The following is a 219,718-nucleotide window of genomic DNA, read 5'->3' on the forward strand; positions in this document are numbered from 1 at the left end:
AGGTCGGTGGCTGCCCATGGAGAAACCAAAAGTGGATGGTTTCTGGACGGGAGCAAACAGCCCTTGCCTCTGGAGGAGGTGCTCATAGACCTCATGGGAGACCAGCATGACCAGCCGCTCACCTCCCTGCGAGAAGTCAAGTAAAAAAGAGGTTAACTCCCCTGGGTTGTGAGAAGCTGGGGATTTCTTCAGGGTCCACGAAAATGTTAGTATCATCCCGACAAAAGCGCGGCTCAGCCCTGTCCAGGATTTGGAAGTACCTAGACGCTGCCCATCCTGGGCAAGCTGGCTCCTATGTGTGCCAGGTGTCTCAAGAACCCCTTGAAGAACCTCCAAACTTCCGTCTGCATGGAGGTCCTAAAGGATACTATTCCAGTGCTGCAGCATCATCAGGCAGCTAGAGGACTGGGATCTAGAGAAGCCAAAAAGACCAGGATGAGCCTTGAGACCCTCCAAACTCTGTTAGTGGGAGCTCTCAGGACCCAGGACCTAGACTTGGATATGCAGGGGATCACCAAGTTCCAGTTCACTGCACTACCACCTGAGCCGAGCCTTCGCTCCCAGCTCAGGACCTTCAGAGCAATGCTGACCAACGTTCTGCCTGGGGAAACGTGCTCGCCCACATGCCAAAGAGAAGTACGTGCCACACAAGTTAGGGCGGGGCAGCATGGGCTGGGTCGGGGTCAACCCCTGTCCTCGTTTGGTGAGTTGACTCTGTGAGACCTGGGACCCTATAACCTGTTCAGCTGGGTTCACATGAACTTTTACTCTCAGCATGTAAGGGCGCTTGGCAAGACCTCAGGAAGCGACAGTTTCTGAGCAGGGAGAAGGAAAGGTGATGGGGAGGGAGGGCAGGGGCTGATCACCAGAGAGAGATATATACAAAAGAAGTAAGGGTCTTAACCTCTCAAAGGAGGTTCTGGCTTAGGAGCGACCTGAGGGAGTTGTCCCTGCACGGGCGTTTATAAAGAAAAGTTGCTAAGCACGGAACCGAAGCAGGGCAGGTCCCAGTACCTGGGTAGCTGAAGCAAGAGGATTCTTTAAAGCTAGCCTGTGCTACACAGCAAGTACAAGGGCAGCCGGCAGAACTTCATAGCATGGTTGATAACTTTTAATTCTACATAAATTATCTGTTTTTGTTTATTGTTCTTGGTTTCCCTTGGCTGGCACAAATTTTAAATGTTTTCATGTGGCTGGAGAGATGGTTTAGCTATTAAGAGCACTGTCTGGTTTTTCTGAGGACCTGGGTATTATTCTCAGCACCCACATATCAGCTCACAACCATCTGTAACCCCAGCTGCATTTCAAAATGTTCTTTTTTGTTTGGATATGGTAGTGCATGCCATTAATCCTAGGACTTGGAAAGCAGAGGCAGGCAGATTTCTCTGAGTTCAAAACTAGCCTGGTCTGCAAAGGTGAGTCCAAGAGAGCCAAGGCTCTGTTACACAGATATCCATTCTCAAAAATCCAAAATAAAATAGAACAATTTCTTTTGAAATTGTGAAGCAATTGAAGTTGAGACTGCTTAAGGTGTTAAACGTAGTGGGGTTTCTCCACGGATGAAATGAGCCAATTCAAGTCAGATTAAATAAAGCATAAAGGCAGATTTACTGGGTGCAGCTTTCTGGCAGGGTCATTGGTCACAAAGAACGAGACCAGGGAAGTCACCAGGGGATGGGAAACAGGACGGGGAAGAGGCAGAAAGACCATGTGCAAACAGGGAGAGAGAAAGTGCAGAGAGAGGGAGGGAACCGAAATGACTATATAGGGAAGCAGGGTGGCATGTGCCAGCCATGTCCTCCAACAGGCAGGGACTGAGGGATGCTGGGAGAACCTGGAAGCCAGGTCCTCTTTGCTTAAATAGGCACCTCAGTGCCTGTCCCAGGTCTGAAACCCAACCAAACAGTCAAATTTATCAGGGACTGCTGGACCTGAGAACTATGTTTTTCCTTTAAATGATTTTTTTGAGACAGGGTTTCTCTATTCTTAAAGTGATTTTTATTACTTCTAAAAATGTGATCTATATAAAAAAAATCCTATGAGTCATAGTTTTAGTTATTTACTCCCCAAACTCCGGATCTCAACATTTAAACTCAAGGTAATAATAATTAATCTACATCACTGGGAAAATAGAAAAAGCAGAAGGAGCTGAAAATCACACTGAGAAAGATGACAAGACAAGCATGTGCAAAACTGAAAACGGTGCCAGACATGGCTCCTAGGGACGCTCACAGGTTAAGATCAAGGATGTCTGGGAACAGGCTCAGGGCTTGTCACCAGCCTTAAAACCTGTGTCTGTCCATGGGACTCGGTGATGGGAAGAGAAGGTGACCCTTGCAAGTCGCCTTCTTACTCTCACATGTGTGCTGTGGCACGTGCACGGTCACAAGGTAATGGAGTAAATATAATTTAAAAAAAGCTGCTGGAGAGATGGCTAAATGCCTAAGAGCACAAACTAGAGGACCCAGGCTTGGCTCCCAGCATCCACATGGACACTCCAATTCCAGGGTGTGCTGGCTAGTTTTTATGTCACTGTCACCCATGTTAGGGTCATCTGAGGAGAAGGACTCTTTTTTTTTTTTTTTTTTTTTTTCAATGCAGTTTATTCAGGAACCTTGAACAATCATCTGACCCTGGGGAAAGCCAGCCCACAGCTTAAATAGCCTCTGGGTAGCCAACCCCAGCATGCCACGTGGGCAGGAGAAGGACTCTTAATTGAGAAAATCTCTCCATAGGATTGGCCTGTCGGTATGTCTGTGGGGTGCTGTCTTGATCGGTGGTTGATGTGAGAAGGCTGGGCTCACTGTGGCACGTGGGCCTGGATTGTGTAAGAAAGCAGGATGAGTAGGCTATGGACAACAAGCCCGGAAGCAGCATTCCACCAGGGGCTCTGTGTCAGCTTCTACTTCCAGGTTTCTGCCTTGCGCTCTTGCCCTGACTACCTTTGACAGTGGACTGTTATGCAGAAAGTAAGGTTAAATGAACCCTTTCTCCTCAGGTTGCTTTTGGGCAGTGTTTTATTGCAGCGACAGAAACCTAAACTAAGACAAGATGTCATGGCCACCTCTCATTAGGCACCAGGTATTCATGTGGTCTGCATCCATACACGTAGGCAAAACACAAACACATAAAATAATAACAAATACTTCTTGTAAAAAAGGACTTAAAAGAGGGGCTGAGAGAAATGTCTCAGGGGTTAGCGATTTAAGAGAACTTGCTGTTTGTCCATAGGACAGTTTGCAGAACCCACACGGGGGTGCTCACTCCAGTCTGTCTGTAACTCCAGTTCTAGGGAATATGCTGCCTGTGGCTTTCCTAGGCCACATGTACAGAGACAGACATACCTAGATAAAAACAATACAAATCTTCTTTTTTAACATTTAAAGAAATTCCATAGTCTTTCTTACCATAGAAAAGGTAGGGAGAAATTGAGAGGTGTGGCCAGTACAGCAGCAGTAGAGTACAATAGTAACAGAGATGGTGCAAAGATATTTTCCCTGTGTGTGCACGCGTGCATGTGTGTGTGTGTGTGTGTGTGTGAGGTTCACGGGCAGGCATGTGTGCAGATGCATATAGCCATGTGTGCACATGTGGAGCCAGAGGAAAATGTCAGGTGTTCTGCTCTATCAGTTCTCTTTTCCCTTGAAGCAGGGTCTCTTGCTGAACATGGAGCTAAGCTGGCTGGCCAGCAGGTCCCCGTGAGCCTCCTGTCTTAGCTCCCACACAGTGCTGGGGTCACAGACATGCATATGGCCATTCCTGGCTTAAACCTGAACGTGGAGGATTTGAACTCACGTTTCATGCTTGTGCAGCAAACACGATTACCCACCCAGCTGTCTCCCAGCCCAATTTCATTTTCTTTCTGTTCTTAGTATAGTGTTGTAAGAAAAATATATTGGTAGGTGTGCAATTAGGGCTCTTAGAATCTGAATCACAGTAGTTGACCTTCAAGAAGTGGCTTTCTTAGAATGAATAATAATAAAAAGCCCGATATCAAAATGTTCCAGTCTTCCCAACCAAGGACCCATTCATGGAGAGGACCTAACACCCAGCTCAGAGGTAGCCCACAGACTCAGTCTCCAAGTGGGTTCCCTAGTAATGGGAACAGGACTGTCTCTGACATGAACTCAGTAGCTGGCTCTTTGATCACCTCTCCCTGCTGGGTGCAGCCTTACCAGGCCACAGAGGAAGACAATGGAACCAGTCCTGCTGAGACCTGATAAGCTAGGTTTGATGGAAGGGGGGGGGAGGACCTCCCTATCCGTGGACTGGGGCAGGGGTAGAGGAGGAGATGAGGGAGGGAGGATGGGATTGGGAGGGGATGAGGGAGAGGGCTACAGCTGGGATACAAAGTGAATAAATTGTAATAAATAATAATTGAAAAAAGAAAAGAACAGTTCCAGTTAGGAGAGCCATTTTGAAACTACAAGGCTTCACATTAGATTTTAAACTTGGACTATAATTTTTTTTTTTTAAATAAGGGAAAATGAACATCAAAATTGTAGCTTATAATAAAGGTCTATCATTACTACTGAAGAAAAATAAAAATCTTATAAAGGGGGATTTCCAAGAGAAACGAAGTATAAAGTAAGAATAATATAGAATGAACAATTATGTGAGTCAATCAACACCATAAAGACTATAGTGAATAAATGTACAGCACATTCACATCTATGTTAAATTATACTATAGCTCTTCTGGCCACAATCGGGGGTAGTTACATACTTGTGAGACGGTAGATACCCTCTAGGTTTTTCCTACTGTGTAATTTTCTATAATATTTTTAAGTCAAATATAAACAATATGATTTCTTTTTTAAAGAAATGTTCCAGTCTTCGTATTTTTTTTTAAAGAGAATTTGAAGAGTAAAGAAAAAGCCAGTTCTTAAAATTTCCTCTCCCTTTCTTCTAGATTAAAGGTATTTTCTTTGCTGTGAAAGGTGGAAGTGAAGTCTTAACTTTTAATTAACTTCCCCGTCACCCTGGGAAGTCTGTTACAGAAGAAAGGGAAGTGGTTTTCCTTCACATTTCAATCCAGCTTTAATTACTGTGCGCGCTCTCTCTCTCTCTGTGGGTGTGTGGAGAGAGAGCAAGAGCGCATGCTTGAGAATTCATGCACATGGATGTTTAGGTTTTTCTTCTGTTTCTGTGTAGCCCTGTCCTGTAACTCACTCTGTGGACCAGACCGACCTCGAACTCACGGAGATCACCTGCCTCTGCCTCCCGAGTGCCGGGGTCAAAGGCGTGCACCACCACACCTGGCCATGCACTTGCATGTTAACTTGGGCAAGACATCATAAGGTCTATTGACACACAGTGGCAAACAGCCGCCTGCAACTCCAGTGCCAGGGATCCAATGCCCTCTTCTGGCCTCCATGGCCATTAGGCATCTATGTGCATTAGGCATGCACAGACATACTTAAAGGTAAAACATCCATTCACCTAAGATAATAAAATTATTTTGAAATACATGTAACTAACAGAGAGACCCAAAGGATGAAGATATTAATTCTCACCCTGTTACATCCATGCTTAAAACCTTTAAGGTATTTAATTCATTCAGGGCCCACTGAGCTGGCTGCTGCCTATACGCCCACCCTTATCTCCTAGGTGCTTCTACCCGGTAGACTGGTCAGGTAATTCTTGGTCTCCTCAAATTGAGGAGGATTATTTCCTGGGAAGCCAAGCTCCTACCCAGGGCATTCTCTGTGGTTCAGCATCACCCAGGAGGCCCGGAAGCAGCCTGGCCGGAAGTGCATGCTGGGTGGAAATGGATGGAACTCAGAGTCCCAGGTTCCCTCAGGAGCGGACGGAGTGTACAGAGCAAGGTCCGTGGGACAAGACACCCGATCTCATCATGGATGTTGAAAATAAAATTTCCACCGTGTTAGCTTTTAAAAATGAGATTGCTGGTTCCAAAGGACAGCAGAAACTCGCAGCAATACTGCAGTGTTCCGGTCCTTCGGTTAAACCGCCCTGTTAACCGGAGGGCGCAGGCATTCACCCATTCCTGATCTGTGACCGCTTTAACACAGGTTCTGGGGCTGATCCAAGCAGCAGGTACTCAGGGTTCCGAGCTAACCCTGAACTATCAGGAAGCTGCCGCTGGGAGATGAACCCCATTGGCTTCCCAGGCCTTGGCTAGGCAGTTCTGCTGAGGCTTGCGTGACCCACAGCGAATCCGCAGTGGTCCAACCACAATCTTTTGGGGAGGAAGGGAGCACTTTTTCCCTCCAGAGTAAACAGCGAGTCTTACACGGTCATTGATGAAGTAGATGGTGGTAGTTCACAACCATCCGTAACTCCAGTCCAAGGAATCCCATGACCTCTTCTGAGCTCCAAGGACACCAGTACACACGTGGTGCACGAACGTACATGCAGGCAAAATGCTCACATACGAAATAAAATGAATAAATTTATTAAAAAATTTAAAAACGATTAGAAAAGAGAAATGCTACAGATCAAAGGCATTCTAGCAGAGATGAATGATCATCAGTAGGCTGAATGAAGAGGCCTATTAGTGCCCTGGACACCGCTGAGGAAACATTTCTGAGCCTGAGGGAATGTCCATAGAAACTGCAAAACCAAAAAACAAAGAGAAAGAACACTGAGGAAATGGATTAGAACATCACCAAACAATGGCCTTATTACGAAACTGCCATATACATGCAATGGAAATTCTGCTCCATTCCAAAAGAAGAAAGGAATAGAAGCAATGTTCTGAGTAATAATGGTCAAGAATCTCCCCTAAATTGATGACAGACACCAATCGACCCTCCAGGAAACTCAGAGAACAGAGGCAGGGTTTAGAAAAGAGGAGCTCAAAGAGCAAACACAACCATTTTTCCTGCCTTATCTGGTAGAAGCGAGGATCTGTTTCAGTTGGCAAGCTCTCAAAGTTTATGTGGCTGTATACAGGCTGTTTTACAAGATGACACTACATATATATGTGTGTGTGTGTGTGTGTAGTGTATATATATTTGCATATATATATATGTGCGTAGTGTCATCTTGTAGAACAGTCTGTATACAACCACATCCACTATGTATACATATATGTGTGTATGTATAGAGATATATGTTTTTTTCAAGACAGGGTTTCTCTGTGTAGCCTTGGCTGTTCTGGACTCACTTTGTAGACCAGGCTGGCCTTGAACTCACAGAGATCTGCCTGCCTCTGCCTCCCCCCCAAGTGCTGGGATTGTGCCTGGCTAGATTCCAGATATGTTTTGAAGATACATTGTTGTGGATGTTTTGGCTTATGATCTACAAACATGTTTTTGTTAAAACTCCAAGTTGGGGATTTTAGTTTGTCCACACCTGTTAAGTGTCTCGAGGGGAGCATGGTCTTTGCCAGATGGAATTAGTTGAAGTCTGAGGACTTTGAGGGGTGTAAATATGACCGCCCAGAGGAAGAAGGCACGGCTGCTTGGAGGAGGACTGTCTGCTGCTGGTTCGTCCTGCTGCTGCATTTGCTGTTTTGCTGCTTACCTGGACTTCTGGATTTCTGGATGACCGATACTGGTATTGTTCCCAAAAGAATTCAACGACCCTACCCATCTGGAAGCAGCAGAGAAAACTCTGCCCCTGTCCCCACCAACCTTCTTTCCCTCTTCCCTGGTGTTGGGGGATTGGAAGGAAGGTAGAAGCATTTAAGAACCCAAAATAAAGTAGGTTTGTTAAAAAAAAAATCAAAGTCAACAACACATTCTAAGATTTGAAGTATATTCTAGATTCTTGGGCATAGCAATTAGAAGAATCAAGTTGGTAAGGACTAAAGTGCATCATTTCCTTTGAGGAGTTGCTTTTCTTAGTCATCTCCTCAGCCATTTCTGCTAGACAGACCCTGAGGGCTCATTCTGCCACCTGACGTGTTCTATCATTTGGCTCTATTTGGAGCTCTTTTCCCCAAACTCTGACATGAGTGATAGGATAGACCCCAACCTCCTTAAACACCTTAGTTCAGGTCCAAGAATTCTATATGTCAAAAATTCGGTGTTCTGACTCCATGCACAAGCTTTTCTGCTTTTTAAAAGAGGCATGATGTGGTGGTTTGAATAGGTACTGCCCATAGACTCATGTGTTTGACTGCTTGGCCGTAGGGAGTGGTCTTAGGACAGGTGGCCTTGTTGGAAGACCGTGTCACTCTGGGGGTGGGCTTTGAGGTCTCCTGTGCTGACGCCATGCCCAGTGCGGCCCACAATCTCCTGCTGCTTCCTGTGGCTCATGACGCAGAACGCTCTGGCTTCTCCAGCACCATATCTGCTCACTCTAACATACTTCCCACCACGAGTACAATGGACTAAACATCCAGATCTGTAAGCCAGCCCTCACTAAACATTCTCTTTCCAAGAGCTGCCATGGTCAGAGTGTTTCTTCACGGCGGTAAATCCTAACTAAGACACTAAGATGACTTAATCATATATTTTTCTGTCATAATTCCTCAGCAATTAAGTGTCAACTTAGTATATTTTTGGATTGTATCCTGTTAGAATGTTGATTTTTAAAATTGCTGTTTAGAGTCCTGTAAGATAGCTCAGTGGATAGCTCAGTCTGATGGTCTCAGTTCCATCCCTGAACACAGAACCAGCTCCTACAGGTTGTCCCATGACTACACACATACTATACATGCACACACTCTCACACTAAATAAGCAAATAAATACATGTAATTTAAAAAAATTGCAGTCTGGGTTATGATGTGAGTTTCATAAAAAGCCATTGAAGAGGGGCTGGAGAAATGGCTCAGTTGCTATGGAGTGCTTGCTGAAGCCCCAGGTTCAATCCCAACACTACATAAAGTAGACTTGGTAGAGCACTCCCTACAATCCTAGCACCCAGAAAGTGGAAGAATAGGCATTCAAGGTCCTTATTGGCTAGTTTTTTTTTTTTTTAAAGATTTATTTATTATTTATACAACATTCTGCCTGCACACCAGATCTTACTATAGATGGTTCTGAGCCACCATGTGGTTGACTGGGAATTGAACTCAGGACCTTCAGAAGAACAGCGAGTATTCTTAACCTCTGAGCCATCTCCCAAGCCCCCATTATTGGCTAGTTTGAGAGGCCAGCCTTGTAGGTATGAGACATGGTCTCAAAAAAAAAAAAATCATTAAAGGAATTTTAACTTAGAATTAGGACAGAATTTCGAGCAAAAATTTTTTGTTTCCCGTTTTTTTTTTCTTTTTTTTTCCAAGACAGGGTTTCTCTGTGTAGCCTTGGCTGTCCTGGAACTTGCTCTGTAGGCCAGGCTGGCCTCAGACTCACAGAGATCCACCTGCCTCTGCCTTCCCAAGTGCTGGGATTAAAGGCATGTGCCACTGTGCCTGGCTTCCATCAAATTTTGAAATGGCTCTAAATTTACTTCTGCCACGTAAAAATATTATATTTATTGTAACTATATATATTTATAATGTGTGTTTGCACGTGTGTGAGCGTGCATACAAGCAGGCACTCCTGTGGGGGTCGGAGGAATTTGAGTGGCTGTCTTCTACGTCCATCATGTTGGAGACAAGGCTATCTTGAGGTTTTTCCTCTGCTGTGTCCCCCAGGCTAGCTGACTTCTCTGGCTTCTGGAACTTGTCTTGTTCCCACCTCCGGTCTCTCCACAGGGGCACTAGGATATCGCAGACCTGCGCTACCACATACGGTTTTCCGTAGGGTCCGAGGATTCCAAATCAGGACCTCAGCTGCACGAGGTGTTACCTGCCTTTAATCCTGGGACCAAGGAGGCAGGTGGAGCTCCCAGTTTGAGACCAGCCTGTCTACAAAGGGAGTTTCTGGACAGCCAGGGTTGTTACATAGAGAAACCCCATCTCAAACAAACAAACAAAACAAAAACAGAATTAGATCCTCACACTTGTACAGCAAACATTTTATCCACTGAGCTACCCTCCCAGCACACTTCTGTTATTTTTACTACATATTTGTGAGAATCAGTATCAGCTTGGATGATTATAAAATTAAAATCCAAATCAACTTTGAAAGGGGTAGTGGTTGTAAATGCCTTTAATCCCAGCACTCTGGAAGCAGAGGCAGGCAGATCTCTGAGTCTGAGGCCTGCCTGGTCTACAGAGTTAATTCCAGGAGACTCGGGCTAGGCTACACAGAGAAATCCTGTCTTGAAGAGCCAAAATAAATGAATGTTCTGTATGCCCTGTGGTATTAAATGCTCAACTAACACTTAATTTTGTGTAAAATATACAAATTGCTTTTGTCTTTATCAGATGCTAAAATTACGTACATACCTGTTATAACCTGCTGAAACCATAGCCCCATCCCTTGAGACCTACTTTAGCATGACTATAGCTCTTCTGTTAACACCTGCTGTCTGTCGCCTTTAGCACATCAGAAGCCCTTTTCCCTCTCATTCCCCATCTTGAGTATGAGGTAAAAGTTCCCAGGCTCTAGTCCCTGAGAATGGTATACAATTCAATAGTTCAATGCTTGCTGCCTAGAATAAAACAATAGATGATAAATGCATGTTCTGATTAAATTAAAGATAAATTTTTTAGAGGTAAGACCGATATATCTTTTCACTCTAGATGTTTATTGCCTGAGAACTCTTTTTTTTTTTTTTTTTTTTTTTCCTCTGCATAGCCCTGGCTGTCTTGGAACTAGTTCTGTAGATGAGGCTGGTCTCAGACTCAATAGCCATCCGCCTGCCTCTGCCTTCCAAGTGCTGGGATCAAAGGCGTGCTGAGTGAAAAGATTTTTTAAGGAGACCTGTGCTAGACAGCAAAGAAGAAAGCACAATTTAAAATGTAGGTTTCTGTACAAAAAGCTGAAGGTGGGGCTGGAGAGACAGCGCTTTCCAGATGATCTTTTTTCCATTCTTTGAACTCATTTGGTGGCTAATAGCTGTTGTAACTCCAGTCCCCTCTGTGGCACTGCAGGAACATACCTGTACACAGGTATTTGTGGTATGTGGACATACAGGTCACATAACATAAAATCTTCATAAAAAAAAGCTGATCTAGGTGTGGTGGTGCATATTTTTAATTTTAACACTCTAGAGGCTGAGGCACACAGATCTCTCTGAGTTCAAGACCAGCCTGGTCTTCATAGCAAGGTGCTACAGGCCAGTCAGGGCTACATAGTGAAACCATGTTTCAAAGCAAGCAAAGAAATCCTGAAGGTTTAATTTGCGAACAACTATTCTTAAATCTGTCATGGCTGAGTGAAAGTAGCTAAGGGCAATAGTGAATGAACAGGTCTAGTGATATGAAGAAAACGTTCAAACAATGGAAACTCAATTTTATTTAACAATCACGGGAGAGGATGAGCAAACTGGGGCTCTTTCGAGTCGTGTTAAGCCTTACATTGTATTTCGTATCTCAGAAGGAATCTGAACGCTCACATAGTAGGTAGTTAGCTCAGCACTGCCAATGGTGTTTGTTTTGTGTTAACCCTTAGCCCAGGTAATCCTAGGGAAGAATACAAGGCTTTGTGGCACAGAGAGAGACAATAATGAGGGAGGCACAAGACAACCTACAGAGAACCCGGAGAAATTACAAAACCTTGAACCTCAGAGACAAGGCTGACCAGAGCAGGAAGACTAAGCTTTGAAATGATTGACTGCCTGTTTCCATTCCATTAGAGCCAACTGGCGGGACATCAGAAGACAAGTAGGATGTTGATCAGTTGTCTCTTTAGATCACAGAGTGTCTAAATAAAGCGAAGCCTGAGGATTCAGTTCTGGTCCTCATTGGTTTTTATTGGTGAAGGGTTAACAGGAACTGTCTTTTGGTGACAGTGTCACAAAATTCATTTTCACTTTTGATAAGCTGCAGCATCGTCTGCAAAGCCTGAATCCTTTATTCTGTGGTTCTCGACAAGGAGAGTTTGTAGATTCCTCATAGATGAGAGGATGAGCGTGTAATCCCAGCACTGGGGAGGCAGAGGCAGCTGGATCTCTTGAGTTCGAGGCCAGACTGGTCTACCAAGCCAGGACAGCCAAGGAGTGCAGTGAGAAACCCCGTCTCGAAAAGCAAAACAAAAATGGTGGTTATGCTTTTCTCCTCCCTTAAAACAAACAAAAAAACTTATGAAAGTTGTGCGCAGCTAATAAAACGCAGCCTTGCCTTCCGCATCTTTTCCTGAAAGACGGAACTCACTCCAAGATTCTTGGTAGAGCAACCCACTTGGCATAAACGCAGAACGGCGGTGATGGTGCAAAGGCACCAACACAAGCACGGAAAAAGATTTTTTTTTTAAGTTTTGAGCTCTGTCCCGGGACCAATCCCGCTCCTACAGAGAAATGAAGTCGAAATCGTCTCTAGAGGTCACCGCAGGGTCCCCCGGCCCTCAGCTGGCTCGCAGCGGCGACGCCGGGCGAGTTAAGTTCCTTCCGCCCCACCTAGCGGGGGGGGGGGGGCGTGACGTCAGCGCGTCGGTCCCCACGTCCAGCTGGGAGAGGACTGACCCGATCGGCCCGAGCTGGCTCGGACCGCTCCCAGCGCCGGGGAGCGGCGCGCACTGCGGCTGCGCAGGCATGCCGGGGGCGGGGCTTCGGGCCGAGCAGCCCCTGGAGGAGCGGCCGCCGGAGGCCGGGTAAATCCCGAGAGGCCCGAATGACTAGCCGAGGGGCTGCCCCGCCCCCGCCCCCGCCCCCGGGCTCCTCCCGCCTCGCGTCGCCGCGGCCCCGCCTCCGCCGCCGCCTCCCGCCAGCTCGGCTCCGGGGTGACCGGCCGCGGGCAGGGCGGAGGGCAGCGAGGTAGCCCGCGGCGGCGCTGGCGGCGGGCGGCCCGGGAGCGCGGTGAGGGGACGCGGAGGCCCCGGGCGCGCGGGGGACGCGGGGCTTTGCAGCCTGAGGGGCGGGCGGGCGAGGGGGCGCGGCCGGCCCGGGCGGCTCCGGCCCAGGCCGGTTGGCGTGGGTCCCCGGCTGGGGGGTCCCGGGGCGCCGGGGCTCCCGCGCCGCCGAGGTTGATTGGCACGCCTGACGTCTGTCCGCCCGGTTGGTGCCGGGGCCGGGGCCGGGCGCGGGGAGGTGCCCCGGGGCGTCCTCCGGAGGCGGCCCCCGTCGCGGGTGCGGGCTCCCGTTCTTGGGGGCTGGAGGGGCGGAGGCCAGGTACGCGGGGCGGCTCGGCCGGCGCGGGTCGGGGGCGCGAACCGAGGAGTCCCGCGGGCCCTCCCCCACGCCCTGCCCTGCGACGCCGCGGGCACCCGCGGCAGCTCCCAGGCGGCGGCCGGACCTCTCGGGGGTTCGCGTCCCCGGCCCTTGGGTGTCCAGGGAAGACGCGCGAGTGGGGGAGTCGCGGTCCTCCCCGGCCGTCGCGGTTGTGGTTGTGAATCAGCCCGGAAAAATGCTAACGCTTGATGTGGCTGGTTAGTGGCCGTGCGCCGAGCAGGAGTCTCTGGGAGGTCTGATCGCGTTAAAATGTACCCCTCAGGGCGGCTTAGGAAAGGCCCACGAACACCTGATGCCCGCCTCACCCCCACGGCTTGAGAAAACTTTACGTATCTTTGTATTTCACAGACCTGTTTACGAGCCGAGCCCAGCTACCGCCGAGGAAGATGTGTCGGAGTTGCTGCTGAAACTGACCCTTATTGACCCGAGACAGTCTTAATTTTTATTTTTATTTTTATTTTTATTTTTTGCCTACCCCACTGCTCTGCGCTTTACTGTAATGGCTTGAGAAAACTTGGAAAATAGAATAACATGCTGTGGTTTTGAACCTTTCTTTTTCTTTTTTCTTTTCCTTTTTTTTTTTTTTTTTTTTGAGGAAATTAAAGTGCCAGAGTGAAAAGCCAGAATGGCAGCCAGAGAGAGGCTCTTTGAACTTTGGATGCTTTATTGTACAAAGGTAATCGCTTTCCCTTTTATTTCTGTACTTGAAAATACTTGATTATAAAATTTTGTACCCGGCATTATGATCTTAATGAGTGGTGTGTGTGTTTTCTTATGTTACTAATCCTGAGTTGACAGGTGTGGCGGCATATACCTTTAGCCCCAAAACTCGAGAGGCGGAGGCAGGTGGAGTTCATCGAGTTCGAGGCTATCCTAATGCCATAGAGATTTCCAGGAAAGCCAGGGCTGCACAGAGAGACCCTATCTCAAAACAAAATAAAACCCCAAACAACTCCCCCATCCTGAATTTAAAAAAAAACATGTAAGAGAGCTCATAGAGCCCTTTTTTTTTTTTCAGATTTGAGTATGTTGATAATGGTCTACTTTTAAAAACTTACAAATTTGTTTTTTGTTATTGTCTTCAGTGATCTCAAAGTTATATAGGCATAGTCTATGTGTCTGTAAAAGAAAAATAATGCTCTTACTGTGTCTAGGATGTGTGGGGCACATGGTAGCCTTGGTACTGTTAGAGAGGTCAGGGGACAATCTTGTGGATTTGGTTGTTCTCCACTTTTATATAGGCTCCTAGGATTGAATTTAGGTCAGCAGGATTGGGTGGCAGTTGCTTTACCCATTGAACCATAATACCTGCTCCCAAAGATTTTATTTTTATGCTGTTTTTACCTCCCTCAATTGGGGGTAAGGACATTTTTTGTGAGGACATTAAACTTTTTCATCAGCCTTTTAAAATAATTTATGAAGGGTATTGATTGAGGTGATTATTATGTGATTACAATAATGTTAGCCCCTACTAGCATCTGTCTCATTTGATACTAACTAGAATCTGATGAGGTGGGAATTGTAATTATCCTCTTTTACTCATGAGAACTGGAGTCGGTGTGAGTTTGGAATTCAGAAGTGCCTGATTCAGGTCCCAGGCATTTTGCCATTTAGAAATAAATGTCTTTGCTATGGATTTTTGCAGAGCAAGTTTGATTTTAGGTCATTGAGAAGGGTCCTACTTGTTTCTCAAGTGAGGATCTGTATCACCACTTTGAAGACAGGGTAATGGCCAGAGAACCATCCTCAGTCTTCTATTTAAATTAACTTAGGTCTAGTTGTTTACGTTCTCACTTCACAGCCGATAGTTTTACATTATATATACATACATATTTAGTTTATTTTTAAAATATAATTTCATCTATTTAACAAACAAAAGGTCATCTCATTTTCACAGGATTTTTTTCTCAACTTCCTGGTTTGATAGTTATAACTATTAAAGTGTGTATCTGTACACACACACACACATATATATATATACACACAAATTTGTACACACGTACATACCTTGAAATGTTAATGTGAAATTTTAAAATAACCTTTACGCTTCTGTAATTGACAGAAATATCTTTTTTTAAGACAGCCCTTCCAATAAAAAAGGAATCCATTTTATCCAGACACTTTTGAAAAGTCAGTAATCTGTTAGCCAGAGGTTAAAATGACATTTTAGTATGAATGCCCAATAATTTGAAAATGGCTCATTAAAAATATATTGAGAAGTGCTAAGTGAGATTGCACTGTTTTACTGATTATGTTTTTTGAGTTAGCTTGAGTGACTGTTGAAGAGACAGCGTGTTATTGATATACACTGATTTTTAAAATGTGTATTCCTGAAATGTGAACCCTTTTGTCATGAATTAGCTCTTTTTCTTTCTTTCTTGAGGAGTACGGGGGACAGAATCCAGGGCCCTGAGTATGCTAGGCAAGCGCTATGTCCCTGCATTACATTTAACCCCTATTGTCAAATTTTGAAGCCTCTCTTTTTGGACAGAAGATAAACCTAATTTTTTTTTATTAAAATTAAACCATGTTTTGTTTTAATAAGAGATATATTTTTTGTTTTAAAGAGTAGTTGTTTAAAAATTGTTTTTTTAAAAAATACTTTTATCAGTTCATGGGTTACATACTTTTTAGATAATAACCTACCCTTTGAATCAGATAACAACTAAGTGTCATAGTTCTGAGATTAAACTCATCTCCTTACTGAGGATGCTAACATATCACTGATCTTTAGACTTTCTAGCCTCTATCCTATTGCTTTTACTCCAGCAGTTTGTTCCTCAAAATATGACTTACCCACCAATACCGGACACTTTTAAGATCTTTTTGCTTTGCGTTCTATATTTTTGAAGACTTCAGATCTTTTAAAAATGTTTTCTGCAACGGAATTCTGAGAGCTTCTTAGACTTTGTAGCTTGCAGTTGTGAGGTTCAATTTTGGTTCTCCTATTTTGTTTTGTGACCCCGAGCAAGACTTACTTTTTTAAATCTGCTATGTAATATTATATGTTTCGGGAGGGTGCTTGTCAAACTCATCTAGTTTTGTGTTATTTTTTTTTTTTTCCCAAGACAGGGTTTCTCTGTGCAACCCAGGCTGTCCTGGAACTTTTCTCTGTGGACCAGACTTGCCTTAAACTTTTAGGTTTATTTTTATTTTATGTGTTGTGTGGGTGTTTTGTCTCCATGTGTGTCTGTTCACCATAGTCATGCCTGGTGCCCATAGAGTCTAGAAGAGGACACTGGATCTCCTGGAACTGGCATAATGGACAGTTTTGTACTGGAGATTGAATCTGGGTCCTCTGGAAGAGTAACCACTTAGCCCTCTCTTCTTCAGCTTCAGATTTTGTTTTCTTTTGACCTTGGAGAGATGTGAGAGAGTAGGATGTTTTTTGCTATTCATTCTGTAAATTAGTATATAAAATCTTTTAGTGTTACTCTTTAAAGCTTTTATTATGGAAATTTTAAGTATGCACAAAGTAGGTAAGACACAGTAAAACTTTGTGAACTTGTTTCAGCAGTGATCAGTGTATACCGTAGTTCTTCTGTAACCTTCCCTGTTGCCTCTCTCTACCGAATTATTTCAGTTCAGATTCTACACAGTTGCAGGTGTTGCCTATATATATTTAAAATTATAGCTGTAAAATAAGTCTTTAAAATTATCACAAAATTCTGTAAATTATAAAAGATGTATTTATATTCAAACTTACCTGCTAATCTTATGAGACTTTATTTTCTCACTGCATAATTCAGTATTTAAAGAAAGTATATGCTTTGTATTTATTGAAAGAATGTGTGAAACCTTATAGGTTTCCCTTTACCATGCTTTTCTTTGCTATTATTTGTGGTAGAAAGCAGTTTTGACCTTAGAGTTTTCTACAAGCTGAATTTTGCTAATGGATCTGCATGAGTTTTAAAAATTGGTTCTCTTTGGGTTTGGGTGCCTGTAAACTGGCACCTGATTCAGGTTCTAGTTTGGGTATGGAAGGTATAATAATTCACTAATGAAGCTTTTACCAATTTTTTACCTATTTTATGAGGATTTTGCATTACTGTAATGTTCTAGCATTTTCTTGTTTATTAGGATATGTACAGAAATGACCTTTTATCATTTATTGATGACAGTTCCTTAAGAGAAAGTAATTCTGCATAAATGTTTGATTCTCTTTGTCAATTTCCAGAACAATGACTTGATTAACAAAATGACCAGTTTTTCTGGAGTACCAAGTTTATTTTTCATGAATAAAATTTAAACAAGTGTTTATCATTTTGCTGTTCTACTTGATTTTTTGAGTACACAAAACATTGTATACATACCTGGTTAAAGAAGAAAAATTTGAAGATCATGAAGGTCTGTTTCAGGGCAGTAAAATTAAGACATCATTCATATTTGTCGCAGTGCTAAACTGACGTTGGCACATGTATTTCAGTGTGTCAGTAGTAGGTTGCTCTTATAATGTCTTCACATTGCCACTGATCAGTTTGGAAGTATGGTAGATGTACCCTTGGCTTATACTGCTTTGTAGAGGAATGTTAAGAAGTGTGTCCTCTTGCAAGACTAAACACTACAGATTCATGTCTTTTGCGTAGAAGCTTCTGTCTTAGCAGGTGTATCCTCACATATTAAATTGATCAGTTGGTAAAATACTTGGTAATTTTTTGTTTATAATAGTTTTTTCTTAAATTAACAAGTTTTGTGGAGTGCTGTAATTTTTAATACATGTGCACATGGAGTAGTCGAGCCAGGCGGATTAACATGTATATCCTCTCACATAATTACTGTATGGTATGCAGTTTGTTTTGTTGCCAGATGTTTCAGGTCTAACATTTCTTACCTTGTCCTTCTAGGGATAGTTTTACTTGCATTGGTAGAGATATGACTATCCATAACAGATTACTTGTTAACTTTACAGAGAAGTTAGTACACAAAAAGGACAAGAAGAAACAAAAGCTGGCTGCAGTGGTGCAAGTTTATAATCCCAGCACTCCGGGAGGTAGAGGCAGATGGATCTCTGTGCGTTCAAGGCCTGCCTGGTTTACAGAGCGAGTCCAGGACAGAGAAGGCTACACAGAGAAAACAAACAAACAAAGAAAAAATAAGAACACTATTTCTGTTCTCTACAGATTGTTACACTAGTGAACATGTCCACTAATTAAAGTTATATGTAGTCTGAACTTTCTTGCTATTTAGTTATCCCCACCCAGGGTCAAGGATTTGATTGACAGTGCAGTTGCATTTCATATAGCTCTTAAAAGTTAAACATTAAATTTGAACAGCTCTAATCTAGTATCTGATTTTAGTTGATTAGCAGCTAGTTCTCTGGATATATAAGAGTAGACACTCAAATGACAACAAATGTCTTTTGACATCATTTCTTTGCTTAATTTTTTATAAGATTTATTTATTATTTATACAGTATACTGCCTGCATTTGTGCCTGCACACCAGAAGAGGGCACCAGATCTCACTATAGATGGTTATGAGGCACCATGTGGTTGCTGGGAATTGAACTCAGGACCTTTGGAAGAACAGCTAGTGCTCTTAACCTCTGAGCCATCTCTCCAGCCCCTTCTTTGCTTAATCTTAAGACACAAACAAAAATAGAGGCAAGTTTTATGTAACTGTATACTAGCTTGGGTAGTTATTAAGTATCTTTTGGGAATTTATATATTTGTGCTCTCTCTCTCTCTCTCTTCCTCTTCAACTGCTGCCCTAGAAAAATATGTATTATTTTCTTAGTATTGCACATAGTAAGTAGGTCTTCACTGCTCAGCTGTATCTTCAGCCCTTTTTTACTTTTTGTTTTCTGAGGTCGTGTCTTACCAAGTCGCCCAGTGTAGTCTTGAACTCTAGCTTAGGTGGTCTTGAACCTCTTCCTGCCTGACCCTCCTGAGTAGCTGGGACTTCAGACGTACGCCATTAGGCTTAACTGAGATGCATTTCCAGTAGACATTTGTGCATGCCACAGTTAGTTGCTAGGACATGTAAAGAGAAATTGGGCATCTCAGATTCCTCAGTAAGATGGAAGTTTACTTTGGGGTAGGAGAGATTGCTCACTGGTTAAGAGTGGCTGCTCTTCAGGGGTCCTCTGCTTGGACTCCCAGCATCACTTGACAGCTCACACGTTTGTTAGTCCAGTCCCAGGAGATTCAGTGACCTCTCTGGCCTCTCTGGGCATCAGCCGTACATGTGGTACACAGACATACACAGAGGCAAAAAACTCATGCATACAGTAAATAAAAAGTTTACGGGAGTCTTTGTTCTTGCTAGTATAAATTATCACAGAGTGATAGAAAGGTGCCATTTTGAAATGTGCAGTATAGGTTGAAAGGCAGGGTTCATTAGTTATTTCGTTTTTCGGACAGGACCTTATGAATCCCCGGCTGGCCTAGAACTCCTTTTCTGTTCTTTAAATTAGATTTATTTTATTTTACGTGTGAGTGTTTTGGCTACACACATATATGTGTGCCACGTGTGTGCTTGGTGCTGGGTGGAGGTCAGGAAGGCATTCTCTGGAACTGGAGTAATGGGTGACTGTGACTAACCATTAGCTCCCGGGAACTGAGCCGAGGTGCTCCAGCCCTGCTGGCCTTGATATTCCTGCCTTATCCTCTCAAGTGCTCATGCTGTAGGGATGTTCATTCCATCTTTTTCAGTTACTGTTGAGACTCAGATTACACTGAAAAATTAAGTGGAGCTAGTAGAAATGGACCCAAAATCTAGTTCTGATGCAGTTTTCATCTTAGGTACCTTAAATCAGGTCATCTAGTCTCTTTACATTTCTATCTTTTCATCTGTCAAATGGGAAAGATAAAGTAGCTTTTATTTACCTCTCAAAATTGTTGAGGAAAAAGTGAATTTGTTTTATTTACATGTACATTAAAAGTAAGAAAATACAGATATTAGTATTTTTGTATCATAATTTTCATTTGTATCATAAATTTCATTTATATTTGCAGTCATGGGCAATTTTTCTCTTTTTGGTGGTAATGAAGCTGAGCTAATAAAATGTCTTAATTTTTAATCTGAAGTTTCCAAAGATTGACATTCAAGCATAGTGCTTAGTTATCTTGAATTAGTTATGTGAATTTTTATTTTCCCAACTTAAAACCAAGTTTGTTTTGGACCTTGGTGATGCTCCATTTCCTGCTGTTGCCCTTTGTCCTTCTAAATCTGGAATATGACTGAGATAGATAGTTTTGCAGTGAGCTCAGAGTAAAGTTCCTTTTCAAAATAAAAGTTCTGCTTTATAGTGAAAGTAGAATTTCATCTTTTATTTACATAAATAGTCATGCACCTCCTTTATATGGATTTTAAAAAATTGTCCCGGTGGCTCCTAATTAATGTTTAGGACATTAGATGTGAAAAGTAAGAAATGAATATTTTATATCAGTAGACCTGAAGGTTGTCTTTAGGAACTTTGTGGTTTGCGTTGTGCTCATCATGCACTACTCTAAAAGAAGTTAAGGTGACGTGAACATTTTTTTATTGTTGGGCTGGTAATGGTGGCACAGGGCTTTAATCTGTTCATTAAGGATGCAGAAGTGGGTAGATCTCTGAGTTTAAGGCTAGCCTGGGCTGCATAGAGAGTTTCAGGCCCCCCTGGCTGTGTAGTAAGACCCTGTCTTAAAAAATCACATTTTAAAAAGTTGTTTGGATTATCTAAATTTCCCTGGTGGTTGGTAGTGTAGTTAGCACTTATTCTATGTAGCATTATGCGTAGTTACAAAAGAGTCTGAATAGTCCCCAGGCTGTGGAAACTGATACCTGGGAAAACCGTTTACAAGCTAGTACAAGATGACTAGGTTTTCAGTCAGGTAAGCTTTCTGGGTTTTGAGGCCTTGAGGGACATTCAAGTACTTCGTATGTTGATACAGAGTTCAAAAGGAAGGTTGTGCTAAAAATATTTGAGAGTTACATTGGTGTATAAGTTATATAATTACAGGTACTTAAGGAGAAGAAAGTAAAAGTCAGGAAGTCCTGGAACAAAAGAACTTACGAGGAGAGAAAAGTCCATTGTTTTTATTACTCATATAAAATGCATGTTAAGGAGTCTGAATGGGAGAACTAGGAGTATCGGTTCCTCAGAAAGGAATGGTATTAAGAAGGAAGTAGTCGAGAAGAATGCAACACAACACTCAAGAAAAGCATTGGAAGCTGGGTGTGGTGGTACACATACGTACTTCTAGAATGCAGAGTTCCAGAACAAAACGAAAAACTAGGGCTGAGGAGGTGATTCAGTGGCTAAAGTGCTTGGTTTGAAAGCGTAGGAGCTCGAGTTCCTATGTGATCAGATGCCAGATGCAGTGAAGCACCTCTGTAATTCTAGTTGGCAGAGTGAGCTAGGAGTTGGAGACAGGAAAATCTCTGGAGATTCATGGACTAGCTAGCCAGGGTGTGCTCAGTGGTGAACAAGAGACCTTCCTTGGTGGATGGTAAGGTCCAACACCCAAGGGCATCCCTCTGATTTTTATAAGGATGCTTGGCATGTATATAGTCTCAACCCTCTCTCTTCCTCCTTTTTCCTCCTTCTGTCTCTCTCTCTCAAAGAATATTCCCCCCAAACATTGTGGAGCACATTGGGTTCATTTTCAGAGGTTGTTAGTAGTGTCAATAAAAAGTCAAAGAGAATGGTAATGAAAGATATTTAAAAGCTACTTATTTAATCATATTAGGAATTGAATCCAGGCCCTTATGCATTTTAATCCGCTGCAGTACTATTCAACTATAAGCCCCTTGTCCTCCCCATTTTATTTTTTATTATTAAATTTAGACTTGATTTTGTTACCATGCTGCTTTTATCATGTAAAATGATTCTTTCTTTCTTTCTTTCTTTCTTTCTTTCTTTCTTTCTTTCTTTCTTTGTATCAAACTGGTCAAGAATATTGGTCTATAGACAGCATTGTGCCATCTAGAATGTGGAACAGTCTTGGGTTTCCAAAAATTCGTCTGTAATTCTAGAGAATTATGTATGTATGTATGTATGTATGTATGTATGATATAAGGAACTTAAGCTCCATGAGTTGAATAGTTGTAAACGTTCCCATAACAATAACTGTTTACAAGACAGGTACTCCTTTAATATGGTTAAAGTAGCTTACAAGTTAATATGAATAGCACAAACTTTAAAGATTATTACGTGTAAGTTAGTCATCCCAGAATCAGTTTCTGACAGCTCCTTGAAACTGTATTAGAAATAAAGCTTTTTGTTGTTGTTGTTGTTTGTTTTGTCAAGACAGGGTTACTCTTTGTAGCCCTGACTGTCTTGGAACTCAACTCTGTAGACCAGGCTGGCCTCAAACTCAGAGGTCCTTCTGCCTCTGCCTCTTGAGTGCTGGCATTAAAGTTGTGTGTCATCACTGCCCTGCTAGAAGTAAAGCTTTGGTCAGTTATTATATCTGTGTGTTGATTTGGCCTTGTTGCAGTTTCCTTCCCTTTACTGTGAAATTATGGTGCCAATTTACTATAAAGGAACTGGGAGTGGTGGCACACACCTTTAATCCAAGCAGAAGCAAAGATCTTCAAGTTCAAGGCCAGCCTGGTCTACATAGAGAGTTATAGGTCAGTCAGTTACATAAATCCTGTTTCAAAAAACCAGCCTCCTGACCTCACCCCCCAACCAAAACTACAACTAAAAGCTTTTCCTGTAAAGTAATAAAGAATTGGGACCAAGAATCCATTCTGTCACAGTTTGCTTTTCCCCTCGCCTTTGTTTGTTTGTTTTCGAGACAGGGTTTCTCTGTGACCTTTTGGCTGTCCTGGACTTGTTTGGAGACCCAGATCTCTGAATCACAGAGCTCCATCTGCCTCTGCCTCCCCAAGTGCTGGGATTATAGGATATGCCTGTCCACAGTCTGCTTTCTTGATCACAGTTATTCATATTTTTCTTAGATGTAGCATGTACTTTCTATTTATTTCAACTGAAAAACTCAGTCTTGCACTCAGTCTTGAAATAGGATCTTGTGCTATACATGGTCAACTCCAGTTGTACTGCTCTTGATACTGAAGACTGACTTCAGAAGACGCCATCAATATATGTTTCGTATAAAGCTGACATAGAGTTGAAACTGGAATGAGGGTACTGCAGTAAAGATTTCAGGAAAGGGAAGAAAGAGGCCTGTAAGCAGTAGTTCATTCAGGGCAAGTCTGAAAACTAAATAGTCCGTGCCCCTTCCACCTCTAGAGAATTATGTTGCCACGGTTTTTTTACCCCTCCCTCCACCCCATGTCACTCTCTGTTCTTCTGGCTCTTGGAAATTGGTATCTTTATATACTTTTCCTTTTTTAAAATATGAAGAGAGGCTAAGTGCTCTTTATAAGACAGCTTGGTCAGCTTTCTATGTTTGAGAGTCAGTCAGGAAGATGGATGTTGTATCGATCCTGCCTCTTGCTTTCTCTTGCCTGGCTGTATTGATCAGCCACTCCAGTGTATACTGTGTATTGGCAGGAAGGCTACTGATTGTTCCTTATTTTAATAGTAAGGACTGGGTTTTCTCCACTTCTTTAGATCCTGGAGCTAAGACATGTATGTATAGTTTGTACGCTCTCACAGGTCAGTATAATTTATTATGGTAGTTTTTTCTCTAGGTGTTGTGGTGCAATTTGTAGTGTTGCGTGTTTGTTACTGTTAGAATATATTCTGCAATTACCGTATAATTTTGTACAAGTACATTGAGATTCAGATGTGGGTGACTTAAATTTTAGAAAAAGGATAATTGGGTTATAGATCTTATTTATAGTTGGTATTTAGTAGTTGCCACTTTTTATTGATATGTCAAGTTTTTAATTTATTTTACTCTTTAGAATTTTATTATTTGTTAGGGACTAATTTTGTAGTGCTGCCTTTCCTGGAACTCAGTACTAGACCAACTGGCCTCAAACATAAAATCTTCTATCCTCTGCCTCCTGAATGTTGGGATTTAAGTCTGGGTGACATTGAATTGTCCTTAGCAGTCTTAGAACACTTGCCACATTTGTGTTATCTTAGTAAATATACAAATTGGGAGATAAGACCATGCTTTGGTGTTTCAGTGTACTGACCTTAACCATGAGAGTGACCAGGAAGTAATCTGCTCTGTCAGACAGTCTGGTAAGGGAGCTCAGGTGATTGTATTTTTATCATTGTATACTGAGGAGAAATAATGCAATTATTATTGTTTCTGATGAAGGGGTCTTTCTTTTTATGAGAAAGTTCATGTATAGATTCTTCCAGGCTAGATGAGATATAATTATTTCGTGAGTTAACTTTTTATAGCCTTGATGAATCCTTACTGAACCCCTCCTTTCCTTCGTTTGACCTACTAAATCTCCACAGTTTCATGGTCCACAGCTAGTGCGGTGTAGTAGAATGGGTACCTGTTGGATTCATGTATTCTTGCAGCACTAATGCTTTTTGACCTAGGGCAAGTTACATCATCTTTTGTAAATGTAAAATGAAGAAAACTAAACCTGATTTGAATAGTTGTAAGGTTTAAATAAGATAGTAAGTTAAGAGTGCCTACTGTTCCAGGTAAAAGAAGATACTTTAAACATTATGTTTAACTTAAGTGAAACAGTACCTTTCCTTCTTTGTAATTGTTCAGTTTGGTAGGAGAATTCTTTGCTTGCCAAACACTTGGTAGTACTGACCTTTAGAGTCTGCACGAAGGTTTAGAATGTACATCAGTACTACGGTGTTGGTGTAGAATTTGAACCAGATACTAGAGATTGTTAAATAAAATATGAAGAGAAATGCATTATTTTTTTATAGTGTTGTCTGACTGTTTTGTGTCTTTTACCAAGAAGTAATCCTCTGCCTTTTTATAAAGAATCTAATTAAGAGAAGCCCAGTTACTTGTATTTTTGAGGTCTTATCTCTAATGGATAAGTGAGTGAATAAACAAATGAATGACCTAATTTGAAACACAAAAAGCAAGTAATGTCTTAGAAAATTTCTCATAGACGCTATTTTTTTGCCTAAAATATTTCTCACTTTTTGTTTCTTTTGTGAAGCTGTAGGTAGTGCAAATTTTTAAGCTGATTTTGAAATAATGCAGTAATGAAACAAATCCTGAAAGGTTAGGAATTGTTACGTGTTCTTTGAACATTCTTTGAGATTCTGGATTACAGTATAATGCTTTTATTTTAGGGAAACAACTTGCTGGTGGTACCTTTGGCTGAGACTAGTGCTTAAGCTGTGATGTTTAATGATTTAGTGTGTAAACTCATAAATTACGTGTTGAAATTTGGCTGCCATAAAGAAGTGTTGGGAGCAGGTGGTGGTTGTGCATGCTTTTAATCTCAGCATTTTGGAGCCCAGGCAGGTGGATCTCTGTGAATTTGAGGCCATCCTGGTCTACAGTGTGAGTTCCAGGACAGCCAGTGCTACACAGACAAACCCTGTCTTGAGAAATGAACAAAACAAAACAAAATAAAATAAAGTGTTAAGGAGACAAAAGGGAGATAAATGCTGAAATTACAGAAGTGATCCTGTGAATGGCTGCTGTTTCCACTTTAGGTTTTTATGATAAATAAACCTAACATTGTGATGATCTTTTCATTTTAGAAAGATCCAGATTACCTGAGACTATGGTTGGACAATTTTGTTTTGAGTTATGAACAATTTTTAGACGTTGACTTTGAAAAGCTGCCTACAAGGTATGTAGAAACACTGATTTATCACTACTATGTGAGATTGTTAACTTTTGGCAAAAGGATATATTGACATTATAAGAATAGAAGCTGTGCTAACAGTCTCTGTACTCCTTGCATGACCATGTTCTCACAAAGTATTGCCCAGTGATCATAGTAGTCTTGCTGGGCAGTTTATACCTGGCTTTAGAAACCTCTTCCTTGTTTTGGTGAGCTAGTACCCTCTTGGTGGTCTGAAATTCACTTAGTTTCTGACACTAGCTATTCAGCATAGCACTAGAACACACAGGTTCTCCACAGACTGCTTTTACTTTAGACAGTCATCCACACTGAAACTTTCTTATTGCATCTACTTGTTCATTTAATTTTTATTTAGTCCCTCCTGCCCTTTCTCCCTCCCCTCTCCTCCCCTCCTCTATCCTCCCTTCCCCTCCTCTCCCTCCCTCCCTTTTTCCCTCCCTCCCTCCCTCCCTTTTTCCCTCCCTCCCTCCCTCCCTTCCTTCTCTAGTTTAAGATTGAACACTTTGTTTCCTTGCTCATATCTTACAGGGTAGATGATGTGCCTCCAGGAATATCACTGCTTCCTGATAATATTCTGCAGGTTCTGAGGATCCAGCTGCTGCATTGTGTTCAGAAAACAGCAGATGGGTTAGAGGAACAACAACAAGCCTTGTCAATTTTGCTTGTCAAATTCTTCATTATTCTTTGCAGGTATCTGGTATATAAAAAAGTAAAATTCTAGCACGATTATTACCAAAATAATAATAATACTTGTTAATGATATTTATATGAATCTTTAAAGAATGGATATATCTTTTTTAGTACGATTTATTAGTATACTGGAAAGCTTCTTAATTATTATACTTAATTATAGAAACACTTAGCCAAGAATTTTAAATATGTGCTGTCAAGATGGCTCAGTGGGTGCAGGTACCTGCTGTCAAGCCTGATGACCTGAGTTCCATCTTCTGGCCCTACATGGTGGAAGGAGTGAGTCGACTCTGCAGTTCTGTCTTCTGATCTCCCACCCATACTATGGCACACAAAGGCTGTACAACATACACGCATACACAGAAATAAACTTTGAGAATTCTAATAAAATATCATTTAAAAAAAGAGTAAATTTACGTGTAACTTTATTTTTATTTTTATTTTTATTTTTTTCAAGACAAAGTTTCTGTGTGTAGCCTTGGCTGTCCTGGAATCACTCTGTAGACCAGGCTGGCCTTGAACTCACAGTAATCTGCCTACCTTTTGCCTCCTGAGTGCTGGAATTAAAGGCGTGTGCCACCTTCAGCTTTAAGAGTAACTTTAAAGACAATGGCAGAAGTTTTAATTTTGGCAAGTATGAAATACTTTCTGTATGGTTCTCGACTGTCAGCGTAAACACTTGTGTGTATGCAAGCCTGCATGTATGTGCTAGACATCAACCTTTTATTTATATATTTTTTAAAGATAGAGTCTCACTATATAGTCTGCCTGGTCTGAAATTTACTAGGTAGACTAAGCTGCTCTTAACAGAAATTTAAGAGTGATCTGCCTCTGATTTAAGAGAGCTGGAATTAAAGCTGGGATTATAATTTTAAGAGTTTCTTGGCGGCCTACCCACATGAAAACATGGATGTGACATTCTTGGGGAAGGGTTGCAGAAGTTGAGATGTACCTAATGTCTTTTTATTACTGAATATTATTTCACACAAAGGTACCACAGTTTGTTTGCTTATTTACCTATATTGAAGGCTATCTTAATTGCTCCCAGTAGGGGGCTGTTATTTATAAAACTGCTGTATAAATTTTTTCATGTCTAGGTTTTATATGTGTATTTTTCGACCCATGTAGACATATTCCTAGGAACAGTAATGCTATAATCACATGGTTATAACATTCCCACAGTCAATGAATGAGGATTCCTGTTGTCCCCATTTTTTCCAGTGTTTGATAAGCCATTCTTTTTTAGCCATTGCAGTTGGTGGTTAGTATTTTATTGTTGTTGTTTTAAGATTTATTTATTTATTATGTATACAATGTATGTTTGCATGTACACCTGCACACCAGAAGAAGGCACCAGATTTCATTTTAGATGGTTGTGAACCACCATGTGGTTGCTGGGAATTGAACTCATGACCTCTGGAAGAGCAGCCAGTGCTCTTAGTCTCTGAGCCATCTCTCCAGCCCCTCATTGTTGTTCTTTAATGATACAAAGTATTTAACATTTTTTTTTTCTGAGACTGTCATAACATTGTTGGTAAAGTACCCACTTAAGTCTTGCCCAATTTTAAATTGCGTTGTGGAGCCGGGTTGTGGTGGTGTGCGCCTTTAATCCTAGCACTCTCGGTGAATGTCTGAGTTTGAGCCAGCCTTGCCTACACAGTGAGTTCCAGGACAGCTGGGCTACAATAGAGAAACCCTGTCTTGAAAAAACAAGAACAGAAAACGAACAAAAATTGGATTGTGTTCTTATTTGTACAGTCTGTGAATATTTTGATACGCAGTTGACTTGTATATTTTTATTGTTTCAAAGTTACCTTTCTGATCTTTTAATAGTGTGTTTGAGTCTATCCTCTCCCCGCCCCCCGCCCCCCCCCCCCATGGAGTACACTTTTAGTTTTCCATCTAAACTGTTATCAGCCAACCTAAGAGCCTTTAAATTTTTCTCCTGTGTTCTCCAACAATATTGTTGTATTTCAGGGCTGGAGTGGGTATGCCTGCTCTTTCAGAGAACCCAGGTCAGTTCCTCAGTATCCACATGGTACCTCATGACTTCAGTTGCCAAGGTTGTGGTGCCTTCTGGCCTCTGAGGGTGTTGCATACACGCGTGGAAACCAGACATACATGCAAGCAAAACACTCATGCACATAAAAGAAAAAAAGAAACAAAAAACCCACAATAGTACTGTAGTTCATTTTATTTGACTCTAAGCTATAATTACCTAATATATGTTTAGTGTTATATTGAATAAAAACTATAATGTTAGATCTGTTAAGAATAAAAGATTTCATTTTGCTTATAATGATTTCCTTTTAAATTCTTTCCTTCTGAGGCCTCTAATGACTTTTAGGAACTTTCAGTTTAAGTCAGGTGTTGGTGGCGCGTGCCTTTCTGTCAGATCTCTGAATTTGAGGCCAGCCTGGTCTATTCAAGGAGTTCCAACACAGCCAGGGCTACAGGGATTTCCTGTTTTGAGGAACAAAACAACAACAACAAAAATACAGTTTATTCAGATTTTTTTCTAATTGTGACCATGAAAGTTATAATTTTAAAACTTTCAGTTTTGGATCAGAAACTGAAGGTCCTTCTTTATTTATTTTCAAATTTAAGTTCCTTTCTTTCATTTTCTTTTTTCCTGTTTGTGGGCAGAAGGGAAGGAAAGAAATGAATGAAAAGAGAGTAAGAGAGAATGCATGAGAATGAGATTTGACAGAAACATAAGTGGAGCTAGAACTATAGTCCCCAAACTGGTAGTTTTCATATTTGGTGATTTTATCAGTGATGGGTTACATTTTGTTAATACACAGATGTTTCGAAGCTTTAATATAAGCTATCCTCTACTCCTTTGTCTGTGCCTCAGAGGTGTAGTTTTAAAGGCTCCTGGAGGTACAGATGGGCCATCCCTACTAAATGTCTAGAAGTGATGTTGCTATTTGTAGGACTGTAATGATATCAAATAATAGCTAAAATTCAGAAAGCAGAGTGAAAACAGGAATGGTACATGTGTTGTATAATGGCAATACCTTTTGCATTATTTCCCATTTTAGTATCATTGATGTTTCATTTGCCAGCATCTGTTCTCAGAATCCAGGCTGAATACACTGGAAATCTACTGTGCGTATGTAATAAATGTTACTCTTTTTATCTCCTAGGAATTTATCAAATGTAGAAGAAATTGGGACGTGCTCTTATATTAATCATATCATTACCATGACAACACTGTATATTCAGCAGGTAGGTGTGAATGCATTCCTTTTTGTTGATTTACTGAGACTAAGTAGGATTTGCTTTTTAAAAAAATATATTTTACCATTTTATTATTTACACAGTATTCTGCCTGCATGTGTGCCTGCAGGCCAGAAGAGGACACCAGATTTCATTATATGTAGTTGTGAACCACCATGTGGTTGCTGGGAATTGAACTCAGGACCTTTGGAAGTATAACCAGTGCTCTTAATCTCTGAGCCATCTCTCCAGCCCTAGGATTTACTTTTTTAAAAATGTAATTTTTTAATATTGTAATTAATCTTGCTACATGTTTTCAGAGAAGGTTCTAATTGAAAAGACAACTAAAATTAGTTATGGGTAATAGATCATTTTATAAATTTTATATTTTGTTCTTTTTTTAAAATGATTTATTTCATGTACATTGGAGCTTTGCCTGTATGAAAGTATAAGATCTCTTGGACCTAGAGTTAAAGACAGTGGTGAACTGCCATGTGGGTGCTGGGAACTGAACCCAGATCCTCTGGAAGAGCAGCCAGTGCTCTTAACCACTGAGCCATCTCTGCAGCCCCAAATCTTATATTTTCTAAAAATAGACAGGTAGCTATTAATACATTATTTTAATTTAAAATTTTTATAGTTTTTAAAAATGATACCATGTTTCATTTTATGTATGAATCATTTAGTATATCATATATCTTACTGAAAAACATGATTTCCAAGATGTTTGGCTATTTTAAACTTATTCTAGGAAGAATGTAACATCTGAGAGAATATATCTAGGCCATGTGATTAAGTGACTCTTGAGGACTCAAAGGGGAAGTTAGGCTTATGTTAATAAAAATGACTTATTGTAAGCTGACAAATGAAACGTCTTTTAATGTTATGTTTAATTTTATTCTCAGTTAAAAAGCAAAAAAAAGGAGAAGGAAATGGCTGATCAGACATCTATTGAAGAATTTGTGATCCATGCATTGGCATTCTGTGAAAGTTTGTATGATCCGTATAGAAATTGGAGACATAGAATTTCAGGGTATGTCTTCTAAATGATAATATGGAAAATGAATCTTACTATGTAGCCTTGCCTGGTTTGGAGCGTGACGTGTAGACCAGGCTGGAGAGAGCCGCCTGCCTCTGGAGTGCTGAGATTAAAGGCAATGCACCAATTGGGCTGTAATGTTGGAGTCTGGAATTGATTGACTCCAGACACTTATTCCTCTCTGGGGCTACAGTGTTCCTTCCTTAAGTGTAGGACAAACAACCCCCACCCCCAGAACCAAGAACAGCAGCCACAATGTCCAGAGAGCAAGAAACACTGAATTTTCATAAAACACTAATGCAAATAATAGGGAACCTGACAAATCTGCTATGTGGGTGAGCAGGCTAGGGATCTGAGTGAACCAGCAGAAGAGCTTCAGTCTGAGGGGTGACAGGCAGACACTTGGGAAACTAGAGCTGCAGATGAAACCCCAAGATGGAGGTTGTGTGGGGTAATCTTTGTCTTCTGTTCAGGCTGTCAGCCGATTCAGTGAGACCTGCTCATCTCATAGAAGAAATTACTTTACTCAGAGTTCACATATTTACAGTTAATCGCATCTGAAAACATCTTCCAGGTCAATGAAATGACTCACATGGTGTGAAGACATTTGACTAGGTAGTAGTGGAAGGTCTTGAGGATCTGCTATGTCCTTCCACTAACATCTCTTTTTCTAGGGATCATTTCTTTTGAGTTTTCCTGCCATAAGGATTTTTGTGTTGCTCAGGGCAGACTAAATTATCTGTAGTATCAAATAAAGGCCACAGAATAACAGAGAAGTATTTCTTGTTCATGCCAGCTGTCTTTTTTTTTTTTTTTTTTTTTTTTTTGGTGGGTTTTCAAGAGAGGGCTTCTCTGTGTAGCCTTGGCTGTCCCGGATTCCCTTTGTAGATCAGGCTGGCTTCCAACTCAGATATCCACCTGCCTTTGCCTCCCAAGTGCTGGGATTAAAGGCGTGCACTATCACCACCCAGCCAATCTATCATATTTTTAAGAAAAATAAAGTATTATCATACATTCATATATGTGTAGATATGCCTCAGGAACAAGAAACTTTGGATCCCCTGAGTCTAGAGTCACAGGTGATTGTGAGCTGACATGGTTATTGGGAATTGAACTCTGATCGTTTAGAATAGAATAGAATAGCTTTTAATTGCTGCAGTGTCTTTTCATACTTTTACCTGTTTTTGAAACGTTTTTTTCCATTTGTCTTTTGTGTTTATATAGGAACCCATATTAATTCTAGTCAGTCAAGTCCTACAGGATAGCCATTATTTTATGTGTTGTTAGTTACCATGAGGAAGAGGAAAGAAAGTGGCAAAATTTTTACATCGCCAATTTGATTCTTTCATGCTACACACCATGCCATTTTCATTCTGAATTTAATGTTGGCCAGAACTGATTATGTGTCCCCATCTGCTACAAAGGGTCCTCTGTTTTGATTTGTATACTAGTGATTTTGCAAAGAAAATTGTGTCTCTTCTTCCCACTTCTGCCGCTTCTTTCTCTTCCACCTTTTACATTCAGCAATGGAAATCTATTAAGTTTTGAAAAAATGACATTGATTTTTTTTTTTATTATTGGCACCAAAGCAGATAAAGAAAGCACTGTCAGTTTGAATATGACAGTCTTTAAAGCAAATCCTTAAAATCAGAGCAAAAAGAACTTAAACATGGTAATAGGAGAGAAGATGTATAAACAGGTAGCTCTGGTAAAAAACTGAAGCAAATTAAGTAAAGACATTGTTTAAAACACAATTTTTGAAATCGTGAACAAAGGGAAATTTTAAATAACATGATGGCTATTTATAGTACACAATGGAAGACATGCATATGTAAGATGGCCACAGAAAGAAGGGAGCAGACATTAAGTAGTGACAGTAAGTGAAACGGTGTTTTGTCAGGAATTCTGCTTGCAGCTGTCATTGTATTCTCTTTAACAGCTTAAAATCCTTTATTAATACAGCTGTGTTAGTGGTAAACGGCAAAGTAAGGGATTCAGGCTCCAGTTTCTTTGACTTTGATAGATTCAGTCACAGACTCAGAAGAAAATTTGTGAAGACCCATATAGATGACTCAGCAATAGCTTACATCTTTTCTCTAAAATGACTGTGAAATTAAAAGTCAATTTATAATATATGTATTGTGCATTGTCTGTGCTTCTTACCAAATGAATCAGGTAGAACAATTGAAATTCGAAGTAGCATAATTACATATTCAGGAAAGTTTAAAATTGTAGTTTTTACTTGATATAAGGGATAGTTTTCATATTTCATGGAATTTGATTTTATTAATCTGTTAGCTTTATTTTTATTGTACTTGGAGAATCTGAAATAGTAACGCAGTGGAACTAAGGCATAAGAGTAAGGAGCCTTATTTGGTTCATAAGTATGATTGTTGGATGTTTTTGCTATTGCATACGTGCTTCCCACGAACCTTATTATGACGTGGGTGCATTACCCATGTGCTGCGATGAGAAAAAGAGAAAAAAATTAACAACAACTAAAACCTTCCATTAAAATATTAGATTAACCAGACTGGTGGTGGTACTCACCTTTAATCCCAGCATTGGCAGGCAGAGGCATCTACAGAGCAAGTTCCAGGACAGCCAGGGCTCCACAGAGACCCTCTCTCAAATCAGGCTAAGATGTAACTCAGTGGTAGAGTGCCTTGCCTACTGTTATGGAGAGACCAGGTTCTAGCCTACTGCCAGGTTGGGGGTAGGATAGGGGAATGCAAATGCCTATTCGCTTATTCAGCTGTTTGTGCAAATGTTTATTAGTTTTTGCTCTGTCTGCTGTAAGCTTAATAGGTCTGTTCATGGAGAAAAATAATTGTTTGGTTGTGTCCTAGGCTCTTTTTGTCAAATGTGACAGAATATACGCACAAAAATAATCACAGAAAAGAATAATAAGCTAGCAAGGAAAAAAGTAGCTAGGTAAAGGAAAAATGAAATTTCTTGTTAACAGTAGATTATGAAGTGCCAGTTAATAAATACAAAGAAGTTGGAGTTGAAAGAAAAATCAATATTTTTATTTATGTATCATACTGAAGATTATCAGGGTATAAGGCACAGATCATCAATGGATGATAGGTCTAGAAGCAAGTTCTGGTTAGGAGCATGATATTTAAATGCTTGAAAATGCCTTTTCTTAAATTACTTATTACTTGTAAATTAAAAATTATTTCCTGGACAGTATTACTCACTATAATAAAGTTGCCTGGGTAACAAAACATCAGTGAGAGCTTCACACATGATACCCTGAGAAAGATGTCATTGTCTCTGTAGTAGTTAGGAGTTTAGCTATGATCGCATAGTCCAAACCTAACTGTGAGAAAGCACCAAGCAAAATCCACAGTACAAATTCTTATTACAGGGAGAGAGGCTGGTGTACACCTGCAGCCTGTAGATGTACAGAATTGATAGGTAGTTTCCAGTATTTTCCATTTGTGTTGTTTTTAATCATATTAAATATACTCTTCCGGGCATGATAAAAATCTCTGATTTATTTTATTTTTTAATTTTTACCATTCCACTAGTTGAAAGTATTATTGGTTTTAATAGGCTAATTCTTCAATCACCATGGCTGTCTAAGTGACTTTATTTTGTGCTGAACTGAAATGTTCTTAGTATAAGCATGTACACTTTGTATTGGCCTTGTTAAAGTTAATAGAAAAAATCCATAAAAACTGGAATTTTTATTAAAAAATAATGCCATCCCGCACATCTGCATCATTAAAATGTGAGAACTTAAAGGTCTGGACGCATTGTAGCTGAATAAAACTCCAGTAAGACGCAGCGCAGTTTCTGAGGTCTTTAAGTAATACTGTCATAGCTTTAGCTATCATTTTGCCAGAACTGCTATGCAAATCTTATGCAGATTGGAAATTTAAATGCTGGCTTTTTAAATTCCCAGTTATTTGGAGACTTATCTTGGCTATTATAATGCATAATAAAAAATATTCTCTAGTTGGTAAGCACTTAGGGTACTCTTTTAGCTTTTTTTTGTTCATTGCACCAGTCCTGAAAATGTTTTGTTTAGAATATAAACCAAAATCTGAATGTTAAACTTGTTTATAATTGCTTTTAAATTGTGCCATCTCTACTTGCTCATGTTGTAATTTGTTACTGATTTCTTTTCTAATGATAGACGAATCCTTAGTTCTGTGGAAAAGAGCAGACAGAAATACAAACCGGCTTCTCTCACAGTGGAGTTTGTTCCCTTCTTTTATCGTAAGTAACACTCAAATTCACTTTACTTTGATTTTGATCAACTCTGATTACTATTTTTTTTCTTTCTCTGATTCTGACTATAATTTGTTTTGTGAGTTTATAAGGTAAAGGCCACTAAAGAATAAAACCACTGGATTGGTTAATTTGTGTTTCATTGTGATTATGGTTCTCAGTTTGATTAGTTTTCTCCATGTTTTTCTTTTTAGAAGAGCTGATCTATTGTTTTGATAAATTGAGCATTTTAAAGATTGTATATTTTAGAACTTCACAATTTTTATTAAAAAACAAAAACTTGGCTAGGGATATTTTAAGGACACACATTTAACATGCACCCTGCCGCTTGATTGTTAGAACCAGAAAGCAAGCCACTTTATACCCAAACAGTTGAGACTTGACTACTTTATATGTGCATAACTGTAAATATTTTGGTTTCTCTCTCACTTCTGATTTTACACTGAGGCACCATGTCTCTTAGCCTGACCTCAAATTTAACTATAGGATGACTTCTGATCTCTTTGTAAGTGTTGTCATTAGAGGCACATGCCACCTCATCTGGCTAGTTTTCATGCTTAAAAAAATGTTTATACTGGAGGCTAGAGAGATGGCTCAATAGTTAAGAACACTTGCTTCTTTGTTGAGGAACGTGGTTGGTTCCCAATACCTCCATGGCGTTCATAACTGCCTGTAAATTCAGTTTCAGGGGATATGACACTCTTTTTCTGGCCTCCCTGGGTTCTGCATACACATGGTGCACATACATACATGTAGGTAAACCCTCCTGCACATAAAATAAAGATGAATAAACCTGAACAAAAAAGAAGAAATTGTGCTAGTGCTATAAACGTACTTCAGTTAGTAGACTGTTTGCTTACCATGTGCTAGGTTTAATTCCTATACCTGTACTAATGGAGCACAGTGTTATATGCTAAGCTATGAGTTAGAGCCATGATGAGGTAGAACTAGGAGGATCATGTCATCTTTAGCAAGTCTGACGCCAGCCTGGGAAACATAGGACTTTGTCTTATAAAAAGAAAAATTATGCCATCTTTCAAGAATGTAGAAAAATAAAAATATACTTAGAAAACATAAAAAGAACGCTTTGTTTCTTGAGTGTATTGCTTATTGGAACATGTAAGCTCTTAACATTTGTCACATTTACTTCAGTGTCTGCTTTCTCTCCCCAGTGGAATAAAGTAAGACAGAAATTGCCTTGTTTGCTTAGTGAAGACAGCTATGGTACATACCCTGTATCATTATCCATAGTGGTTGACTTTACCCTGGATAATCAAATGCATATATTCATAATAAGCTATGCTTAGATTGGCCTCACTTTAAAGGTACAGGACAGGAAACCCAACAAGCCAATACAATAGTATGTTTCTGTTCAGCTGAAGTCTGTGTAGCTGCCTAAGGACTGTTCTTTAAATCTGTCATATAAAGTTATGAATTCAGACTGGAATGAGATCCACCCAGGTTTAGAAATACAGTGGCCTTTAGAAATCTTAGATCTTTGTATGTGCAAAGATACAAAGTACTTTGAGATAATTTGTTAATTTATCTCAAAGTACTTTGTTTTTTTCTTGCAAATGATTTTTGGTTATATTGTCTATTGTTTCTAGTACATAGAAACAGTTTTTATATATTGATTTTATGTTGCTAAAGAAATTCATATCTAAGTTGTACTAACACTTTTGCTGTTCCTTAAGGTTTTATATGTATCAAACATATACATATAAAATATACATTCTTGGTTTTCCTGATTCCCAATGTTAATTAAACCTAGCCTTGCATTTTGGGACCTACATGTATGAGTCTGTAAGGTTTTTTTCATTTTATATCTTGTGCAGTAAAAATTGTATTTGTGTGTGTGTGTACACCCAGGCACTCTTACCATTGTGCCTTTGCGGAGGTCATAGAACAGTTTGGGGATTGAACTCAGACTGTCATGTTTGGCAACAAATGTCTTTGTGTACTGAGCCATCTTGCCAGCCCCTTTGTGTAGTTTTAAATTAGAATAATTGTTTTAGTATGCTTTGGCTGCTATAACAGAATATTTGAGTCTGTGGCTTAAATACAGAAGTTTATAATCTCATAGTTTTGGGGGTGGGGTTTGACATTGTAAGATCAAGGTCCTAGCAGGGTTTGGATTTTGGTGAGGTCTCTGTGGCCTGCTTATGGTTTTCTCCTTGTATTCTTCTCACAAGAATGTCAGTCTTGTATCAGGCATTGACTTTTCTGATCTTATTTAACCTTAATCATCTTCAAAAGCCCTGTCTCCTTATAGCCATGTGGGTGTGTGAGTTAAAACATCAATATTTGAGTTTGGGAGGGATAGTTCAGTCTAAACTACTGTATCCCTGCTATATCCCCCAAATTGGTGTGTTTATCACATGTAAAATATGTTCATTTTATCCTGATAGTCCAGAACATCTTAACACATTCCAACACTGGCTTTCAGTAGTCTAAAATCTAAGTCCTCTTACTGTTGCGTAATCAGATATGAGCAAATCTGAGGGGTAGTCACAGTGAGCATGTATCCCTCTTCAGCAGGACGCCTGTGATAGGCACTTCAGTATGCACTGGTGAATCAGGTATAGAATGTGGACTCTCACTCTAAACGGAGAAATTGGACGGAAGAAAAGGGTGACGTATTTCAAGCTATCATAAAATCTGGAAAGATAACAAATGCTGTTAGACTTAAAGACTGAAAATAATCTTTGATTTAGTACTTCGTGTTTCCATTAGAGAGCTAGAACTATACCATCTAGCTTTACAATGCATTCAGTTTATTTATTTAGTTATTTATAATTTTGTATGTATCTGTGCATGACATATGTGTATGGGCACACATGCTGCAGTGTGCATATTTAAGATCAACTTTGTGGAGTTAGTTCTTTCCTTCTACTTTTACATAAGTTTCAGAGATAGGACTCAGGTCATTAGTTTTGCACAGCAAGGTCCTTTACTAGCTGAACCATCTTGCTGTTCTTTTAAAACAAAACAAAACAACTGAAACCGTGGTGTGGTCTTCTGAGAATCAGATTCTTATTCTTCTGAACAGTAACTAAAGTCCTGCTGTGTCAGACCTTTGGTTACTTGAGTTCGAACCTCAGTGTCTTCTAAGTCTGCTAATACCTAGTTAGCTATCGTAACATCCTTGCCCCTCTCCACACACACCAAGAGTCGAGGCCCTAAAGTCATTTAGCAGAGTAACATTGGGCTAATCTGTGTGCTTTTGACTGAAGTGGGATGTAGAAGGGTTTAAGGTCTCTAAGGGTTTGAGGTCTTTCAGGCCTCAGAGGACAGTCAAGGGGATCCAGAAAGGAATTAGATTTGCAGTACTATTTGAGGGTGGGTTGGATGTAAATACGAGGGAAAAAAGTGAGACAGTCGTTAAACACACAAGTTCCAAAGACTTAATCAAATTATTTTTAAGATTATAGTAGATATGATCCATTTTCTCCTTGAAAAATCTAGAGATCAACTTTCAAAGTTATTCACTGAATGAAAAAAAAAAACCCGAAATGAAAAGGAAGGATGGTATGACTGCTCCTAGGTAAGGTAGAGGAAAAGGTTTATTGTAGATGTGAGGGAGAGCACAGCCAGAGGCATTGGAAGGGTCTAGAGTGAACAGGGCCAGACTGAACCAGGACGGACATGTGAGGAAGTGGAAGAGCCAGGAGAGGAAAGGGTAGACAAATGAGGACCAGCATGGCCAAAATGGATGATTGTAAGGGAAGAACCACTAGAAAAAGGGCAGCCCAGCCCTGGGTCTGGAGAAGTTTAGGATAGGGGCAGGGCATGCCAGCCTTACCCTGTAACAGGTAGGGACTGAGGGATGCAGGGAGAACCTGGTGGTCAGATCTGCTCTGATATGTTAAATAGGCACCTCAGCCAGTGGTCTTTGGTTTGAGACTTTACATTCACCACAAGGGTCAGGGGTCAGTGTCCAACATATCTTTCCTTTTTTAAAAAAGGATTTAAAGTCATTTATTTATTTGCCTGTGTTTATTTATTTGTCCTGTGTATGCAGGAGGGTGCCACGGTTTACTCGTGTGGAGGGCAGAAGATAGTTTGCAGAAGTTGGTTCTCTGCAACATGCATCCTGGGATCACGCTCAGGTTGTTTGTCTTGGTGACAAACACTTTTAACCTACGATCCATCTCTCCGAACCTTGAACCTAGTTTTGTATGTAGGGTAGATGAGGTGACACCAGGCATATACATAAAATATTCAACCTCAATAAAAGCACAAGTACCTCCTGACGGGGGTGGGGGGAGACGGTGAAGGTGTTTAAAAACAGTGCTTTTTTTTTTTTAAATCATTTGTACTTTAGAATTAAGAGAAATTCCCTAAGTGATATAATTTGTAGCTTCCTAAATATATGTACTAAGAATTTTAATATGCTAAAATGACATTCTCCATATCTGTAGATGGAATAAAAACTGTTTTAAGCAATAAAGATTCTTGGAAGATTCACTGGGGAGATGCACTGAATCGTATTTCAGGGGAAGTACCCCTGAGTGATGCTGGAGGCTCTCCACCTGCCGCTGGGGAAGCTGGAGTAGGAGGACCAACAAAAACACAGAGAGCAAAGGAAAATTTACACATTTACAGACTCTGGAGCAGAGAGTGGCTTTGAGTTTAGCAGTTTAGTGAAGGTACTGGCTAGAGTATTAGGCAACCTTGGGCCTGAGCTATGGTAATCCTATTATCCTGCCCTCCATGGGGTTTATACTTGTTTGCAGTTTAGCAAAGATGCTAGGTAGGATGTAAGTTATGGCTGATCTCTATAGGAGCAGAATCAGTTCTCTAACAAAAGCCAAATGGTCATACAAATGAAAGCACCTAGGTTCCAGTCCAGTTGTGCATAGGTAAATTAGCAGGATAGTCGGAAATCCTAGACTATACCTGTCAGTTCATTCTAAGGGCAGTTGCTTAAAAAGAAAAAAAAATTGTTCTTCTGAAAAGCTTCTGTAAAGCAAAGGACAAAACAACAGTCTACAGACTGGGAAAGGATCTTTGCCAACTCTATATCTGACAGAGGGCTAATATCCAGAATGTATAAAGAACTAAAAAAGTTAAACACCAACAAATTAAGTAATCCAATTAAAAAATGGGGTACAGAGTTAAACAGAGAATTCTCAATAGAGGAATATCGAATGGCAGAGAAACACTTAAAGAAATGTTCCATGTCCTTAGTCATCAGGGAAATGCAAATCAAAATGACCCTGAGATTTCACTTACACACATCAGAATGGCTAAGATCAAAAACTCAAGTGACAACACATGCTGGAGAGGATGTGGAAAAAGGGGAACCCTCCTCCATTGCTGGTGGGAATGTACAACCACTCTGGAATCAATCTGGTGCTGGAATAGTGCTACCTTAAGATCAAGCTATACTACTCCTAGACATATACCCAGAAATACGCTTAAATATACAACAAGGACATTTGCTCAACCATTTTCGTAGCAGCTTTATTCATAATAGCCAGAATCTGGAAACAACCCAGATGTCCCTCAACAGAGGAGTAGATACAGAAATTGTGGTACATTTACACAGTGGAATATTACTCAGCAGTTAAAAGCAAGAAGATAATGAAATTTGCGGGCAAATTGATGCAACTAGAAAAGATCACCGAGTGATGATCCTGAGTGATGCCTGTAATTCCATTATTCAGGAGACAGAGTCAAGGGGGATCACATACATGTACATGAACTACCGCCACTCTCCAAATCATTGGGGAGACAGGGTTGTCTGTCAGTAGAGAACTGGTCAGTGAGAACTGGAAATGTAAGTCAGGGAAGACTGCTTAAAGAGATGTTCATCGCGCTGGTATTTTATATTTTGTGATAAAGACGCTGGTATTTTATTTTTTGTGATAAAGATGAATAAGGTAGATTGCCTCTTAAAGTATAGTAGTACTTTATAATTTATAATGTATAAAATTAAGAAGCTAAAAGTATGTTTAGTACAGTCAGATTTCCATATCCATGAGTTCCACGTTTGCAGATTCAGCTCCCTGTAACCAGCAGTCATGCATTGGGGAAGAAATTAGATCTATACATGTACAGACTTTTTCTTGTTTTAATCTCTTAATGGGTACAGTGTTAGAGTTGCTTACGTATTTAGATCATTTTCGATAGTCTAAGTAATTTAGAAATGGTTTAACATATATTGGAAGATTGGCATTGGTTACAAACAAATTTTACTCAGGGGCTTTGAACATTCATGGCTTTTGTATTCTGAGGCAAGGGACTAGGAACCAATATTTCCTGGGTTTCTCACAAAGACTATATATTGTATAGCTTTTTTTCTTTAAAAAAATTATTTTCTTTTTAGGGTAGAAGAATGTTGGTAAATTAAGGAACAGGTTAAAGGGGAACTTCCTAATTGTCTTGTTTTTTGGCCTTAGTTATTCTTTGGCATGTGCATATATAGCATTTAAAAATAGCAAAATATTTTATTATGTTAAAAGACATGTAGGCGCTAGAAGTCTAGGCTATTGATCTTTGGAGTAGATTTAGGAAACCTTTTTATTTAACTCTTTCATTTTGTAATTCACCAAAGCGAGGGTCAGTTGTTAAGGAAACACTGATTTTAAGTTAGGACTGGCATAAGTTCTGGTTCTGTCACTTAGACCATGTTACTCCAGGTGAGATAATAACTTACATTACACTACCTTATTCTTAATGGGACAGGATGCCCTTATATGAGCACTGTGGGGATTACATGAAAAATGACAACTGTTTGTCAGCCTTGCCTTTTGACAGAATTAAGTCTTTTTATATATAGTTCTTCATGTGTTAGTTTCAAGATTCCTTAGACGTGAATTGTGTTCTGAAATAGAAGTCTTATTTATTTGTTTATTTGTGTATTATATTCACAGAATGTTTTCAGGAAAGTGAACATCTCAAGGAGAGTCTTAAGTGTTGCTTATTGCATCTCTTTGGAGCCATTGTGGCCGGTGGGCAGGTGAGGACAGTGTTGAAAGTTAATGTATGCGTAGTTAACAGCACGAAAGTCTCTCCTTGGAGTACTTAATGCAGTCCGTGTCTTTTGATGACTTGATGCTTCAGATAACTTTTCAATTCATATTTAATTTAAGACTAAACTTCTTAAAATAGTCCCTAAAAATCCAAGTAACATTAACACTGACAATATTACTAGATGACTAGTTTGGACATGCTTTGTTATTAAAGGTTCTTATTTCTCTTGGCCATTAATTACTGGTTATTATTTTAAAGTATAGCAAAATCTGCCTTAATATAGGCATGAAGAAATAAAATTCTAGCCAGTTTGATTTTGTCATTAATTCAGGCACTCTGCTGTCTACTTGCAATTACTAAATACATTTATACAACTAATTTCATTATTTACAAAGTTGAATTTTTAGTTATTCTGTGTTTGCTGTCTCTAAAGTATGTTTCTGAGTACAATTACTATTTGCCAACAGGCTAATAATTCAGAGAGAATGTTTTACATGTTTTTTTGAACCATGCAATTTAAATGAGAGATTCTTTACCCTTTTTGTACATTTTGTGCTGTACACCCCTTTGGGGGTTTAGTAAAGCTCCTTTTAAATTTTTTAAAATGTCTAAAGCAGAATATTTATTATAAAAGAAAAACTACTTTGAAATTTAGTTGCTGAAATGGTGATAAAACAAATCTGTGACAGAGTAATATGTGCTTTTGTGTGTGTGCTTTTTATGTGGTGCTGAGGTTGAATGTATGGCCGCCATGCATGATACAGGCAAACACTCATCAGGCTGTTGAGCTGTACTGAAGCCCCACTGTGGCTTTTTGTAATGCCTAAAACAGCAAGACACAGCAGTTAATCAGGTATGGCGCTTTAGTCAAAGATGTGCAGAAAGGTGAGACAGGAGGATTCGTTGAGGCTAGACTGAGAGAACAGCATATCTAACCGGGAAGACCAATATTTGATAGCCCAAACAGGATCTTGTTCTGTTTTAACAGCTATAGTATAGGAAAATCTTAATTAGTGGCAAAATCGTAAGTATTGCTTATATAATTCTGTGCTTTGTTGCTTACATTTAAATTTGAATGAAATACTAAATTTTAGATAGAAAGTACTAGAAATAAAGACATTTTTAAAATTCAAGTGTATAGATTTTTTTTCTTGAGTTCCCTCTTTTGCCTCTTCCTTTTTTTTTGCTTTTCCTTCCTTTCTTTCTTTCTCTTTTTGAGACGGTTTCTTTGTGTAGCCCTTTCTGTCCTAGAACTCAATTTGTACATCAGGTTGTCCTGGAACTCACAGAGACCCACCTGCCTCTGCCTTTTGAGTACTGGGATTAAAGGCCTGCACCACTTTGCCTGCTTTCCCCTTTTTTCTTTCTCTGAGATTAAGAATCCTTTCATATCTTCTTTTGAAATAGTAGTCTTTTATTTTACGTGGAACATTCTTTTACATATAGCAAATTACATGTATACATTTTAATTTTATTTAAAAATCTAGAATTCTGTATTTTTGAAAAGCTTTAATTTTATTTAAATATAAAATTTCATTGCTATTATACATATACCTTATCACTTTGGGTATTTAGAAGTAATCTGGTCAGTGTTCAGCAAGTCATACTTCTATTTTTGAGAGCTCTCATGAAGGCTTCCCCCCATTTATTTATTTGTCTATTTATTTGTTTATTTAATCACTTTACATCTCAATCCCAGCTCCCTTTCTCCTCTCCTCCCAGCCCCTACCCTGATACCTTCCTCCTATTTCCCACTCCTTCCAAAGGCTCTTTTTCATGCTAGTAAGAACTTTTGGTTACATAGCAACAGGAACTGTTCATTATCTGACAGTTTATCTTCCATATTAAGATTGTTATCTTCTATCAGGTGATGAGAAATCCCTATATCCACCAGGAAGCCCAACTAGGGACACTGGATACAGGGCTATAGTTTACTGTTTTATTCTCAAGGAGATCCATAAACAGATTATTTGCTATATTTATATGTAATCCCCTCTCCCTTTTTTTTTTTTTTTCCCTCAGATAGGATTTTTTAGTTAGGGCCTAACTATGTAACCCTGTGCTGGCCTTGATCCTCCTGCCTTTCCTGAATGTTGGAATTGCAGGCATGTTCTTCTGTGCTAGATCCCGTTTAATGAATGTTTCTAATATAGGTATATTCAAGTATGTTTTCTAGTATGTAAATCCAGCCTGAGACTGAGTTTCCCACTGCTGAAATTCCCTCATCTTTTCTATTTTTGTTTTTATCTATAGTACCATATTTTTCATTTAATGGTCTTTATATCCAGTGCATATTCACACCTTTCACTTCTAGATTACTGCTGAAATTTCTTTCTCTGATTTATTTCTCTTATTCCCTCTTTAGAATCCAGTGTTTCTATTCAGGCTTCCTTAGTTTTATGGACTTCTCTTCATCCTGTGGAAGATAGTAGTCTTCCTAAGATGAAAGGAACGGTTGTCTAGATCTCACTTTTGTTTTTTGTTCCGTTTTTCTGAGACAGGATTTCTTTGTATATCTCTGCCTGTCCTAGAACTAGCTTTGTAGACTAGGCTAGCCTCAAACTCACAGGGGTCTGCCTGCCTCTGTCTCTCAGGTACTGGGATCAAAGGCATGGGTCACCAATGCTTGGCCTTGCTGTCTGTCTTAAGTTTGTTTCATGACTTTGCTGTATTCGCTGATTTTCTTCTTTTGGTTCATTATCTCACAGTTTCTATCATTTTCCACTATTGTGTATAAGAATTGACAGATAGACATGAAAAAAATAGAAGTGGTATTGTCACTGACTGGTGGAGAACATACTTGTATTTCATTCACCTTTGATCACCTAGAGGCACATATTCTTCTTAGTACTTCAGGTTATGAAGCTCAAAGATGATTCTGTAGTGAACACTTACCATGAAAAAATAAAGTAGACACCAGACTTGATGTGTTATTTTATGTACTAAAACTACTCAGACTCTTTGTCATCAGTAAGTCAGCTAGACTTACTGCAGTCAGGGGATCGCTTGCTGGTGCTGTGTCAGGCTAAGGCAATTTTAGTTGAGTTGAAAAGTTGATGATAAGGATGATCTTACTGTAAGTAAAAGGAGGGGGATAGAGTCTAATGACAGGTCTGTCCCAAAGCATTGTGCTAAAATCTTTTATTGATATATTTGCTTTTTGGATCTGTGAAAAAATAAAAAGAACCTGTTGTGTTTTGTTAAGAACAAGAACACTGGGGTTGACCCAGATGTGAATCCTGTCCATCTCACAGAGGTTGAGCTCAGATACATTATTTGTCTTTTGATTTTCTTATTTAATCTATAATCTGGAAACAGTGACATTTAGAGAATAGTTACAAGGACTAAAGGACATAGAAGGAAAAATAGTGAACAGAGTGGCCTGTAGTTGTGAAAACTAAGGAAGTTAGAATTGTATTGGATTTATGATTTGCTGTATAGGAATTAAATTATCCAAGCCTTTAATTGAGTTTGCTTTTGTCTCTGAATCAAAAACTGCAGTTGTGCAGTGGGAGGTGAGGCTTAGTGAGGCATGCACACTCAGCATGTGGTAGCCCAGGGCTCGGTCCACAGCACACATGGTGGACCCAGGCTCTTCAGGGATTCTTGAATCTTTCTTTCTTTCTTTTTTTTATTTTTTCTTGATTCTTTCTTAATGTCAGTTTGTTAGTAGCTGCTAGAATTTTGACCATAATGTCGGCATTTGGAGTACAAAAATGGGATCATGAAGGAGATACCGACGTGAGTAACTGTCTTTTAAGGAAATACTAAGAAACTGGCAATCACTCTTATTTCATCTCTCTCCCTCCTCCCTTCCTTTTTAGACACATTTCATTGTATAGTCTTGACTGGCTTGGAACTCACTTTGTAGATCATGCTAGCCTCAAATTCATAGAGATCTGCATTCTTCTACCTCTCAGGTGATGGAATTAGAGATATGTGCTACTGCATCTGCTCAGTTCTTCTGTATGTCATTTACCAAACTCAGTCATTGTGACTGTAAAAGAGGCAGGCATGTCCAGATGGTAAACTCACTTCCTGGGCCTTCTAAACAGCAAGGGAAGTAGGCAATTTGGTTTTTATTCTTGGTAGACATGTAGCCAGGAAAACATCAGGGTTCTAGTAGTAAAGATTTTAGGGGAGATTGAATACTGAGAATGACATCAGTGCTTTCTTCCATAATATTATTTATTGTTAATTTTATTGTTGGTAATAAGGAGACTGAGTGACTTATAGACAGTTCCACAATTATATTTATTACATTTTGTTTTTCTCTTGCTTTGCTGGACAGCTTTACATTGCTCTAGACTGAGCTGTATACCCCCACTCACATCCTTTTTTTTTTTTTTTTTTTTTCACAATTAAATTTTGAGACAGAGTCTCACTAAATTGGCCACACTAGCCTTGAATTTACTTTGTAGCCCAAGCAAGATTTGAACTTTTGGTCTTCTTACCTTAAACTCCCCAAATAGCAGGGAGTATAGGCCTGGCTTCATTATATTTCAACAGCAATCACTTGCTTAATATAAGGAGTTTCAGAAACGTTTGTAGAATCAGTCGGTCATTTTATATAACTAAGTCATTTGAGATGGAGTTACTGTAAATAGCGTAAAATCTAAGAGATTTAATGATACTGAATTTTTTTTTTTTCCCCCAAAACAGGGTTTTTCCGTGTAGCCCTGGCTGTCCTAGAATTCACTCTGGAGATCAGGCTGGTCTTGAACATCAACATGCCACTGCCTCCAGTGTGCTGGGATTAAAGGCTTGTGCCATCATGCCTGTCTGAAATTGATGCTTAAAAATTCTTGATTAAGAAATTTAAGTGCAGGCAGTGAGTACAGAAACTCTGGGAAATATTCATGGGCTAAGACCCTTTGAATGTCCCACTTTGTGCTTTGTTCTCTGCCTACAGTTTAATTCTTGGGTTTTATCTTTTATCTTTTCTAATGTAAGGTGGTTACAAGCATTGTAACCACCTTACATTTTTATTCCCTGCTCTCCAGGCTGGGAGTAAAAAAAGAAAGAAAACAAAAAGAGCCTCATTTCATTTGTTTAAAAAGTTATCTTTTTCATAGTCTTTGTTCTCTGTTTTGTGAGCAGAACTATCTTACATGCTTACTTTTAGCTACAAAGGACGGAAAGTGAGTGGCAGGTTAGTAGTGAGCAAAATAAGGCTTAGATATAGGTGACATTTACAGTGTCTATTAATATCTATTATCTATTAATAACTTTATGTTAATTTATTTAAAAGAAAAAGTTACCCATAGCCATACTATTCTCATTGCAAATGTATAACACCTTGTTTAAATTTAATTTAATTTTTTATTGTTTTTAATGTTGCAGAGGAATGCTTTGCAAGCAATTTCTCCAGCTACCATGGAAGTTCTTATGAGAGTTTTGTCTGATTGTGATTCATGGGAAGAAGGAGATCCTGAGGAAGTGGGTAGAAAGAGAGAACTAACCCTGAAATGCCTTACACAAGTGGTGCATATCCTTCTTACTAGCAGCTCTGACCAGCGTCAGGTGGAAACTAGTACCATACTGGAGAACTATTTCAAATTGCTCAATTCAGATCACTCAGCTTTGCCTAAACAGAGGAGGTCCAGGAGGTGGGAAAGCCAGTTCATAGCTCTGCAGATTAAGATGCTGAGTAAGTACTCAATGAAGTTTTCCCTCAGGTTATTTTTACTTTCTTATTCTCAGTTTCTTTTAATACAGGTCTTTTGTATTAAAAATGTTGACTGGTTTAGGTATGAGTATTTAGTTTTTTGACTTCCAAATAATTATATGGAATTGATTTGTTTACATTTTTACTTTATGTAGGAGAAACTTATCTATGTTCCTTTTGAAAGTCTAGTTCATTAAAATATTTATGCTAAAGAGAAGTCAGTTATGACTAGAATTGCCAGGAAGAATAAGTGTTGAGGAGGCACCATTTGTAGTCTTTTACTTATGATGAAGATTAATTAGGTATATGTCTCTAACATTTCTGTTCTTTAGAACAGATTATCTAGTCACAGAGGACCCTTGTGTATTTCTTCCCTTCTCTTTGTGACTCTCTGCAAGTGTATCTGGTTTCTATGCTTTGAAAACTCTAACCAGTTTATATGGTTTTTTTCTTCAAAAAAACTCATTTTTTGTTTTGGTTACAGTGTATTAGTGTAGAACATACTTTCCATCAATTGTTTCAATCAACAATAGGTGACTCAAGTTCATTATTCTCTTCTAAAGGATGAATGTATGGGAGTCAGATATTTAGTAATTTCCCCAAAGTCTCTCAGCTCCTACTGAGCACAACTGGCATGGAAAGGCAAAGGCTCTGACATCATAGGCCCATCCTCTGTGCATCGCCATCTCTGTGATCCTGAAGAGGGAATAGTGCATGCCAAAAAATAGTGAAATATATATAGTGAAATAGTTCATTCCTGACTCTAGAATCCAGATTAAACATATTAGTTGATCATTACTTATATCTTATTGTTCATCTAAATCCGTCTTGTAGTTTTATATGTAGGCATGAGTAATTGAAAAATGACAGAAACTACAATTAAAATACACAGCCTAATACAAAGGAATGACGTTTCCCTTTATCTTAGCAATTTATGTTATGGAAGTAGAGCAACAAGTATGGTTCGGAACCACAGCATGCCATTTCCCATCAGATTTGCCAAGTGTCTTATGCACAAAGGATTTTAAAGTTTCATTGGTGGAGACCGTGATGACAGTTCAGTATATTGTGAATTGTGATCAATACTTTATAGGGTTCTTGTGTTCCCTGTGTTAGATTGTTAAAGAATGTATTCGTTTCAGAGGTATATATTGTCGTTACAGCTAAACTGGGAGAGTTAGTTAGAAAAAAGAGAATACAGGTTTTTTTTTATCTTGCCACCCAGATATAAGAAATAGTAATTATTTGGTGTATAAATTTATATATGTTTTAATTAGAAATATTGTGCGTAAATATTGTTGGAAATGATCCATTATAACATTTACTTATATAGAAAAAATAAATCATTTTGTATAGTTTTTAGTTCATATACGTTAATGTCTTTTTTTTGTAGCTATTGTAAGTTGTAAGTTTAAAAGTAAGTTTGATTTTCTGTTGGATAGAATTTTTTATTGGGAACTATGATATTTGCCATGCCAGATGCCCTTTGATTTCTCAATTGGATTATCAATGCAGTGGGAAGTGAGAGATAACCAATATAAGTATTATTGCTTAAATGAACCATGTATTCATTTACTAGTGCTTAAATATGACCACTAAATATCATAAACAGATCCTGCTTACTAATAGCAAATCAGACACAAGAACTGAGCCTTACGATAGGACACCTAAGCAAGTTGAAATATATTTGCCAGTCACATATAAAACTTAAGCTAGCTTGAATTATAAAGGATGAAGATGTTCACTTTTCTTAATCACAGCTTTTGTTTTCTGTTCCTCACCTATACTATTTCCCAGTTAATTTACATCTGTCAACTGAAAAGACTAAGTGTTTAAAATGATAACAATAGCTATTTAATCCCCAAATGTCACTTTTACAGCGTGATTTTGTTTTTGTTTTTATAGACACCATCACAGCCATGCTGGACTGCACGGACAGACCCGTTCTCCAGGCCATTTTTCTGAATAGCAATTGCTTTGAACACCTCATACGACTTCTGCAGAACTGCAAGGTGCTTTGTTATCATTTATAAATGTTTGTTTGTTTGTGTGTTTACTTATTTGTATGTGGGGACATGTGCCCAACATGAATGTGGAAGGTTAAAGATCAGCTTGTGGGAATTGATTCTGTCCTTCTGTATGTGGGATTTAAGGATTAGGTTCAAGTTGTCAAGCTTGGCAACAAGTGCCTTATCCTCCTGAGTCATCTTGCTGGCCTTGTTTTTGACTTTTAAAAATGTTATTATTATTATTAAGTTTTAGCTGGGCATAGTTGGTAAATCCCTTTAATCCTAGCACTTGGGAAGTGGAGGCAGGTGAATCTGTGAGTTTGAGGCCAGCCTGGTCTACATAGTGAGTTCCTGAACAGCCAGAGCTATACATAGTAAGACCTTGTCTTAGAAAAAGAAAAACAAATGACAAAGGTTTGTTTTGATTCATATTTGAACATGTCACTACCAGAATTTTTTTTTATGTTTTTTTTTTCCCCCTCCAGAGCTGAGGACCAAATCCAGGGCTTGCTCTACCACTGAGCTCAATCCCCAACCCCAATTTTTATTATTAATTTGGGTTTGTATTACATAATCAAGTTTTATCTTTTTAAACAAGTAAACTGATTTAAATATTATTATAGAACTAGAACATATTAATATATATAGTGTGTATATGTAAATAGATGTAGACACCCACCCACATATATGTATATAGATACACATACCTGCATATACACATACACACACATTCCATGTCATAGGTGAGAAAAGTGAGACACAAGGTTTATACTTTGTCCAAGTTTGAATGGAAATAGGACTGAGGTCAAGGCTGTCCTCTCCCAGGATGTTCATTTGTTAGTGGGCACTCTGCCTCTTAGCTCTCACTTGGCTCAGCCTAGGCTAGGCCGAGGCAGCATTCAGTAGTCAAACATCCCAGTCTAGGAACTAGGCAAATATCTAAACACTCCAATCTCAGTAGAGCCCGTTAGAGAAAGAGCTACTCACTGTCTACATGGGGATAGGTTTTTATCTTGATTGAAACTAGAATTATTTATAATTGTTTAAAGATATTAAAATTTATATGAATTTTCTTTGCATTGCGACATTTCAGTTTAGGAAATACTTTTTTTTTTTTTCCATTAGACATTGATACACATACCATTTAAAGTCATAAGTTGCTTTGGTTCCTTGACTACCTATTTGTCTAGAACATATAAATACAGTGAGGGTCCTTATGCTGTGTAACAAGAATTTTTATTCACTGAGTCACCTTCCCAGCCCAATTTTTTTTTTATTCAGATAACTCTTAGAAGTTTTATAAATGGAATTCTATTTCTTGTAGAATTCCTAGTCATAAGGTAAAAAGAAAACTTGTGTGTTTTTAAAATTAGGAGACTTTGTATTAAACAAGTTACAACAAATTAGAAAATATAGAAAAGTAGAAAATAATAGAAACACTGTAAAGGCTTACAGAACATACTGCCAATTATCTTTTTCTGACTGTTGTTACTATTCACCAGTTTATTCTTGCTATATGTGAGAGCGTACACAGCAGTAATGTTTTTGTGCTTTATGCCCGGGTATTTAAGATTTTGCCAACAAGTTTTTAGAGAGGTTGGAAATGAAACTGTTCCATAGTTCTGTCTTTCTATTAACTCTTGGACTTCGTAGTTGAAAACACTTGGTCAGTTCTGACATTATTCCACAGTAAGGATCCTTGTTTTTCTCATTGTTAAAGGGTATATCTTTGAAAGTTTTCATGTTACTTCATTGCTTACTTTATAGCAATATAGTTAATAGAACAGAAAAATACATTTAACATATTGATGAAATATGTAATAACAAGAATTTCAAAGGTTATCAAAACTCCTGAATTCTGGTTAGTCAGCATACCTCTTCTTTTGTCTTTTAAATACTACTTTTTTCTTTTTAGAGAGATGAAAAATACACAGCAGAAGTATTTTTAAACACTTTGATTATTGTAAAATGTTATGGCTTTGTCACTTAGGAAGACACTGTCAGTAACAAAGTTATCTCGTGTACATTAAAAGAATTCGTATTCATCACTTGGAAGGCAGAGACAGGTAGACCTCATGAGTTTGAGGCCAGTCTGGTCTACAAAGCAAGTTCCAGGTCATCCAGAACTACACAGAGAAACCCTGTCTTGAAAAACAAACAAAATAAAGAATCCAGATTTTACTTGTCAAGTAAACTTTAGGTTGTCCCTCAACCCCGAAATTTTTCACTATGGACTTTTCTTTAGTATATGAGCAAGTCTGATATGAACAGTATCTTTTAAAAAATTCAGTTTTTATTTCTCATAGCTAACCAGGATGGTGACCTAACAGTTACATCTTACAGGATGATACATTCTGAGAAATCTATCTTTAGGATGAATATCACCAAGTATACTTACTCAAACTAAGATAGATACAACTCACTAAGTTATAGAATCTTGTAGAACCATTGTCAGATAGTGTTCTCTCATTTACCAACTTGTCATCAGACAGCACGTTTCTATTTGTTCTGCTACAGCCAGATGTCACAGTTACAGCTTTTAGGTTTGTTTTTGAGGTAGGGTCTCACTCTATCTATGGCATGGCCTCAAACTCACTGTGGGACCATGCTGTCCTTGAACTTCACAGTAATCCTCCTGCCTCAGCTTCCCAAGTGCTAATTTTAAAAAAGTTAATTATTTCTTGCTACTTAATACATTTTCTTTGATACTGAATCACTGAAGAAGATATGTTTTTCAGGAGAGAAAACCAGAACTTTGGGTCTGTTGCTTTCCTTTTATAAAAAAAAGTTTTCTCCATTTGGAGAAACATATACTTGTCTGAACCATCACAGATCATGTAACATTCCAGCTATTGTCTTTCAGAAGTTGATGCATATTATTTCTATAAATTAATGGGACTCGTATGGTGTTTACATCCATGCATGTTATGTTTTGATCATGTTCATTTATTTTTCTGCCTTTGCCACCAACACCCACATATCATACCTAGTCTTTGATAATCCCTCTTCTACTTAAAGCAGTTGTTTTTGTGTATTTGTTTCTGCATGTGAGTGAGAACATGCGGCACTTGCCTATGTTTGGTATATTTTGTTTCATTCATTTTCCTGCAAGTGACAGAATTTAATATTTTTTCATGGTTAACGTTAGTACCACATTATGTGGCATGCCATGTTTTCCTCGCCTGTTCAGTGGTTGACAGGTTCCTGGGCTGTTTTTCTATCCTGTATGTTGTACATATTCCAGTAGTGCAGACAGCATGCGAGTGTCTTCTGTTTACTGACCTTATTTCCTCAGATATATACTGAGTAGTGGGAGAACTGGATCATGCCATAGTTTCATGCTCACTTTTTTGAGTTATGTCCATAATGTTTCCATTTGTGCTTATTTACAGTCTCACTGGCAGCATATAAGGGTTCCATCTCCACATCCTCTCCAACATTAAAAATGTTAATCATTCAGGCAGTAATTAAATGTTTAAAACATTAAAATTAACTCTTTACAATAAATTTTCAAGTTTATTCATTACACAAGTTGAAATAATGGCCTGAGGTGTTAAGCTCATGGTCAATATTAATAATTGTTGGAACTAGGATTTTTTTTTAACTTGTGTTTTCAGTCTCTAAGTTCATTATAATATATAGTTACTATAAATTTGTTTCTTGGATTCAGGTTTACTGGTTTTAACTAGTATAAAATATTTTATGTTCACTAAATATTAGTTAATTATAGTTTTTATTGATACAAAGCATTTTATGAACATGGTTGTGATTTGTGAATATATAAAAATACTTGGAATCTTGTGAAAATTTAGGTTCTCAAATGTATTTTATGATGTGCATACTGTTTTCTGTGCATACTTTGTATAATTTTATTGTTTTTAATAAGTCATTTAGTCTGTTTTATATAATAATGCAGAATCAAGATGATTTTACTGTTTAAACATCTATACTCACTGGAAATACTTCAACTAAAGCTATCAAGTAGCAAAAATATGACTGCTGGTAGTTTTTTTTTTAAACATTTATTGTGTGCATCTGTATGTGTGCATGCGTGTGTGTTTGTATTGTCTGCATGATATAAATGTGTGTATCTGAAGATCAGAGGACACACCTGGGAATGGAGCTTAGGTTGTTGGACTTATGCAGCAAGTACTTTTACATACTGAGCCATCTTGTTGGCCTATACTTTTGGTGGCTTCTCTGGTATTTTTGTGTATGATACTTGTCAATTTAAATGTGTTCATTCACTTCTGCCTGGTAGGACTGCCTTCACAGGCTACAGGACTCATTCAGTCCTGATGCAACTAGATGAGCTGGGGTGGATGGGAAAGGGAGCTCCCCTTTTCCTCAGACGGGGAAGGGAGAGAATGAAACTGGGAGTAGAGGAGGGAAGGGACTACAAGGATGTAAAGTGAATAAAATAAATAAATGATCTTCGTTTCCCAAGAATTTGTGTAAAGGCTTCAGTGCTTGACAACTAAGTTTCATTATAATATAAAGTTCTTTTTTTTTTTTTCACTTTTATTTTATTTTATTTTATTTTTTTTTTATCAGTTACATTTTATTAACTCTGTATCCCAGCCATGTCCCGATCCCTCATTCCCTCCCAGTCCCTCCCTCCCTCCCTCCCTCCCTCATCTCCACCGTGCCCCTTTCCAAGTCCACTGATAGGGGGGACCTCCTCCCCATTCATCTGATCCTGTTTTATCAGGTATCTTCAGGACTGGCTGCAAAGCCCTCCTCTGTGGCCTAACAGGACTGCTCCTCCCTTCGGGGGTGGGGAGACCAAAGAGCCAGTCATTGAGCTCCACAAGGACCAAATATATCTGGGCACAGGGTCTTTTCTGAGACTGACATTCAACCAAGGACCATGTATGGATATAACCTAGAACCTCCACTCAGATGTAGCCAGTGGTAGCTCAGTAACCAATTGGTTTCCCAAAGTGAGGGGAACAGGGACTATTTCTAACAGGAACTCAATATAAAGTTCTTAAATATATATATGTATATATATATATATACACACATACATATATATGTAAAATATGTTATATAACATCACATATTAGACTTTTATCTTTTATGATTAGATGTGATGGATGTTGAACATTTTATTAATTCTTTGAGTTTTATACAATGCATTTTGACTATCCAACAATATTTTAAAAATAATTTATTTTATTTTATGTGCATTGGTGTGAGGGTTTCAAATCCCTTAGAATTGGAGTTACAAACAGTTGTGAGCTGCCTTGTGGGTGCTGAGAACTGAACCTGGGTCCTTTGGAAGAGCAGATGGTGTTCTTAACCACTGAGCCATCTCTCTAGCCCCAATCCAACAATATTTTAATTACAAGAAAAACAATACAACTTGTCATTGGTAATAGTAAGAAGGATTTAAAGCCATCATGTTGGTTTTAAGAAGGCTATAATCTTGTGTTTTCTGACTGTCTTAAATTTTTAGAGTTGCACTTCTGTCATGTTAGCTTCTGTTTTCTAATACGAGAGATCAACCTTGGGGCCTTTGCCTGTTAGGGTTGTGCTTTATGAATGAATTATATCCTCAGCATGGAGACTAAACTTCACTTTAATAAACTTCATCTGTGCTTCCCCATTCCTTTACAGTAATATAGGATCAGTAATATAGAAATTGATATTATATATAATTTTTTTTATAATATTGGCTTTCATTTTTGAAATCCCTATTTGCTTGACATCATGCAAATAACCTGTGTAGATTATATGTCATTTACTTTGCACAATGATTTGATGAGATCTTCTCATTTTAGATAAATAAGCTTGGAGAAGTAGCAAAGAATTGGGGATATAGTGCATGTTTCTAAATAAGGCCCTAAGCTTGAGCTTCAGCATCACACACACACACTTAATAGACCAAAAATCACTTAGAGACATTTGCCAGGTGAGGTAGCATGAGTTCAAGTCAAGCACTCAAGAACTTGAACAGAGCCAAGATGCAAATCGAGGTCTCTGATTCTAAAGCTTATTCTTGCATTAAGCTTTACATGTATGCTTGCATTCTATATTACACTACGCTGCTGCCCCGTTCATTTCTGAAACGACAGAAGTTCCTTATAAGAATGCTTTTAGTTTCTTTATGTACCTTTCTCTCCATTTTCCTTTCATTTGAAGTTTCTCTTCATTGAGTTGGCAGAAGTCAAAACCTTTGGGATGCTGAGTTTCAGATACACTGAAACGGAAGTATGTAACACCGTTATTTCATATAAAAGATAATGATGGGCCAGTGATACAGCATATTGGGTAAAGGCATTTGGCACACAGAGCAGTGCCAGAGTTTACGCATGGAAGCCATGTAAAGGTGGAGGAGAGAGAGAACTTACTCTGCAGGTCATTTGTCCTCCACCTGTGCACTGTGACGCATGCTGCCTGCCTCCTTTCTGCTCGCATAGAAATGCACTCACAGGAAGTTTCTTTTCTTCTCTTTTTTAAAGACAGGGTTTCTCTGTGTAGCCCCGGCTGTCCTGGACTTGCTTTATAGACCAGGTTGGCCTCAAACTCACAGAGATCCTCCCGCCTCTGACTCCCTGAGTGCTGAGATTAAATGTGTGCGCCACCCCGCCCAGCCACAATAATAAGATTAAAAAAAAATATGTCAGGGATTCTCCCAGTTTCTTTTTCCAGACTACAAAGTAAAATACGAATTAGTTTCAGCTGAAGAATATTCTTTCGTGAGATGTGAGATCAGATGAATTTGGGCAGATAGTGCTGTGCACTGACCTCCCTTGTCAAGCTACATACCAGTCTCTTTTGAGACTCTGAGAAAAATTTCTGGGAAGAGTTCCCATTCACGTTAGCCTAATAGAATTTTGCAATCATTATTTATGGAATCTTTTATCTATTTCAGTAGCAAGTTTCTTAACATTTTTGAGTTATAAAGGAGAACTATATGTTACATAGTACTTAAACTACTATTAAATTGTTATTCAGAAAGCCAATAATTACCTATTTCTGGAAGTTGTGTACTTGACAAATGTATTCTTGGATTAGTTTTCAAGAGACATGGAAATCCAGCTGGACCTCATTCTGCTTTTAGGTAACAATTTAATGTTCTTTCTCCATTATTCTTGTCTCTGTTTTTAACAGCTGTTTTTAAATGCTCACAGTAAGGTGGCAGACAAGAACGAGAAAGACCTTGCCAACCAATTACTGACAGAGATGAGTGAGGACCAGGTATCTACAAAGCCTGCATCTTGTTTCAGCTGAAGTCCAAAATCAGTCAATGGGATGACTATTCCTGTGCTTTTCTTCTTATTGCTCCAAAACCACAGACCTTTAATCTATTTATTTTTGAGGATTATTTAAATTACACATAAATCATCATTATAATTCTGTATTAATGAGGACTTTTTTTTCAGTGTGAGAAGATAAAAAGTACAGGAATGGAACCCAGTATCAATCAGTATTGACTACCTGGTGATGACTGTGTTTGAGGGGCTTCTTTTTCTAAGCACTGTGGTGTATTGGGACATGAGGGCTTTGTATGTGAATATGCATAGTTATTGTTAATATCTTGATTCTTCACTTCTTATTGACAATGATTATAATTCAATGGACAACCTGAATCTTGGAGGAAGGGAAGAAGATGATAAGCCTTTGAATATTAATTTTCATGCAATTTCATTTGTTTTTCTGTTCTCAAAATTCAACCCTGTACTAGAATACCAAAACAGATGTATCTGTTTTTGTTTTGTTTTTTTTTTTTTTCCTCAAAAGATACTTGTAAATTATTTTGGGGAGGAAAATTAAAAAATTAAAAGTTTTTTTTTTTAATTGTAAAACAAAATACCTGTAAAGTTGGTTTTTTTTTTTCCTCAACATGTTTGTTGGAGAATTTATATATCTTTTGTTAAAATTATTTTAATGTTTAGGTTTACTGAGTTGTAGGAAAAGAGACTATACTATAATCTGTTAGTTTTGGGGGTGTAAAATAGAGATTCAGAGAGTTGTTTATTGCTTTAGATTTCTCCTATTTAGACACCCAAAGCCTCTTTATATATAATTGAAATTTTTTACAAGAGATTATATAAAATCAAATGTTAGCTATGATGAGTTCCTTTTAGTTTATTCTTGAACAAAGTAGCACAGATCTCATTTATATGAATTTGTATATGCAGAATTTTAATCTATATTGTGAAGTGTTTAGTATATGTTTTCTTATGTAATAATATTTGACAACAATATCAATGTAAGTCAAGACTCTAGTAGCTTATGCCTAAGTGATAGACCTTAGTAAACACAAAGATCTAAATAATTTTTTTTTATGTGCAGATCAGTTCTGTGGAGCTAGAAAAGACAATGCTCTTTGTGGAGTGGCTAGCTTCAGGTCATAAGAATATTCTTTCCAAAGCAGATTTTTAGTTCTGCTTTTATAGCTTTCTACCTTTTTTTTTTTTTTTTTTTAATTTCATTCATTTTTAAGTATGTCTCAGTGTGTTTAAAGAGTGAAGTGCCCTCAGAGGCCAAGAGAAGGCATCAACTCCATCTTTGGGCCCCAGCTTTCTAGTCTAAGCGCTATGAAGATAGGTTAAGTGTAACATAGCAACCATGTTGAATTTTATTTTTAAGTTTTATGGGTCGTAGTTACTGGCTTATTTTCTAGGAGGAGTCTCCTGATATTCAGTCCACCTCATATTTATGGTTACGCCTCACCTCATATTTATGGTTACGCCTAAATAAAAATCAAAATGAGTTTTTAATTATTTCATAAAACTTTTGGCATTAAAGATTGCCTTCTCCAAAACTTGGCGGTACATATAGATACATAATTTATTTTCATTATTTGCCTCAATTTTTTTTATAGAAATGGATATGCCTTGTATAAAAGGTAATGATGTATATACACCATTTCCATTTTAGTACTGAATTTGGAAACTAAGCAAACAAAGTTATTCAAGTTACGTATGATTATACATGCTAACAGTATTTAAAATTAATAAGTTCAAATATAATTTTGAAGCCATAATTTCCAGTTGCAGATCTCCCTTCCCTCCTCTTGAGATTGTCCATTATTTTTTCAAAGCATGTGTAAAGTTTGTTTTGCCCTCCCTTTCAGAAAATTTAATATAATGAGTGAATATTCATTTTTCTTGATATGCGGCTTTTGTTAATTAAGTAACGTTTTCTTGCAGATTATTTTTTAGTAATCCATCTGATAGGAAGAGGAATGTAATGCATGTCATTTCTTCAAGTTTTCAGAACAAAGGGTTCCACGTGAACAAAATCCTGAGTACATTTGTTAATTTCTTGCTATTTCCCTTTGGTAGGTATTTCAGGGACAGTTGGATTGTTTGGCTGTATCAACCATTCAGGCTTTGACAGCAGTGATGAAGAATTCTCCAGCTGCTAAGGTGAAAAATAGATCTTCAAGCTTTAAAATATATTCATTTTATCAGTTTTTGTTGTGTAAATCCCAAAGTGAAGTGTGGAAGTGTATAAAACAGGTGTAACTAACACTTGTAATGAAGTATTTTACAAAAGTAGCTCACCTTTTTATAATTTGCTGATAATTTTATAGACAAACTCCTTATGGATACTCCTTATGGATACAGGATTTTAATAGATTGATGACTCACATGGTAGTACATACTTTTAATCTCAGCACTCAGATGGCTCTCTGAGAGTTTGGGTTCAGCCAGTTCCAGTTCCAAGCAAGCCAAGGCTATGTAATGAAACTGTCACCAAAAAAGAAAAGAAAAAAAAAAGAAAAAGGGACATTGACAACTGAACTGCTCACTAATAACTGTTTACAGTGTTGGCTGTATTGCTGCAATTAGAAGGCCATAATGCTGCTTTTGAGAAGTGAGTGTATTGTTATTGCACATAAAGAATTAAGTTTTATAACTGTTTTTACTGCTAAAGTCAGTTTTGCTATTTATTGTATAACTATCCAGAATATGAGTATTTTTCACATATGACCACTTTAACAGTATGGGATTTGTTTGGCCAATGCGTGTAGGTATAAGCTTCTGTTTTTTAGTTTTGATTTGTTTTTGTTTTTATCATTAAACTCAGGGTTTTATATCACTTTAAAAAAGATTTATTTATTTTTGTTTTGCTTACATGTATGACTTTGTGAAGGTGCCAGAGCCTCTGCAACTAGAGTGCTGACAGTTGTGAGCTGCCATGTGGGTTCTGGAATTTTAAGCCAGGTCCTCTGGAAGAGCAGCCAGCGCTCTTAACTGCTGAGCCATCTCTCCAGCTGCTTATATCAGTTCTTATCTCCTGTCTCTGACTGTAGTTTTGTCTGATTAGGCTCATGTGTTGATAAGTAGCTCAGGAGTAGTTTTACGATTTGTGAGGGATCTGTGCAGAGTCCCAGGCACATGGTCAAGTACCTGAGGCACGTTAGTGATATGGGCCCAACCTAACTTCTAAGCCTTATCTCTGAGGTGCCGTCAGGGATGGAGCCCATGGTTAAGTTTATGTCAGACTGGATAGTCTTACCTCTGATTTTACCTGCCATTTAATAATAGGGTTTCCTTGTTGTTTATAAGGGAAATCACTTTAAGCACTAATAAATTCATTTATTAGTGTAACAGATAGCTATTGTTTCTGAAATTCCAACCTTCAAGGCTGTTTAATTAATTTTAAAGGTGATTTTTTTTTTTTTTTTTTTTTTTTTTTACAGTAATGCCTTTTGTGGTTTAAAATTATAGAGGTTATGTAACATGATGGGTTCAGGGCCCTCACCTTTTCTCCCTAAATGAGGTCACATGACAAAGCACCGCTTGATAAGTTTCTTCTTATGCTTGTCATCCAGCTTACAGAGATAACTGGCTTTACTGATGTTTTTAACCTTTTTATGGTTGGTTTACCTATTTTTGCCTAGTTTTAATGGGGTGATTTTCTATTTTCTAGATATTTGGATAGTCTTTATATTTACTTTTTAGCTTTGAGTTAAGAATGTAAATGACTTCAAGCTTCCTAATGTTGACTGATGCTGCAGATCATTTAGATACAGGGAACAGAATTTTTTTTTTTCCTTATTCTGGCCACTTAAAATTTGAGCATTGTTCTAAATCTAACCCAGGGCCTCCATTTCACCACTGAGCTACATCCTAGTCCTTGTTATTTAAACTAGGTCTCAGTATATAGCCCAGAATGGCCTTTTGCCTCTACTTCCCCAATTGTGGGCCACAGTGCTAATCCAGAATTTTGTTTGTTTGTTTGAGACATGTTTTCTTGGTGTAGCCTTACTTGTCCTAGACTTGCTTTATAGTCCAGGCTGTCCTTGAACTCACAGAGATCTGCCTGCCTCTGCTGGGCTTACAGGCATGTGCCATCAGGAATTTAATCTAGCTCTTTTTTGTTTGTTTCCCTTTTTTTTTTTTTTCTTCTTTTTTTTATGAGACAGAGCTTCAGGACAGCCAAAGCTATGAAGTAAAACTATGTCTAGGGGGTTGCTGGAGGGGGAGGGGAGGAGGATGGGACAGGCTGACAGGAGAGAAGGTGACGATAAAGGAAGTGTCATATAACTTAATCAGAAGAAAATGGTTCTATAAAACAGTTGTCTTGATTTCATTTATTTTGCATTTTGCTGAACTTTTGTATCTTTATTATTATTATAAAAAGAATATAGAATATGTTTTAATATGTACACAGCCGGATTCAAGGGCATATGCCTGTTATCCCCGTTCCTGACATAAGTGAGACAGATGGAAAGATCTCAGCTTAGGCAACATAGAAAGACCCTGTTTCAAAAGAGAGAGAGAAGGATGAATATAGATGGACATAGATAATGTAAGAGAACAAAACTGATTTAATAACCTTTATATTTCATATTAATTAGTTTAAATACTCAGTCTTTAATATTCCAACAAATTTAGTAATTGAAAATGTGCTTTGGTATGTTGTTTTACCCTCTAGGAAGTATTTAAAGAAAGAATTGGCTATATGCACATGCTTGAGGTATTAAAATCTTTGGGCCAGCCACCACTAGAACTGCTTAAAGAACTTATGAACATGGTGAGTTTTTAACCTTTGTCATGAGAAGTTCCATTATCACTACTTTAAGAATAGTAACTATCCTTTTACTTTTGTGTTACTTTCCAGGCCGTGGAGGGTGATCATACTTCAGTTGGCATTTTGGGCATTAGTAATGTCCATCCTCTCTTGGTTCTTATCCAGTGGCTTCCGGAGCTAGAATCTCATGACCTACAAATTTTCATCTCTGATTGGCTGAAAAAAATTTGTTGCATTAATAAACAGAGCCGAACTACCTGTGTGAATGCAAACATGGGAATAAGAATCATTGAAACCCTTGAATCCCACTCTTCCTTACATCGAATTTGTGCTGAGAATTTGATTGCAATCCATGGTTCACTGGGGAGTCAGTCTGTGAGCTCAGAAGAGATCCGTCGACTACTCCGGTTGCTGAGAGTGGATGAATCTGAGTTTGCTCACCCGTACACCGTTCCCGTGACTCGTGCCATCCTGACAATGGCGCGGAAACTCAGTCTTGAGAGTGCACTGCAGTATTTTAATTTGTCACATAGCATGGCAGGTATTTCTGTGCCTGCCATTCAGAAATGGCCTGGCTCTGCATTTTCCTTCACTGCTTGGTTTTGTTTAGATCAGGGTCGGTTGACCCTCGGCACTGCTAACAAAGGAGGAAAAAGGAAACAATTATATAGGTAATGGTACAAATGGTGGAGTATAAATGAATATTTTCACGTTGTGTATGCTGTGATTCTTAAATGGGAAAAAGTAAGGATCTAGTTTTTAAAATTTATAGTAGTTATATGAAAGTTTTTTATCTGTATAGTTTAGAGGTGTATAGTTTAGAGGTGCTTTATTGCTTTTATATTTATTCTGTATTTTAGATATTTTTTCTGGCTAAAAAATGAGGGTCTTTTGGAAACAAAAATAAAAGTAGTATAAAAATGGAGAGAAAGGGATAATAAACTCTGTTCCATTGAAGGAGCTGAGTTTTTATGTAAAACATTCAGGCCTCAGTGGCTAATAATTACCCCCCTCCCTGGCCCACCCTGGGTTTCTTTGTGTAACCCTGGCTGTCCTGAAACTCACTTTGTAGACAAAGCTAGCCTCGAATTCACAGAAATCTGTCTGCTTCTGCCTCCTAGGTGCTGGAATTATAGGTATGTGATAGCACACCCAGCAATCACTTTTAATATGCTTTATGATTTTTAAACTGTTATGTATGCTTTCTGGATATTTTGCAAAATTTAAAAGATTTAAAAATTTTTAGTTTTGCTCTAGCTCAGTGGTTCTTAACTTGTGGGCCATGACCATAGGGAATGACTAAGACCATAGGGATTGGAAAATACAGATATTTGTATCATGATTCATAAAAGTAGCAAACTTACAGTTGTGCAGCAGAAACAAAAATAATTTTATGGTTGGGGACTACCACTTAATAAGAAACTGTGTTAAAGGGTCACAGCATTAGGAAAATTGAGAACCACTGCTTTAGGTTGATAATGAAATCTTACTTAACAGTATTATCTTTCATAATTTATTAAATTTCATGTCCAAAATGGATTTAAAAAATGAAACAAAGTTGGGCTGATAGGTTACGATTTCAGCATTGTCGATGAAGATGTTTGTGATGGCTTTTAGTTTATGATGTGCTTCAATGTCAAAGAGACTGGGCAACTTGCTTTCAGAGGTTCTGATAACATATATTTTTGTTAGCTTTTTTACAGGAAGTGGAATGGGTTTCGAAGCTTTTATTACCCACTCAGGCATTTTGGTTGTAGCAGTGTGCACGAAAAGAGAATATGCAACAGTCACGCTCCCTGACCACAGTTTCTGTGACTCTCTCTGGGTAAGACTTTAGGATACCATCGAATCCTGGGTTATGTCTTTCATTTAAGACATGTAACAGTAAGCTGCATTTTTATGAGTAGCCTTCATCTGCTCTGCTAGCTTTCGTTTTCAGGTTCTGTTGGTAGGAAAGTTCTGTTTATAAAGATGTTAGCGTACTTATCATTGTCATTAAAGAAGCAGTAATGAGGCCTAGAGAGATGGCTCAGAGGTTAAGAACACTTACTGTTCTTCCAAAGGTCCTAAGTTCAATTCCCAGCAACAAGCTGGTGGCTTATAACCATCTATACTGGGGTCTGGTGTGCAGGAAGAATGCTATATAAGTAATAAACAAATAGATCTTTAAAAAAAAAAAAAAAAAAAGCAGTAATGATTCTTCTGCTGGAACTTATATTGTGAGTCCTTGAAGATTTCCTAGACTGATTTTTGAATTTCAGTTCAAAATGAGATGTGAGGTTGTTAAACAAGTGTACTTCTGTTTTTTATCTAAAAATTGTAAAATGCTGCTCATTGAAAAAAAATACTTGTAAGAATACTTAAAACATTAAAAAAATACAGAAGAGACTTAAAATAGTTGTGAGTCTTCTGATAAAGAAGATTGTTTTGTAGTGCATAAAAAATTGATACTTGTTTTGAGAACATCATTGTATCAGCATTTTATCTGTCCTTAACATTTTGTTCACAAAAATTATGAAGTAATTTGAAGCATATGTCATTGCAAAGACATAATGTGGTTTTAGTCATTTTAATGTGTACTTTACTTCATCAGCACAACATAGCCATTGTTCACATGCCTGGAAAAAGGCCCTTTGGTCAGAGTCTTGTCTATATCTATGACAATGGACAACAAAAGGTTTCTGCCCCTCTCAGATTTCCTGCCATGAATGAGGTGAGTATCTGTAACTTTATAGGCCTTATTGATTACAAAATCCTGAAGATATTTAGGAAATATATTCTAAATTTTTGCCTGAAAGTTTTGAACTATGTTCTATATATTGACATACAGTAAATTGGTATTCATTTCTCTTAGTGTGCTATTAGATAATGTTATACATTATTTGAAAAAAATCATTTCAAGAAAGAAATGTAATGAAAGGCTTGGAAAAGTAGATTTGGCAAAGTCAAAGAACTGAATAAACCAGACCAAAGTGTCATTAAAAAAAAAAAAAAACCTTCTCCAATTAAATAAAATATTTAAGAAAATAACTATGATAGATATTTGTTAAATTTGAATTAGTAATGAACTAGCTTCAAGCTTTATTCTCTACACTAGTGAAGAAAGCTTTTTGAGACTGGCTAATTTAAGAACGTCTTTTCTGGGACTAATAGGATGAAGTAGGAAATTTGTCAGTTTACCTGCTAGTTTCTTACTTATCATCATGACTGTTAAAGGTAATCTTTAATTAACATTATACTTGATAAATTTTGTGGGGGGGAATGTAATTATCTCTATTTTAGGTAACTGTAAAGCTCTTTTAATTTTTTAAGAATAATACTCAGAACAATGTCCATCGAAAAAAGTCATAAAAATAATGTCTGTATTCTCTTCACCAAAGTAACTTTGACAGTGATGCCTTAGGTATATACTTGCCTATATATGTTATGATCCAGTTGAAAAATCAGCTTTCACTTTTAGTTTCAGTGTGTTTATTTGCTTAGTTTATATTATACTATTTCATCTATTTTTACTTAATTTTAAGTTTTATTTATTTATTTTTTCATTGGTGTTTATCAAACCCAAGTTTCATACATGCTAGATAAGTGTTTTCCATGGAGCTACATATCCAGCTCCATAGTATTTCATTTCAGTGTTTTTGTGTTTTTTGAGATAGGGTCTCATTATGCAGCTGATGATCCTTTTGGCTTGGTCTCCCTAGTGATGGGACTATTCAGTGTGTGCCATCTAGCTCAGATTTATACTGTTTAACTTTAAATATGAAGAGAGAGCTTTATTTTAAAGTTGTGCAATTTTAAATAATTTTTGTCGCTTTTGTTTAATTTTTAGCCATTTACTTCCTGTTGTATTGGTTCAGCTGGTCAAAGAACCACTACTCCTCCACCATCTCAAATCCCAGATCCACCATTTTCTACTCCCATTTCCCCTCACCGGACATCATTTGGTGGAATATTGTCATCAGCCTCCTGGGGAGGAACAGTTGAAAAATCAAAATTAGTTACCAAGTTAATTTCAGCTGGAACCCAAGATAGTGAGTGGGGTTGCCCCACATCCCTGGAGGGCCAGCTAGGATCTGTTATTATATTCCATGAAGCGCTGCAGCCTCCTCAGGTCAAGGCTTTATATTTAGCAGGTGAGCATGCACAGTCACAGTGTTTTATCGTTGCTCCTCCTTCTTGCCTGAATGTTTCCCAAAGATTATTTGAAGACTTTGTTTGTTCGTTCATTCATTCATTCATTTGTTCATTCGTTTGTTTGTTCATTCACACTTTGGGGATCTAGCACATACTAAGCAAGTGATCTAAGTGCTGAACTATGTTACAGATCTGTAGTGTTTTAGTGGAAACTGAAAAGAAAAGCCTCCTGTATACTTTTTTTAAGTATACTTCTATACTTCTCTACTTTTTTGTAGGTATAACTAAAGCAAGTGTTTAGGCAATAATTAAATATTTGTGTGTGTGTGTGCTTGTGTTCTTGTGCACCTTTGTGAGTTAATGTGCATCATTTGTAGAAGTGTTATACAGGACAGAGGGTATTGGATCTCCCAGAAATGGAGTTACAGGCAGTTTTAAGCTACCATGGGGGTGCGGAGAACTGAACCTAGATCCTCTGTAAGAGCAGTAAGCACTGTTAACTGCTCAGTCATCTCTCCAGCACTATTTTGGGTGATATTTAAATTTCTTATATCGAAACTACTGCACATGTTAGTCTCCCAGCATTGCCATTGTAAATTACTACAAACTGTGTGTCTTTAATCACTGAAATTTATTTTCTCATATTAATGGAGGGTAAATGTTCAAGATTAAGATAATATGAGTGCTGTTTTCTAGTGAGGCTTCTCTTTGTTTTAGGTAACCCCTTTTTTACTGTGATCTCAATGTGATGTTTTTCTTCAGTGTGCATGTAGACAAAAAGACCTGGTCTCTATAGCGTCTCTTCCTTTTCTTATGGGACCCTGACTGATTAGGACCCCATTCTTATAACATAATTCAACTTTAAAGGCTCTAATTATAATATAGTCACATTGGAAATTATGTTTTTAGTGTGAATTTTAAGGTCATTTGGTTCTATCCATAATACTATCAGTACTTTTGACAGAAGTTAATGAACTGATGAAATCACATAGAAGCCTATCTACATAGGAAAGCATAGAAGTGGGCTGGAGAGATGGCTCAGCAGTTAAGAGCACTGGCTGCTCTTCCAAAGATCCTGAGTTCAATTCCCAGAAACCACATGGTGGCTCACAACCATCTTTAGTCAGATCTGGTGCCCTCTTCCAGTGTACAGGCACACATTGCAGGCAGAACCTGTGTACATAACAAATAAACCTTAAAAAAAAAAAAAAAGGAAAGAATGCTATCTAACCCTCCACATCCAAGCTATGTCATGAGTGTCCTTCTACATACACAAATATAAATGTAATAATTCAAAATTTTAAATTGAAATGGTAGAGCTTGGCAGTACATGCTTATAATCCAAACGCTTAGGGAGTCGAGGCAGTTTTAGGAGTTCAAGGTCATCGTCATCTACATAGCAACTTGGCCTGTTGAGATCCTGTGTCAAAGAAGAAAAAAAAGAAATTATGGAAGTGATTCCAAAATAATGAATCTTGTTCCAGAACTTGTCACTTTTATAATTCTTGTATTGATATACCTGAAGAATTTCTGAAGGCAGTATAGTTACATATTCTTGGATAGTATTGTAAATGTTTTGTTTTTTTCTTTTGGATATGATTTTGAATATAATATATTAATTACTATTTAGTCCTTATTCTGAATTTAAATCTTTAAGCATCATAGACATTGCCGGGTGCAGTTTTGCACGCCTGCTATCCCAACACTCAGGGCAGCAGATCTGCAAGAGTTCAAAGCTAACCTGGTCTGCAAAGCGAGTCCAGGACAGTCAAAGCTACACAGAGAAATCAGAAGATAAGAGCACTGGCTGTTTTACCAAAGGTCCTAGTTCAATTCCCAGCAACCACATGGTGGCTCTCAACCATCTGCAGTTAGATATGGTGCCCTCTTCTGGCCTGCAGGCAGAATGCTATATAAATAATAAGTAAATCTTAAAAATAAAATAAAAAAACAACAAAATCATGGACATTAATTTTGCAGAATAACTTGTTTTTCACCAAAATACCCTGTTCAGATTGCATAGGAGTTTTGAGATGAATAGGACTATTTGGATTTTTTCAGAATTGAATTTGGAACTTAATCATTTCTTTTTGACACTCATTGAAGTATTTAAATGTTTGATTTGTAACCCAAGTAAATCCAAGTTAGAAAAAAGTCATTCAATGCAGTGTTTGTGGTTATATAGTGTATACTTAATTCTTATAGTTCTATTTACAATTTTACTCTTAAATGATAATTATTATTATTATAAATGATTGGCTTTTACTTTTGTATGGTTTCTTGAATTGATGCTATGAATTCTTTATTTGTTTGTTTGTTTGTTTGTTTATTGGTTTTGGATACCGAGTTTTTTTTATGTAGCCCTGGCTGTCCTGGAACTTTGTAGACCAGGTTGACCTTGAAGTCAGAGATCTGCCTGCCTCTGCCTCCTGAGTGCTGGGATTAAACGTGTACCATCGCTGCCCAGCTATCATTTTTTACTAATGATATACACTTAAAATTTTCAGTATGATGAGTTATTGTACTTATTTTTATTTTAATGGTTTTATATTCTGAGAATGAATATTCAAAGTGCATGTATAAATTAATGGTTCTCAATACATGTTACACAATCAGCTCCTAAAAGAGAAAAAACAGTTACAGTATTATTGATTACACAGAAGTCTATCAGATTTAGCACAGCCTCACTAAGATGGAGTATCATGATGTGCTGTGGAGATGACTCAGTTCTGCTTTCAAGCAGGAGATGCTTAGTTTGGACCCTCAGGACTCACGGAAAAGCTGGACATGGCTGCTTCTACCTGTAACCCCAGTGTTCATGTGTGGAGATAGAAATCCTAGGAGCTTGTTGGTCAGCCAGCCTAGCTAGATGATGAGCTTCAGATTGAATAAAAGATCTATCTAATAAAAATAAGGTAGAGCCAATTGTGGCCAATGCTGGAATGTTCTGAATGGGCAGAACTAAGGAAGAGAGAGAAAAGAGGGTTTTTCTTCTATTATCTGCAAATGGAACCTTGTTTGAGCCTCCATTTTGGTTGTAAATGAAAGTGAGCACTGTTATCTTACGTGCTATTCTATTTCTCTGCTGTCTGTTCATACTAAATTTTTCTTTTAATGATAGGGTCTTATATAGCCCTAGCTGGCCTTGGATTTACAGAGAGATCTTCCTGCTTCTGCCTTTAGAGTGCTAGGATTAAAGTTGTATACCACCATGCCCAATATCACATTAATTTTAAATATTTTTGTTTGATTATTATTTTTAATTTGTTCACATTAGATAAATCAGTACAGTCTTTGTATTTTATAATATTGTCATAATGCTACATACAATGTCCTTTCTGCAGCAGAAATTGATCATCTTCAAATTCCTAGATTTTGGAAAAATTAGGGAGGACATCAAACTAAAGTACATGTAACACAGTGTGTTTTAGCTATGTTATTTGAGCAGCTTGAAATATCTTGATTCTAAGTTTTGTTTTGGTTTTGGTAACACAGAATCAAGGAGACCATGTCTATTCAGTGATGTATGTGTGTGTGTGACTAATTTTCAGGTCCAAATTGCTTAAGCCCTTGGAAGTGTCCAGACTGTGACATGGCTGACCTGCCAAGTAACGTCCTCCTTCACTACACAGCAAAGGTCAGAGCAAATGCATGGCTGTCCATAGTTGTAACTTCCATGAACTCAAATTCATTGTTTTATTCCTGTTGTCACTTCAGTGGGTAATTGAGGAGGGGCTTGAATCTTTATTTTTGGAAATTAGGGATTTTAAAAGGAAGTTGAGAAGCAGGGGGAAAAAAAGGCCTACCTCCTCAACTAAAGTTCATGTGCTATGCCATTCTACTAGGGTGAATTGTACTAGTGTCTCTGGAAATTTTTTGTGTTGGTTTTAATGAATGAAACCTTTTTAATTTGTATTTCTCTAGTTATCCAAAAATAAATATGAAACACTTGTACTCAAACTTAGGCTTGCTTTTTTAAAATGTGATGTTGAAGGGAGGGGAGGTGTTTTCTGAAGGATAGAAAACCTTCCAGTGTACATGTCATGTCTAGCTTTTTTTACTTCAGAGACTTAGTTAATGAAAGTAATGAACTAGTAAAGAGTGATGGAAAAAATATAAGGTAGAGTTAGGAGGAAAAAAGCAGAGAAGTGTCATAAACAGTATTATTTGACTCATCATAGTTCAGAAAATATTTTAATTGAGATAATATAGAATTTTCTTTTTCTAATTTAGCAAGCTGGTACATAATCATACCATTTATTTGTTGTATCTGACCTAATAAAATAACCTTACTGGTTTTGTGTTCTCCCACCTTTTTATTAGGATTATTAATTTCAAACCTTAGTGAGAAGTTAAAAAAACGTAGTGTAATAATCCTACATATTCCTTACCCAAATTCCAGTTGTTAATATTTTGTTGTATTTGATTACTTTTTCTCAGGTCATTTGTAAAAGTAGATTGGTACAACTATAAAACTTTTTTCCCTAACCAAGAGGGGGTAGAAAGTGTATTTAATTCCAGCACTTGGGAAACAGAGGCAGGCAAGTCTCTTGAGTTTGAGGCCAGCCTGGTCTATACAGTGACAGCCAAGGCTATACAGTGAAACCCTGTCTCAAAAAAACCAAAAACACACACACAAACAAACAAAAAAAAAAAACCCAGATACACAACAAAACCCTCAAACCTTCAAAATTTTATCCCTGAATATTTTACAGTTACTTACATAATTGAATATATCACCTATATTCAGTTTTTTCCAAAAAATACTTGTTTAGCAAAAGCTAGTTTTGATCCAGTCAAGATCAGTGTATCCCCAACAATATGTATGTTTACCCAACCATAATAACCTTCTTTCTTTGCAACTACTGGCCTTTCCTCTCCTATTCAGTTTCCAGTATATAGCATAGATACCTAGGAAATCATTGCATCTAATCCAGGTAGTATACTGAGTGACATAGTTTTGACATGTAGTGGGCATCTGGCTTTTACCATTATGGTTGTCACCTTCTTACATAGTAATTTTGAATTTGGTGATATTAAGACTGTATTTTCTGAGACTGAAAATTTTAAAACCTATACTTTAAAAAATTAGTTATTATCTTATCTCCCCCAAGAAATGTGATTAATATGTAGGTAAGTCATTTTATTAAAGGTGTGTTTCTCCAAAATGGTGTAATACATGTCTCTAAAGTAAAGTAAGTTCATAGAGCTCTTGCATTCTTCATGTTCTTCTTGGAGATTGATGATATGCTTTTAAAAACATGTGTAGAAAAGGATTCTGCTTGGTTTAATTTGTTTCATTAGTTTTTTCAGCACTCTTAAAAGTAATTCAAGTATTAACAAATGCTAATTTGTTAAATGATACTTTGGCACACCTTTCAGTAGTCAGCTGTTTTTCATTCAGGTGTGTGTAGTCACCTGTTCCTTTAAAATTTGGTATTTCCTTTATGCCAAGAACTGAATACAGTGACCTACTTCTGATAAGTGAGCGCTCTAGAATTTAGTTCCCTTTTTTAAAAAAGAGACATTATTTAAATTAATTGGTGTGAGAACATGAGGACCTGAGTTTGGATCCCCAAGCACCTATATGATGTGTGCTTGAACCCTACTGCTGGAAGGCCAGAGAAGGTGGAGAGATTGTTTGCCAGTCAGTCTAGATAATTGGTGAGACTCCCTGTCTCAGAAATGAAGGCAGAGAGTGATTGATGACATCTCAGACCTGGTGTCTACCTCTAGCCTCCATGGCTGTTGAAGTTTTTGTATGCCCCACACAGATAACACACACACACACACACACACACCCGCAGATGCGCATGCACACAGTGAGAGAACAGTAAAAAGCAAATGCGAGGCATGTTGTTATTATTACTTATTTTATTATGTACTTTTAAAATTATGGTGAAACATTCTGTATGTAATTAAAGTTATGTTTTGTTCTAATTGCACTGAGATGCTTGTTGTATTTTTCTTTTGTTTTTAGGCTTGCAAAAATTCAATTTGCCTTGACTTGTCTACTAATTCTTTGCATGGAAGATTAACAGGAAACAAAGTAGTGAATTGGGACATTAAGGTAAATTAATAATATGCAATAGACATTTTAATATAACTTAAATTTACATTAAGTTTACTTACGCATAACATATAGAATCTTTTTTTTTTTTTTTTAAGTACTAGTAACTGGACCCAGGGCATTCTGTATTTGGGTAATAGCTTTACCATGAGTCACATTCTTAGCCCCAGTATTATGAGGAGTGGGAGGAAGTACTTGTGTGCCTGTGTGTGTGTGTGTGTGTGTGTATTGCTAGAAATTTATTGTTTTCACCTATTGTTGTGATTAAACAGAAAACTTGCCTTTTAGGTTAAGCTGGCTAGTCCTTGATCTCCCTGTCTCTCGGGATCTCCCTGTCTCTGTTTTCTTGGTGCTGGAGTTTTCAGGCAGTCCTGCCAAGAGTTTTACATGGATACTTGGGATTTGAACTCAGACCTTCAAGTCCTCATACTTGCATAGCAAGAACTCTTATCCACCTGACCTGCCCAGATTTTATCTTTTAAGCACTACCAAATTGATCTTAATAATAGGTCTCTGCTAAGATTTTATGCAGTGCTGGATATGGTGGTGCATGCCTTTAATCCCAGCACTCGAGAGACAGTTTGTGTTCAGTCTGGTCTGCATAGGGAGTTCCAGGACAGCCAAAGATATATAATGAGACCTTGTTTCCGAAATAACTCCCCTCCCCAGATTAGGTAGGTAGACAGACAGATGGATAGATAGAAAAAATGTTATACAGATTTATATTCTGAAGGATTAACAATTATAGTAGTTGAATGGCTGACTAAAACTGAATTTACCTTTGTAAACTATGCTTTCAACCAAGCCAACTCAAACAAAACAAAACAAAACAAAACTGCTATTGTATTTAGTTATAAATACAATAGTTTACATAGTTTACAGTAGGTTACATAGTTTAACTTTTGCTTCCCTTATAAGACTAGTTTTACAAGACTATGTCTGTTTATTATATATGAACATAATTATCTTACATATGCTATGCAGATCTCAAAATGAGTCTTTAGTACTTTGTATTGTAGCTATATAAATTAACTAATCAAATATTTTGCCTAATGTTGGAAACAGGACAGGAACATAATTATTTAAAAAAGACAGTTTTATATATATATATATATATATGCTTAAGTAAAATAAAAATTCTCTCCTTCTTGGGAAAAAAAAAGACAACTGAGAAGGAAAATATTTGCCATCCAAAAAGTTCAGTTACTACTACCATACAAGAAACTCTTTAAAATTAGTATGTTTTTTCCCCAGTCTGTTTAATCTTTTTATGTAATGTGTAAAATAATTTTAGATCATTTAAAGATACGCAAAATAAAGTGGCAGGGCAGGTATGCAGTTGGAATGGATCTTGAAATCTCAGGCACAGGTACAACATGAAGAATATTGAATTGGGAGGTTTGCTAAGGAAGTGTTTTATAGCAGCAGTTGTGACAGCTGACTAGATGAGATGATAGATTTGTTAATCTTCTCTCCCCTTCCCTTTCTACTTCTCTTTCCTACCTTTCTCACTCCCTCTCAGGCTGGCTTTGAACTTGGAATATTCCTGCCTCGGCCTTTCTTGTACTAGGTTTACAATGGTGAAATAATACTTCAGTGTAGGTCTGGATGGTTTTGTGGGGTTTTTTTGTTTGTTTGTTTGTTTTGTTTTGTTTTTTCCAGACAGGGTTTCTCTGTGTAGCCTTGGCTGTTTTGGACTGCTTTGTAGACCAGGCTGGCCTTGAACTCACAGGGATCCACCTGCCTCTGCCTCCCTGAGTGCTGGGATTACCGGTGTACCCCAGGACCGGGTTGGTCTGAATGTTTTACTGATTAATAATAAGAGCAGCTTTATATAACATTCTCTATATGTCAGACATTAAGCATATTTTATATTTCAGCTTGCTTTACCCATTCCATTTTTGTTAACTAAAATCAGAAGAGTCAGCTGTACTTCTGGTTCCTCTCCTGTTTTTTTAATGCATGACTGTATGGTGACAGTTACTCATTCTTGACATTGTTAGATTAACATTGTACATGTTCAAACTTCCAAGCTCTGAAAAACAAGCACAGGAAAATGACCAGAAATGGTCTTCTTTGAATGTAAGTTATGGTTATCTTTGAAACTGTCTGCTTAAGGATTCCTTCACCTTGGACTATCACATACATTACTTAAGGTTTATTAACAAATTGTATCTTCATATATACTATAGATACTAAACTACACCATTGCTTTTATTTTGTAATGTTAAAATTTTTAAACTTTGTTTTCAGGACATCATCAATTGTATAGGTGGATTAAATGCACTTTTTCCTTTACTGGAACAAATAAGCCACTTTAGTGAAGGACAGACTTGTGAAGGATTGAGTGAAAACACAGATCCTGAATTAGTAACACCTATTGAACAAGAATGTCTGGGGTTGGCCTCCACAAAGGCATCAGGTAATACAATTACATTGCCCAGAATAGTCATTTAGAAACTTGAGAATTAGTTGGCAAATGAAATGACATATTACTTATTTACAGCAGCTGCCCTCTGACCTGACATAGTTCAGTAAGGTTACAAGACTCTGTATAAAACACTGAAGATAGTAACTTTACTTTTGACTATCCCACCACATTGTTATATCACAATAAAGATACAATCATATAGTTAGTAGTTGCTGCTTTTTTATTTCATTGTACAAATCAATCTTGGAAGCAAGAACTGAATTAGATCACTTTTTTGTTAAAATGTGAATTATGATACAAAATATGTGATATAAAAGTGATGAGAGTGATTTTGATCATGATGTTTTCCTAGAGTCAAGACTAGAGAAAAATCTCATTGCAACATTCATCTTGATTGTGAAACACTTTATTCAGAGACATCCTATCAACCAGGACAATCTTATTCAGTCTCATGGAGTTGCAACTCTTGGTGCCTTACTTCAGAAGGTAATCAAGTCTAACTTTTGATTGATTGTGATGATCATGAATTGCTGTTGTGATTTTATTCTTACTAAAAAATGTTACTAATGATTACTGTATTACAGCTCAAATTATATCAGTGCATATGATTTGTTTTATAGGCAGCATTTATAAACTTTAATAGAATAATACAAATGACTTATCTTAAATAAGAATATATAGCCTTTGGTGTATACTTCCTTAGTTGCGAGGTATAGTATTTAGGTGTTTGAGAACCAGAATATTGTGTCTCACACAGCTGATAAGCTGGGATTGACTTTATGTATAAGTTCATCAGGAAATCCTCTGACTGTTGTGAGGGAGAAGAGAGCTGGATGTTTGCAGTAAATAAAATTAAAGTCTGTATGGAATAGCTAGACATTGTCAAATCATAAAATCATAAGAGAGCTACACAGTATATAGTCCAGGCTGTCCTCGCGTTTACAGTTTTCAGCTTCAGCTTTCTGAGTGTTAAGGTTATAGATATGTACAGTCATACCTGACTTGATATAAAGAAAATTTTCCAGTTTAATATGGCGCTCAGATAAACCCCAATCTGTAAGGAATAATTAAAGTAAATCACAAGGCCACTTTGGATGGAAGTTTATTTGCATATACTAGGATTTGGCTTCTCTCCTGCAGTTTTGTTGTTGTTGTTTTCTTTTAAACTTTGGTAGCTGCTGAAAAGACTCCATCATAAGAGATTTTGGAAAGGCAGGGGAAGCATTCCAAGAGACTAATGAGTCCAGCATGCCACTTGATCATGGTAGGTTTTGTCATAGTGACAATGTTAGAGGGAAGGCTCCCTGTGGGGAAAGTTAGTCCTAGTGGCGCACACCTTTATTCCCATTATTTGTGAGGTAGAGGCGGCTGGTTTCTGTAAATTTGAGACCTTCCTCGTCTACATAGAGAGGTCTAGGACAGCCAGAGCTATGTAGTGAGGCCCTGTTTCAAAAAATCAAAATCATTCAAGAAGCCTTATGTGGCCATTTCAGATAACCACTGGACAATCTGAAAGAAGTAGAAACTGAGGCTGGGTATGGTGGAGCACAACTTTAATCCCAGAACTTGGGGGCCAGAGGCAGGCAGATCTCTGAGTTAAAGGCCAGCCTGATCTACAGAGCAAATTCCAGTACAGCCAAGGATCACACAGGGAAACCTTTTCTCCAAAAACTGAAAAGGAAGAAAGGAAAGACAGAAAGAACGACAGAGACCTGATCTGAAACTCCCACATTGGAAGGCTGCCATTAAGTATCAGAGGTATTAGGAAATTATTAGAGAACTTTGTATTAAAAGAAAATTCCTGACATTTTTTTCAGATTATTTCATGTGGTCAAGAGGAGAGTCTTTTTGTTCAGCCAACTCGAGATCTCTTTGCTATAGTGTGCTTTCACATGCTGTACAACACAGGGCTCTCTAAGGTAGTTTATGAAGGCTAGACCTAAGATCACTGGCCAGACAGAGAAAACTGAGTCACAAAGAAAAACTGATATTGAAAGGATTCCTATTCCATCCTTTTTTTTTTTTTTTTTTTTTTTTATGGTCAGCCTAGGATGCCAGTTTACAAAGTTTGCCTGCTTTTGGGTAACTACCAGTTCATCATTCTTTTGAAGCTCTCTACAAGACCTTTTTATAATGTCATTGAGAGACCTGCTTACAAAGGCGGTGTATATGGCCCCAGTAAAAGTCATTTTCTTGGGTTTAATTTACTCATCTGCAAAACAGATGAGTTGGTGGAAATGACAGTCATGTCCACCTCACAGCGTTGTGAAGGGCAAAATGTGAGAATTCACGATACCAGTTAAGGAGCTGAGAACTACTTAAATCACTACTATAGCTTTCATTGAGTCCTGGAAAGAGTAACTATGAACGAGAGAAAGATATGTCCTTACTGTATGTGCAGTTGTCTTAGTGTTTCATTGCTGTGAAGAGACACCATTACCATGTCAATTCTTACAAAGAAAAACATTTAATTGGGGCTGGATACAGTTTCAGGGGTTTAGTCTGTTATTGTCAGAGTGAGAAACATGCCCACCTACAGGCAAACATTGTGCTGGGGATGGAGCTGAGAGTTCTACATCCACATTCTCAGGCAGCAGGAGACTGTGTGTCACACTATATGGGAGTATAGTATAGGAGACTTGAAAGCACACTACCAGTGACATGCTTCTTCAGCAAGGCCACACCTCCTAATAGTGCCACTCCTCATGGGCCAAGCATGCAAACACATGAATCTACGGGGGCCACCACATATTTAGACCACCACAGCAGTGATTGAATTTTCTTGATCTGTTTATGGGAGGAGTAATTCTTTAAAATTTTCTGGAGAATTTTCTTTCTTTCTCTTATCTTTTTAAAATTTATTTTTATCTTTATGTGCATTGGTGTTTTGCCTGTATGTATGTCTGTGTGAGGGTATCAGGTTCTCTGGAACTGGAGTTACAGACGGTTGTAAGTTGCCATGTGGTTGCTGGGAATTGAACTTGGGTACTTTGGAAGAACAGCCAGTACTCTTAACCTCTGAGCTGTTTCCCCAGCCCCCTTCTAGAGAAGTTTCTTAGTTCTGTCATATACTGGCTCATGATGTTTTGCAGCTTCAGTTCTTTCGTCTGTTAGATCATGGATTCTGTCTGAGCTTAAAACTTTTGCTAGCTGAATTGTTTGGAGATGCTATTTCATGCCTTAGATTCCCTGTCTGTAAAATAGAAAGAATAATAATTTCATACAGTTTCTATAAACATTTAAAGGGATAATGTTCTTTGAGCATTAAAAGAAAGATTTTAAGCCGGGCACAGTGGCACACACATTTAATTCCAACACTCAGAGAGGCAGAGACAAGTGGATCTCTGTGAGTTCCAGCGAGGCCAGCCTGGTCTACAAAGTGAGTCCAGGACACTCTAGGCTACACAGAGAAACCCTCTCTCAAAAAAAAGCCTGTGCTGAAGGACTGGGGGTGGGGGTGGTCATCCAAGTGGCCAGGTTTCCAGAAGTTGGTAGCACTGACAGACCCCATGCACATAAGTGGAGTAAGGGTTTGGCTTCTCTGCACCTTGGGAGACAATGGAAGTCAAGAAATGTGCTCAAGGGTTGTAGAGATGGCTTAGCATTTAAGAGCATGCATTGCTTTTGAAGAGGCTCACACTTAGGTAGGATTTCATCCCCCCAGTATCTTGTGCCCTCTTCTAACTACTGAGAGCACTGCACTTCTGTGCAGAAATCCATACACGTGGTCACACAGTATACACACTAAAAATAATTCCTGGGGCAGGAGAGAAGGCTCAGTGTTTAGGATTTTGAGGTAAAATCTGGGATACATCTCTATATAATGAGACTTTGTCCACAAATGGTGCTGGTCTAACTGGATTTTTATATGTAGAAAAATGCAGCTGAAGAATAGATAAAGAAATTGTAGTACATTTACACAATGGAATACTACTTGGCTATTAAAAACAAGAAAATCATGAAATTTGCAGGATGATAGAACTAGGAAAGATCAATCTGAGTGAGGTAACTCAGAACCAGAAAGTCACTCGTAGTTTATAGTCACTTATGAGTGGATGTTAGCCATATTATATAGGATAAACATACTAAAATCTATAGACTTAATGAAGCTAAAGACCAAGGAGGACTCTAGGGAGGATGATTAATTCTCATTCAACAGGCAAACAGGATAGACATCAGGAGTGGCGGGGGGCAGAGAACAGGATGGAAGATACCATAGATGTCCTCTGAAAGACCCCACCCAGCAGAGGATTGGAGCAGATGCAGAGACTCACAGCCAAACTTAGGGCAGAGCACAGGGAGTCTGATGGAAGAATAGGGGGATAGAAGGACCTGAAGGGGACAGGAGTTCCACAAGGAGACCAACAAAGCCAAAAAATATGGGCCTGCAGAGATTGATGCATCAAGCAAGGACTATGCATGGAGAGGACCTAGACCCTGTTCAGATGTAGCCCATAGGCGGCTCAGTCTCCATGTGAGGCTTCCTAGTAAAGGGAGTAGGGGCTGTCTCTTACATGAACTCAGTTGCCTGCTCTTTGATCACTTCTGTCTGGCAGAGCAATCTTGTCAACCCACAGAGGAAGAGGATCCAGGCAGTCCTCATGAGACTTGATAGGCTAGGATCAGATGGTAGAAGAGGAGGACCTCCCCTATCAGTGGACTAGGAGAGGGTTATAGGGAGGAAAGAGGGAGGGCAGGTGGGACCAGGAGGATATAAGGGAGGGAGCTACAATTGGGATATAAAGTAAATAAATTGTAAAAAATTTAAAGAAAAAGAAAAAAAACCCGAAAGACTAGGAATATGACATTGGGAAAATATGATCCAGTATTAAATCAGAAAGATTAATGATTTATGTTCTTTATATTTTGTACTATTATTTATTCTGTATTTTATGGATTTCTGAATTATTGGAAGTTAAAGTTTCATACTAATATTTTAAATGACCTTTATGAAACCCTTTTCTGTTAAATTTTAGGTGCCAGGTACCCTAATGGATGTTAATGTATTGATGGCAATTCAATTACTAATTGAACAGGTATCACTAGAAAAAAACACACTGTTGCTTCAACAGATGTATCAGTATTTACTCTTTGACTTCCGCATTTGGAACCGTGGAGATTTTCCTTTTCAGATTGGTAAGACCAAGCTATCAGATAAATACTGTACAGTTGGTTTTGGAAATATGACTATTGTGACTTTATTTTAGTTATGTTATTTATAAATGAACATTTTATTTTAGGCCATATACAGTATCTTTCGACTATTATTAAAGACAGTAGGAGAGTTTTCCGGAAGAAGTATGGCGTGCAGTTTCTCCTAGATACACTTAGGATTTATTACAGGTATGACATCTTTGTTCCCTCTCAGTTTAATTTGTTTTTTTCTGTCTGACAGTTACTGAATGTGTAGCTTGTTCTCTTGACCAGCAGTTCAGGTATTCTGAAACTTCAGAGAAACAGGGTAGTAGAGAGGTTAAAATGATGAGCAATAGATTCACATTTATTAGGTGTGTATGTTTTTTTTAATTGTGTAGTGTTACTCAAATCATTCGAATTCTCTATATTTTAGTGTTTTTATGTATAAAAAGCAGATTAAAACTGAGTATGACCTATGATGGTTGAGAGTTAAGTTAGTTAATATGCAAACCACACACAACTGTTTATTCTTAATATTATAATTTTTCTTAGTATTATGGTTTTATGTGTTGAATATTGTAATAATTTTATTTTTGTAACTGAAGCTCTTAAAATATCACTAAAAGAAGTCAGCTGGGCTATTTCTTTGGTAGAGGACTTTCCCAATAAACATGATTCTTAAACACAATGTGGTACTGCATACTTCCCAGCCTGTGGATGTTAAGAGGCAATAAGATCAGAAGTTCAAGGATATTCACAGCTCCATAACAAGTTATAGGACAGCATAGAAAAGGTTAGATCTTATATCAAAGAAAAAAAGAAAGAAAAGGCACCATGAATTGTAATAATTATATTAATACTGTGCATGTGCCAGTGTGTGTGTTTGTGTGTTTGTATGTGTTTGTGGGCTGGAGGGAGGAGTATATGTGCACATGCTATGGGTGCCAGAGGCCACAACTTCCAGTGTTATCTGTCCTCCCTCCCCCCCCCAAAAAAAAAAAAGCTTGTTTTGTACACCAGGCTAGCCTTGAACTCACAGACATCTCCTGGCTCTGCTAAGTGCTGAGAGTAAAGGTGTGGACACTACACCCTGCTTCTGGTGTCCATTTTCTTCGAGGTGAAGACTAAATCCAGGTCCTTGCACTTGATAGGCAAATACTCTACCACTGTGCTAAATCTTTTAACCCCTATGGCATCCTTCTCAATTGCTCTCCATCTTGGTTTTTGACAGAAGGTGTCTTATTAAACCTTGAGCTCATCTTTCTGGCTAGAATGGATGTCTGTCCAACAAACCCTAAGAACCCTTGTATCTTCCTTCCCCAGCAAAAGCTGCCACACTCAGCTTATCACAAAGGTTCTGGCACCTACACTCCAGACCTTAGGCTTGCATAGCAAGTACATTATTGATGGAGCGAGTCAGTTTCTTAGGCTACTTTTGTGTATACTCCTCTGATATAGGTGCTTGCACATATGTGTGTGTGGAGAATCCAGAGGTCAACCTTAGGTGTCCTTTTCCCTCAGATACCATTCACCTTGTGTTTTTGAGACAAGGACTCTGCCTGTCCTGTAGCCACTGTGTGGCTAGGCTGGCCAGGAGCAAACCTCAGGGATCTACTTGTTTCTGCCTTCCTAGTTCTAGGAGCACAAGTGTGTGTTACCATATCCAGCTTTTTCACATGGGTTCTGAGGAATGAACTCGGGCCATCATGCTTGTGCAGCAAGCGCTTTATAGACTTTATGGCAAGTACCTAGAAAGGTTTGGTTTTTTTAATTTATAAGTTGCATTCATTTCTGTGGGGTGTGTGTGTGTGTGTGTGTGTGTATGTATGTATGAGGGCTGGGAGTACATGTGTGGGGTTAGGACAGCTTGTGAGAGTTGGTTATCTCCTGCCACATGAGTCCCAGGATCAGAGTCAGGTGGTCAGGGTTGGTAACAAGTACCTTTATCCAGTTTTTACTAGCTTTAATTTTAACTTTATGAATTCTTTTATACGAAATTATCAAAGTACTTAACTTAATAGTTCAACTTTTGTTTTCTCTTTCAGGCATGGTTCTACATGCAGTGAGCTATCTCCAGATGATATTCGAACAATAAGGACTTCTTTGTATGGGCTAATTAAATATTTTCTTTGTAAAGGTGGAACTCATGAAGAAGTCCAAAGTATCATAGGTTACATAGCTGCTACTCATGAAGAAGAACAGGTATTATGGCTGAAATGGATTTTAACTTCTAAAGTTCTTTGTCATCTTATAAACTTACTTAATTGTCTAATGACTTAAATTGTATTGGATACTGTCAACATCCTACACAGTTAAAGAAGTATATTGTAATTTCTGTGTGGAAAGCAGTTGCTGTGACAGAGTACCAGAGACAAGCTGTTAGAAAGATGAAGGGCGTCCTTTGGCTTATGATTTGATTGTTCATCCTATTGTCATTTCCCTTCTTGCTCTAAGGCATGATGAGACAGAGCATTTGGTACAGGAGCTTAGGAGAGCAGAGCAAATCCACTCTGTTTTGGCAGTCAGAAGGCAGAAGGGAGCTAGATGAGGAGTGGCCAGGAACAAGAGAGAGCCTTTAAAGCACAACTCTATTTATTGTTTCACCCAGTGATTCTATTACCTTTGCTTAGTCTGTCATAATAATCTGTTAGTCCATTGGTGAAGTCTATTGTCTTGATGGTCAGGTCACCTCAGTAGTGCCTCCGCTAGCAACCAAACAAGCTTTCAGCACATGAGCCTTTGAGAAAGACACTTCAAATGTAAATCATGACACTCCATATCCACATTATTACACAGATGTTGTATCTAGCCGTTCTCAAATTTTGTTTTCATAATTTTCTTGGTGTATATTATCTGTTACCAACTGGAAAATGTAAATATATATATGTATGTATGTTAGCAATGCAGGTAATATTTTTTTTATTTAAGATTTATTTATTTATTTATTATGTATACAATGTGTGTACACCTGCTTGTCAGAAGAGGGCATCAGATTTCATTATAGATGGTTGTGAGCCACCATGTGGTTGCTGGGAATTGAACTCATGACCTCTGGAAGAGCAGCCAGTGCTCTTAACCTCTGAGCCATCTCTCCAGCCCCCAAGGTAATATTTTTTTAACCTAGTGGAATCTACATAATTAAAAGAAATTAACAGATAACTGTAAAACATGAGTGTGATTGTTTGTGAGGCTTTGTAGGAGGATTTACATGTTGAGGAGACCATGTTAGACCCTGAAGAGGATTTTTTTTTTATATGCGCAAACAGGCTAGGAATGGTTTCAGAGATATTAAAGAATTATAATGAAAGGCTATCCAAAGGAAGAAGAAGAAGCTAAAGAGACCAGAGAGAAGAAGCAGGGTATATCAAATTTAGTTAAATAACTATTTTGAGACATATGCCCTTTTGCTGCCTCTATACATAAGTGATGTTTTTGTTTTGTGTTGTTTAACTTGAAAAGCTCTTTGGAATTTTGGATATACTCTTCAGTCTTCTACGAACCAGCCCAACTAGAGGTCAACTTTTCTTACTGATGTTTGAACCAGGAAATGCTGACCTACTATATGCCTTGCTGTTAAATCAGAAATATTCTGACAGACTAAGAGAAATCATTTTTAAGGTACAAATATTTTATAAGCTTCTTTATATCATGGGGGCATTTGTGAGTTTATAAATTTGCTCACTCTATATACATATATATATTCTCTGACTAAATTATTTTTGTACTCCTTTAGTTACATATTTTTTATGTTATGTGTATATTATAAAAACTATACTATAGAATGGGAATATAGTTAATAGTAGAGTGCTGACTTAGCATGCCCTGGGTTTATGTCCCTCCCCAAATCTACCAGCACATCTAAAAACCCTAAGTAAGCCAAACTATCAACATAACAAGTAAAAATTAATATAATCAGACCTTGTCCAAAAGATTAATAACAATAATAGTAATAATAATTATATCTTTACTCATGAATGTATTCTTCATGCCTGCTACGTATGTATACTACTATCTCTTTTTTAAAGATTTTATTTATTTTATGTACATGAATGCTCTGGATCTCACTATAGATGGTTGGGAGCCACCATGTAGGTGCAGGGAATTGAACTCAGGACCTCTGGAAGAGCGGCCAGTGCTCTTAACTTCTGAGCCATCTCTCTAGTCCCAATACACTACTCTTTCAAATGCCATATTTAAACTAGAGTTTTAAACATTATTTACCTGAATACAGATACGGTTCAGTAAAATTTATTGATAATGCTCCAGAATCCAATGTTTCTCTGCATTGAAAAGACTGTTTTACAAGCCAACAAATCTGGGACCACAGGATCTACAGAGAGTGATGCACCAGCCAAGAACCATGCATGGAGAGGACCTAGACTTCCTGCTCAGATGTAGCCCATGGGCAGCTCAGTCTCCATGTGGATCCCTTAGGATGGCGAGCAGGGACTGTCTCCTTTGCCCTTTCTCTGATCACTTTCCCATGGTGGGGTTCCTTGCCGGGCCACAGAGGAAGAGAATGCAATCAGTCCTAATGAGACTTAATAGGCTAGGGTCAGATGATAGAGGAGGAGGGTTTCAAGCCACTTTCTGTGGTCTAGGGTAGGGGAACAGGGGGAGGAGGGAGTGAGGGTGAAACCAGGAGGAGACAAGGGAGGGACTACAGTTGGGATGTAAAGTGGATAAATTATAAAAAATAAATTTAAAAAGACTTACCTTTTGTGATCAGGTCATGGAACAGATGTTAAAATGCACAAATGTTTATGAACGTAGTAAACAACGTCTCCGTCTCAGAGAAGTTGGCTATTCAGGAATGGGACTCCTTCTTACTGAAACACCAGTTAACACGTCTCTCATTAAGAACCTTGTTAATCAAATCCTTAATACAGGTATGACTAAACTAGGAACAGTGATGTATTTAATAAATTAATTTTCTCTGGAAGATTTGTTAAAAATCTCCCTTCTCAGGTTACTTTTTAAATTACCTGTTACTTGATTTTTCAAGGTGTTCCTCAGATAATGTATCTCTGTACTTGCTTTTTTACTTCTTGGGACATAGCTTTAAACTAAATGTCTATGAGGGAGTAGCTAAGTTAATGATTGATTTCCTAAATAAGAAAAAGGCATTAAAGAAAATATCTATGAAAGGTGCTTAAGTTTTAAAAGGTACTTAAGTTTTTAAAGGTAAATAAAGCTAATTTGAGACAGTTTCTTTCTAATTTTTGGAATAATTTTTTTTTCTGTACTTAACCAGCCACAAATTAGAATTTATGGGAGATACTCTGGGTGTGGAAATGTTCTTTATCTTGTCTTGACTGATAATCAAAAATATTTATAGAAAAAGATAATAGTATTGCATCCTTGCAGTGTAGACAATATACTTAGGCAGTCAAAGAAAGAGAAGTTATTTAGGCTTAATTGGAGTATAATCAATCTGAAGTTTTATGGGGGAAATTTGAACATCTCTATAGTTCTCTTTGGAAAATGAATAATTATTTCAGTATTTATACAATTAACTATTCTTTCTTTGAATATCTATGAAATTTAATTTTAACTTTTTTCTTAATCATAGATCCGGTTATTAATTTCAAAGATCTGTTATCTGTAGTATATATATCTCACAGAACATATGTAAATGTCAGAGTGGTCCTCTGTAGAAAGGTTAGTAAACTTTCAAGATATATTTTTACAATAACAGCGTCATATTTTGACTGTGTTATTCATTGAGTAGTTTGTGGCGGATATGTTTTTTGTTTGCTTGTTTCATAATATATATTATCTTCTAAGCAGTTACAATTGGATGTGGTGGTACATTATTGTAATTACAACATGTAGAGGGCCCAGGCAAAAGGATCATAAGCTGGATGCCAGCCTTTATAGTATAGGACTAACTTGAATTAAGTAAATATACACATATATAAATAAATAATAAAATGTTTCTTTTAAAAGAAAAGAATTAACTTTATGAAATTATAAGAAATCAGTATGTCAAGTTTTGTTTTGTTCGAGACAGGGTATCTATGTAGCTCTGCCTGTCCTGGAATTTACCTGGAGACCAGGGTAGCTTCAAACTCAGAGATCTGCCTGCCTCTGCCTCAGGAGTGCTGGGATTAAAGGTGTGTACCACCACGGCCTGCTCCAGTATGTCAACTTTCAGCTTTACTTATTTTTCTGAAATATTTTTTCACGGTCAAAAATTCATTACCAGAAAATACCGTCCTCTGCCAGAACCCTCAATGCTTGTAACTTTCCTTCCTACTACCTTTCCATTCTCTTCCATCTCCTGATTTTCTTCCCCGCTTCCTTCTTCCTTTTTTTCTGAAGTAAATCCCATATTCCCAGTTCTTTGTTAAGTTTTTCAGCCTCACTTTGAAGTTGTAATCCTTTTTTTGAGGGAGGCGGTTTGAGGGGGTTGGGGTTCAAGACAGGGTTTTCCTGTGAATCCCTGGCTGCCCTGGACTCTCTGTAGACCAGGCTGATCTCAAACTCAGAGAGATCTGCCTGCCTCTATCTCCTGAGTGTTGGGATTAAAGGTGTGTGCCACCACTGCTTGGCTAAGAACTTATTTTTATTTCAGAGAAGGAACTCATTTAGGAAGATTGCCATGTGACAATTTATCTTTAACTTATGTAAGCTAAATAATAACATACATCTTACTGGCATTAACTTTTTGTAATTAAAGTGATTTATTTATTTGTTTGCTAATATAGACTTATTAAACAAATATACCTGCAAAAGTAGTCATTACCTTGACTTGAAAAAAAATGGAAGTAGCAAACACTCTCCTTAGAGTGCCGAGGTTCTGTAAAGTGTCTTGTGTGCTTTGGCTATACTCTCCAAGCTTGTGCCTGGCACAGTCAAGTCACTCAATAACCCTTACTTAACAAGATGTAAAAAGTATTTGATTGAGATAATGATCACTTTATTATATTTTATGTACACTTTCTTCTTATTAATATTTTATCTCAACAAGTTAATAACATCCAGCATGGTTTGTGGACAATCATTTTAGCTTTTGTGTATTTTAGCACATCTTTACTCTGTGCAAGAGTAATATCAGATTAGGTAGAACCACAATATTAAATAGCTCTACATTTATAATTAAGAACATACTTCTAGGTGATTAGATGGATGAGTGGGTAAGAGTGCTTGCATGAATGTGAAGAACTGAGTTCAAATTTCCCTCACCCATGTGCACAGCTGTGTGTGGCCATGCATGCCTACAACCACAGCATTTTGGAAGCTAGAGATATAAGGTGGCTGAGGCTTGCTGGCCGTTACCCTAGCTTCAGCTTCAGTGAGAGACCCTGCTTCACGGGAATAAGATGGGGAGTGGTAGAATAACACACTCAGCACCCTTCTCTGGCCTCGAGTGTATGCATATGAACCTGCACACACATTCACATACACCACATACGTAGAACACAATTTGAAAATACATCCTCACGTTGTTTCTCATCACATTGCTGTTACTGAAGAGACTTTGTCATTAAAAACTTGTCTATGTTTTATGAATTTTGTGGGTTTTTTTCTTCACTTTGTGTTTTGTGTTGTCTTTGTAGATATTACAGATTTTGCAGTCCCAGCCAGATGCAGCCTACCAGATATCACAGCAAGTGGGTTGGCAAGACACCTTTGTTAGACTTTTTTTAAAAGCAAATTTTGAAAATGTAAATTCTCTTCACACACATGGGAAGACTATTTCAGTGAAAGAAAATAAACCTTTGTCAACTGAAGATGTTAAGAGGAACTTTGAAAGACATGATGATGAAAAAATGACATTAGCTGATGTGTCTTCAGATCACTGGAGTTTGGAAGATAGTCAGTCCCTGAACTCAAACACACCAATGTTTCAAGAAGATAGCTCTGAAGGAGAATTATCTTTCAAGTCAGAAAATCAAGAAGAATTCTGGCATAGTAACACTTCCCATCTGAGTTTGGATCTCAGTGGAATTGACGTCTGTGAGTTGAGTGATGTCGGGAGTCAAGTGCTGGACAGCTCCCCCAGCACACCGTCCCCAGTAGAGTCTACCAAGTCCTTTTCCGTGCACTCTGACAAAGAAAGAAGTACCACAAATGAAGTGGGCTTTAGCGAGGACTTCTCCCTCCTTGAAAGCCAAGAGGTAAATTTTCTTATCTTTTCAAAGTATGTTTCCTACATGCTAGTTTTATACTTCTGGTCCTTTATAGTATGTGAGCTGTTACTAATATTTCCCATTTACATTCTGAGTCTTATAATCCAAAATTAGAAGGGTGATTGTTACTAGTCACTTGGGAATATTTTGCTTTTTTGTTTGTTTTGTTTTGGTGTGTGTGTAATTGTATGTATATGTGTGATAATAGGGAATGAACATACTGGCTTACACATGTTAGGTTGTATTCATGAATGTTTTCCTTACATGCATGTATGTGTACCTTGTATGTGTCTGGTGCCTGTGGAGGTCAGAAGGGCCATTGAATGTCCTAGAACTCAAGTTATGGATGGTTGTGAGCCACCGTTTGGGTGCTGGAAATTGAATGTGGGTCTCTTGCAAGAGCAGGAAGTACTCTTAACCAGACCTTTTCTCCACCCCCGCCTCACTGTCTTGAGAGCGAAGCCTGCGTCTTCCACATCTTGTATCTCCGGTCAATAAAGGCCTGTTAAAAGTGGGCAGAAGAGGTAACAGTTAAGAGGACTTGCTGCTTTTCCAGAAGACCCCAGTTCCGTTTCCAGAACCACCTCAGGCAGCTCACAACTATATGTAACTCTAGCTCCAGGAGGGGATCTTGAAGCTCTGGCTTTTTCCAGCAGCTGTACTCATGTGCAGACTCCTATTCCCACCCATAATTAAAAATAATAAACTTCAAAAATGTTTACAGTATCTTACATAGTAAGTATATGTAGATGCTTCTATGATATGTTAACATTTCTTTCTAATATTTAATATTAATATTTTTATAGAGACATGAAGAGGAGCTTCTTCATCTGCTTACAAGTATTTTGAGTCGTGTCATGTGTAAAGGACTAGAAAAGTCTGATGAAGACGCTTGGATCGAACGAGGACAAGTGTTTTCAGCACTAACTAAACCAGGAATATCAAGTGAGCTACTTCGACCATCAGATGAAATAAAACTAACGTAAGCATTCAGTTACTAATTTTTTTAAGCAACCTCCCCCTCTCCCCCCGGAGAGAATGGGAGTCTAAAATTAAATCCTGAATACTTAATCTAGTGTATAGTAGAGGTAAGGAGAGGAAAGAAACTACAATTTTCTCTTCCTAGGTTTTACTATTCTAGTAAAATATAGAAAGAAGCACAAAGCATATTCCATTGTCAAGAGATTTAAATATATTTGAATTTGAGTGATTTTAAGCGTGGTATGGATGGCTCGTGTGGTTGTTCTGTTTTTAGCTCTTGGAGAAACCTCCACACTGGTTTCTACATTTCAGTAGAGGTTTACCTTCTCTCCATAGTGTAGGGAGGTTCCTCTCTCCTACATCCTCACCAGTGTTTACTGTCCTTTGTTATCTTGATGACAGTCATTCTGACTGGGGTGAGATGGAATCTAAAAGCAATTTTACTTTTTGTTTCCCTGATTTTTAAGGACATTGAACACTTTTTTAGTATTTATTTATTGTATTTTTTTTGGAGAACTATTAATTTTGTAAATAATTTCTTTAATTAGATAGCTTTTTGGGGGAGGAGTTTAATTTTATAGCTCTTTATACATTTGAGATACTAATCCTGTCTGATGTCTAGTTGCAAAGATCTTTTTTCCTCTTATTTTATAGGCTTTCTCTTCACTGTGGTGATTTTTTTCCTTTTGCTTTTCAGAAGCTTTTTGTCAGTTCTTGGTATTGTTTTTGTGCTGCTGGAGTGTCTATATGAAGTTTTTACCTATGTCTTGAATTTTCCTATTTGATTTTCAAACTATCAAGTCTTAAAGTCTTTGATTCATTTTCAGTTGATTTTTAATGCAACATGAGAGATGTGGATCTCTATCATTTTATTCTTAAACATGTAAAAATACAGTTTCCCCTGCACTATTTGATAAAGTCACTTTCCAAAATATGTTTTTATATCTTTGTCAAAATAATGTGACTCTGGCTATGTGCCTTTATTTCCCAGTAATTTGTTCATTGTTCTATGAAGCTTCTTGTGCTCGTCCCACACTTGTTTTGATTCTGTTGCTCTGTAATACATGTGATATCTGGCATGATACTTGCTGTGTTGTTCTTTGTGTTTTGGCTGTGTGAAGCCTTTTGTGTTTTTTATGAATTTTCAGGATTTTTTTTCTAGCTGTATGAAGGTTGTCATGAGATTTTGATGGGGATGACATTGAATCTGTATTCTTCTAATTCATGAGTAGGGGAGGTGTTTACATTTTCTGGTGTTGTATTCTATTTTATTAGTGTCTATTAAACATTAATAAACACTATTTATTAGTGTTTATTAGTGTTGTAGAAGTCATTCACTTTCTTTGTTAGAATTGCTCATAGGTTTGTTGTTCTTCTTGTTTTAAACTATTCTGAATGAGATGAGATTTTTTTCTCCTAGCCCTGATTTCTTTAGGTTTGTTAAGTGTGATGGTGAATTTTCCCATTGCTTCTTTATTCAAAGGATTAATTGGTTTCAGAGGTCTGCTGGTAGAGTGTAGGGTTATGTACTTTGCAAGTAGGTAGGTCATTTGACTTCCTTCTTTCCTCATTGCTACATCCCTTTTACTTCATTCTTTTGCTTTGTTCTAGGAAAGATTTTAGCACTATATTAAGTAACAGCCGATTATAGACACTTGATGTTAGAGGAAATGCTTTCATTTCCGGACCGTGTCATTAGTATATTAGCAGTTGGTCTGGTCATGTAGTCTTATGTTAAGGGTGTTTCATGGAAGTCCTAGCTTTTAGGGCTTTTATCATGAAGGTGCCCTAAACCTTGTTGAGGACATGTTCTACTCCTAATGAGATGATACTGTGACTTCTGTTCTTATGTTTATATTCTGTTTAGGGTTTGTGTTTGTTGAACCAGGCTCTGTAAATGCTGTTCTTAATTTCTCAGGTGAAGGGATGAGATGAGAGCTGTTCCCAAAACTTTCTAAATCTTTCTGAACTCTCACTGACTGGTTCAACTGAGCTGTTCTGGCCCAAACTCCTCATTAAGCTGACTGATTCAAACTGACTTCTCACTTAATTGCCCTACCTGGCCTTAAATTCTTCAATATGTTTTAATCTTCTGGCTTCTCATTCTCTGTCTCCTTCTGTCTTTCACTGTGTCTAGCTTGTTCTCTCTGCAATCTGTCTCTGTAGAACTGTTGAGGTTAAAAAAAAAAAGCTTTCAGTAATAAACTTATCTCCTCCTGCGCTGCTCTTAAGAAACCTCTCTTTCCTGTTCTGATCTCATGAGAGATGGACATACTCCTTTCTGACACATTCTGTCAAATCTTTTTCTGATTTGTCATTTAGTCTGCTTCTCAATTAGATGTCACTTTAACATGGCTGTCTCAGCTGGGCTGAGAAGAGGTTGCTCAGCAAGCCCCTGGGATCCACTTGTCTTCACTCTCACAACCCTACTGTCACGTCTGCATCAGTACTTGGTTACGGGCATTTATGCCCATGCCATGGCAGCTTCTGCTTTCCCTTTCCTTGCCGAGGTCTCAGAGTCTGCAGCCATGCTTCCTGTCTTTTCCTCCGTGGTTCCCAAGTGTTCCTTCACTACCTCTGTTGATTTCTAATTTTTGTCTTCTGTTTTTTTTTTTTTTCCTTTGGAATAGAGTATGTTTCTTCTCTTAATCTCCATTTTCCCCAGAAGTCCTCCATCTGCAATCTCAGTGGCAGCCTGCTGTGAGAGTATTTCTTTGGAGTTGCAATGCTGCTAATAAGTAACTGGTGTTGATTTTTTATTTTTGTTTTTCCTAAACTGATAGATTTTTAAAGGACTTTGTTTTACACTTAGTTTGCTACAGAAGATGTTAGAATGGGCAGTCTCAGAAAACAGAGATGCAAAAAGTAGTCCTGTAACTGCTGAAAACGCCTTCCGACTCCTGCTGATCATACAGGATTTTCTGCAGTCAGAAGGAGTGGTCAATTCCAACATGTGGACGGAGAAGGTTAGTAATGGTCTTTTGAGGTTGCATTCTAGGGCCCAGTATAGTGGTCAAAGCCTATGATTTTAGCATCTATGATAAACTGTCTCGGAGTCTCGGAGTCCAGTATGTGCCACATGGACAGTTCCATGTCAGCCTGAGCTACAATGTGATACTGTTGCAAACAAAACAAAATGGAAATAGATAAATATTCTAGGTACTTTAGAATTATTTAAGGAAAAACTTTGCATCACTTCTTTTTGGAGCTTTAATATTTAATTGGATGCAGTAAACATGCATGAGGTGAAGAGCCAACAGATTTTGTTCCTACAGGGCTCTTTTTTATAGCAACTGCACATTGAACTACTTTTACAGTACTTATGATTACTGTTTTTGGAGAAAGATCATCATTACATTTTTTCTAAAAAATGTTTTTATTTCTCAATTTTTCTTTTGATAGCTTTTAGAAGATACTATGCAGCTGCTTGACTGTCTGTCAGTATGGTATTCTGAGAATCCAGTCTGGGTAAAACTCTCTCAAATTCAGATCCAGTTGCTTCTAGAATTCATTGGAAGAGGCAGTTTGCAGGTTTGATATTTCTTTCATGCTATTTTTTATCTTCTCACATACCATAATAATAATAAGTATATAATAATGACTTTTTAGTATTATTTAAATTACATTGTATTTATCTCATTTGCCTGCACTGTACACAAATGTTCCAGAGAACAGGAAGTCAGTTCTCTCAGTCCACCACATGGATTTTGGGTTCAGGCTCAGGTCATAAGGCTTTATAGCACACACCTTTACCTGTTAAACCATCTCTCAGATTCCCTTTTCAGTATTGTATCACTTGAAGTTTCAATTTCATAAGATCAGAAAGGAGCATAAGCAGCTTTTCTTTTTTTTTTTTTTTTTTTTTCTCAGAACTAGGACTCTGTGATTTCCTTTTATAGGGTTTACTGATAGATCATATGCATTCATTGTTGTTTGCCAGGTGCTAAAAATAGCTGGCAGAGATATAAGAATTGTATTTTTAGGAAAAATGATTCATAATAATTTTCTTCTTGAACTCTTTTCCTGTTTAACTAATCCAAAATTTTATACTCTATTATGTATTTGTTCACTTATCGAGCATTATGTATGTGCTATTATGTACATTGTTTTGTTATGTACTTGGTTTTGCTAGATTTTATGTATAAATATATAAAATTGTGCACAAAATGTTATGATCTATAATGATGTGGTAGCAAGGGGTTACCGTGGTGGTCCCGTGCCAAGGTGTGCCCCCTGAGGAATTATGCCACACAGCAGATCTGGTATAAGGAAGTTTTGGGGGGTGAGGAGAGGAGGACCTGTAGAAGATGTAGAGACAGTGAGTGAGCCATGAGGGCAGAAAGAGGGGAGAGGGAGGAAGGGAAAGGGGACCCCTAAGACACACAGAGAGACACAACTGAACAGAGAGAGAAGGAGAAAGTTCAAGAGAGAGAGGGCACACTAGGAGTGGCGGGTGGTCCTATAATAGGCCACTTACACCTGTCACACCAGGCGGTGCTGGCAGATGATGACATAGATGTTGTTAGGTCCCTGAGGGCAGCCAGCAGAATCGCCTGCACACTAACACAAAAATGTATAAATTTAGGTACGTTGTTTTACTAGATTTTAGAACTAAAGATAAAATGTGTTCACAAAGAATATTTATTGTTCCTATTGTAAACTAAAATCTAAAAGTTTAGAAAATTGCTCTGATATTTGATCTGTCATTTTTTTATTCTCATTGGGTACTTTTAGAATTGATAAATATTTACTTCTTCTGTGTGTGTGTGAGAGAGAGAGGGAAAACACATTTGTGTCATAGCGTGCCACTGGAAGTCAGAGGACAAACTTGGATGTTGGTCCTCAACTTCTCCCGTTATTTGGAGCAGGATCTTGTTGTTGTTTTCTGCTGGGTGCACTAGGCTAGCTGACCTGTGAGCCTCCAGGGATTCTCCCGTCTTGCTGTAGGAGTGGTGGGATTACAGTCAAGCACTAACAAATTTAGCTTTTCTATGCACTTTGTGGATTCAAACTGGGGTCTTCCAAGCATTTTATTTACTGAGCAATCTCCCTAACCCTGTTTTGTTTTTAAATATTTAGTTTTATTATTTGATGCAAGGAGGTAGGGAAGAGACTGATTTCCAGTGCTGTTCCTAAACTAGGTGTAATGTTGCTAAGAGGATGTAGAAGTTAAAATTTTAACATAAGGTTGGCCTATTGCAAAGAAGCTCTAATCCAGTGGTTGTATTCTCATTACTCTTTCCTTAAACTCCTTCTTAATTAGCTCCTTCCTCTTCAGTGCTAGAGATTAAATGAATAGTAATGGAGAGTTTTCTTTTACTTGGGCTTGTGTTCTTAATATGTATTTGCCCTAGGAAGTTTAACATTATTTAAATTTCTAGTTAAGGACGCAGATTTTTTATTTATCTATGTGTGTTGAAATAGTTACAATTCTATGTAACAAGACATTTAAATAGACTTCATTGAGATTTGTTTTCTCTCTCACTACACTTCTCCTCCCTCAAGGATGCAAATGGTTGCCAATGGCAATTGAACCTATTTTCAACTTAATCTCCCAATGAATATAGTGCTACTTCTACAGTCATTGTTGTAGAAAGTTCTCCACAGGTCTGTTGTGTTCCTGTTTATCATGTGACAGACTGCTCCTGCTAACTATTTTGTTGTTGTTTGTTTTGTTTTGGGTTTCTCTGTTTAGTTTTGGCTGTCCAGGAGTATTTTTGTTTTGTTTTGAGATGTAGTCTTTCTATGCAGCTCTAGCTGTCCTGGAACTCACTCTGTAGACCAGGCTGTTTTCAAACTCGCAGAGATCTGCCTACCTATGCCTCCCAAGTGCTGGGGTTAAATGTGTATGCCATCACACGTGGCTATCCTGAAGGACTCTGGAAAATAGAAGTCATGTTTCTTTTTAGAGCAAAAGGCAAGTTTGTTGACTGCCATTGTAACAAAACTAATCCCTTTCTTTATAGCAAAGATCAGTTGAAAGCCCAACATAAAGTCCTAGGGTGTTATCTCTGAGCAGCCAATCTGTGTGCTACTGTATTGTGGCTTTTGTCTCACTTAGCACTGGAGTTGGGGAGGCAGGTCAGATGGTGGTAGTGTGCTTATGAAAGTCTTTGTGGGTCTTTGTCTTTCATCACAGCTTCTTTTTTTTTATGCCAATGTCTATGAAAATGTGACACACTTGACTTGTTAGCCTGTAAGTGAGAGTTATAATTATTGACAGTTAATATATAAAACTTTTGAATTGTTGGAGTAAGGGAGATCTTTTGCTAGTATTGAATGTTTGCTTTAGTATGCTCTTTTTTTTTTTAATCTAACTTTTTTTTCTTCCAGGTTTGTGCAATGGCATCAGCTAAGCTAAATACCCTTCTTCAGACCAAAGTAATTGAAAATCAAGAGGAGGCGTGCTATATTTTAGGGAAATTAGAACATATTCTAAGTCGCTCAATCAAGGAACAGACAGAAATCTACTCTTTCCTGATTCCCCTTTTCCGTACTCTGGTTTCTAAAATTTATGAGCTTCTTTTCATGAACTTGCATCTACCCTCTTTGCCGTTTACCAATGGAAGTGCTTCATTTTTTGAAGATTTTCAAGAATACTGCAATTCAAATGAATGGCAAGTTTACATTGAAAAATACGTAAGTTTTAAAAATTATTTTAAATTGTTTGTCTGTGTGTGTGCATGCATGAGCATATGCATGTGTACATGTGCAGCTGTGTGCTGCACACAGGCAAGAGGGTATGAAATCCCTTGGAGGTAGAGCTACGGGGTGCTTAGAGTTATGTGAGTGCTGAGACCTGAACTCTGGTCCTTGTGGTTGCTCTCAGCTAGTACTTTATAACTGTTGAGCCATCTCTCCAGTTCCCAAGTTTCACCTTTTTTGAGCAAGACTTTTCTGCTGATTTATCATTTTTATTGAGGAGTGTGTAAATTCTGTGTATTTCTTTCTTTTTTAAAAACTAAGATTGTACCTTACATGAAGCAGTATGAAACACATACATTTTATGATAGTCATGAGAACATGGCACTTTATTGGAAGAATTGTTATGAAGCCTTAATGGTGAACATGCATAAAAGAGACCGAGAGGGCGGAGAGAGTAAGCTGAAATTTCAGGTAAAAACTATTCAATGTTTCCTTTCTTCTGTTTTGGTTTTTCGAGACAGGGTTTCTCTGTATAGCCTGTATAGTCCTGGACTCCCTTTGTAGACCTCAAACTCCCAGTGCTCAGCCTGCCTCTGCATCCCTGAGTGCTGGGATGAAAGGTGTGTAACACCACGCTCAGCTTCAAGTTTTTCATGTTGGCTACAAGCATTTACTATTCATATGAAAGTAATTCCACCAGAAATTTGGAGTCTAAACTTGGGATAAAAACAGTTGATCAGTAACCATTTTAATACTAAAACATGACTTGTAATGATTATGTAAATCTTACAAATTATGTAAGCTTGTTAAGTTGAAAATCTATTAGTAGGTCCTTCTAAGGTATCTTGATGTACTCCTCACTAACACAAATAAATTCAATAAAAAATTTTAAGTGTAAAGTTGTGTGTGTGTGTGTGTGTGTGTGTGTGTATATACCTGAATACATGCTTGTACCAGTGTATGTGCAGGAGTCTGAGAGGTCAGAAAAGAACATTGAATCCCTGAAACTGTAATTATGGGTAGTTGTGAACCATCTCCCCAGCCTTGTAATTTAACTAAAAATAAATAAATAAAAAGCAGAAAAATAAGAAAAATTGATGAATCCAAAATCTGACTCTTCAGAGTGTTAGCAAAATCAATAAACTTCTAGTCAGCCTGACAAATAAGAGAAGTGAAAAATTACTTGTAGCAGAAATGAAAGAGGGAGTGTTGGCATTAACCCCACAGAGATCAGAACCACTGTGAGTTGCTTAGCACATAAAAATATGACTACTCCCATCCATCAAGTTCTTACTAGACAGAGGTTTTAAAATGTTTATAAAGGCAAACTGCATAGTCTTTGATCTATTAATTTATATTTATATACCTTCAGAAGGAGAAAATGCAAGGCCTGAGTGTTTTACTGGCAAATTCTGCCCAACTTGCATGTTTATATTTTGAAGCAGGGTCTCATATTGCCCCTGCTGTCCTTGAACTAATTTTCTGTACCTGCAAAGATAACCTTGAACTTAACCCTCATATTTTCACTTTCCAAACACTGGACAAAACACTTGATACTGTATCCAGTTAGTACTTTTTGTTGACTGATCTTGGGTCTTGCTTGGCAGACATGCTACCAGCCAAGCCGCATCTCAGCCTACTATGAAACACTGAATGAAGACATTATATCCACATGATAAGGGCAGTGATGAGTTGATACCTATCATTTTCATGGATTTTTATGACTTCCTCGGTTTTCTCAGCAGTGATCTGTTTTAGTGTCTTATCCCAGATAATTGATTTCTATTCTACAGGTACAGTAACAGCTACAATTTATTTGACAGCTTGTTTTTTTTTTTTTTGAGTTACAGCTGCCATTTTAGATCCTAGTCTTTTTTTCTTTTGAGATAGTCTCATGTATTTTGGAGTGGCCTCAAACTTGATGTACAGCTAAGGATAACCGTAAATGTCACATCTTCCTGATTTCCCCTCCTTTGGATTGGGATTACATGCATGCATCACCACCACCCTTGAGTTATGGGAGCCAACTCAGGTTGATAGGCTCAGTAGTAGATGTCTTTTACTGAGCCATAGATTTTTGTGTGTGAGTGTGTGTGTGTGGTTTTTCTTTTATATGTGTAAAAAAAAAATCTTAAGTAGAACGTAGCTGAAATTCTACCGTCCTCATCAAAGAGAAATATTGTAATGAAACAAGAAAGTCATGTGTCATAGCCTTTGTCATATGCCATTTTTTGGTCAAATTAAAAAATTGTAAATCTATTACTTTCTTTTTGCTGTTATTTCAGGAATATTTTGTGGAGCCATTTAATCGAAAAGCACGTCAAGAGAACTTGAGGTACAATAATATGATTAAACAACTTAGCAGTCAACAGCTGACTGCTTTTAGACGCTGGAAGGCAATACGACTCTATCTTACATGTGAAAGGGGGCCTTGGGCTGAAAAGTAGGTGCATATTTTATGTTTTAGAACTGTGATATTAATCTTTGAAGCCTGTTATCTCTTTATTTCAATTTTTTAGAGTGTACTTTGAATTGTCTTTTTATGAATTGGTTTGTGATGATTAGAGGTTTGTTTTTATGTGTTATTTATCATGTGGTCAATTTTCCTTTTACTCCGATAGTACATGTGTTGGACTTTAGATTCTAGTGTTACATAAGAACATCTGCGCCTTTCTGACATCACCTCATTGAGCTAGAGTGAATGACGTTATGTATTTCAACATTTTCAACTTAATACTGCCATTTCTTTTCTGGTGTATATATTTTAAAGCTCTTGTTCTTTAAAAATAGTGAAGTAAACCTTTTGTTTATCTTTTGACCAGCTGATGAAAAGATAAATATTTAGTTGTTTGCCACCTTTCAGCTACTGTGACAGTGCTGCTGTGGACAGTTGTGTCCAAATGTTGGCTTGAGAGCATGCTTTTAATCCTTTAGGGTATATAATATAAGTGCAATTACTGGCTCATATTTCATGTTTAACTTATCAAGAATTGTCAGTAAATGTTTTCTACTTTCACCACATTCTAGCTAATACTTGTCATTTTCCAGGTTTTCAAATGGCCCTTCCATTGTGTATAAAGCATTATCTTATAATTTTGCCTTCCATCATTCTAATAACTAACAGTATAGAGGAATGTTTCATGTGCTTGTTGGGCATTTATATCTTCTTTGAAAAAATGTTGGCTTGTTTCCTTTCCGTTGTTATCACACTGAGTTGATTATTAACTTTTCTTAGTGGTATTCTCATTGACCTTCTTCAGGTGATTTTCAAATATGTAGATATTTCACTTCCTTGATAGTGACCTCTGTTGTTCAGAAGTTATTAATTTTTTAAATAATTAATATTTTATTCTGAAATACTCATGTTCATTGAACACTGAAACAAACCAGATATTATACTCAGAAAGGTGACCTAGACTCAGTTTCAGCCTTCTTATTTGCTTTTTTCACTTTTAAAAAATTATTTATATTTTTATAAATTACAGTTTATTCACTTTGTATCTCCGTTGTAGCCCCCTCCCACAACCCCTCCCGATCCTACCCTCCCTCCCTCATCTCTTTCCATGCCCCTCCCCCAGTCCACTGATAGGAGAGGTACTCCTCTTCCCTCTGACCCTAGCCTACCAAGTCTCATCAGGACTGGCTGTATTGTTTTCAATTTTAATGGGTCAATTTTTAATTCTTACATGCTTTTGATAGTGTATTTAGGAGAACATTTCCAAGTCCAAGGTCACAAAACGTGATTTTTCTTCTACGAGTTTTACTTCCTCAACTTTGATATTTCGGTCTTTGATTCATTGTAGTTACCTTTATTTGTAATAATACTTTTTAATAGTATCGTGGTTATAAAATTGCATTTAATAGTGAAAGAATAAAGTAATGAAGCTAGAAGTCTGAAAGGTAGTGTTTGATTCTTATTTCTCTACCATTAAATCACATGGCATCTTTGGTAAATAATTTAGGCTCTCTTAGGTTCATCATGTATATGTTTGTTTTTTTAATGTTGCTACATTGTAGTTAAACATACTCATTTTAGTTTTCTCGACAGTTGTCCAGATGGTAAATGTAAACATTTAAATTTGTTTTAAAGTAGTTGCCAGCATATAAAGAGTAGTAAGTTTCAATATAGTAACTGTATACATTGTGTCATTATACCTTGTTCTTATTCATCCTTCATTCCCTGTTCTCCTGTAGTGCTGGTAATCAAACTCAGGGCCTTATGCATACTAGGCAAATGCTCTATTCTTGGATATTTTCTAAATGGTGTTAAACAATTGTGAAGTACTTAATACTTTTTTTTTTATACCCTTCAGTCTTTATAATTAAAATAATTTTGTTTCATTGTAAATGTTTATAGGAAACAGAATCGAATGCACTGGAAACTAGCTAATGTAGAAAATTATTCCCGCATGAGACTTAAACTGGTACCAAATTATAATTTCAAAACCCATGAGGAAGCTAGTGCCTTAAGAGATAATTTAGGTGAGTTATAATATCTGTTTATTTTAATAAAGAGATGTTGATGAACTGCTTATTATTACCTGTTTTAGATGTTTACAAAGGGGCATAGTGCTTTAAAGTGTATGTGTAAATGGATATAGGAATTCAATTTTGTTAATTTTGGCCTAAATATAGGATTAGTGTGTATTTTTATTGAATGTAACTTTCCAAAGAAAACCAATATTTTTACTATATTTCATGTATATGAAATATGTATTTTGTTGAGAAATAATATTCTTTTCCTTATGCTGTTAGATACAATTAGCCTTCTTCCCTATCCCTTAATTTATGACTTTTTATAACCTGTTTTCAAAGAACCCTATATCCTTAATGTCTTAGTTGTGCCTTGTTTTAGAAAAATCACTTCAGAGTATTTAACCAATAAATATTACAAAGGGATTTTTATAACTTTATAAAACTCTTTTTATCACCATCATTTCTTCCCTTTTGAAGATAAGTCTGTGAAATATGCAGAAGTATTTCTTGTGATGAGTTCATGGTACCTCCATTTTTACCAAGTCATAATTATTGTCACTTGTAGCTGCTTCTGTACCACTTGTGTCTCATGACAGGTTTATAGATGAAATGAGTGCCAAAATTTAGATTTTTTTTTTTCCTCCCATTTAATATAATGTCCAATACATTTGATTCTACAAAAATGAGGGAAGCCATAGTTCCTGTCTTTTAGGATTCTGAATTCTGAAATAAGTCAGTTAATTGTGATTTTTTTTTCCTGAATGCAAAAATAATATTTCTGTCCATGATACAAGTACTAACTTAATGTATCATATAGAGAAACTCACAGTTATATAAGCTTCTTTGCTTTGTTAGTATCCTAGGAATTGAACACTTTCTTTCTCTTTGAAATTCACTTAGCAGACTTTTTGTTTGTTTGTTAATCACTTCAGTTTGGTAGTTTACTTTTTTTTTTTTTTTGTAACTTACACAGTATTCTGCCTGCATGTGTGCCTGCAGGCCAGAAGAGGGCACTAAATCTCATTCTATAGATGATTATGAGTCACCCACCATGTGGTTCTTGGGAATTAAACTCAGGACCTTTGGAAGGACAGCCAGTGCTCTTAACCTCTGAGCCATCTCTCCAGCCTCACTTGGTAGTTGTTTAAATCATGCTCTTTCCCTATTACTTTTCAAGAAATCCTTTTCTAGGAAATTCCCACTTTTTTTTCCTTTTCTTCTCTTACCTTTGCATATGAATATTGGTCTGAGTTGATATTCTTTCTTCTCTTTTCAGTTGTCTTATGTTTAGGAAAACCAATGTCCTTTCAACTTTTATCATCTCAGTTTTATTCATTGCATATTTAAAAAATCTATTCTCATGTACAATGGTACATAGTAAAACTATGCAGATGGGAAAACTTGTGCCTGACAGCAGTGAAGAACCAGCAGCAAGCAGTCTGTAATCCTACAGTGCTTGCTCATGTGTGTACTTCACACTGAGTGCAGAATTATTTTGCTTACTTCCTAAAATATTTTCATAATCTGCAAATTCATACTCTTTAGTAAGAAAATAGTTTCTTGTTTTGTTTCACTTAGTACACTTTGTAAGTAACTCATTGCAAAGACACAGAATAGGGTTTACATCATATGCTTTTCTAGAAAACATCTTTGTATAATATTATTTTAATGGAAAGTCCATTAGGAATTCCAAACACCTAGTTTGTGATGAATTCTTCATTTCAAAGTTAAGAAAATCTAGATTCACATATGTAACCCCAGTACTTGGGAAGTAGGGGCAGAAGGTTAGGACATCAAGGTCATGGTTGGCTATGGAAAGGGTCTTGGTCCTAGGCTCCTTGGCGGAGATTCTTTTGATTGATGAACTTCGTGTGGTAATGCATGTCTTCAATAAAAAAGTAACTGAGGAATTAAGAATGAGGTATCTAGAGTTCATCTCAGCCCAGGCAACATAGTGAAATCATTAAAGCAGAAACATTTTTTAAAATTTTTTTATTATTATATCATTTACCCTCTTCCTTTCCTCCCCCACAAATTCTCCCATATATCTATCTTTGCTATATTTCAAAATCGAGTCTCTTTTTTCATTAATTGTTACTACATGCACATGTATATATGTGTGTACATATACATTCTTAAATACATAAATACAGCCTGTTGAGTCTGTACAGTGTTACTTGTATGTGTGCATTCAGGGCTGACCATTTGGTGTTGGAGAACCAACTGGTGTGCTCTTCCCTGGACAAGACTATTTTTCCTGCTCTCAGCATTCTTTAGTTACTTAGAGTTCTTTGTGTTGGTTTGAGGCCTGGTGTCTTGTCCTCCCACTCTCCCAAATCCTTTTGTCATGTATATTGTTGGTATCCTTGTTCAACATATATTTGGGCAGTCATGTTGGTTAGACTTTATGGATGTATCTTCTGGTCTTCCCAGTAGATACGATCTCACAGTAAACTCTGGGTCTTATAGGCCTTCAGCCCTTTTTTTTCTGAGATGTTTCCTGAGCCTTAGGTTTGGCAATTGTTTTATAGATGTATCCAGTGGGATTCAGTTCCACAGCTCTGCATTTTGGGTCTTTGTGGTTTCCTGTAGTGGGTCCCTCTGTTGCAAAGAGAGGCTTCCTTGATGAGGAGTGAGGGCTCCACTTACTGTGGTGTAAGGAAAGTATCTACAGTGTTAAGTATTAATGCTGCTTTTTTTAAGTGAAAGTTGTAGGTTCTCCTCCAAGATAGACGACCTCAGTAGCCGTAGTAGTTGGCTAGGTTTCCAGTACCAGCCATAATTTCTTTTTTGTTGAGTGGGTCTCTAGTCTAATTAGAGAGTTGTTGATAATCACCAAAGTATGTGTGCCAGCACTACACTCTTAAGGTTATGCTGGTCATTGTGTTTATAGGTATCATAGCTTGATTACTTTCGTTTGGAAGCTCTCTTGGTGTCTTCTGGTACCATTAAAACTGCTTCTGAGGGAGAAGGCTTTCTAGTCAATTCTAGTTCAGGGACTGCTGTGCCCTGTTTGTGAAGGGTATGGTGTCCTCAGCAATAGGCATTTGCTTTCCACTTCTAGAAGGCAACCAAGGGCCTATAATGTTTGGTCTCTTGAACAATCCTGACTAGCAACTCCAAAGAATTGGAAACCAAAGGATCTCCACTTTCTCATGCCTGGGGTCAGGGATTTTGTTATTTTAGTCTCTGCCACCTCCTCCTCCTATTCCTCTTCTGTATTTATCTCACTTTTCCTAATTAGCTCCCCTTCCTCTTTTCCATTTCCCTCATCAGATCACTTATATCCTGCTAGTCTCCTCTCTGTTCCTCCCACACCCCCACCTCTCTACCTGGCCGTGGTATCTTTTTACTTTCCAGGATATATACTCAAATACAAAGATTTGACCTTAAATGAGAGAACATTTAATTTTTGTCTTTCTGGGATCTAAGTTACTTCACTCAATACAATCTTTTCTAGTTTCTTCCATTTACCTCCAAATTTTGTGATTGCATTTTTCTTCACAGCTGAATATTATTCTGTTGCGTATATGTACACATTTTCATTACCCACTCATCATTTGTCTGTTTCCATTTCATGGCTGTTGTGAATAGAGCAGCAGTGATTATGGCTGAGCAGGTATCTGTGGATTAGAATGGAGAGTCCTTGTGGCATATGATAAGGAATGCTATTGCAGGGTGATAGAGTAGATTTATTTTGAACTTTTTTGATCATTTCCCACACTGCTTTCTATAGTGCCTGCTTCAGTTTAAAATCCAACCAACAATGAATGAGGATTCTCTTCTCTCCATATCCCCTCAAGCATGTGTTTGTTGTCTGTTATTCATTGATTTTTGCCATCTGGAGTGAAGTAAGATGAAATATCAAAGTTGCTTTGATTTGTATTCCCCTGATTGCTAAGGATAATAAACATTTTTTGAGATATTTCTTAGCCATTTTTTTTCTTTTGAAAACTGTCTGTTCATATCTCAGGCCCATTTCTTTTTCATTGCTTGTTTTCTTTTAATTTTTGTAGGAACATTATCTGTATCCTATGTTTTCTTGGGTATAGTTTTCGTTGGATTGGAATTTTCCTTCTAGTATCTTCTGTAGGGCAGGTTTGCTGTGTAGAAATTGCTTAAATTTAGTTTTATCGTGGAATATTTTGTTTTCTCCATCTATGTTGATTGAAAGCTTTGCTGGGTATAGTAGTCTGGGTTGGCATCTGTGGTCTCTTAGGGTCTACATGACACCTGCCCAGGCCCTTCTGGCGTTCATAGTTTCTGATGAGAAGTCAGGTGTGATTCTGATAGGTCTACCTTCATATGTTACTTGACCTTTTTCCTCGCTGCTGTTAATATCTTTTCTTTGTTCTGTATATTTAGTGTTTCAAGAATGATGTGATGTGAGGATTTTCTTTTCTGATCTAGTCTGTTTGGTGTTCTGTAGGCCTCTTGAATGTTTATAGACATCTCTTTCTTAAAGTTGGAGAAATTTTCTTCTATGATTTTCTTGAAGATATTTTCTGGACCTTGGAGACTGGAATCTTTTTTTTCATCATTTCCTATTATTCTTAGATTTCGCCTTTTCATGGTATCTTTGATTTCTTGGATGTTTTGTGTTTGGAACTTTTCCTATTTTACTTATTCTTTGAGAGAAGTATCAATTTCTGCAAGCGTATTTTCGGCACCAGAGATTCTCTCTTCCATCTCTTGTATTCTGTTGGTGATGCTTACTTTTGTGGTTCCTGATCTTTTCTCTAAGTTCTCCAGCTCCAGGGTTTTCTCTGTTTGTGTTTTCTTTATTGATTCTAATTCTATTTTTATGTCTTGCACCACCATTTCCTTCATCTGTTTGAATGTGGCTTCCTGTCTCTGTAGGATGGCCTCTATTTTTTTGTTCGTTTCTTCTCTATATGCCACTAACTTTGTCTCTACTTGTCCCTCTATTTGTTTGGCTGTATTTTCCTGTGTTTCTTTGAGAGCTTTGTTCAGTTCCTCGTTCTTTGCCTCCACCTGGAGGCCAATTCTTTGAGAGATTTGTTTGTTTCCTCTTTAACTATCTGTATTTGCATGGCTATTTCTCTGAGAGATTTGTTAGTTTCCTCTTTATGTGACTCTAATAACTGGATAAGCATATCTTTAAGGTCATTTTCCAGTGTTTCTGATGAACTGGAGTATCCATTGATTTTGGTGGTTGTTAGTGAAGACATGATTTCCTGATTTTAGTTGGGTATGTTCTTTGGCCGACCTCTGGCCATTTGCTTATCTGTAACCTTCACTGTTTGTTCTTGGGTTTTGCAGTTCAGATTGGTACCGTCTTTCTCTGGCCTCTGGAGAATTCTTCAGGGAGATGGGAGAGGTCCAGTGGTTTCAGTGTGTGCCTTGGTGTTTCAGCTGTACTTGTGGGAAGAAAGTCCGCAGGCACAGAAGGACAAATGTGGGCAAGCGTGTATGCGTGCATGTGCTAGAGAATGTAGAGGCCTTCAGTGTGAGGGAGGGGTGCCTTGTGGTCACCGAAGGGGTCGCGCGTGCTAAAGTTATTGCAAGCGCAAATCCCCTGAGTTCGTCAGTCATCTATAGGCTACTGGTATTCATCTCTAACTGAGCTCCAGGAGTTATTTGCCTAAACTCTGCTGGTAGCTCCACAGAGCTGGCACTTCCTTGTCCCAAGAAACCCTGTGTTTCCAACAATGCATGTGTGGGTGGGAGATTTCTGATGTCTGGCTGCTAGCTTAGAAGCACCCTGGATCTGGGGCTCTGCAGGCACTTGGAGGTGCACTCACTCTCTAGCAGGTCAAATTGTAAAGCACAGGGGCTCCTCCTGTTCTCTTCTGGCAGGATTGGACCTGCTGAGCCAAATGTGCGCTCAGACAGCTCAGTGGTGTTGCAGCCGCTGTACCCGGGAGTCCAGCTACAGCTGCAGAATTGGGGTATCTAGGTGCCTGTCGGGAGGTCTTGTGGAGCCACTACCGTGGCTTGGCGCTTGGTGCACCTGGGTGGTTTTGCAGGTCTACCAGACTTCGGTGGCTGCACAGCCTGCTGTCCGCCACTGAGGGACTGAGCGGCTCGTGGCTCGTACAGTCAGGCTCTGTGGAGTCGGTACCACCGGCCGCTCGCAGGCGTGGGACCCAGGCAGGATTGTACCGCGGATCTCGGGCTCGGCAAGCGGGTGAAGCTGGCTGCTGAGGCTGAGGTATTAGTATCCCTGCCTCTCTGTCTCAGTTCTCAAGCAGCAAGTTCTGTGTCACTGGCACTGTGTCTCTCAGCTCCTCCTCCTCCGAGGGAGGCCTGAAGAAGGAAAGTGCCTCTCTCCATTCACAGAGAAGTCCTGCGTCTGACCTGAATCAAAAAGTTTTCTGCTCCTGTGATGTACCCCCTCCTTCAGGAAGCCACAATGTCGATTTTCCGGCTTCAGCTGCCCCTCCACTCACTAGTTTCAGAGTTTCAAATCCTATGCCTCTCAGAAGCGGTGCACGCTGGTTGCCGCCATCTTGGATCTCCCCCATTTCTTTTTAATAAGTGGGTTTTTTTTTTTCATTTACTTGTTTGTGTTGTGTTGTTTTGGTGCTTTGTTTCTTGACTTCTTTACATATTGCATTTAATAACCCTCTCTCAAATGTGTAGCTATCAAAGATTGTCTCACATTCAATGGGTTTCTTCTTCATTTGGGGGGTTTTTAGTTTTGTTTTTGTAAGTGTTCAGAGGCTTTTTAGTTTTATGAAGTTCCATGTAAGTTATAAAATTCATAAAAAAACATAAAGCACAGATTCCTAGAGGCCAGTGTCAAGACCGAATTTAAATCTCGTGTACCAACTCAGAGTCTATATTTTTTCCATTTCAAAGCCCTTTGTTATTTCAGAGTACTTAGTTTATACAATATGAATATATTGTATGTATTGGAGTTATCCATATACTCCAGAAGGTATTCAGCTGTGTATTTCTGTCAGCTGTAGACACTGCTCATATGGTCTCTATCTTTGCTCCCAACCCCCCCCCCCCCCCGCTCTCTGTGTAGCCCTGGCTGTTCTGGAATTCATATTTTTTCCTACTTCTTAATTGACTCTTTTTTCTTAAAAAGGTGTCCAGCACTTGCAGCCTTCCAGTGAGTCATTGCTTTTGGAAGTGGTGAAGCAAGTTAAACTCAGTGATATGGAGGAAGATAAACTAGAACTTCTGGAAGAAGACATGGCAGCCAGAGTAAATATGTATGTATGAGTATTTGAAAGCATTTAAGTTATGTTATGAGAAATGGGTTTTCAAAATTGTGGGTTTCCTTAAGTTTCAGTCTTTCCAAAATGCAACAAGTAATGTCACATCAGTTGTTAAGTGAATATTTACTGAAACTATTGAGGAAGGCTTTCCACCTGGGATTGTTGGCATCTGGAATGTTTTGTTTTAATTTTTATTATTATTATCATCATTTATTACAATTTATTCAATTTGTATCCCTGCTTTGCCCCCTCCTTTGTCTCCTCCCAATTCCACCCTCCCTCTCTCTTCTTCCCCCATGCCCCTCCCCTAGTCCACTGATAAGGGAGGTCCTCCTCCCCTTCTGTCTGACTCTAGGCCTTATCAGGTCTCATGAGGCCTGGTTTTATAGTCTTCCTCTGTGGCCTGGCAAGGCTGCACCCCTTCCCCCCCCCCCCCCCCGGGAGGTGATCAAAGAGCCTGCCACTGAATTCATGCCAGAGACAGCTATTGCTCCTGTTATTAGAGAACCCACTTTGAGAATGAGTTGCCCATGGGCTACATCTGAGCAGGGGGTCTAGGCAATCTCCATGCATGGTCCTTAGTTGGAGTATCTGTCCTGCAGAAACCCTGGCCCCAGATTATTTTTGGACCTGTTGGTCTCCTTGTAGAGCTCCTGTCCCCTCTGGGTCTTTCCATATCCTCCTTTCATAAAATTTCATGCATTCTGCCCAAAGTTTGGCTGTGAGTCTCAGCATCTGCTTTGATACCTCGATCAGTAGAGTCTTTCAGAGGCCTTCTGTGGTAGGCTCCTTTCCTGTTCCCTGTGTTCTCCTGCTTCTGATGTCTGTCGCATTTGCCCTTCTGAATGAGGTTTCAGCCTCTTTCCTAAGGTCTTCCTTGTTGTTCAGCTTCTTTAGTATAGATTTTAGTGTGTTTATACTATATTAGATGTCTAATAATCACTTATGAGTTAGTATATACCATGTGTGTCTTTCTGTTTCTGGGTTACCTCACTCTAGATGATCTTTTCTAGTGCCCACCAGTTGCCTATAAATGTCATGATTTCCTTGTTTTTAATTGCTGAGTAGTATTCCATTGTGTAAATGTACCACAATTTCTGTGTCCATTCCTCCTGATATCTAGGTTGTTTCCAGATTCTGGCTGTTATGAAGAGACCTTCTATAAACATGGTTGTTGCATAGTTGAGTGTATTTTGGATATACTCCTGGCAAAGTGGTATAGTTGAGTCTTGAGGTAGTATTATTTCTAATTTTCTGCGAAAGCACCAGATTGATTTCCAAAGTGATTGTTCAAGTTTACATTCCCACCAGCAAAGGAGGAGGGTTCTCCTTTCTCCAAGTCCCCTCCAGCATGTGTTGTCACCTGAGTTTTTTTATCTTAGCCATTCTGATGGGTGTAAGTAAAATCTCAGGGTTGTTTTGATGTGCATTTTCCTGATGACTAAGGGCATTGAGCATTTTTTTTTTAAGTGTTTCTCTGCCATTCGATATTCCTCTGTTGCAAATTCTCTGTTTAGCTCTGTACCCAATTTTTTAATCAGATTACTTAGTTTGTTGGTGTTTAACTTCTTACGTTCTTTATATATTCTGGATATTAGCCCTCTGTCAGATAGAGGGTTGGTGAAGATCCTTTCCCAGTCTGTAGGCTGTCATTTTGTTCTGATGACAGTGTCCTTTGCTTTACAGAAGCTTTTAAGTTTCATGAGGTCTCATTTATTGATTGTTGATCTTAGAGTTAGTGTTCTCTTCAGAAAGTTGTCTCCTGTGCCAGTGAAGTCAAGGCTCTTCCTTACTTTTTCTTCAAACAGGTTTAGTGTGTCTGGTTTTATGTTGAGGTCTTTGATCCACTTAGACTTTAGTTTTGTGCAGGGTGATAAATATGGATCTATTTGCATTTTTCCACATGTAGACATCCAGTTAGACCAGCACCCTTTGTTGAAGATGCTATTTTTCCCCATTGTAATGTTTTGGCTTCTTTGTCAAAAATCAAGTAGCCATAGGTGTGTGGGTTTATTTCTGAGTCTTCCAGTCAATTCCATTGATCCACCAGGCTGTTTCTATGCCAGTACGATGCAGTTTTTAATTACTCTTGTTCTGTATAGTAGAGCTTGAGATCAGGGATGAAGATGCCTCCAGAAGATCTGTTACTGTACAGGATTGTTTTAGCAATTCTAGGTTTTTTGTTTTTTTCATATGAAATTGAGAATTGATCTTTCAAGTTCTGTAAGGAATTGTGTTGATATTTTGATGAGAATAGCATTGAATCTGTAGATTGCTTTTGGTAGGATGACCGTTTTCACTGTGTTAACCCTGCCAATCCGTGAGCATGTGAGATCTTCCCATCTCCTTTTTAAAAAATTGAATGAATTAATTAATTAATTCATTCATTTTTTATTAATTTTTATTTTTTAAATTAATCATAGGTTATTTACTTTATATCCCAACCGTAGCCCCCTCCCTCATCACCTCCGAAACCCTCCCTCCCTCCCTCATCTCCTCCCTTCCCTTTCCAAGTCCACTGATATGGGAGGTCCTCCTCCCCTTCCCTCTGACCCTAACTGATCAGGTATTTTCAGGACTGGCTGCTATGTCCTCCTCTGTGGCCTAGCAAGACTGTTCCGCCCTCTTCCCATCTTCTTATATCTTCTTCAGTTTCTTTCTTCGGAGACTTGAAGTTTTTTCATACAGGTCTTTTACTTGCTTGGTTAGAGTCACACACCAAAGTACTTTATGCTATTTGTGGCTATTATAAAGGGTGTAATTTCCCTAATTTCTTTCTCAGTCCTTTTGTATACAGGAGGGCTACTGATTTTTTTGAGTTAATTTTGTATCCAGCCACTTTGCTGAAGGTGTTTATCAGCTGAAGGAGTTCTCTGGTAGAATTTTTGGGATCATTCATGCATACTATCATATCATCTGCAAATAGTGATAGTTTTTACTTATTCCTTTCCAATTTGTATCCCCTTGATCTCCTTTAGTTGTCTTATTGCTTTAGCTAGGACTTCCAGAACTATGTTGAAGAGATACAGAGAGAGTGGGCTCCCTTGCCTTGTCCCTGATTTCAGTGGGATTGATTTAAGTTTCTCTCCTTTTAGTTTGATGTTGGCTATGAGCTTGCTGTATTTTGTCTTTACTATGTTTAGCTAGTGCCTTGTATCCCTGATCTCTCCAGGACTTTAAACATGAATGGGTGTTGGATTTTGTCAAATGCCAAAATTTTCCCATTTTATCAAATATCAAATGGGGTTTGGAATCTTGAAATTACAAAGTATTTTTGAATGGAAGCATCATATTGAATGACAAACGGCTTACGATGTGTTTTTGTGGAAGTGTGCAACAGAGTCTGAGGTCACAACTCCATGGTAGAGGGCTTATCTAGTGTGGAAACCACAAGGTGTGACCCAGGGTCTGACGTCCCATTAAAGAAGATTATTTGCATGAAATATAAAAAGAAAAGAAAAAAATAAAGATATAAAAAATTTATTCAAGAGACATGAAAAAAATATTTATAGAAACAAAGTTAGTAAAAAAAAAATAAACCTATTGTAAAAACATAAACATCTAGTTGGACTGATTAGGAATTTCAAGAAGACAACAACCTAAACATCCAGTATCACCAGTGGAGGAAGATGTTCTTTTCCATGTAAGTGAGCTAAATTGATGGTTGCTTCTTACACTTTTGCTTGTACAGTGATGAGAAGGAAGAACAGGATCAGAAGGAAAAATTGGTGTTAATTGAAGACTGTGAACTCATTACAGTAATTGACATAATTCCTGGCAGATTAGAAGTCACTACTCAACACATTTACTTCCATGATAATAGTATTGAAAAAGAAGATGGTGAGTAGTTCTGGGACAGTAATTGCTGTTCAGTTATTATGTATCCAGTCCCATCAGTCATGGATTAGAGGAAGAAACCAGCAAGATGGCACTGTGAAATTATAGTTTATCTTGTAAAATGAAAAATAGAGAGTCAGTAAGGAATTAGGTTCATTCAACCATTGGGGATTGAAGGGGAATGATAGTTTTGTATGTGTATGCGGCCGTAGTAGTGATGGAAATCGGGGCCATTATTATGCAAGGCGAGTGTTACCCAGCCTGGTCTTGTACTTAAAATCCTCGTTCCTCAGCCTTCCTACTAGCTAGAATTATACATATGCACCCTTACATCTAGTTACTTTTTATCATCCTCATCATTATTAGTATATTTTAAAAGGTTTGGCTTGAGAGTAACACAGTAAATTAACATTTATAAAATGCAGTCTTTATTTTAGCATACTTTCGTGTGTGTGTATATATATATATACACACAATATCTATCTATCTATCTATCTATCTATCTATCTATCTATCTATCTATATTGTTCCACAGAGCTTACTTTTTTACGATTAAATCTGAAGATCTTACGTTATGAAAAGAATGATTTCTAAGGTAAAATATTCAGAATTATTATCCATTCATATAGAAAGATAGTAGGTAGCTTTGAGGTTCTAGAATAGAAAAAATTTATAACGAATGAATATTGTTTTTTATAATGTAGAATTCCTTTTTCCTAAAGTACCACTGTAGGAAACAAGGAGATATTTTCTACATACTGTGAATAACTTTATGTGGTGCCTCAATCATAAGATTTATTTTGTTTTCAGGAACGGGTTTTGATTTCAAGTGGCCTCATTCTCAAATTCGAGAGATTCACTTACGTCGATACAACTTGAGGAGATCAGCACTTGAGATTTTTCATGTTGATCAATCCAACCACTTTCTGAATTTTAAAAAAGAGGTGTGGTACCTTTCTGACAATCACAGAGTATTATTTTGAAATAGTTTTCCAGCTAGTGAGCTCTAATAGTGTTTTGTGAGCTCTAATCCTGTCAATACAGAGTATTAAAGAAGAAACTGTATTGTGAGGCTAGTCAGTATATGAACTTTTATTGGAATTGGTTTCGGAATTGAGGTGGTTATTTTCAGTGAGTGTGTACGTAAAGTAGAACATTAAATATCAACCAGTAGATGCCAGACACTTCTAATTGTGTTATAGCATGCAGTGTGCAGCCTACAGCATGCGGTATGTAAGATGAGACGTGCTGTGCATGGTGTGTCTGGGCTTCCTTCCCTCTTCTAATGAGGGCACTGATGTTAGTCTGATGTTTTGGCCTCATGACACCATTTTTTAAAAGCTGTATTATGTGCAGAAGGTGTAGTGTGCCATTAAGAGTCATTCATTCCACAATGTGGTTCCTAAGGATCAGTTTCAGGTGATCAGATTTGGTCATAAGCACCTTCATCTGCCATGGTATTGTCTCCATGACCTCATTTAATACTGATTTTCTCCAAATGCCCATCTCTAATTATGAACTTGTTGTTTGATATCAAGTTTCTAAATCATGAACTTTGAAAAAACATATTCATAAACCTTAACACCAGGTATAGTAAAGAAATTAAAAGCACAATCCGCTGTTGATATGAAATGTTCAGAAGAGGTGAAGTTTTGAAATACGGTAGATTCCAGATTTCAAGAAAATAGGAGGAGGCAGAATTGGGGATAACTGCTAACAAGTTTGTGACGTGGTAAAGATTTTCTAAAGTATAATAATAATGTTAATGGCACAACTGTGAAAAGAGTAAGAAATCAATTATTCTTAAAGGGTTAATTATATCTTGCTAAAACTATTGCAAAAGCTATAATCCATATTTGTCTTGACCAGTTTTTAAGCTAAACAATATTTTTTATAGGTTAGAAACAAAGTATATAGCAGACTATTGTCACTTCATACTCCTAATAGTTACGGAACAAGATCACCACAAGAATTATTCAAAGCATCAGGATTGACACAGGTAGGAATTTTTATAGATTGCTGTATTGTTCATTTTATAGCTCAGAATTTTTCTTAAAAAAATAAAACTTAATATTTTTGTGTATCCTAATTGTTCTTTTTCTATTTATTATCTGTCTGTCTATTTGTCTGTCTGTCTGTCTATCTATCTATCTATCTATCTATCTATCTATCTAATTGGTTAGTTAGTTGGTTAGTTAGTTAGTTTTAGTTTTGTTGACCCAGGGTACTTGATCTAGCCCTGGCTGTTCTGGAACTTGCTATGTAGACCATTCTGGCCTCAGATTCCCAGAGATCCGTCTACTTCTGCCTTCTGAGTACTGGGATTAAAGGTGTGATCCATCATTCCTAGCCTTTTCTGCTCTTTCATTTAGAGTAATCTTTTGAATTATCTTAGTATGTGAATGTGATAAGAACTGGATACGAGACTCCGTGTATGCCAGGCTCTTCTGTGAGGTCCTCCAGTCAAGAATTCTTTTGTGCTGTCTGAAATAAGCCTTCTTTAATAAAGTACAATCCCTTTTGGTTTTGAATAAAATTTGTTCATTCACTACCGATTTCTCAACTTTACACCTAAAGAACAACCGAGCTTCTTATATAGAGAAGTACGGCTCATTATATAGATTTCACTTTATAGATTGCAGCATACAAATTCAATTTCTTTTTCTGTTCACCATAATTATAAGCCTTTGCTTTTGGTTGACAGTGAGTTAAAGTTCACTGTTACTCTGTCAGGGAAACTAATGTATAACTCCACTGTGTACAGTCACTAGAAGACTAAATATGGTGAGATGATCAATAGAAAGAAATGATTTTCTCTCTCTAATACTACCTCATTTTGCTCTCTAAAAGAGATTTTCTTTCAGATAGTTAATCAGTCTAAAATCCTGTAACCTTAGTTTTGCTCATAGAATGCTTTAGCATGTTAAGGTATTACATACATACTTTTTAATATGATGGTATAAAAATGTCAAAAGTGGGGCAGTCCTTTTAGAAATTAAAATTTTAAGATAAAATACTTCAATTGAAGAAGTCTTAATTTTCTTTTTTCCTCTTGTGTTACATAGAACTAAACCAAGAGTATTGCACTACAAGTGCTCTACACCAACCTATAGTACTAGGGTTACTTTTTAATTGTTGGGAAATTGGCCAGGATCTCCTCCAACTTGCCATCCTCCTACCATCTCATCCTGAGTAGCTAGAATTACATGTGTGCATTACCATCCCAGGCAAGACTTAATTCTATTCTAAAATTTTCAGAGTACAGTGTAGTGTTTATGTTTAATTTTTTTATCTTTTTCTTAGATTTTTTTCATGTATTTCTTTATTCATTTTTTTAATGTATATGAGTGCTCCTCTGCATATATACCTACATGCCAGAGGAGGCATCAGATCTCAGTAAAGATGGTTGTGAGCCACCATATGGGTGCTGGGAATTGAACTCAGGACTTCTGGTAGAGCAGACAGTGCTCTTTTATTAAAAAATTAAATTTCTATTTTTTTATGTTAATTACAGTTTATTTACTTTTTATCCCAACTGTAGCCCCCTTCCTCATTCCCTCCCAATCTTACCCTCCCTCCCTCATCTCCTTCCAGCCCCTAAGTCCACTGATAGAGGAGGTCCTCCTTCCCTTCCATACGATCCTAGCTTATCGGGTCTCATCAGGACTGGCTGCAGTGTCCTCCTCTGTGGCCTAGCAAGGCTGCTCCTCCCTCGGGGGGTTGGGGAGGTCAAAGAACCAGCCACTGAGTTCACGTCAGAGACAGTTCCTGTTCCCCTTACTAGGGAAACCCACTTGGATGCTGAGCTGCCATGGCTACGTCTGAGCAGGGGTTCTAGGTTATATCCATTCATGGTCCTTGGTTGGAGAAACAGTCTCAGAAAAGACCCCTGTGCCCAGATATATTTGGTCCTTGTGGAGTTCCTGTCCTCTCCAGGTCTTACTAACTCCCTCTTCTTTCATATGATTCCCTGCGCTCTGCTCAAGGTTTGGTTATCAGCATCTGCTTTGATACACTGCTAGGTAGAGTCTTTCAGAGGCCTTCTATGGTAGGCTCCTGTCTTATTTCTTGTTTTCTCCTACTTTCAGTGTCCATCCCATTTGTCTTTCTAAGTGAGGATTGATCATCTTACCCCAGGTCCTTCTTCTTGTTTAGCTTCTTTAGGTGTACAGATTTTAGTATATTTCTCCTATCTTTTAGGTCTAGTATTCACTTATAAGTGAGTATCTTTCTGTGTGTGTCTTTCTGCTTCTGGGATACCTCACTCACGATGGTCTTTTCTAGTTTCCACCATTTGCCTGCAAATTTCCTGATTTCCTTGTTTTTAATTGCTGAGTAGTATTCCATTGTGTAAATGTACTACAATTTCTGTATCCATTCCTCTGTTGAGGGACCTCTGGGTTGTTTTCACGTTCTGGTTATTACGAATAAAGCTGCTGTGAACATGGTTGAACAAATGTCCTTGTTGTGTATTTGAGCATATTTTGGATATATGCCTAGGAGTGGTATAGCTAGATCTTGAGGAAGCACTATTCCTAGTCAGATAGTGCTCTTAACCACCGAGCCAAGCCATCTCTTCAGCCCCTTAGATGAATTTTTTAAAGGAAATAGAATGTAAAGAAGTTAACTTATTTCCATGTGAAACTTTTTAAGTGCCACCATCTCTTTAATCATGAAGAAACAGAGATATTGAATACCATAAATGATGTTTATTATTAATAATTGTCACGTTTTAAGAGATTACATGATAGAATTCTAATATTGTCCTTTTTATGCTATCTAGAAATGGGTGAATCGAGAAATAACAAACTTTGACTACCTCATTCAGATAAATACAATGGCGGGACGGACCTATAATGACCTTGCACAGTACCCCGTGGTGAGTTTTGTATAAATCTCAAAAAGAAAATTAACTTACACTTTTATAATGTATAAAATTATGGATGATGTATATATTTTTATTTAGGCAAAATGGAAATGCTTGGGTATAGCTCAGTGATAGAATGTTCTTGTACTATATGTAAGGTCTGGATTCAGTCTCTAGCACTAGAAAAGAAACAGTATATATACTCTGTCTTTCTCTCTCTCTCTCTCTCTCTCTCTCTCTCTCTAATCACTTTACAGCCTGATTCCAGCCCCTTTCTGTCTTTCTTTCCAGTCCCACTTTCATGTCTCCCTTTCCTTCTTTCCCTCTCTCCTTCTCAGATAAAGGGAGGCCCCGAAGAGGTACCTAGCTCACCCTGGCCCCTCAAGTTGGAGCAAGACTGAGCTTATCCTCTCCCACTGGGCCAGACAAGGCCACCTAGCCCAGCATAAGGGTCCCACTGAGCCAGACAAGGCCACCTAGCCCAGCATAAGGGTCCCACTGGGCCAGACAAGGCCACCTAGCCCAGCATAAGGGTCCCATTTGGCCAGACAAGGCCACCTAGCCCAGCATAAGGGTCCCATTTGGCCAGACAAGGCCACCTAGCCCAGCATAAGGGTCCTAGTGGGCCAGACAAGGCCACTCAGCATAAGGAAAAGGAACCCAAAGGCAGATAGTAGAGGCAGAGAGAGGCCCTACTCCCATTGTGAGGGGACATATGTGTTGACCACACTCCACACATGCTACATAGGGGCCTAAGTCCACCCCATGCATGTTCTTTGGTTGGTGGTTCATTCTCTGTGAGCTCCCATGGGCCCAGGTTAGTTGACTCTGTAGGTCTTCTTGTGGTGTCCTTGATCCCTCGAGCTCCCTCAATCATTCCTCCCACTCTTCCACAGAACTCCCCAAGCTTGGCCTATTGTTTGGCTATGGGTCTCTGCATCTGTTTCCATCAGCTGTTGGATGAAGCCTCTCAGAAAACAGTTATGCTAAGCTCCTGTCTGCAAGCATAGCAGAGCATCATTAATAGTGTCAATCATTGGTTTGCCATTCCCTCAGTCTTTGCACATGTACTCTGTCTTTAAGTTCTCCACTTTCATATTTTTAAGGAAGTATTAAAACATGAAGGCTAGTAATTAAAACTACAGTCCTTTTTCTTTCATTAAAAATAGCCCAGAATTATAAAAAAAATTACACTATTGAACTGAAGATAAACAAATATTAAAATGTCTTTAAGGTATCTACAATAGGGAAAACTATTTTTAGTGATAATCCCTTTGTATCTTTATGAACATTTCATATTTGATGTGGGGATGTTCAGTTCTATAGGAATAAATGTCTAAATTTTGAATTATGTCTCTTTTAGTTTCCCTGGATTTTGCAGGATTATACATCAGAAGAGTTGGACCTAAATAACCCTACTGTATTTCGAGATCTTTCTAAACCAATTGGAGTAGTTAATGAAAAAAATGCCAAAGCTATGCGAGAAAAGTAAGTGATTTATACATATTTTGAGATTATCATTGTTTGAATTTGTACTAATTCCAATCAAAACAACTAATTGTTATCTTTTGTAAATTAAAAATAATATTTTAAATTATTATTTTATCAATATGATTCTTTTTCCAGCACATATATGTGTACAACACACATGAACTTGTAGAGGGCGTTGGATGTAGAAATGGGGTTACAGGTGCCCGCGAGCTGCTCCTTCGGTGTTGGGAATTGAATCTAGGTCCTCTGTAGATCAGCAAGTGCTCTGTTAAGCTATATCTCCAGCCTCTAAATGTTTGGGGAAAAATAATTTGTAATATGTATGGTTGTTTTGTCTGCATGTCTGTCTGTATACCTGCATGCAAGTATACAGGTATACTTGCAGAGGTCAGAAAAAGACATCAGATCTAGTAGAACTGTGGTCACCTAGGGCTGTGAGCCACCACGTGGGTGCTGGAGCCCAAACCCAGGTCCTCTGTAAGAACATCCTGTGCTTTTAACCTCTGAGCCATCTCTCCAGCTCCATCTCACCTTTTTAAACACAAGCTATTTAATTGTTTTCAGTTATCATTGTACATGTTTAATGTACATATTACAGAAGAGAAATTTTGTACAAGGTTATAGTGTATGTTCAATATATTCCATCATGTTCTGTTCTCTCCCACCCTGTTATTCTGGATAATTTTGTCATATATTTACATAAACATGTATGTACATATACATAAATGATTTTATGTATCTGTATAAAATCTAGAAACCACAAATGAGAAAAAAAACAATGTTTATGAGACTGTCTTAATTCTCTTAATATGACTTTTATAGTTAAGTCCACTTTTGTGTGGATGGCATAACTGTTTTCTTATAATGAAGAACTAAAAACAATTACATTCTTCATCCATTCCTTTTGTTAGATCCCTGTGTTGGTTCTATAACTTAGTTATTAATAATAGTGCTATAATACATACTTACATGCAAGTTGACTTGAAGTCATCTGGCTAAATATTACCCTATAGTGGCATAGCTGGATCATGCAGTAGATCAAATTTAAGTTTTGTAGAAACTACCATGCTGAGTCCTGTAGTGAGTATAATGAGAGAATTGACTTCTGCAAGATGTGCTATGATCTCTATGTGTGCACAGTCTTTGCAGCACACATTAAATAAATGTGATTTAAAAAAAGAATTATATTTATAGTGCTAGGAGTGTAGCTCAGTAGTAATAAGCACGTTGTGTATGAGGCTTTGGTTTGATCCCCAACATGGCTAAATAAAATCTGTGTATTAATTTATTCATTAGAATAAGTAGATATTGGTGCTAGCACTTTGACACAGTGAGTAGAGACTCTTGCCACCGATCCTTGTAATCTGAATTTGAGTTCCAGAACCCACTTGGATAACTTGTGCAGGTTGTCTTTTGACCTTGACGTAGGCATCATGAATGCATGCACACATATTAGGAATACATAGAAACTGAAAAAACAAAGTTATGGGACCTGGAGAGATGCCTCATCAGTTAAGAACACTTGCTCCTCTTTCGGGACTCCCAAGTTTGGTTCCCTTTTCTGCTCTCTGAGGCATATCACAACCCCCAGCTACAGCTCCAAGGCATCTTCTGGTCCCTAAGGGTACCTACATATACATGAAATTCACTCACTTAAACAACATACACACACATATATATATATATATATATATATATATACTTAAGTAAAAATAATAAAAAAATCATAAAGTAAAATAATAAACAGATAATTATTCATCAGGAAAATTTTTTACTTAAGGAAATAGATTTGATAAAAATGTTTTTCTACTTTAATCTCTTTCCAAAGGTTTTTATAGTCAGCATATGTTATTATTCTATTATAAAAAAATTCTGCTACTGAAGAGATGGCTTGGTAGTTGAAAGCACTCACTGCTCTTGCAGATGACTTGGGATTCAGTTTCCATTATCCAAATGGCTGCTCACAAACCTTTGCAACTCCAGTTGCAGGGGAGCCTACTCCTTCTCTGGCCTCCACTGGCACTAGACATGAAAATGGTACAGACGTACATGCAGCCAAAATACCTATTGTTGGCATACTTTAAAAAAAATTCTTATATCTCTTTCTCCCTACTCCACCCCAATCTCTTCCAACACCCTAACACGAGGTAGGAGAGAGAAAGGGTTAGTTGGAGAGGGGACGCAGCTCTCTTAGCTGCTTCCTGCTGTTTAGGGTCCTTGGGTTCCTTGGAGCCAGTCCAATCCTCGTTTCACAAGATCTCCAACCTCTTGTCCCTCTGCATTAACAGAATTTGGAAGCTACAGGGGGAAGCAGCAGCAATAGCCTTGTTCTTTCTCAGAGCTCTTCAACACTCTCTGGACTCTGGCATTTTTTCTTTCTCCAGAGTCCTCAGATTTAAATTATCTGCAACTAGCAAAAAGCTGCTCTCAGAGCCTGCATGCGGAAAAGTTTGCTGCTGTGGACTATCTGAATCAGTCCCATATCCCATACGTGGGATTAAAACAAAAACATATTTATATCCACAACAACTATACATTTAAAATTAAGTAAAAATTATTTTAGGTACTTCAAAAGCTTCTTTTAGTGATATTTCATTGTCTAGGAAACATTCTTAGAAGTCAGTTTTTTCCTGTAGTATGATGTGGGGATGCATATACTTTATTTGATAATGAAGCATATGACTAAGGCTTGACTTTTTAAAGAATACCATGCTTTTAGCTAACCAGTACAGGTTTAGACTTTTATTTTATCATTTTGTTGTTATGGTCATAAAACTCCCCCTTTTTTTTTTAAGGTACGAAAATTTTGAAGATCCAATGGGAACAATTGACAAGTTTCATTATGGCACTCACTATTCAAATTCAGCAGGTGTCATGCACTATCTCATCCGGGTGGAGCCCTTCACTACCCTCCACATCCAGCTGCAGAGTGGAAGGTCTGCCAAGAGTGAAAACCTCTCCTCCTCTGATTGTAAAGTTGTTGTCTTGTTCTGAAGGATAGTGTTGTGGTTTTTAAGTCCTCTGTTGGGACGTAATTTAGATAAAATGAGCCAGAATAGTTTAAGAACAAGTCATTCAAATTGATTCATGCATAACACATTTGAATATGACTTTTTCTGCTGTGTTTGTAGTGTACATTTGGAATCCCTACCATTTTGTTTTCTCCGTCAACACTGTATAAACACTGCCTATTTTATTTAATTTTCTCTCCATATAACATCTATAGGTAGCCTGTATTCTAATTACTTATATTTATTTTATGTGCATTGGTGTTTTGCCTGCATGTATGTCGAAGTGAAGGTGTCTTATCTTAGGATTTCAGAGAGTTGTTAGCTGCCATGTGGGTACTGGGAATTGAGCCCTGGTCCTCTAAAAGAGCAGTCAGTGGTCTTACCACTAAGCTATTTCTCCAGTACTCTTTACCCTATCTTAATTACAATAAACTTTGGTTTCAAGAAGAGACTGTGCCTCTAAGATTATTAAGTATCAGTAAAATGTTAACACTGCCTGAAGGTAATTTTCCTTCATAAGATACAGGAAATTGGGCTGGAGAGATGGCTCAGTGGTTAAGAGCACTGGCTGCTCTTCAAGAGGTCCTGAGTTCAATTCCCAGCAACCACATGGTGGCTCACAACCAGTGTATACTGGGGTCTGATGCCCTCTTCTGGTGTGCAGGTGTATATATGTATGAGAGGAACACTTGTATACATAAAATAAATAAATATCAAGAAAATTGTAACTAGGTTTTTTTTTTTTTATAGTTTTAGGAAAGACTATGTGAATTGACAGAGCTTTAAAATGAATTCTGTTTGTGCTTTATAAAATACCATCAAGAAAGTACAAACAACCAAGATATTCTGAAGGAACTGTTTAGACTGTATACAGAATCCTTACAACCAAATAATGCAAAACCTAATTTTAAAATGGACAAGTGTCTGAATAGTTATTTCTCTAATGGAAATAGACAGGTGTCTAACACACGCAAAGATGTGCAGTATCCTAGCCATCAGGGGTTCAAGTCAAATCCGCAGTGAGGAACCACTTCAAACCCTATAATCAGCTGTCAGTATTAGAAAGGTAAAGACTACTGGTTGATGGTTTTGAAGATGAGAAGATGATGGTAGTAGAGTTTAAAATAGTAGTCTTTATAGTAGACAGTGGGGCAGTTCTTCACGAGGCTAAACATGAAATTGTTATGATTAGTAATTCTCCTAAATTTGTACCTAGCATAACTGAAGACATAAAAGTTAGTACATCCGTGTTAGTAACAGCATTCCTGTGAACTGTCAAATGGGACAAAGATAGTAGACATTTACAAAAGAGTAAAATTGATGGCTGGGGTTGTATCTCAGTTGATAGGGTAGCTACCTATCATGCCTATCAAACCTAGGTTTGAGCCCCACTACTGTATAAACCTGGTGTGAAGGCACAAGCAGTAATCCCAGCACTTGTGAGAGAGAAGCAAGAGTTTAAGGTCATCCCTAGCTACATAGCACATTCAAGGCTGGATTGAATGTGAGGCTCAGTCTTAAAATGAAATCATATTAGTTATTAGTGTCAATTTAGCATTTTAGACTAAAGTCTATTGTTTTTTTTAATGAACATAGCATTAAGAAAAAAAATCAATTGAATGTTGTGGGTTTTGTGATTATGGAAAGCATAAGGCAATTAGAGCACTACCACTTGCGGTTTTTCCAGCTATCATACATAGGCTTTGAGTGCTTATAAGGAAACTAAATCAACTAATGAAAAATTATGGGGCTGAGGAAATGTACTTGAGTGTCTGCCATATAAAGCCATCAGGACCAAAGTTTGAATCTCCGGATATACATGTAAAAATCTGTGCTGAGTACTGGGAACAGGCTAACCCTCAGAGCTCACTAGCCAGCCACTCTAGCCAGTTGGTAAGATCTGGGTTCAGTAAGAGATCTTATCTCAAAAAATTAATTAAAGTAAGCTAATAGCACATGCAAATAATTTACAAATGCTTAGCTGATACTGCTTCCCAAAGTACCTCTGGTTTTTAGTGAAAGAGTTTGTGCTGATAATGTATTAAGGATTAGTTCAGAAGCATTCCTGTGATTCTGTTAACTAAATATATAAGTGCTGTTATGTTTAGAATTATTTTGAACTAATTTTTTTTTCACACTGGCTCTCATGCTGTAGACCGCATTGGCTACATTGGCCTGGAATTCATTCTTTATGCTAGACTGGCCTTGTACTTGGAAAAGTCCTGCCTCAGCATCCCAAGTTGTGGGGGTTTTTAAGGCATTAACCTCTATGCCCACTATATGCTTTGACTTTCCCTTTCTTTCTTTCTTCCTCTCTTTCTCTCTCTCTCTCTCTCTCATTTGTATCCCCCTGTGGCTCCCTCTTGTCTCCTCCCAGTCCCCCCTCCCTTTCTATTCTCCTCCCATGCCCCTCCCCTAGTCCACTAACTGATAGGAGAGGTCCTCCTCCCCTTCCTTCTGACCCTAGCCTATGGGGTCTTGTCAGGCCTGGCTGCATCATCTTCCTCTGTGGCCTAGTAAGGCTGAACCCCCAGGGGGAGGTGATCAAAGAGCCAGCCTCAGAGTTCATGTCAGTAAAAGCCTCTGTACCCCTTACTAGGGAACCCACTTGGAAACTGAGCAGCCTATGGGCTTCCTCTGAGCAGGGGGTCTAGGTTCTCTCCATGCATGGTCCTTGGTTGGAGTATTGGGCCTAGGGTTTTTGGCTCTGTTGGTCTCCTTGTGGAGTTCCTATCCTCTCCAGGTCTTTCTAGCTCCCTCTTCTTCAGTAAGGTTTCCTGCACTCTGCCCAAAGTTTGACTATGAGTCTCAGTATCTCCTTTAATACCCTTCATTTTCAAACATGTAACTTACATTACCTTTTTGTAACAAATTTTACTCAGCAAATTTGGTGTCTTTAAAATTCTTTGTTGGTGCTTTAGTTGAACCTAGAGGCCCTGAGCATTCCAGGGAAGCCCTCTGCCAATAACCTGTATATCCAATCCATATGCCTTTGCTTTGAAGTCTTTTATGATTGTATTTAATTTACTTGCAATCTTGTCCTGGCGAGATTTGATTTTCAATAAATGTAAACAAAATGATACTGACAGCTATGATGATAGTATTTAACTTGTGACAACAAACTGTGAATTATAGATTATCATCATAAAGATAATAAAAGTTATTTTCAAATATTAAAGAGGAAGATGAAGAAAGAGCAGCTGTGGTCATGTGGAAGCTTGAAGGGAGCTTAGAGGCTTTTGGTCTGTGCTTCCTAGTTTTCATCCAGTAGACTGTTGTCTTTCAATCCCACGTGCAGGTTTGACTGTGCAGATCGGCAGTTCCATTCCATCCCTGCTACCTGGCAAGCGCTTATGGATAATACATATGATGTTAAAGAACTTATTCCTGAATTCTTCTATTTCCCGGAGTTTTTAGAAAATCAAAACGGTAAGAAAGAGGGGATTTAAATTTTTATTCAGTAGGTTCCAATGAAAAATCCTAAAAACAATTTTGAGGGCATTGTTTGTAATAGTACATAATTTATTTAAGGTTTGTGGAGCTACTCAGTGACAGGACTTCACTTGTACCAGGGAAACGACATACAGAGCCAAGTCTTACTTTCCAGAGAAGTGATAATAGGAAACTAAAATATGAGTCAAATTTGAATTCATAAGAGAATTCAGAGTACATTCTATTAGAGACACAAAAACTGCTGTACACTGTCATTACGAGTCTCTGAGGTAAATAAGGTGATAATTTGGATCAAGATCTGTGATCAAACTCATGTTTTTAAGAATATCATTGCAACATATTGACCAGTTTATTTATATATTTCCTATGTATAACTGCTTTCATAAATTAATGATCAACTTGAGTAGTTAAGGAGAGACCATGTAACTCACAAAGATACAAATGTTCTTTTCCCTTTTAAAGAAGACTTCTGCTGACTACTTATTTGGAATGTACAACAGGTGCACATTTAAAATAGTGGCTAACTCATTGAACTTTTTGACAAAATTAGGTTTTTGGAGTAGAGATGCATGATGATAATTAAAATTTAAGAGTATTCAAATATTTTTCTATAGTGTTATTTTCTATATATAACATATTATATATATATTAGTCTGTGTGATGCGAGAGATTGAACTAAGAATCTTGCACACACAGTTGGCATACACTCTACAATCTAACTGCTTCCCTAGCTTTACATTTGTTTTTAAAGTACAAATAAATATGCTACATGATGTTGGGTATGTTTTATGTAGATTGTTAGTCATCTGTTGGATTGGAATTTACTAAAGCCAGTGGGTACCTGGGATAGGAAGAGTGATTGGGCTGAAGTTAAATGAAAAACTTAAGGTATTCTTTGCTCCACAATTTGTGATATTTATCAAAGGAAATTGCTGTCCTCAACCCTATGATCTCATGGTCCCTATGTATAACTATAGTTATCTAAATTATCTAATTGGTTGATAGAAACTTGGGCATCAGAAAACAAATATATCATCTAATAGGAATAAATATCAATAAAATCAATACAAACTACACAATAAAAATTGAGGTTTTTTTTTTAATTCAAGTTTAGGGATAATTTAGTTTCAGGTTGTATAGTATCATCATGGCCAATTTCCTTCTGTATTTTCACTGTGTTACACTGAGTATTTTGGCTTTGTGTTTATAGCCAATCCTTCATTGTTACAAGTAACAAGTAGTTTAACCATGGCAGAAACAACGTCTTAGAAAGATGGGCACATTGATGTGCTGTGTCCTTTCTTAGGTATAACTTATAACTCCATTCTCTAGAACTGTGTCCAACTACTAAAGTAATTACATGAAAGAGACATGGCCTTTAGGGCAGAAATTAATGTGCAGATGAAATGAAGGTTCTGCAGTAAGTTTAAAGGGAGACGGCTGTGGAGTGGACAGAGAAGAATGGGTGCTGCATAGTGATCACCTCCCAGAAAGCCTGGCGTCCTGTGCTCCCTGTCATTCTTGGGGCTTTGAGCCTTCCCTAGACTTGGGGAGTGTGGTATTTCAAGGCAGCACGCTGAGACTTCAATACTGGTATTTGAAGACTTCCTTTTGAAGGTCTTTTGTGTTAACACTTTCGATCTCACAGTTTCTGAATAAGAAAACCTCATACTTGAGAAATAGGAAGTATCTTTGTGGAATAGTGGCATGTAATTATTCTTCTATAAAACAAAACTGAGTGAGTGAGTTCAAGGTATAGGTTATACTATGAAGTTCTTTTTATTTTTCTTTTTTACTATGAAGTTCTAATGAGCAGTATTTTATAAATTGGCCATTAAAAGGACCATTATTTATTTTTAGTTAATTAATATTCTATTTTGAACCAATTAAAGTGAGGATTGAAGTGCCTTCACTGTTCTTTTGTCATTTGCATTTGTGTGTGCATGTTCCCATGTTTATGCACTTATATGTGGATGAGTGTGTGTATGTGTGTGTATACCCCAACATTTACATGTAGAGGTGGGAAGTCAGTGTCCTTTTGAGATAAGCTGGGTTGGCTGTCCAGCAACCCACTAGGATTCCTTTGTCCACCCAGCTCTGTGGTTACTGCATGAGCCACTGTACCTGGCTTTCCATGGGTGATGAATATTCAAATTCAGATATTTATGATTGAGTAGCTAAAATTTACCTACTGTGTCTCCCTACTTTCTCTTTCCCACTTTCTGAAGAAAAAGAGTTCTTACTCTGATATGCCTTCTAAAAATGAGTTTTAAAATACTTTATGTAGTTTAATTAGTGAATAAAATATACTTCAATAGAGAAATTTTTTCTAGTTATGTGGTCTCTTTTATATTTGAATTTCATCACTTTTTAAAATTTTAAATGTTCTGATGTTTTTATTTTTTAATGTGTCTTAGAATTTAATTTGGGTCATTTACAAGTTTCCAAAGAACTGGTAAATGATGTCATTCTTCCAAGATGGGCTAAGTCAGCTGAAGATTTCATTTATAAACACAGAAAAGCTCTGGTAAGATTTCTGTTGCATCACTACCAAGTCTAATAAAATATAGATGTGTTTTTCAAAGATAAGTTAAACTGTATTTTTTCTAGATTAATTTGTTACCTGTTGTATATTACTGTTCTAGATTGTACAGTATGGTATTTTAATTTTAGGATATAAATCTTGTCATACTATTTATGAATAAAATAGTAAATAGAGGTTTCTACTTTTTTGAATAATAGTTTATAATAATGTATATGTAAGTCTAATTATAAAAATTATCAGTGTCATAAGTTTTTAAAATCTGATATATAGAATATGAAATTTCTTATTTAATCAACTCTTATTTTTTTTTTTAAATTGAAAAGTTGTAGACAACTACTACAAAAGGAACTGCAAAATGCAACTACAAAAGTTGCATTCCATGGCTCTCATTAACTCTGTTAGATTTGGGGAGATGTTAGTAGTTTTTTTTGTGTTGTTTTCTTCCCCCAGTAGATTTGGGTGCATTTTGGAATTTTTGATTTTTGGATTAGGGATGATCATGTGGTAAATCCTCTACAAATATTTTAAAATGTGTGATTATCCACAGTCTGAGTTGGGCCTAGTGGCAGTTCCTTAGGAAGATGAAGCCTGAGTTCATGTCTTTGAGGCCAGCCTTAACAACATGGTGTGAACTTGTCTCACACAAAACAAACAGCAACAAGTGAACTCTCCAATGCTCGTGGCCCAAATCATTTTGCATGAGGGGTCTCCAGCCTGTCTCAACACTCCACTTGTATGTGTGTCTGTTATAGGGGTTGCTCTTCTGTTTTCCCAGCTGGCGTAACTCAGTAGAATAGTTGGCAGTTTCCATTTTTTAAAAATCAGTTCATCATGACTATGTTTCTTAAGTTTTCTGAAAGATTACCATAGTTCCTAATAAAACCAGCCTAATCCAAAATGTCGCTTTAAAAATCTTACTAGTTTTTAGGTAAATCTTCAACTTGGAATTGAAGGAGTAGTGAGAGTTAGTTTAACATTGATAATTGTGTTACTGTCTAATAGCACACCATTTACCAAGCATATTCCCTTAAAGAAAAACATGTGTACAAAAGTTTTTGCCTGCATAGATGACTATACACTATGTGTGTACAGTACCCAAGGACGCAAAAGAAGGGGTCAGCTATCCTGGAACTGAAGTTACAGATGGTTGTTAGCTTTCCTGTGGGTTCTGGGTGGTGAACATCCTTTCTTTCTCTAGAAGGGAAACCAGTGTTCTTAATTACTGAGCCATCTCTCTGGCTCCGTACCCTTTTTAAAAGCAGAATTTAGAGCATAGTTACAAGAGACCTATATTAATTATTAAATTTGTTCTCTTTCTAGGAGTCTGAATATGTTTCTGCTCATCTTCATGAGTGGATAGATCTGATTTTCGGCTACAAACAGAGAGGGCCAGCTGCAGTGGAGGCACTCAATGTCTTCTATTACTGTAGTTATGAAGGTATAAGCTTAAATATTTCTTCTCTGGTAGTATTTCAGTAGAATTAGTGTTTATTTGTTATACGTGATATTTGAGCCCTATGCATAACATGGGAAAGACTATATCAACAAAATAGCTTTTCAGTTGGAAGGTCACAAAACTGCCATTGTGTTTTTTAATAGTAGTTTATAATAGTGTGTGTGTGTGTAAATCTAATTATAAATGACAATTATAACATGCTTTTTGTTTCTTATGAGAAATCAAAGTTCCTGTTGAATCAAATTTTTGTTAGCTCATTTGTTTTTGTTTTTGATAGGGTCTCTCTACATAGCCCACTCTGTAGACCAGGCTGGCCTTGAGCTCGCAGAGATCCACCTGCCTGTGCCTCCCAAGTGCTGGGATTAAAGGAGTGCACCACCAGTACCTAATATCGTCTATATATATATAATTCTACACATTATATTTTTAATAAATTTTGAAAGAAGGCGTTTAGAATTACCAGTAACACATTTTTCTAATAACATTAGTTCAACATCGGAACTGTTATTTTGTCTTTTTTTTTTTTTTTCGAGAGCTGAAGACCAAACATTAGAACTGTTTTGCAGAGAAAATGTTCTGTCTTTTTAAATCTTTTTTTTGTGTGTATATGTATATGATATGTGTATGGGCATATAAGAAAGTTGTCAGGCTGTTTTCCTCAGTGGTTCTTCCTTTTATTTTTCACAGAGGATCTCTTACATGAACCCAGACATGTGTGCACACATACACACACAAATACACACAAATAAAAATAATGTTTTTAGAAAATTACTTTCTGGTGACATAAGTTGAAGAGTCACATTTTGTTTAAAATGTGTTCATCAGTCCTTGATGTATTAATCAGCATCATGCTGGTATGTTTTTTGTCAATGGTGAGTTAATTACTTCTTGTTTTAGGTGCTGTAGATCTTGATGCCTTAACAGATGAAAAAGAAAGAAAAGCCTTAGAAGGGATGATTAATAATTTTGGGCAAACACCTTGTCAGCTGTTAAAGGTAAATTAAATACATTATCAACAGCTTAGAGAAGTAGTTCTTAAGCTTCCAACCATAAAATATTTTTGTTGTTACTTCATTTCTGTAATTTTGCTAGTGTTATAAATTGTAATGTAAGTATTTTTGACATAGGGGTTTGCCAAAGGGGTTACAACCCAGAGGTTGAGATTCACTGGCCTAGAGAGTGATGTTTCGAAGTATTCTGAGACTTGAAGAAGAGTCAAGTCTTAGAATATGTAATTGATAGGGCTTGATTTATATGACTCCATTTATCCTGTAAAGTGCTTATGTAATTGGTAGAGAGGGATATCAAGTGAAATCTAGAATTGAATGTCCAAAGTCTAATACAACTGTTGTTCTTAAAAGTTTTAGTTCAATTTAAAAGTTCAAGAATCATTGTCTAGAATTTAGGAAAATTTTATGTTAACCTGCCACTTAAAAATAAGTAAATTTGATTGTTCCTACCTTAACAAAAAAACTGAAGTAGGATCCAGTTATGAAGCCAGATGTCTTGGCACCTACTTGTACATCCAGATACTCAAGATGCTGGAGTGGGAAAAAATGAATTCTAGGGCAGCTTGGGTAACATCTGAAAAAGTTCACTCATTTGTAAAAGGTTTCCCTATGCATGCACATTGCCTGGATGTGATCCCTAGCTATAAGGGGAATTTGCATAGCCAATTATTCATAAGTCACAAAAGGATTTATATTTACTCAAAAAAGCTGATTATTTTAAATTTGTAACAACCTAGTAGTATAATATCTAAGCTCAGGTTTATGATTATATTTCAATTTTTGGACTATTTTGTAATTTCTACTGTTCTACATAGTGATGATTTGCTTGGAGTGTTGAAATGGTCCCAGTAGAGACCATAAAAGCCAGGAGGGCCTGGGCAGATGTCCTACAAACCCTAAAAGACCAGAAATGCCAGTGTCTAGACTACTATAACCCAGCAAAGCTTTCAGTCACCATTGATGGGGGAAACAAGATATTCTACAACAAAACCAAATTTAAATAGTATCTGTGAACAAACCAAGCCTTAAAGAAGATACTGGAAGGAAAGCTCCCATTCAAGGAAGTTATCTGTACCCAAAAAAACACAGGATATAAATAACTTCACTACAGCAAAACCAAAAGTGGACACACACACACACATACACATACTGCTATAACCAATTTCAAAATAAAAGAAACTAACAGTCATTGGTTATTAATATATCTCTACATCAATGTTCTCAACTCTCCAATAAAAACACACAGACTAACAGAATGGATGTGTAAACATACCCCGTCATTCTTCTTCATACAAGAAACACACCTCAGCCACAAAGATAGAATAGACATTACCTGAAAGTAAATGGCTGGAAAAAGGCTTTTCAAGCAAATAGACCTACGACGCAAGCTGGGGTAGCTATTCTAATATCTAATAAAATAAACTTTTAAGCAAAATTAATCAAAAGAGATGAAGAAGGACATTTTGTACTCATCAAAGGAAAATTCCATCAAGAAGATATCTCAATTCTGAATGTCTGTGCCTCAAATACAAGAGCACCCAAATTTGTAAAAGAAACATTAATAAAAAACTTAAACCATACATAGATCCTCACACATTAATAGTGGGAGACTTCAACACCCCACTCTCACCAAAGGACAGGTTAATGAAACAGAAACTAAAAAGAGAAATTGACACAGATATCATGAATCAAATGGACCTAACAGACATCTACATAACTTTTTCACCCAAACACAAAAGAATATATCTTCTTCTCAGCACCTCACGGAACCTTCCCCAAAATAGACCATATAGTTGGTCACAAAGTAAGCCTCAACAGATACAAGAAGATTGAAATAATGCTTATATCATATCAGACCACCATGGTCTAAAACTAGACCTCAACAACAACAGAAATAACAAACTGCTTACACACACATGGAAACTGAACAACTTGCTACTCAGTAATATCAGGGTCAGGGAAGAAATAAAGAAACTAGGGACTTCTAGAATTCAATGAAAATGAAGGCACAACATACCCAAACTTATGGGACACAATGAAAGCACTGCTAAGAGGAAAGTTATAGTACTAAGTGCCTTCAGAAAGAAATTGGAGACATCTCATACAAGCAACTTAATGGCACATCTGAAAGCCTTGGGGGTGGGGGGGGGGAAGAAGCAGACACACCCAAGAGGAGTAGACAATTTGAAATAATCCAACTCAGGGCTGAAATAAAAAAATTAAATTAGAAACAGAGAACAATTCAAAGAATCAATGAAACCAAGAGCTGCTTCTTTGAGAAAAATCAATGAGATAGACAAACCCTTAGCCAAACTAACTATAAGACAGAGAGACATTATCCAAATAACAAAATCAGAAATGAAAAGGGGGACATAACAACAGACACTGAGGAATTCCAAATAATCATTAGGTATTACTTCAAAAGCCTATATGCCACAAAATTTGAAAATCTAAATAAAATGGACAACTTTCTTGATAGAGTCCACTTACCAAAGTTGACTCAAGATCACATGGACAAATTAAGTAGTTCTGTATCCCCTAAGGAAATGGAAGCAGTCATCAAGTCTCCCAACCAAAAATAAAGCCCACAGCCTGATGGTTTCAGCACAGAATTCTACCAGATCTTCAAATAAGAGCTAATATGAGTACTCTTCAAACTATTCCACAAAGTAGAAACAGAAGGAACATTACCAAACTCAGTTTTATAAGGCTACTGTTTTCCTTGATACCTAAACCACACAAAGACCCAACAAAGAGAATTTCAGACCAATTTCCTTTATGAATATTGACATAAAAATACTCAATAAAATACTTGCAAACTGAATTTAAGAACACATTAAAGATACCATCCACCATGACCAAGTAGGCTTCATCCCAGGCATATGGGGGTGGTTCAACATATAGGAATCTATCATTGTAACCCATTATTAAACAAACTGAAGAAAAAAAAAAAAGATCATCTCCTTAGATGCCAAAAAAGTGACAAAAAAATCCAACACCTGGTCCTGTTAAAAGTCTTGGAGGCACTATAGGTTAGATAGGAAATATTTGTCACAAATAACCAATGACTACTTAAAAGAAAAAAATAAGAAATTCTAAACAATTGGTAAAAGCATGAAAAAAGTTCTAACCTGGAAATAAACGGTGGGAGTACTATCCATAAAGGGAAACTTTAAAGTAGAAATGAGGTGTCCATAGAGAAGATGAGTGGTAAATTTGCTAGGGGGACTAGGATGAGCCACAGCTTGGAGTTCTTAAGAGCATGATAATACATTTGATTGTAGCACAGTCCACTATGTATGACTGAACGCTAACATGCTTTCATTTAACTCAATTTTTAAAATTATTTTGAAGGAACCACACCCCCCACGATTATCAGCAGAAGAAGCAATTCAAAAGCAGACCAAAACAGAACTTTCAACCCTAAACCTTTTTCAACACCTCCCTGAACTGAAGTCATTTTTTATAGAGGTAATACCCATCTTGGTGATATCAGAGATCTTTCTCCAGTTCTGTATACTATGGTTAATTTGTTTGTGTTTATGTACATGTATGTGCAGGTGTGCTCATCCGTGCCTGGAGTTGTACCACTTTTTGGTGTGTGTGGGAAGCCAAAGCTGAGCTTCAAGTATCTTCTGTTGCTCTCTCCACCTTATTTTTTAAAGACAGAGGCTTTCACTAAACTAAAACCGTGCTGTTTGGTTAAGGTAGCTGACCAGTGGGGCCAGGGTTTCATCTCTTATCACATATCTTTCACCACCAGTGTTGGCTTTATAGGTGCGTGCTGCCCCCCTCAGCTTTTTCTAAAATGGGTACTCGGGCCCTAACACAGTTTACTAACTAAACCATCTTCCCACTCCAATTTATTCAATTTTAATGGAGGAAAAAATATTATAATATGATGTTTCAAACAAAATGATATGTATTTATGTGCATCTGAATGATTTATGTGCATTCTGCATGCAGAAGCTTGGAGGCTAGAGGTGGATGGAGCTACAGTTAAAGGTGGCCAGGGCTGCCTGATACTGGCTCTGGGTTCAAACCTGCACCCTCTGCAAGAGCTCTTAACCACTAAGCCAGCTCCAATCCCAGCCCTGGACTTGTAAATTACTTTCATTGTAAGCTTTTCTTTGCAGCTAAATGGTGTTCTGAACTCTTTCTTGGCTTGCTTTCTTGACAAGTACGAACAAATAACAAATAACAAATTCATGGGCAGGGCATGGTGTACATGCCTTTATTCCCTGCACTTGGGATGCAGAGGAAGGTGGATGTTTTAAGTTCAAGGCCAGCCTGCTCTACCTAGAAAATTCTAGGCCAGCCAGGATTACATAGTGAGACCTGTCTTATAAAAAATAAATAAATAAATAAAATTTAAAGAAAAAAAAAAAACAACTTCAAAAGTATTTCTTATAACAATTGAAATACTGTGTACAGTGGAGATATTTTAATAGCTCTTAATTATATCTGCTCATCTATAAAATATATCCCAATGCATAAGATTTTAATTGATAGTGTTAGAAGTAAAATAGTAATTAATGCTATAATTGAAAGAGTGCCCTCAACTGGGCAGGGTGGTAAAAGCCTGTAATCCCAGCTCTTAGGGAGGTAGAGGCAGGTGGATTTCAAGGCCAGCCTGGTCTACAAAAGAGTCCAGGACAGCCAAGGCTACACAGATAAACCCAATCTCAAAGAAGCCTCTTCAGGATGAAGTTTTCCTTCAGTGCCTCTGTGGATCTGGTTTTGTATATAGATGTTGCTTAAACTTTTGCTGAGTTTCTGTGCTGGCGTCTGTGGTCTCTTAGACTCTGCAGAGTTTTTGTCCAGGTCCCTCTGACATTAAGAGTCTCCATTGAGAAGTCAGATGGAATACTAATAGATTAGCCTTTATAGGCTAATTGGACTTTTTCCCTTGCAGCTTTTAATATTTCTTTGTTCTGTATGTTTAATATTTTGATTATTTTTACTGAGAGGACTTTCTTTCAAGTCCAGTCTGTTAATGTTCTGGATATTTTTTACATCTTGATACACATCTCCTTAGGAAATTTTTCCTCTGTGATTTTGTTAAAAATACATTTTGTGCCTTTGACCTGGATTTCATCTTCATCCTCTATTCCTGTTATTCTTAGGATCCCAGATTTTCTGGCTGTTTTGTGTCAGGATTTTTTTAGATTTAACATTTTCTTTGACCAAAGTATCCATTTCTTCCTTGTGTCTTTAATGCCCGAGATCCCTTCCATCTCTTATATTCTGTTGGTAAGGCTTGCCTCTGAGGTTCCTTTTTGAAGTTCCTGTTTGAATTCCTAAATTTTTCATTTCCAGATTTCCCTCAGTTTGAGTTTTATTTATTGATTCTATTCTTACTTTCATGTCTTGAATTGATTTGTTCATTTTTTTCCAGTGTTTGTGTTTTTATAAGTTTCTTGAAGGATTTGACTTATTTCTTCTTTAAGGGCCTCTATCATATTCAGAAGGGTTATTTTAAGTTAATTTGTTTTTCTTGCTCCTCAGCTATGTTGTGGTACTCAGGGCCTGCCGTGGAAAGGTTGCTAGGCTCTAGGGGGAGATATTGGTGTCTAGGCATCTGGGAATTTTGGAAGACTGATTCTAGGTGCTGGTATCTGGTCTTGTTTTTGTTGAGTGGGTGTTTTGTTCCTGTTTGCCTCTCTGGATTTTTAGGAGAGTGTGGTAGCTGTGGTTTTGTCTGGTAGGAAATTCTTCTAGGATCTTGATAGGTGTGGCTGCTGGGGTTCCAGGTAAAATGTATTTTTCTAGGTATTGAGACCTGATGGGGATAGACAGCAGAGGACCTGACAGCAGAGTGTGCCAGGGTCATCTTGGTCCTCTGTAAATGGGGCAGAGGGTGAGGAGAGGCTGCAGTGCTAGGTGGTCTGCTGCACAGCTGGGGTGAGGCTTAGCAAAGGAGGGAGAGGTGGCAGTCTGCAGGGAGTGCCTGCTGGGGTTAGAGGCTGGGACACAGCGGTGAGTGAGAGGAGGGAAGTTAGGAGGGGAGCCTTTGTGTGGCGAGCTGGAGATGGGGGCAGGGTGGAGGGAGCATGCTGCAGGTGCTGTGCTGCAGAGCTGGGCTGAGACTTGGGGGTTGGGCGTAGAGGAGCTGAGGTCTACGGTTACCCTGCATGCCTCCCTGGTGGCGTCCCAGATGACTCTTGAGTCACAGCGTGAAGAGAAAAGCAGTTTTTATGATTCATAAGTTATATTGGATTTTATAGCTTACTTAGTTCTTATAGACCTCTTAGAATAATACTTGATACATGGCATATATCCAATAATGTTGTCTACAGTAAATACTAACTATCGTTTTTGAATTATAGCCACATCAGCAAATTATGTTCAAAATACTGTTACCCTTTTTTAAAGCCTTTTAAAAAGATTTTGTTTATTTTATGTAAGAGTGCTGTATCTGCATATATGCCAGAAGAGGGCATCAGATCACAGTGTAGATGGTTGTGAGTCACCATGTGGTTGCTGGGAATTGAACTCGGGACTTCTGGAAGAGCAGCCAGTGCTCTTAACCTCTGAGCCATCTCTCCAGCCCCAAATTATTCTTATATGGTGATAAGGTAATGGTAATTGTCTCCTTAGAATCTTCTTTATCTTTGAATCATTTATGATATTCATAATCTAGGACTTTCAGAAAGTCCTCAATTAACAAAATAGATTGATGTTTTTAATGTCAAACCCAAACGATTTTCCTATAAATTATAGACAACTTTCTCATTTAACTTATTCTAAGCATATACTTCTGCATTATGTTTGTGTCAGTATAGCAAGGGACAAAGAAACATCCTAAATCTCTCTCTGTTTTGAATGATATCTGTTCCTAGGTAGCCATATCTGGTCACCAGTATCAGAACAGATGGTGATAGGTTTCAGATGATTAAAGTGTGCTAAATACTGAAACAGGGCAGATAATTCCTTTTCCACATTTTATAGTATATTATTACAGGAGAGAAAAATGAAGCATTGTAGGGGTCTTTCTTGTTTAAAAAATTTCAATAATTTGTACCTAATAAATTTGAGCAGAAGCCGTCATTAAATATCTTTTATTTTTCAGGGAATTAGTGATGGTATTCCACTATTAAAGGCCATCATCCCCAAAAATCAATCTCGTTCTTTCATGTCTCAAGGCAGCCCTGAGTTACTGGTAAGCTGATGTATACCTGTTTCGTATTGCATTGTCTGTATCTTTTCAAATTTAAATTTATTTATTTTTTGATTAATTACAGTTTATTCACTTTGTATCCCAGCTGTAGCCCCCTCCCTCATCCATTCCCAATCCCACCGTCCCTCTCTCTTCTCCTCCCATGCCCCTCCCCCAGTCCACTGATAGCTACCCTTCCCCTTCCATCTGACCATAGCCTATTAGATCTCATCAGGACTGGCTGCATTGTCTTCCTCTGTGGCCTGGGAAGGCTGTTCCCCCCTCAGGGGGAGGTGATCAAAGAGCCAGCCACTGAGTTCATGTCAGAGACAGTCCCTGTTCCCTTTACTAGGGAACCCACTTAGAGACTCAGCTGCCATGGGCTACATCTGTGCAGGGGTTCTAGGTTATCTCCATGCATGGTCCTTGGTTGGAGAATCAGTCTCAGAAAAGACCCCTGTGCCCAGATTTTTTGGTCCTGTTGCTCTCTTCTGTCTGTATCTTTAGTTTACCACGTATATGTGTGAGGATGTGCACATGCTGGCCTGCATTTGGAGGTTAGAGGACAATGTGTGTGAGTTGATTCTCTGTTCCATCATGTGGGAAGATTTAAGCTTGGGTCCTCAGTGTTAGTAGCAATTGCATTATCCTTTGAAACTATCTCATTGTCCCAATTAAATTTTTTAAAAGAAATTTTTAGGTATATTTTTGGTATTGATATGTACCACATGCATTTTTGGTTTCTGAGGAGGTCAGAAGTGGGCATCAGATCTTCAAGAAGTAGAGTTAAAGATGTTTTATGAGCCACCATGTGGATGCCAGAATTCAAACCTGAGTCCTCTGGAAAAGAAGCCAGTGCTCTTAACTACTGAGCCACTTTCTGTGCTTAAAAGAGTATTTTTAAAATAATCAAGAAGGCTGGAAGGATAGCTTCATGGTAGAATACCTGCTTAGCATGTGTGAAGCCCTACTTTTAACCCTCAGAATTACAAAAAAGAATGGACAAATTCTTTATGAAATTAATTTTATTAAGTATATATCTCCTGTATATAGTGCTTGTCAGTAGTTACTGTAATTATAACATTTATCTGGAAAAATAAATACATGAAAATAACTAGGAAACATTGTCATAACCACAATAACAATACTCAAAACTAATACTGATTTTATTAAGGTTATACACCTAGGGAATTTCAGTGAATATTTTACATGAATTTATATTTAATCTACCCAACAGCCATGTGAAATAGGAATTATTATTTACCTTTTAACAGATAAGAAATTAAATCTCAGAAAGACCATGCACCAATCATAGAGCTAGTGAGTAAGGATCTGAGACTTTGGCACATGAACTAAAACTGGGTTTGTCTTATTCTAATTTTGTAACTTAAGCATGATTGAATTATGCTGTAGCACAGTAGTAAATAGTAGAGAGGGCAGAATTAGATTTCTTTTTATGGTATGTGTCGTGCTTGATTAGAAAAGAATAATAGAAATAAATATAATAGTACTGATTATAGTTTTTACCTTTAAGATTCTGTAGTTTTCAACCTCAAAATCCACATAATTTTAAGTTTCCTAAATCTGTGGATGGCTAGCCTGTTGTTCTATAATTGAAGGAGTGACAAGCCTTTCACTTTTAAAATCAAGAATGGACTAAGACTGTCACTTCAGGGACATTGTAACAGTTCGTCAACTCTACTGATTTGTTCTAGATTATGTTTGTGGCATGCTTTTTGTGGTAAAAGTTAACCTTATTAACAGTAATGGTAATAACCTGAGAAATTAGAAGGAAAAGAACTTGTTAAAGAAGACAACTTTTCTTATAATAAGCTGTAAATAGGTTTTTCCACTTGATTTATTTAAGATTTGGTTTCATGTATCTTACAGTATTCCCTGAATAATAGATGTTAAACTCTGTGAGCATCTGGTTACTTTTAGTCACATTCTTTAATCTTTTATTTGAATTTTCATATATTTTTCAGGTAACAGTAAGCATGAATTATGTCATTGGAACCCATGGATGGCTACCATATGACAGAAATATTTCGAACTACTTCACATTTATTAAGGATCAAACTGTGACCAACCCCAAGTAAGTAACTGAACACTTAAAGCAGAACAACTCATGAATTTTGTGTTTGTTTGCTTGTTGTTGCTATTGTTGTTGTTTTTGAGACAGGGTTTCTCTATGTAGCCTTGGCTGTCCTGGACTCACTTTGTAGGCAAGGCTGCCCTCAAAGTCACAGAGCTTTGCCTCCTGGGTGCTGGGACAGCTTCTGCCTCCTGGGTGCTGGGATTACAGACATGTGCCACCACTGACCAGTGATTCCTGTTATTTTTACAGTAATACTTTGAGACACCAATTTTTATTTCTTTCTCATTTTCTATCTCCTCTGTTTTCAAGTTATACCTCAACAATGTTTGATATTCAACATTAACTAATTTCTCTTTTAACAAAATGGAATAAAATATTGCTTTAGGGGTGGTAAATTATCATATTATTCTTCACTGCTTGCAAATAATCTTTATTTGGGTTTTTGTTTGTTTGTTTTTGTTTCTTTCTTCTCAGACAAGATGTCACTGTGTAGCCCTGGCTGGCGTGGAATTCATGCTAGAGAGCAGACTGGCCTCAAACTGTCCTCTATCTGTCTCCTTAGTGCTAAGATTAGCAGTGAGCTCTCACCTCATCTGAGAGATACTTTATAGTTGGTAATAGTCTCAGTGATCTCTTAAGGCAAAGTAAAATTCAGTTGTGTTTACAGAGCTCAGCGCACTGTGAATGGTCCTTTTGCCCCAGGGCTGGAAATCACATCCAAACTGTTTGTAGTGTCACATGATGCGAAGTTGCTCTTCAGTGCCGGGCACTGGGATAATAGTATCCAAGTGATGTCACTTACCAAAGGAAAGATTGTCTCACATAACATCCGACATATAGGTAAGAATTAACTTTCCCCCAAAACTTGTATAAAAGTGACACATACTCCTTTTAAGAATATTTATTGTATGGGGGGTACATTCAAGCACCATATAAATTAAATAAAATTTCATATTACATTAGATTGTATTACAGATATAATGATTTTGTAGCCACATAATAAAATTTGTCATCATTATATAAGACATATTAACAGTAAAGCATGAAAGATAAAATTGTTGACTATATATTAACCTGGTATACCTTAGTATTTCAGGTCTCGGTTTAAGAATAAAGGTTTTTTGGGTTTTTTTCAATAACCCTGTTAGATGAGGGTGGCAGAATCTGCTGCTGACTCTTCACTGGTGATTGCCAAGTATTCCTTAGTGCAGCTGATTTCAGAGCCTTTCTGCAAAATTGATTTTTATATTACGAGTTTGTAACATAGTATGTACTGTCTTTCTTATTTATTCAGTTATGGTGTGTGTATGAATGTTTTGCCTGCATGTTTCTCTGTGCACTACATGTATGCAGTCAGTGACTGCTGAGGCTAGAAGAGGTCACCAGATCCCCTGGGTCTGGAGTTACAGGTTATTGTGAGCTTCCATGTAGGTGGTTGGAATCAAATCTTGGTCTTCTGGAAGAGACTCCCATAAAATCATAACTGCTGAACCATCTGTCCAGACCCTGTACTGGTTTTCTTTTTTTTTTTTTGTACTGGTTTTCTTAAGGATACATTCCATTAGATAGTCATTTTCAGTGGGAGGAAAATGTGATAGGGTGAGAGCGCGGAAAAATAGCAGCATTACTTACGAATCCCTCCTCAGTGTCATGTCTCACCCCAGAATGAATGGTCTCCGTGACAGCTCTTAGATGACTGGCCTGGGATGACCTCTGTTACTCGCCTCATGTGTTTTGGTTACATTTGTTTTGTATGGGGTGCACACGTGTGTGCCAGGAGGTTAGAGGACTGCTTGCAGAACTCAGGCCTCTGCGCCATGTGTGCACAAAGGGATTAAGTGCAGATCACCAGTCTTGGCAAATTCCTTTACTTGCTGAGCCATCCTGCCAGCACTGGCTTAGTAATAATTTGAACAGTTACTGGAATTACTCTTAAAGTTCTGTTCTGTCAAAACATATCCATTTTATTTTATTCTTTCTTCAAACAGATATTGTGACTTGCTTAGCTACAGATTACTGTGGATTATACTTGATTTCTGGTTCCAGGGACACTACATGTATGATATGGCAAATAACACAACAGGTAATAATCACAAAGTTTATGTTCTTGGACTGGGGTAATGAGTATTTCTCTGGCAGTAAATGACATTTTGAACATTTTTGTATTCTGTTTTTTGAGTTCTGCCCTGTCTTAAACACCACTCTAGATTTTTTTGCTTGATTCATGGCTTTGTTCTCTAGTAGTTACCAAAAATTACTCCTTGCCAGCTTCTCTAGAAAAATATTAAGTTGGCATAATAACATTCCCTCTTGTCCTCTCTGGTGGAACTGTAGAAATGACAGATGTCCAGATGTTCTTCCTCATTTTTGTAGTCTTACCATGATACTGGTTTAGACAGTTTTTTTTTTTTAATATAATAGTTTCTAAGTTTTCTATCGTGCTAACAGGCTGTCTCCCATCCCAGTTTCTCCTCTGCTTCTTACTTTGTATGTTACAGTATTGGTAGTTTAGATGTTTTATAAGGCTTCATCTGTGGCTCAGTAGGAAGCAAGTATTGTATATCCATCAATCTTTTAAAGTCTCTTTCAAAATTTTGTGGTTGCCTAAGCATGGTGAATGATCACAAACACAAGGCCTAAGTAAGCTTTTTTATTTTATTTTACTTTTGAGATTGTAATTTAAGCACACCTATTCTCCTTTCCCTTTCCTCCTTTCAAACCCTTCCGTATATCCCTTCTCACTCTCCTTCAAACTTCATGGCCTTTTGTTTTATTAGTCATTATTGTATGTGTGTATGTATTTAGATACATACATATTCCTAAATATAACCTGTTGAGTCCATATACTACTACTTGTATGCATGTTTTAAGAATCGACTGTTGGATGCTGGATTGGTGTGGACTTCCCTGGGAAGGACCACCTCTCTCAGCTTTCCTCAGTTGCCTGTTGTTTTTTGTGTAGGATCCCATCCAATTTGTCCATTGTTACTGTCCTTGTTCAGTTCACATTTGGACAGGTGAGCTGGTGAGACTCACCTGGGTATAGCTGGGTATAGCTTCTGATGTTACTAAAAGACACAATCTCACAGCAAACTACCCGATCCTATGGCTCTTACACTTTCAGTGTCCCATCTTTTGCACTGATTACTGAGACTTAGGCATGGAAGTTGTTTTATAGATGTTTTTGTTGAGGTTGGGCTCCACAACTCTATATTTTGATTGCTTGTAGATTTTTGCAGTGGTCTACATCTGTTACAAAGAAAAAAATTCCTTGAGAAGGGGCAAGACTATACTTGTCTGTGGGTATAAGAAATAAGTTTATAGATTATTGTTAGGGATTGTGCTGGTTTAGTGAATTGGTGGTAGATTCTCCTCTAATAACCATGATAAAGCCTGGGCTTTGTAGTCACTTCAAGGCCAGTCTGATGTACATAGCAAGACTCTGGCTCAAAAATAACACATAACAAAAACTTGTCTCAAAAAAAGAAAACAAAAAGCAAAAAAGAAAAAGAAACATTAAAAAAGAAATTTTGTCACATTAACATTAATTTCCTATGTTGGCATTTTTTAGTTTTTATTTTTTTATGTTAATTACAGTTTATTCACTTTGTATCCCAGCTGTAGCCCCCTCCCTCATCCCCTCCTAACCCTGCCCTCCCTTATCTCCTCCCATGCCCCTCCCCCAGTCCACTGATAGGGGAGGTCCTCCTCCCCTTCCATCTGACCCTAGCCTATCAGGTCTCATCAGGACTGGCTGCATTGTCTTCTTCTTTGGCCTGGTAAGGCTGCTCAGTATTGGCATTTTTATAATTATTTCTACATAGAAATAGAAAATACCCCCTCATTATTTGTCTCATACCCTTTTAATATCTTTAGATAACCCTTTAATCACTTTATTTCCATTTGTGTACTATACTATGCTACATTTATTTCTGAGTGTCATATTTTTACTCCTATTTTGATATTTGTAGAAGAATTTTCTTTCTGTTGTTGATTTTGAGACAAGGTTTCTTCTCTGTGTAGATTCACTTTGTAGACTAGGCTGGCCTTGAACTCAGAGATTTGTCTACCTCTGCTTCCCCAGTGCAGGGATTAAGGGTGTGCACCACCACATCTGGCTGAATTTTCATTTCTTGCTGATTTTTACTACTTTGAAGAAAGGTTTTACAGTGATTGATTGATGTATGGTTATTTTATCTTCACTAACTTAAACCCGTAGGTATTGACATTTTTAGATTTTCTGACTCTTAAGTTGACTTTGTCATCATGTGATCTAGAAGTGATGGTGACTTTCCATATTTTCTAATATATTATGTGCTTATATTACATTATTAGCTAATGCAGTGAAATAAAAACACGTTAGTCAGCATCCTGTCTTACGTTTGATTTTGATTGAAAATGTCTTCACAATTTTGCCTTTTGATGTAGTGTTTGCTGTCAGTTTTCATCAATATTATATTTTATATTCAGTTATTTCTCTTTTGCTTATTGGTAACTTAATTTTAATGAAATTTGAAACTTATTTGAAGTTGCAAATATAAAACATTGTTTCTTTGTCTTAACATCCTCAATATGTGTCCCCTTTTAACATCTTTATTTTTCTTACCTATTTAAATATTGGAAATACTTCCTATCCACTGAGCACTTTCATGTGGGTCTTCCAAGAGCAAAGGCTTTCTTTTTAAATTTATTTATTATTTATTTACTATGTGTGGGTGTTGCACATAGGCCATGGTGCATGTGTGGAGGTCAGAAGATAACTTTTGGGGGGTCACTTCTCTTCTTCCACCATAGGTGGTTCTAGGGACCAGACTTAGGGCATCAGGCTTGGTGGCCACTGCCTTTACCCACTAGTTCATCTTGACAGCCCCGCCACTGTGTGACTGGTGGAATGAGAATGTTTAACATTTGCACAGTGCTCTTAATCTGATTTACACTTTGTTCTCCTTTTGTCAGTATTACCACAATTGTCCTCTATGCAGTTACTTTTAGTGTTTCCTTTTCTTTTTCTAAATGCAGCTAATCTAGAAATTTCTTAGGTTTGAATTGCATTGAAGTCCTATAATAAATTAACATTATTCATTTTTGTTATTACAACATTTTACTCTTTTGGTTTTTTTTTTGTTTTTTGTTTTTTGTTTCTTTTTTGCTAGTACTATAGTTTTATTTTCTCTCATTTTTAAAAACAAGGCCTCACTTTTTTTTGTATCCTTAAATAAGAGGTAATTTTTGTTTTGTCATTAACATGTTTGATATATGGATATACAACCTTTATTAAATGAATTTAAGAAATGTTTTCTTTTACTTGAATTGTAAAAATTTTCATTTACTTGAATTGCTTGATGCAGGAATGACCTGATTTCTAAACATTAAATAAAATGAAGTGTGTAGGGAATTCACATATGTCCCAGGGAATAGAGTTTACGGGGGAATTTTATTCATGTAATATAAACACAGAGGGTCTATACAGACTTGTCGAGAATGAATATGAGTAAAACAATATGACACACAGCTGCCAATGAAGTAAATATGCACAGAGACATTTTCTAGAGAATGTGCATATTCTAGAGACATTTTCTTGAGCAAATTTGCCTTCTTAGCTGCAGTGTCAGCCCGTGTGGAAGCTGAGGCAGGACAGTCACATGTTCACAGCTTGCCTGGCTGCAGAGTGATGGTTTACAGCAACCTGAGGAACTTAGCAACACTTCTCTTCAACACTTCTGTTTCAAAAATTATTTTTTCAGAGGCTGGGTATATAGCTCAGTAGTAGAGCATCTGCCTTGCATGCATGATGTCCTCTAAATGGTTAAAGCACTGTCATTGATGCTGCACTCTTACATTTCCAGCAAGGGGTTTGCTGGGAATCAGTGGACAGCCAGGCTAGGTGAAAACAGCTCCAGATTCAGTGAGAGTAAGGGCAAGGGCAACAGGGCAGGCTACAGTGCATGCATACATACACAGTTAAAAAGTAATGTAGCTATGAAAATTAAAGGCAGGGGCTAGAGATGCAGTTCAGTGATTCACAGTTAGTGCTGCTTTTCTAGAGGACCCACATTTGATTCCCAGTGCTTACATCAGACTTCTCACACCTGCCTGTAACTCTAGCTCTAGGAAATCTAAGGCTATCCTAGGCCTCGTTTGGAGTGACCTCCAAAGGCACTCACACAAGAGGCATAGATTCACACAGACACACACACACACATATATATATATAAATAAAATAATAAAAATTAAATTTAAAAAATAAAGGCAAATGAGAATATAATTGAGGTTCTGAAAGTGCAGACTATAGATCCTACAGTCTAGGAAGTATTCAGATATATAAAATATTTATTAGAATTTAAGGAAAAATAAATTTATAGATTAAAAGAGCAAACAACTTGGAACAATTAGTCTAAGAAGTCAGCATTGATATTCAGTTTAAGTTTTGGGGTTCAAAAGACAGAATAAGTGTCAGGACCTTCCCTATCAGTGGACTTGGAAAGAGGCAGGAGGAGATGAGGGAGGGAGGGTGGGATATGGGAGAAAATGAGGGAGCGTTCTACAGCTGGGATACAAAGTAAATAAACTGTAATTAATATTAAAAATAAAAATTTAATTAAAAAATTCAAGTATCAACAAGACTCAGTGTGAATTAACTCAGAGGTTATAACTACTTATTATATTACTTTGTTAAGAGAAAGTTTGAAAACAGTATAAACTTTGTTACAAAAACCAAACACCCAGCAGGAGCCTTGGGAGTGGAGGGAAGAAACAGCAAGCAAACATTCATATTTGCTTTTTTTTTTTTTTTTTAATTTTAGGGAGGCACTCCTGTGGGCTTAGCATCTAAACCTTTTCAGATTCTTTACGGACACACGGATGAGATACTGAGTGTGGGCCTCAGCACTGAGCTCGACATGGCAGTGTCAGGGTCAAGGGTAAGAGTCCACCTTTAAGAAGTATGCTTTTTCTATAAATTGAGTAACAGTGTTTATAGTTGAAAAGTCTTCTGTAGAGAAATGGGAGAAATTTTTAATATTTATTTTCAGTGTTGTTGAAGTAGAGTAATACAGAAGGAATAAACTTGAAAGAGGCAGTGTTACAGTTAGGGATCTTACTGGCCTCACTAGGTGAGGAAGACAGCACTCTATAAGATAAAGTACTACTTGAAGTTTCAAGATTAGCCTTTTTCTTAAAGCGTATATGTCCTTGATGGAATACTTATTCCCTCAGTTTCTTACCCATATTTCTTTATCCAGACACTTTGCCCTATCGTTTTTGTTCTTGTTTTGTGTTTCATTCTCCATTTTCCCCTATGTGTAGGATGGCACTGTGATTGTACACACAATTCAGAAAGGCCAGTACATGAGAACTTTACGACCGCCTTCTGAGAGCTCCCTGTTTCTGACCATTCCCAGTTTGGCTGTATCTTGGGAAGGACACATAGTCGTCTATTCCAGCTTGGAAGAGAAGTCCACCATCAAGGTACACAGCCCTGCTCTGCAGTAGGTGTAGACAATCAGTAATGTTTCTTTCCTCCCTGCAGGACAGGGGCAGCCTGAGGAAGGAGAGGCTTTTTTCTTATGGTTCAGTTACTCATTTCTCACCATTAGATAACTTCTGTCACAGTCTTGTCACATTTATGTTTTATCTCAGAGATTTCTGTTATCTCTTTATACATGATCAAAGGTAATTTCTTAGAGCTAAGGCTATAACTCAGTTGGAAGACTGCTTGCCTTGCAAGCTTGAGGCCCTAGGTTAAATCTTCAACCCCACAGACAAAGTAATTTTTGCTTATGAGGGATGTCATGAACTTTTAAGTAGCAGTGAAAGTCAGCCTAAGTTCTTTTGTGGGTAAGACAGTGTAGACATAAACTTGAACTTTATGTAGTCATTTCCTTTCAGTAATAAAGAGGAGCATCTTTTATAGGGATGTGAAATCTTTTTGAGGAGCATCTTTTATAGGGATGTGAAATCTTTTTGAGGAGCGTCTTTTTTGGACTGGAGAATATTTTAACTCATTTATCTCTTATTTGTTTCTGAAGCAATATGACTTGAAGGCAGTCTAATATTGTCATATTTTTTCTTTAAATACAACCATCTTTTTATTCAACATATCTTACTAATTATATTATAGTTTTATCTGACAATATAAAAACTCAGCTTTTATTCAAGATCTTTAAAGTTTCCTAATTCCTTATAGGATAAGAACATGTTACATGTGTTTTCTATAAACGGAAAGTATCTGGGGTCTCAAGTGCTGAATGAGCAGATATCAGACATGTGCATAATTGGAGAGCACATTATCACTGGCAGCTTACAAGGGTTCCTGTCTATAAGAGGGCTCCACAGGTAAGTATTTAAAGTGGTAAAACCATGGGCTACGTCTGAGCAGGGGTTCTAGGTTATATCCATGAATGGTCCTTGGTTGGAGAATCACTCTTAAGGAAAAAAAACCCTGTGCCCAGTATTTTTTTTTTTTTTTTTTTCTATCCTTGTGGAGCTCCTGTCCCCTCCAGGTCTTTCATTTCCCCCTTCTTTCATAAGATTCCCTGCACTCTGCCCAAAGTTTGGCTATGAGTCTCAGCATCTGCTTTGATACCCTGCTGGGTAGAGTCTTTCAGAGGCCCTCTGTCGCAGGCTCCTGTCCTGTTACCTCTTTTCTCCCTCTTTCGACGTCTGTCCTGTTTGCCTTTCTGAGTGAGGATTGATCATCTTACCCAGGGTCCTCCTCCTTGCTTAGCTTCTTTGGTGTACAGATTTTAATATGATTATCCAATATTATATGTCTAATATTCACTTATAAGTGAGTATATTTGTGTCTTTCTGCTTCTGGATGGTCTTTTCTAGATCCCACCATTTGCCTTCAAATTTCATGATTTCCTCGTTTTTAATTGCTGAGTAGTATTCCAGTGTGTAAATGTACCACAATTTCGGTATCCATTCATCCACTGAGGGACACATACGTTGTTTCCAGATTCTGGCTATTACAAATAAAGCTGCTACATTGTTGAGCAAATGTCCTTGTATAGTTGAGCATATTTTTGTGATATGCCTAGGAGTGATATAGCTGGATCTTGAGGTAGCGCTATTACTAATTGAGAACGTGCGAGATTGATTCCAAAGTGGTTGTACAAGTTTACACTCCCACCAGCAGTGGGGGAGGGTTCCCCTTTCTCCACATCCTCTCCAGCATGTGTTGTCACTTGAGTTTTTGATCTTAGCCATTCTGATGGGTGTAAGTGAAATCTCGTTTTGAGTTGCATTTCCCTGATGACTAAGGGTGGTGAGCATTTCTTTAAGTGTTTCTCTGCATTTGATATTCCTCTTGTTGAGAATTCTCTGTTTAGCTCTGTTCCCCATTTTTTAAATTGGATTACTTGATTTGTTGCTGTTTACCTTCTTGAGTTCTTTACCTATTCTGGATATTAGCACTCCGTCAGATAAAGTATTGGTGAAGATCCTTTCCCAGTCTGTAGTCTGTTCTGATAACAGTGTCCTTCGCTTTCCAGAAGCTCTTCAGTTTCATGAGGTCCCATTTATTGATTATTGATCTTAGAGCCTGTGCTGTTGGTGTTTTGTTCAAGAAGAACTAGATAATCAATTTACCTTCCATGTATAAACCTCTATTCATCCATCATGTATGTTTGTAACTTTGTTTGGTTTTTATCTCTTCTAGTTTGAATCTCAACGTCACTCCATTAGCCATGCGATTACCTATCCACTGTGTTTCTGTCACCAAAGAATACAGCCACATTCTTGTCGGCTTAGAAGATGGGAAATTGATTGTAGTGGGTGTTGGCAAGCCAGCCGAGGTAAAGCCCAGCATCACAGATTCCCCCTTATTATTGTGTGTTTGTTTGCTCCTTCATTCTAGCTGATTCAGTAGTCTTTATTATGGATAAACTAAAGCATAAATTTGACTTTTCAAAAAGAGCCAAAGTATAAGTTGTTAATCAGTAGTGTTTATTTTATGATATAATTGAAAGCATGCTTGTGGATTGGTCTGTGTATCACTGTGTCAATAAGAAAATTATTTTACTCCAGATCATACTCAAGAGGTCTATGTGAATTTGAGAGGCATAAAAGCCCTTATAAAAAATAAAATGTAGTTTACATCAGTAATCTTAACAAATACCAAGCATGACTATATAAAGTCATCATTTTTTAAAATTTGGACCTACAAATATTCCATATCCGTGAGTTTACTATAATGATAAATTTACTTGCTAATAGTCTTTTATAGATTTAACACATTTGTTCCTCAGAAAACCTAACAGCTATGTTCTGGTAACTTAGTTGTTGTATCTTTTTTGATACATTCTTAGCTTTTTCTGAGAAACATAATATGGCATCACAGCTATTTTTTTTGAGAGAAGAAATTGAATGTGGTAGTGCTTACTTATCATCCCAGTGCTTGGGAGGCAGAGGCAGGAGAATCACCACAATTTAGGGGCTAGACTGACTGGTCTACATAGTAAGTTCTAGGCATGCTAGGGCTATATAGCAAGATTTATTCTAAAAGCATCTACAGAGAAAGGCTGCAAAGATGACTGCAGGTCAGAGCATTGCTGCTCTTGCAGGATGCAGGGTTCAGTTTGTAGCACTCACACAAAACCTCACAGCCGTGTAACTCCAGTTCTGAGGGAGCCCATACCTCTCTGACCTTCACAGGACATACATGTACAACCAAAGCACTCATGTACATAAAATAAACCCCCCAAAAGAGAGAGTTAACCCATTTTAAATGTTTCCATTCAACATTGAGTTTCTAGGTAGTTTCCTGCCTCATGCCCCCCATCCTCTGTGAAAAATTACATAAAACTTGTGCTCACACTTTGCTCTTTGAGTACACACTTGTAATCCTTGATGGTTGGGAGCCAAAGACAGAAGAATCACAAGTTGAAGGTCTGCCTGTCCTACAGAGTGAGTTCAAGGCCAGGCCAAGCAACTTGGGAGGCTGTCTCAAAAATGAAAGTACAAAGATGGCAAAGGATCAGCCAGGCGATTACAGGTGGTGCAAGCCTGTAATCCCAGCACTCAGGGAGGCAGAGGCAGGTCGATCTCTGAGTTCAAGACCAGCCTGGTCTACAAAGCGAGTCCAGGACAACCAAGGCTACATAAGAGAAACGCTGTCTCAAAAAACAAAAACAAACAAACAAAAACCATGGCAAAGATAGCTCAGTGCTAGAGTATTTGCCTAACAGAAAGAGGCCTTGAGGACTGGAAAGCTGGCTCAGAGGCTGAGACCACTGGTTACTCTTTCAAAGGTCCTGAGTTCAACTCCAGCAACCACATGGTGGCTCACAACTGCCTGTAATGAGATCTGGTACCTTCTTTTGGCATGCAGGCAAAATACTGTATACAAAATGAATAAATAAACAAATCTTTTAAAAAAATGCGACCTTGAGTTCAGTCTCTAGTACTGCAATGAAGAAGTGGCTTTAGTTAATCGTCAGGAATCTTTTCAACATGTTAGTGACTTTACTACCAACACCTGTTCTGCCCGTTACAAATCGGTATCTTATATAATGATTTTATATGTCCTTGTTTTCTTTAACATCTGTTCTTCATTTCTCTGGATTACCTCAAACAGATGCGATCGGGGCAACTTTCTCGAAAATTGTGGGGATCTAGCAAACGGCTCAGCCAGATCTCAGCTGGAGAAACTGAATATAATACTCAGGATTTCAAGTGACTGTTGCTCCCATTCTGTGATGGACAGCTGAGCTGTATTCATTGCCTTGTCACTTTAGCTGCATCTCTCCACTCTCTGAAGAGAGGATTACCACAGTCACTGTGGCATTTGCCTCTAACCAATGTTTGAGAGGCTGAGGCAGGTGGCTTAAGTTCAAGGCCAGCTTGGGCTATGTAGCAAGGCCTTGTCTCAAATTAAAAAAAAAAAAAAAAAGGATTAAAATTAAAGTTGTAGGTTTTATTAAGTCCATCTTTAAAGTTTTGTCACAATGAGTCTAGTTTTATTAAGTGCTAAAATTGAGTTGAGAAAATATATTTGATTCAATTTAGTAACCTATTCCCAAATCATTAAATCCATTTTTTAAAAAACAAACTTCTAATATAATATATTTAGGTTGAAATCCCTTAATCTAAGCAGCAACTTTTAAGCTATTTCTAATAAAGTAGTATAGATCATGGAGAGTTGAGAGATGTGGCTTTTCATGTGTTCTTTAGATAATCATTTTTCTGTTTACTGACCATTACATTGAAAACAACTTACTCATGAACCTCCTATGTAGAGGTAATAACCTTTAGGCATTTGTGTATAACTGAAGTTTCAGAAGTTGCAGATCTGCATAATTGGATTAAATGCAAATATTGAAATAGTATAGTGGTTCATTTCCTACCCTTACTATTTAAATAATATATCACTAATAAAAAAGTAGTTAATTCCATTATTATCTTTAAGTAACAAAAGTTGAAAAGGAAAAAGAAAAGCTAGAGATAAGTTTCACAAGTGTACTTCATTAATAGTATATTTAAGCAAAAATGCTAATGTGGCTTTGGCTAGCCCGTCTTTGGAGTAGCATTTGCAGCACAATTTACATCTGTGAAATTCAAAATTTTGTTAATTTCTCTTTGTTAAACAAAAACTGTGTGAATTCTTTATGTATTTGAGCATTTTTAGTCTGATGATTATGAGTTGCCCTAAAAGGTCATGATTGATGGAAAAATACTGCATAATTCACAGTAGTCGTGTGGACACACAGTGTTGTAAAAATCCTTTTATTGCTCATTATATACAACTGTTACGGGAAAGCTAATTTCATTAGAGTTTGTTAAATACTACATTATACTTAAAATTTTAAGTAAAAAGGCTGATTGATTAATTTGGAATTCAAAGTGATTGTTATTTGTTTTTGTAAATTACTTTTGAGTTAGGTCAGAGAAGTTTTGCAACTAGCAATATTGGTAATTTAAGATTCTACCGGCTTGGGAAGATTTATGAGTCTCTGAAGTTGTACAGAAATTTACATGTTTAGTCCATTTTCAGGAAAAAACTATTGCATGGTTTTCTTAAAATGATCGATGGGCAACAACAAATGACTTTCCTGTGGTAGCCTTTAAAAATTATATATAAATATTTGTTTTGGTCATCATAGATTTCCTTATGCCTAATTGTCTTTTCAGTTGAATCTCGAAGAACTTTTGATTTTCCATTTTCTCTCTCTGCTGTTGACCACAGTATTCAGTGCCTTTTTCTTTATAAGTTGATACTTTTTTTTTTTAATTTAAGGTAAAAGATTGTTTAGAGAAATGTTTCAATATTTTGATTTGTTGTGGGTCACGGTTATTAAAACACTGCAAAATCAGTTTCTATTTAATCTGTTAAAACTGTCTAATTCAGGAAAAAGTAGCTGTAGATATTTAGCTGTAGATATTTATTTAGATAAATAACATTAAAATCAGCTGATACAAAAGAAGATTTTGTGTAACTGTAAAGACTTCCTTTTTAAAGACTTCAGGTATTTATTGGAAGTCTTACTAGTAAGTAGAGATGATTTTGTTATTTGAAACATTTCTTCTTTTTGGTTCCTCTCCCCAACTCTCCAGGTGCTACAGCCATGATGGTGTCGAGGCTATCTATTTACCCTAAAATTGATTGGGTTTTCTCTATTTGAAAAATACTGATCTGGGAATAGGGATATCAGTCCATAGTAGAAGGCTTGCCTCATTGTTCCAGATCCTGGGTTTACTCCTTAGCATGGGTGAAGGAGATAAGTAGAGGGAAAGAGAGACAGACTGACTGACTCTAAATCAAGACTTAGTAAGAGGTGTTTTGGTTTTTGTTTGTTTTGTTTTGGGGTGTTTTTTTTTTTTTGGCAGTTTATGTAGTTTTTTTTGTAATCATAAATACTGGATTTAGGAATTATTGTATTTACTTAAGAACTACAAAAACTTTGATAATCAGAGGGGTAAAGTCCTTTTGGTGTTTTACTTTTAGTGGGAAACTGAACAAGCAGTTTCTTTCATAACCTAAATTAGCAGCATTGTTCAGTTTCATCAAAGTCTGACCCTAATGCTAGATGTTAAAAGGAGAACTGTTTCTGATATTTGTTATTTTTCTCTAAAAAGTATAAATCATAAATGTGGGCTTTGGAAAATACTAACAGTATTCTTAAAAAATGAACTTTTGTATTTATTAAAATAGGCACATAGAGTGGAACTATTTCCTTAGTAACATACTTTTCATGTAAGCAGTAGAGCCTTGAAATTAAAAATCACTAGATAATATCACTGGGAAGGTAGACTTTTATAGATTGGAGTGTAGATGTTATCCATAGAAATTTTAATAATGTGTAGTGGAAATTATTAGAATGAATTGATAACTGGATATTAATGAGTATAAAATTTCAACTTGGGTGCTGTGTCAGTTCATTTTTTTAGAATTTTTCATCTGCTTTTATTTCTTGATAGTGGTGATCATGAGTATAAAAATCTCAGCATCCTGGTAATGAGGTATATACTAAGATAATGTTCTTTTGGAGAGGGAAGTTAGTAGAAGTTGTTGGTGGTGGTTTGTGTGTGAGTTTGTGTGTGTGTGTTTGTACGTACATTTATATAATTGCTATGTACACTCAGAGAATAGAACAGCCATATATATCAGTACCCTGTCATTACTTAAGAGTTAATGACATAAGAACATAAAATTAAAGAAGAAAAGAAGGAACAAATCAAAACATGTAAGTAAGGGAACTATGAGAATAAAATTGACATTAAGTCTTTCTAGCCAGTGTCGCCTCTGAAGGAAGTTTCTATTAATTTCTTTTAAGTCACAGCGCATCCTTTTGTAGGTGAAAAATGTCTGCATATTTATAAGCCTGACTTTTTTTTCTTGTAGATAGGTCAGATTATTTTTCAAAGACCTTAAACTGAGATGTTTCATTCTTCTTTTGTTGTTGTTGCTGCTGCTGGTGGTGTTGCATGCTTCTTCATGAATAAGTATGCCCACAGAATTAGGTCTTGGATTTGAGGATTGACTCTTAATCTTAGCTTCTTTGTATTTCTTTTGAAATAGGCTAAGACAATTAAATTGAGCACTATTTTGTTTTTGTTTAATGATGATAGAGGCAAGGCATTTGCCTGTAGGTATAACTTATTTTACTAAAGATATCTCTAAGGAAAGATTTTAGTCAAATTTTGAAAGATTAGTTCCTTTAAAATACTTCTGTTTATAAAATGAATAGCATCATCTTTGCCTCCTTTCTGATAAAAACATGTGTGTACTTGGACTATACTGAATATAAGCAAGGTATTAAGTGCCTAATGCTGTGTATCTGGGATGTGAGTGTGTAAAATTGTTAGTGTTTTTGAGTGGTATGTACAAAATGAAATGTATTATTTTTACTAGAAAAATCTGTTGCTTTCATCCAGAGCTATGCCCTGATATAAGTGTTGTGTCTCTAATAGAAAACTATTCTGAGAACTCTTTAACATCTTTACCATTGGCAGCAAATATTTATTTCACTACATTTTCTTATTTTTGTGTGTGTGTCATGTACTTAGCTTTGATTTGTTTCATAGGCCCATACGGACATCTGAAATATTGTTTTGTTGAATTTTCTCATGGTGATTTTCCTGATGACATTAGACAACAATACAATGTTATCACTCTTGAATATTATTTACAGTACGGACCATAGCCATACTTACCTAATTTAAATGTAGCATTTTCTATGCTAGTGGTTATCCCCAACTCTAGCCAATGCCTTTATTATCTTTGATTCACATGGACAGAACTACTGTGTTTCCTTTTCATTATTGAAAAGTTCATTTATCTTATCTTTAGACTTCTTGTATTTGGAAATCATAATTAACATTTACCTCTAACAAAAGTATGTCTGTCTGCTAATATAAGTTCCTAATAAGTAGCAGTCAGTATTTTCCACACTTACAAAGTTTAAATTTTTTTTCCAGTATTTGGTATTGAATTTAGGGCCTCATGCATGTTACACAAGAATAAAAAGCATTAGTAAGCAGCGCCAAAAGAAAAACAATCGGGATATTATAGCACTGGAGTTATAATGAATAGGGTTCTCCCATTATAAAAGCATTGGTAATTTTCCTAAGTATTTCTGGTGATGCCTGATGATGTATGCCTCTGTATGGAAATTCTTTGATTTTTTTCATGGGTTTTAGAGCCTGAGAGATTTAGGCTGTGTTAGGAATGTATTTCAGTGATGGTACACTTACATGTAAGCCCTAGGTTTGGGATTTGGGTAGCATTTTCCCTCAAACACTGGGGACAGAGTATAGGCCTCACACACAGGAGGGGTTCTACCACTGAACTCTACATCCTCAGTTTAGATAATGGTTCTTAATTTGAGATCCAATTAGTCTGTAGGAATTAATAAATGTGCTATGCCTAGGTACTACTTGGGACTTTCAGTGATTTAATCATTCACAGTTCTCAAAAATTATAAATATATATGTACATATAAAATACATGTAAACGAACATGTGCTTAAATTGTAGTTATATTTTTATTTGTTGAAAACCATATGACCATCTTAGAATATATAATTTATATCTCTTCCTTGCCTGCCTTTTTGCTACCATGAATTATAGACTATAACAATTATGTAGTTTATTTATTACAGAAACCTTATATAAAAAGGGCCACATTATGAACTTCGGGTGTTTTGTCTTTTTTTTTGGCAATCATATTTATTCATTTATTCATCAGATGTGTTTTCTTAGTATCTTTATTGATACTCACCATACAGGAGTGGTTTCTAAACACACTACAAGATTTGGACACATAAAGATAATTCTTTAGTGTTAAATGAAAAGATAGAAATTCAGTGGCGTATACTTTTCCCTATGAAGAAAGAAAGATTAAAGTCACTGACTCAGTATTTTTTCTCTTTTCTGTGACACAGTTTTCATGTTACCTTGAATATGCATATGTGTGCATATATTAGCATAACAGTAGCTAAATTTCATCATTTAAAAAATTAGACAACTGGTACATTCACTTGTTTCCTATTGGGAGACTGAGATGGAAGGATCACTTGGACCCAGAAGTTCAGGAACAGCCTGGACAGTAGTCAAGCTCCATCTCAAAGATAAGTAAGTCATTTTAATTAATGTTTCAAAGTAGACAAGTGCTGCTGCTGTGTGTTTCCATTTATAATGGCTTTCTATTAATTTACGTTCATTCATAACTATTTTTGAATAGTTAACAGTGTTTCACTGCTGTACAATGCTATTGTAAAGGTAGCAATGTAACAAGAGACTAAGCAGTTCAGATTTAGGTGAGATTGAAAGTTTTACTATTAAAGTACAAACTATTTTTAAAAGAAGTCTTATTCCAGTTAAGATTTTATTTAAGTAATATATTTCTATTTACCTTATCTTAAAGTGACATGCTCTCTGATAGTGTAGTCCAGTTGAGAACTAGGCCTTAATGTTCCTTTTTATTTTTTTCTCGTTTTTGTTTTTGAGACATATTCTCACCCTAGACTTGACTGCCTGGAACTACCTGTGTAAACTAGGCTGGTCTCCAACTCAGAAGTCTATCTGCCTCTGTCTCCCAAGTGCTGAGATTTTCAAGAATATACATAATTATTTTGTTCGTCAGAAGTAATTCTGGCAGGAAGATATCAGTAGTTAAATTTAACTGAAAGTAGTTTAAATTCTTACTAGAGAATTTAAATTCTTACTAGAGAATTGGAACTAGAGAAACTTTTTTTGAAGTTTGAATTTTCTGTTAGATAATCCCTAGTAACTTAGGTAGTTCCTATACTCCTTCCAAAATTATGGGGTGTTACAGTGGCTCTTACTGCTGAAGACCTTTTATATTTTGAAGTGTTTTTTTTTTTTTTTATTCTGCCTTTTCCTTCCAAAGACTGTGCCTGATAGACATCATCACAAACGTGTTCCATGCAGCTACTGCTATTACAGTCAGCTTCACACTGGACAACTCGTGAGGAAACGTGGCTCTTTGCCAAGTTCTTCTGCAGGGTGAACTTCCCTTTCCTCATCAGTTTGCCTTTTGTACATGTGGAGGAAAAAATATAGCCAAAAGTGATGAGATTTCTGGATAGCCATTTTCTATCAAATTCATTGCTAAAACAAGACAGAAAATTAACAAGCATTTGATTAATTTGACCATTTTTCTGGGACTCAAATTAATTAGCGTTTTAGTTTTAGCAGGGTGATGGTCTCTTGAACACAGGAATATACACCTAAGGTCAGAACTTTGGTTAGCTGAAAATTCAAAATGGCGTATTCATAAAGCAGCTGAGTGTGGTAACACCTGTAATCCCAACACTCACAGCCTATTGCAAGAGATTGTCCCAAGTTTTTAGGCTACCTGGACTACAGAATGAAGTCTGTTTACCTGTGTGTCTCTGTTTCTCTCTCTCTCTTTCCTTCCCTCCCTCTTCCCCTCAACAACTTAGAAATTGTGCTGCTAGTTACTATTTAAGGAGTTGTGTGTTTATCTTAAAATATCCTCTTTCATTTGTTCCACGGGAATTGATTGAAAAAAATAGTAATAACCCTTTTTATGTTGAATTATTGACTGTGCAAACTGTGATTCATTGAGTATTTATATGCAAAAAGGGGGGCTCAAAGTTGAGCAAGTTTTAGACCTTAAGGTTGTAAATAACTAATTAGCATTCTGGTAACAAAATTACTGTTTGGTGCAATTGATTCTTTCTGTTTTCATTCTTCTGAACTTAAGTATATGAGATGTATTTTGTTTTGTCACAGAAATATTTTTAAGAACTTCACTGAATGTATATGGGTTAATGTTTGATTGTTTCTGTATAGTATGATCAAAAATAGTTGAAAATTTTGCACTTTGTTAGTCCCTTGGAAATTTATATTCTAATGTTTTTTAAGAATGTACATTTATTTTGTTCATAATAAATTAGCTTTGTATATGACAATGGGTTTGAATCAAATAAAAAGATAACATTAATTTCATTATTTGGTTTGTAGTTCTGTTTATTTTGATTGACTAGAATTTGCTCTGCCTAAATTCTTTGAGTAGGCAAAGAATTGAATGCAGTTTTTAGTAAATAGAAAACCAAACATCATTTGTTTCTCAGATGAGAATCTCCCATGACCTGTATAAGGTGAGTATTAACATTATTTCATCAGGCTCATTCATAAAGAGACTTTAATTTTAAATCATCTCAAAAACATTGTTCCAGTTTTTTTCTCAATAAGTGATCATCTTAAATTTTCATGTCCTCGTAAGTAGATAATACATTCAGTTTTTTAAATTTTGTTTTTATAATCAAAATATTTTTTGCATAAGCTTTTAAATTTTTATCCATCTAACAGTATAGTCCTAGGCTTTCAGCCTGGTCGACAGGTACCCTACTGTTGAGCTGCACTCCCGGCCTGTGTGCATCAGTTTTGTGCCTGCTAACTGGTTCTTTCTGCTTAAGGTAATGTGACAAAACAAATGCCTATCCAGCTTCTTGCTGGTGTTTTGTCTCTGGATCCAGACCCACTATAAAAATGGACAGTAACTTCACTTCTGTGAGCTGCTCACAATACTTCATTTTAGGGAAGGATTTTCATTAGAATTAGAAATTTTCTGCACTAAATTCATTAAGATTTCTAGATCAATTGGCAGTTAAAGCTAGGTCAGCAACAGGACTAGTTAAAAATCATGTCAGGCTTCAGATGTTTCTTAAATGATAATAAAGTTTGTGTTTTCTTGTCATTTAATATCACATCATGCAATTGATGAGACTCTTAAATCTTTTGAATTTTGGTACAGTGATGCAGGTCTGTAAGCCACTTGAGAGTCTAAGGTGGGAGGATCAAAGTTCAAGGCCTGTGTGGGCTACAGAGAGCGTTCCAGGAAAATTGGGACAACATAATACCATGTCTCCAAAATGAAAGTCTGATACAGACCAAAAGAGTAGAAAGGGGCTGGGAACATAGTTTGTTGTCAAGCACTTGGCTGTTTGTGTGAGCACATCTCTGGTACCATGGAAGGAAAGCCTTTCGAGTTCCTAGATTTTATTCATGTACTTGGATCATTTTGACAAATAGCCTGTGAAACTTTACCTAATGGTCATTTAGTGTAGTTTTCAAAGGTATGTTTAATTATAACTGCAGGCACTATTGTCAGGAATGTCTATAGAGAATCTATTAATTTCACCTTCTAGTAATAGAGATTTTTTAAATTAAGAAATCTTATTCAACCCACTTATATTTAATAAATAAAATTTGAATTTAAAAAGATACAGGAGGAATTTAGGGATACCAAAAGTTTTACAGTTATACAAGACTAGCAACATTTTTATACATACAGTATATATATTTATATATTTTAAATGGATGGTACCATCCTTAAACTAGGGTAAGATAAGCCCATACCCTGGGTCTCATGCTTGAGGTATGCCCAGATATCCCAAATCAGAAGAAATCACTTACTAAAGACAGCAGGCCTCTGTCATTTAATGCTTTGTAATCAGGGTTTCTATACCAAGATTAACTTCTATTTTCCTAACTATTAATCGTCATGGTCCAGGTAAATAGTTCTCCATGTTTCATGTTCTGTATATTTTACATAAAATGTGGCTTCACTTAAATGTCATAAAGGCTTGTATATCATATTCTGCTGAGGTTGGGAGAGGATTTGAGTAAATAGTTTTGCAAAATCTTTGCTAGCAGGACAAATATAACAACTTAATGAGATATTATTTCCAGGTAGAGTTAAGCTTTCATTTTTCTTCTCAAAGTTAGAGTTGGTGAACTGAATACTCAAGAATTAGTGTGGGCATACTGATAATCCCAGCACTTGGGAGGCAAAAGCAGGTAGATTTCTTCACAGTTCAAAACCAGCATAGTCTACATAGCAAGTTCCGGAACAGCCATAGCTGCTTAATAAGAAAGACCCTGTCTCAGACACACCATGCACACAAATAAACGAGAGAATTAGTTCGGTAATGACTGTTAGAAGTAGAGGCTTAGAACTCTTTAAAACATTGAATGACTCAAAGGAAGTGGTAAGTGGAGACATAATATGTAATGTGGCACTGATTGTTATGTGACTATATGGATGTAGACCCTTCTTGATGAGCTAATAACTCAGGCCTGGTGGCACTGAAATCCAAGTTCCTGAGAGGCTGAGACCAGGGGATTGTGAGGCCCTTCTGAGGAGAGTCTACGGATTCAAGGCCAGCATGAGCAGAGTAAAGACATCATCTCAGAATGGAAAGCTGCCTGAGCTAGAATCCATTGTTGAAAGAGCTTGTGTAACATACACAGGGGCCTGGGTGTGAGCCCAGTATTGGAGACGGAAAGAAATGGTGCAGAAATAAATGAAAGGGCTGTCTTCAGTAACACTTACCCTTCAAAAACATGATAGTCCTTAATCGACAGAGCCGTGGGAAAGAATGTACAAAGAACTCTATGCCCTCACAGCGTGGGTAGCTGTTAGTGCATATTGAACCCAGGCTTCAGCTCAGAGTCAGTTTTAAGTGCTGAAGCTAATAAATGATTCCACAAATGCTGACTGAGACCTTCTAAGTTTAGCTTTTTACCAGCATTCATGTTTTTGTTTCCTTAAAAATATATCATTATGAGCTGGAGAGATGGCTCAGATATTAAGAGCACTGTCTGCTCTTCCTAGCACCCACATGGCAGCTCACAACTGTCTGCACTGCCAATTCCAAGGCATCTGTCACCCTCACACTAACGCACATATACATATATATACATATATATGAGTCTATTTTATAATAGACTCAGTTTTCATGCATGCTTCCCAGTTTCCCTCTGTCACACTTTAGCAAGGCCCCACTGTTGCTGAGTTGTGTAAACCACTTCTGTGTAGGTCCAGGCTTTGTGGTAGAACATTTTAAAGAGTAATATAAACAAATGTCTTCACTTTTTATTGTAGTTGTCTGCTGCCAATAGAACAAAGCTGTTGTTGCCCTTTTACCCTAGGATGCCACTGTTACTGAGGTATTTCCTCTAAGTGGAATTGACCACTCTCCCCATTGTGGATTTAATCCTCTTTATTGGTCTTCAGCTAAAGAATGAGACTTGAGTACAATGGTATCTCTTCTGATGTAATTGACCCAAGTGATATTTCAGAAGGACATTTTTGTTTTTCCCTAGGAAGAGATTCGGAGGGTCTTGAGTGTTAGGTTTCTTTTACTTTGTGTTTTCACTTTTCTTCTCTGATAGAATACATGAGAAAATAATGTAGATTGGAAGGGTTGTTTGGGCTTATATTTCAGAGGTTTCAGGCAGTGCTCATTTGACTGCACTCTGTGGGCCCTTACATGGTGAGATAGAGTGTGGCAGGCAGTGTGTGTTAGAGCAAAGCTGGTCCTCTGGCGGTGGCCAGGAAGCGGCGACAAGGAAGGATGACACACCTTCTTCAAAGGCTCATCCCCCAGTGAACAACCTTTAACTAGGACATACCTTCCACAGTTTCCCCTTCTCCCACTGGCCCATTCATTGACAAGTCAATCAGTGCACTAATGCTATGATCAGAGTCCTCACGAATCAATGTTTTTTCAATAAGCTGGCAACCAAGCCTTGATATGGGTGTTGTAGACATTTTCTATGCAAGCCCTAACACTGACCTTAGAGTTACATTCCTTTTCAAATAGTGTCTTTGTAAGTTGGAGCTAGGCAGAGGGTCGCAATTTTTTCTTTTAAGGATTTGTGTATTTGTGTGTGTGTGCACACGAGTGCTCGTGAGCAAGCTCATGGAGGCCAGAAGAGTATTACACTTCTCAGAGCTTTGATCATAGACAGTTGTGAATCCCAAAGGATTGCAACTTTTGAGATCAGCTTAAACTACATAGCAAAACCTTGTCTCATACACCCACAATGCAAAAAGTAAGGAGTGTCATAAGTTGGAGTAAGACATTAAGAGGTGGTGTGTTTCAGTGTCATTGTGTCTAGCTGTATGATTAGTTTTTGTGATCTGATACTCAGCCATACATATAGCCACACAAGTTAAAGGATCTGAGGGCACCAGGGAAGCCTGGCTCTTCTCCAGTGCTTTATATGGGGAGTTTAAGACCTAAAACTTAAGGTTACCTTTTTGTTTTATTTTTATTTTATTTTTGGTTTTTGAGAGAGGGTTTACCTGTATAGTTCCGGCTGTCCTGGAACTCACTCTATAGATCAGGCTGGCCTTGTAGATCTGCCTCTGCCTGCCTCTGCCTCCTGAGAGTTAGGTGTGTGCCACCAACACCCAGTTTCAGGTTACTTTTTGAGATTTTTAGTTCATGTGTATGAATGTTTGCCTGAGTATGTCTGTGTACCAAACGCACGTAGTAGCTGTGGAGGTCAGAAGAGGGTATTGGGTCCTGTGGGGCTAGAGGTACAGGTGGTTGTGAACTGCTATGTGGGCACTGGAAATTAAACCCATGTCTTCTGGAACAGCAACCAGTGCCCTTAACATTCATTGAGCTTTCTCTCCAGCCCCTTTCCTAAGTTTCTTAATGCAATCAGAAATGTCTACCTACCCCACAATCTTTTATGGTGTCATTGACAGTACCTAACCACCAGCAATAGGCCAGTGATGGTGATGGTTTGAATAATCTACACGATACAGGCTAAGGCAAGGATATCCTCAGGCAGTCATTAAATGTATTTTTAACCTATAATTCTCTTTTGACAAAATGATTTTGGGAGCCTCCCCTTGAGTAATCCAGAGCCCATTAATGTTGAGTCTACATGGTTCAAAAGGCTAATGATGAAATTATAGACAGAGATGTGAATGGTTAAGGGAGTGAGGGATGGTGAAATGCGCAGAGTGGTAGCAGGGCAAGCCATTGTCCTTCCTGAAGGCCAAGGAAAGAGTGTTACTGTTAGAGGGTGAGAAGGTCACAGCAGAAGCCCTGTACCTCAGAAGTTGCTGCTGTAGTGAGATCCAACAAATACTGCACAGAGTTGAAGCAGAGGGGCACGCTCACTTTCTCTCTTGACTGCAGCTTTCTTAAAAAAAAAAGAAGAAAAAATGTTTTTGAGACAGGGTCTCACTATGTAGACCAGGCTGGACTTGAACCCAAAGAGAACTGCCTGTCTCTGCCCCAAGTGCTGGCATTAAAAGCATGTGCCACCGTGCCCAGCTAGCCTCTTGCTTTCTACTTGTGGAAGTCAAAGGGAAATCAGTTCATAGACAGCCTTGCCAGAAGGAATGAACTTCAGTGGTCACAGGGTAGTGCTGAGAAAGAATAGGGAACTGGGGCCTGGAGAGATGGCTCAGTGGTTGGGAGTGCTGTCTGCTCCTCCAAAGGACCTGGGTTCAATTCTGGCACCCACATGGCAGCTCACAACTGTCTATGATACCAGTTCCAGGGGATCTCCCACCTTCACGCTAATGCATATAAAATTAAATTATTTAAAAAAAAAAGAATAGGGAACAACCAATAAATGTTTTCCAATTTCAGAAAAATGGAATTTCAATGAAATATAAAGTAATAGAACACTAAAAATAATGTACAATCAGTTAACAAAGTTACAATTTTGTGCTTTGGGGCTTATATCCCAAAAAGATTGCAAAAAGAAAAAAATAACCAAATAATGTTGTTTCTGTAACAATACCCTGTCTTTTTTTTTTTTTTTTTTTTTTTTTTTTAAGGTTTCTCTGGGCTCCTAATCATAGTAACCAATAAACAGGGTGACTGTTACTGAATCCTGGCTCATTTCAACAGTAACTAACATTGGTGGAGCTGGGGAGGTAAGGCAGTAAGCACAGTGCTTGCCCTGGAAGTGTGTGTAGTGTAGCTGGGATCCGCAGCACCATGTAAGTGCCAGGTAAGTGTGGCAGTGGGCCTGTAACCCCAGCCCAAGGGGTTGCAGAGACAAAGGGACTGGAGGAAACTGGCTAGCTAGACTAGCCCAATAGTGAACTCTGGATTCAGTTGAGAGCACCTACCTCAATGGATCTGGTGGAGAGACTGAGGAAAGCTCCTAATGTCAACCTCAGGTTCTCACACATGCACACACACACATGTACACAAACACATATGCACATACACATAAACGTGTACTCATAAACAGACATGCAAAAACGACTCATTTAATCATAAATATAAATCCAATATTAATTTTTATTTTTGTTTTGACTTTTGTTTTTGTGTGTCAGGATCTCACAGTAGTCTGAAGTGGCCTAGAACTCACTATATATCCAAGGCTGGCTTCCCCCATGGTAATCCTACTGCCTCAGCCAGTATTGCGGATGTGAACCATTGTTGCTTTATAATATACTTATGTATAATATTTATGTAATTCTGTACTTCAGGTCATTGAGTTAATAATAAAATTTAATAAAAGAATTATAGTAATTTTAAATATTCTGAATTTCAAAATATTTAAGTACTTAAATATTTTTTTCGTATTTAATTTTTTGTTGTTTTGTTTTGTTTTTTGAGACAGGGTTTCTCTGTGTAGCCCTGGCTCTCCTGGAACTCACTCTGTAGGTCAGGCTGGCCTCAAGAGATCAGCATGCCTCTGCCTCCCAAGTGCTGGGATTAAAGCCACCACCGCCAGGCTAATATTTAAATTTTTAAAAGGAGTGTTGCAGGGTATCTGATCCCACTGTGAAACCCCAAGATTGTAAACTGTAAAAAACCTGTTTCTAATTGTGGTATGGTTCAGTCTTTGATCCTAGAACTTTCTGTTTACTGTAAACAAGAACTTGTGGTGTGGCTCAGCCCTAGCACACACCTTTAATCCAGGAGCTTTCTATTTATTGTAAACTCATGGTTATGGTGTGGCTCAGCCATAGGACACCTTTAAAAATCCAAGAGCTTTCTGTAAAAGGGATTAAATAAAGTTAGCCCTAGGTCAAGAGGAGGAGCAAACAGCTGACAGGGGTTAAAAAAGGTAGGAGGGACATTGAGTGGAAGAATATTTAAGACAGTATAGAGAAGGAGTTTCTTTCCTTCTGGGACATCAGCTGAGAAGGAAGGTCAGCTGGGTGCTTTCTCTGACTCTCTAAGCCATCAGGCTCTCAACACTACAGCTGGCTCCTGAGTCTTCATTGGTAAAATTAAATGTTCGAGATTTTCTTTCTTAATAACAACATAGAAGTCTTAAAACACGAATTTAGAATCAGGAAACTGAGAATATTTTTGCTATTGTCATTTTAGACAGGTCTCACTATGTAGATCAAGATAACTTAGAACTCACTTTGCTGGCCTTGAACTTCTGGCAACCCTTCTGCTTCCGACTCCTACTGTTCCAGTGCAGTCTCAAACATTCTGCACCTCTATAGCTCAGCAAATCCGTTTCTGGGCTCTGATCCTCCAGCAGCTCCAGCTGGGTTTGCTATTTTATCTAATCCCTGCTTTCACATTTGTATCAATTATCTCTGCTGCCTCCAGAAAGACTTTTTTGAACTCTAATACCTTTGTAGTCATTCTGCAACCTACAAATACACTTATTTTGTGAAACACTGTATGACTTAATATTAGCAATACAGAGAATAAAAGGCCAGAAGATCCAGTCTTGGTGGAATATACCTTTAAATCATGCACTTGGGATGCAGAGGCAGGCAGGAGGGTCTTTGAGAGTTCTAGTCCAGCCAGGACTCTATATGGGGATGCTGGAGAGAGGGCTCAGCAGGTACAAGCCTGATAAGTTCAGTCCCTAGAACTCAGGGAGGAGAGAACTGTCTTTTGACCTCTCCATGTTCACTGTTTATGTGGGCACCTACACTCTCACATATATCACAAACACACACACACACACACACACACAATTGAAGTAAAAGAACCTGATTGCCAGTGGCTACCATTAAGAGAAATCCTATTTGGTAAATTGTAGCCATGGAAACCAAAACTTGTGAATTTATTGTTCAATAAATTCTGACACTGTAAAGATACAGACTTGCCCATATGTTTCTGATTCTGACGTGCGCACAGTATGAATCATCAGATCTAAGCTCTTTTTTAACAAAAGAGGTGACAATTGATATATGTGTATATTTACATTATGCAAGAAGTTGAGCCCATTCAAGTCAGGACAAAAATCTGTGGTATCAATACAAAAGCCTGTGAAAGTATTCTACGTATGGTTATCAAGCTAATTCTAAATCGGAACATACACACAGAGAAAGAAGAAGTAAATGTCTTGTCTGTGGCATTGTGTTGCTGGCAACGAAACTGAGACCCAAATGCTAACCAAGTGCTCCACCACCTGGTCTAGATTCATCCTCCTAGTTTAGGCAGTCTCCATTTCTGAACCTTTCTGGCCTGCCTCTGTGGATACTCAAAAGTTCAGAAAGATTCAGGCTAAGGGCTAGTTTCAGGCTAAAAACTTCAGGTCTTGGTGGTAGCACATATGCCTGGCAGGTACCATGCATGGTTTTGTATGGAACACGGATCAGGGTCTTGGGAGAGTGGTGCCTAGTTATTGTTAGAAAACTACATTGGGCATTTCAAAATCTTACCTGCTGTTGATCTGGACCATCATTTTCATGGGAAATGTCTTTAAAATTGCTTTTTAAAATGAACCCTTGAAACACTAAGGACAGTTTGAAATACATTCAAGGGCTGGAGATATGGCTCAGTGGTTAAGAGTGCTGTTAAGATGCTCTTCCCAAGAGACCCGGGTTCAACTCCCAGCACCCACATGGCAGGTCACAACCGTCCGTAAGCAGTTCCAGGTAGTCTGATACCCTCACACATAAAATTAAATAAATTATTAAAAATACATTCAAAAGCACAACTTTTGCTGAGTGTGGTGTTACATGCCTATAATTCCAACTACTTGTAAACTAAGGCAAAAATAAAATTGTAAGTTTGAGTCCAGCTTGAGCTACATAAACAACTTGGTCTCAAAACAGGAAAAAAAAAGGCTTTCCATCAAAGGGAATCATGAGTAAGCAATGCTGTTCCCACTGCAAAGATGTGGCATTTGCAGTGAGGTGTATGGGTCCTGCTTAAGCAGTAGTCATTTATTATGGGAGCTCTAAATGCAATCCAGAATGACTTCACTTGCCAAACTGCTGTCTGACACTTTGATATTCAAGCTCCAAGACCGAGAAACTGTTTTAGGATGCTTTCACTAAATGTAGTACCAATAAGTAGCAGGCTTTGCCTTACATTACTCCATGTTAAAAACCAAATCAAATAGGATCCTCAGGTACAGTCATGCTCTGATCAAATAACGCTTAAAATTAAGTACACAGCACTCAGTTTTGCCAGGGCTCAGCGCTTTCCATAAAACATCCAGTAGTATCCTACTACTGGCAACTCTACGGTACTGTTTTCAATGATTTGATTTGACGAGGCAGGGTCTCGGGAAATCGAGGAATTCGGTACGTTGTTGGGAACAACTAAACCCTTGATTCTCTTCAGGTCTTCAGGTCTCCATCTCCTGAGCGCTGGGATTACAATGTGTGCCCGCCACCAGGTTCTGGGCAACTCTGTGCATACTAGAAAAGCATTCTTTCTCCTCCGCAGCCTCTGGCTTTCAGTCTCACATAGACGAAAACAGGCCTTGGAAAATTCAAGGAATTTACTGCAAATCAGAGTTAACAGCCAGAAGTCCCTACCCAACGGCTGCCACCGTGGCTAACGCCTTTAATCCCAGCGTGTAGAAGACAGAGGCTGGCAGATGTCCGTTAGTTGGAGGCCAACCAGGTCCTCACAGTTCCAAGCTAGCCAGAGATAAGCAGTGAGACCCTGCCACAAAATAAAACCCAACCACGTTTACTGGACTGCTTTCGAGAAACAAGGGCCTAACGGTGCTTCTTCAGCCACGTGGTTGATCAGACCGGCTTGGATCGTGAATCTATCCCAGAAGGAGGCAAGAGATGACTTGGTGCAGGTGGCCCTTAACCGGACCGGGGCGGGAGACAGGCCTAGAGGTTTCCGTGCGGCCCGCGGAGCAGCCGCCGGGGCCCTGCGGGGGCGACGCCCACCGCGGGCGGGGCGGGGCGGGGCGGGCGGGCGGCCGCTCCCATTCGCCGACCGCCCGAGGCCGCCTCCCTCCTCGGCGCCGCCGCCGGCCTAGCGCAGGGTCCGGGACCGCGCGGCCGGAAGCATGCTGGACTTCGCCATCTTCGCCGTGACGTTCCTGCTCGCGCTGGTGGGAGCCGTGCTGTACCTCTACCCGGTAAACGCCGCCTGGGGCCTCAGGGTGCGCCTGCGCCGCACGGACCCGCGGGCAGCGCGCTGGGGTCGCGTCCCGTGACGCCGCCCCGTGCGCATGCGCGCTCTGCGACCCACCGCGGTCCTGCGCGGCGACTCAGAGCCGCGGGGCTGGGGTCCCGGCCGGGTCGGCGGTGCGCGCCAGTTTTCTTAGGCGGCGCTGAATTACTTTGGGTGACTTTGGGGACATTGACTCCCCCAGGCCCAATCCCGCTGGCCACCGCATCAGGAGAAAAACAGCTTCCGTCTTTGCCTAGCAGACCGTTGGGATGCGCGAGGCAACTGCTTCCCCGTCTCCCCCTAAACGCTGTCCACCTGTCCTTTTCAGAGGGGAAGCTCCCAGAACTCCCGAGTTAGTGGCTAAGGGAACTTTTCTTTAAATTAAGTGTAGTTTTCTTTCTTAAAAAAGATTTATTTATTTTATAATGTGTACAATGTTCTGGCTGCAGGTATGCCTGAATGCCAGAAGCGGGCACCAGATTTCATTATAGATGGTCGTGAGCCACCATGTGGTTGCTGGGAATTGAACTCAGGACCTCTGGAAGAGCAATCAGAGCTTTTAATCTCTGAGCCATCTCTCCAGCCCCCTAAGGAAACTCTTTTTTTTGTTAACTTTTATTAATTACACTTTATTCACTTTGTATCCCCCCAAAACCCCTCTCTCCTTCCCTCCTACTCCCATCCTCCCTCCCCCTTCACGCATGGCCCTTCCCAAGTCCACTGATAGGGGAGATCCTCCTCTCCTTCCTTCTGATCTTAGTCTATCAGATCACATCAGAAGTGGCTGCACTGTCATCTTCTGTGGCCTGGTAAGGCTGCTCCCCCCTCAGGGGGAGATGATCAAAGAGCAGGCCAATCAGATTATGTCAGAGGCAGTCCCTCTTCCCATTACTATGGAACCCACTTGGACACTGAACTGCCATGGGCTACATCTGTGCAGGGGTTCTAGGTTATCTCCATGCATGGTACTTGGTTGGAGTATGAGTCTCTGGAAGGACCCCTGTGTTCAAATTTTCTGGTTCTGTTGCTCTCCTTCTGGGGTTCCTGTCCTCTCCAGATCTTACTATTTCCCACTTCTTACATAAGACTCCATGCACTCTGCCCAACAGTTGGCCATAAGTCTCAGCATCTGCTTTGATAGTCTGTAGGGCAGAGCCTAAGGAAACTTTCTGAAAGCATATTATACAGCCAGGTGCTATGTACACTCTGACTCCAGCACTGGCAAGGTGGGTGGGATGGACACCAAAGCCCATCCTGCATCAAACCCCGTCAAAAAAAAAGTACAAAATGGTAGTGAGCAGCCCTCCTGACAGATGACTGGTGATGGAGATACCCCTTAGAAGTGTCCTGAAGACATGGCTCAGAGGTTAAGAACACTGGCTGTTCAGTTCCCAGCAGCCATTTGGTGGCTCACAACCATCTCTATGAGATCCGGTGCCCTCTTCTGTTGCTCAGGCAGAACACTGTGTACATAGTAAAGCAGTGTTCTGTTCAGAGCTAGCGGATGGATTAGAAAAAAAGCACCGATGTGAAGAAGGTGAGAGTTCAGGCCTTCCAGGAATGGGAGAACAAACTATCGCAGCAAGCTAGATCCATGTGGCTGGAGTGGATGTACCTCCAGACAGGGAGCCGGCAGGCCATTTTCTCCTGGAGGGTTTCAGTAGGCGGCAGTTTTAGTTCTAAGAAAAACTGGGAATGCTGTGTCAGGCTTGTAATCTTACTAGCACTTAGGAGGTGGAGGCAGGAGAGTTCAAGGTTTTCCTCCAGTAACAGACCCAGCCTGGATCCCACGAGCCCTTGTCTTATATTTTATCTACTAAAAGAAGATGGGGTTTCTTTAGTAATATGCAGGAATATGTTTTGAGTTTATTCCTTTTACGTAAAAGCAGAATCTTTGAGTCAAGGAATTTTCAGATTTAAAAGAATTTTAATTTGAGGGCTGGACATGTCTAATCCCCGGGCACTCAGGGAGCTCCAGTGGGGGGAGCTTGAGCTTGGTTGGAGCCATCTTGGGCAATGTAGCCAGACCGCACTTGAAATCAATCCTTATTGTATTAGGGAAGTCTTGAGAATCATTCTGGCTACCATGTTAAGAATGGACAATAATTATGGGCCTGGGGCAGGGGTGGGAACAGAGAGAACATTATTTTGGTAAGAGATGGTGTGGGTTTGGACATTTGTGAGAACTACAGCATCCTGAATTTAAAGCCTGGATATAAAACATGAGCCTAAGAGAAGCTAGAAGAAAAACACTTTTTTTTTTTTTTTTTTTTTTTTTTTTTTTTTTTTTTTTGGCCTGGTAGATGGAAGAATTTGACACCAGGGGAAAGTGAGGATTTTGTTTAGTTTTTATTTTGGTGGGGGTTTCATAGAGATCAGACGTTTGGGTTTACTTAAGCCACGTTTGAGATGTTTGTTAGACATCCAAGCCAGACAGTTATCTAATCAAGTACACAAATCTTGAGTTTTAAGGTAAAAGATGAGACCGGAGATAGTTTGGGGACTGTCAGTGTATATATTATATTTAAGCTACAAAACTTGTTCCAGTCTCCTGGGAAACTTAGATATACGAGAGATGAGGTCTGTTGTTGATTATTAAAGTTTAATATTGATTTTAGTTAAACAGAGGTTATTCCTAAACCAGATGTATACCCAAATCACCACACAGAAATTAGGATTTATTTAATTAACCTAGAGCACAATGCTGGGCAATAGTTACTCCATCCTAGACCTCCAAGCCTGCATAGTTTCCTACCATTCAGATTTCCCACATTATACTTGCTTTTAGCCATATCTTAGGTCCAGCTCATCTCTCCTGGTGGTTCCAAGTCCTCTCCTGCTGATCTTTCCTCTCCTCTCCTCCCACTTGCTTCTTTCTCCTCCTTTCTGGGCCAGGATGACCCACCCTATTCTCTCCATTGCTCAACATTGGCTGGTTGTTTTATTGACAATACAGAGAACAAATGGGTGGCATGTTTACACAAACTTCAGACAGGTGATGCTTAGAGTAAGAATAATGCAGTGTCGGGACTGAAGCCAGAGAGTGGGAAAAATCAGCATTTGAATGAACAAGGGTAAATTGTATACATTCCACAAGAACATTATACCAACCTAGGTCCAAGGACTAAGCCCTGAATTCTCCATTAGTATAGAGGCAGAAGAGGGGAATTGGGGTAGGGGAGGACTGTTCTGGGGAGGAACAGTCAGACCAAAGAAAGGCAGAGAATAATCAACCAAGCCAAATGTGGCAAAATATGCCGAGGAAGCTCAGGCATGAGAATTTAGTAATATTGGCAATCCAAGACGAGCAGCTCCAGTGGATGACAGGGGTGATGACCTGGCTGGCGGGTATCGAAAGATAATAAGTATACATAATTCTTTAGAGTTTCGCCCTAACTCCCAATAATTCATTTGGTCCTTAAGAGTGATTTGTATCCCCTAGTGACACTGTTGAAAAACCTGAGTTGTCTGTGTGTTGGTCTTGCTCCCTGAACCTGAGGGGAGCAATTTGATGGAACTCTCACTGTCTGTGCATTGTCTAGCTGTAGGTCTCTCTGTGTACTTGCTCCCTTTTACTGCAGGAGGAAGCTTCTCTGATGATGGCTGAGCAAGGGTATGAGTGTAGCAGAATGCTTTAGTCATCTTGTTGTTTTGCTCCTTTAGCAGAACAGCAGTGTTTGATTTCCCCTAGCACCCCAGACTATCTAGTCTCAGGTTCTTCACCAGTGTTGGGAACGGGTTCCATCTCATGGAGTGGGCCTTAAGTCCAATCAGATATTGGTTGGTTGCGCCCACAAGCTTTGTGCCGCTATTGCACTAGCACAATTTGCATGCAGGACAAACATTGCAGATCGAAGGGTTTGTAGCTGGGTTGGTGTTTTCCTTTCTTCTTTGATAGGGTGCAGAGTACCTTCGTGTGCCCTGAACACTAACCAGTAGGGGTGAAGGTTCAAGGTAGACACCAGCTCGACTTTTCCACATTCTGTGAGTTGTGTCGGTGATGTCTTCAGAGATGGGGACTTACCATTAATTTGTGGTGAGAATCCAATAGCTTTGGCAGTAGCCTGGGTTGTTTGGGGGGTCCTGTGGGACCCCTTTGGCCAGCAAGTCAATCAGGTGTAACCTATTCCTGGCTGGAAACTTCGTTTGGTGACGAGAGATGTCCAGCTAGGACTCTGCTTCCTGTTACTTTGAGGTTTTAGATCACCTTCGTGTGTGTATGTATATTAGGAAGCTTCTACTGTGTTGCGTCTCTCTATGACTAGCCAGAAGGGGGTGGTCCACGGGAAGAGCAAGGCCGGGTGCCATGCCAGCAGGATCTCACGGACCCCTGGGAACTGGGACAGAGAAGAAGGGGAGGCAGGTGGGCTGCTGTGGAGCTGGGGTTAAGACTACGAGGTTGGAACTGGAGGACAAGAATGGTGCAAGGTGAACAATGTCTGGGAAACATGGAGACAGGAGAGGCTTCATAAAATGACAGTGGTCTGTATTATCAGATCTGCAGGCACAGGAACCAGCGTCTGAATAATACAAGGGTAATCTTTAGACAGTGCACAACAACATCACTCCATCAGAATATTTTTTGAAAAATTGACAGTGGAAGAACATGAAAGCAATTTTTCTATGCCAAGAGCCTATTTTGTTTTATATAGAAATGAGTCCTTGGATTCAGCTGAATTGGAAAGTTGTTTAAGGATCTGGATGTCTTGTTTAAACATTTAGGGCTTCTTGGATATGTGACAATTCACTACACACTACAGTAAGCTGTTTTGTGTTGTTTTTTCCATTTAGGCTTCCCGACAAGCTTCAGGAATTCCAGGGATTACACCAACTGAAGAAAAGTAAGGGTTTTTTGTTTGTTTGTGTTGTTTGTTTGTTTGTTTGTTTTTGATGATGCTGGGGACGGAACCCAAGGCCTCAGGAGTGGTAAGCAAGTACTGTGCTCTGAACTACAGCCTCAGCCCTAAACTATATTTTTAAATTACTCATTTTATTTAAAATTTTGTACTTCCACTTTATTTCTGGGAGTACACCCTAACCTTCCTTAAGAACTGGGAGGGTGACACACATCTGTGAAAAGCTGAAAATAAGACAGAAGTAAGACAGAAAAAGGAAACAAACGTCTAAGCTAACCTTAGGGTTTCTTGAGGCTGTAAACGTGCCGGAGGCTGCCGGGGAGGGGCGAGCTAGTGACCAGCTGGGTAGTTCTCCTGGACTATGCCACGTGTTCCTTGTGTGGTTTTCAAGGTGTCATGAGTTCTCAAAATCCTCAGAAAATCCATCTCTAAACATAATCACAGAGAGTGGGGCAGTGAATATAACCTAGTTTGGGGTTTTTTGGTCATTTAAATTTTATGAACCTTTGCCTTTCATCTGTTGACAGTTAACTCAGAAGTCAGCTTTGCCTTTCTGACTTGACCAAGTCAAGTTGATTATATTACATGTCTGTCTTTCATCAGAGATGGTAATCTTCCGGACATTGTCAACAGTGGAAGTTTGCATGAGTTCCTGGTTAATTTGCACGAAAGATACGGGCCTGTGGTCTCTTTCTGGTTTGGCAGGCGTCTTGTGGTTAGCTTGGGCACCGCTGATGTTCTGAAGCAGCATTTCAGCCCCAATAAGACTTGTAAGTACCATTTTCTTCCTCAGCTGACGCTTTCCTCTGAAGACTGAATGTCTGGAAAGAATGCTGTTGGATAGCAACAGCTGATGTTTCTCAGATGCTCTGTGCTGTGTGTCGGGCGTGTATTATAGTCTGGGTTATCTCAGTTAACGAGATGCAATGATAGGGAATCATTTTTATCTTTACTTACAAATAGTCACAGTGCAATGCTATGATGGATTACATCAGAGTTCTCTAGAGGGAACCTGAGAAGATAGTCCTGGAGTACATCTGGAAGGGTTAACATACACAAGCAGCTAGGAAAAGCCTGAGGAATATTAGTGAGAGAATTAGCTGTGCTGTTGCATAGCGCAGCACAGAACACGGGACTGCAGTAAAGACTTAGCCGGTGCTGGGATGAGGCCGATGGAGAGGGAGTCAGTACTTACTAGGTGAGCAAGCACCCAGGAGAAACAGCATTTTTATAACAGGATAAAGGCTGTGGCTGCTTCTGAGAAAACTGAGTAACTGTTTAGAAAAAATATATATATATATCATTCCTTGCCTTATTCATTGTATCAAAATACATTTCAGGGCTAGGGGAGGAATCAGTTGGCCAAGGTCTGGATGCACAGGCGTTTCTGTGCTCAACCCCAGATTCCACACAGAAAGCCAGGTACGGCAGCACACTCTTGTGTCCCAGAACTGGAGGGTAGCAATTGGCAGGGCTCATTGGCCAGGCAGTCCAGTCAGATCAGCAAGGTCCTGTATTGTTACAGTGAATGGGATTTAGGATGGATTTTTCTTCCTTTATATCTTTCTGTGTCATTTGAATTGTTTTTAGTGATGCGTGTGCACGTAAATCATAAAGCTACTAAAGGAATAGAAAGAGAAGAGAATCTGACATCAGCTGATTTTATTAACTAACACTTGAAAACAACACACAGTAGTATCCATTTTGCTTTAAAATTAGCGCGGGGAGCCGGGGTTGTGGCTCAGGGGGAAAGAGCACTTCCAAAAGACACAGGTTCGGTTGCCAGTGCATACATGGAGGCTCACAACTGCCTGGAGCTACGGTCCTACAAGGTACAGCGCTATCTTCTGGCCTCTGCATGCATGGGGTACACAGACATGCATGTAGGCAAAACACCCAGACAGGAAAAAAGAAAACAAATAGGAAAAAACATTGTAGTCACATCCAAAGTGATTGTATGCGGGTAAAATGAAGCACGATGGAATTCTGAGTCAGGACGGTTCTGCCCATTTTCACTGACGCTTGAACTGGTCAGATTTACCAAAGATTGTTAACGGGGTTATGGAGAGATTGCCATGCCCTCTGCCCTTCCCCTTTACCTCCCTGACCTCTCATTCCTTTCAATACTTTTTGCTTTGAAATGAGTACTTTAACACAGAAATCTGAATCTGTCTGTTTCAGCGGACCCATTTGAAACCATGTTGAAGTCCTTATTAGGGTATCAGTCTGGTGGTGGGAGTGTGAGTGAAAACCACATGAGGAGGAAACTCTATGGAAAGGCTGTGTCGGCTGCTCTGCAGAGTAACTTTCCTCTCCTGCTGACGGTAAGGAAGGAAGCGCGTGGTCTGGGGATGTGGGGGCCACAGCAGTCTTCACAGAGTGCAGACATGGTGTTCACAGAGTGTAGACAACAGTGTTCACAGAGTGCAGACACAGTGTTCACAGAGTGCAGACACGGTGTTCACAGAGTGTAGACACGGTGTTCACAGAGTGTAGACACGGTGTTCACAGAGTGTAGACAACAGTGTTCACAGAGTGTAGACAACAGTGTTCACAGAGTGTAGACAACAGTGTTCACAGAGTGCAGACACACTGTTCACAGAGTGCAGACACTATCAGTATGCCTTATATTTGCCACTCTTCTCTTACTAATTTTCTTTTTTTCTGGGGGTGGTGGTGGCGGGGAGAGGTTTCTTTGTATAGCCCTGGCTGGCCTGGCTTTGACCAGGCTGGCCTCGAACTCACAGAGACCCATCTGCCTCTGCCTCCCCTGTTGCTGGGATCACAGGCATGCACCTCCTCTGCACCCCCCCCCCCCGCTTCTTACCCGTTTTCTTAAGCTGACTTTTAGAAGGTTTTATTATTATTATTATTATTATTATTATTATTATTATTTGTAATTGTAGGTAGGTAGGTATGTCTGCATGTGGGTATATGTGCTTAAATCTGGAAGCCACAGGCTACAGATCCGCTGGCACTGGAATTATAGGCTATAGTGGAAGTTTTGCTTTCTTTAAAAACTCAATGATGGGGGCTGGAGAGATGGCTCAGTGGTTAAGAGCAGTGTCTGCTATTCCAAACGACCCAGGTTCAATTTCTAGCACCCACATGGCAGCTCACAACTGTCTGTAATGCCCATTCCAAGGGATCTGACACCTTCACACAAAAAATAAATAGATAAAAATGTTAAAAAAAAAAGCTCAGTTACATTATATAAATATGTTTTTATTTTAATTCCAAGCGTGGGATATGGGACTGCCTTAGTTTATCCACAGTTTATCCAATTGCCTCATACAAGGTGTGGTCTTTGCCAGCTGCTTTCACTTCCCTTGCCGGTGTGTGTGTGTGTGTGTGTTATGGAATTAGACATGAGATTCTAGTGGGTTCTCTACCCCAGCTAGTTCCCAAATAATCAAGACCTTTTAGATTAATAAAAGCTTTAAAGTACCACAGGGCAGATCGCAACCCTCTAAGTATTTTGCTATTTCCCAGCTACACATCCCAAGTTTCTTGCCGTAATTGTTCCATCATGCCAGTCCCATGACCATGTGCTCATGGTCCACACTGCCCCTTGGTGACTTCCTTCTCTCCGCTTCCTTTCCTGTTTCTTTTCTGTCCTCATGGCCGCATCTGACCCCAAGCCTGGGAACCTAAGCCCTGCCTGCTTCTCTTCTGCCCAGTTACAAGCTCCTAGCTAATTTTATTAACCAGCCAACCTTAAATTTTGGAGCCCATGAGAATGTGCTGGTTTGGATAGCAATCAGATCTTGGGGGTCAGTATTTATCATTAGAATACATAACACCAGACCAACCCCCAACATATGTGTGTATGTGTGTGTGTATGTGTATCTGTGTATATATGTGTGTGTGTGTGTGGTGTGAGTGGTATGTGTGCATATGTGTGGATGTATTAAGTTGGTCCTAGATGTCTTCCTTGATTAGGTAGGGGCTCTCACTGAAGCTAGCATTCATGACTTGGCTAGTCTAGCTAAGTTGTTTCAGAGATTGCCTGTCTTTGCCTCTTGAGTTATGGGATTAAAGGTGTCCCACTGTTTATGTGGGTGCTGGGTTTCCAAACTACATCCCCATTATCTACTGACCATCTTCCTGGCCCTCAGGCCAGACTCTTTTTTTTTTTTTTTTTTAGATTGATTTATTTATTATTTATACAGTACTGCTCCTGCATGTGTGCTTACACACCAGCAGAGGGCACCAGCTTTCACTATAGATGGTTGTGAGCCACCATGTGGTCCCTGGGAATTGAACTCAGGACCTCTGGAAAAGCAGCCAGTGCTCTTAACCTCAGAGCTGTCTCTCCAGCCCCAGGCCATGCTTGTAAGCCAGTGTTGAGCACAAATGAAAAGAGTGCAGGTTATTGGGGCTCTCCTTGGACATGCTGAGTCTCTGGGACAGGAGCCCAGCATCTTCAGGAAGTTCTGCAGGAAGTGTACAGTCTGAGTACAGCACTCACCCGCACTGTAGGAGTCGCTTTCTGTCGCTGTGGAAAGTCCCTGGGAGAGCACTTTGAAGGAGGAATGTGTTTTGGTTGATGGTTTTGAGGCTGTGGTGGCTGGTTCGGCTGCCCTTCCAAGGGAAAGCATGGTGAAGGAAGGCTGCTGACCCACTGGCCTCCAGGAAGCAGAGGTGGGGCAAATGCACCGTCATGGACACACCCAGTTGGTCCTGACTGCCCAGTAGCCCATAAATATCAACTTACCAGTGGATTAGCCCATTAATAAATTCGGTGCTTCGTGATCCACACTGCCCTGCACATGACCCTTCTGGGGGTACATTTCATATTCCAGCCAAAGCGCAAACGTTTCCTTTTGGTCCTGTGTTATTGGGCAGTTTTCTGTCGTCATCCTTGCCTACTTCTGCCGGCCATGCCAACCCTGTGCTCGCTACAGTGTTCTTGCTTCCTGCATGAGTCCCCAGCACGTCGGCTCCCCACTTCCTCATGCCTTGCCGGCAAACCCGTCCATCATAGTACTTTTTCTTTCTCTTAAGTAAGTCTCAAGGAGTGCTTTTGTGTGTTCCCCACCCCCACCCCCCTGCGAGCAGTGCTGGTATTAATTCAAGGTCCTACGACATAGGCAAGTGTTCTGTTGCCCAGCCCTAAACATTCTCCCTTCCAGCCAGGGTTAATCTTCTCATCTTTCACCTGTTAAAACAATTTATCAGTGTAACGTGATTGTTACAGAAAACACGGAACCTGACTGCATAAGTAAATCATGAATTAATATGTATATTTATGTATTATTTGGAATCATAGAAAGGCTGAGTTTGGTGCTAGTCTGGACCGTTTGTGGAGGCCCTGTCTCAGAAAAGTAAATGATAGGTCGTAGGGAATAGGTGTCTTTAAAAAGTGATCAGTCACCAAGGAAGCGTTAGAGCGAGCCTCCGCTGCCGGCAGAAGCTTCCTTACTGTCAGGCAGAACAGCACCAGTCACAGCCTTAGAGCAAGTCACGTGCTACAGATCACCACAGTAAACCATTTGGCGTCTTAGTGTCTTTGGTCCAGATCTGAGTGGTGTGGCCTGATGACTGATTCTTCCTGACTTCATGCTCTACACTATGGCTCCTCCCTGTCCTGACCATGGCCTGAGTCTCCACTTGAATTCTGTCAGGGTCCTTTCTCTCTTTTGTATTCCTATGCTACTTTTTTTCATGTCTTTTGGGCTATTTTTTTTTAATATTTATTCATTTTTTTATTTATTCATTCATTTATTTATTTAGTGTATGAGTGCTCTATCTGCATGTACACCTGCACACCAGAGGAGGGCACCAGATCTCATTACAGATGGTTGTGAGCCACCATGTGTTGCTGGGAATTGAACTCAGGACCTCTAGAAGAGCAGCCAGTGCTCTTAACCACTGAGCCATCTCTCCAGCCCTGGGCTATGTTTTGATGAAACAAGTTCTTCTGGATTTTAGAATATATGAAGTCACCTAACTGATAGAATAGTACAAATACTGGTAGCCAAACATTTTGAATTAATTAGTTATATTAGCTCATTGGTAACTTTATAGGTAGATGTTATTATTTCCCCATTTTACAGATGAACAGACCAAGTAGTCTGTCCAGGATCATCCAACTAATAAACCACAGGAAAAGGTTTGCCATCGGCCATCTGCGACCAGACAGCTTATGTCGCACCCACAAGGCTCTGTTGCCTCTTTGTAGCTTGGTCCTCCCCTCATGTAGTTTTGCTTGGATAATTTTAGTATACTCTTTAGGACTACAGTTACGGTCCCAATTCAAGGCAAATTAAAAGTCACTTCTTTGAAATAATAATAATTGCTGGGCATAGTGGCTCACACCTTTAATCCCATCACCCGATCATTCAGAGGCAGGCAGATGTCTGTGAGTTTGAGGACAGCCAGGTCTACAGAGCGAGTTCCAGAACAGTCAGGGCCGCACGGAAACACACTATCTCAGAAAACAAAAACAAAACGAAGCATTAGTAATTTCATGGTAATTGTTACCTAATTAGTTTTGAAAGAAATTTTGTATTTTTTCCGAATCGCTCATCTACATTCCAGAATTCAGTTGTTGAGGCTAAGGCATGACAGTGCGTGCAGTCCTCACACGGGGTAGTCTGAGGTCAGTCTGGACTACACGACAGAGTGTTCTTTTTTCTTTTTGACAGGATGTCTATAAAGCTTTGGTTGTCCTTGAACTTGTTATGTAGAGCAGGCTGGCTTCAGACTTGTGGTACCATGCCTGGCTGACATTGTTTCAACAAACAAACAAACAAATTCTGAATCCTATCTGTTAAACTATAATCCTTCCTCTAGGTATAACTTAAGGCTAATTTTTCTGTCGTACAGCTATGTTAGTTGAAACTACCATGGTATTTTAGCTTGATTATTTTGAAAATGCCTGTAAGCCGTCGTATCCTGACTTAGGGTGCGTGATAAAGCCGATAGCACATGTGCCTGGGTTTTGACAGTTCATGCATCATATCCATGCGATTTACTTATGTAAGGAAAGCTAGTGACAGAATATCACAGCATGGGCGGACCCCTGGGTCTCCATCATTGCAATCAGTCGACAGCTGTCTTCCTGTTACTGTATATTGATCGCACGTGACAGAGTTTGAGGAGTGATTTAACAGCTGTCTTAGGAAAGGAGACCTTTGTCTTAGATTTGGACGTCTCTGCTGGTACTAAGTCAGTGTGTCAGCTGAGTAGGATTCTCACCTGAGTTAGCCAGCATTCACACACCAAAAGGTTTTGTTTAATCCCGGACATGGACTCGTTATGCTTGCCTGCAGAACAGACAAAATGCTGGGTGACTCAGTTACACTCTGTGCATTATTTTGATGGGCCTTTCCACAGGGTAACCTAAGACTATCCTGCACATCAGATATTTACATTATGATCCATAACAGTAGCAGAATTACAGCTAGGAAGTAGTAGTAAAATAACTGTATGGTTGGGGAGTCAGCACAACATGAGGAGCTGTTTTAAAGGGTTGCAGCATCAGGAAGGGTGAGGACCGCTGGGGAAAGGCGTGCACGAGCAGCTCACAGCCCAGCTCGTGATATAAGCGACTTAAAAGAAAGAACATAGTTCACACTTAGCCCCTCAGCTGTGTAATCATCCTGGCTTTCATAGTAAAGCCGAGTGACAAAGCTCTGTACCACCTGAAGAAAAATTGAATCCTGATAGAAAAATAGTTAAAGGAATGAGTGTGTACTACACAGAGGAAGACAATAACTGAAAACAAAGTCAGACGAAGCCGTGCTGAGATTTTTTTTTTTTTTTTTTTTTTGGACTGAGAAGTTTTGACATTATAGGACACAGTGCTGTTAGAAGCATGAGGCTCGGGAATTAGGGTGCTGCTGAGGGAATGAGTTGATACATGGCTCCCGGAGGTAGCTGAGCAAAGAAGCATAAAACATCACTCGTTCATCCAGCTCTTCCAGATGCATTCAGAGGAGCATCCAGAGGTTACTCCCACCTACTCTGGGAGTAACACATGGAAATGGAAAGGGCCTTAAACGTTCAGCAGTAGATTAATGATAGTCAATCCATACAGCAGCTTAGAACGGAATCATTCAGAAGGGTAGCAGAGGTATTTATTCATTGTTGACACAGGGAGCTGGTCTTAAGTATGAGGCTGGAATGTGGTGTTTACCCAGAATGCACAAGGCTTGATATATATATATATATATTTGAAAAAATATATATATATATATATATTTGCTGTGTAGTCCTAGCTGGCCTGGAATTCAACATCTACACGTTAGCTCTGGGTGCATCTGTGAGACATTGCCAGAGCTGGTTAATGCCTGTGAAAGTGGCTGTCACTCAAGTTGTTGAGGGCCTGATGAGGGTGATGATGTCAAACTCACAGAGATACGCCTGCCCAGCCTCTGCTGGGATTAAAGGCACGAATCACCACTGCTCAGCATCTTCTCTTAAAAAAAAAAAAAAAAATTTGTACGTGTACTGATTGGTGTTTTGCCTGCAAGTGTGTCTGTGTGAGGGTGTTGGATCCCCTGGAACTAGAGTTACAGACAGCTGGGAGCTGCCACGTGGGTGCTGGGAATTGAACCCGCGTCCTCTGGAAGAGCAGCCCATCTCTGCTGAGCCACCTGTGCTGAGCCATCTCTCCAGTTCTCCCTCTTTTCCTAATAATGCTCCTGTCAGGTTCTGGTATGAAGGCTCCTGTAGCTTCATGAAATGGAGAGGAATGCCCTCCTCTGTGCTTTCAAAGACTCTATTTAGGGGAGGCACTGCCCTTAGCCTTGCCGGTGGAGGGCAGTAGGCTCCCATGGCTTTAATTTGCATTTCCCTAATAGTGACTGAGGCTGTCATCCCTCACTTGTTTACGTGTTGTGTGGTGTTTTATTTTGGGCTTTGTTGAATACACATTGGTTTTGCTGGAAGTCCAGATAAACATGTGTATGAAGAAATGTTAAACTTTTCTGTTGGCAGAAGTCAAAATAATTTATATAGATTAAAATACCTTACTTTAGCCCAAGACATGGTTTTGACTCTTTTAAGAAAAGTAACTGTCCAAAAGCATTTTTCCAGCTTATAACACATTTCTAGAATAACTTTCAAAAAATTTTAAAAATACCACCATAAAAGATGTCAATACCATATGGTTTTATGAAATAACTTCTATTTTTTTTTTTATTTTTAAAAGTTTGAACGTCTTAAATAAACTGCTAGCAACACTTTTTTTTTTCTTCACTTAAAAGTGTGTATTATTGAGCCAGGCATGGTGGCACAAGACTTTAATCTCACTCAGGAGGCAGAGGCAGGTGGATCTTTGTTAATGTTATTTTTATAAAACTGTGTTTTTCAGTTTCTCCCTTAACCCGGCTATCACACAAATAATTGGGACTCTATTATATTATTTTAACAAGCTTCACAGCATAAGAGCTAAGTAGTTCTATTACTCTATTTTTTACATTATCTGTTTTAAAAATTTATTACAATTTATTCGCTTTGTATCCCAGCTATAACCCACTTCCTCAGCCCCTCCCAATTCCACTCTCCCTCCCTCCTCTCCCATGCCCCTCCCCAAATCCACTGATAGAGAAGATCCTCCTCCCCATCCATCTGACCCTAGCCTATCAGGTCTCATCAGGACTGGCTGCATTGTCTTCTTCTGTGGCCTGCCAAGGCTTTACCCCCAGTGGAAGGTAATCAAAAAAACCAGCCACTGAGACCATGTCAGACTCAGTGAGAGTCAGAGACAGAGACAGCCCCTGTTCCCCTTACTAGGGAACCCACTTGGAGAATGAGCTGCTGTGGACTACATCTATGCAAGGGGTCTAGGTTATCTCCATGTATGGTTCTGGGTTCGAGTATCAGTCTCAGAAAAGACCCCTGTGCCCAGATATTTTGGTTCTGTTGCTCTCCTTGTGGAGCTCCTGTTATTCTTAACCCTCTAAGCTAATCTGGCTTCCTCCCAGCATACATTCCAGATACTTGCACTTTATAGCTTTCCTTACTGAGCTCTCTCTCCCATGGTCTCACTTGGACCTCTGGCCATGGCTCAGTCCCCTACTTTTTCCTCTAACTCTGCTTCCCCTGGCTGACAGGAAGTCCAGCCCTTTCTCTCCTCTGCCCAGTGATTGGCTGTAAGCTGCTTTATTGTCATATTAGGGGACAATTGGGGAGCAGTGTTTACTCAACATTGAGATAGGAGAGTCTCAGAACAAGGACTGCAACCAGATGTAGGAGGTCCAGAAGTCAGCATTTGAATTATGCAATAACCTTATGACTACAGATCTCTGTGAGTTCAAGGCCAGCCTGCTCTACAAAAATGAGTCCAGGATAGCCAGGGATACACAGAGAAACCCTGTCTAGAAAAACAATACAAAGCAGCAACAAAAAGTGTGTATTATCTGGGGATGAGACATACAGAATAACTTTTTGAACATAGAATAAATTTTACAAATTAACACACACATAAAACATTTCAAGAGGAAAGTGTTTCTGCACCATGTGACATTTTCTCTTCTTTCTATAACCACTGAGTTCAATAACTAACAATAATAACAATAAATTAAGAATAAGATCTGGTTTCAGATTTGTTTAAGAATGTTTAGTTTGCCTGTGTGTGGACATCATGTGCATGTCTGGGTCATGGAAAGCCAGAAGAGGGCATCAGGTTCCCCTGAAGCAGGAGTTAGGGCTAGTTGGGAGCTGTGAGTGCTGGGAATGGAGTTAGGGTCGTCTGCAAGAGCAAGTGCTCTCATCTACCGGGGAGGCCTTTCAGTGTACTTATCTGCCATTATACGTGATACTGGTGAAAATGTGAGATCTTTTGCCCATATTTTACTTGATCATTTGTACTGACTTCCAAGAGTTCTTAAAATACTGTATGTGCCAGTCCTTTGTGAGATGTGCGTTTGGAAGTTATCCTCTAGATCCGTTTGCCTTGGAAGAGCAATGTTTCCACCTTAATGAAACAGTACTCACTGGTATTTCTCTTTCGTTGGTGTCTGTCAAGATCTCAGCACTTTCCCCTCTCTACAGGCCTTGTCTTTCTCATGTGTTTAGGTCTGTGTCCTTTTTAACTCGACCCTTGTACACTGTGGATGCAGTGAAGGTCTGTTTTTCTTTACCTGCTCAGCTGTTGGAAGATGATCCCACTGAACTTTCCTGGAAATTTTTGTCAAGACTCTATGTCAGCCATGTTTATTGCTATTTTCCTGCTTGTCTTTTCCTCTGCCCTGTGTGTCTAGAGCCAGCTGATTCATACAGGCTAAACACATTGTCTTCGGTCTTTATTTGCTTACTCAATTCACCAATGGCTCAAATCTGTCTGCTCAAACCCACTGTTGAATCCATCTGGTGATGTTTTGTTTTTATTTTTATTACTTTTTGGTGGATGTTTTGTTTTTTCAAGACAGATTTTCTCTGTGTAGCCCTGGCTGTCCTGGACTCACTTTGTAGACCAGGTTGACCTGGAACTCAGAGATCTGCCTGCCTTCTTCTCCCAGAGTGCTGGGATTACAGCCGTGTGCCACTGCGCCCGGGCTTTCAGCTACAGGTTTGATTTTGACAGATTCAGGCACAGAGCCTGACACCAATAAAAAAAAGAGGAAAAGCTGGGCCAGCTGTGGTGGAGCACCAGCTGGCGGCGCGTCCCTTTAACGTCAGCACTTGGGAAGCAAAGATGGACAGATCTCTGTGTGTTTGAGGCCTACAGGGTGAGTTTCAGGACAGCCAGGCCTAAATGAAATCTATTTTGAAGAGAAATAAAAAAAGAAGCAAAGAAAGAAAGGCAGGAAGGCAGACGGAATCTCTCTATGTGGTTGTAGATTGTCTTTACACTTATCCAGGCTCTTTATATCCAACCTTAGCTTTTACTTCCTGCTTGTACAGATGTTACTGTCTGCCAGATGTGAAAGCTGAGGGTCTTTGGTCTTCTGAGTCTGTGGTCTACCTGTGGGCATGATTAGACACTCCGGGAGAGTAAGCAACCCCCACTTAGGAGCATATGTGTTAGACTCCCGGCGAGTTCTCCCAAACTCCTGTAACAGCACCCCGCATAAGCCGTTTTCCTCTGCTTGTTAGTAGGCTTGGGGCAGACACAGTACTTGTTAGATCTCATTCTAGACAGGGCAGAGCAGGACTGTGTGAGGTTTCACCACACTTCAAAAAACAGCGTGCAGTGTAAAACTTAGAAGTGATTTCCACAACTCCACACTTAATAGTGTTAGAGCAGCCAAATTCTCAGGAGCAGAGACCACTAAGTGGGGTGTTATTTTGTTGTAGGCATGCAGTTAATGTTGTTGTTGTATCTGTCTGTGGTGCTGGGGATTGAACCCAGGACCTGGCACATGCTGAGCATATGATGGGCTGTCCAGCTTCACCGTCGGCCTGCAAGTATTATGAAGCTGCCTAGCATTGTTGATCTCAAAGTTCTTGCGAGAAGTGTCAGCTGGCTCAGTTGATTAGTCTTGACACTTTGGAATCCTTTTAAGGACTCCCTCCTGTTTTCCCAAAGACTAGGTTTATACTCCGACTGTTACTATAAGGAGGTATATTTCTAAGCGAGGCAAAGTCTATTTATTTTGAATATTTATTCTCTTTCTCACAAGACTTAACTGTAACTTAAGCTGCGATGAACTCTAATACAGTCTTTCATTGACGTCTGTACATACCCGGGTTCAGGAAGCCTTTCCTGTGTCACGTGGCGTGGGCCTGCTCCTCACGCACAGCCTTGCCAGGCAGGAGGTGCCATCCCAGTCAGCTGTGGAGCGTCTGGACTTATGTTACACAGGTTGCTGCCTGTGGCGTGGCTTTGCAGTGTCACGACCAAGGGTACAGTCGGGGTGTTGTTTTGTTTTGTTTTCCTCTAAGTCTATAGTCTTTTCCTACCTTTTCACTGGAGATTTGACAACTCTGTGGTGAGTGAAAGGATGTCAGAGGCCTGAGGGCTTCCTCTGAGGGCAGTTTCTGGCACTTTGACATAGTCATGCTTGTGGACCAAGCATGAGTTTGAAACCAGACATTAATATTTTGTTCTGTTTAATGACCAATAGGTTTCAGATTTTTCCATCTTGAATTTTTAGCTTATATTTTTTGTGTTTATTGTAGTGTTTATTCTTAACCATTGAAGATGCAGTGACAGGTGAGACACAGCATGAAATACCTCAGGCTTAACTTGGTTACAGTTTTATAGATGGCGTGTACCATCTTACTGAATCCCTCTTAAGATTCAGAGACAGAAAAATAAAGTGTTGCCTTTCTGTTCTTTTCAGCTTTCAGAAGAATTATTAGAGAAATGGCTGTCCTACCCAGAGACCCAGCACGTGCCACTGAGCCAGCATATGCTTGGTTTTGCTTTGAAGTCTGTCACACGGATGGTTCTGGGGAACACATTCGAAGACGAGCAGGAAGTTATCCGCTTCCAAAACATTCATGGCACAGTGAGTCGAGGACAAAACTGAAAACGATTCTTTCATCAGACCGGGTAGTTGAATGCTGACTTTACCAATCAAGAAGGTTGTGTGTGCGTGCCTGTGTGTGTTTGTGCTTGTGCATTTGTATACATATGCCCACATATGTGATGGCCCTCTTATCCATCTCATCTTATTTTGAGATAGTATCTCTCCCTGAACCCTAAGTTCAGAGATCAGCTAGATTGACTGGTCAGGGAGCTTCTGTGATCTGACCATTCCCCTCCCTCCTTATAGGAGTGTGTCACCATGCCTGGCTTTTTATATAGGTGCCAGAACTCTGGTTCTCACACTTGCATAGCAGGCATTTTACCAACGTAGCCATTTCCTTAGCTGCGTGCCTCCAGATTTAAGCATCTTTTCTTTTTATCTAAAAAGAACATTCCATTGCTACAATAATTGATGCTTTTTGTGTGTGAAGATTTATTTTTTATTTTTATTTTTTTAAAGATTTTTTTTTTATTATACATACAGTGTGTGTTTGCATGTATACCTGCCCACCAGTTTAATAGTTAAAGGAATGTTTTCTAAACACACCCACCAGGAACTGAGTTACTAGCCTGTGGCTATTCAGTATTGCATGTGTGTGTGTGTGTGTGTGTGTGTGCGCGCTTGTGGTGTGGAGGCCAAAGGATAACTTCAGATGTCAACATGGCCGTCCATCTCTTTTGAGACAGGGTTTTTTCACTTTTCTGCAGCTCACCAATCTGCCCAGCAAGGGGTCCTCCTGTCTCTGCCTCCCCAGTGCTACGATCACAGTCAGGCACCATCACACTCACCATCTTACTCAGGGTTTCCAGTTCTGTGGCAAAACAGTGGTCAAAAGCAAATTGGGGAGGAAAGGGTTTATTCAACTTACTCTTCCAGATCACAATCCATCACTCGGGAAAATCAGGACAGAAACTCAAGCAGGGCTGGAACCTGGAGGCAGGAGCTGTTGCAGAAGCCATGGAGGGTGCTGCTTACTAGCGTGGTCCTCATGGCTTGCTCGGCCTGCTCTCTTATTGAATCAGGACACCAGCCCAGGGGCAGAATCACCCACAATGGGCTGAGCCCTCCCCCATAGATCACGGATAAGAAATCCTTATAGCTGGATTTCATGAAGGCATTCCCTCAACTGAGGCCGCCTCCTCTCTGATGACTCCAGCTTGTGTCAAGTTGACATAAAACTAGCCAGGACACCCACTTAAACGTATTTTATTTACACCTGGTGTGGTGGCACACACCTTTAAACTGAGCCCTTGGGAGGCAGAGACAGCTGGATCCCTGTGAGTTCAAGGATAGCCTGGTCCTCAAATCGAGTCTAGGACAGCCAGGGCTCTATTACACGGGGAAATCCTGTCATGAAAACAAGATAAAACCTAATCACTTGTTATTTATATATAGTTTATATCATTAGTGCATGCACATGTATGTGCAGGTGATGTGTTTGTGCATGTGCGATGCGATTGTATAGCAAGCACTCTTAGCCACTGGGCATTTTCCCCAGCCCTGCAATTCTCTGTGTGGGTTCTGAGAGCAAGGCTTCGCTCTTCATGGTTATCAGGCAAGTGACTTATTAACTAAGCCAGCTCCGCTTTTTCGCTAGTTTAATTGTTTACAGTCAAATACTCTGAAATGTGCACCTTAATAATTTTTGTGGGTTTTTGTTTTTTGAGGTAGGGTCTCTCTGTGTAGCCCTGGCTGTCCTGGAACCCACTTTGTAGAGCAGGCTGGCCTCTAACACACAGAGATCCACCTGCCTCTGTCTCCCAAGTGCTGGGATTAAAGGTGTGCACCACCACTGCCTGGCTTACTTGGATTCCAATAATTTTAAGATAAGTTAGAAAAATAGAAAAGCTCTATTTTTTTAAAAAATATTTTCTTATTCATTAGTGGGTTTTTTTTCTCTTAACTTTTCAGAGTTTTTGAATTTTTACCAAGTTAAAGATTTGTTTCTTGTCTAATGACCCAGTTTGAAAGATTAGAAGCTATTTTCTGCTTATTGTCTTCAAATCTTAGACTAAATTTAAACATTAAACATTTGGCTTCTGTCAATGTTTATCAATATCTCAAGTAAAATAAAAATTGTTAGTTACCTATGATTTATTTAATCTCCTCATGTCTGAGGGAATAACACCTATTTAATAAAAAGCCTGAGGACTCATTCTGCTGCCAAGTCTTTCCTTGGTCTCTGTTTCTTCTTCCTCCTCTTCTCCTTGTTTTTGGGGTGGGATTGGGGATGGTGGGGTACATATGGCCAGGGTGTCCTGTAGTAAGCCTGATCTCTATGTAATCAAGGATGACCCTCCTCTCTCCATTTCCGAAGTGCGGGTTACAGGCATGGGCCACACACCCAGGTTTCTTGGTGCTGGGTGTGTACCAGGCTTGGTGAATGCTAGGCAATTGTTCTGGCAACCAGCCTACATCCTATACTTCATGTGTGCTTCTTTTAAGAACAGAAACTTTTCATAGGCCAGCTGAAATTAGTTTGAAAGTGCCTTGACTGAAATCATTAAAAACAAAAAAACAAAAACCTGGCCAGGTATGGTGGCAAAAGCCTTTAATCCCAGCACTCGGGAGGTAGAGGCAGGCAGATCTCTGAGTTGAAGGCCAGTTTGGTCTACAGAGTGAGTTTTCCAGGACAGCCAAGGCAATACAAAGAAACCCTGTCTCGAAATACCAAAAAAATAAAATAAAGAATCTGAGCCGTGTTCTAGAAACTGTGGATCAGATGATTGTACAGTAGCTGAAAAGGAAGAGCTCAGATGCCCACGCTGCTGCTGAGGAAGGCGCTCAGTGCTAGGTAGGAATCTGTACCCTCCATTGTACTTACATCATTTCCTGTCTCTAGGTTTGGTCTGAGATTGGAAAAGGCTTCCTAGATGGGTCACTTGATAAAAATACCACTCGGAAAAAGCAGTATCAAGACGGTAAGCGTTTAACTAACTGCTTTGGGTAGTGCATGGTAGGCAGGTGGTCTGCCTCGGATCCGGATCCAGGTCTCACTCCTGAGTTCTAATAAGGAGTTTCATAAACCTCCAGCAGTTTAAAATCTGAATGACAAGATCATTGGTCATCTATATTTTCCCCTTTGTCTTCCTTCTACATCGCATTCACTGCTGGTTTTTCAACGAAAGACAAGAAAGAGCAGTGACTAGGTGCTGGTGCTCTGTGCACAGTGAGTACACAGTACGTAGCTTGTGGGGAGCGCAAGGGCACGAGAAAGCCATTCGGAATACGTGTTATGACTAACAAGCAGGGGGTGAAACTGTCTAAAGAAGAAAATCTTTGTGAAGTTTTTGTTTTGTTTTGTTTCACTTGAGTGTTCTGCCTGCATGTACATCTGTGCATCACTTGCATGGCTGGTGCCCACAGAGGCCAGAAGAGAGCGTCAGATCCCCTGGAACTGTGATTACAGACAGTTGTGAGCTGCCACGTGGGTGCTGGGGATCAAACCCAGGACCTCCGGAAGAGCAGCCGGTGCTCCTAACCACTGCGCCACCTCTAGCCCATGTGGAAACTCTCACATGTGTGTATGTGTTGCTGAGGGGGCTGGGTGTGGTCATCCCCTGAGCTGTACCTCTCACTTACTGTCGGTGGTGCCATTCCTCCAAGGAGTAAAACAAAACTAAATGTCCAGTTACAGGGACTGCTAAGGAAACAATGCTCACAGGACTAAGTAGTCTATAAAAGGGAGGGGCCTGTAATCGGGATGTAAAGCAAAAAGAAACTAAAAATAAATTTTAAAATAGTAATAAAAATAAACAGGACTTTAAAAAAGTATCCTACAGGCATTTGTGAAAATGTAACAAAGTAAAAATTTTATTTAACATTAAAAAAGTTAAACAATTTTATGTGAATGAGCTTTCGCCTACATGTACGTATGTGTACCATGTGTGTGCATTGTCCTAAGAGGCCAGAAGAGGGCGTTGAATCCTCTGGAGCTGGAGTTCTAGACATTTGAGCACTCCCATGTGGGTGCTGAGAACTGAGCCTCGGTTCTCTGCAAGAACAGCAAGTGCTTTCCATTTCTGAGCCCTCTCTCCAGCTCCCCAAAGGAATAATAATAAAAGTATACTGTCATTATTAAAACTGAGTGAAATATTCCCTAAATTGTTTGACAGTAATTTATGAAAGTCTGTAAAGGGGCTAGAAAGCAGCTTAGCAGCTGCTCACGTCCTACTGTCCACCTCAGGCAGATCACAGACATTTGGAGGCCTGTGTGGTGTTAGTATTATTTACATTTTCACCTGGGTGCTAATAATTTAGATTTTCTTTAAAATCCATTATACTCTGAATTGCACATAGGTATTTAATGCATATTTATTTCTTTATTGATTGACTGGTTGGTTGGTTAGTTTTTCAGGAGAGGGTTTCTCTGTGTAGCCCTGACTGTCCTAGAACTCATTTTGTAGACCAGGCTGGCCTCAAAAATCACAAAGATCTGCCTGTCTCTGCCTTCTGAGGGTATCTGAAATTTAACAAAAAAGGAAGAAAAACCATATGATTTAAACATAAATTTGCCTTTTAAATAATTGGTTAGTGTCTTCAAAGCTTTTGTTCTACATTTTTAACACTGAACAGAATTATTTTTAGGATGTTTAATCTCAACAAATGCTTATATTCTAAATTATTTTTTCAAATTCTCTTCTTAAAGCCCTCATGCAGTTGGAATCTATTTTAAAGAAAATCATAAAGGAACGAAAAGGAAAGAACCTCCGTCAACATATTTTCATCGACTCCTTAGTACAAGGAAACCTTAATGAGCAACAGGTGAGGAACGGGTTAATCAGTTATTAAAAGGTCACGTGGAGCTGCTATAGGAGCCTTTAAAATTAGAATACACAAACATCCAGCCCAAACGATTTGCTCATGCAGGCGTGTGTGAGCCTTGGTGAACTCAGCCTCCCTGCTGGCGCGGCCAGGTGTAGCAGCGCGGCTTGCTCAGTGCTAGTCTGTGGCCAGCAAAAAGCTCCGTCTGTGGTGTTGCCAGGCACGGGTCAGCCCTGACGGAGCATGTGCAGTTGAATCAGGTTCTAAGGCCTGTGAGAGGCCCTTCTTCACTGTGCGCAAGACTTCTTGTTGCACCAGGCCATGCCATGGAAACAGGACTGAAAAGGCTTGTCTGAGGTGAACCAGTCAGGGTTACTAAGAGATAAGTGTCTGTTTCCTCAAAAAGGCTGTTCATCTAGGAGTGCTGGCACACACCTTTAATCCCAGCACTCGGGAGGCAGAGGCGGCCCACTCCTGTGAGTTCCCGCCAGCCTACGTGGTGAGACCACGCTCAAAAACCAAAACAAAAGGCATTGCAAGGTCGGATCCACTCCTGGCAGAGTGGATAGGAGAGGGCGGGGTGAGAGTAACCAGAATGCATTGTGCACATGACTGATTATCAAAGGGCAAATTTAAATAAAAATAAGAGGCAAAACTACAAGTAAGTAAATAGTAGCGAGAAATTTTTTTTCCTTGAATATGTAAATGTGTAACCCTATCTGAGTTTATGTGCACCTTGTGTGAGCAGGAGTCCCCAGAAGCCAGAAGAGGGTGTCAGATCGTCTGAGACTGGAGTCACCGGTGGCTGGGCACTGCCCGCGTGGACACTGGGCACCAAAACCAAGCGCTCTGCAAGCGCGGGGAGCTGAGCCTCCCTTCCAGCCCAGCAGCCCATTACTTAGATTCACACATTACACGGATTTTGCTTTTGGTGGAGACACAATTCCCTCCACTTTTTGTTGAGCCTGATTTTTCTACTCTCAATTATCTTAGTAGACCCTACTAAAGGCCACCATATAGTTCCTGCTTTCTAAAGTGTAGTTTTGTTTTGTAGATCCTAGAAGACAGTATGATATTTTCTCTGGCCGGTTGCATAATCACTGCAAGGTGTAAGTACGAGCTGACTTCTGTCTCAGATGGATTACAAAATACACACTGGTGAAATTGTCCTAAAAAGAGAGAACCCCTCAGGAGCCCTGTGTAGTTCTCTTCCTTGCTGCTTTATTCTTGTTTTAAAAGCTTGTTTCAGGTGGATTCCCCTCCACACACACACGTTCAGTTTCACCTTTGGAAATTGCCATAAATTTCTTGACACATTTATGGATTCATAATTTATGGATCGTGAATTCTAGTTAGTGCCTTTCAAATGAATTGCCGTCAGCACCTTCCTAGTGAGTAAGGAGCTTTTCCATTTCCTACTGCTACTCCCTCCTTTGATACTAAGTCTTTGTCCCTGCTAGATAAACAGTCCCCCACCGAGTCTCAACCCAGCCTCTCTGTTGCTGCCTTTCATTGATTACAAGCAGATCTGCAGTTACTGAGGACCTAAGGAGCATGGAGTCCACAGTGATCATGATTTGAAAGAACCCTCTTCTTGAAACTGGAAATTTAAAATTCTGAGACATGTGACCTTCACTGCTTTGTAGATTTAGAGAGAACAGTATTTACTTACAGAGAACAGTATTTAAGAATGTTTATAAACCTAACAATGTGTAATAGAAAATGCTCTGAGAAAGTATTCAGGCACCAGCTTAAGATGTAAAGAATTCGTCCTTTTTCATTTCAAGGAAGATTTTAGAATGGTGAGGTGTGCTAGTGTAAACATCCCACACATTTATCTTCTTTAACATCTAGATGTATCTAGATGTTGTAGACTAAATGAAATTTATGCAGATATGTCAACGATAATTACTCAACTATTTAAATTTTTCTTTATTTATCTGTGGTGGCGGCAGTGGGCACAGGCCTTGGTGCGAGTGTGCAGTTAGAGTTCAGCTCATGACAGAGGTCCTAGGGATTGAACTTAGGTCATGCGGGCAAGTGCAGTTCCCTGCTTAGCCAGCTCACAGCCCATCATTTTTTTTCTTTTGATATTTGTTTTTTTAAAACTATATTACATTAAAGATGTCTCTTTGCTAAAGCTTTTTGAAAATGGAATTAACCTGGGCATGGTGGCACATGTCTAAATTCCAGGTTTGAGGATGGTGAGTTGGCAGGACCACAGTTCCAGGCCAGCCAGGGCTGCTTAGTCAGACTCTGTTTCAACACTAGAAACAAAACAAAACTGAGTTTAATATGCTGTGAACACCAGAAAACTTGGTCAACTGAGTTAATAGTTAAGTCTAATTAATAGGTAGAATTAATGGTTAAGTCTCATTTTTAGTTTTTAGGGAGAATTCATAAAGAGCATCACTAGTCATTTCTTGCCTGTACTGTGATTTTTATTTAAGGGGTGTTCATTTTACGTGTATACATGTTTGCCTTCATCTGTATATGTGTGCCACGTCCTCATCTCCATTGTCTGTGGAAGTCAGAAGGCTTCAGATGCCCCAGAACTAGAGTTACCAGTGATTGCTGGAAGTCAGCTGGTCTTCTGCAACAACAGGCCACCTTCCCGGGCCGTGACCTAAAGGCTCTGCAGTTGCTTTGTCACCATTCATTAGCCTCGGGAAATTCCTTACCTCGTCCTATACTCTCCGCTTGTCCAAACTCTTAAATAGTTCCAGGTGGCTCTTTCCTTTGCTTGTTTGTTTTTATGTTTCTTTTAAATTTATTTACAGTTATTTTATGTGCTTTGGCGTTTTCTCTGCACGTATGTCTGTGAAGGTGCCAGGTTCCTTGGAATTGGAGCTACAGACAGTTGTGGCTGCTGGGAATTGAACCCAGGTCTTCTGGAAGAGCAGCCAGTGCTCCTTACTGCTGAGCTGCCTCTTTAGCCCCTGTTATTTTGTTGTTCAAGATAGGGTTTCTCTGTGTAGCTCTGGCTGTCCTGGAACTTGCCCTGATAGATGGCTCTTAAGATGCCTTTTAGCTAAGAAATTCTGTCTAGTTGTACCTACAGAATATTAAGTGTCTTCAAATCACATTTTAAGGTATTTCTAGTCATACCTTTTGCATTTTAAACAACCACTACACACACATAAACACACACACACACACACTACCACCACCACCAGTGATTGAAATTATTAAATATATATGTGTGTACATATATATATATACATATACATATATAATGTTTTGTTGGTTTTAAGTGATAATGGAGTCAGCAGGACATATGCGTGACTGCTGTATGCATATCGTTATATTAATCGTTTCAGTTTATAGATCCACATTGTAAACTTGTACTGCATTTTTATTGTAAAGCACGTATGTTTACACATCATTTGTGAAATAGAAATGCAGTGATCCACTCAAAGGCCCTTGTGAGCCACGCTGAGTAAAGTGGTGGGGCACACCCTTAGTCCCCACACAGGAGCGGCAGGGGGACTTCTGGGAGTTTGAGGCCAGACTGGACTACAGAGCAAGTTCTGAGACAGCCCGGACTTGTAGGGAAAGTTAAGGACACAGCCAGTTACACTTGAATAACTGAGTTACCGGGAGGCTGTTGATTTTTAGAGGCAATAAGTGAATCAGGCAGACATTTTAAAAAGTTAACTTTGGGTTTTTCGAGTGTAGCTTTTAACACCTGCCTTGCACACACAAGACCTTGGTTTGATCCCCAGCACTGTAACGACAACAACAATAATAACTTAAGTCAGCTTAGAAAAGAAGGTAATCGATAAGGAGAGGTAAGTGGTTCTCCACACACATTACAAAGCACCTGGAGGAGAAAAGCTGGAGAGCTGCAGGTACTGCTGCTTCCGAAGGTTCTAGGGAGAAGACAGATCAGAACAGTTAGGGAGCACATCTGCTTTTTGTTTCATTTATCCTCTGAAAATCATCCATAAACCAGCTGAAACCAAGTGAGCCGTGAGCCAGTAACCCTTGGGCTGGGGGGTCAGATGGTGGCCATTGAGGTGGTTCAGAGGGTAAAGGAACTGGCCACCAACCTGATGACGTGAGTTCGGTCCCAGGAACCCACATGGTGGAAGGAGAGAACCGACCCATACAGGTTCTGAATGCCACAGGCCCGTCAACATACTTACACATACATAATACACGTATCTACACACGCAGTAGATAAATAAGTATATGATTAAAGTTTTTAAAAATAGTGCAGGTGGGTGGACCTTACCCCAGCCTGTAGAATCAGAATCTCTGGATGTTGCAGCACCAACAGACTCTCACATGGTTTGGGGGCCCCAATAGCCTGAACAGTAATTAATTATTAAAAGCCTGAAAAAATTAACGTTGTCGCATGAGCAAATCTCCCACTACTTTGATCTGTAGGAATCCTTTCATCAGTGCTTCTGCACGCACAGCCTGATTCCTCAGATGTTTACTTCACGAGATTGAAGCAGATAGTCCGTCAGGGTGTCCAGCATTCAGGCCCCTCTGTGTCTGTTCTCACTAACCTTAGGTAGGGTTCTGGAAGTGGTGTGAGTTATCTGTCAGACTCCAGAAGGACGCTATCTCAGTAGCTCTGTGTACTTTGCCGCCTTCTGTAAACATTCATGTTCTGTTCAAAGGAATTCAAGTCCTGTAAGGAATTTTGTTTTAAATTTTTGGTAAAATTTACGTATCATCTGCCAGGAAGCAAAAGAAAAAAGAGAATTTACAAACTGAACCATTAGCTTTTTCCCCCTGTGTTATTATGTAAAAAGTTATGCAGCAGCTATTTTCATTGTTACCTATACAATTGTTATGTAGTGTGTACCTGGGCGGTCCATTTCCTAACGATGTCAGGAGACGTTCAGAAGACGCTACACACGGAGATAGACGAAGTTCTTGGGGAGGGTCCCGTTACGTCAGAGAAAACTGAGCAGCTCAGGTAAGACTACGATGAGGGAAAAGCCGCTGAAAGGCAAATATCAGGTGGCTTATTAATTAACGTAGAGCTTGTGCTAACATGTAGGAAAGATGCATACATAAATACATAAGGATCTTTAAATATTTACAGATTTTCTTTTTGTTTGTTTCTGTTTATTTTTTTAAAAAATATTTAGCCAGATGTAGTGGTACATACCTTTAATCCCAGCACTTGAGAGGCAGAGGCAGGTGTGTCTCTGTGAGTTCAAAGCCAGCCTAGTCTACAGAGAGAGTTCCAAGACAGCCAGAGTTTGCAAAATAAATAACAAAACCAACCAAAAATGTATATGCTTCTGTGTCTGTATGAGTGTTAGCACACGTCTGTGTGAGGTTTCTTGTTGAGACCAGAAGAGGGAGTTGGAGCCCTGGAGCTGGAGTTGCAGGTAGTTGTGGGTACTGGGATTCGATTCAGTCCTCATGATTGAAAAGCAAGCACTGTTTGATTGTTTGTTGAGATAGGGTTTCTCTGTGTAAGCCTTAGCCTTAGTCCTGGATTTACTTTGTAGACCAGGCTGGGCTTGAACTCACAAAGACCCCCCTTGCCCCCACCCCAGGGCTGGGATTAAAGGCCTGCACCACCGTGCCCGGCTAAGTAGCAAGCACTCTTAACTATACTGGACAGTTTCCACTCTTTGAGGCAGTCTTCCTAGGTGTTGTGATCACAATTATATATATACCGCACATTTACATACAGATTTCAATGGACACTTTACTCTCATGCCTAAAATCATAAAAGTAGTTCTGGGAGCCTTAGCTCAGCAGTTAAGAGCACTGTCTGCTCTTCAGAGACTCAGGGTTAATTCCCAGCAACCACATAGTGGTTCACAGCTATATGTAACTCCAGTTCCTTGGGATCCAGTGCCCTCTTCTGGCCTCCCTGGGCATTGCCACTGATGTGCACAGACATACATGCAAGCAAAACATCTATGCTCACAAAATAATAAATTGAAAAACAACACTGCAACTCTTGTGCATCATCAAAAAAAATAATAAGTGGTTCTAGATAACCTTTTAGTTAGCCTGTGTGTTACACCAATGGCGTCAAGCATGTGGGCACCCTTACTCTATTACAGGAATACAAAATAGTGGAGGCCCATTGGGAAATGCTTTGGTAGGCTCTTATAACACTAAGCACACATTCCTCCTCTGCATGACTCAGAAATCCCTCACATTCCTAGGTAGTTGCTCAAGAGAAATGAAAGCAGGCCTGTACAAAACCCTGTGTGCAGATGTTGATAGCTGTGTGCTGAAAACATGCAAGAGCTCAAGCAGTCTGATGTTTACCAACTGGTAGATAAATTAGCAAATTGTGATATTGCTATATCAGGGGAGGCTGCTAATTAATAGAAAAACAAAGTCAATACACACAGCCGCCTGGATAAACCTTGTTACAGTAATTGAAAGAAACAAAGCGCAGAGAACTGCCCACAGCATGGTCTCACTGGAAAGTCCAGAAAAGGCAGCACCAGTGACGTGGAAGGCTTGGTGCTCACGTCTCTCCATCCCCTTCTCCGGGTGGCTGCTGCGGCCTGTGGCTGCACGCTGGAGTCACATGGCCACTGTCAAACTGTACTGCAGTCTCTGGGCATCCGAAGGTGTCAGCCGTAACACAAACACCCCGAAAAGAAAAGGAAGTTTCCCAGATCCCTGGAACTGGAGTTACAGATTGTGTGAACCACCATGTGGGTGCTGGGACCCAAACCTGTGTCCTCTGAGAGATCACAAGTGTTCTTAATTTCTGAACCATCTTTCCAGCCCAATCACGTGCCTGTGACCTCCATTCTGCTCATGTTTGTCATGTTTGTTTATTTTCAAACAGATACTGCCGGCAAGTGCTTTGTGAAACCGTTCGGACTGCCAAACTAACCCCGGTCTCTGCCCGGCTTCAAGATACTGAAGGAAAAGTAGGCCCGTTTGTTATTCCTAAGGAGGTAGGAAATGTTTGGTATATTTAACTCAGTCCGTTTATTCTCAGCTACTTTGGTATGTGCCTTTATTTTATTTCTCTTAATTGAAAATAAGCTTTTTTGTTGTTTGTTTGTTTTTTGAGACAGGGTCTCTCTCTGTAGCCCTGGCTGTCCTGGAACTCTGTAGACCAGGCTGGCCTCAAACTCGCAGAGATCCACCTGCCTCTGCCTTCCTGAGTGCTGGGATTAAAGGTGTGCACCACCACTGCAGGGCTGAAAATAAACTTTTTTCATGTGATATATTTTGATCACAGTTTTCCCTCCCTCATCTGTTCCCATATCCTTCCCACCCTTCCAACTCCACGGCCTTTTTTCTCTCTTTGGAAAAAAACAGGCAAATAAAGAAATAAATCAGAATAAACAAAATGAACAAAAAAACAAAGAAAAAGTACAAAAAACACATTCACAATAGAGGCACACAGATGTGCACACACACACACAACAATAAAAACACAAAACTGGAGACCATAATACACAAACGAAAGGCCAGTAAGTTGAAAAATGCCAAATCAAAGCATTTTGAGACAGAATTCGCCAAGTACCATTGCGTTTATTTTATGGTGGCTGTCACTGAATCTCAGCCACTGTAGTTATATAATAGTATGGATTTCTTTTAGCTTTCCTTGTCTGCATGTACTGCTGTCAACACTCTGCATTTTTGTGCAGTCTTGTGTGTGATTATTGTGTGTGCAAGAACATATATACATATGTGTCTTAAAAACTTGATTTAGGGGCTGAGAAGATTACTCAGTAGAGAGTGTACCTGCTGTGCAGGCCAGGTGACCTGAGTTCCAGCCTTGGAACCCACCTACAGGTGGAAGGCGAGAACTGAGTCCAAAGAGTTGCATTTGGATCCCACACATGTGCCTTGGCACACCCATAAGCTCACTCACACATCAAACACACACAATAATAATAAAAATATTTTTTGAAACTGAGCATACGAAATCTTATAATTAATATGTTGCTCCTTCTTTTCTTTTTTTTTTTTTTTGTTGAGCATATCATAACTGTTAATAAAGCTGGCACTTGATGGCGATCCAATTCATTTTGACAGCTCTGTAGTGTTCTGCTGTACGTATCCAGTAACTTATGCCCTAGAGATAAAGCAGCCCCACTAATGAAGAGTTAGATTGGCATTCTCTCTTCATTATTATAAATGATACAATCGTGTAAGTATTGGATAGTATGTTAGAAATGGAATTTTTGAAAGCTGGTAATGGTGGTACATGCCTATAATTCCAGCGCTTGAGAGGCGGAGGCAGGAAGATTGCCATGAGTTTGAAGCCATCTTAGAGATACGGCTACCTAGTGAGGAAATGGAGTGTTACCTGTAGGAACTAACGTGTAGCTCACGTGAAAACCAACTACATGCAAGGCCCTGGTTTTGAACTGCAGCACCAACAAGTGAATAATGTCGTTAATAACAATTAAATCTTGTGAAAGGCAATTTTACTTCACTAATAATGATAGTACATGCTTTTCAGGGTTGGGGAGGTGGCCCAGTGACAGTGTCCCTGCCTTGCTCGCGCAGACGGCAGCCCTTAGCACACAGCCAACTTATCAAGTAACTAACTCTTAGTTGATAAAATTATAAATACTCTTAAGACTGAGGGACTAGCACAGTGGGCCCCTGGGGTTCAGTCCCTAGCACATGAGTGTGAGTGTGTGTGTGTGTGTGTGTGTGTGTGTGTGTGTGTGTTTTCCCTCCAGTTCCTCACCACTTTGGATTTATGAATCTTCAGTATGTTTTGCGAATCATATATGAATTATATCAGTTTCATTTGCTTCCCCCTGATTATTAGAAAGATGGAGCAGCTTTCGTACACGTGTTACCAGTTTGCCTTTCTCTTGAGTTCTCTCTTTGAATGCCCACTCTTCTCACCCTGCTCTTCCTCCTAGTGATGGCTGTGTGTTGCTCAGATTTTCTCCTGTTTACAGTCCTCCTCCTGACGGTTTTTATCCTTACAGAGGTTTTTAAATTTCCACAGAGTTAAGTCTGGTTTCTCTTGTATGGCATCCAGATGTTGTGGCATGCTTAGGAAGCCCGCTCTGCCTTCAGGTCACCAAGACAATGGCCGGTGGTGACTTGGTCACTTTACATTTTCCTTAGCGGTAGCAGAAGAGCTTTCTGGTGACTGGTTATGTGTGCGGCCTGACTAACTGGACTGTTTGTTTTGTAGACCCTCGTTCTCTACGCCCTCGGCGTGGTTCTTCAGGACCCCGGCACTTGGCCATCACCACACAAGTACGAAATTGTGTTATGTCTTTTATGTGCGTGCATATTTGCATTCCTTTCCACTGTTCTGGGAAAAGTAGTATGTGGTAATGATGTGACAGTGGCCACTCCACCTTGGTCTGCTCTTTGCTGCTGCTCCATTGTCCCATTCCTCTGTCAGCTCTCCTTTCTACTCTCCCCTACCACCACTATTTTCTATTTATTTATTCTTGCTTGAAAGCTCATGCTGGCCTTGAATGTGTGATTTTCCCTGCCTCAGCCTCCCAATACTGGATTTACAGGCATATGATTTTTGGTTTTGTGTCTTTTATTATCACTTCCATGTCATGATCCACATAGTCATCTGATTCTATAACTGTCTTTAGTCTTAATACTTTTTTTAAAAAGAAGCTGTTGTTTCTGCAGCTCATACAGCTCTTTCATAGAATGCAGGAGTTGTGTCATGCTTGTGGATGGTGAGGAGGAGTAGAGCTGGCGAGCAAGCTCCAGCTGTTTGCCGTAAGGCAGCAGGCTGGGATTTACTGCCCTAGAAAGCAGTCAGAGCTGTTTTATGATCACGTGACAGTGCAGACCGCAAGGGCAAGGTTTGATGGTGAGCCTGCAGCAGAAAGCACTCCAAGGATGGGCATGTAGACGCTCCCAGCACGTCAGGTTTTGTTTGGTTGGTTTTAAGTATTTTGACATTAGTCTTTTTTCATGGGGGACAGGGGTTGAGACAGGGTTTCTCTGTGTAGCCCTGACTGTCCTGGAACTTGCTCTATAGACCAGGCTGGCCTCAAGACTCAGAGATCCTCCTGCCTCTGCCTCCGGAGTGCTAGGATTAAAGGCGTGCACCACCATGGCTCAGCTTAAAGAGTCTTAATAAAACAACAGACCTTCAAATTTTACTCTGAAATTATTAGTTATTAGTTAAATTTTATATTCTAAATGGCTTTAATAACAAAATTAAAGCTATAAAGGTATGTGTGCCTATAATTGTAGAAAACTAAAATTTGAAAATTTTAAATCTTAAACAAAAATTTATGTGAAAATGTCAAGATTTTGTTAAACTTTAAGTGCAATATGAAGAATCTAACTCCTCAAGGCCTAGATCCTGTCTTAGTTCTATAGGGTGAGAGAGAAATAGAGGGGTAGAAGAGAAGGAGCTTCATTAGAACCTTTGACATTATTGCTATTTTTAAAACATCCAGAGAAACTGAAAATGTGAAAAGGAATAGTTGGGGCCAGATGTGGCAGCACGCAGCTGTAATCCCAACAATTGGGAGGTGGAGGCTGGAAGAGTGAGAGTTTGAGGATAACCTGGGCTACCTATCAAGACTTTGTTGCAAATATCTACTTCTCCCAAAGGGAATAGATACTAAATTGTGGAAATCATTTTGAGCTATTAAATTTAGAAGATGCAGATGTAGTTTTATATTGGAGAGCTTCCTGAAGCTGGGAACTCCTTTATTTATATCAGGTGAAAGGATCAGAGACATGGCTGCCAGTACTTTGAGAGACATCTTAGCCAAAAATAAAAAATAAAAATAAGTAAAGAAATACACACACACACACACACACACACACACACACACGTACATATATCACTCAGACACTAGAGACAATAGGTTAATTATGGCATGATGTAATTGTCACACGACTAGGATAAAGGAGAGGATGAAGGGACAAATTGACTTTCACTAAATTTGATGCCTTTGAGATCCAGGTAAGTTGTTGCATGTTCTTTTAGTGGCTGAGAAAGATTCCATTAAATGGATGTGCCAGGGTTTGTACAACCATTAAGCTACAAAAGGATATTGGGTTCCTTTTAGTTTTTACTCTTTTGAATGAAGCTGCTGTGAACATTTCTACGTTTTTGTTTGAACTAGGCGTTCTTATTTTTATAAATGCCGAAGACCATAACTTTACATGTGTGTTAAAAACAAAATAAGAAATTGCAGTACTGGCTGGGTGTGGTGGTGTCTGTCTGTAATCTCATCACTTTGGAAGTAGTAAGGTAGGAGGATTGTGAGTTGGAGGGTAGCCTGGGCTACACCGGGAGGGCCTCACTCAGAAGGAAAGAAGGGATAGGAGAACAGGGACGAGCAGAGACTCAGCTGCTTCGTCTCCAGCGCTGGTTCACTTTACCCAGGAACCGCGTTGCTCCCCAAGGAACAAGCCTTCTGTCTTAGCCCTCTGAGCAGAAAGGAACGATTCCCCTGTCTCAGGTGTGGGCAAGCATAAAGTGATGGCTGGCAGAGTACTTAGCGAAGCACCTACCGTGTAACAGATATTTGATAGGTGTGAATGCACAGCTCTCGGGGCCAGGTTCTATGCTAAGCATTTTGCTTGCTTTTAATTAAAATATAAATACATGGTGTCTGTCCTCCCTCTCCTCCCTTCTATCCCTCCTCTATCCTCCTCTTCTCTGACCATCGTTGCACATGCATATAAAGGAATCAATACATAAACAACCTGCAGAGCTGGCTCCCTGCTGCCTGCGTGTCCGTGTTTCTAGGGCTGTCTGCACGTGTGTAAGGCCGGCCACTGGACGAGGTGTGGACAGAGCTCATCCCCAGCAAAGCCCAGTTCTCCCTCTCTCTCGTAGCCGTCAGTTGCTCGTAGCTCCTGTCTACGGGGGTTTGGGGGCTGGAGAGATTTCCCTCACTTTGGGGACGTCAGCTGTCGCTGTGTGTAAGCCGTGTTGTTCAGGGCTTCTTCCAGCAGCCATGTTGTGAAGATTTCACAGTGGACTTCCTGGTCCTCTACACAAACCATTCTCCTCCCTGATCCTATGTAAGTCTCCCACAGCCTGGAGTGCCGGGTGTCCTGCAGATGGAGGAACTGGCTGGAGAGGTTGCACTTCCACAGCAGTGAGAATAGAGACAGGACCCCAGCACTTGTCCACCATTGGCCTAAAGGTCTTTTCACTGTGTACACCACTGTGAAAATGTCTAAACACCGAAGACCTTCTGAAAGTCATAGTAATGCAAAGGACATGGCTGCTGGCATATTGTAAACGCCGACATTTTAATAATGTAACAGTGCCCTTAAGCGTGCTCATTGGAATCTAAATACAACCTGGGCAGTGGCACACACCTGTAGTCCCAGCGCTCAGAGGCCCAAGCAGGCGGATCTCTGGTAGTTCAAGGTCAGTCTGGTCTACAGCGTGAGTTCCAGGACAGCCAAGGCTACACAGAGAAATCCTGTCTCAAAAAACATAAACATAAAATTGAAAAAAAAAAAAAAGAATCTAGATACACCTACCTCCTGTGCATCGGAAGGACAGGTGCTCTCCATCACTAGAGTGTGTCCATGCTCCTCTTCTCTAACTCAGTGTAGATCTTTTAAAAACGTTGTATACACTCACTAATAAGCAGATATTAGCCGTATAATATAGGACAGCCATCTACAGACCTAAAGAGGCTAAACACTAAGGAGGACCCTAGGGAGGATGCTTAAATCTCATTCAGAATGGCAAACAGGATAGACACCAGAAGCTGTGGAAGAAAGGGAACAGGATGGGATTCTACTATAGAGGGTCCTCTGAAAGGCTCCACCCAACAGGGGATCAAAGCAGATGCTGAGACTCATGGCCAAACTTTGGGCAGAGCTCAGGGAGTCTTATAGAGGAAGAGAGGGGTGGGGTTAGAAGGACATGGGGCAGACAGGAGCCCCACAAAGAGACCAACAAAGCTAAAGGATCTGAGCCCAGGGGTCCTGCAGAGATGAATGCACCAATGGAAGACCATGCATGGAGAGGACCTAGACCCCCTGCTCACATGTGACCAATTGGCAGCTCAGTCTCCACGTGGATCTCTGAGTGAGGGGAGCAGGGGCTGCCTCTATCATGAACTCCGTTGCCTGCTCTCTGGTTACTCGCCTCTGGTGATGTGGCCTTGTCAGGCCATGGAGGAAGAGGAGCCTGATGAGTAGCAGTCCTGATGAGACTTAACAGGCTATGGGCAGATGGCAATAGTGGAGAACTCCCCCTTTCAGTAGACTAGGGGAAGGGGAAAAGGAGAAGAGGGAGGGAAGGACCTTCAATCGGGATATATAAAAAATAGTGAAGAAAAAGAATAAAAATTAAAAAAAGAAGAAAAGAAAGATTATTAAAAAACTGAATGGTAGTAACACAAAGGATAGCAGCTATCATAAGATAGAAAAACATATGTATTAGTTACTTTTCTGCTGCTTTGATAAAACACCATGATCACAGAAAAAAATTTGTATCTGAAAAAAACGTATATTTGTTCCAGTAGCATTTGACAAGGAAAGTCTAAAGTAAAAAACCAGGAAAAAAAGAACTTTCTTAGCCTCCTTGAATTTCTAATTTTAATAACAGAAGCAATATAAAGTAGCTTATGTGTAGATCAGGCAGTCTTATAGAAAGGATCTCGATTTTATTTAGATGTCATCTGGTATTTGATTGTCCTTATATTTTGTGAAGGTTCCTGCTACAATGCTGGCTCTGGCGTGTTTTTTCAGTCTGTTGTTTGGAGGTAACGTATTTAGAAACAGCAAGAGGTTACAGGCCCGTGCGTCCGGAGGAAGCAGAGTGCAGTACAATGTGGTAGCTGCAGTGGCATCACTCCGTCGCAGCCTGTGCGGTTCGAGTCGATGTTTAGCATGCAAGCGGGAATGTTGTGGTGACCTCGGGTTTTCCTCTCAGGTTTGATCCAGATCGCTTTGCTGACGAGGCAGTGATGAACACATTTTCCTCTCTTGGTTTCTCAGGCACGTGGGAATGCCCAGAACTGAGGTGAGTGACTGCACAACAGAGGGAAAGGAAAGGCGCCAGGCCCGCCTGCTGGGGATTTGACAAGTCTCTCTTAATGAGAGTGAGCAAGCTGTGTACTTCTTAGGGTCGGCTTCTGGCCTTTAGTAACCAGCCGGCTCTCTTCATGCTAGGTTTGCTTACACGGTGGCCACAGTGCTTGTGAGCACGCTGCTGAAGAGGCTGCGCCTGCTTCCCGTGGAGGGAGAGGTGTGCGAGATGAAGTATGAACTGGTCACAGCATCGAGGGAAGAAACTTGGGTCACTGTCTCCAAAAGAAACTAGGCGTGTGTACACTTAACGGCTGTTAAGTAGAGGAAGGGGAGATGCCCAGAGTATGTGCTGAGTCCTTTTATAAACCAGTGTCATTTTGTAGTATAAAACCTACTAGTGCTTTGTGATGTAAATGTGGATTTTTATATGTCAAATTTTCTTAATGTATGATATACGTTTATACTTAATGTACCAATATATTGACAAGTTTAATAGGAAAGTTTAATTTTCTTTTAATCTGTACTATTTTATAAGCCATTGTTTTTGTATTTTTATTATTATTTTGGGGGCAGGATTGAGACAAGGTCTCTCTGTGTATCCTGGCTGTCCTGGAACTTGCTCTATAGACCAGCCTGGCCTCAAACTCACAAAGATCCTCCTGCCTCTTCCTTCTGAGTGCTGGGATCAAAGGTGTATGCCACCACTGCCGGGCTAAGGTATTATTTTTAATCTTGATTTTCTTAGTTTGATCTCTCAAATGAATAATCTAAGAGAATTCTTTTGTACAAGACGGAGATTTGTGATTTCTGAATATTTATCAAAGAGAAACATAATGTTACCTCCTTTGCATTTCTAATAAATTACCCATTATGCTATTTGGGGATTATTTTTTCTGGGTTTTAATTAGTGTGTCTTACTCATGTTCATTAGGTTCTAGTAATTGCGTAAACACTCTGCCTAGCATCTGCTGTATTTTCTCGTTGCCCCTAAGCATCTAGAGGCTGCACATGGCTCAGCGTTGTAAGCGGCTCAGAGTCATGTGGGAACAGCCCAGTTGATTCCGGTGTGCTCTGAAGCGGGTGCCCCTCTGTATGACAGACAGAGGGAGAGGCTTGCCCTGCTGCGCTGGAAATCTTGAGGCACTCTGTTAAAGTCTGCTCTTCAGGCAAAGAGAGAACTCCCAAGTTGGGAATTAACTATGATGTCCTAACGACACAAAATGGATGTTTTAGTAAGAAAGAGTAAAGCAGGAGTCAGAAGCCACAGAAAAGGAAAATGTGCCTATGACAGGTGAAGGGCTCACACAGACTGAGGATGTGAGAACAGGGCTCAGTGGTAAAGTGTGGCCCTGGCTTCAGTCACCAGAGTAAGACGCATGGACAAAAGGTGAGGTCAGGGCTTGACTACAGGCTATGCTGCTGATCTCGTCTGCAGTGTCCAGTCACTGAGAAGCAAGGCCACACTGCAGTTCTCTAGGGAAGATTTGAAGAATTGTTCAAAATATACTTTAGCACCGCAAATTTTATTTACGATGCTTTATTGATAGCACTGTAGTTTAGTTTATATTCTTTGCTTTCTGCTAGAATGGTGAAGAATTTCCTTTCTACTCTTCTACTGAGCTGTCAGCCCGAACCTAGATTCTTTACCACTGATCCCCAGCTGCGGCTGCTGCTGTTGCTGTTGTGGTTTTTGTTTTGTTTTTAGTTAAGAAGGTCAGAAGATTCTTCAGGGTTCCTGAATAAACTGCATTGAGAAGAACAAAAAAAAAAAAAAAATCAGAAAGAAGGAGAGGAGGACCTCCCCTATCAGTGGCCTTGGAGAGAGGCATGCATGCAGAAAGGGGGGGAGGGTGGGACCAGGAGGGGAGGAGGGAGGGGCTTATGGGGGGATACAAAAGGAATAAAGTGTAATTAATAAAAGTTAAATAAAAAATTAAAAAGAAAAGTACTGAATTGTTTGCATTGATAAAATTTGGTTTTGCCTTTAAAAAAAAAAAGAAAAAAGAAATCCTTTTTCTGGGTCTGCAGGTGAAGACACCTGGCACCAAGCCTGATGACCTGTACTTGATCCCTGAGCCACATGATGGAAAGAAACAGACAAGTTGTCCCCTGCTACATATGTGTACACACACAAATACAATTAGATATTGAAAAAGAAGTCCTTTTTCTTTGTAAACGTTTGTTTTTAGACAACAACAGGAAGAATAATGCCAAACAAACAGCTAAAAGGAATAATTGCAAACTGTTTCTCTCTTTCTTAGTTTTTCAAGACAGGGTTTCTCTTGTAGCTCTGGCTGTCCTGGAGTAACTAGCTTTGTAGCCTCCAACAGAGTCCCCCTGCCACTGCCTCCCAAGTGCTGGGATTAAAGGTGTGCACCACCATACTGGTTATTTTCAACACCACTGAATTTCATTTGTGATTGAGTTATTCTATGATGCATTTATTGATCAGATAATTGTAAGAGCAATTTATGAGCAATTGGCATAGAATTGGTGCAGCCTGCCTTCCTTTTCTAACCTTCCCTTTTTTTGTTGATTACAGATGTGTCATCAAGCTGTTGCATTTATTTCTAACACACACAAACTTAATTTATGTGGTATATTCCAAAACATTAACTGAAATCTGTTCTTGGTTACTATTTTGTTGTTTCTGTAAATTATGTCAAGTTGTTAAATCTGACCCCTCCCACCTGTTTTTTCTGAGGTTTCATTCAGTTCTGTGTTGTCCTAGTTGAGTGAGTAGATTGGAAATGTGCAAAAGGATCAGAGAAGGCAATTGATATGTAAACAGGTGTCAGTGAGGCCTTTGGTAATAAGGGTAATTTTAAAGCAAGTGAGGTCTGCTGAGCAATGATCAAGGCAAACATGGGGTCCCTAACTAAACCAGAGGGGAGCTTAGCATAATTGCCAATAAATGAGGTTGTGTGGAATAACTAGTGACTGCCAGCGAGGAAAATAGAGCACAGAGGAGCCAGCTAAATGAGCCTGTTTTGCCCACAGTTCCACAATTAATTAAAGCATCACAAAGAAATCATTTTCTAGAGTTTTTTTTTTTTCTTTTTTAATGGAAATTCTGGGGCTAGAAAAGTAGGTCCAGTTAGAAAAATATTTGCCAGGAAAGCATGAGAACCCTATTCAATTCCCAGCATTCACTGAAGTCGGGTGTGGTGGCATGCCTGTGGGGACACAGTGCTGTGGGGGCACAGACTAATGCCCGGGGCCTGCTGGCCAGGGAGCCAGCCTAGTGTGTGAGAGAGAGACTCTGTCTCAAAAACAAGATGAATGAGGCCCGAGTAACAACACCTGACATGTCCTCTGGCCTACACACACACACAAATAGAAATACCAAAGGACTGAAAATGTAGCTCAATGAAAACACCTGAGGCTCTGAGTTCATAACCCCATTGCTATTACATAATATGTGTGGGCTTGATAAAATGAATATGTTGTCTATTCACTATTGTTCTTTCGTAGCTCCTTGGGAGCCTCTTTGTCACTTGTAGCAAGATTCTTGCCTAACAAGGCTTTTTAACTGATAAGGTGATTATGGAGGATCAGCTTACGAGTCCCCTCTAAGGAGCTATTGACAGTGGCTGCTGAGCTAGCCGTTTTCTCTCAGTGGTGTAATCACTGGCATGTTGCTCATCCACTCTGGTGTTGATGAGAACTGGAGCGCTTCTAGAGTGAGGGAGCATAGCTCAGAATTTATCAGATTGTTAGCGATATCAGCTGTTTGAATGAATTGTTTAATTGCCCATCCGTTGCTTATGAGGAAACGTCATTGGCTAATAGATAATTGATGTGAGAGCTTAACCAGATCTTCCAGGAATTTGATGGCATGGTCTGTACCAAAATGGTAGAGGCAGGCACCTACATCGGACTTGTGAGAATGAAATAAAAGTATTAGGTTTTTCTCTGTGGATCTTTTGAAAATACATGCCTAAGCCTATGCTGTTGTCACAGGCACAGGGTTCTGTTAACTATAGTATAGATTCAAAAGGAATTTGAAAACAAGCTTTAAGTTGTTCTTGCTACAGAACCTTTGAGGGAGAAGCAAATGTGTTTTGAATGCTAAATTTACTTAGATTTAAAAATACATATCTTCCAGCAAAGTTGCCATGACAACCTTTCTTAATGTGTGTGTAAATTTTATGTCTTGTCTCTTTGAGGTTTTCATCTTTTCCGATATAGGATCTAATCACAAGGATTGGGCACTGTGGTGTGTTTCTATATGGGTGGTGCCCCGTGGAAATCATATAATTTTGGAAAATGTGAATCTAGCAATAGGACAGTCCTGTGGTGTGTGAGCCAGTCAAGATTAATGCCGTCTTGTTCTCCTTCTCTGTGGTCATAACTGATCTGGTTTCAAAGATAAAATTTAGTCTTGAAGGAAATGCATGGTTATGTTCTTTTTGTATTTCTGTTTATTCTCATCTATGGTATTTAGAGGAGGGTCCTAGGAAGCTTGTTAAATCGCGAATCAAAAATCTTGGTCAGCCCTAAACTGTTGGAGCTTCCCTGAGACAGCCTAATCCTTAGGTCTTAGGATGACTTCCAGCATGAGGTATTTCTACGGTGGCAAGCACAGCTGCTCTTGGCCCAGCTCCAACAAGATCGATGCCACCATCACATCTCTCCTTCACTCTGAGTTTCAGGTGTGTTTTCACTCTTAGGTTCTAGTTGTAGGAGCAAAGAGAGCACCAGGAGTTGGGAAGGAATTAACCATCTCACCTTTTGATGTTACAGATCCCTTCCTTTAAAAAAGAATATTTATTTGTTTTTAGTGTATGTACATTAGTGTTTTGCTGCATGTGTGTCGAATCTTGGATTTACAGACAGTTGTGAGCTGCCATTATTGGGTGCTGGGAATTGAACCTGGGTCCTCTGGAAGAACAGCCAGTCCTCTCAACTGCCGAGCCATCTCTCCAGCCCGTTACAGATTTCTTAAGCAAATGACTGATAAGAGCATAGGTAGTTCCTTGTACCTTATGGTAACAGTAACCATGACTATTACTTGAGCTCTTATATTATGAACTTTTATATATTGGAACAATTATATGAACTTTAAACATGAGAACCTAAAATTTATGTTTTATTTTAATTATTTGGGAACCTGACACCATCATGCACCCCGATCGTGCTTACCTCCTAGTCTTCCCATGTCTTCTCCTCCTTCTCCATGGCCCCCCAAGTATATGTGTTGTATATGCGTTGTCCGCACACTCCCTGGAGCATGGTCAGATTCCTAGTGGGCAGACCTCTCCATCCCGGAGAAGGATGAGCCTGCCCGCACACACACCAGCAGCTGTCAATGAAGAGCCCAGGAGCGGCCGGCCGCTCTCCCACATCCATGGACTTCAACACGGCTTCAGGCGGCAGCCCAGACCATGGACATCCTCATGGGCTTCGGTGACACGGCCACATCCATCAACATGACCCTCGGGCCGCATCAGGGCCGCGAACCCACTCATGGTCTTCAGCAGCTGCGTGGGCCATGGGCCTCAACACGGCCTCGGGTGGCTACACCTGCCGCTCACATCAGGATGTCTGGCTCCCGCACCCCACGAAGCCCGAGGACATCACCAGGTCCTCAGGCAGCGGCACAGACGGCATACGTCCTCGTAGATCTCGGGTTTTATCGCGCCCTCGGCAGCAGCATGTACCACAGACACCAACCCGGCCTCTGGCGGCTTCTTGGACTGCGCTGGCCTTTTGAGACGGTCCAGTGCAGAAAGTGTTGGTCCTACAGTGTTGCCCAGAGCCTGGGGCACTCGGGGCTGGGCAGCAGATTTTGGGGCATAAGCTCCAGTACCGTATGGCACTCCGTGGACTTTACTGGGCAATGACAGCGCGCCCACCTAAGCCCTCCCTCTCACCTGTCACCGCCATCACATCTCCAGTTGCACCGTCTCCACAGCACGGACTGCTCCCTTGCCTCTCAATCACGTTTAGCATAGCGGCCCCCGTCTGCCCCAGGCCTCGAGGCCAGGCCAGCGCTTGGGCATCTTCCGCCTATACCTTATACCTATTTATACGTTTGTTAAACGTATATTTATCGGTGTTTTTCTTAAACTTAAAAAAATTTCAAACTGAGCGGGGCATGGTGGTGCAAGCCTTTAAGCACAGCACTTGGGAGGCAGAGGCAGGTGAATCTCTGAGTTCGAGGCCAGCCTGGTCTAGAGAGAGAGTTCCAGGACAGCCAGGGCTATACAGAGAAACCCTGTCTGAGAAAACAAAAAAGACCAAGCAAACAAAACAACAACAAAATCAAACTGGGCTTTTACTTCTTGGAAGTCAGCAAAGTGTAAAATGCAGTAATACATTTCTCTCCTCTCTCTCTCTCTCTCATGCATATCCTTAAGTACGGTTACATCAAAAGAACAAAATGAGCTTAATATACCGAAAAGATACTAAGACATCTTCAGTTTTAGAAGAAGGTATTTCAGTAGCAAATGAAGTCTTCCCCAACAGATTGCGTTCAACATACTGACTTTTTTTTTTTTTGAGACAGTGTCTCACTATGTAGCTCTGGCTGTCCTGGAACTTTCTGTGTAGACCAGGCTGGCCTCGGACTCACAGGGATGCACCTGCTTTTTCCTCTTGAGTACTGGGATTAAACGCATGTGCCACCACCGCTAAGATGCTCATGACTTGAGACTTATGGCCAGATTCTAAACTCATGGACATTCCTCAGCAGGACGGGATCGTGAAATACCACCTTTATGTTCGGTAGCATGGTGACTTCAACACTGTCTCTAATGCTATTGTGGACGAACCTCCTAGCTCCCCGTAGTTGGACCATAGTTGACAAGGATGTTTTTCCTGCTGGAAGGTCTTCTCAGAAGATTTTTTTCCCCTTGAAATTCCATCCTAAGAGCCATGAAATAGTCGTCTGAGTCATTCACTTACTCATACAGATAGACACATTTAACTGTGGTCTGTAAGAAATACATTGTTAATTCCTGAAGAAGGAAATGTGTCTTAAGTGTCCTTAAATGGTGGTTCCCTGCCATTTAAAAATATCAAGACTTTTCTGTGTTCCTTTATTTCCAAGAGGCTACCTACATTAAATGACTTTGACAAAAACAAACAAAAAAGCAACAACAAAAAACATATAACTGGATTGTGTAGCTCTGGCCATCCTGGAACTCACTCTGTAAACCATGTTGGCCTCAAACTCAGAGATCTGCCTGCCTCTGCCTCCCAGGTGCTGGGATGAAAGGTGTGCGCCACCATGCCTGGCTAAGTGTTAGAAATGTAATCCCCTAAGTCACAAATTAATAGTTTTTGGAGGTGGGGCCTTTGGGAGGTACTTAGGACCAACGACATCATGAAGGGAGCTGAGCTATAGTTTGGACAGAAGGACCCTGTGTTCCAAGCTGGATGATGTCACAGCACTGTTGAAGGCAGAAGCTTAGAGAGGCCTCTGCTAATGAGGGTGTTCCCCTGAGGAAGACTGTGAGACACCTGACATTTCGTGGTTTCCCTTTCTGCTTCCTGGTTTCTGAGGTGAGTGATCTTCTCTGTCATACGCTCCTGCCGTGATGGGCTGTCCTTGGAAAAGACCCAAGAGATAAGCCCTTGATCTTGTACTGGATTCTCCAGCAATGTGAGCAAAAACAACCCCCTTTTTCCTTCTAAGAGAATTGCCTCAGGGGTTTTACCATAGTAAAGTGGATCTACCGTAGCACCATGGGATGGGATGGTGGATTTATAAGAGAGGTCCAAGACATGTTTGCTCTGTCTCGCCAAATGTATCGCTTTCTGCCATCTATGTTGCAACGGGAAGCTGGTGCCAAAGCTCTTAGACTTTCCATCCTTCAGAATAACTGCTAAACAGTCCATTATTTCTTGTAAACTACCCAGGGCGTAATATTTAGATATAGGAACAGAGAGCAAATTAGTAAGCAAGGATACTTATCAAACTTGTACTATAGAAGTGAGGTGTTTTATCATCACTATATCTAGTTAGCGGTTGGCCCCAATCTGTTTGTATGTTATCAAAATGGACATAAATCAGACTGTCAAAAACAGAGTTCCTTCTGGGTAGATGGTGTTGCTCAGTGGTAGACTCTATGCTTGAAGCCTGACGCTCAACCGCCAGCATCCTAGAAAACAAGCAAAGCTTTAGCCAGGCCTGGAAATCATATGCTGTAGGTCAATTTATATTTGGTATACAAGTTTTAATGCTATTAATGAATTGGAAAAAACGGGTACATTTCAAACCCATGTTTTTACATGAAGGTCATTACCATTTTCATTAACAGAATTTAGTTAATTCTGAAGCGTGAAGTTTTATTAACTCTTCAGCATAATTTAAGACAAGCAGTGTGATGTGGTAATTTTTGAAATTATACCATTTTCTATACAGTATGTTTGTGATATCCATAAGAAGGACAAGAACAATGAGTGGTAAGTATAATCTATAGCAATGTAGGCTTTTTAATAGTTTGCTATTTTCACCAATTAAATGTGCTTGAACTTGAAACCCAATTTCAGATGCTAAAACTTTCTAGAAATGCAAAGATCAGAATTTGCTTTTGCTCTCACACATAAACTTTTGCCCTCCCCCGTTGATCACCAATTGAGAAAATGTCTTAGAGGCTTACCTACAGCCCAGCCTTATGGAGGCGCTTTCTCAGTTGCTGCTCCCTTCTCTACACTGACTCTAGCTTGTGTCAAGTTGACGAGAGAGCAGACAGCACAGGCCCACTCACTGAGGAGCACCCACCGCAGGGCGGTCGTCCTGGGCGCCAGAAGAAAGCAAGCTGAGCCTCCAGCCACACCACTCAGAACACACCAGTCTTGTCTGATCCTGGAAGCTAAGCAGAGTCAGGTCTGGTTAGTGCTTGGATGGGAGGGAGCAGAAGCCAGCCAGGAAGCAGCATTCCGTCATGGCCTCTTCATCAGCTCCCTCAGCCAGGTTCCTTGCCTGGAATTCCTGCCCTGGCTTCCCTGGATGATGAACTACAAGGTGCAAGATGGAATAAACCCTTTCCGCCCGGGGTTGCTTTTGGTCATGTTTTATCCCAGCAACAGAAATCCCAGCTAAGACACCATGAAACAAACTGTTTTGTGTGTGCTAGAGATTGAACCCAGGGCGCCCCCCCCCCGAGCAAGATAAGCGCATACTCTACCACTGAGCCACACCACCAGACGCTCACCACCGTTGTTCTTCCCACTGAGACAGTCTTCAATACCCCAGGCTAGCCCTTGGCCATGCATGCGCAGTTTGTGTAGTGCTAGAGCACTTCATCAGGGGAACTGCAGCTCCAGCCGCCTCTCTAACCGAAGGCTCTCATGAACCCAGTGACCGTACTAACCCAGGTTTAGGCTGCGGTGACGCCGGACTATTCAAGAGAGGAATGCAGATTCAAATGGGAATAACATATCAGTATAACATTTACATGGCACGAAGCACTTCAGTTACTTTAGAAGTGATGGAACATATATAGAGGATGTGTGTAGGCCATGTGCAATATTAGGACATTTTATATAAGAGATTTGAGCATCCTTGCGTTTTCGGTATGAGAGTGAGGAGCCAACAGCCAGTCTCCTGTGGATACCGAGAAATAACTGCAAAATGAACAATAAGTACATTTAAAATGATATTGTTCTAGGTGTCTTAGAATGACTGACACAATACAGAAAAACAATAAGAGATTTTAACTGCTGATTGGAATCAAGCTGATAGTACAATTGCAAGATACAGACACCAGGTTTGGGAAAAATAATTTTAGAAAATTCGAGATGAGCAAACTCATTGGCCCCAACAATCCAAACAGATTTTAAACACACACACACACACACACACACACACACACACAGTTTTAGAAGAAATATACAACATGAAAATCTAAGTCATTTTTATGACTGGTATTTATCTCTTGAACTCCTCCCCTCCCTTCCCCCAAGCAGGGCTCACAAAGGAGCTTTTGCTATGTAGCCCAAGCTGGTCTTGAGATCTGTCTCAGGGCCTGGAGTATTGAGATTCTAGATGTGCGCCACTATGACTGGCCTTATTAACCATTTCCATTTATTATTTATAGAAATTCCTGCACATATTCTTTTCTCTTCAACATTGGGTGTTTATCTTTCTCCTGCTCCCTTTTAGACAGCATCTCATATTGTTCATTCTAAAATCAGTCTCCTGTGATAGAGTAATCCTCCTGCTTCATCCTCCCTGTCACTGGGATTCCAGATGTGTGTTCCATGCCAGGCTTTTTGATTTGTAAGAGCTCCTTGTTTTTTTGTTCTGTTCTGTTTTGTTTTGTTTTTCAAGACAGGGTTTCTGTGTGTAGCCTTGGCTGTCCTGAACTCACTTTGTAGACCAGGCTGGCCTTAAACTCACAGAGATCTGCCTGCCTCTGCCTCCCCAAGTGCTGGGATTACAGGTGTGTGCCACACAGCATGACTGAGCTCCTCACTCTTTACATCTTACAGACATGAACTCTTTGTCACACACATTTTTTTCCAGATTGCTATTTTAACCGTTGTGTTAGCTCTAATTATATAGAAGCCTACATATTGTATTTCCACTTAAAAATAAATTTAGAAAGGTCACTGAAATCCCAGTATTGGGGCTGGAGAGACGGCTCAGCAGTTAAGACAGTTAATCACTGTCTTCTCTTCAGAGGTCCTGAGTTTAATTCCCAGCACCCACATAGTGGCTCACAACCATCTATGCTGGGATCTGGTGCCCTTTTCTGACATGCAAGTGTACATGCAGCTAGCGCACTCATGTACAGAAAATAAATAAATAAATCTTTAAAAGAAAGAAATCCCAGTGTTACATCCTAATTTATATTTATCTGTTTCCTTTATTATAAAACTTTAAAGTTTTGAAAAATTTAAAATATAGGTGTTGTTTTTGTATTATAATCTAACTTAGTTTTTCTAGCTTTTGTCTTTTAATTCTAGCATTTTTGTCTCCCCCTGACTTATGATGGTCCTGAGGGCTATTGTTGTGGCTCAGTTGGTAGAGTGCTTGTCCAGTGTGCTTGTGGCCCTGGGCTCAGTCTCTGGCACTGCATAGACGGGGTGGATGGCTCGCTCCTATGATGCAAGCATCTTTATATTTCTAACTTATTTTTTTTTGGCCTTTTGTTTTACTATACTCAGAACCGTATGTTTTTTTTTCCTATTTATTATTTTTTAGAATTTTCCTAACTACTCCTTTATTTTTATGTTTATAAATAATCTTAGCACATGTTGACAAGTCCTAAAAACGTGTTAGGATTATTGTTTCGTGCCATGTTGTTTGCTGTGGAGGAATACTGAGTTAAATTTGGGATTTATATTTTAAGGACTTTTTAACAGGAGGATGAACGGAAAAAAAAAAAAGCATTTATCTGGAAAGCTAAGGGCTGAATTTATTGCAAGGGTCTGTGGTGTTCCACCCCAGCACATTTAACTGGGGCTTGCTTTCTTAGCGGTTTAGTCCACTGCCACCATGGTGGGAAGCATGGTTGCAGGCAGGCACAGATCCATAGACAGCAGGAAGAGAGAGAGCCACTGGACCTGGCTGGGCTACTGAAACCCCAAGCCCCACCCCCAGTGACACACTTCCTCCAACAAGGCCACACCTCCTAATCCCTGTCAAGTACCAACACTCCCTAATGACCAAGTGGTCAAATGCATGGGTCTATGGGAGCAATTTCTAATCAGACCACCACCTTCGGTAAACATGCAAAGCTGCTTTTGTGGAATGGGTATTAACTTTCCCTCCTTTGTTAGGAGGTTATGTAATAAGTGATTAATAGGCATTATTAGCATCTAAATTTGAAGCTCGGCATTTACAGAGCTAAAAAAGCAGAAGTGTGACTTAGCATGGCGTAATGGAAAAGAAAAACATTTTCCTTTTAAAGTTCAAACCAGTATGTAATTCCTAAACCCACAATCTCTAGATCTATTTAGTGTTCCCTTGGTTTTTCTGTCTATGAATAAAGACCATGAAGCCTCCTTGGCAATGTTAGCGGGAACTGACTCGTGTGAAATACTGAAAAAATCTGGCATAGAGTAGTTGATTATTTTTAATATCATCATTTATCTTTTCTGTAAGAGATTTCTGTGAAGGGGATATGATCATGAACACCATTTCCTGAAAAGAACTCATGTTTCACTGAAACTCCTGCATGTGTCCTGCTAGTGGATAGAACATCAGTGACACCGAGGGGCCAGAATGCTACAAGTCCAGAGATAAATTATCTCCGGCATTCTTGTTTCCTTGTTTGTTGTCCACCCTGTAGTCCTGGCTGTCCAGGAACTCACTCTACAGACCAGGCTAGCTTTGAACTCACAGAGATCTGCCTGCCTGTGCCTCCCAAGTGCTAGGATTAAAGGCATGCACCACCACCACCCAGCATGAAATGGAAGTTTTTTTTGTTTGTTGTGTTTTTTAATGAGTGTATGGGATATTAAATAATTTACATGTGAATCCTACCACAGCTTAGGTGCCCTACGGCAGTGACCTGATCACTAGTACTGACTAACTCATCAATTTCGGAGTCACACACTAACCCATAGTGATTTTGCTGCTTAGATATTTATTTTACTATACCATTTACTTCTTTGTAGTTTTTCTTCCTGAAGATCACCGTCATCTCATGCTTAGACTGATTTAACAGTCTTCAAACTAGTCTCTGCCTTCTCCCTGGTCCTTCTCCATAATGCATACGTCCTAAATGTATTTGATGAAAAAGTAAAAATCTGAAAATGTCTAAGACACAAAGGAAGTCTTCCAAATGTATAATGATTAGTCGTAATTTATGTGTGAACTGTTTTGAGAGTGAAATGAGCAGCAACTTGTCCTTCTACTGGAGGTAGCTTTATGATGAACAAGTGATGATTTAACCAGAGACAGGAGGAAGGCAGAGGCTGTCCGAGCACAGTGGCTTTTGATAAGGTGGTTAAGGAAAGCAGCTCAGCGGCAGAGAAGTGTCTGCTGAGTGCACAGCCCTGAGTTCTATTCCCAGCCTCAGATAAACCCCATCCGTTAAAAAGGTGGGAAGTAAAGGGGCTAATGAGTAAACTTACAAAAGATTGTTTCAAGATGGGTTATAACTTGATAACCTCATAAATGGGTACATTAGAAATGTATAATTAAATTGTTTTTCTGTTTTCTGTTTGTTTTTTTGATACAAAGTTTCTGTCCTAGAACTCACTCTGTAGACCAGGCTGGCCTTGAACTCAGAGATCCACCTGCCTTCTGAGTGCTGGCATTGAAGATGTGTGCCACCACTGCCTGGGTGAAAGTGTTTTTTCTTAAGACTTCTTGAAATGTGTCTTTTTGCCCCAGAGGCTTGCTTGTTTCTCTTCTTATGGCATCCACATGAAATAAGTACAAAAATAAGTAATAAGAAATAAGTACAAATCATTATTTTGTTACTTTTGATGGCTTAAAAGAGTTCCTGTATTACCATAACAGTGTATCAGAAAAACTTTAAAAAGAGTAGGTTTCAATTACGTTCATCAACCTAAAAAACATATGGGCAAGTACTGGAGTTTTCAAGAGGTACACAACCTGTTCCTAGACCCTAAGGATGTGGAGTCTCTTACAGGTAGTTGGGCTTGTATGCTTACAGCCTTGGGCCCTCAGGCTCCTGAACTTTAAAGGCTGTATGCATGCTGGCCGCCATTGTTACCACAGAGCTACAGTCATAGTTCTGCTTCTTTAAAGAGCTGAGGAAGCTGTCCCGAATTTGAGAAAGCGCTCCAGTTTTCACTGGGTGTTTTGATGAATCCTCTCTCAGAAAATTTGTTTATTGGAATAATTGCTAGGCAGCCTTTGACAGATGCCTGGCAGGAATAAGCATGTCGGGGAGGGTCCTGTCTGCTTTTAACTCATCTGGTAGACTTTGTGAAGGGGAACTTTTGAATGGAAGCTGCCTCTGGGAGCGAAGGAAACTGAAAGAAATCTGAGTCTGCAGAGCCTGACTGGCTGCTTTAAATCTCAGTACTGTGGAAAGACTGGAATATTTCAGGTTCAGAGGCTAATTCCCTTATCAGGGGCTAAATTCTGATCCTCCAATAGCCACTCCCTGCAAACACTGTCTCCCTCACCCCCTGTCGGAAGTTAAATTTTGTGACAATAGATAAAACAAATCTTTTAGTATTTATTAACTTAGCAGGCAACCAGCTTCAAACCACCCAAAAGAATGTCATCAGATAGCATCTTGAGCCCGTAGAAAGGCTTCCCGGATCTTGACCTGCCTTCCTCTCCGATGTGCCCACTGACGCATCTTAAACTTGCTTTGACTTACGACTTTTATTGTGTAAAACTACACAAACGTGCTGAAACTGCTCCCACGTGGGAACATGAATTTGGGGGTAATCCAAGTCTGTAATTCCATGGCCATGGTCACTCCAAATGGCTCCAAGAATTAACCACCTCTTCTTCCCTTTAAGATGAGAACTATGCTTTTTAAGTTAAGAAGTTCTTTTTAAAAAAATCGATTTATGCGTGTGTTCCTACTGAATCTCCCAGAGCTAGGGTTACAGGTGATCGGGAAGAGCATGACATGACATGGATGTTGGGAACCAAGCTCTGGTCCTCTGAAAGAACGGTATGTGCTCCAACTGCTGAGCCATCTCCCCAGACCCAGCCACACAGCCTTTCTATCCGCTTAAGTCTGTACGGAAGTCTGACCTGATGATTGTTTCCTTCATTTCCCGAACCTGGAGTACGGGCCATTCCGTTCACTATCCCTCCCCCACACACTTTAGGCTTCTCATTCCCCCTCTCCTACACACAAGGAGTGCAAACCCCAGATCTCCCTTTCGTTTTTAACAGGCTTCTCACACTTAAAGTAGAGAACATCACACTAAGACAGGTGTTTGAAGTGGCCAAGAATAGCTCCAGCTGGACCCCCCATCATTTCAAAATGCTGTTCTCGGCTCTGCAGCAAAGGCTCCACGTATTGGTAATGTAGCTATCATAAGGCTAATGTAACAGCACAGGGTTTACTCCACCAATGTGTGATAGTATGCATTTGAATTTTTTTTTTAAGGAATGTATGATCGTTCCCTCATCATCTGAAAATTAATCATAGGAGGGCCAAGTGACCTCAAGGGCAATAAAAGGCTGAAAGCACCAATCCTAAACCACTCCTCTAAGATGGTACCCTTTTGGTTTCCACAGGACAAAGGTCATGGTCTTGGTATCTCAGAAGGCGTGTTTTATTCTTTTCAAGCTTCCCCGCGTGGGGTAATCTTATTTAGGGAAAAAGATTTCAATATCTAGGTTACTAGCAAGAGCAGAATGAACTACCTTGAATTTTTGTAGTACGTTTTCCAATGTGCGTTTATTTAATTTTATTCATGCTCTATTATAACCACGTGAATAATGAAATTAGCACCAGCAAAACCGCCATAGAAAATTTGAAAAAAGTCGTGAGGAGTAGGCCCCGGCTGGGCAGCCGACCTCAGCATATTCCTGTAACCAACCAGACGGGTCTGCACGGGAGACCTTGCCAAAAAGAAAGACAGGGTAGGGGGAGGGCGAGAGCACGAACGAACGAACGAACGAATGAATGAAGGCATAGATTTGGGGTTAGGTAACTGCAAATTTACTCTGCAGAGAAGAAGGATGAGGTCCAGGGTGGCCTTTGGAGCTGCATGGAAGTTCGGTGGCTCTGCCCGCTCTGAGGTGTGATTTCTCACGGAGGATGTGAAGAGCCTGTGCCCTCTCCCTGCCCAGGGGCCCGGAGGGCGTCCTCGGGTCGACGACCTCCGCGGGGTTCCGGCCTGGGGTGTGCCACCCGGGGGAAGGGCGGAGGCGGCGGGGAGCGGGGCGCCCTCCCGCGCGGCTAACAAAGGCAGCCCGGGGGCTCGCAGAGCCGGGGAAGCCGCGCGGGGCCCAAGGGTTAACCCGGAGCCCCGCTCGGGCGCGCATCC

General features: G+C 39.2%; 2 protein-coding genes and 1 non-coding gene across 4 annotated transcripts; all 3 read left to right on the plus strand.

Moving 5' to 3' along the window:
• Window positions 1-12,930: 12,930 nt before the first annotated feature.
• On the plus strand, window positions 12,931-156,685 carry Nbeal1 (neurobeachin like 1). 2 transcript variants are annotated; one of them, XM_060368445.1, is made up of 56 exons: window positions 12,931-13,069; window positions 13,478-13,805; window positions 25,670-25,761; window positions 26,305-26,466; window positions 29,616-29,697; window positions 30,594-30,721; window positions 34,875-34,957; window positions 41,848-41,933; window positions 47,291-47,597; window positions 49,521-49,627; window positions 56,744-56,830; window positions 58,924-59,007; window positions 61,526-61,624; window positions 61,712-62,292; window positions 63,314-63,446; window positions 64,215-64,334; window positions 65,451-65,754; window positions 69,307-69,392; window positions 71,736-71,825; window positions 74,079-74,247; window positions 74,609-74,742; window positions 79,233-79,392; window positions 79,497-79,599; window positions 81,438-81,594; window positions 82,852-83,010; window positions 84,122-84,281; window positions 84,965-85,053; window positions 86,955-87,515; window positions 88,334-88,509; window positions 91,321-91,474; window positions 91,911-92,039; window positions 94,842-95,147; window positions 95,475-95,624; window positions 97,439-97,596; window positions 99,511-99,635; window positions 106,690-106,816; window positions 110,514-110,662; window positions 111,470-111,603; window positions 112,557-112,658; window positions 115,443-115,538; window positions 116,890-117,014; window positions 119,813-119,953; window positions 123,327-123,457; window positions 125,899-126,008; window positions 127,347-127,464; window positions 128,380-128,477; window positions 131,847-131,963; window positions 135,565-135,654; window positions 137,637-137,746; window positions 138,417-138,589; window positions 139,738-139,832; window positions 144,553-144,669; window positions 145,055-145,216; window positions 145,935-146,083; window positions 147,411-147,546; window positions 149,328-156,685. In XM_060368445.1, exons 2-56 carry the CDS (start codon window positions 13,755-13,757, stop codon window positions 149,427-149,429), a joined length of 8,154 nt encoding a protein of 2,717 aa, XP_060224428.1. In that variant the 5' UTR covers window positions 12,931-13,069; window positions 13,478-13,754; the 3' UTR covers window positions 149,430-156,685. The 2 variants fall into 2 exon arrangements, with proteins under 2 accessions (XP_060224428.1, XP_060224429.1); XM_060368446.1 differs by lacking the exons at window positions 12,931-13,069; window positions 13,478-13,805; window positions 25,670-25,761; window positions 26,305-26,466; window positions 41,848-41,933 and having other exon boundaries at window positions 138,405-138,589.
• LOC132648163 (small nucleolar RNA U13) lies at window positions 33,093-33,193 on the plus strand. The gene has a single exon (XR_009586543.1). It is a non-coding gene; the product is annotated as a small nucleolar RNA U13 (small nucleolar RNA).
• Window positions 156,686-166,679: 9,994 nt separating the features above from the next.
• Window positions 166,680-204,700, plus strand: LOC110559994 (cytochrome P450 20A1). Its single transcript, XM_021655662.2, has 13 exons — window positions 166,680-166,816; window positions 171,643-171,692; window positions 172,311-172,477; window positions 173,889-174,031; window positions 184,946-185,113; window positions 187,977-188,055; window positions 189,783-189,898; window positions 190,953-191,007; window positions 194,711-194,831; window positions 196,689-196,800; window positions 199,020-199,084; window positions 203,727-203,816; window positions 203,966-204,700. Exons 1-13 carry the CDS (start codon window positions 166,745-166,747, stop codon window positions 204,114-204,116), a joined length of 1,389 nt encoding a protein of 462 aa, XP_021511337.1. The 5' UTR covers window positions 166,680-166,744; the 3' UTR covers window positions 204,117-204,700.
• The last annotated feature ends 15,018 nt before the right edge of the window (window positions 204,701-219,718 follow it).

The sequence above is a fragment of the Meriones unguiculatus genome, chromosome 15 (assembly GCF_030254825.1).
Source record: "Meriones unguiculatus strain TT.TT164.6M chromosome 15, Bangor_MerUng_6.1, whole genome shotgun sequence".
NCBI lineage: Eukaryota > Metazoa > Chordata > Mammalia > Rodentia > Muridae > Meriones > Meriones unguiculatus.

Excerpts from the sequence above, each read along its gene's own strand:
- Nbeal1 (XM_060368445.1), top strand. The coding sequence starts at position 13,755 with ATGGCAGCCAGAGAGAGGCTCTTTGAACTTTGGATGCTTTATTGTACA. Across the intron at positions 81,595-82,851 it reads CTACTCATGAAGAAGAACAG|CTCTTTGGAATTTTGGATAT; the intron begins GTATTATGGCTG and ends TAACTTGAAAAG. Across the intron at positions 126,009-127,346 it reads ATAAACACAGAAAAGCTCTG|GAGTCTGAATATGTTTCTGC; the intron begins GTAAGATTTCTG and ends TTCTCTTTCTAG.
- LOC110559994 (XM_021655662.2), top strand. The coding sequence starts at position 166,745 with ATGCTGGACTTCGCCATCTTCGCCGTGACGTTCCTGCTCGCGCTGGTG. Across the intron at positions 189,899-190,952 it reads GAAACCTTAATGAGCAACAG|ATCCTAGAAGACAGTATGAT; the intron begins GTGAGGAACGGG and ends TTTGTTTTGTAG. Across the intron at positions 203,817-203,965 it reads TGGGAATGCCCAGAACTGAG|GTTTGCTTACACGGTGGCCA; the intron begins GTGAGTGACTGC and ends TCTTCATGCTAG.